Source organism: Amphibalanus amphitrite, unplaced genomic scaffold (genome assembly GCF_019059575.1).
Source record: "Amphibalanus amphitrite isolate SeventyFive unplaced genomic scaffold, NRLGWU_Aamphi_draft 000376F_arrow, whole genome shotgun sequence".
NCBI lineage: Eukaryota > Metazoa > Arthropoda > Thecostraca > Balanomorpha > Balanidae > Amphibalanus > Amphibalanus amphitrite.
In genome coordinates this window covers 173,697-391,016 of record NW_024881870.1, presented here as the reverse complement: position 1 = coordinate 391,016, position 217,320 = coordinate 173,697, and the positions used below count along the sequence as shown (strand labels likewise).

The 217,320-nt window shown below is 51.9% G+C and overlaps 5 protein-coding genes and 1 long non-coding RNA gene across 13 annotated transcripts; 1 reads left to right on the top strand and 5 right to left on the bottom strand.

Annotated features, from left to right (window-relative positions):
* Window positions 1-7,857: 7,857 nt before the first annotated feature.
* On the top strand, window positions 7,858-134,023 carry LOC122389918. Its single transcript, XM_043382414.1, has 15 exons — window positions 7,858-8,227; window positions 53,206-55,257; window positions 65,038-66,255; window positions 68,489-68,540; window positions 106,076-106,147; window positions 117,580-117,722; window positions 122,224-122,830; window positions 123,105-123,420; window positions 123,727-123,873; window positions 127,662-127,875; window positions 128,453-128,657; window positions 129,269-129,570; window positions 129,807-130,323; window positions 131,164-131,278; window positions 132,771-134,023. The coding sequence occupies exons 1-15, from the start codon at window positions 8,201-8,203 to the stop codon at window positions 132,883-132,885; spliced, it is 6,102 nt and encodes a 2,033-aa protein (XP_043238349.1). The 5' UTR covers window positions 7,858-8,200; the 3' UTR covers window positions 132,886-134,023.
* A 7,903-nt stretch (window positions 134,024-141,926) lies between these two features.
* Window positions 141,927-181,927, bottom strand: LOC122389909 (tiggy-winkle hedgehog protein-like). The gene is made up of 9 exons (XM_043382403.1): window positions 181,875-181,927; window positions 179,805-179,934; window positions 172,545-172,627; window positions 170,036-170,147; window positions 151,450-151,527; window positions 150,630-150,795; window positions 148,333-148,436; window positions 142,515-142,682; window positions 141,927-142,072 (listed from the first exon to the last, which is right to left on the bottom strand). The coding sequence occupies exons 2-9, from the start codon at window positions 179,911-179,913 to the stop codon at window positions 141,927-141,929; spliced, it is 966 nt and encodes a 321-aa protein (XP_043238338.1). The 5' UTR covers window positions 179,914-179,934; window positions 181,875-181,927.
* Window positions 181,928-183,166: 1,239 nt separating this feature from the next.
* LOC122389917 (juvenile hormone esterase-like) lies at window positions 183,167-186,638 on the bottom strand. The gene is made up of 3 exons (XM_043382413.1): window positions 186,495-186,638; window positions 185,500-185,662; window positions 183,167-185,212 (listed from the first exon to the last, which is right to left on the bottom strand). The coding sequence occupies exons 2-3, from the start codon at window positions 185,660-185,662 to the stop codon at window positions 183,654-183,656; spliced, it is 1,722 nt and encodes a 573-aa protein (XP_043238348.1). The 5' UTR covers window positions 186,495-186,638; the 3' UTR covers window positions 183,167-183,653.
* Window positions 186,639-190,751: 4,113 nt separating this feature from the next.
* LOC122389916 lies at window positions 190,752-193,185 on the bottom strand. Its single transcript, XR_006258045.1, has 2 exons — window positions 192,920-193,185; window positions 190,752-191,918 (listed from the first exon to the last, which is right to left on the bottom strand). It is a non-coding gene; the product is annotated as an uncharacterized LOC122389916 (long non-coding RNA).
* A 1,526-nt stretch (window positions 193,186-194,711) lies between these two features.
* Window positions 194,712-204,994, bottom strand: LOC122389915 (succinate--CoA ligase [GDP-forming] subunit beta, mitochondrial-like). The gene is made up of 10 exons (XM_043382412.1): window positions 204,795-204,994; window positions 200,409-200,562; window positions 200,158-200,257; window positions 199,638-199,790; window positions 198,566-198,746; window positions 198,088-198,210; window positions 197,754-197,889; window positions 197,178-197,312; window positions 195,533-195,661; window positions 194,712-195,235 (listed from the first exon to the last, which is right to left on the bottom strand). Exons 1-10 carry the CDS (start codon window positions 204,849-204,851, stop codon window positions 195,129-195,131), a joined length of 1,275 nt encoding a protein of 424 aa, XP_043238347.1. The 5' UTR covers window positions 204,852-204,994; the 3' UTR covers window positions 194,712-195,128.
* A 317-nt stretch (window positions 204,995-205,311) lies between these two features.
* Window positions 205,312-214,460, bottom strand: LOC122389907 (ruvB-like 2). Of its 8 annotated transcripts, none has more exons than XM_043382395.1 (11): window positions 214,416-214,460; window positions 212,184-212,278; window positions 211,769-212,000; window positions 210,837-210,987; window positions 208,501-208,663; window positions 207,944-208,172; window positions 207,532-207,644; window positions 207,034-207,254; window positions 206,437-206,575; window positions 205,917-206,022; window positions 205,312-205,588 (listed from the first exon to the last, which is right to left on the bottom strand). In XM_043382395.1, exons 2-11 carry the CDS (start codon window positions 212,190-212,192, stop codon window positions 205,551-205,553), a joined length of 1,401 nt encoding a protein of 466 aa, XP_043238330.1. In that variant the 5' UTR covers window positions 212,193-212,278; window positions 214,416-214,460; the 3' UTR covers window positions 205,312-205,550. The 8 variants fall into 8 exon arrangements, with proteins under 8 accessions (XP_043238330.1, XP_043238327.1, XP_043238328.1 ...); XM_043382392.1 differs by having other exon boundaries at window positions 214,412-214,451; XM_043382393.1 differs by having other exon boundaries at window positions 214,403-214,449.
* Window positions 214,461-217,320: the final 2,860 nt, after the last annotated feature.

Sequence of the window (217,320 nt, the reverse complement as noted above, 5' to 3'; positions counted from 1 at the left end):
TCACGGCTCTTGTTGGGTTCTCCTAGTGAACGAGTTACATTTCTGAAGTTCACGTAAACACTAAACAGTCTATCGGCTGCGCTATTGTTAGATGTGGAGCGTGAGTGTAGCAATATCGTGTTAGCAACCAGTCGGCAAATGAATGATTAGGTTTCGACACGTGGATTTACGAGTTCATTAAGGTAGGTACTTAGAAAGGATTTATGTCGATTGAGAACGACGAAGGAACTGTGCTGCTCCTGCTGGGGCTTTAAACGGTTGCGAGAGCTACTGCCGTGATTGAGCCATCTTATCGGCGCTTTGTCCGGTCACCCACCCAGCGGGACGGCCCGGCGTCATCCCTAGCTCCGCCTCCCCCCCCCCCCCCCCCTCCGCTGCTGACAAACAGGTGATAACTCGCAGCGGGCGGTCACGTGACCTGGGGCGAATCGTGACCGGGCGATCACGTGACCGGAGCTCGGCTGAGGACTGCCACTGCAGGGGCGCGTGGTAGCGTGATGCCCCGGGGCTTCTGCTGCGAAGATAGATGACCACGGGAGCTTGTTCGGGTGACGGGTGGCAGGCGGTGACTTTGACGCTCTCGGGTTCCGAAAGTTTGTAAATGCGGCATGCGCTCTCTCTCATAGGATCTTCAACTCCCGCTGTGGTTGTTAAGACATGACGTTTCTTCAGGGAGCCATGACGCGCCTGCGTGACACCAAAGTGATTTATAGCGCAAAAAGGGAGAAACTTCACTCATATTGTTTGGTGACAATAGCCCGCTGTCAGTCCGCTGCGGTGCAGTCAAACGCAGCCTGTGCTTTGGAGCATAACCTGATGTTTTCTGGTGAGATCAAATTCCCAGAAAAACGTCTCTCCTGCGCTCACTCACATACTTACGTTCGTTGCCGACATAAATAAGTACATTTTTACCCATGTCTTATAAAAATGGGTACCTGCAGTAGCAGTGAACAGAACCATCGCACGTTTCGCAAGTATGTGTCATCAGTCGTCACTCTAAATTTGTAACTCCTGTTGCCACCGCAATCGGAGCAGGTTTCGGCGTGAAGCTGCTGCCAAACAGGTTGGCGGCAAACTTCTTACCATTACCGGCGCGATGTCGATTTAATCTGCTCACTTCTAAATCGGCTTTGGCCGTGTTCTGGTAGTGGCTCGGCTCCGTTACTGAGTAGTCGGAGCCCGACGGGACACGTGCGAGGTGGCAGGAACCAGCTGACGGTGGTTATCAGTGGTTACTGCCAGCCGGCTCGGCACTGCTGCTCACTTGTGGTTACCGTTGGTTGGTTACCCACGGGATCGCCTTAAGTGCATACCTACAGGATACGATACAGCGCATGACATCGGTTAGTTAGTGTTCGCCCGAAGGATCATAAGTTGCAGGGATCCATTGCACTCAAAGGGACTACACGAGCTTACCGGTTAAGTATGCCTGCAGTGGGCATAGTTATGGTTCAGTTGTTTATGCTCTTGCTCTTATTTGCCCAGTGACGGTAGTTGGCAACCGGAGGTTTCACAAAGGTCCTCACTGGTCATTCTAAGTTATTAAATGGTCATGTATGTATGTACAGCATGTTGTCACTCATTGCTAGCTCTTAGGAGCCATCAGTGGCCTCAACGCCGATCACCATTTTCACCAACATGTTCACTGGCTGTCGGCGTCACTGACGTCGATTGTCATGCCCTGACGTCAGCTCCAGTCATCCCGTATGCACCGAACACCCCACACTGCCATTGCTCAGCGACTACATGATATATTACCCGGTGTGATGACTTAACCGTCTCAGCGGAATGTTGCGTTGTGGCTGGAATTGTTGACCGCGTGCTGTCTGCATGCGGCATTCTGACTGTCGGTCCGCAGACCGCACCGCAGTAGTGCAATCTTTTCGGACCACTAATCTTGTATAAGCTGTAGGCATGTACTTACTCGTATAGGCTGCTTGTGTATTGGTCTTATGCATCCCTTCCGTGTGATCGAGCATCTGTATCGAATTTCAGTCGAGCCGCTAACGAAAAGCTGATTAGAGAGAAATCTAGGAGTGGCATCGCTGTTTTGATATAACCGCCTCTGCGGAGTATAACCGCCTCTGCCCTTAACAGAACCATTCCATGACCATCCGTAGATTGCATCAGCGCGATGGAAGGGCGTTTGGCGAATGGGCTGACCGTTATGAGGCTGATGTTTCGGAGCAGAGTGCGGCACTTCCGGCGCCGCGGTCGGCGCAGTGACATTTCCGGCGCGAGAGAGCTGTTTTACAATTGCGTCACGGGCCGCGGGGCCGCCCACATTCAGCGGAGCAGACCGGGGGAGTGTGGGGGACCGAGAGAGCGGTTAGTTCAATAGTGGAGAGGACGGGGTGGGTGGAAGAGGGATGAGAACGGGGGAGTTACAAATCTGTGATTGATTTATTGTGCCCCTGTGACTGTGATGATGGTTGTGGTCCATGACTGAGCGATTTTGTTAGTTGACTTTCTATGACTGGTTTTTGCTGGTCTCCAGCTTTACAGCTTGCCTGTGTGCATAAATTTAAATCGTTCATGAACCTATATGCTATTATTATATAACAGCGGTGGTATAGTGAAACGGTTATTATCAAATTAGTATTAAACACATTCCTCGTAAGCCAATGGACTCGTAATTGAACCAGTTAGTAAGTGTGCATTTATTTTGCTTAGCCGTGGTAAGTGTGAATCCGTGTACCTCATACCGTATGTCAGCTGGTGCTCCGCCGGATCGCGTGCCACCCGGTACGAAAATAATCTTCTCTGGGTGGAGCTGTTTGCCGTGTGCGCTATCGGGGGTCTCGGAGTTCGCAGAAGCCACAGGGTCGGCATGCGGTCCTCGCGTGCTTAGATGCAGACAGGCGGAGAATGTCAATATTCACCGCTGCAGCTGTTATTATTGCCAGATCTCGGGAGATATCAGGGGAGCAAAGACCTCTAGATCTGCAATATATTTATGCTGAAACGTTAGAGATAAAAGAAACGGATTCGAGTCATGCATGCTCATGCTGACGTTCGGTACCAAAGAAAGCATAGCAAGCGTATTGTTATGCGACTTGAAAAATAGAGTGTACATTTTTATAAACGCCTCTGTATTGATAAACGGCTATCATCAGCATAAGTTATTGAAAAGCTCAGATAAACTATCAAATACTCACGTAATCCATCGCCAATCTTAGAAGACGACACCCAGTATAGCCAGTCTAGGAGCCAGTGTCCACCGACACGACACTATTTAAAATTCACACAGCCTGTGAGCTCGGCTGGTGAGCTCAGGCGCCGAGGTGCGCCGATGTCTGCCGATAGCCCCTAGATAAGTGAGTACCTGACAGCGGCGCACGCATGATGGATGTGCCAAGCGCCTCATCTGCCGAGACGTGCGTCAACTCCTCCGCGATGGTGATTTGTTCCCTTCAACACCGCAGCGTAGCTCCGACAGATCGCCAGACAACGCGGCGGGACGCTCACACGAGCTGAGTGCCTGCGTGTCTGGAGATCTCGGTCCATTCTGACAGCCATCTCGGCCTGCAAGGCCGCCGAGCTCGCCGAGCAAGCCGATTGATGTGCGGCGTGCGGCGCTGTGTTCCGTTTATTTTCACATATCACCGCTTCGCCGCCCGGCTGAAAAGCTCGGCGGGGTGCACTCGCATCAGCGGCGCGCTCGCGCTGTGCACTGCACGCTGCGTGCACAGCACTGGCCGAGTGCACGAGCCTCCGCCGAGCGGGTAAACATCCTGTCGGTAGAGTGTCGGCCTGAGACACCCCGCGGCTGTCTTCCGCCGAGTCGCAGACGAGCCGGCGACTGGCTGCGGTGCTAAAAATACGCGTCATCTGCTTATTTGTCGTTACAACTAACGGGCGTGGTGATAGCCGGCCGGCCGTACGTTTCTCGTTATGTCACTGCGGTGAGACTGGGTGGCCAGACGTGTGCACCGAGTGCTGAGAACAGGCGCGTTAGTTATGACGTTTGCCGGGTAACGTGTAACATATGGCATTGTTCCCTTAGCAGCCCGTGGTGGTATTCGATATTATACAGGGTGAGCCATAAAGATTTACCCATCGATAAATTCACTTTATTTCCAAACGGGTTGGCGTAGGTATGCCATCTTTTGCATATATGTCGCAAATTTGTCTCCAATCCTGACAGTGTAGCTCATTTTGTATATGCTCGTCCACTGTCTCTGCTACGCTCCTGAAATGCGAGGTCGTCTTAACGCACATCCGCCGGTCCTGCAATTCAGGAATCACCACTGGGTGTTGGCTGCTGAACACTCCTTGGTCTAAAGAATGCTGGGCACAATTTATCCCCGACTTCAGCCCCACGGGCTTCGCAAACTGAAATATCCTGAAAACCCGACTCTACCGAGTCCCTGAAACACCGCAAATGACATACGGAGCAGCATAATTGTTATAGCATGGGTGATCGAGGAAAATAAGTGAAAAGACGGTGCGGCGGCCGCGTGCCATAGTGCTCTTGCGTCTCGGGCGCGTAACATAAGAAGAATGCAAGCATACAGAAAACATACTACATTTATTAGTTAGGAGATGACGTTGTTATATGTATGTAAAAGATGACATAGCTATGTCAGCGCGCCTTGAAACAAAGTTAAATTTTCGATGGGTAAATCTTTATGGCTCACCCTGTACACATGGTGTGGGACGTTAGTTATCCAGCATTCATGTTCCAGCTGTCCCCTCGTTTGTCCTGCCGGAGTGCAAGGACAGCTTTTGGGAAGTACTTGGTTTATGTTTGCAAGTTTGTGTGACCGCCGTCCGACTAAGTTTGCTGGGAAGCACACATGCGCATAGAAGTTCATATGTTCATGGAAGGCTTGAATACCCACAGGGCATAATAGATAAGTATTAAGTTGGCTTTGTACTTTGGTTGCATTTGTATGATGTTGACTTATGGTGTTCGTGCCTTTTCAGAAACATCGCTGGTTGTTTTCTTGAAGCGAAATAAAGGTCATTTCTGTGTCTAGCTGCAACGTTGCCCATTTTGTCGCTATACGTGCAACTTTCTTTTATTCATGTCACATGGCTGTTTTCCGATGTTTGGGTAAACTCAGTACATGGACTGCAATGCTGATGTGGACAATTCATGGTTTTGCTATCATGATCATGCAAAAGAGCTACAAATCTTAGTCCGTCAATATTCAGTGTTTTCTCTGGAATTACCAGCCCAACAAATTTCGGCGTCTGCTGCTTTCTTTTGAAGATTGTGCTGCCTATTTGATTTCAACATAACTTCATGTTGTCGGGATTATGTAGGTATGAAACTATTTGGTAGGTTCAAAACTGTTTTGATTTTTACACTGGCGCGAATGCCTATGTCAAAGTGGTCGCATAAATTGCTGTAGGGAAGAGTGGGGTGGGTTGTATCAGTTTTTACTCCGAGACCCATAACCTCGTAACTATCCGTGATAAACTCATTATTTCCATACTTTCCCCTTCCTTGATTCTTCTGCTTTTTTGTGCAAAGTACCTAACTTTTCCGCTACCTCTACCAGTTTTTCTTCTACGGTCTCCCGAATAGAACAATGTTTTTGATACAACTTGCCCCATGGCTTGGGTGAGTTGTATCACATGGTGGGGTAATTTGTATCACTATTTCACGTTTCAGGGAGTGTGCTTGCTACTGGTTTTGAACATAACAACAACATTAAATGGGGTTAATACAATGTATAGGTATGCTCAAAGGCTTCACTTTATTAGACCAAACTTAGGTCAATGCAATCCGAACGAAACATCAACAGACTAGACGCGAAAGTGGCCCGTTAAGAGCAAAGAAGCCAACACATTGTGCCGAAATGGAACGAGCATTGACTAGCTACCTACAAACGCGAGCCAGGGCTTAGCTTTCGCGATCAAAAGCAACATACCCATACATACATACATACATACATACATACATGTTACAGCATACCCCACCCGGCTCTGATACAACATGCACCTAGCCGCCATCTTGGAAAAAACATCCTCGTGCTCAAAAAACAGCGGACAGCTGGAGAAATCCGTTTTCACTCACGCAGCCTTAGAACCTACCCTCACCACCGCTCCGGAGATCTATCAAATTCGTGCACATCTAAATGCCCAGAACACACATTTTCTTGCAACTTATTTTTTTAGAATGACATTAAAAAAACATAAAATCGGCTCTCACCTCGAGACGCGTCCACTCAGCCACAAGACAGAACATGGAAAGATGGCGCCCGGAAAACCTCGTCGGCTGGTCGTGTCACGAGCGCCATCCATTGGATAAGTTTGGCACAATTCGCCCTGATACAACTTGGACATGATACAACTCTCCCCGCTCTCCCCTACGCAGAGACTGAGGAACGTAAGCGGCTTTACCTCAGCCGAGAAGTGCAAAAAGTCCCTACACGAAAAGCAACGCATGCACATATTTATAGCTGTAGCTGCATTACATTTGAAATAGGCTTATTAAAGAATGCATGTATATTTGATATTATTTGCTATATCGCATTTCATATTGATGTAATCGACAGAGCGCGAGCCAGGAATGGAATATCCCCTAAGCGCATGCTGTTCCGTACGACACTGCTCATCAGCTAAATTTTGTCAATAGATGGCAGCAGCGTGTAGCGCCGTAAGCTATGCTGCGCCGCAAGGCACCTCGGCTGGAGTTGGGGTAATGACGCAGGTAATCCCTCGCCCGCACATGCCATTTTCCCATCCTAGAACGCACATGGGGGGGGGGGTTGCCACCCCCCCCCCACGCCATTTCGTTCCTGTTGGAGATAGAGCTTAGCAGTAAAGACCAAAAAGATTCTTTGGGAAGAGACGAATCCAATGATACCCAGTTTTACCTTCTCAGGTCAGTCATTGACCTTCCAGGTCAGGTCAAACTAAAAAATGTTGCTGTTTTGGGTCACCGTTGGATATCAAGTGCGCTGCTTATCAAATACCGATGACGATGCTGTTTTCTGGTGCCAAGCCAGCTAGAACCTCTTTTTCACACTATCCGACCAGAATTTTGCTGCTGAGGTCATTTCAGGTCAAGTTAGGTCAAGGTCAATTATATGTGCTTGTATGTCTGTGTGTGTCTGTGTGTATACTGATGTGTGCACCGATTGTTTTTGGGTCCATATCACATGAAATCATGATCTGAGAAGCTTTTACCAAAAATGCAGTCAAAAAACTTCACAAAAAGTAAATTCAGCTTGCCTAAAACGCAATTATCTTAGATGACCTAGGTTGACCTTGACCCTGACCTTGACCCCTGTACATCGTCGAACAACATGTTCCATGATAGGTGGGAGGTAAGACTGGCAAAAAAGGCCGAAATCAGGGTGTCAAAAGCTCACAAGGCCCATGGCAAACGCGAGATGTTGAGAATTGGCCATTTGGGTTATGACATGACCTGAAAAACAAGGTCATATCTCCGAAACCAAAAATCACAGAAACTTGAAATTTTCAGTGGACATCAAGAAAGGATAGACGAGCAGCTATACGAAAAATCAGCCTTCTAGTTCTAAAAATGTTGAGTGCAGAGCAGAAAGACTGCCTGGGGGGGGTGGCAACCACCCCCCCCATGTGCGGGCGAGGGTTAACAGATCCTTTTGTTCTTCAACTTTGTGTAAACAATAAGTATTGCATCTACAGGAAAGTTCATTTTTCTTTCAAGTGGTTCACCAAGTGTATTTGTAAATTACTCCTAACAGCCATAAAACCATTTTATTATATGCAGATTCACTTTACCTGCCGCAGCCCGTCTCGTTATTGGCTGCCGCTCTGGCCGTTCCGTTTTTGCCGGACGGTCGGCTGCGCGCGGAGCGCAGGTTACCGTCCAGCTGGGAGGTATCGCAGCCGGAGTGCCTCGTGGGCCGTCCCGGAGAAAGGTTGGGGGCGAACTACGTTCGTGTGGTGTTTAGAGTGTGACGATAATCTGTGGACAACTGTGACGCTATACGGTGGACAATCCACGGTGGTAGGCCACCGAGGTGAGATGTGTTTGCCCGTGGGGGCGGCGCGCGGTGTGGAGCGAACATTTCTGGACGATTCCCGCGCGATGAGACTTCTGCTGCCGTGCAGGACGGACGTTCGATCTTGAACGACTGAACAATAGTGGACTTCTGGTGTTTGGCGATGTTCTACGGTGGACGGGGTGCTGAGTGAACGTTTCACGGCGGCACAGTCAGTGGACGCAGGAGTCCGAGGAGCGACTCCACAGGACGCCATGATGAGGGAGGACCACGAGCCGGAGGTAGGTGATGATGTCACAGGTCATGTCACGGAGGTCAATGGTGTATCCGCCGAATATGTGAGGCATTGATCTGTCGTTGTTTTGTTACCGGTGAAAAATTATCCACACAAATTTTCCATGAATCAGAAATCAGAATGCAGAACTGCGTTTCGATGCAATCTCGGTGCTTTTGGAGACATTTTGACTTGTAAGTTGTAACCGAAGTCCGAGGACTCCGAAATATGTAGGAATGTCTAAAGCCTGATGTTGATATGAATCGAATTGTCTAAATAACTTCTGAAACAAAAAATATACAATGGCTCACGTCTCACGAGACAATCCATAGCAAGTCAATCCATAGCCACTGACGTTTGTCCTTCAAACATTTAAGTTTGTCAAACATTCTGTAATCTGTTTCATTTATTTCCGTACCTAGTCAGTGCCTACCCACTGCCATCAAATAGGGCTGAAATAAAAATCTGCGTAAGTTTCACACTGAAGATGACCAAGCCGGGGGGCGGGGGGAGGTAACAACTGCCGCCGGCTTTGCCTCTCGGGCTTCAACGCTCATTGGGACAGACATTGGGCCGGTCTGAAGCTCATGTATGCCTCCCAGGTCTCAGTCGGCTTGTATCGACAGCTGAAGCACGCCACTCGGTCTCCGCTTGTCCTTGGCTAGTGCCGGCGGGAGTGGCTCGTCTCTCCTTTCTGGGTCTGTGCGTGGGCGACCCTCGACGGGGCTGGGCGGGGGGGGGGGGGGGGAGCGGCCGGGCGACTCCATGAGGGGTGCCTCTGTCCAGAGCCGCACCCGCGAGAAGGGTGAAAAATGGCCCGGTCACTGCCTGGTCGTCGATCGGTTACCGCCCATTGGTCACCTGTTCTGGCCAGCGGTCACCTGGTACTGATTAACGAGCACTGGTTACTAGTCGCCTGTTACGGTCATCCAAGAGTTGCGCTTCGTTGTCATGTGACTCTTGATTGGCATTTGATATCAATCATATAAATTCTTTGTTGGTCAGAATGAGACTGAAGCACAGAGAGGAGGGCTCCGGATGGTATGAGGACTTGAGGAATCCATTATTCTTTAGTGGCGAATTTTATTGCATAGCGCTAGCAATGCACATTGCACAGCACCTATGCTTATTCTTTGTTGCCCTGCAGACAGCTGCAGGGTGACAGCGGACAGCACTTCTATGTGTCACCTCTGGCTTGCATCGCTACAATAACACGTCTGCAGCCAGCCATGACTAACTCGAGGTGACCTGCTGGGACATTCGTCACCGGCACATCAAGTCCCGTGAGCTGTTTGGAACTGCATTAGTACACTCGGGGGCAGATTGATGTTCCACAACTCTTTATCCACCGGGTTCCTATGGCTCAGCATTGGCAGCAGCCGCCTGGTACCGGTAGACTGTGCCGCTTCACTTACTTGTCAAGCGGCACAGCCTACCAACACCGTATGCCACCGGTCTGGGTCGGTGGCTGGAAGGCGATGTGGGCCGCCTGTGACGTCAGCGCAGCGGTGAGGGCCGAGCCCGGAGGCATGGCTCGGGTCGGCGCGGCGCGGCGGCTGGCGAGGGCTGGGGAGTGAGGTGGGGTGGGAGCACGGACATCGCGCGGCTGAGCGAGTGTAGTTAACTTTCGCGTCTCAAGGCGTCAATTATTCTACCTAACAATTGTGCTAAAGCAGTTGTTAAAATGTCCTATCCCCAAGACAGCGCCTATCATCATAATTGCAATGCACATTATGACACACTTAAGCGTGGCAATGGGACAGCCGATAGAACTTATGTCACTCGTGCATCGAGGTGCGGAGCTATATTTTGTATAACATATTAGTATTAAGGTTTTGATTGAGCAGATTGGTGTCTATTGTTTCGCACGGCAATCGTCCAGAGCCGTGGGAACTGGGGGTTATGAGTAGTGCCGCAGCCAACGCTCCAATTTGAAGCGATTATTACTGTTGCTCTAATATGTGGTCGCAGCCTCCAATAGCAAACCGTTCCAACTAGGAGCCAAAAAGTCGGCCACACAGGGGGGCTCGAACCGGGCTTCTCCCACCGGCCAATTCACGACACGAGCGTTCATCCACTGAGCTACCGAGAATGGTCCTCGTCCGCACAAAACAAAATGACATTCACCCGCTGACCGCCAATGAAAGTATTGTGACATTTGATCGCGTTTGACCGCGGCGGGTGGTCGCTGGTTTCGGCAGATCAGTGGATACACGCTAGCTTCGTGGGGTGACCGGTTGGAGAAACCCGGTTCGAACCGTCCCAGGTGCGCGACTTATTTGTTCCTATGGAACAGTTTGCTATTGGTGGCTGCGACCACACATTAGAGGAACAGTAAGAGTTGCTTAAAGTTGCGACGCCGCGCTATCCAAAACCCCAGTTCCCACGTCTCTGGACGATTGCTGTGCGAAATAATAGACACCAATGAGCTCAATCAAGACCTTAATACTTATCTGTTAAAAACAATGTAGCTCCGCAACTCGATGCACGTGTGATATAAATTCTATCGGCTGTCCCAATGCCATGTTTAAGTGTGTCGTAATGTGCATGGCAAGTATGATGATAGGCGCTGTCTTGGGGATAGGACATTTTAACAACTGCTTTAGCACAATTGTTAGGTAGAATAATTGACGCCTTGAGACGCGAAAGTTAACTACACTCGCTCAGCCGCGCGATGGTCCGTGCTCCCACCCCACCTCACTCCCCAGCCCTCGCCAGCCGCCGCGCCGCGCCGACCCGAGCCATGCCTCCGGGCTCGGCCCTCACCGCTGCGCTGACGTCACAGGCGGCCCACATCGCCTTCCAGCCACCGACCCAGACCGGTGGCATACGGTGTTGGTAGGCTGTGCCGCTTGACAAGTAAGTGAAGCGGCACAGTCTACCGGTACCAGGCGGCTGCTGCCAATGCTGAGCCATAGGAACCCGGTGGATAAAGAGTTGTGGAACATCAATCTGCCCCCGAGTGTACCAGTTCGCGCTGGGTAGTGTCTCTCCTTTTCTGGACAGCTACCACCTGCCCTAGATCTCGTCTGCACTGTCAACTGCCAACAGCGGTTTCCATTCCTTCCCAGCTCCTTTTCTCTATCCTCTGTATTGCAAGGCTGGCTACCTGTTACAAGCTGGGGTTACATTGATGACCCCGTGTTGTGACTGTTTACCTCTGTCCGCCTACTCGGAGATAAGGGACGCCTACAAATCATAACCTCTGAACACACCGGGTAACATTGTGATGTCGGTGTTTACCGCTGGCTGCCCACACGGAGACACGGGCGAGGGATTAGTAGGGAGGGCTACCTGGCGGCGTCGCTGCACTGGTCCCCGCACCTGCACTCGCCCCTGCACTCGGTATGGCCATTCAGGTGACAACTCGTTTTTTTGCCAGATGTTATGATGAATCACAAATATGATTATTAACTTAAAACACACCCTGTTAATTTTTTTAAAGAAACTTTGTCTGAATAGCAAGATGACCTGGTGGCTGCGGTCCTGGATACCCATTACCCACTCAGCGGATGGGTATACGAGCTAAATCCTCGGTGTGTTGGTCAGCACAATTGTATGCACCGGATATACGACGCATATAGGATATGGCTCATTAAGATCATTTAGGCTACTCTACGAGTTTGTTTTTCAATCATGTCATTCCATTTCACATATGTATTGCCATGCCATGCCATGATGCCATGCCATTACAAAACCGAGTCTGTGGCTGCGTGTGCGTGCGCCCTGACAGCCGGTGATCGTTTGTTTGCGCTGCCTCGACGGCCTGTCAATGCTATCGGAAGTGGAACGATAACAAACACGGCAAATGGAGCATGATTTGATTTTGATGCCAGCTGAGTGATTTATTGATCCCAATAGCACTCTAACGACCAAGATCCCTCTAAACTCCAATAACACATTAGTTTTTTTTTTGTCGTGAGTCGCAGACTAATATTAACCGACGTGCTGGATGCTTTACTGCACCTTGATAGCCTGTACCATTACTTTCCTCGTCTGATCTCTGCACCCCCTCTCCTGGCACGCGCATGCTGAAGAGCAGCTCTCCCACCTCCGCCCGGTTCTCGCATTTCATTCTGGACGGACGGAATCGCATTTGCAGCCGGGCGCCGCTCGCAGCGCCGAGAGTTGTCAGTCTGCGTCGGCGCGGCGGTCCGGGTTGCAGCCTCCGGGCTCCCCCACTTCCGGGAACGGCCCGGACCGGCCCGGACTCCGGGCGGGGACGGCTCCGGGCGCTCATGGGTCCGGGAACAGTCTGCGGCGACCGGCTGCGTGCTGACCGACCGGCGCCCACAGCTGTGTTAATGCCTTTTTGTCGTGCCTCTCGGACGTTTGACCCGATGTGTTGAGCGTGTGTGAGCAGTTTTCGGCCTCCGGGCGCCGCCCCAGGCGTCAGACCAGGCTCTGCTAGCAGTGGGCGGCGCAAGATGAGTTAACCTCGAACATGATGGACTGATGTGCTGAAGGCATAAGCGTTGCCGCGAACATTGGCTAAACCATGGCCGGTCTGCAAACGTCCGTAATTGGCTGCGAATGGTTTGCGGATGCTGTGTCGGCCCTCTCGTGCTGTCTGACACGCACTGGGGTGGCTGGTCACGGATGTAACACCGCCCAGTTAGTGGGGAGATCGCGTGTTTCCACGGTGATGCAGAGCTTCCCTCCCGCTCCGCCCCCTGCCGTCCGCCCATTGTGGTCGTGCAGTGGTATATGCGCCGATAAAGAACCCAGAGTGAACAGTCATCGCCCACGGGGCTGGACCGGTGGGCGACCGGATTCGCCCTTACGCCCGTCTTTCAGTGCCAAGGACGGATACGTAATGCATGCATGGTTAAAACACATGCACTGAGTGCGTGCTTTGCAAGAATGTGTGCGTGACGCGGGATGTGTGTTTAATCCGTATCTATTAACTTATTGCCTTCAGTAAGAAGGTGGTTCCTGGGATATCAGAGTGTTTATCATAATCAAATGCAAAGCTCTCAGGTGGATGTAAATTGTAATGTAAGTAACTCACGCGGCACTTGATCGGGAACATGAAATACTCAACTTTTGCATGATATAGCTCCATATATCACATTGAAACAAAACAAAACCGGCACGGGTCAAAACACACGACACATATGGCCCATTCCGAGCTTGCAGAGCAAACGCACGCCATTTCCGACTTCAATAAGTCTTGTTTAATCGTCTGGCACGCGGAACCGGCACTCTCCTTCCTCTACTGAAACCTTCTGGTGACCTTCCCGCCTGCCGCCGACGCCCTCCAACATGCAGCGGGCCCCGCCGGACAAGCTCGACACGTGTTCGGCAGCGGACACGAAAGCGGGAAACCACTCTGACGGCGCCGCTCAGCACTCGACAGAGTCCCCACTGGGGCCGCCGAGTGGAGAATGTGTCTCGATTTCTGTGAAACATAACCAAGCGACATCGGCGGCGGCGGTGGCGAGGGACCTTTATCGATATTGGGAGCAGTTCACTCGTCCCAACACTGACATCGTAGCTCCCTGGCGTCTGATACAGCATCCCACTCGTGCCGCTCTCACCGCTGCGCCTTTGCAGTAATCTCGATGGACATGCCACCACGTCTCTGAGCGGTGACTTTGGGAGCTGTAGCCTGCAGGGAACAGTTCCTGACTCGGCAGTCAGTGGAGCACGGGCCACCGCGGCGGCTGCCGAGTCGCCATGCGGGGCAGCCAACGGACGACGGGGACGTCCTCGGATAAGATCAGCATTGAATTGGAAATGATGTTGCAGACTGAGAGGGGAACGCCGGCTGCTTTTCATGCTGAGGCTGACGTGGCATCGCCGGCGCCTTGTTGGGTTTCAGCCTGGCTCCTGTGAATTCCCTGTAGGACAGTCGCGACGGTGTATCTTGCAGACTTGTAAACGACTCTGAGTTGATTCGTGAATCGACTCAGAATCAAACCGTTTTTCGATGAATCATGAGTTGATTCGAATCACTTCATCGAGGAACTTGATGAGTCATGAGTTGATTCGAATCAATTAAATTTAACATCATGAGTCATTTGACGAATCGATTCAAATTTTCAGACTCAAACAAAGAATCGACTCAAAAAAAAAATTTGAGTCGTTTACAAGTCACCATCAACACCCTAATAATTAATGCTAGATCACCCCCTCAGCTTTAGCCATCACTTAACTCCATATTTCAGACTTACAAGAGCCTCAGAGGCTCAGGCACAGGCGCCTAATGAGCCAAAAGCATTTGGCAGTTGGTACTTGGTAGGTACTTAGTCTTACCAAACCAAGTGCCTGCTACACTACCTAGGTACCTACATTTTACATGTCAGAAGTCAGAATTGACACCTGCGGCTGCCTCCCCTTCTCCCAGTCCCAATTTGGTCCCAATAATCAATCAACAGCATAAGAGTTTGGGCGTCTATAGAGTCAAATACGCCCAAACTACCTATAGCCTATAAACTACCTATAGGCTATGCTATAATATAAATAAACTCACCTATAAACCGCAAAATTGCGATGCTCAACTGCCAATAAACCACAAAATGCACATTTTTCCATGAAATAGAAGTTTAAAAAGAAACTTGTTTTATGACATCATAGAATCTTCAGAATAATGTTAAGGAGCGGCTTTGAAATATTTCCTCAGCGATCTCCACTCGCCTAAAATATGTACTATGAGTGACGTCATGAATTCGAGAATAGAATGTGAAAGTCATAGTATGTTTTAAGAAAACTACAATAATGGCGCAGTTTATAACTTTCACGTCTGAATCTCGTGACAAATTGGCCGGACGACGTTGCCCGAATTGCACCAATGACAATTTATTTTTACCATAAGAGCCACTTGGTCAGTGCTCCGGTGCTCCTGATCATGGATGAAGTATTTACTGAGGGGTGTTCACGGGCACCGCACACTGCTGCGTGCGCTGTGTGCGGTGCGTCCAGCAGGCGTGGGGGTAGGGGATGGGTAGGCGGTTCTGACGTCACGGCTGCGTGCGGTGGACGGTCCGCTGTGGCCAGTCCCGACCGGCCACAGCGATCGCTGTGTGCGGTGACGGAAGGCTGACGTAGGGACGCAGTGGGCGGAGCTTGGAGGCTGTGTGCGGTCCGACCGCACACAGGGCCCGTGAACAGCCCACTGGATTGGCAACTCTCCCTCGATTCGCGACCAAATATCGCAGTGCGCATGCGCCAACTCCAGATAGGACGCCGGTGTTTGGCGGCTATGCGTTCCAATGATGGGACGGGGTGGTTGGGTGGTTTTTGAGCAGTTTATCTTCGAAGTTCAACTGATAAAGGATAACGGCACTGTTTTTCATAATGTTTATGAGTTGAGAAGGATTTAACTTTAACACGGGGAGGGGCCGACGGGGAGGGGGGCGGGTCACTCAGGCGTCGCCCCACCCTGACGGTATTTTCGCGATTGATCGTATGGCGCTGGGGATAAAGAGCTGAAACTTGGAACACCAGGCCTTTGATTCAAGCCGGATCTTGTGAAATCAACCACATTTTCAGGTCGGGTCAGATCACTGACCTATGACGTCATACGTAAACCTCTGCCGTTCTGCACGGTCCTAAAATAGTTCAGTGCTGCAACTTCGCAACGCCCTCAGTGCCAGACGATTTTCACTGGAAGATGAAACTTAGCAGGGCTGCAGAGTCGATGGATTTTCGATGACTCCGACTCCCACTTCTACTCCCACTCCGGGCAGATCTGTCGACTCCGACCGACTTCAACTTCGACTCCGACTCTGCAGCCTTGCCAGGTCTGCGGAGTCGATGGATTTTCGGCGGCTAGACTCCGGTTCGCAAAATCGACTCCGACTCCGGCCCCGGTCAGAACTGTCGACTCCGACCGACTCCGGACTCCGCAGCCCTGCTCCCAAGACCTCTTTACTTATATATTGGATTTTTCTTAAAGGGCACCTGAGGTCAGGTCGCTAACGTGACCTCACCATTATAAGCCTCTATGTCATTGCGGGGAACTATGGAAACTGTTATTTTGGCGCCGGAAATGATCTCATCAAATCGAGTTAGCGAGTCGCAATTGCGACTCGGCTTTTAAAAGCCATCAATGGACTCAGGAAGACCATTGAATTGAATAATAGGTATGCAATACAACCTCCTTCAACCAACTTCGTGACCTTAGTGACTTTGATCTGACTGACCTTGACCTGAGGTCCACACTCGAGTTGACCTTAGGTATCCATCCACCAAGCAAAGTATAGCATTTGACGTGCTGAAGTAAGAAGAGCCCGTTAGTGCCGAAATCGCGGCTCCGAGATTATTTTATAGCGAAGTGATTTGTTTCTTTGTTTGTTTTGTTGGGTTAGGCCCTTTCGGTCTGACGAGACCAGTTCAGAGCCGGAACGATGATGCAGTGGCGGTGGGACAACTTCAATTAAGGGGAACTGCCGACTTTTGATCCCAATCTTTCCATGCAACGCCCATGGGGCTAATGTTAAAATGCCAAAATCAAAGGGGGTACGGTACTCCCCCCCCGTTCCGCCGCCTATGATGATTAGAATTAGGGGGAGACATTGGTCTTGGCAGGCACTCTAGTGACTAGTGAGTCGCCGCCCGCCGGGGCTGAGCCCGTCCGAATGGACGGGCCGACCAGCCTCCCAAGTAGGTACGTACTCTCTGCACCCGGTTACGGGTGTGCTCTGGCGGAGCTGCCCGCATGGGATAAAGTTGCCCGTCCAGCCCGGATCAGGGGGTTGAGGCGTGGAGGAAAAGGATTTGACTATCCTGAGGGTGGAAAAGATTGAACAGTGTGTTATCAAAAGATGGTGATGCGTGCATTTTACGCCGGCATAAGAGCTTGGCGACTGGGCATGCACGTCCTCTGCCGAGACAAAATGTCTTACCCAATGGTCCGATTACTTCGTTGAGGACAAATATGGACTTACTGGACGTTCCCGACACCATAACTTCGTTTTAACGCACCGCACCCAGCCGTTCAATCCCTAAATTCGATTGATCTTGGCCCGCAGTTTACCACAGGGATTAGCGCCCAACCCTCCGCCGTCCTATCTCACCAAGCTTCACCACTCCGCCGCTAGGTGGCCAGTCGTGGTCGCTTACATCAAAGGCGCCGACGGAGAGTTGCCGATCCAGGAAATCTCTAATCCATGTCCTGATATCGATTAATATTCAATGACGTCATTTTTAATCTAAAATTGTAGACAAACAATATTTTTTTATATTCCTTCATTTTAATCTCCACGTTGAGCCAACATAAATGGTAAGTGACGGATGGGCTCTATCTAGCTGGCAGCCAGTTGGCACTGCTAAACTAGGTGCCGTTTGGAGAATGTATATTGTATACCTACATTAACTACCTTCAATGAGTCTCAACTCAAGATCATATCTGATTCTGAGGCCTGAGCCACTCATGCAAGGTCATGGCCTCATCGTGGCCCATGGAGACCCTGTTGATGCTGAATGTTTCACAGGTGGGATTAATCCTGTTTTTGAGGTTGTACTGTTTGAATAATTTTATCTGATAAATAAGAAGTAGTAACATTTGTCTCATTATCATGTAGAAAAAGTCTGATAAAAAAACATGAATGCCTCTCGGAACTTGTGCTTTTGAATTTTCAAATAAGACTTTCTAGGTAATAATAAGAGATAGGTTACTATGCTACTCCTTAGTCCTTACTTATATTATAATTGTCTCTCAGAGTTACTTACAAATTTATCTGACATTGCACTGTTGACTGTTGAGTGTTGAAGATAGGTAGGTGTAGGGTAGGTACCTATGTACCTAGCCCTACTAGGTAGCTGCTTGAATCTTTGGTCAAGGCTACTATGCTGCTTAATACAATTGTGGTATGCGGCATATTCATTTTATCATAGCTTTGAGTCAAATAATCAACAAATGCCTATAGTGAGTCATGGGTTGAATGAAGTAAGTTCAATAAAAATGTTGTGTGAGTCATGAGTTGATTTGAATCGATTCATCAAAATGTGTGAGTCATGAGTTGATTCGAATCATTCCGTTGGCTAGGTGCTCGAGTCATGAGTTGATTCGAATCAATTAAATTTAACATCATGAGTCGTTTGATGAATCGATTCAAATTTCCAGACTCAAACAAAGAATCGACTCAAAAAAAAAATTTGAGTCGTTTACAAGTCTGGTATCTTGTAAACTACAACCTCACAGCGTCTGAAGTGTCACCAATTTCACTCTATGCGATTAGTTCTAATGCCGGATGCAGACGCACGCCGCTGGGGCTGGCTAGACGGCTGCGGCGTCGCGCGCGGTCGGCGTGACCATTTGGGGAGCGCGTGGTGGCACCGCCAGCCTGTCCGGTCTCTGGCAGGCCGACGCCGGTCGTCTGGGACTTGGAGAGGGCGCCGGGACGCCGGGCGGCTCAGACCGGATATTGTCCGACGGGACAGCCACGAGGGGACGGTGGGATGAAATGTGGGAGCGGAAAGATGAGACGCCTGTGCGGTGTCTGCCGGGACGCGAAGAAGGGGAGAAGCTGAGGATGAGCGGCAGGCTACGGATGTAAAAATGGGCATCAGACAGTGCTAGGGTTGGCTAGTGTGGTGGCAGATCTCGTTTCACGGTGTTCTGAAGTGAATTGGAATTGTTATCTTTGCATGCGTTAGTCCATTTTTTTTTGTGCTGATGTGTTGCTATTTTAATGAACTCTTAAGTTGAAACAAATTTGTTTGCTGTATGTATGGAACCTATTATTGTTTGGTGAAATAGAGCAAGGCAGCAACACAATTATGCAATCTGATCCACATGCCGACCCAATTATCTGCTATTGCCCTAACAAAATAACCGGGTGTGCTGCGGCCTGACCTGCTCGCCTTGAAGGGGGCCTGTGTTGGTGGGATAACACCGGCACCTGCAATGGCATTAACAGCGCGACTAGACGGCCGGGCCAGCGGTGGGTCTGATGAGGGCACCAGCAATCGGGTCACGGCTGAACGGCTCCGGGCGCGGCCGGGGAGGGGTGAGGGGAGAGGGGCGGCTGGGGAGAGGTCCGGAGGAGCAGATGTGAGGAGGAGTGGCCGGGAGAGCGGCCACAGATGGAGGGAGGAGGCCCGACAGATGTAAAGAGGTGGGAGGGAGAGCCGAGTATCCATTACACGTCAGATTTGAGGAGGCGGTTGGTGGGTTACCACTGCTGGAGGCAGTAAATAATGCTCCTCGGGCCGGTGTGCGGCGTTTATGTGTTATGTTTTCTCGTCACTTAGCTGACTTACGTCACATACAGCCTATGAATTTTTATCATACTATCAATGTTGGCTATTCTTCTTTCAAAGACGAGCTTGAATAATCGCTGCCATTCGGGCGCTGATACTGGACCAGCTTTTACCGTCAATTAATAGCAGCGACTGCCTGATACGGTCGGACTGGATGCCAAGTATAATGGCGATAATCGGTAGATAAGTTACCGAGCCGGGCCCGCCAAGGCCGGCGCTTTGTTGAGGCCAGGTGGGGATGCAGAGGGGCCACCGCTCTATGCACAGGAATGCACAACACAATTCGGCATTGTTCGTGAGTGATTTTACATGTCATGGAGGCTTTTTATTAACTGCCGCTCGCGGTGCACAGGTGAATGTATTGCGCACCAGCCAGGATAGTGAGCAGTGACCAGCATAAAAATCGCCTGCCTTGCAAAGTGCGCATTGACACGGCACTAAGGTATCGACGACAGGGCTGCACCTCTGCTGTGGGAATGTGGTTAATTTGTTCATGCATGGTGGCAGCGACGTAGCTGCTTAGGTATTTTTTACTGTCATTGTAATGCATCCTGCCACACACACGATATTGGTGTAATGAAGGATAAGCTGTCACCGACAAAAGTGCCCACTTTCACAGTCCATCACCATAATTCACACGGTGACAGCATAGGCTACTTCGTGGTTGACATACCTACTGTTGCAATTGACATTTATGCAACACAATACGACGCCGTTGTCAATTTTTCGTGTGCAAATATCACCAACCTACACCATGCTCCTCCTCTTGAGTCTCTTTAAAAGTTTGTCTTGACTTTTGCCTACTCTATTAAAGTCTTTTCTGCAGTACTGCAGAGACCATTTCTCTCTTCAGCTCTACCGTCGTTAACAAGTTTCTGCAAACGGTCATTGCCACTCTTGGTTAAACTAGGCCATTGATTGGTATCCATCAGGTTTAAAATGAGACGATTACATTGTAAAGACCCTAAAACTACACAAACTTCAGTTTTGAAGTGACGCGTTTTGCCTACTCTTGTCAGACCGTTTCAGAACTTTGTCAGTTACCGAAGACGTTAAAAGGCCGATGAATGTATTGGAAAGCATGCTGAGCTGAGTCTCGGCTCAGTGAGTTTCATTCAAGGCCTGTCATTGCTATTCAGCAGTAATGCTCACTTACGATAGTTTGTACCGCAAGCATCGCGCTTGGTGCAACGATCATCCCGCTTCTTGATGAATGAACCGCGTCACTAGTTCTTTACACCTACAAATTAACTAATTTCTCGCATTGAGATGAGCCTCTCTGAGTGGTGTTCCTGCTGCGTTTTATCGCGCACGGTTTCTCTCCTCATTCGCCGAGGAGCGGGAACTACTCGGCCGTTCTCCATACGGTGAAAGGAGCGAGCCGGAGACAGCCGGGCCGTACGGACGGACGGACGGACGGACGGACGGACGGACGGACGGACGGACGGACGGACGGACGGACGGACGGACGCAGCGCGTCGCTGAGGTGTGAAAGCTGGGTTATGGCCAGCGCCGGCCGTCGCACTCGCTAATAGAAATGACCAATGAATAACCCCAATCAGTGGACCGAGCTGTGAGCGAGCCTTTCATGCCGGTCTGCCACCAGCCGAGTGGTATAGCCTTTGATCCGTACGTCGGTTAGACGCTTTCACAGAGCTTGCGCAATGGCGTACGCCGGGTCCCATATCGCTGAGCTGGTGGTACGATTACCGAGTGAGTTTCGGCCGTATTTAGCCATAGATAGTCAAACCTGATTCATTCTGGCCAGTTCGCGGAATGATTCTACCGCCCCATTTTACAGAATAAGTAATATGCAATGTTTAACTTTGTATTCAGACGAGCTCGGCACCACCTTTTGCATACCAGATGCAGTAGAAGTGTTCAATTCCAGCCAATTATTCGCAGTGTCGGGCAGTAAGCAGGCGCAGAGAGGCATTTGCACGGAACATTTTCGGTGTTATTGGTGCTCTGGGAATTTCCTCCCGGGCCACTGAAATAGCCAGAGACCATTTCAATCTAGCACGTGCGCTTACTTAACATAGTATGCAGTTGGCAAAAACATAGTCATCCCACGCACTAACATGCCCAATTGGGTAGGGGGCGTCGGCGGATCACTGACGCCTGATACCTTCACATGTGTTCCACGATCAGCACACGTTTCTTGTTGCCCTCCCACATGATGTGATGCCTGATGGACACACCCGCCCCTCCCACTCTCGCCTTATTGCCAATGACAGCGCCCAAGGCATTACCCCAGAGCCATGCCATAGCCAGATCGCCATGTCTGTCCTCCCCAATCTATTGCCGTTCCCACGCTGTCGCCGGTCGGGCCACCGAGGGCGTCCATCACTGTCTAATCCTGTGTAATTGGGGCGCGTTGCATGTGGGCACTATCAGCGGAGCTGTGACAGACGGGCTGGTGAGCTGGGTTTGGAGCTGGACGGGCCTCGGGCCGGGGACTGAGCTGTGTGGAGCACCGTGCTTGGCCAAATTGGGATGGACTGGGTTGTAGTGTCATTTGTGACCCTACCTGATTTATGCTGAACTTGGGTTGGCTGTGCTAATGACATTGCACAGAGTTGAACTGGGAAGTTGGGCTATGCTAGGCTCTTGCAAGGTAAATTGGATCGAACTGGCTGGACTGAATGGATGGAGCTGAGCTGAATTGAACTGAGGTGACCTGCATTGAACGGAGCTGAGCTGGGCGCGGTGCAGGACATGTCTCTCCTCCTGCCGACCTCACCCAGAGCCGGCGGCGCCGTGTGCCGAGTAGGCCGTCCGCTGCCGACCGGACCGACCGGCTGATTATGCATGCATGGTACCGCCGAGAGCCGCGCTCCATTTGGCCGGGCCAGCTGCGGAGACCGGCCCGCCCCTCGGGAGAGAACCGGCCGCAGTCGCAGCGCGGGCACAGCCCGAGATGAGCCCTAACCTCAGCTACTCTGAAAAGCACCGCGACGGTTAGTGCATGAAGTAAAAGGTGAAGTTCATGGTTGAGGTTTACGAGCAGCTCAAATGACCGAATCCTCGTTGAATATGGAATAATCACCGGCACTTCAGGTTTATTATTTTGCATCCTTGACCGGTAAATTAGCGTGATTTATGTAGCTACGAGTTTCCGGTTACTTTATCTCATTTGGGCATAGAAATGCTGCATGCATGTATGCTGCCATACCAACATGATGCTGACATTCATGTCATGAGACTACATGCATACCTATGGACCGGTATGATCGCTCCAAAGAGAAGCTCACTTTTCCATCGGTACCCGTTCGATCTACCGGCGTTATACTCTGCTGCGGTAGATCTGCAATCTCAGACCGCGTCGCGCGACGCCTTGTGACGCCGCCGCATTCCTCGCCGGGTCACGTGACGCACCCCCCGTGACGCTGCCGGCGTTACGATCGCTGATCGCGATTGGGGCACACGTGACCGCATTGTTTGGCCGGGAGGACAGGTGTGGTCTCGCCGAGGGCACGCCGCTGCAACGGGTCGGGGATATGCCGCGTCACGGAGCCGGGATGCCGGGGACGGAGCTGGGTACGGGCCCCGCCGCAGACTGTCTGGCGCCAGTGGCGGACTCAGGACGGCGAAACGCGGCCGACCGAGACAGCTCACCGAAATATCTCACCGAAGCCCTCACTTATGCTTCTTCTTGCTTACCTCGTAGTGTAGAACGTGGAGCTGCTAAGCCATCGCTCACGGCACATTCCTCATCAACAATAGGTTGGAATAGCTGGTTTTCAACCTGTGCAGTTGAAACGTTATCAACATTTGATAAAGGTATGTGTTGCTAGGCAATGCAGGCAGTTAATTTCTGCGCAATTATTTCCTTCCCTTTTCCTCATTTGTCACAAGTCACTGTTAATTTTGGAGCTGGGTATCAAAGCTCCTCTAATTATATTGCTAGTCGTTTGTTAATGCTGTTCTCCAGGTAAAAAGTAAATGTCAGCGGCTGCTTGGCTGTCCGTTACGACAGCTTGAGCAAAGCGCCATCATCAATTTCCGTTGAGCGCTGGGCGGCTTCTGGGTGCAGCTGTTGCCCGTTTTCACTTTCGCCAGCCGCCAGCAGCCAGCAGTCGCCCATGATTGTCCGGGCACGAGTGCGGTCCATTTTCCGTCGTCTGCGGCTGCCGGGCGGCCGGTGGCACGCGGACGCTCCCTGTCGCAGGCCCCAGGTGTCGGCGCGGCTGTCTCCGGTGCCGCAGGATATGGAGGGCTGTTTACCGGAGCGACAGTTTCCCCGATGGTTCCCTGGCGCACAGTTTTCCCGCCTTTCTCCGGTCGTTTCTATGTAGTCTATGTTGTGGTTTATACGATTTGCGCGCGTTTGCTCTGTGGCCGTCCGTCATGGTGCCTTTTCTCGCTCAATGATTTTTTTTTTTTTTTTTGCTGGAGAAATCACAGTCATTAATATTATCTCATTCCCATTGCTTGCGACCAGTTTCCCATCTCCTTTCAATGCCACCTTTGATATCCATCTCTCCAGTTCCAGGTACGATGTAGTTGTTTTGTTAATTCAGCCATGGTCATCAATGCATTTCCTTCCTTTTTCAACCTCTGTGCTGTCTAATTATCATTTTCCCCTTTGTATGCTGTTGTTGGATAACACGCAGCATGATGTCGACAGCATCCCCGGTGCCCATGCTCATTGCTGATTGCTACTGCTAGCTACTTTCGCTGTATTTCCCACTTCCGGAGCAAATAACGATACATCAAATACTTCACGATGTCTTCATTCAACTGCCTTTCGACGGCTTTTAACACCGTCGGCTGGCATCTAATGCCGTCTACTGCCGCTCGGTGACGTCCAATGTCCTTCCACGCGACCTTTTAGCTTTTAGCGTCGGTTGTGACGTTCTGTGACGTATGATGACGTACGAGAGCCGGAAGCCGTAGGAGTACCCACCACACTCCGCCCCGGCTCCACACACACTCGGCCAGGTTAACGGGAGCCGGCGTCGCCTGCCAAAGTAATCAGCCACTTCCGAGGGATTGAGAAAGGTGGTGGTGAGGTCCAGAGCTGCAGACGGATTGAGAGAGGTGGTCCGGTTCGAAACGGATTGGGTCTGCATGAATTTTAGATACGTTGAGTTAGGATGGAAGGTGGATGCGAAGCATTTGTTGGATAACCCGCGGCGTCTTACCACAGTATCTTGCCTTCTTACCTCATGGGGTCTAAAAATGGTGACTAAAAATGGTGTGAACGTATCACGGATATGTTTGCGGATCCGGAAATTAGTCGATAAACAGGAAATAATTAGCGCCTAATCCTTTCCGTTTACTGACTGGTTTGCTCTCGCCAAATTCGCCGAAGTATCGATACTAGGTGCAGCATGCCTAGACTGGCCAGGAATTGATGCTATCGCTTCGTTCAGATACTGTGGGTGCGAGCTTTGCATTGAGTAGGACGTTCAAAAATGGAAAAGCAAAAACCTGCCTCCATTTTTGGCACTCATCAATACCCATGTAGCCCGGCTGTGGTCGGGAGTGGGCAGACCTGTTTACAAAAACGTGCGACCGCGATCGTGACTGATTTTCCGCACCGTTTTCCCCGGTCTCGCGGTGTGCGCGGGCGGCTCTCCCAGGCGCGTGGGATCGTGCGGTTTCACCGGCCGGGGTCGCCGCGTGCCGCGCCGTCTGCGGTCTGTGGTTTACGCGACTCTGCCGAACCTGAAAAGGCGCGATCCACAGCCCGAACTGCTGCAGCTAATGGGCCATAGCAGTCTGTCGCATAATATCTGCAGAGGCGCTATCGTTAATTAACATTTAGATAGATCTGACCATTTTTAGGGACACATGTCCTCTTCCGGTCCGTATATCGCGGTGAATCGCATTAACGCCTCCATAATGAATGAACGTATTTCGAGTGACTGTCAGCCAGCGATCACACCGAATCCATCTCAGGGCGACAGGCGGGTGGGGGAGATTTGGGCGCCGGCCGAGCTCCCCTGACCCTGAATCTGACTGACTGACACGGTCCGTACCGCGCGCGCTGGCAGCTACCCCCTGTTTTCCATGGCGCCCACCGACGTGACTCAGTGAACATTGACTCAGCACCGTGCAACTGCAGACTAACGAGCTGGTTGCGTGCTCCGACAAAACATCGTCCCTCATCGAGCGCGCCCGCCGCCACCGGTATAAATATTGTGACCGCGACCCGCCGCTGGATTCACATTAGCACCTCTGACGTTATTGGAGGCATGTGACGTCACTAGCGGCACGAACTCATGGACCGATCGGTCATGGGTGCATGGTGACACGTCGCAAGGCCATCACGCGTTGGATGATTGCAATGTGTCCGGGTTCTCTGACATACCGTCATGGGCGACCGGGCGGTCGTTTAAACTTTTGACGAGTTGATCGGTTCATGAATTGTGGGCATTCAGTTCGCTGCTATCCAGCTCGGCTTATATAGATGGATGTGATGTTATGCCATAAGATATATGGCATCCTTTTCCTTACGCTGAGTTGAACCACTACGCGTGTGGTCTGGTATTGATCAGGAATTCAGGAGCCATTGAATGCGAGCCAAATATCCAAGCCTACTCGTGATGCCGAGCCTGTACCTTTTAGCTACCATTCTTTAAAACACTTGTGGCTGCCGGGACAGACTCGGATAGCCACGGCATGCTCTTGGCTGAGACATGAACGTCGCAGTAGCCGGTGGAATGACGGCAATTTCACCTGCAGCAGTCGCTCCTGACATGCGATGCAGATGTCTCGTCCGAGCCGTCACGACGCAAATGCCGTGCAGTGCAGCCAAAGTGCCGATTCACGATGCACTGCGGGCGGAGGGGATCGTACGGAAGCCGCGCTCCTATCGTAGTAAGTACTGTGTATTCGGTTGAGCGCGGGCAGATAGTCCAACTGAGCTCGTCTCGATACCCGTCTACAGTTGACGTTGGCTTATGATGCACTGCGAAAAATAGTTTGTGTTCGGAATAAAAGCCTGCATGGATCAGACTGTCATCCTTCTCGGCAATATCGCACGCTGTTCAGAGCCGCGGGCATCGCTCAAGGCCACGGACCTTGTCCTTCATCCTGGCTCTCAATCAATTCTCCAATCGTGTCCGGAGCGTTCGGAGCAGTCGTCCAAATGTGCCGCCGCGGCAGGTCGGGTCGATGTGTATCGGTACCGAGCCCGAGTGCAGTAGCCGAGGGCACCCAATGAAATGGACTTTCCTTGTAGACAGAGACACTGAGTGATCGGAACACTTGGAATTAGATTAGCGGTCACTTTCGACAATATCAAGGACATGGAACTGCCACTTGCGCCAAACGATGGACAAATAGAAAGTCCCGATAGGCCAATTTTTGGGACATGGGGAGCTAAATGGGTCGGTGACTCATACGGACCCGGGCTACTTGTCATCGCTTATTGTCATGAAACCGCCCGACTTCCATTGTTTACCAACAAAATTCAGTGATAAACTTAAAAGCGGCAGTTTAGATCACGATGATTGGCGGGTTGGACATGATGTCGTTAAAATTAGAACTGCTTGCTAGTCCCGTGTTGCAAGCAGCAAGACATTTCGTGACATCATCTTCCTTCAAGCAATATTTTACGACTTCTAACTGGAATATTTACTTCGCCTGTATAGTTTTCTTAGGCTATTAAAATTCAGATTGATGGCTTGTTTTCAAACATTTTATCGTGGTTACCAACTTAACGCTCCAACCATCATGATTGTTTATAGTTATACCACCTCCATGACTTCAGGATAAAATGCTATCATTGGATAGGAGACGTTCCCCTATCTCTCCTCTCTCTGTCTCTGTCTCCCTCTCCACTCTCTCCTCTCTCTCTCTCTCCCTCTCTCTCTCTCTCTCTCTCTCTCTCTCTCCCTGCTCTCTCACGGACAGAACAGTGGCCGTTTATCTATCCACCCGTTATCTGCACATACCAGTTAAGTCTCCAGTACCCCAGCACTCAGCGCAAGCCCCGAGGCTGGCGGTGGGTGACAAGCAGCTACATTCCTCTCTCCAGTCCACTCACCTCAGGCGACTGTCCGCTCCTCCATAACCGTTCCCATACGACAGCATCTGACCCTCCCCGAGGGCATGGCGACATATAGCCTGAGGTGGCTGACTTGGAGTCATGCTGTCCCGCCCAGCCCGGCGGCGACATGCGTTTGGGGCGGCCCCACACGGAGCCGCTCGCGGGGTTTTGGGTGCTCCGCCTCGCTGTGGAGACAGCAGGTGGTGGACATGAGGGTACAGCAGATGGTAAGGGAGAGACGAGGGACGGAGGAGGGTGGAGATGAGAGGAAGCTCTCAGGGGAGGGGAAGAGGAACAGGTGTGTCGCAACTGAGATGAATGTGGGACGGAGTCCGATCGGAGTGAGACGTAATTCAGACCGAGACAGGTGCTGGCCCTTAAGTTTGGTATGCGAACTACTTAGCAAAGGGATGGAAACATTAACCATGAAAACCTCGTGTCGTTGTCGGAGGGTGCTATAAAGGGCATGTTGATATCTAAAATGCGGGCAAACGACGAACTGTCCAACGCAGACCGAGGCCACGAGCGGGTCCGTCTGACCCAGCGGGATCTAACGACCGATGAAAGGCGAGAGTTGGCGAGAAGAGGACGGAGAAGAAAGAAGCGGCGATGATGGATGAGCGTGGGTGATGGATGCGGCTGTTTTAGGTCGCGCAGCCAGCACTTTTCAAGAGCCCGACTAGCTGGAGCGCCACGCCGGCTGAACAAGCCACATAAATCCAGTCTAAGCCACGCACTGTCAGCTGATATGAGTTACACACGGGGAGTAACATCGCTGGCCGCGAGATGCACATGATATGCGGTACGATGATCCGCGCTTAGCCGCTCCGACGGTTAGTAGCCACTTGAGTCCTCTCGGATATCACCCGTTGACCTCTGTACTTTGCGAGTGAACCGCGGCGGCAGCAGGCTGTTGAGCTCCGCAGTCTTATCTGAGCAGTGTCGCACTCTGTCCACGTTATTAAATGACGGCTCATTTATCAGGCCACGGTAGCAGGGCAGCACCGGGCGGCGAGCGGGTCTGTGCCGGCTGCAGCGACCGGAGACCAAATCAGGCGCCCGGCATTCTGATGGCTGCCGAGATTCCAAAACAAGCGCTCTGGTCTGATCGGATGGCCAAACAGAGGCGCGGAGTCGGACGGAGGACATCCATCATCGCTGAGGCGAATCAATCACAGTGAGGGCTGGGCCGACGGGGACCGGACCGGGCCCAAAACTGGACCGGTGGCAACGGCTGCACCAGATCGAGGCACTGCGCTGCAGTGGTGAGCACGGCGCAACGGGGTCTGGGCCAACAGATGGAGGAACTTTGGCGAATACGAGAGCAACTTTGCGAAATAAAGGGTTTTGGTTTGCGCGAAATAATTCGATTGGTTTTCTTGTCATTGGTCTGGAAGCGGTTGGCCACTCGAGTGGTCATTGAACTGTAGAGTGTAGAGTGCAGCCCTCGCCGTTGCTGGTTTTCCCGGTGCCCAGTGTCCGCTATTTTGCCGGCTTTGTGGTCACAGACACCATTCATGGTCCACCCTGTTCCTAACTCCGCGTACCGGTGCAATTCAGTGAGTCGCCAGTTCCTCAGCCAACCGCCGTCCGACCCGTCCAGTTCGTATTGGAATGTCACCGTGGAACGGTTACGTGTTTCCCGTCCAGCGGTATCTTATCGGGCCTTCTTCGTGCGTGCCCGGGGTGAGATGGTGTCAGTCTGGAACTGCCGGGCCCGGGCTCTCTGACAAACAGGCTGATGCACTGACAAACAAGATGACGCCCTGACAAACAGGCAGACGTAATGCACAAACAGGCTGGCGCACTGGACAAACGGGCGATGCACTGGGTGAATATACAGTAGCTACGAGACAGGCGAAGTAAAAATAAGATTCAAATGAACTAAGTAACAAATGAAGAACTAAGCAAATTAATGAACTGAAGGAAAGCGTTCAGCAGCTTGAGGTCGTTAAAGTGGTTAGCCCAAAATTGAATGTGAAATTGGATATTGTTCATGGTAATTAACGCGGTGGTGGTAATGATAATAATCACCTCGCCCACGACTAAAAAAGCATGAAAATACAGGGTGTCCCAGAAGTCTTGAAGCTTTTTCATTTTTGTCGTGTGACCTTGCTATGCCACCGATTAAGGCGAATCATGCCTCAAACGAAAGAGAATGAACTGAAATTTTGTATTTTCATGCGTAGAGCACCACATTAGTCAGGTGGCCCCCGTTGTGAGTCGCACAAGATTGAGCACGAGAGATCACGTTCTTCGCTGCCGCCAAGATCTCCCGGTTTGCGAAACACCGGTGTCGCCATGCCCGTTTCTTGTCAGCTTCAGAGTCTTATTCCCTGAGGCGAGCGACATAAAATTAGCGACATATATTTGCGATGGGTTGATATTTGTTTTAGCCCCATAATAATGCAACGAATCAAAGGATTACAACGGGCTGTTGCTTAGCGCGCTCAAGCAGCTGAGCCTTATTTTTGTAATGGATGCGTGCAAACATGTCAGGAGACTTTCTGATCAGTAAATCATTATGTTGCTAATGTTTTCTCCGAGATCCAATACTCTGTTTCCTGGCTCGCTTCATGAAATAAGGCTCTGAAGCTGACCAGAAACGGGCATGGCGACACCGGTGTTTCACAAACCGGGAGATCTTGGCGGCAGCGAAGAACGTGATCTCTCGTGCTCAATCTTGCGCGACTCACAACGGGGGCCACCTAACTAAAGTGGTGCTCTACGCATGAAAATACAAAAGTTCAGTTCATTCTCTTTCGTTTGAGGCGTCATTTGCCTTAATCAGTGGCATAGCAAGGTCACACGACAAAAATAAAAAAGCTGCAAGACTTCTGGGACACCCTGTAGTATAAAAAAGGTTGGTAGGCCGGCACTGTAATAAAAGGCTGTCCAGGCCAGCAAACTAGCTGAAATACCTTGTAATCATCCATCCGATAAACCAGCTGTGGACCTCGGAACATATCAATTCGGCCATTATTTTCTGATTTCACCCAATCATGGGTTTTTATGTCTTAAGTACAGGGTGAAGTCGAAGGATCATCATTGATATAGTTGTTAGGCACCAATGCCCGGTTAAAGTTATGCAACAGTCCGCAGACCGATTTTTTTTTGGATACTATTTCTTATATAACAGAAGTTGTAAACCTGGGGCCTCATTAGGCATACACTCAAGTTTCGAAAACGGTTAAAGTTGCAGTTAGCGCTGCATCTGGCTTTCAAAACTCGCCGTTCTCTCGTTAACCCACATGATATGAAAACTGATATGTCCAGCTGAGTCTGGTCTGATGGCACTCCACCGCGTTCATCTGGCTCTCGGTATTTAGCAATGATGTCATGCACTAATTTAGTCCGACCACCCTCCGCCCGCTCGTGTCGTGTGCGTTAACCGAGAATATTTCTGTCTCTGTTGACGGGTCGACGGGCTGACGGACTTCAGGGCCTCGTTTCATAAAAGGAATTACTTACGGCGTTCCGTCAATTATGCCAGATTTGGCGTATTTGATGCCAATTCGGTTTCATAAAGCTGCACTGAAAACAATTTAACCCAAGGCCCGCGAGTAAACCGATGTTTTGCGGGTACCCCTATCCGCAACCATTTTTAACCACCCTCCCAGGAGTACAGTAAGGTCCCATTGCAGTGTAGTCGTCCCTGCTCTCAGCGGACTTGTCCGCTGACAGCGGTTATATCCGCTCAGAGCAAGTACGACTACACCGCAATGGGACCTAGCACTACTCCTGGGAGGGTGGTTAAAAATGGTTGCGGATAGGGGTACCCGTAAAACACCGGTTTACTCACCAGCCTTGGGTTAAATTGTTTTCAGTGTGGAGACCGGAGTAATTCACGCCATCGAAATTACGGAGCTTCATTTACGGCAAATGCTCGATTCCGGACCAACTGATACCATTTGGGTTTCATAAAACGACGTAATTAACGCCAAATATTTTATCATGTTCTTGATATCTGTGGCGTAAACTACGCACAAAAATGTTGCGTGAATTTGAATTAATGTGAAGATTCGAAGCTAATTTTTAATATATTTTATAATGTTGAGCCCGGTGAGGAAGAAAGAACAGCCAAAATGAGAAAAAGAAACTGCAAATTTTCTGTACCAGTCGCTTTTTGTGGCGACTATCGGAATTTTATTTATTCGCCGCGCCGCGCCACTTTCGTAGTTAGGCACTTCTGCTTAGCCGGCTTTCTGCTGTTTTTAATATATTGTTTTAATAAAGGATGGTCATCAATATCAATTTTGTTTTTTCATACATAATTTTAAGATTTAAATTCAACATAATTGTTTTATAGATTCTCGTAAAAAAATAAGTTTTGACATGAAATTGTAATTTGTAGGACGCTTGATAAATTACGGTAACTACGCAAATGTGCTTAGTTACGGAGGTGTAAACAATTCCAGTTGTGGCTTTGTGAAACGGATTTATTTGCGCTCCGTAGTTTGAAAGGGTGTGAATTACGGAAAGGTGTAAGTTACGGCAGAGTTTTATGAAACGAGGCCCTGGAGTGGGTGGATATGACTGACAGACACACGGGCGAGCGCCAGAGGGATTACTGCAATCAGTGGCCTGTATCACTGAGGAAAGTACAGACCGAGCTGACATGTTCGATATGCGTACAAAACAAAACAAATCATTATTTGTGCTTAAATTGAAATGTGGGAAGCATGGCTTGAATTTTGCCGAATAGCTGGCTAGTCAGAAAGTTCAACAATTGTAGTTTATTCATCTTGAAATTTATGAAAACGGCCGCGTTTCTGACAAGGCGGATATGGGTGTCGGCCCGCTAGGAACGAGGGATTACTGAATGGTGATGCTATCTTGGACAGGTACCCCCATTCCGAAAGGGAAGCGAAAGATCAACATGGCGAAAAACATCGCCAACATGTGAGGTTTTCATACTGACATGATCTTTTGACTGCTATGCCTAACATCGCACGTGCCTGCGTGGGCGTAGTCACGTGCCCGTATATGGGGGCAGTGTCTGGTTCGCCGTGGTGTGAGATCACCTGGATAGAGTGGGGCCGACGAGGCGTCTCACACGGGGACACCGCGGCGGGATCGGCAGAGACCCCGCGGGGGCAGCAGCGGGGACCAGTGGGACTGGGCGTCTGCGCGCCGCGAGGTTCGTGTGCGTCGCAGCGGGTCGTACTAGCCGCACCAGGCCCACAGCGGGGCTCTCCAGAGTCCAGGACCACAGCGGGGCTCTCCAGACCCACAGCGGGGCCGCCCCTCTGCGTCACTGTAGGCGTGTGCTGTATGACGCATGTGGTCAGATGTGCAGCGTGATTCGGCGCAGACCAGCTGCGGCCCATCTGCTGCTCCGCCGGTGCAGAGGAGAAACGACACCAGTCGCTCAGTCATAAATTACCAGAAATTTCAGCTTCGATGATCCGCCGCTTTCGATGCGAAAATACCCCCGAGCTGCCTGCTGAACGCGAGTTCAAGGCGGAGTGGCTAATTTGTTGAAAGTTTGTCGTTTTCCGCCGCGGGCTGTTCTAGCCGCACATGTTCGGTAATGCGTACCTCTCAGTCGGCTCATTCATCAGGCAGGTCATTAGCCGGACGTGGGGTGTCCATAGCGGCCGGCGACCTGACCGGTCGGCCCCTAAATTCGCCCGCTGTCGACCCCCGCCACGATTATATGCTGCCAGTGGTCGGTAATCGCGTCCTCATCAGGGCCCCCATCGGGTGGTGCGGGTGACCTGGGGTAAGCTGCCGGTGCCATGAAGGTGACGGCTCCGACGAACAGCTATCGTGTCATCTTCGGGGTGGAGCTGGCTGCTGTGGGCGGTGCGGGCCTGACGCGTGCGGCAGTGTGTCGGTGTGCGGTCGTGCCAGCCCCTCTCTCGCGAAATATGCACCGCAAAGGGCGTCTGGGTCACACCGGCAGATGAGTTGTGCTCGCGGAGAGGGCTCGCCTTTGTTAGCGCGCTGCAGATGAGGTGTGTGATGGCGAAGTGACGAATAGTGCGATAAATGTCCCCTGCATACAGAGCAGCTTTGCTCTGCATTCTGTCAGCTCGCTAAGAAGAGAGAGAAGGATAAGGAGGAGAGGAATGGAGGAGGTTTGTGCGCGGAGTGATGAAGGAGGGAGGTGAAGGAGAGAGATGGGGGAGCTGAACTGAAGGAAGGACGGGACTAATCCGCTTACCCACTGGTCCCAATTTTTTGCTTTGTGACCGCCCCACAAAGAAGCCTCACAGTTACTCTCCATGCGACGAGGGCCGTATGGGAAGCCGTTCAAACGTTGCCGAATTAGGAGGGGCAGCGATCGATGTCCTACATGCCTGCATATTCCATATGTTCCACAAAGAGACCAGGAAACCGAACTAACATAGTTATCTTCGGCTCACTTTCTTCTTTTTGTGCGGATTTAACGATACAGATGTCGAAAGGCTTCATAAGTACTTCTTTTTATGCCGAAGTAAATCCACTGCGAGGAAGCCAATGACACCAGAATGTGTAGGCTGATACCAAGCGAGCGGGGCACAGCTAAAAACGGGTAGAGAAGCCAGCGTGTAGCGTGTGGCGGTGATCCACCGTTGAGCCTTGTCCGCCAGCAACGTCCGCCGTCACTACATCCTCACCAACCAGAGAGCTGTCACCGAGGAGCTCTCAGACCTTACCCCACGCAGTAACACGCGTGGGCTGTGCCAGGTGCCAAGTTATGCGTTATTGTGTGCAGATGAACTGTGCACCTGTGACTGAGCCCTAGGAGTCACCATGCCCTCACCCAGTGTTCAATACTTGCCATCTCAAGATCCCGACTACCGCACACGGTATGTGAGTTATAGCCTGCACAGTGCACATGAGTTCTGAGTCGCGTGGCGAATCTGTCAGCCGGCTACTTATTTCAGCACTTTATGTGGCTGTCTTGACGATTTGTTCCGACTGGCTTTACCAGCTGAGAGCTGGCCCTCTCGACTGCAGACCGTGACTTTAGTTCCGTGACGATAGTTTATCTGTGAGGCGCAGCTGCTCCACTCCGAACTGCAGCAGAGTCAGGGTCACGGCGCGGCCCTGTTTGATCCACGGCCGTTCCGCCTCAGCGGCTTTCCCCCGCAATCATGTGCAGCATATAATATTTTTGACCATCGCCCGCTTCCGCCTTCCCAGGAAACGGCTGCAAAATGCACGACCAGACCATTCGGGAGAGAATGTTGTGTGACTTCGCAGTCTGCCAATTTCTCGGCATTGAGTGCCATTGGTCTGGTCGAAACGCAGCTGATATGTTGTCACTTCTGTGTGCATCGTTGCGCCGCACTCGCTAAACACAAATCACTCTGGCAATGGCAGCCGATTAGTTTAAACAACCATTCGATCTGCAACCATCAAAGACACCATGCGTCCTAACAGGCTTGGACCAACCACCTCAACCAACTCGGAGCATGTCCCCTGAATAACCTACCAGCCCGGCCGCACCTCAGCTCTGATACCTCAGTGTCCGGCTCGGGCCTCCTTACCAGGCAGCTCACGTCCACCAATTATGGGAGCCGCTGGCGCTAGCTGGCCCGCGTCCCATCAGTTGTCGACGAGGTGGCTATCACTCGGCCTGTCTCATCAGGTGGCGGTGGTGGCTGGAGGCGACGGTCGCGCGGCGCTCGCCGGTCACGTCGTGTCCAGGGCTGATGTGCCGGTCTCGGCGGCGCCGTGTGGGTTGTCCGTCCGTCGCTCGGTCGGTCCGTCCGTCCGTCTGTCCGTTCGTCTGTAATTCCGTATTTCTCTGCAGTCTGACGCCAGTACGGCGGCGATTTGGCGAATCTACCGCGCAAGCTGACGTGAACATCAGCGGCTGTCCGCAGTTTTCTCGCTGATGATCGGTGATGGGTGGCAGGAGGTATTGATGTGACGTCGGTCAGATATGACGTCGTTGACTTGACGCATGGGTGATTGCTGCACCCCGTACAGTTTATCTCACGAAACCTGTTGGATACTGATGTGATGTGTTTTCAGCTCGGTCAATGCGCTACTCCGGAATAAACTGATTGAATTTAGATGTGTTCGAATGCGGCGCATGCATGATTTGATGTGCTTCCAAGAACAGATTGACGTTTTGTGACGTAGTTTTATTGTCCATTCAGATAATTTACTTGCCATTGGCAACCCCTGAATCGTGCACCTGATCTGGTAGTACCTGTGCTGGGACACGCGTTCTGCACTCAAACGCAGTTTCTCATTATGCAAATGCTGTAATGCATACTGTTGCCACTCGAGGTTCGGCGCTGTCCCATGGCAACTACCGACAGAAGCCGTTTTATGCGCGTTCTCATTTAAAAAGAGCTGCGCGTTGAAACTACGACAGTTAATTTTACAGCGACGATACAACCATGTGACTAGAAGCACGGCTTTGTTGCATCAGTTATCAAAGAGTGTTGAGTTCCAGGAGTTGAATTTGGTGGTATTTTTTATCTTCGGCAAGTTTATACAACAAACCGTGCCATGGCCTCTGAACCTGCCTTGGCCAGCTGGGAAGCACAGGTTGATGGAAACGTTTTCTATGCAGCACCCGACTGAGTCGTCCCACACATGTGTGCGGTGACAGATTTGACGAATTCCTGAAATGATGTGCAAAAGCTGTATCTTTATTAATGGCCCGGGTGCCTTTACATGGTTTTCTGCGTCACTTAGGCTGCCCCACTGCCCCAGAAGCGGTTGGTTTCATAACGCAACGGAATGCTATGTGCATTTTTACGAATATCTGCTTTATGGATGTCGAACGGAATATCCATCTTTGAGTTGTTGGATGCGCCTTGAAGCTTTGTTGTGTATTTAGGACACCTGGAGAAATCGCTGTCAGGGTGCGCCACGTCTGCCGTTTTGGTCACGGGGCGGAATACGTTAGGTTAATTGTAAGTCAAGGTGCAGCATGTCCATGGGTTGATCGATGGTTGATCCATGAAAATGCGGAGCGATGCGAATCTACATAGAAACATGTAGGAGGGCAAGAACATTTCTTGTTTTCAGATGAAATGCAGATAAATGCAACTTGACTCCGCAAAACGCCCTAACGTGCCAAGGGCTCACGGACTGGTTGACATGGCCATTATCATAGATAACATGAATCATGTTATCTATGCCATTATATAAATCGATGTAAAATAACGTATACAAATGAATACAAATGCAACGAGGGTGTTTTGAAACAGCGACTGTCTTGCTGACGAGCTGCTCGTAGGTGGTCATTATTTACGGTGTCGATAGATTCACCTGATCCGAATTCTCTGTCACCGCGCTATCTCCGCCTGTCATCACCGCTCCTCATTCCGAGTTCGGTGACACCGGCGCGTGTCGTTCGAGTTCGCAGTCATCATTAGCCGAGAGACTGACGTGTTGAACAGCGCGACGTACGTGTGGTCGCCAGTTGAGCCGCACAGACCAAACCGCGTATCGTGTAAATTCTCTCACTCTTATGGTGGGTTGGTATGTTGGCGTGTTGGCACGTGCCTATCTGACCCCTAATCCGTCTTCAGCCGCAGTAGAAGTGTGATTTCCTTATGTTCAGGAAGATTCTAGGAAGCCAGCCAACATACACTCGCTTACTCTGGAGTCTTGAAGATTGTGACGAAGAGAATTCAGTCCTACCTATTAAAAAAGTCGTCTGACACAACTTCTAATTAGTGTTTCGACAGTGGACTTTTTGCTACTGCAGTTCTGGTCGCACACCTGGTCGCTGTCAGGCCATTGTTTGTTCCGGTGCAGGTTGTTTCGGCATGTCTCAATCCTCCCGAGTATGCAGCCGTGCAGCACTACCGGAAACCGGTCCGGTCCGGCGCTGTTCCTCCGCGCTGCGCAGGTCAGAGGGAGGAGGGTGGTGGTCGGGTCGGGTGGTACCGGGCGGACGAGCTTTGGGCGGTGGCGGCGGTCGTCGAGCGCTCTGTCGGGTCAAACCCTGTTCAGCAGTGGCCACCGAGTAACTGGTCGATAAACGTGTCAGCTATTCACTGCACTGCGCCGAAACTGTCACGGTAAAGTTACGTCCGTGTCACGCAGGCTACACGGCCCGGGCGGGCGCTCTGCAGCGACATGTCATGACACAGCGGACAGCCACCCAGCGGACATTGAACAGTGACACACCCCAGGGGAAGGTCACAGCACGGGCGGTCCGGTAGACTCGCTATGTTGTGGCAGCGAGTGACCATTTACGGCCCTCGGACGTCTGAATCTGCCGCCGCCTGTCACCAGTCTGCGGTCGGCACCGTCTGTTCCTGGCCAATTCAGTCGATAGGGCTGATAGCGGCAGAGGCACACGTGCACGCACGTCAGGAAAGGACTTAATTTCATTTGGCGGACGCGCATTTTTGCTATGCTGTTCGTCAAAAATGAAAACGAGTGACAGTGCACGCATACTTCTGTCTGACAGATAAAACTTAATTTGCGGTGTCACGTGCTGCTGAATAAGGTCCCTTGCTCATGTTAAATATTTTAGTTTTGTGATGAATTGACTTCATAAGTACCGTCTAGGACGCAATATAAGTCAAGTCAGAACTTGGCTCGTTCACATTATCTTCTGTTAAGGCTATCATAACAAACGCCGAGTTATGCGAAAAATCAATTACAGCTGCATGTTTAGGCAAGCGCGCGTGCACCAGCATGTCTTGCACGTTTTACAAGGTTTTACTTGCGCTTTTTGTGCTGAGTCGTTATCCGTTTTGTGTTCTGCGTATGCATATCACTGATGGCGGCTTTCTTTCAGCGCTATTTTCGCTGTCTTTGTTGAGCGTGGGTGGCCGTCGGACAGCTAACGCTAAGCCGACAGCTTTCGCTGATACCTACACGTTTTCTTTAGGTAAGCTGGTCGCCGAAGTTAGAGCTAAATCGATTTAAAAATGAAATATCGGACACTTGTTTGGGCATTGTGACTACATATGTTTTGGCACCGTTATCTATCGGTTGGAAGTCGTACGTCGTATATGGTGGCTATTTTAGCGATCACCCGTCAAGTGGGAGGGATAAAGCAGCTTAAAGTTTCGAAAATATGGCCTTTGACAGAATCTCGCGTTGAAATTTAATGAACCTTGGATAGAGTCTTGCAGAACTTATGCTCTGTTCGATACTGAGACAGAAACCTGTTGTGCCAAACTGTCGCCTTCTATCCTAATCTAACCATCGCGCATCGCATCGCTTAGCTAAAGCCGATCTTGTGAAGGGGCGTGAGATCATGGGATGCAGCGACTCGGGATCAGCTGGGCAATGTGCAATGTGCATGCACCCTTCCTATCCGACGATCCGCACCGTCCTGTCCTGACCCGGCCGTCCTGCCCTATCTGGTCTGTCCACGCTTTGACCTCGTACTCTACCTGGCCTTTCCCATTCCATCCATCCCGATGCCGCTCCTGCCACTCTATCCCATACCAGCCCAGCTACCACACTCAGACCCGTCCCGTCAAATCCATCCCCTTGCCACAGCTCGACCTGTACGGGTCTGACGTTCACGCTTGGATCGGACTCCGACCGTGACAACCCTTATATGAATCGGCCATCGCGCCGCCGCCGCAGCGCCCGCCGACCGACCGACACTATCTATAATTAGATATTCAAACAGCCCAGTGCCCAGAGAAGCCGCATTACCATATACATTATATCAGGGCCGTCCTCGGAAGCCCTGGTGATGGATTAAAAAGTAGATGACTTATTTTACTCAGAGGCGGAGAGCGCAGCTCACAAAGGTGGATTTTGGTGCGGAGCGCGGTTTGTGCGTCCCAAAGCACGCCGGCGTTTTCTCGTATGCATTGAGCGTCACGACTGCGCTAATCGGGACAAAAGCGATCCATCATCGCGGTCGGCGGCGGTCGTCCATGACGCGGCGAACGATCGGCGATTGGCTCTGAGCGATGGCGACACGGTCGCGGTGTCAGGCGGCCGCCACGGCGATGCCGATGGCGATGGCGATGGCGATGGGACGGGTGCGGCCGACGTCGCCGGTCGCTCTCGAAACCGGTTGCCTCTCCGTGCCGTCCACGGCGGCTCATAGCACCTTGCGCAACACTGCGAGAGCGAGCGGGAGAGATATGAGGGGGTCGCGAGCGGGCGGACGGCCGGAGCTCGCCGTCTGACCTGGATGGGTCCGGCCCGACAAACATGAGAGAAGCGTTGAGACGAAGAGCGGCGCTGAGACGAGCGCTGCGCTGAGGTTCAATGACGCGCCGCCACTGCCCCGGGCCGGCCTGACGCCGACCCACCGAGAACATTGAACGATGAACTGGCCGAACATGCGGCCAGTCTGTTCGGGACTTCATTTATTAGTGGTTTGAGAAATGGCGCAGCGCGGCAGATTAATGAGAGGTGCTGCAGGTAGCGCGTGCCGGCGAGAGACCCCTGCGGCGGCCACGCTACTTCGGCAACAGGTAGATGCTCTATCCTCTGTAATTGCCTGTACGTCCCTTCTGTTTTTTTTTTCTCCAGACACTTGCTATTTGAATAGTCTCCTCATGTGGGCATACACTCATGTGGCTTGAGAAATGCCTGTTCAGAATTACGTTTGGAAACCTGGGAGTGTATTGCAGAGTCACTCAGTGCCATGACAGATACGGCGCCTTCAAACTCAAGATCGCTGTCCATTTTCAGCACACTCGCTGTCTATCGAGCCCAGCACGTGACATTTGATCGCATATCAGTGGCGGTTTAATGCACTACTACTCTATCCCGACAAGGGCCACTCAATTTAAGTGGATACATGAGCACTAGCCGTGTCGTATTTCCGAGTACCGAGCGCTCGTTCTCCGTCTCCAAAGACGCTGCCGTATGCACGTTTGCCAGTGTGGCGGGGGACTGCTGACAGCTGCGACCATCCTGCCAGACAGCCTGTCTGCTCGAAGCCGACTGCTCTCAGAGCTTGCCAGCGGTCTGTCTCTGGCTGCCGAGACAGATGTCATTGGGTAGTGGGTGTCTGTCGTTGCGCAGTCTAACTCGTCCCACTCTGGGCTGACGGTGCCAGCGCACCGGCGCGGTCCAGCAGCCTCATTCAGCGGTGATCAGCTCTGTTTGCGGAGGGCGGGCGGGACCGCGCGGTCGTCATGGCCGGAGGGCGGACCGGACCGGACCGCCGCGCCGAACCGTGTCGTCCGAGCGTGACCCGGCCGGCCTGCGTCTCCCGATGACGATCTCGCGGACGGCGCGTGACCGGACGCCGCGCCGCGTCGTGTCGTCCCGGCAGAGACGTTGGGCGGGACTATGGGACGTCCCTCCGCCGCGTGTGAGCAGTCAGCTCTGACCCAGCCACGCCAGGCGGGCGGGGAATGCGAGGACCTGTCGCGCGTCCCGCACCCTCGCCGCGCGCCGTCGCCCTCCGCCGCGCCGGTCATTGGCGGATGGCGACGCCCGACGGCGCGGCGCGGCGTGGCGCAGCGCGATCGGTGACAAAAACGACGCACTGGCGCCGCTTCCGTGCCCGAAATACACGGCGGACGCGGCCACTGACCTCCCCACAGAGCCTGAGGAGAGTGGTGGGGACGTAAATGCGTTGCCAAAGGCACCCTTGGCGTTGTCAAATGTGATCTATACCGTAGCTCATCTCTGTATACAGAGATGAGGCGCTGAAGATAGGCTATAACCTATCTTCAGCGCCCTGTGGCCATATCAGGCGGGGTATTTTCCTGTGATTTGACAACAAAGCTCAGGATGTGTTGAGAACTAGGAGGACGTTCGATTTGCCTAGTTTTGAGTAAACGGCATGTCCGACCGGCCGGTCATGCCAATAAGTTTTGCGCTGCGTCTCGCACGCGGCATGACTGCTATAAATGTACAACCGCGGTTAACCGTCATATGCGGCCTGTGCTGAATGCTGGTACCAGATCATTTTTGACTTAAGTTATCTCTGTACCCTAATAGGGAAAGTGTTGTGACCGTATCCGACCTGACAAGTCAATCTCGTCTCATTATACCGAGAACCGTAACCGTACCGGTGACAGCGCCGCGACTGGTACGGGGCCACTGGGTCTCTGGTCTCTCGGCTCCGAATTAGGCTGCGGACCGCTAGCACTCCTGATGCTGAGAGCCGATGCCTGTAAATCCCATGCCAGGTAACAAGAACTTGATCTGACACATGTCCGAGCCATGTCACATGGTCGCGCTGTCAGTGCTGCGCGTGTTAGGAACGAGACACCCGCTACTCTGAGAATCGACTCCGTGGGATGCCCGACTCGAATTTCTGTCGTCGCCGGCCCGTCCGTGAGCTCTCGCCGGCGACGATTAGCGCGGACCCCGCGCCGCCGCCGCCGGGCCCGGCGACCGCGACGGCAGCGATGGGCGTGACCTTGGTCCACCGGCGGCTGTCGGACCGAATCTGGGCCAGCGGCGGGGTCGTCCGAGCGGCAGCGGGGGTGGGAGGGGGATGGTCGACGGCCGACCGCCGCTCCCGGCGGATAGACGCGGGACCGTGACACGTGCGAGGTCGTGTCACGTCTCGTGAGTTTCTCAAGCTCGCCACATGATGCCATGTGCGGCGGTGGGAAGCGGCCTTTACGGTCCGCGGTGCCGCTGTAAAACCTTGACTCGGTGATCAGTGGAGCGGCACGAACCGCACTCATGGAGTGCTACTGTCGGTGTCGGGCTCACACTCCTGCTCGAAACTCGAAACTGACTTCGCTCCCAGTCCCTCCACCGTGATCGAATCGGGACCTCCACTTTGCCCCACTTCTCACGAAGTGACATTCGACACCTGTTCATGGGTCAGGTACTTCAGTCTCCAATTTAGGACCTGCCAGCCGTCTTTCAGACGTCTTTTGTGCCTCACACGCGTTCCTCGAATCCCTACCCGCATGTCCCCGCGGCCCCGTGGCGCCTTTTCCACCACGTCGCCGCCGGTCCTTCACCAACAAATGTGACACCGACACCGACCGCAGACCGCCGGTAAGACGACACCGGCCGGCGGGTCTCCCATTGTGGCTCTGCGGTGGCATCGGCGACGGCGGTGGCCGGGAGGGAACATGCGCTCTGCTGGAGCCCAGCGCTGCTTTGCGGTGTCTTGTGACGCCTGGATGACGATTTTTACGGCAACTGGCACAGTTTGTTTGAACTTCAAGGCTCGGTTCATGACAAGGATAGAGGCGGAATTTCTTAAGGCCGTTGGCTGCCGGCTGGATAGATAGGCGATGCATTGAGACGAGCTTGCTGAGATAGTTGACTGATGGGTGTTACGTTAGAAGACGGTTTGAACGAGCTGAGGGCAAGGCATGGGTTCAGCTATAGATATTCTAGTATCATGATGTGATGTGTCGGAACTCCGGCAACAAACAATATGATAACACATTTTGGTGGCGGAAATGTCATTCCATTGTCGACCTTTCAAAGGTTGCCAATTTCGCAGACAGAAATGACATTGAAGTCCAGACAGCCTTCAGATATCCCTCGTCCACTGCTACCTCGATTCCTGCCGCCCCATTTCTGCAGTTCCGCTGACACTGACTGACCACTGCGAAATGTTCGTCGATGACCTCGGAGCCACCAGAGCGGAGCGACCTGCCTCCATTGTGCCAGCCACGAGGCATTGTGTGGACAACTCTGCGGGCCATTTTCGGGTCCTGGGACGCGCAGAGGGAGCTACAGGGCATAACGTCCGTCCGGTGTCTTGCCCAACTGTAAGGTTATGAGTAGCGCTCATGGGAAGTTCTGAAGTAACAGAATAAAGACAGGAAATATGTGGACAGTGTGTAGGCACCGCGACGGCGGATGCAGATGTTGGATTGTGAATGAAAATACGTCACGGCTCGCCTTGAACTGTGCTATTTTGGTGTTGAACGTGCCAGCGCTGGAGGGTTTAGAGAAGCTGAAGACCCCATTCCAGTCACGAGCCGGCCAAGCTGCGGTGCTAATGGTACGCTTCATTTTAAGGGGGCCGTTCTGGCTACCAATCATGCCTCGGGAATGGGGCGTGTACCATCTGACTGAGGAATGGGTCAAAACGTGATGTGCATGCAATGTGCTAACCCGAATTTGCTGCTGCCAAGTAAGACCTATTGCACGCCGTCTCACGGTTATAACTATTGGGTTTTTCATCAATTGGGTTTGATGAGTGAGAGCTGGCTGTAACTGTCATATGTGACCTGGAGCTTGTGAATAATGAGCATTTGTCTGTTAAGCAAAGCAGCTGATTTACCTACGGACCAAATATGTGCGAGCCTCAGACTTCGTAGCAAGTAGGTATTTCCCGTTTCTAAAAAGTTCAATGTGAAATTAGCGACATGCTTATTCCTTATTGCTGTTTGTTGTGGCATTGTTCCCAATTTAACATTAATTAATTTTTTTTCCATTACGTAGGCATAGGCCAGTTATCAGAATGCACGATCTTTGTCAGCACCTTGGCTGATATTCAGCCTGGAGTTATGTCGAATGCCTGAAAGTCCAAGCTAAAAACCAGGAAAACCGGAATCAACACACTAAAGGTCACCGAGTCACCGGGGTCACCAGTCCTGCACCCGGACAAACAGCTTCATGGTAGACCGATGTTCTGGTATTCCAGAACACTGTGTTTACTTGTCCAACATTCTTGGAATAAACAGCCACCCCGCACCCATCTGTGCATATGCACGGAACATCCATCCCCGCGCCCCGCACACCCAGACGGACCGGCGCGGCGACTTTGAAGGCTCTCCTCAGCGACCGGTGCCGTCTATCTGGTGACCGCACCGGTCCGAATACCACGGTGTCTCCAGGGGGCGGAGCTGGCCCGGGTCGCGGGCAGGCTGCAGCTGCAGCTGTGTTGGACAATATCCAGACACCCTGACGACATACATACGGACACGGACAGACGGACAGAGGGACAGCAGGACGGGCGGACAGACAGACGGGCGCGCCGCGGAGTCTACTGCGCCGCGCCGGCCGCTCGGACGGCAGGTCAGAGGTGCACCGACACTCCGCGGTTGTTTATTGACCCCGGCCGGGTCATCTGAGTGTCGCCCTCGACCCTCGGCAGCGGCGTGTGTGATGTTAGAGGTGCAGCAACACGGACACAGCAAGGGACAATTGCAAGGCCGTTTAGCGACAACAAAAGCCTTGACTTTGTGCCCGCTCCAGGGGGTGGGTTTTGTGCGCGGTGGGCGGGATAGGGTGCTTGTTGTGGTCTGCTGTACCCTCTGTTGGCTCACTGGGTGGGTGGCGGCTGTCACTTTGTGTTTACTGCAGATCTCACCACCAAGGGGCCGACCTGCGACGCACCAGGTGCTATATACGAGTATTAGCATAGCAGCGCCTGTTGTCTCGGGGTGACTGGGTGCGTGTTGCAATGTTTGTTGCCGCAAAGAGTTACGATACAGCATTTTAATGCGCCAGCGACACGTTAGCGGGGACTGGGAGAGCCCTAATTGGCATCCTTGAGCACGCTCGCTGTGAAAGACCGGCGGAGTTGTTATGATGAAACGAGTTATAATGAGAAATATAAAGTGATTTACAATCTCTTTTCTAGATTTCCGCTTGATTACCTCCCTCATAAACTCACCAAGACTGACCTGTGGTACACCTCTCGTAAACACCAGACCTCTCTGGTATCCCGGGACGGTTCCATGGACTGATTTCCAGTTCCCACCGATATGCGTTCCACCCCCGCGGCGGCTGTCACCGGCGGGATGACGGCCCGTCAGGCGGGACAGAGCGGAATGTCGAGAGATGTCCCACCGACCGATCGGTCCACAGGAGACATAAGTAGTCGGCGGGCTCAGGGCGGTCTGTCAACAGGCCCGGCTATTTTCATGCAAATTGGATTATTGTGTCCACTGGCTGTTTCATTATACTATAATGATTTGAATTATGAACGTGGGACGGATTTTGATCGTCGTAGAAAGGAAGGACTGGGTGTAAAAGACAAAAATTATTATGTTTTTTTTTCAGCCTAAAGGAGGGAACCATTTTATTTTGTTTAGTTATATTTGATAGATCGAACATTACAATGCAGCATCTGTTCAATCATCGCATCAGTCATAAAGTTTGATTTATTCCTGCCATGCACTTCATAACATAACAAATCGAGATCCCTCCCATTTGCGATGAGTTACTGCATGACTGGAATGCACATCGTTCACCGGTAATACTCCGAAAACAATGAAAACAGACGGGATGTGCCACAAATTTTCCTGTCCCATGAATCGTGCTTCGGTCAGTTGCAGCGGCCGCCCGTCGGATGCAGAGGCCAGCATGAATGGAAATCGTGCGGCCGCTCTCGACATAAATTTTCCATGGCGCCCATCGTCGGCGGCTCCGCGGCCGTGTCGGCGCTGATGGTCGCAGACCGTTGGTCGCCAAGGTCCGTTCACCTTATATGGCCCGGCTCTCGACAATCGGTCTCCGAGGCACTTGAGCCGCTCGAGGCCGCTCGATCGGTTCTGTTCATGGGATGCCCCGGACCGAACAACAGCCGACCGGAGGTGTCGTGCGCTGACGCGTCCGTTGGCCGGCCTGGCGCCTCTCTCGCAGGGTCAGGCGGCTCCAGCTTCACGCCAATCTGACGACGTGTTATGACGTTGGCGGCGGGCGCGTCGTTTCGTTCTGCAGAGCACAAAAGCCGGTCGATCCGCCGCAGTCGTGGACATCCGGCTTGGAGTCTGTTCGGCTTGGCTGGGGACGGGCTGGACCGAGGGCTGGGGACGGGTGTATTGCTGGATGGACCGGGTCGGCGTCTGTAAAGCGAGGATGTTGTGATGGAGAAGTTCTGAGATCACTCAGACCTCGAGCTTCCGGAGGGCAGTATCTGCGATGATGCTCCACTACATCCGGCACTAATATACTCCGCACTTCGCCATGCTTCGAAACACGTCGGTCCATTCGATTCTTGGGAGGCTCCCGAGCTACGTGACTGCCGAGTTTTTCCTTGTCGAATGAATCTGTTCGGCATTCGGCCGTCTTTGATGGGTCGATTAGAAGATTGAGACTACTTGGATGCCTCGGAGAATTCAGTTCATAGCTCTCGTGAGCTTTAGAAGCGCTCCCCACTTCAGAGCTCATCTGTCTCTTAGCGGCGGCCTGTGGCTGCTTTTATGGTCGGTGTTTTGCTGGCTGTTTTGTGGCTGGCTGAGTCATTCCGTCTACTTTCACTAAACGTGGATGCGGCTGTTAAACAAGCAGGACTTGAAGAGAAGCCAGCCCATGCTTTTGCCAAACAATTCGATGACTCGAGTACGCGGCATGTCACATCCAAAGTATCTCATTAGACGAACATTCCGATTATGTAGCGTGAACTCTAAAGCCCACTTTGTTGCTCGGCTGACCTTTCTGAGAGACTGCCATTTGGTCGTTCATCTTCTCTTTCAGCCAGATCGGACCGTATCTCAGCCACTCGGCTCACGGTTCGCAGTTAATTCGCCGACCTCTGACCTCTATGAGGTCACCGCTCGTCTCGGCGCCTCGGTCGTTTGGCGTCTCATCGCCCTCAGCCGGTCCATGACCGTCGCACTCATCTTCTCCACTCCTTCTGACCTGACAGGTCGGTCACGACCGTGCCGTAAACCCGGCGACCTGGACAGCCGCGGCGGCTAACGACGCGGCGACGAGCTGACGAAGCTCGCGGCCGCTGAGCTGCGAAAGCTGCGCGATAGCTCATCACCTGTGAGCTACGAAAACTGCCAGAGTTCACCGCCTCTGGGCTGCAGAAACTGTCAAAGCTTACCGTCTCTGAGCTGCGAAAGCTCGCTGCTGGCGAGCTGGTGCAGCTCGCCAGTTTGAATCCGACAGCCAATCGATACCCGCGACGCTGCAAATGCAGTCACCAGGTGTTTGCTGTTACATAAGGACGTCGGTAAGGCTTCGTTCCTCTGTAGGCGTTGGCGCAGAATCGATGACTGCACCGGCATCGCGTGGGGAGCGACACGTTTTGTGCCTTTGATAACCAAAACCTCATTGGTCATGCTCTGTTCGGTCCGTATCTGTATTGAGTCAGAGGTGCTAGATATGGGCTCTGGGAGTGACGGGTGCTGTATTTCTGGCCCCTTTCCAACACAGCCCGACTGAACAGTATGCTGACTATGCAAAACGCCTTATGTACATAGTGGACTTGTTTATTCTGTGTCGAGGCACAAACGCTTCTTCGCTCCAGAAGCCTAACCGGCACTGGTGCAGCCGCATTTTGGAGACAGCATGGCCGAACACAGTCCTGTTCAACTGTTTATAGTGTTATTGTCAGCGCAGTGCCATGTTTTTGTTCTGTAAAAAGCTCGGTTCACACCGACATGGTATTGTTGTCGGCGCACCTGTGCTGTAGCCAGGTGTGACCTGCGTCAGGTCAGATGTTCAGACACAATCTGCGTTGTATCGTGACGTCCGTGGGCCTGCTGAATTGCATGAGTGAGTCGTGCTGCGCTGTTGTTTGCAGAGTTTTTCTTGCTCGGCGGTCGATGGTTGGCATCCTGGAACTTCTTTGAAAGCTACAGTGCCCATAAATGCATGATGTCTTGTTAAGATTATTTATTTTTTGAATGATCGAAATGCAATATGCTAGTCAATGCACATTTTGGGCCATAGGATAGTGGTTCCATGATCCTGCTGTCAAGCTTGATGGCTTATGTGTTTGCTTGAGTTTGTGTCGTGCGATCGCGGCAAACGACATCATGAACAAATTACGCGGAATGATTAGCAGGCTCACCGAACTGCAAGATTAACTTCTCGCCCGGCTCCATCTTGAATCTTATCTGTGCCTGCTTTAAGTCTCTCCCTTCCCCTCCTTCCTTTGTCTCCCTCCCTCTCTCTCTCTCTTTCTCTCTCTCTCTCTCGCTCTCTCTCTTCTCTCTCTCTTTCTCTCTCTATACCCTCTTCAATGTTCTCCTCTTCATTGCTCTCCGTCACCTGACTGGACGTTATGCAAACGTGAGACTAATTCCCGGCGCAAATACTCCTCACTCATATTAGCAAACTCGATGGTCGCAGCACGCCTTGTTAGGCAGGGTTTTCAGCGTGGCCCCGGTTTGAGCTGTCCCCATTGTGTTAGGTATGATCAACCGCTCAGTGCTGGTAGTCGCGGGCACCGCCTGGTATGATGTCACCTGCACGCAGGCTTTCGTGTCGATGAGGAGGAAACTGCGTCGCTCCCATGATAAAGAAACATTAAAAGAGCGTGATCACAATGCCCGAGAGGTTGCGAAAGACGTTTGACTTCTTTATCCATTAGCGCGCGGGGAGTTATCCTCATCATTGTGCAGGTCTTCGTTAAAAGCTGTTTCATACCGACGGAATGTGCGGAGAGTCATTAGACGACCATGGCTGGGTGTTGTAGGTCGTAACTAACGTTTGACACTGATTTGTTCCGGCCGTCGCTGTGTCAGTGGCAGCGGTGGTGGTGTGCGATTGTAGAACACGCCGGTCTATTGGTATGCAGCCGTAAGCTGCTGCAACCGGCAACCTCTGCAGCTGTGGACGGGGAGCGATGCTATCCGTCCGAGGGCTGCACGACCCGGTACTGGGGGCGGGCTGTGGCCGCTGACTTCTGCGGGACCGCGGCCGCTACCGTCCCTGGCACTGGGAGCAGGCTGCCGCGCTACACCCTCCCGGTACTGGGGGACAGGCTGCGGCGAATGGCCACCATTCTGTCCCTGGCACTGGAGGCGGGCTGCGGTAGCTACCGTCTCTGGCACTGGGGGCAGGCTGCAGTCAGTGAGTAGCGACCATACTGTCTTTGGTACTGGGGGCATGCTGCCGCCGCTATAAGTTCGTGGCACTGCAACCTGAGTGTCACGGCCATTGGCAGTTGGAGTCGCAGCGTTACCGTGCCCGCGCACGGTCAGCCGTCACGGTCAGCCGTCACAGTCACTGACATTGACGTCCTCTGCCGGCGCTGTCACCCACCTGACCGGAGTCCGGTAGAAGTGCAGCGGCGGCCTCTGGGAGGGGGAGAGGGGTGAAGGTCTGACTGCAGCGTGAATGTCGCTGTCACAGAAAGCGACCCCTGCCATTCAGGCCGACAGAATCGCTGTAAAACCGACACGCACGGCACTTTTAACCGACGTCGGCGCTCGTTTCAACTCCGAGAAAGGAGGTAATGCGCTGTGAGTGCGCACTTACCCTTGTAAGATGACCGACTCGAGATGTCTGATCGTCACGCTGGCCCGTCGTCTGTTTCTTCTTCGCCTTTCTCGACCCCTTCTGAAGCTCTTTGATCTCGTTGCGTCGCACCAGCCGGTGAATATGGCCGATGCATTGGGAGGCGGCCTCGCCCAGTCTGCGGCCGGCCCAGCCGTATTATGCACCTTTCGATACCGATCTGTTTTGTGGCCACTCCCGCGCCTCGTGCCACCCGCTGGGGTTACGACATCCCCGCCTGACGGTGACGTCACGTCACCATCAGCTGACGTCAGAGGCCGGTGAGGTCAGATGAGGTCAGAGGTCACTGCCAGGTCACCAAACAATTGCCCGGTTATCTAGCTGTGATATTAACGGAGATCGTAAATCCTGCTCGCCTTCGGCAAAGGCTCATGATCAAGACCGAGGTAGTGATTTCCCTGAGGTCATACTTCGTGCTGTCCGATGGGGACGTCTTACATTCCACTAAACCTGTCTTATCCCCCGACGTAGATAACAGTCGCCTCCCTGACTTGCATCTGAGGACGACCTTCCCCTGCCACCGTTCGCCAGCTCTGACCATCACTCCGGTCAGCGGTGCGGTCGCCATGACCGACCCGCGCCGTTTTTGTCGATCGCTCGACTGGCGCGCCGCGATCGTATCAGTGGCGCCGGCGACGTGCGCCGCTGTTTTGTAGCGGCAGCGCCAGCTTCGCATGCGTCGAAGAGGCGGTCGGCGCGCGCGAGGTCAGCGGTTTTTATTTGTTTGTTTGTGGCGGTGCCGGCTCCAAGGTGATTGTCGCTGTGCGGTGTGCCCACGTGACGTCGTCTCAGTTGCGATGGAAATGAAGACGTTATTTTTGTGCGGCGTGTGCTGAGACAGGTGGCCGGTCGGTGGTATAGTGTTGGAGGCTGCTGCTGCTGCCACATCTGAATGACGCAGAGCTGGTGCGCTGCAGTGGTTTAAAATTATGCCATATCCGTCGCCTGATAGTGCTCGAGGTGACAAAGGGGTACTTAGGCTGTATTTCAACTTCAGGAAATTGCCGAGGCTATCAGTCAGTCAATCGTCGGAGACTTCGATTCGGGAAGCAACTGAAATTTCGACTCGCATTGCAGCTCCACTCCCCTCGCTAGCTCCGACTGGTACTTCAATCCCCTTAGATCTCAACCCCGACTCCAACCGACTCCAACTCCATCCTAGCCACCCATGGCTCGATCGAAGGTTGTAATCGGGCCGATTAAGTCGGCGTGACGTGGCGTTTTTGCAAGAGGCTCGTATCGCGTGGCCCGCTGAGTGATTGCATACATTATCATATCCCGGGCACGGTCGTGTGGCCTTCTCAAGCTGTACGGACTGCTCAAGACGTACCCAGTGCTCACATCACCACACTGGGCCTTCTCGTGGTCTGCTAGGATCTGCACAGTCCACGGTAGATTCCTGCTTTGGCTGCACTGCTCGGGCCTCATTTGGGTCTGACTCGGCCTCTGGCAGCGATCGGGCTCGGCTCACGCTCAGACCCCTCTCAGTCCCTCTCAGGACATGTCGCTCCCCTGCTGTGCCGGCCACTATTCGTCTCGTTATCTCTAGGTGGGCTAATTAATCACGGGTCGGTGGCGAGTGTTCACGGTGCGGGCCGGCCGGCGATCCGTCGGCTGACCCGATGACGTAATAGGCTGCCTTCGACGGTCCCCCAGCGGCGGGTCTCAACAGCGAAGGTCACTACCCGTCGGGCGCACCGCTCGCTCGCTGAAGGGAGTTCGGACTAGCGGACATATTACTGGCAACACGCGGGCGGGGTAGGCGAGGTGGTAGATAACGCAGGGAAAGGCAACGCGTGAATGCGTTCCTTACGGCTGGGTGATCTCATTGCCGCGTGTAGCTGCCGCTGTTAATTTCACTCCGCCGTATCATCAGCCTTTTGTTCACTTTCTGATGATGGGGTTGCTCGATGTGGTGAGCTGCATTGTTTTTTATTCATCCCGAGTGATTATTTCAGTCTCCCTCCGGGCTGCCGGCCGCTGTTATTACAGACTCCGTGAAAGCCCGTGTTATTTATGGGGCTGGTTTTTAATTGTGTCTGTCTGTGGGATTCGGGATGTTGTTCGTGCGCCACCAGCTCAATCCAGATGGTATCTGCTCTCCGGGATGAGGAGGTGCTGCCTTCCGACAGTTACCGACGTGCGGGCTCATATAAATTTTCGGCCACCTTGAAAGCCCCACAGTGCTGTAAATTAATGCAGGCGGCGGAAGCCTGCGGGGGAGCGTCGGCAGAGGGCAGCTAAGAGGGCGCTGGAGGCGGAGGAGACGGGGAGAGGAGGAGAAGGCGTGAAAAGCGTGACAGCGGCACGAAGCAGCGGCGGACTCCTTCAGCGAAGGCCTCTCAGCACGAGTCACGAGCCACTCGAAACAAAACGGCCGGCCGCCGAACGGGTGCTCCAGCGAAGGCCGCTGCTGGCCGCTGACGCCCGGGGTGACCTTACATGGGCGGCTGCGGAGGCTGGGCGGGAGGGGTTCACAGGCTGTCCGCCACCGCGCCCCGCTATATCGCCGAGTCGCCCCGTAAAGACGCCCTCCCCCGAGACTGCATCGCTGCATAGAACAATATCAGCGGTAGCCCCGGAGGCACAGAGGATCTTATCCGACGCTTCATTGGTGGAAACGGGCTCTGTTAGTTGTTTTGTATGGCGATTAAAGTGACGTGAGTGTTAGTTATGTAGATTTCTATGCAATATTTCATCTGGAGTGCTATTGTCACAACAGTTCTTGGTGTTGTGCAAATTCATTTGTTGCCAGAGCTAAATCAGTTATGTAATTAGCAGCATGATGCAGGCTGGCGAGCATTGTCCGATCAAAATCAAGCATGAAGTCATCGCTATATATTCTTTTGGATGAAGAAGTCAGCCAGCAGAGTTTATGGAGCGTGTAATTGGTGGCGCTGTGCCGCACCTACCAAGCGGTAATAGCCAACGGTGCCTCTCGGCGTCTAACGGGAAACGCCGCTGCTATCTTCTGCGTGCCTGCTAACGGACAATAATAAAACTGGTCATGTCATTCTTCTTTATTCGCGTAGTACCTACTATCATTCACCGTACATTAGACATGAGCTGCTATTTCTCCACAACATTTTAAAGCCACTATTTCTAGCTCCCAGGAAGGCTGTTGCTTTAAGGGGTTCGATGAATTCGGTATTTATGATTGAGATGGAGGTTAATTGGGTAATATTAAATCAGCACCGCTGTGTTCGATGTAGCAATTACCAACTATTAGCTGTCATTACCTCCTTAAAATAATTACACCTAAGCGTGTTCAAATATTCGTGCTTATTAATGTTCCATTCCATATTTCTACGTGCGTGAATAGGCGTTGATTTATTAGCTAAGACTCCGAACTTATCTTCATTTGTATTCTCAGGAGCTTCCTATCCTGATAGTGGTCCCTCTGTTCTACCATCCTGCATACCAATCTTGGCCGGTCTCTGACCGAGAATAAATCTCGTCTTTTTGTCGCGGTGACCGTTACACTAATGTGTCACAGATGTCTTATTTGTGGGTTAGTGTGCTGACCGCAGTCGTAGTCGCACTATCTGTATTAGTTGCCCCTTGAATACACATCTGAGGGTCTTTCAAGCCTCGCTTAGCTGCGCTGTTTCTTGGAGATATTTGTATACGTACTATGTTGATTATTTATCATTTATTGTTAACACAACATGTGTGGTTACTTCTACCCACATAAATGGTTATTTCTATCATCTCTAACCTCCCATTTCTCTCGTGTGTTTCAGACGGCCGCCAGTGCGCCGGCCTGCGTCCGCCCGCGCCCCCCGGCCGTCCGCTCGGCCTCTGCTCCGTCGCCGTGCTCCACCGAGCCGGTCTCAGTCGCCGCCATGCTGGCAGAGCTGGGGGACGCCTCCTCTCCGCTGCTGGAGCCGCTCGACTGGCCCGCCCTGGTGGCCCTCGGAGCCGGCCCTAGCCCGACGCCCGCCGAGTCTCCTGGAGCAGAGGAGCCCTGGAACCCTCACCTGGAGCGATGGCAAGAGAAGCTGCGTCAGCGCGGCCTCGAGAGGTGGAAGGAGAAACTGAGGGCCAAGCGTGCACAGGATGAGGAGCGCCAGTCGTGGGGCCGCCTGGAGCGGCTGGTGCAGCGTCTGAGTCCCGTTCAGCGGCCGGCGGAGCTGGCGCAGCTCGGCAGCGGTGTGGAGCTCGAGGAGCTGGCTGAGCTGTCGGAGCTCGACGGGAGGGAGTCGCCGCTCCAGTGGCAGGAGGCTGGTGGAGGACGGGAGTCGTCGCTGGAGAACGGATCCACGCACGACTATGCCGAGATTGAGTCGAGCAATGAAAGAGAGACGACGGGTACGCAGAAGGCAACTGCCGAGCGTGAGATGACAGCTGGTAATACTCCGTCTACAAGCGGGGCTGTAGTGTCATCAAAGACAACCAAAAGTGCACTGAAGCATGCCACAGTTACGGATGCTGCACCTACGATCACAACAAGTGGACCAAGAGGAGGTGACTGTCAAGACTCCACGGAGGGGGCGCGGCGAGTGAGGACGCGCCGCCGTCGAAAGCGCCGCCTGGTCCGCTCGGAGTCAGCGCCGCTGGCGGTGGCGGTCGACTTCTGGTCGGACGGCGGCGGAATGACGCCTGACGAGGGTGTCTGTCTGTGCGCCGGCTGTGGGGACGTATCTCCCACGATCACTCGCGCTGCAGCCCTGTGCCGCTCCTCAGCGCCGTCCCTGAGGCTGCGCTGCGGCGACGGCGGCGCTCCCCGGCTGCGGCTTGGTACGACAGGAGAGAACGGTGCTGTTTTGAGAAACAGACCGACGCACGGAGCTCCGCAGCAGCCACAGCGCGGAGCTAGTCACCCGAACCTCTGGCAGAGACCGAAATCACCCGACGCCGGCGAGCGCAGCTTTGACAAGTACCGCATCAAGGACCCGAAACAGGGCTTCAGCGCGTGGGCGCAGCGCCACCTGGATCTGATCGAGGAGGCGCACAGCGCGCGTCCAGAGGGCGCCACCTCGCTGCCTCGGCCCGTGTCGCGTCGGCGGGAGGCACGCCACCTCCGCGCGCGCGCCCGCCGCTCGTACCCGTCCGCTGAGCTCGACAGCGACGAGGAGCCAGAGCCGGTGGGTCGAACGGCGCCCCTCTCAGCGCGCCGCAGCGCCAGCGTCGACTCCGGCACCTGCACGAGCCCGGCGACGTCGACTGCCCCTCTGGACTCGGCCGCTCGCGCCGTGTCCTCCCAGCCGCAGGGACGAGTGGTGCGCAGTCAGAGTGTCGACTCGTGTCGCTGTGAGAGTCCCCTGAGCTCTGGATCGGCGCCGGTACGCCGGGCTCCGCGCCGCCGGCCACTGCGCCCCCGCAGCGTCGAGCTACCGCCGGGCCGCTCCGCGGGGGTGTCGGCGGCGACGGGCCGATCGCGGGTGCCGCTGGCGGCTGGCCGGGACGCCTGGCTGCTGGTAGGGCCCGGCAGGGGCCGACTGTCGGCCTATTTTATCCGAGACACCGGAGTGATCATGGGCGGAGGCCGGGCAGAGCCGCCGCCGACGGCAGCGGCGGCCAGGAGTGGAGAGGAGGCGGCGGCACTGGCGGCGCACTTGAGCCGAGCTCTGGCGCTGGTGCCGGACACCCATCCGGACACCCATCCGGACACTCATCTGGACAATCACCCTGATACCAATCCGGACACTAATCTGGAGACTCATCCGGACACACAGGACACCAAGGAGGACAATGCTGCGGACACGCAGCCTGCCGCCGCCGAGGACACGGATAGCGATGTTGTCGGCAGAAGAACGTCTTCCAACACGTCCACCCTCTCATCCACAAACCTGGTGAGTACCTTTGTCGTCGAGGATCCTCCTCAGGTCTCTGTGCCGGATGTGTCTCAGTTTTAATACGTTCATTTGTCGCCAACTGGTCACGCTTAGCCGGATTGATGTGTTTTGGTTTCATGCCAACCAGCGTGAGTTTTATTTCACCCGGTGAGTCGCTGTGTTATGATAGTTCTGCAGTCGTGTGGCTTATGGCCTGTCCGGGTTGTTGTTCCATAAATTGTGTCCGCCTGTGTTTGTGACCTTGGAGAGCCATGTGGTGTTCATGTTACGAGCACTAACACGGGTCATGTGTCGTAAATTATCAGTCTTATTGCGTCCTTACACGGCCGACGGTATCGTGCATCCGTGTTTGCTCGCTCGATTGCCTCGTGTCTCACTGTTTGCGCTCGTACGTGCGCATTGAAGAAAGGTCGTTGATATGCGCTGTGGGGCCGGTATCAAAGCTCCTGCTGTATGCGGCTGAGCCGGCCCGCGGGTCGGACAGTCAGGGGAGCCAGACGCCGCGCGGGGCTGGCTCTGCGGCCCCAGCTGCTACTTGTGAATGTGAATCGGCGGCGCCTTACCGGCGGAATATTAAACACGGCTGCCCTTATACGGCCTAATGGGCAGCGCCGCGCTCTGAACTCCATTCATTCAGCTATGGTCGAAGCACGCAATGCGCCCGACTGTGGGCGGGATGGGCACACTGACGCCACTATTCTGAGCCCTTTACCGGGGCTACTCCCTGACCGGGCCGGGCCGTATTTGAACCGACAGGCGGCTACAGAGGACCACTGCGAGCCGGTCCTCTCCGGCCGGACAGGCGCGCTTTTCATCGTCCCGGCCACCGTGACAGAGAACGGCTTCAGTCTATTTGATTCTCATCGCGTGGCCGCTGCTCGGCGTGCAAATGTTTAGACGAGAGCGCTGCTGTTCCTGGGAGCCGTTCCTTCACCACCGGACACTAAAGCTGGTAGAAGTTGGCTCGGAAACAGCTCACTGGTCGATGGGTGGATCTGTATCCGGCTGTTGCTGCAGCCGACCTCTTTCGTCACAGTTTACTGAGATGTTTGAGATCACGCCTGGATGATTTCATTCGACTTCTGGGTTTGGGCGTATCCTTTCTGTAAACCTGCAGAAAACTTGTTTATCGAACGCTACCACACGTGGCGAGCGATAGTGTATGTTGTCGTGCGGATGGGTGCGAACTTAGTATGCGATCGTAATCCCAGCTGCTTCGAACTCAAAGCCAGATCGCAAAGACTAGGTCAACATCCCTCACTCGTTTAGAGTAAATCAGCCGCTACGAATCGTACCCGCTTCGCCAACATGTCCGACACGTGTAATCACTCGCTTCGTCTGCCACTAATTCGAGTTTGAGCTTGATTCACACCATTCCAATTAGCTGTGACCGGTGTCGATCTGTTGACACTAGCTGTCGCCAATTAGGCCCGGCTCGTGTCGCTGGAGACGCGCGGGTGACAGACCTGGCGACACTGCGCAGTAGCCGGTCCTGTTGGCGACCCGGTGGGTGTGTGGGTGGTGGAGGGAGGTCGCCACTCCCCCCCCCCCTCCCACGCGGCCCGCCGCGCCGCTGAGGTCATGGCTGGGAGGTCCGGGAGGCGGGAGGTACCGGCTGGGGTCAGGGGGGACGGGAGGGAGGGCGCGTCCTGGGAGAGAACCGGTCGTAGCGTCGCGGGCGGCGGCGGCGGCGGCGGGGAGAATGAGACACGGTGAGCAGCATGGTCCCCGCCCACGCCGCCGCCGCCGCCGCCACCCACGCTGTGTCGCGCTGCCATTCGCCAGCGAAATACACCAGCTGGCAGCTGGCAGAGAACGCGCACGACAGAGCTGGGTCTGCAATGGGCCCGACAGTCCGTCCCAGCTTAAAAAGACAGCCTTCAGAAGCAGGTAAAGATATTCAACGATCGGCGATGGGAACACGCAGCTTGTGCACACGGTTTAGCATTTGATTAGTACCGAACTTCCTCTCGAGTTTCATCACACTTGACAAAGACTCACCGAAGAGAATCCTTTCAAACGTTCCAGCGTAAGTCATCACGGATTACACTGTCCGTTCCAGCTCTCTCCGCTTCAGAAATCGGAATGGATGACCCTCTGTGTCCAGTGCAGCTGCCACCGTCGCTGTCCCCTCTTCGTACCACTCTTCGTGTCATGTTCCTGCCAGTCCTGGGGACACGGTATAATGTGAGGTCGTCAGGGCTCAGTAGGACACGGTGTCCGCTGGAAGGCCGCAGTTGGACCCCACCTGTCACGGCTGTGGCGCGCAGAAGGCTTTATCGTCGGAGGAGCTCCCCTGCGGCTCCCTCCGCCGGACCATCGCTAATCAATTCAGACGTGCAGACGGAGGCAGAGGCCAGCCAGGGTTTGATCTATATGCACTGTTCGCGCTGAGTGAGGATCACCATTTAGCTGTGTCGGTGTCAGTGTCAGTGTCGGTGAAGTCCTGAGACCCAGGTGTGCGCTTTGAACGGCCGGTGGTGGTTCAGTACCATATTCCCGACACCATTCGGTATGGCTGTCTCGGCTGTCTCGCTCAGCTGTCTCTGGAGCCGGCATCTCTCGACCCCGAGGGAGGTTGGAGAGCTGAAAGGAGCTGAGGGGGGGGGGGGGGTCCCGCAGCTGCAGCTCATTTGACGTGCGTCGGCCCAGACGCCGTGGCGCGGCCGCGCGCCTTTTCGGGCCGTCCAGGGTCGCCCCGCCAAGGTCGCAGACGCGTCTCCTGACGTCAGATCGATGCCGATCGGCAACAGTGACGTATGGTCGAGCCTTACATGCGGGCGGCGGTTCATGAACTACGCACAAGGACCATCAGGAAACTTCCCTGGGAGACATGAGGTCAGCACCTGGGAATCAGTGGGCTTGCAGAAAGAGAAAACTGAGGCCTACTTAATGACCAGACCGAGGAACCCAGGTCCGTGAGCAGACAAAGTATACTTGGGCACTGGCTTGTGCTCGTAAAGCTGGAATCTACCGATTGAGTCGGTAGCGGTAATCGTTGACTCAACCACGGTGACTATAAATAGACTCAACTGCCAGAACGGATGGCGTAGATAGATATTAATCTCTTCGACAAAGGTTTATGCGCCAAACTATGAAACGATTTCCCCATCGATGACAAACAATTAGCAATAGGGGAGGCAATACGCCCTAAAATCATTTTATCAGCAGCTTCCAGCCGATGTTTCTCTCGGGCTACGTGTTATCACCTTGTTATGAGTTTTGTAAGGCGTCTTTTTGGTTCCCCGGTCTGTGGATTTTTATTTACTTATCTCCTCTCTCTTTCTTTCTCTCTCTCTCTCTCTCTCTCTCTCTCTCTCTCTCTCTCTCTCTCTCTCTCTCTCTCTCTCTCTCTCTCTCTCTCTCTCTCTCTCTCTCTCTCTCTCTCTCTCTCTCTCCTTCTCTCTCTTTTTCTCTTTCTCTCTTGCTGTTTTTCCTTTCTCCCTTTTCCTACATTCCTACAGGCTTTTCCCTCTTTTCTTTACCTCATCTCAGCTTAACAGTCTTAGTTTGCGCTACAAAGTGTCCGACGTTTGCTAATTCAAAAGACGTTGGAATGCCTGCAATGAAAATGATAGAAGTAAAAATATTCGAATGGATGGCTACAAATTGACCTTGCTACTTATTCAAACAATTTTCATCCGGATAATTAGTTAATCAAACATCTTTTATAACGTTTTATGTGCTTTGATTCGACGGTAGTTCTGTCCCATTCTGAAGGGTTTTCATATTTTATGTCTTTTCGCAAAACGAAGCGTTCAGACAAACGGCATGCGCAATCAGTTGGGTTTTTCCTATTCATCCCATCTTGCTTGCTATCGTCATTCTCTGGCAGGCATTGACAGCATGTGCTCACGTGCAGATGCAAGGATTGTCAGTTTCAAGGAACATGTATCTGCATTATAGCATTGTGATTACTGTCGGCGTCTCCATCTTCGTATTTGCATCATCATTTGGTGTGAGCAGCGCCAAGGGCTGCTTTATACGCTCCGTCACATAATTTATGACAGATGTCGCTGGAAATTCTCTGACTTACAGGGAAAACCATGGCCATTGTATAAGTTATACTTTGCCAAATCAATGTAACGTATAGGGGTAGATGTTTTCATAGGCGGCGGAACGGGGGGGGGGGGGCACCGGGGCACCGGTGCCCTTTGATTTTGGCATTTTAACATTAGTCCTATGGGCGTTGCATGGAAGGAATGGGACCAAAAGTCGGCAGTGCCCCCCCCCCCTTAATTGAAGGTGTTCTGCCGCCACTGGATGTTTTCCCAAAATGCCTTCTGCTTCGCCATGGTCACGTTACTGGAAGCGGCTGCCAACCGACGATAACCCCTGTTCGGCCCTTGGTTCCATTTACGTTCCATAGATGGCACTAGTGTGAAACGCCTGAAGCTAGACTGAACCGCCTAGCTGATAGTGTTCTGAGATGTAAGTATAACGCACGCACGTTATGCAAAGCCAGGTACTTATAAATGCCGATGAATGATGTCATATTTGTGTTTCATCACTCGAAATTCCTCACACAAGCATGTAGCTATCGTTGATCATTATGCAGATAAAGCGTGTTCCTAGTCCCTGTTACTAACTTCCTGGCGTCTCTAAGCGGCCGAGAGAAATCCTGACTGTCGACGAAGCTCAGGGCGGCGTCCGTCGACTCTGCGTCGATGAAAGTTGGCTGTGAAATTCAAACAGCGGCGCTGTTCAGAGGCTCAGCCGTCCGTACGGGCCGATTGGCACGATCGGAATGGGAAACAAAACAGTGCCGATCGCCGCCACGGTCCGGACAGCGCCGTAAGTGCGCCGTAAATAGCGAGAAATGCCGCTTTGATTGGCCCGAACAAAATAGCGAGGCAGCTAGCTGTCAGGGGAGGACCGAGTGGGGAAATCCAAATTACCCGGGGATGCGTGCCTGTTTTGATGGCCCGACCAAGCCCTGTCATCGGCGATGTGACGTGTGGTATTTTCACCACTCGATTTGTATTATTTCCGGCTCAGTGGCGGCACTTGTCGAGCGGGCGGCCGAAATTCGTATCAGAAGCGACGCATCTGTCGCGCCGCTTCTGCGTCATGTTTGCCTCTGCGCCGCGGGCGTCTCGCCGCGCCCCTTTCGCCGCCGCGGCGACAGGCGGCGGGTGGCACGTGGAGGGGATTTTGAGCCGAGGTCAGCGGCGTCCATCTTATCTCCCACCCGCATGGCTCCGTGTGTGTGACGAAGAGAAGTGGCGGCCGCGACCGGGCACAATCTAATTACGGTCGTCTGCTCTGTGTGCCGTCGCTGATTAGATAATCGCCACGCAGAAGGGGCGGCCGGCGCCGGCGCGCGGGCGCCCGTCACGTGCCGGCCTCCCTGCTCGTGCGCCTGGCGCCGCCACTGCCGGCGCGGAGGCGCAGGGGCGGTGACGGTCGGTTCGCCGAGTGGCGGCTCACTGCTGTACTGTGGCGGACGTCGGGAGGCGGTCGGGGACTGCGCATGAGGCGGCGTGTGAACGGTGACAGCGATCGGGACTTCGGGACGGAATCGAGCGAGGTGTTCACTGGAGGACAGACTGCGACGGAGGTGGTGCTCTGTCACTGGTGCTGGTGGAAATGGTGTGATGAATCGGATAGAGGATCCCTGACAAGGTGCGTTGCTTTGGGGGAGGACCGGTCTCGTGGTTTTGAACGGTCATCACTGCAGTCGGTAATGTAGCATGCTACGCGAGCCGCTATGTCATTCACAGCTCACCCGAGTTTCCTGAGCTAGCTGCATTTGTGATGCACCCAAGTCTGCGCCTGGCTAGAGCATGCCAACAGGTTAACCGTCGCTTACTGCTTCCAATTTAGACGGTAATGCATCATTGGCCCAGGCTATTTTGGGACGGCGCCGTGCGTTTCGCGTTTTTCTGACCTCGTCCATCAGCACTGCCTGTGGTGGTTTGGCCATCGGTCGTTCCGTCAGCATCCGTACCCGGTGGGTGGGGTGGGGGTGGGAGCGGGGGTCTGTCTGGCCATGCTGACGGAGTTGCCTCGCTGGAGAGGGGGTGATCCGAGGGAGGGGGGGGTGTTACGGCTGTGCCAGCCCGTGGCACGTGCCGACGGCTGGTGCGTGCCGTGCCGGGACGGCCGTACGTGCGAGCAACGGCTGACGTGACGGTCGCGAAATAAAGCTGAACACTTTGTTACTCAACTGGAACGTGGCGGGTGAATGGATGTAGCTGGTTTGTAACTTATTGTCCTTAAATTGAATACTTTTTTGAAAATTTGCTACATGTTTTTACAATATAGGTGTTTCGATTCAAATCAGCATTAAATCTTGTGGGACTCAGTGAGGGATTCCACTTTTCACTCATTCTTCAGCCATTAGCGCCCACAATAAAACGTGGACACACACCCGAACAATGGCCAGTAGACACCGTTTGTTCCCATACAATCCGTCTTGGAAGTAGTCCACTGCCACTCAAACAAAGTGTTATACGCCATAAAACCCATTCTCCTCCCATCCCGTCACCAAAGGCCTGTCGCGTTTCTCGTTGGATCACCGTCGGTCACTGGGTGGGCGGCTGGCTCTGATCAGATACACTCCGCCCGTGAGCGACTATCGGCCTGTCAGTCACCTCCACAGTCTACCGTCCACCGTCCACACCCACGCCAGCTGGCCGCTGTTCCACTTTCCCGGTGGCCGGGCCGGTCGTGTCCGCGACCGGTGTCCTCCGCCCACTGTCCGCTGTGTCCGCCGCCACTGTCCGCTGTGTCCGCCGCCACTGTCCGCAGTGTCCCCGGCCACTGTCTGCCCACCCACACTGTCCGGTGCGTCCGACGATTTCCTGTCGCTGGTCGCAAACGGCTGCGGGTTCAGGGGCGGTGGGTCCATATGGAGGGAAGGTGTCGTGGGTGTCATTTAGTGGGGTCATGGCGTTGGGCTGGCGTTTGAGGCCGTGAGAGTCCCAGGCTCGTATCAGTGTCAAGGTTGGGATTGAAAGGTTTGATCAGAGAGAAAGGCTCGGCTGTTCTTTTCGATGGACGTATCGCTGATTAAGAAATTGGCGTGGAGATTGGACATTGTCCTAGTGTTCGGTTGCTTTATATTATCCCCTTTTATCCCTGGATGGACCCGATCAGAGCCACGGTGTAATACTTTATGGAAAAGAAATGTGCCAATGTAAAAATTAAGATCCTCAACACTAAGGCTTGTTATAGGCATCGCTCGAACCTCGTATGCCTCTCTGTATGTGAAGTGTGCCACACATATAGGCAGCAAAGTTACCGGGTCAATACAAACTCGACCAAGTTACGCCACAGAATGCGCGAGTCGATAAGCTTATCGATGTGTCACTTCTGGGAAAGAACAGTTTCCGACCTATCTGACCAGATCACTGATCTTTACATTTCTGGCCGTCTAGCAGAGAATGTCAAGCTCATAACTTCTGCCGACCTGACATTTTGTCACGTCTAGTTCCGTGACGAAACGTTCAGACACTCAAGGTGGCATCGAGGAGAGCCGTCTCGCCTCCAATACGAGCAGACCGAGCAGACATCACCATGACGTGATTGATATGGATGACGTGATGAATGACATCACTTTCATGTTTAACACTGACAATGGGCGTTGAGCAAACTGGGCTGGGTTTGGGACAGGCGTTACCTTGTTCTGAGGTCGCTGGTCGCGGAAGGGTGTTCCGTGCTATCATTCTGATAGCCGTGCAGGGGTTTATCGCCGGCTAATGTGTGGGCTTCAGCACACCTTTACTCAGTGCACTCGCTGGTGTGTGGGGACGCCGGTGTGTGCGCCCACAGTGACGATTTGACGTGACACATCGATAACGTTCTCACTAGTCATACCGGTGACTCGGTGACACCACTCGACCGGAGGCCGCTGGTCGTGTTTTGAAAACAATTATGGTATTTCTTGGGCGGCATAATTATCTATAACTACTCCAAAGGGGGAAGTTCAGGCTGTTTCGATTTAACTTGTTACGAATGTTGAAAATGTCACGCTAATATCGTTTCTATTTTCCACAAGAGCCGAGCTCATTTACGCGCTCTCTGTACCGTGATTCGTGGGCGTATGGCGTGACAACGGCTACGTCACCTGAACCGCGATATCGGTCCGTCCTACCGGGTACGGACTGTGCCGAGATGACGTCAGAATGACGTTATGATACTGCATGCTCGCTGGTCGGCTTAGACCATGATGTGCTTGATGGGTTTCTGCAAACTATACAAAAGGGTGCTTTACCTACAGCTTCTTTTGTCTTTCTAGGCTTTGTTTGCTTCTACACTTTGTTTGCTTCTACACTGTTCTTCCATGTCATCTAGATTATGATGCAATAACGAGAAACCTATTAGAATTACTTACCTACCTACATATCGATTAGTTTGTTAAACTTCTGAATGCTGTTTTTTTATTGTGCTTTCACATAGGTATATTGAACCGTTGTCGCTCATTGCGTGACATCGGTCAGTCGCCGATCGTTTACCCATGTCTGCTTTTAATGATTTAATAATGGACAATAAATATTGCAGAAATAAAAAGTATCATCGTCAAGTTGGTCGACTCCTGATGTTACTGCGAACTATCTGCTCGTATACCCCATTCGCATGCAATTTATAGACGCATATGATTCCATACTCATCTATTGCTCGTTTTGAGGCCAATCATGGCTAGGTAATTGAACCTCGCCAGCCAGCGACCAACGTCTGACCATATTTGCAGCCACCTCGCGTGTTCCGCACGAGCAATGAACGCTAATTAACGACTCACTGACCGAGCCCAGAGGGGCGTATCCACGACTCGACTATGGCCGATGATCGACGGCGGATATTGCCGAGTTATCCTACTCGGAATCAATGCTCCGTCGGGAACGCCCGAGCCAAGCCTTGACCCAGCTTCAGACTGTGTTGAGCGCGCTGCCCGGCTCTAGCATCTGAGCGCCGGCGGGGATGGAGCTGGTTTGTTAGGCGGCGCTACATATTCTTGCCATGCTTTTCTGCACGAGGCTCTGTTGGACGTGACTGGATTCTGGCGTGACAGATGAGTGATGAGAGGACGATAGTTTGCAGGGAGGACTGGAGTTGACATTGAGGATGAAATTTCGCAGTGAGTCAGGAACCCGTAGGGATAGCGGAGATACTTTATAGAGAACTGGACAGGAGTCTGCGGGAGGGACGAGAACATGTAAGAAAGGCGAATCCGTGAGAGGATGGAAGCCTGTGACGAAGGCGAGAGTCCGTTTAGTAAATAGGAGTCCGCTGGGAGTCCACAATATGGTCTCTTCTCAGAACGTTACGGCTATGCTCTTGGGCGTTACCGCCCAACCTCCGGTTAAACTGTGATGATCCACGCTGTGCGCAGCTTACCTAGCGTGACCGTGCGTGCGTGGATGGTGTGCAGTTTGACAAGGATGGGGTTTGCTCAGGGTGGAGGCGGATATCACTATGAATGAGTGATGAGAGCGGTGTGCAAACTGATGCAACGCTGTCCGTTGATCATGCGTGCACTGTGTCTGCAGCTGTGAAGAGTGTTAGTCGGGACAGTTCAGTCTGGTCATGTTTTGACTTCTGATGTGAGAGTTGGTTTTGTTGTGCTTTTATACGGTGAGTAAGTGTAGTCTAAGCACAATACTTTTTGTGTAGAGTGGTAGACGTAGGTATCTCACGTTACTGATAAATTGTCACTAATTATACAATATGTGCGATGGAACGCGATGAAGACTCCCTCTTTGACCCCACCTGACATAACCTGACCTGACCCGATCTGATCTGACCTGAGCTGACCTCTGTTTCGTCTTTTCACAGCGGCCGGACGAGCTCTCCGACTTCCTGCGACGCGTGGAGACGAGCATTCTGAGCGGTCCCGATCACGGCTCCGACTACGGCTCCGTCCCCGGATCCGGAAACAACTCGGCTTCCGGATCCGCCAACGGCTCCGCCTCGAGATCCGGCCACGGCTCGACTACAGGATCCGCCAAAGGATCTGTCAACGGCTGCGGATCTGGATCCGTGTCCTCCCAGGATTCGGCCGCTGGATCTGTCACAGGATCCGCCGCCGGATCCGCTCCTGGATCCGCTCCAGGATCAGCTCCCGGATCTACATCGGGATCTGTTCCCCGCAAGACCCCGAAGTCTCTTACCTGCAGCTCGGACACTTGCTCTGCTATAGGCTCTGAGAGCATTCCTGAGCCTGACTCTATTTCTAAGCCCGATGCAAGTAAACAAGTAGCTCCTTGCGATCCTGACACTGAGAGCTGCGCGATCGCCTCCTCTGACCAGACTGACCAGGTCAACGGGACTGGAGCTGACCCCTCTCCAAGCCCAACCGACGGCCCTACGCCCCAGGACGATCAAGCCCCTGCTGAGGTCTCCACAGCCGACATGGAGGCTGACCCCACAGCTGAAGGACCCCGCACGGTGGCGACTCAGACGAGCCCCGCCTCCTCGGTGGCCTCCTCGTGGTCGGACCTGAGCGAGCGCACGGCGGCCGACGGCGCCGACAGCGGGGCCGAGCGGCGCCCCTGGCCCGGCCCCGTGCCGCCGGCCACACGCGAGGCCACCACATCGATGTCGCGCCGGCCGGCGATGCGGATGCTGCGTGCGCGCTCGGAGGAGCCCAGCGGGCCGACGGCCGGCGCGGCGGCGTCCACCTCCTGGCAGTGGCAGAGCGCCGAACAGATGCACCGGCTCGCCGAGCAGGCCGAGCCGGTGGCCGGGCCGTACCCGAGCCGCCGACCGGCGCGGCCCATGCAGCTGCAGCTGGGGGAGGCTGGGAGCCGGCCGCGGCAGCGCGCCGCCGGCCGCCGTCCGCCCTCCCCGGCTGTGTCACCTCTCAGCACGCCAGGAGACGAGCGGCCGCCCACGGAAGACAAGCCTCCGCGACACGCCGCTGGGCGGCAGCAGCAGCGCCGCCGCAGTTCGCACCTCTACCTGGAGAGGGCAGCACGGATGTCGTGCTCGGAGCCGACCCTGGACAAACCGAACGGCAGGCCACAGATGGCGCTGCAGGCAGACTTCAACAAGGTGGGTGCTGGGCGACTGCTGGAGAGGGGAGAGGTCTAGACTCTCATATGGTCCAGTTGAAGCTCACAAAATGGATATAAAGTTGCCTATTTAGATGGTCGGTGGTCCGTTTCGTCTTTTGCATCCTCAGGATAATCAAATCCTTCTCCTCCACGCCTCAACCTCCCCGTTCCGAGCTTTTTATCCCATGCGGGAAGCTCCCCCAGGAGCGGCCCGTAGCCGGGTGGAGTGAATGTCAGGGGCTGGGTGGATGAGCCCAGCCCCGACGACTCAAGGGTGCCTGCTCAGACCAATGTCTCCCCCTAATTCCTATCATCCTTCCGGCTCTGAAATGGTCTCGTCAGACCGAAAGGGCCTAACCCAACAAAACAAACACACATGGTCTATCCTGGAACTGAGGTAGATTGAATCGAACTAAATGTACTGTTCTGAATCTCCTTTGTGTTAAAAAATATCTTTAGATTTATTTGTTTTCTATATCCTGGAAGAAATTGAACCTCGTTCATGGTTTATACGACACCTGAAGCTATCGCTTGTTTGGGACTATCAGCATGTTTCACTAGGTAAGCTACGCACTGGCGATCACTCTTGGTACCGTAGTTATCTCTGACTGATAGCTCTAAAAAAAAAAAAAACGGTGTCGAGCCCAGTACCCTACGATAACCTATAGCACATAACGGCTCGACGATGGCATGAATGGAATTTAAAGGGACCCTCCCACCTTAACATTAGATTTGAGTTGAGATAGCCAAAATGGGGTCCCTGGCTCACAATTACCGGTTTCGGCACTCACAACATCGAGAAATGCCTTAAATCGGAAATATTGAATTTCAAAATTGCAGCATTTTGATTCAGAGGGGCTTATGCTTAGGAATACCCCTCTGAATGTGTGACGTCAGCGCAAATATCTAACGATTTTTAAATGTTTGACTAAAACGTTTTGTAGCACGCGGTGGTATATGCTATTTGCGCGCAACATCTGCCGCAAACGCCGCATTTCTAAAATAAAGTCGCTAGAAACAGCGGAGATCCCAAAAAAGTAAACAAAAGTAAAAGTCTAATATCTTGAAAACCGGTGAATATTTTTCGGTGAAATTTGGTAGATATTCGTTTTCGCTCTTTCTGAACCGAGCGACATCACTTTCATGCCAATTCATAAACTTTTTTGAAGGCGGGAGGGTCCCTTTAATGTTTAACGGTATTCAATGTTCATTGATGCTGCTTACTTTTGGCACGTGGCGGCACCTGGAATCCCGAGACTTAGGGTCTATCTTACTGAGAATCTGCGGCTCCAAACGTGTTAATCCTTTAGGTAAGAGGCTTCGCGTCAGCAAAAGCAGATCATGCCATCCAGCCTTTTAGCGTCGCTAAAACCCCAGAGTGGGGAACCGGTCCACTTAGCGCCGATGCTGGGAATCGTGCGGCGTTCGGGGAATGTTGTGTCATTCATCGGAGTCAGGGAGCGGCTCATTCATTTGCTAAGCTCGTGTATCTTCGCTGGTATCTACCTGCCTGCGGTATCCGAGTTTGGATTTGGCTATCCCTGGGCTGAGTGATTGATTACGGTCCTCGACATTTATTTGCTAATAACATTTATCATTTTGATGTCCAGATCTCTATATGTTTGAGATCATCGTGTAATTTGTACAAACAAGTACTCACAAATATTGGCTGTCTAATATTTATCCTCGCCGGATGTTCCTTGGCCCCACATGCAAGCAATCCTAATAATTGATAAATGATACCCTCAAGCTGTCCGAACAGGAATTAGCGCTATTCGGGCATTATCGCTTAGCGGAAATGACGTAATACTTTTCAACTACAGTCTACAAAAGATGCTTTCTTTTTGGTTCCAACAGTTATCTATCTGAAGAGGACGCAGCAAACAACGTTTTGAGTTTCGCGGAAAAAGTAGACATGCGTATTTCGTAAGCACACCTATAATACGTTTCATCCGTTCAAGACTGCTGGATTATTACATTGTTACAAAATTGGTTTGACTTGTTAGAGCCATTCATTTGATTCAGGCAGTTTATAATGAGTTGCCGAAATAGCTGAATGCATTTCACGTTCACCGTGCAGGAGCTCCCAACTGTAAGTGATCCCCCCGTGGTCTAACTTTCTCAGCTACAGTTCAAAGTGCATCAGCGACCAGTGCCCTGCCCTTGCATTACAATGCTGTCAACTACGTCGTCATTCCGCCCCAAGTTTCTCACAGCCTCTCTCTCTGCAGTTTCAGGGCGGCTCGAGTGCCACTCGCTCCTACTCTGCCAAACAACTCGCAGGTGAGTGATCCCGCTTTAATTACCCATCTGTCCGTCCAAGTTCAGCCAACTCTTGTTGAGAGCGGCGGCTGGGGACCGGTCGCTCAGGGTGTAATAAGGCGCTTGGAACTGGTCGGTCGCACTACGGCTGGTCCGGTCACGTGCATTACACCGTGCCTGACCGTCACTCTGCCGACCATCCCCCGACGGTCAGCACGCGCTCGCGCTCTCGCCTCGGCAGAGGTCGCAGGGCTCCGGATATTCCGCTCGCTGAGAGGCGACATCCCCGGAGACGCTAGCTCGCGTCGGAAGACAGAGTGTCCTCGCCAATCGGAAAACGGAACTGCGCTGCTCGGCCAATTACGGTGCCACGTGCTTCACGTGGCCAACACGTGCCGTCGAGATGCCATCCGACCTTTGCCTGGGGTTGAGCTAAATGAAACGGGGAAACTACGGATTACCTGCCGGTGCGCATGAGCGAGTGTGAGATACCGGCCAGAGAGGCAATCAAAAATCGTTTGGAGCAGAGCGGCTCTGCAAATTACTTCCAAATCAGCAGACAGGTAGAACATATGGGCGTACACATCAGCGCTATTTCTGTTTAAATAATGGATTGAACTCCCATGGCCTTTTTGATCGTTCAAGGCGACCCACCTGGTTTTATTTTCTCTCGGCAAGTCTGTCGGAGAATGCAACATGGGCAGACCAATGTTCACAACGGTAAACCAGTGGTATTCTTTGATTAGGTTTTCCCTTCTGCTTATACAGTCGTGAGTTATACAGTCGTGTAGAGTCGTGAGCTATGGAGCAGCGCTATATTACATGTACATGTACGTACATGTATTGCAGTCGTGTGATATAAATTTTGTGTGCATTGGTAGGCAGAAAATGTATAATACATTATTTAGTTACATGAAGATGATTTCATCTGATTAGGTATTTTACGAATCATGACATCATAGCGTAAAATCATGCCTGATATCATAAGATTAATGTTATGCCTTCGGATAATCTGCTTGGTCCATTTGGATGAAGCTACTTTCCCTTCATTAGTAAAATCTCAAACCACAAGTCATTAATGCGCCTATCCATGAACAAATTCTCAATCCTCTCCCATGTAATTCGTATTCGAATCGTGGATGAAAACATATCCGGATCCCGCGGACCTTCTGCCGACCGGCCGAAGACACCACGCTTGTCCGTCGACACTTGACCCCGCAATGACCTCTTGGCCTTTAGCTCTACGGATTCGACCGTATGTGTTTCACACCCCGATGCATTCCCCAGTAAATCCCTGCCGGTGAAGAGTTTCCTATTTATTACTTCTGTGAACAATGCCGGCAGTTATTTTTCATTAGATGTTGATGTAAGTGACGACCGATATAGCTGTGCACTGTGTATTGTACGCACTGCGTGCCATTCTACTTTCTGTAAATAGCCCGTCCGGCTCCGGTTGGTGTAAAAAGCCTAGTGAGCTGCTCTCTTTCGCGAGACTTCTCGTCGCTGACTGTTTTAGATTGTCTTTCGACATGGGTATTGGATGAGTTTCGGAAGTCTATTGCATTATGGGCATCGTTCAGAGCAGCGGCGCAACTCGCAAGTTGCATTGTGCAATGAGCAGTGTGCCGTGCGGAATGTTTGACTTATATGTACAGCGCCGGGATGCGCCCGGTGCCCCTATGTATGAAAATCGAATGGCGTGAATGGCGAATTGCGCTGCCATAGGTGTTATTTTGGTTCTCACTGAATGGTTTCTGGGCCACATGATTGTTGTAAGGAGTTCAGCTCACTTTTCAAAAGGTGCGCTGCTATTGCACTTTCCATTTCTTCCTTTCGTTTTAATAATCTCTCAGTAATGCTGCGAGATGAAAAAGCAAGTCCTTTCACTTCGTTGTTTCATTTTTATGAATAATCCCAGTCCTTTCGCATTCGCCATGTGGTTGCGTGCACTGCAGTCAGGGGAACAGAAATTACTTTATTATATCCCTTATTCGATTCATAGGTGAGACGTGGCTGCCTCACTGGAACCTTATGGCTTTGTACAGACTGACATTCAAAAGCACAAAAGCACAAGGCAAGATGCGAGAGGTCTCTTTGAGTCAAAGTGTAATTAAGTTCACGAATCACGATGCCTTTTGCATCTCCGCCAGGAATGTGAGATATATTGCATTCATATTATTTGGGTCACAATTACGGCTAACATTATTTTTGACGTTTATTTGCATCTCCTACGCCTTGGTGCAACGTGGAACAGAACTATCAATTTAACGCCGCGTCGTTTCGTTTTTATTTATGGACATTTATCAATTGGTCTGGATTGAAAACGAGCATTGCGCAATGCTCGCTGTTTATCGAGTATGCAAAACGGAGCCAATATTAATTGCGATTCATAAAACCGTGCTGGCCGCCGCTTTGCTCTATTGATGTGAGCCTGCACTGGTGTATCTGATTAAGAGACAATTTATTCACGCGACTGGCAGGTATAAATTGCAATTGAATTTTCCCCTTGGTAATTATAACACGTTCGAGCCGCTATGCCCTCAAATAGTTCGATGTTTTGGCTTCTGTGGAGTCGTGGACTATATAGGATTGATTACAGACTGGACACTCTTCAGTTCATACCAGGGATGCGGAGCCGTGGAAATTTCAGACGGCTCCGGCTCCGGCTCCGGCTCCGGAGAAAAAAATCGGCTCCGGCTCCGGCTCCGGCTCCGGGTGAAATGTTATGGCGGCTCCGGCTCCGGCTCCGGCTCCGAGTAAAATGGTCCGGCTCCGGCGGCTCCGGCTCCGGCGGCTCCGGCTCCGACTCAGTACATCCCCTATGCAATCAATTAAATACGGGTGGAAGAAAAATTGGATTGGTTATACGCGTTACTCTTTGCCATGACCGACTCACCGCGTCCCCGCGCAAACGCACCTCGGAGAGAACTAGCAGAACAAAGGACTAGGAAGCGATGGCATTGGAAACGCAGTTGCCGCGAATCGGAGTTCACTGAACCATCGTAAGCTGACACTCGTCTCGGCTGCATTGGGGTGGGGGGTGGGGGTGGGGTGGGGGGTGGCGTGGGAAGAGACGGTGCTGGGAGTCGCAGTCCACTGCACTGGCTTCAAAACAATGGCCGTCACCTGATGACCGGTACTCATGTTCTGGGGATGCAGTAGACGTGGGGGGGGGGGGGGAGGAGCAGACAGGAAGTTGATTGCGTACTGTGGGATACTGGGGATATTCGGCTTTTTTCATTCACTTGATGGCCCATGACGTACTTACCATATGTTTTACTGCCTTGTACTGTCAAACCGAACTAGGTCAATTTTTCTTTCCTCTTCAAAAAATAAAAAGGAGCCGGAGTCGCCCCTTTTTTGGCGGCTCCGGCTCCGGCTCCGGCTCCGGGCTATATTGTTTCACGGCTCCGGCTCCGGCTCCGGCTCCGGGCAAAATATGCCGGCTCCGGCGGCTCCGGCTCCGACTCCGGCTCCGGCTCCGCATCCCTGGTTCATACCGATATCGAAGCATGTCAAGTGGCCGATGGCCATCGTGTCAAGATGCAGCCTTACAAGTACGATTGATGCAATCCATTTGTGGCTGTTAATCTGGTCGGTGTTGTCTAGAGCAGGACTCCACGGCACATCCTTTCAAGCCATCGGCAGCGGCAGCGCTGTTTAACCACCAGTCTGTGTGTGTGTGTGTTTACGAGCTAACTCGTCCCTCGGCGGGCCAGCTCTGTCATAACACAGTCCCGCCCCGAGCAAATAACCACAGCGGCTCTCCGTCAGTTCCCGACTGAATACCGAGATACCATCTGACGCCCGCCCCAATAAATCAATACCTACATATACGGGACCGGCTGCAACCCTCCTCTGCCTGGTGGGGCGCAGGTGCCGAGCTTGTTATGACTGGAATCCGTACTGCTCTTTTCTCGGAGAGGAAGGGCTGAACGGCGCTGCCGGTGGGATGGGCAGCGCATAAGACCCGTGTAGCGTGACGCAAGGATGAATGTGAGCCGTATAAGTGTGAGTCAGCTTCAGCGTCGAGCTGTGAACCGGTGACCCAGCGTTGGTCATAGCCGCCGGCATCTGATGCCGGCAGGGCCGAGTTACACCCTGCAAGTAGCTGGGCCGGGCATGACGTATGGGAGCATGATTGGCTGGTTATGATGTGAGATATATGACGTATGACAGCGCGATTGGTTGGTGATGATGTGAGATGTGTGTCTGCGAGCTGTGGATGTGCCAGGAGGGGGATTGTGAGTTTAGTTGGCTGGAAGGTGTAGAGGAGAGCAGAATAGATCTTCTTCTTGTGCTGGACGGTGACTTTTAAGTCAGTACGACAAGCTATTTCGGCCTTCTCGACTAAGTGTTGTGATTATGTCTGACGTAGAAGAGGGCAGTGGTGCACCGGTAGCTGGTACCAATACCATGGAACCAGAGTTTCCTGCGCCTGCATTCGATCTGCGGGCAATACCGGAGTTCGACGGCAGCGGTGACGTCGTCAGATGGCTGGAGCAGGCGACACAGCTGTGTGCCCTGCGTCGTGTGTCACTGGCCGCTGTCATACCCACACGCCTGAGGGACCAGGCGTACGAGGTGTGGGCCACCCTCTCCTCCACCGAGCAGCGGGATGCTGCAATCGTCCGCCAAAAACTGCATCGTGCATTTGCATTGGGACCCGACGCGGCTATGTATGAGCTGTATCACCGACGTCTACAACCGGGCGAGTCTGTGGATGCCTACCTGGGATCAGTCAAGCGGCTGATATCCCTCATAGGTTCAGTGTCCAACGAAGTGATGACGACGCACTTCCTGCAAGGTCTGCCGCCGGAGGTGCGGCTAACAGTACGTAACAGTGCTGGAGATGAAACTCTCTCCTTGGAGCGAGCCGTCGCCGTCGCTAGGTCAACGTTGGCGATGGCGGCCAGGGAGAGAGCGACTGCATCGGTGGCTGTCGTCCAGCCGCCGCCATCATATGTACAGCAGCAGCGGGGAGCCAGAGGGACGGGTCGCCGTCCACCACTGCGGTGTTGGACCTGTAACCAGGTAGGCCACATCGCCCGGCTCTGCCCAAACGGGCACGGCGACGGCGCTACATCAGCGCCACGGGCTCCGCCGTCGCCAGCTGCCGCAGTGACCCAAGAGCCCCCATCATCGACATCAATGTAAATGGGCGCAAGTGCCGAGCACTCGTCGACACAGGGTGCAGCGAGACAGTGGTGTGGAAGGGCATGGTGTCCTGCTGGGAGCGGAGTGACGCCAGCTTGGTCGCTGTCAACGACAGCCCGGTGCTGTGCTGTGGGCGGGCTGTGGTCAGCCTTGGAGTGCGCGGGGCGACAGTGAGTGTGCGGGCGGTCGTCGTACCGGCCCGGTTGCTGGGTGTAGACGTGTTGCTGGGCATGACCGGCATTGACGCCCTGCAGGGCGTGAGTGTAAGTGGAGGATCCGTTCGCTTCGGGAGCGACAACCCAGTTGCGAGCGTCGACACGGCTGCTGTGGTGCAGCGTGAGGCCCCGCCGGAGCGGGAGGTGTGTCGAGCGGTCGACACGGCTGCTGTGGTGCAGCGTGAGGCCCCGCCGGAGCGGGAGGTGTGTCGAGCGGTTGACACGGCTGCTGTGGTGCAGCGTGAGGTCCCGCCGGAGCGGGAGGTGTGTCGAGCGGTCGACACGGCTACTGTGGTGCAGCGTGAGGCCCCGCCGGAGCGGGAGGTGTGTCGTGCGGTCGACACGGCTGCTGTGGTGCAGCGTGAGGTCCCGCCGGAGCGGGAGGTGTGTCGAGCGGTCGACACGGAGCCGGAGCTAAGGATTGACGAGACTGACTTCACGGCTGTGTTCGATGATGTGTGGACAGTCCGTTGGAAATGGGCCGGTGGCGTGGCTCCGCCCCCGCTTGGAAACTCGATAGCTCAGTACGGTGTGCCGAGTTGTGCGCGTGAAAAATTCGATGCAGAGCTGGCGCTGTGGATTAGTGAGGGCTGGCTGCGCGAATACGATGAGACGATGTACGGTCCCGCACAGGGATTGATCCCGTTGATGGTGGTTACTCAGGCAGCGAAGGACAAGGTGCGGCCGGTGTTAGATTATCGGGAACTCAATCAACACCTGACACGTCACACAGCCGACGCTGACGTCTGCGTGGAAGAGCTGCGAAGGTGGCGACGTCACGGACGCCGGGTCGCTGTCCTGGATCTGAAGAAAGCTTTTCTTCAGCTTCGTGTGGACCCGGCCCTGTGGCCGTACCAGACAGTCATCGTGCAAGGGCGGCGGTACTGCCTGACCAGGGTCGGCTTTGGGCTCAGTATCGCGCCTCTGATCATGAAGGCTGTGGTCAGGAAGGTGCTCGCACAGAGCCCCGGGTTGGCAGAGGCAGTGCTGCCTTACGCCGATGATCTGCTGGTCAACGAAGCGGTGGTCTCGGCTGATGAGGTTGCCGAGCACTTCGCTCGATTCGGGCTCACATGCAAGCCGCCGGAGCGGGTCGCGACCGGTGCACGTATGCTGGGCCTTCGTGTCGCCGAGAGCGACGGGCCGGCACTCCAGTGGAGTAGGGACGGGGAGTCACCAACGCAGGCTCCACCCGTGCTAACGCGGCGATCTGTCTTCGCGTGGGCCGGCCAGCTGACATCTCATGTGCCGGTCGCAGGCTGGCTGCGGCCGGCCGCTGCATGGATGAAGCGGACTGCCAACCGCCTCAGCCCGGACTGGGACACTCCGATCGTCAGCGAGGAACTACAACGTGAGGTGGATGAGGTGTCACGGCGGTTTCGAGCATGTGACCCGGCACGCGGCCAGTGGTGTGTGACAGGGACGAGCGTCGTGGTGTGGACCGACGCCAGCTCCATCGCCCGCGGTGTCGTGCTCACTGACCCTGACACGGGCGCCATCATCGAGGACGCGTCCTGGCTGCGTGCCGAATCGGAGAGGGACGTGCACATCAACATCTCAGAACTGGATGCCGCTCTCAACGGTGTCAACCTGGCGGTAGCATGGGGCTTCCGTCGCCTGACGCTCCGGACAGACTCGGTGACGGTGCACCGCTGGCTGAGTGACGCGCTGTCGGGTAAGGCAAGGCTGCGAACCAAGGCGCAGTCCGAAATGCTTATCCGACGGCGCGTGGCTGTTTTCCGTCAGCTCGTCATCGAGTACGAACTGGAGGTCACTATCGAGCTGGTCGCGTCAGCGGTCAACCGTGCTGATGAGGTGACGCGGGTGCCCAACGCCTGGCTGCAGACTGCCGACCAGCCAACCACTGATTCGTCCAAAGCACAACCGGTGGCTGTCGCTGCCATCACAAGTGCCTCAGCGAGTGACATCCGCACCATCCACGAAAACATCGGTCACCAAGGAGTGAGGAGAACGTTGTGGTACGCCCGACGTGAGCTGGGGGTGAGGCGGGTGTCAAAACCAGCTGTGCGAGACGTGGTCAGACGATGCCAGACGTGTGCCTCGATTGACCCGGCGCCGGAGCGCTGGCCCGGTGGGTCACTCGGAACAGAACGCACGTGGGATCGCCTGGCCATGGATGTCACCCACGTGCACGGCCACCCATACCTGACGCTGGTGGACTGCGGGCCGTCGAGGTACGCCATATGGCGACGGCTTCGCCGGGCAGGAGCTCTGGAGATTGTGAGTGAGCTGGAGAACGTGTTTCTAGAGCGTGGAGCCCCGGCGGAAATACTCACGGACAATGCGACAGAGTTCCGTGGCCGGGTCATGTTAGCGTTCGCGGCTCGCTGGGACGTATCCATCCGGTTCCGCGCTGCCTACGAGCCCGGCGGGAACGGCATCGTCGAGCGCCATCATCGTACCATCAAAGTGATGGTGGCCCGGCAGTCCTGCTCCGTTGCTGAAGCAGTCCATCGATACAACGTAACACCGAAGGATGGCAGTGACCCGGCCACAGCTCCAATCAACGGGGTGCTTCGACACCCTGGCCGAGACGTTGACGTGACGCCCCGCAGAACCTCAGACGAGCCTGGTGACGCCCTGCCGCTGAAGAAACCCGGTGTATACCAGGTAGGGGACATGGTGTGGGTTCGGCGGCGGGGCGACCGATGTTTTGTAAAGTCAGACGAGGGTATTGTGACAGGCGTCGTTTCGGCCCAGACAATCGAAGTCGATAATGTCCCACGACATGTGCGAAACCTCCGACATCGGTTGACCGTCCCTGAATGTCCGAGGCCAGGGGCTCTGCGAGCGCCAACGGTGGAGTGGTCTGATGACAGCGAGTGTGATGGCGTGTGTGTGTCGCCAGCTCCGAGTGATGTGACGGAGTCGGACACGCGGCCGCCCAGCGTCGCTCAGTCCCCGGACTCCGATCCACCGACCGGGTCCGATGTGTCCGCAGACGAGAGTGAAACGTTCGTGCCTGCGACGCTGCGGCGTGGTACGCGTGTTCGAAGAGAGCCGGAAAGATATGGCGATGGTGTGCCAGAGGATGTAGTTGATGCGTTGATTGAATGACATGTAACATGTAGAGTAATGTGGTTCTTCAGAACCAGGGGGTGATGTAGCGTGACGCAAGGATGAATGTGAGCCGTATAAGTGTGAGTCAGCTTCAGCGTCGAGCTGTGAACCGGTGACCCAGCGTTGGTCATAGCCGCCGGCATCTGATGCCGGCAGGGCCGAGTTACACCCTGCAAGTAGCTGGGCCGGGCATGACGTATGGGAGCATGATTGGCTGGTTATGATGTGAGATATATGACGTATGACAGCGCGATTGGTTGGTGATGATGTGAGATGTGTGTCTGCGAGCTGTGGATGTGCCAGGAGGGGGATTGTGAGTTTAGTTGGCTGGAAGGTGTAGAGGAGAGCAGAATAGATCTTCTTCTTGTGCTGGACGGTGACTTTTAAGTCAGTACGACAACCCGGCTAAGACGGGGAAATATCTGGACGGCATCTGTCTCACTCATTGATTGATCGAGCCCGAGAGGGCGCGTTTATTGACGGAGTCGCCGCTTCCTGGGACACGGGTCCCGTCCCGTCCTGTCCCGTCCGGCGGCGGGCGGAGTGGGTGGGTGGTCCTCCCGCCGCCCCGTCTCGCCGACCGTCAGTCCGGCGCTGGTGACCGATGGGGCTCCCTCTGACCCTTCCGGACGGATTAACTTATCAACAGGGCGGCTCGGGAGCCGGCACCTCCCCAGTGACCGGCGCGGGGAGCGGGGATTACGCGCATCACTGCCGCGCTCCCGGCGCGCTCATGCGTCACTGTCGGCCGTCCTCCCGCCGACCGCTATGACCGATCGCCGCTCCGAGCAGCCCCCAGCGGCCCTCCGGCCCGTCCATGGCCGCCGGTGCCCTGTCCGACAACCCTTCTCTGTTTCACGGTCGGTACTTACACGCGCGCGCGATGCGGGGGCGCCGGCAGGGGCGCGGTGCGTGTCCGCGCGCGGTCGCCGCTGGGGCTCGGGCGCGGCGCGGCGCGCGGCGTGCGGCGGCGCAAGGCGGCGTTCAGTGCGCGGCGCGCAGGTGCCGGTGAGTGCAGGTGGGGTACAGGGACCCGCAGTTGCTACTGTACACATATATTACCAATTTAGAATTGCGCTATTATTTGCTAAGTGCTGGCCATTGGAGAAAGGAAATGTAGTGCAAAGTATGGAGGAATAACACATGTTTGCTCCTAGGACGTATGTTTTGTATAATTCCTCTTACCGCAACAGATATTCTTCCAAAACTACAATCGTGCTATTTTTCCGCGCCGGTTGCCTCCCCAGAGCCTGTCCTTGGTATCGCCTATAGCTTCCGTTCCCGCTACGTGAATGAAAGTCACGTGACTACTACAGGTTTGCGCTCAGTACTAACACACCTAGCCCGAGGGCCGGTCCGCAGCGGGGAGGGGTAGAACGCCAGAGCTCCAGCGCAGTGGAGGTGGTGGTGGCCCGTATCATAAAGAGGCAACCGTAAGCAGAACTACAATTGCCGTAGTATAAGATTATGATCAAGTTTTCTTTAGATGTATTGATTGACAAGAAATTGCAATGCTTATCCGATATAATAAAACGGTGTCCAAGGCCTTGGAGGAACTATAAAACATATTCAGCAACGTATAAATTTCTGATACAGGCCATGACCTTTCACCTTGCCTCCGGGGAGGACCGCTCAGGAAGCCACATACCGAACGAATCGAGGCCTCGCAGCGCGGCGGCAGAGGAGGTGGATAAACCATCGCCAGATCTTTCGGTTACTTATGTTTCCAGAAGAAGGAGGGGGGGTGGAGGGTGAGGGCTGTTTTCAACCCACTCACCAATCCTTTCCTTATTAACTTATAGCTTACCGAAAAATGCAACACAATGGTGGCCGTCACGAGATGCAGCGAAGAGTGCCTCAGCCACACCGGTTTTGAGTAAACTTTAGGCATTGGAATTCAGGCCAGTGATCCTGAAGCATTATTTTATTTTTGTCGTGCATAAGCTGGGATGACGTGGTTCAAGTTAATTGCGAAGAAACGGTTTTAGTTTCAGAACATTTATGAGGCTAGTCGCTCCAAATAGTAGGTATACGTTTGTTGCAAAATGTCAAATAGAATGTTGACGTGCTATCCAGATGATGGAATTTATTTGACACAAGAAGTCAAAAAGTGGCATCGTTAGTCATCCTGCATACCTATAAATCGATTCGTCATCTTTGTTCGAGCTCAATAGTTCTTTTCGCGGATGATCGGTTTCGTTTTCTTTCTTTTTTTTGGGGGGGGGGACAGATTATGAGCCAGTAACCACCCTCCCCAGTCCCCCAAACAACAATTGTTGACAAATACTGTGATGGCCTAAAAAATGCCCTCAATTGTGTTGCGTAGGGGAGAATGAGGTAAGTTCAGCCGCTTTTTGTTTTTCGTAAGCTACAGGCTAACTTACTGATCATTTTTCTGCGTTTACGGGTTGGACGGACAGAGTGGTGATTTGCACATGTAATGGTGGCCAGAAATGTTTCATACCGCTTATTTTTGTACTGAAAATGCTACGTCAAAAATCATCTTGCACGTTGCTCATCTTACCCCATGGGCGGGGTAAGCTGAGACACGTCGTGGGGAAAGTTGAGCATGGATAGAAAAAGCGAACCTTTTCTTTTCCCGGGCGCGGCGAAGAGTGGGCTCTTTTATTTACTCCATGGCATAGATACTTATGGCAAAGTTTTTTTCCTCCATCAAAAAGTGACTGTTTTAAGCCTTCCAATAGCTTGTCAATTTTCTATCACGGAAGAAATCATTTTATCCTTCAGGTAATCTGCAAATCACTTACAACTTGTGTAATCAACAAAGAAAAACAATTTGCTACCATTTTTATTCAGCAGAAACAAGCGCAGCTCAGTTTGGTTTTCGACAGCGGAGACAACAATGGCTTATCCGGCTCATCTTCCCCCAGGTGAAAATGGCTCATCTTGCCCCACCCGTGGTCATTTTCGATTAATGACACCCGCTAAGGAAAATAACCATGCACCGCAGATAACAACCATCTCATTTTAAAGGCAAAACATGTCTTAGTTATCAGGGGCGATACCACATGTTACCGGGTGCTGAGCGTGAGAACGTTGCCGTCTCACGTGAAAGACTGCAGCATCGTAAGCGAACGGCACATGGAAGCTTAAGTCAATTAGCGCCATAGGAGCTGAGAAACATGGGGTGGCTAAACTTGCCCCTTGGCTCATCTTACCTCACTCTCCCCTATTTGGGGCTCTCAACTTTGATTTGTTAAAGTTGTTTGTCTGTTCATTATAAAAGCTGTCAAATTTGCCGTATCATTAAACTTTTATTGAGTTTGTATTTCACACTTATCTAAAATGAACAATTTTGTCACTGGCTTCGTTTATGAATGGAATTGGATGGTCGCATGAATGAACGAATGAATAGCTCCATTTGAGCATCAGCTGAAATCAATCCTAAAATTTAATCTACCAGTCTGCAACGAAAAGGTTTAAAAACCAGTGCAAGTTAGGTGCAGTTTCTAATCTATGCCGTTTTTTATTAAGTGTCTCATAGCTCCTTAATCTTGAGCCGCTTCTCTTAGATTCATTTTATGTGGTGCTTACATTGTTCAAGAAGTAGTATTCGAGCTCGTTGGTCTTTAAAAACTGCTATCGAAGTAAATTTAAGTGTTTCGGGCTTCGGCACTTAAAAACCAATCGATATTTAACCCTCACCCACTTAGGCATTTTTTTCAGCGTCTTATATGTAGCGGAGGGCGTAGAAACCCTCAGCCATTCATGAATAGCCAGAGCTTCGCTGAAAAATAAAAAAAAGAGCGAGCTGCTCGTGACGAGAGAAATCCGATGATTTGAGGGCCCTGGTCATCGCTGACGAGAGAAAGCCAATTATTTTTATGTCCTGGTCAATGCTGAGATCCTAGGTCACTGGTTGAACTCCCAGATCAGGTTAATAACCCAAAAGCACGGAAAATTGGGTCCTGCTAGAATTTCTACAAGTGAAGTTTGCTGGGTCTTGGCTTGCTTCTGAATCCGAATTTGCACTTGCTTTGATCAAAGATGATGTATCAAAGCATTTGGGGTAGGACGGGTCACGCCAGATCACCCATTAGGCGTTCTGCCGGCTATCCATAGAATGTTAACCAGCACTTACAGCCTTGCAACATATTGCATAGGCACTATAACTGATACCTAAGTATGCATAGTTTTCAAATGCTAAAATGAGTGCTAAATTTCAAACCAACACTTCCTAAAAACCACAGTAAAAAGGTGTAAATTTAAGGAAGTTAACCGAGATCATTTCAAGTAAATGACCTTAACCTGAGTTTCACGTGACCTTGGCACCCACAACAATCAATGAGACAAACATTACATAGTATATTTCACATGTTGTCACGTTGCTAATCACGAAACGACTATGGAAACACACAGATGTGCGCTGACTTTCAATTGCTATTCTGGCCTGACATGATCTTGAGAAAAATAATCACAGGTTAAAGGTAATTTGGTTCAGGGATTTAACATTCTCAGACAAGATGCAAAATGATGAGGGCTATTTAATTTTCCGGGAAGTTGTAAAATTGATTAACTCCAAGGCACCAAAGAATCGTCGCAATCCTTCGCTTTGCCGCGATTTATTGGTGAAAAACAGGGGGCGCGGTCTACTTACCTCTACTTATATGTGTGGTGAGGGCTAATATTCATTTTATCTGTGTTATTAATATGCAACAACTTCTACATGAACTGAGACCAGTCCATATGGGTATGTTTTTCTCACGGACAATGACAATATAAAAACAATGCGAATAAAACCAAACGTTTCGGACAACAACGTGCCTTCGTCAGTGGAGAAAAATAAGTGTATAGGTTTAACATCGATGAGAACTATATGCGGCACCGTCTCGGTCTGGCCAGCCGGGTTGCCGATAAAATACACAAATGCTTATAAGCTTCCATGATGTGCTTAAAAAACTGCTGAAAATATATCTTAAAAAATAAAGATAACTACTTCATCGATTTTATCGAAAGAAAACATGTATGCCTAATTACTTATTCCTTGCCACTGACGGAGGCACTTTTTTGTGCGAAACGTCTGTTTTATTCGTATTGTTATTGTATTGTCATTCCCTGTGAGAAAAAATGATAACTCTTCAGTTAGTAACAATAACAGCGAAACGGCTTAATGTAACACAATTCACTGTGTATACGAAACCTAAAAATAATCCTATTTACAACTTTTAAAAAGATACAGCTTATACAATATACAGTTTAGGCATATATTTTTTTCTGCATTAAGATAATATTCATTTATCTCCACAGAATATGGTAAATTACTGCTGCTGAAGTTCGCTTTCGAAGCGTCTCCTCCAGGCATTCCACAGCTCTCGTGCCATTTTGGATCACGGAACATGGCTGGGCGCAGGACAGGCCGTCTGCGAGCTTGGACGGACCACGTGACCACCTCCTCCCCTCCCCCTCGCTCCCGTCCCCCTCCCCAGCAGGGCGTCCGATCTAACCGCGCCCCAGGCAGTCGGCTCGGTCCGACCCTCCCCTGGTCGAGCCACGGCCCGGTGCCGCCTGAGTTTGTGCCGGGTGCAAAACTGGAGCAGTAACTAGCGCCGGAACTAGTAGTCAGCACGACCATCGTCAGATGGCAGGAGTAAATGGAATAAGCGGTTCCAGGTTTCAGAAGAAATGGGGCAGGAAAAAGCGCTGAAAGCAATGTTTTGCTGATACAGCCATAAAAGTTCACTGAATTAGGAGAGCAGCACATCAGTTTAAAGCCCTTCAGATGGTGGTTTTAATAAGCACACAATCATTTCCCAATTCGCCTCCAACGGTGTCACAGGCAAAGAATACGCTGAAATACTAGTGTGTACAGAAGCAACTGCGGGTCCCTGTACCGCTCGGCCGACGCGAGCCTCAGAGGTGATCCGGAGTCGACGCCGACGGCTGGAGGTCGAGCTGTCCGACGAGCGACGGGCCGACACGGGACTCCGACGCGGCAACCGAAGGTCAGTGAAGTGGTGAACCATCACCTGGCCGCCACTGCGGGAGACGGGGTCACCGAACGCGTGATTTATCCTCATCTGCGAGCGGTGATCTAATCTTTGATCTGTGTGTTTATCCGGGCGGGCGGACTTTGATCAATCGGTGTGCGTGCGGTGGCTCAAACTTTGGCTGACGACCCCGTTCGTGCAAACTTACGCGTGCCTCGCGGCTCCAAAAGGAGATCTGTAAACACCGGTTACGCTTAGATGTAAGCAGACTTGCCGGACGAATCCTAACGATCAGCATAATGGCCGGAACGGATTAGGTTTTGTCATGGTTTTGACAGAGACCATAATGAACGTACTCAGTGAGATTGGCCATATTCGCTGTGGGCTGACTGTTGTGATGGCGGCAGCGCGGCTCCATATTTCACGGGCCACCGGGTCCATTCACGACACAATAAACCGTCATCACGGCCTGCTTGTCCACCGCCAGCCGTGACCGGGGCCGGCTTTACTATCAGTTGACCCGGCGAAAGCGGGACTTGCACATAGTTATTGCTAATTACACCGGTAATTAGTGCAAAACTTTCGACGGAGCGACAGAACGCTCCCAGCGACGGAGCGCTCCCAGAGACAGACGGTGAAACCTGTCGGCAATGCGCAGTATCCTTCCAGCCGTGAAATTCGCCCGCGCCATTTGTGCATTCCTCCGCTCCTGCTGCGTATTGGCAATGCATTTCATGCGCGTTGCGACATGAATCGATGTCAAGTTGTTCGCGCAGAAGATTGGGATGCCGAAAATAACGTTGGATTGTACACCTTTAACCGGACTTTGATTCGCATGATACGACACCAATTTATCGATAACGTAAGTGGTGGGCGCATGGCCTCTTGTGAAAGCGAAACTTGTGTTCCACTTCACTTGGACGCTGCGTGTCTATATTTGACATCGATTGGCACTTCCGACACAATAGTACCTTGCCTCATCTGACCTGGCCCGTAGATGACAGTAACTAATCTAATCGAGATGAACCTACCTTCCCGTCCATTTTCATTGGACTTTGTATGACATTTATGAAGACTCTCATCAGTGCGACTTGACCTTCTGAAGACCGCTGACCTTGCTGGTCCGTAAATATCCCCTGGCCCCAGACCCGCCCGGCCCCTGTGGATCCTGTGACCCCTGTCTGGCGCGCATGGCCCGCCTCTGCAGTTTGGCAACAGCGCCGCTGTGCGTCCCCGATCACACCGGCTAGACCATCCTGCCCCCGCCCCCTCCCCCGCAGCCCCCGCCGCCCCCGCCCCGGCGTAACCCGCTCACCGATGGGGACCGGATTCTGGGTTAATCCTGCCCCTGAGACCGGCCGCTGAACCTATTAATCCCACCTGACCTGAACCAATCCTGAGAGTGGGCTCAGTTATGCCTCTTGCGCCATGCCTCAGGCGCCTGAATAGAAATGGCATGCGCTGAAATACGCATGAACTGCAGTCTTCTCGAGGTCTGCGTCATTCCTAGTGTGTGGTGTCTCAACTGTCGACTTCGGGTCACAGGCACTGAACTGGTCATGACTCGTCTGACTGGTTGTGAGTTACCCTGCGTGTGTCACACTCGCCTCAGCGCTCACGCCCTGAAGCTGATGCTGATGCTTTCCCTGCCATGTCTGGATGCAATCCTGTCAGTCTGACGGCTTCACTAGCCGCTTCACTTATCACTCGGCTCCCCAGCAGTTATCACTGTAATTATCTACCTTTCGCTAATCTCCAGCGCAGCCCCAGCTGTCCGCCCCGCCCGCCGCGTGTCCTGTCCGCCGGCTGTCCGGGCGTGTCCGGCGTGCGGCGGCGAATCTGGCGCGGCGCAGCGTCCGTCACGTGACCTCGCCCATGTGACGTCAGGCGTGTCCGGTGGGGGCCGGTCGTCGGTGGCCGAATGCGGCGCCGGCCCGGGGGACTCCACCCAGCGTGTCGCCGTGATGGGAGGACCGTCCGTAGGTCCACCCGACCAGTTCCGGTGCGTGGGGTGGGCGGCGCGCCGTACAGTGGGGGTTCTGATGTGCAGACCACAGTGGACAGCTGGTGGGTCCATGGGTGTCCCACGGAGGTTCCCCGTCCCCCCGGGACCCCTGTGGGGCCCTCCGACTCTGTTCGGGGACCCCCGGCGGGGACCCAGGCGGTGGGACCGCGGTGGTCCTCTGATGAGATACCCTCACCTGATGACCGCAGCGGGACTCCGACCGACCTTCTGTCTCTGTGTGGTCGCCGACTGTGTTTGTGTGCGTCACCCCCCCCCTCCCCTCCCCCCGTGTGTGGGTGGTGGTCGGTAGAGGGGAGGCCTCCCTATGCTAGTCCGCTCGCTGTTTGGTTGTGGGACACCACCCGGCAGCCGGCGGGTTCCATTCCAGCCCCGCCCGGCACGGACAGTGGTCCAGGTGCTTTGTTTGAGGTGCGTGGACCGACCGCCACGCCAGGCCGGCTGGCGGCTGGGCGGACCGAATAGTTGACCGGCCGCAGCTGGAGCTGGAGGCAGCTGTGTTTACTCTGACCAGACAGGCCGTCTGCCGGTCCCCGCGCTGGAGAGAGGTTGGTTTGGGGCTGGAGGGAGACCGCGGTACTTACAAATGTGCACGGGAGTTGGAGGATGGGACAGTGAGCAATCCAGCAACGTACGAGAGTTGTAGAGACGATGCAGTGGTGAACAGTGGTAGGTATATGTGGAGCTACGGAGTGGACGCGACACGGACCCGCCACTCAGCTGTCACGAATTCCGACCAGCTGCAGTGTGTCTGTGCTTTGTTCGGTCATCGGTGATGTGTGATACGGGGCGACGCTTCCAAGTAATGCAGCACTAGGCAGCGGGCAGTTATGACGTGTTACATAACCATTGCTCTGTAACGCATATCACGCTCTGTGTCCCACTGCAGCCTAATTATTAGAATGTCGCTACGACGAGTGCATGGCTCCATGACCCTTATCATTCCCAGAAAATCCCTCGTCACCGACAGCTAGGTAGGCATGTGTACTGCGTAAAAACAAATTAATCGAGTAAGGGACTACCCCCTGGTTCTGTCAACTTATGAGCTAGTAAGCGAAACTCATCCGCTCACCTGGATACTGATAAGTGATATATACGGTGCAGTCCCAGGCAGGTGCAATATCACCGCTCCAACAAAATTAACCCAATCAGCACACGGTGTGTGCCTACCGTATACGGCTCAGTCGACAAGATTAACATAATGAAATGGGCACTTCGATGGGCACGCGGTATTGTAAGTGGTCTTGGCGAATGGCCTCAGCGGATTGGCGTTAGCAGAGCTGACATTTAACGGCAGCTGTTGGAAGTTGAAGGGTTATACTAGTCTGACATTAGCACCCCCTTCCACTCATGTCCCCCTCACCCACTGACCGGATGTGTCATTAGGGGTGGTGGGGGGGGGGGGACGTCACGGCTCACGCAGAACAGTGCCACAGTCTGAGGCCGAGCAGTGACGTGACTGTCTGTGTGACGAAGCGTCACGGCCTCTGGAGTCTGAGCTATGTAGCGAGGGGACCCTCGGAGCGAGTTGACCGTTCGAGTGAGCTGACCGTGACGGTCACTCCGGCCGACACGGGTCACGTGATACGCAAATGGTGACACGTCACGTTACGTGTCACGTTGGTACCACGTGACACGCGTGACGCGGTCTCAGTGGCACGACATGTGTCATGCCGAGTCTTTGAAATGCCGCCTGCCGCGTGACATGCAACACTCTGCCGCGGCTAGGTCTGAGCTCCAATTCGCTCGAACTCATGGCTCTGATTGGTTCTCTAAATGTGGGGGAGTTCGATCAAGCCGCGCTGTTCCGCCGCCCTGACTCGACACTCGCAGAGTGAGGCCGCAGACCGCAGCTGTTGTAAGTTGTAACCCTCGGGGCGTGTCACGGTGCCTCCCGCTGTGTCCCGAGCAGCAGGCATCCTCCCTACCGATCGGCCCTGACCGACTGGGTGGCTCTTTCAATGCAGTTCTCCGACCGGGTGGCAGGCGGCCGGGACGTTTCTGGTTCAGGTCACCTCCGTGTTCCATTGACTGGCTGACGGCGGACAGTGGGAAAGTCCGTGTAGCACGCAGAGGGGCCGTGTTCGACCGCACACGCCGCGTGATGGATATGGATTTCGGGCCGGTCACCGGACACCATCAATACACATTACCTGCCCGGAGCGCAGTGGGCCGCTGCAGCATTGGACGCCCGTGACAGCGCTATTGGGCGACTTCATTCACACCACAACGTCATCAGTTCTACGCATTGTGACGGTCATTTTTATACGTCACAGTTTCTACACATCGGGGTCGGCAGCGCACAGTGTCGCTTGCAGCGGCGGGACGGAACAATCGTCCGCCGCGGACGGGTGTCCGTTTCGGATCGACCCGACCCGGCCGCCGCTCGCTGTCTCCGGCTGCACAAGTGTCTCTGATGGCTCACTCGCTGACGCTGTCCCCATCCATCAATGAACCTCTCTGCAGATCTCCCACGATCCCTGCACCCGTGCATTGGCGGGCGTCCTTACCGGGTCACTCACGGCCACAGCGCCGCGCCACGAGCTCAGCGACACACCGATGAGCCGAGCGACCTGAGCGTGCCATTTGCCGTGTTTTCGTTGGATGCCGCCGGCGAGCGCCACTCCAGTGGGGCAGGTCAGGCCGGGACGTGAGGCGTGTTGGGAGCGAGAGGGGAATGCGGGGAGGATCCTCGCCGACTTTGTGACTAACTACTGTCACTGTCTGTCTGTCGATCTAGTTACCCCGTCACGTCCGTCACAGTCCGACAGCGTCACGCTCCCCTGTGGACATGTCTGCCGGAAACCAGGCCGCCGCCGTGCACGCGGCCGCCATCAACTGGTGCCGCATTCTTCCCTCCGTGCAGCCCCTCTCTCCGGACCGTGCACGGGTTTTGCACAAATCCCGCACCGCCGTCCACCTCTCCCTGCGGTACTGCCGCGGGTCACAGAGAGGTCGGTAAGGCGGAAACAGTCCGCAGTGACCTGAGACTAGCGCATTAGCGGTAGTGAGCCGCTCCCGGACCGGACCTGGCCTGTCACGCAGCGGCGGACCGCAGAAACTGGCGACATCCGGTGGCCCTTTCTCCTGAGACCACAAAGCGGTCAGCCGGGCGTCTCGGTGCGACCAGCGGCACCGTGCGCTGCTGGTTTGGTATCTGTGGGGGAGGAGAGAGGAGGGAGGGTGTCCCTGTCCCCTGCAGCCAGTGCGTGTGCGTGTGCAGCGCGCGTGGGCCGGACCGCGTGCACGCGCCCTGGTTCATGTCCTGAGCTAATTTACGCCGCCCCCGCTCGACGGGGTCATCGCTCGCCTGATTGGCGGGGGTGGGGAGGGGCGCCGGACGGACGGACGGGGACTGTCGGCGCCTCACGTCCGCCGATTGCCCGCGATAGGGCGTGAGACGCTCCGACGAGACACCGAGAGGCGCCCGTCTCCCGCGGCGCGTCGGCGCGACTCGCTGAGAGACCGCCGCGCCGCGCCGAGCCGCAAACTGTCACAGGCGCGCCGGGAGCGCCGCCGGCGGCGCCCGCGGCATGCGACCAAATCGGCGCACCTCGCTCGGCGCGGACCGAGGTGCGCGCTTCCGGGTGCCGCACGAATTCTGCGCGCGCCCGGCTCCGCCTCGCGATCCGTGCGGATGCGGATGGTTTCCGCTGGCGGTCTGCTGCGGTCGCCAGGACAGGAGAGAGGAAAGACGCGGCGATCGGACAGAGATTCAATCTATCCAGGTTCTGTCCGGGGTAAGTGAGAGCGAGATTGGGGCGATGAGAGGGGTTGAGAAGGTACCCGAGAGATTTATTAACAAGGACGTAAATGGGGCATTGTTGAAGTGGTAGAGGAATGGTCAAATGGCGTAAAGACGGCGAACGGTGGAAGGCGGTGATTGAGTTATGCGCATTGTCTGTGATTTCCAAGGACCGGATGTCCTTCAGAAAACCAATCGAACAGCTCTGCTGCCTCCTCTGAATCGCTTAGCTCGGCGATCCCGTGGAGTGTATGGGTATTTGCGTTATGAAGCTTATGGATGACCTGACGACGCGGGCCGCATTTCGACTCCCGCACGGCGTGAAATTAATGAGCCCGGAACCGTGCGAGGCGCGGTGTTATCGCCTGCCGCTGCGCCCTCTGACGTCACCGATGGGCTGCGTCGGCGTCGGTGGTGCGCCGGGACCGCCGCGGACGCGTCACGCCGCGTTATTATCGGTCACGAACGCCGCACGGCGCCATGACCGTGAGCGTTTCCTGTTTCCAGCCGGCCGGCGTGGCGATGGCATTAATTGGACGGTCTCTCGTCCGCGGGCATGAAATGACTCAAGGCCGTCTGGAAATCAACGCACAGACTCAGACCGGAAAGGAACTGGCGATGACTGTGTGGCGCTCTCGTCACTTTTCTCGGGATCTGGCTGCTCGGAATTATAGTTGGACGGGCAGAGCTGCGTGCGACGCGGAAAGTAAATTATTACGGCCTTGGCGAACAAATATGGGGAGATGACGCCTGGATAGCGCTGGCGCCGCTGTGTTGACTGCACGTGCAGGGCTGCATTTGAGCGTTTGCACGCTGTCAGCAGCCAGAAATACTTTGTTATGACAAGCGGCTTACAGTGCGTGAGTTCAAGGCGACTACCAGACCGCTTCCACCCAGAAAAGCGGGTTCTCGTGCACAAGTGGTAGGTACCTGATTTTTCCTAGCTGCACTGTGTTGTCCAGTGCTGATAATAGCCTTAGTGGCGTGCGTGCTTGTTTTTGCGACTTGTATGCAGTGCGGCAACCTACCCGCAGTGTTTGGACTGATAGCGCTGGCTGCACGCTACAACGCAACCATTCCCACTCTCGCCGGCGCCACTTCGCCTCGCAGGGGTGCCCACGACGCCTTCCAATTACCTCCTCGCTTGTAAATCGACCCGTCAGTTACTGCCACTCTGGTCCGAATCGGGCGCATCAATGACCGGTTCGGGTGCCTCTGACCCGTCCGAAGTGTCATCGGTCGAACTGGATCGACTCGATGGCGGCGGATGGCCGGCTCTCCACAGCCAGGCCACTTTCATCTCCTGCGGCACTGCGATTCGAATGTGCCGAACCTGCCATTACACGCGGCTGAGCTCCATCGGGGTCGTGGAGCGCAGCCCGGTATTAGGCGGCGGAGAGATTAGCCGGTCCGTGAGACTATGGCGTGTCCGGTCCTCCGGCGCCGCGGGCTCTGCTGTCTGTTTGTCTGTCTGTCCGTCTGTCCGTCTGTCCGTCTGCCTCTCTGACTGTGCATGTGTCTGTCCCATGTCTCTCTGACTCTCTCTGACGGATGGCTTTCAGGCTTGGCCGTCTCCGTCCGGCTGGCTGCCTTATCAGATATCAAGCATCCTTAGACCTTAACCCAGCCCGCTTCATCGAGACCACTCGCTCAGACGGGTACTGACCGGAGCCGATCGCGGTCCCTTTGAGCCGGCGGCTGTCTTTGTAGCCTGTCTCGGTCCGCCGCCGTCGCCACTCGTCCTCACTCCGTCCCTGGGCGCGGCCTTTGCAGAACACGAGCAGAGACAGCTCCGGGTGCAGGCGCAATAAATAAACACTGGCGAGTCGCCGCAGCGCACTTCAGTGGGTCAGAACTCGGCTGGACTGTGGCCACTAGAGGCGAGCGTTGGAGGGTAGACGGCAGACGCCTTGGCGCCGCCGGGGGAGGGGGATGAGGTCGTGACAGCTCCCTGGGGGTCGGATGTGTGGATTGATCACATGTCACTGCGAACCCGGGGGTCCTGACGCAAGGTCGTGGCTCCGTGTTATCAGTTATGAGGTGGAGAAGTTTATGCCTCCCAGCTAGTCAGACTCGTGAGCAGAGTGGTGCGAAAATGATGCAATGTTGGAACATCCTGCGAGGTCAAGTTAGGATGAATGGTTCGGACTCCGGGTTTGTGTATTGAATTGGTCACAGATGTTGAGATTGTAGTAGACTAGCTACAACCTAACATGAATCCACACACAAACATTCATTGAGAATCTGACGCAATGGATCTGTTGCCTCGTCATCGGAACGATTGAGCCCGGGCTAGTGAGAACTCGACGTCAAATGCGTCATATGACGAGCTGGATCCGTTTAGGGAACTCCACTGTTTATTGGGATACTCTTTCTGCGATTGAAAGAACGTTTGCTGAATCCTTGGAAATCTGAACCATGGTTTTCAGAATTTCATCTTGCAGTCGACTACGAAGCAGCTAACCAAAACGACCTGGACTGATTATAGCACCACCGGCGCATTTCTTCTCGAACTGAATGGTGTCTTCCCCATACTACTGCTTCGTTCGCCTCCATCTGATGATGAATGTATAGCTTGGGGTGATGGGTGATGCTGAGACGTACGTACGTGCATGAGGTGAAGTAAATCTAATCTGGCGTGTTTAGAAAGATCGAAGCTGAAGCGTTTAACTTTAACTGGTAAAGGTTGGGCAAACTTGTGACTTTCCAGATGACTCTGAAATCATTTAACCCGCGCCCTGATGGGGGGGCCATTTTGGCCCCCCCTGTGGTTTTTCTTAAATAGCGAGAAAACGGCGGCGCGCAGCGCCGCCAAATTTTGGGTACCTTACCGGGCATCAATTTGACACCTTCACACAAAATTTCAAGTCACAGGTCACCTCAGGTCAGGAGTTATTGAGGTCAAACTGAGGTCATGTTCGAGCAAAAATGAGCAAAAAACATGACATCTTGAAACGCTCACCAATTCTACAGTTAACAAGCAATTTTAAAGTTCTTTATGTGGTTGTGTAGAGAAAAGACGGCGCTACAAAACTGCTATCTCGGATTTTCGAAATTTTGGGAATTTGACCCCCAAAAATAAAAAAAAAATGATTTTTTTAGAAAAACTCAAAAAATTACCAAAAATTTTTCGAATTTCGAAAAAAAACGGAATATATGTGATAGTCCCTGCGCTCTTCGGTATACATACCAAATTTAAGATCGATACCTATTTTTTTGGCCAAGTTATAGCGAAAAAACTGTTAAAAATTGATGACGTCAAATCTTTGAACTCAATTTTTAGCAATTCTAGACCTCGTACGGCAAAACGGAGACCACCATTGAACTCCCCGTGACGAGCTGCATCGAATCGATACCCATTTTATGCAAAAATATCAACTTTGAAATTTGACCTAATTTGACCTGACCTTGACCTGACCTTGACCTGACCTTGACCAAAACGTGACCTAAGCTGGCCCTTAAGTCTGTCTGACCCACATAATCGCATTTGTCATGTAAAATGGACCATAAAACATGTATCACACGACACTTTCATATTGTGACCCCCCAGTGACCTGACCTCTGTGACCTGACCTGGTATCAGTGACCTCAAATAGCAAAATATGTGTTTGAAGAACATTTCTCCATCGATGATTTTCAATGAAGTGCATTTTACTCGATTTTACAACGCATTTCTTGAAATGCCTGTAAACGGTGAAAATTCGACCTTTGACCTGACCTGTGACGTCATCGGTTTGACCGAGGTCAATGAAATTGGGTCACAAGGTAGTTCCCCGCTGGGGCTATCCAACACCGTTTACCGCTTGTCGCTATGTTGCGTGGTTCTCGAGATCTGAGGGGGGGGCCAAAATGGCCCCCCCCCATCAGACCGCGTTGCTCGGCAGACCCCATCTGGGCGCGGGTTAACATTAGTTTTATCAAGCTGCAGTACTCGTCCCGTTCTATCCCACGCCACCCTGTCCCCCCCCCCCCGTGTGTCCGTCCCGTCCCGTCCCATCCCTATCCTCAGCCAGTGGCCCATGCCGCCGTCTCTCCGGCCCCGGGTACCTGGCTGGCTGGTGGTCGGACTGAATTACATCGCCGGCGACAGGTACAGGCGGTTACCGCTGCAATCCGGCGAGCCGCCGCCGTCGCCTGCCGCGATCCGCTCCAGATAGCGCCTGGAAACGGGCACTTTTTGTGCGTACCCCGCCCGCCAGCCCTCCCAGCAGCCGCAGCCGCAGCGAGATACGAGTCTGTAAGGGGATGAGACCGCGAGCCATCGACTGAGGCAGGCGTGATACACCTGTGGTGAAGTCTGGAGAACAAATGGTAACACGGAGAATATATGTTTCGAGTGCGGTCTCGGAAACAGAATTGTCAAACCGCGAACCCGTGCTGCGGTAAAAGAATGCGAGCTTCCGGAGGCCAGCAAACGTTAATGTTTGGATATTAATTTAACTATTTTTTACGGAGAACTTATCATACAGTGGACTATATGCATTGCGACGAATCGCTACTTTTTGCGCGGTGCATTTTGTAACGCCGGGTCGAGTTTCAGTAACAGGTCCGACTCACAGCCTGGAACGCGTGTCACAGCGGCGGCGGCACCGGCAGTGGCATTGGCGGTGGGCGGCCGGTCCGCTATAGTCACGCACCTCCCGCCCCGCCCCGCTCACAAATCACCCCGCTTTGTGGCACTACACAAAGGGGTGGCCCGGTTTGTCGTTTTTCCACCGTTGCCTGTAATTGCCCGGTCGGTACGGCGGGTCGCGGGCCGCGCGGCGCGCGAAACCCACCTAATGCATATGCATGTCGGCGCGGAGGAAGGGTGGACCCGGGCCGGTCCGTTGTGGGAGAACAACAGCTCCCGGCTGCCGGCGCCGCCGCCCCGACACGCTCTGTGCACGGGTCAGTGGCGAGCCTCACACCCCCGCCGCCTCGGCAGCGGTGTTACTAACCGGCGCCGATCGCCCTGTGACGGCGCCAGGTCGATGTTGCCTGGAGGCGGTTACGGTCGGCTGATGCTGCCAGACAATCATGGCAAACTGTCAGGATTTATTACCAGGTGTTACATAAGCTTTTGGCAAAAACCATGCATGGTTTTTTGTCACATAGATGGGCACTGGGCAGGCACACATTTGTGCCTGACGAGGTGCGGAAAGCTGCGCCGGTTAACGTTGGATCGGCTATATAATTGAGAAGATAGAGTGCATTGTGCACAGAAGCGTATCCCGATGGCGATGACTAGCGACTGGGTGCCGTTCGCGATTTATGCATTGCTACATACCTTGTCGTAAACGATTTGTCAGGCATGTCGACTATAACGTTCTTTTGCACCACGTTCGTATTGCCGAGGCCAGTAACACTGATGACAAATTCCAGATGTCTGGCTGGCACATCTACATATATCGGCGTGTGATTGCTTGGGCGCTCTCAGTTATTGTGCATCGATTTTCTCCTCTCGGTATTCTCTCTTCTTCTCGCTGTAATATCTCTCCCTTTCCCTCTTTCTTCTCCCCTTCTCTCCCTTTATCTTCCTTTCATAACCGATACGTTGAAGCAGTAACTCGCGCAGATATTCGTCGCGTTGACGCCCTCCTGGTCTCACCTTGCCGGGACCCCACACAGCTGCAGCCGATGCCCACTGCCTCCCTCCCCACCTCCTATACAGCCGATGTGACATCCTGTGCACGGTGGCTGTTCAGGTGGCTAGGGCGTCACAGGTGTTCCGGGTACAGCCAGTGGGGGAGGGAGGCAGTGGGCCCGCGACTGCAGAGCACAGTTGACTGATGTGACCCGGATGTCTGAGCTATGTGAGTTGGATTGAGCGTCTGGCTGGCGTCGAGCGGCTCGAAACATGCCGTGGTGTGAGACCTGCCGTGACGTGACGTTAGACGTGCCGTGACCGGAGCCACGCATGGTGCGTGCGCGTTCTCATGCCACGGTCCGCCTCGGCTGAGACTTTCTCACTCTTAGATAGACAGGACAGAAGCTCAGGGGCTCACTCAAGACGGATGAAGACGAGCTCACCGACGGAGAATCGCCCAATTCCAGCGGTTTGTTAGCGTTGCTGCCTATTTGCAGGCATGCCACAACACGCCAGAATAATCTGCCCTTGTTTGGCTTGCGGTTCCGATGCGATTTGGCTAACTTCTAAGCTCCTTCCGGTGACGTGTTGTTATGACCGATCTGACGGCGGCACGCCAGCCCGGGGGCGTGGGTTGACTGACGTGCCTGACCGCCCACTGTCCGTCTCCCTGTCAGTTCGGGGCTGATCTGTGACCCGGGGCCACACTGACCCATGGCCCGAGGCGACCGGAGTTCTCGGCATTATCACGCACCTGTCCGCGATTCATTTGGCTGACTGATTGATTATTGATGAAGCATACTGGGTGCGGCGGTGAAGATAGCGTTTTGTGGTCAGGTCGCTTCGGGTTCCGATTCGTGGGAGTGCCGAGCAGATGGACTGCGTCCGGGTCCGCGATTTGATGGATCAGAGTACTCCGTGTGAATTTGTGAATGGTTGAACGCTTATGAGAAGTATCGGAGTCTTAGCCAAAGTCGAAGCTGCTGGCGATTCCGGGCGGATAATACGCATTTCCGGAAGGTGTCAAAAGAACTACGGAGTACCGCCGCGCAGACATTTATTGTTAGCCAGGAACATATTGGCGTTAACATCGCTGGCTATTAAGTAAAGTGGTTAGTAATTAGTGAAAAGATCGCGACGTATTTCACTAGGGCAGATTCTTCAATCGTGACGTCTGTGTGGCTGTTTCACTTTCCCAGTTTCGTGATAGGAGAATGAATGGCACCAATACCATTAAAACCTCAGAGCAGCTGTCCTACTCATCCCCCGTTTTCCCTCACCCTCTATCTCCGTCTATCTCAAACCGCTCACCCAATTAACTCTCCGATATTTCACAATATCGCAGCTGCTGCAGAACGTCCAAACTGTCCAAATGTTCTGCTCCCGTCCGGCCGCTCGGAGACCGGACCGGGGCGTTGGCCTCGTCTGCGGTCGCGCGTGTCTCGCTGTGTCTTGCTGGCGAACCGATGACGCTGTGTCTGACGGAGACTTTGCCCGGCTGTGTAGGCGGCACGTGTGTCTCCGGGCTGGAGATGAGCCGAGAGCACGCTCCGGCCGTGGGCGGCAGAGACGAACCGGTACACAAAACCGCGGCGCGCGCCCGGCGCGTGTGGGGCGGCCGTGACAGGTCGGCGAGACGTCCCCCGCCTCCGACCGGTCACCTCCTCCGTCTCCGTCCAGTCCGTCACACTCCAGCCGGCCGGCCGAGCGCAAAAACCACCCGTTTTTGCCGCGGTGCCAATCGCGCCGCGGCTTTCTCTGAGTGCGGCGAAAAACGGCACATGGTGGTCGCCGCTGTCATGGAGCGCGAGTGTCACGCGGCGCGGCGGTGGCGTCACGAACTGTGCCTAGCTGGATCACGGCTGGCTGCTGTCGTGGCGCGAGGGTAGCCGTGACGGTCAGACCCCGGCCCGGCCGCCAAGGCCTCCCAGGTGCCGGTGTCGTGCGAACCTGGCGTGACATGGAAAAAGAGGTGTAAAAAATGGCCGCCGCCGACGCGCCGTGGGGACACCGTCCGTGCGACCTGGCTGGCTATGTGGGAAGGCAATCATGGAACTGGTGCGTGTTACGAGGCGCCCTACACGCCACGAGCTATGACTGTGCATCTAATTGGCCTGAATTTTGAATTTCATCGTCTTGTATCTCAGAGCTATGTCTCAGTGTCAAAGATGTTGGGGTTTGCGTCATCATTTTTAATAACAAAAGGCTATCCGCCGCTTGTTTCGATAGCTGCACTTCTCAATATGGCCTCATCGAAATGTCCTGATCTCATATATGTCGGGCTGCATTTTCAGTGCGCTTGCATATTAGCTGTCTGATGCAAGCGCACGAGGCGCCCGCACCGTGGACCCATGTAGCGTTTTGTTCACCGGAACAGTGTGGCTGTCGCCGCTCCCTTTAAAGGCACGAGGTCACTGTCCCAGTCCCGCCGTGATGTGCGTGGATTTAAATGGCCGCTTTCTTTGGCGGCCGACGGCGCTGGCTCCCAGGCTATGGACCATTACAGACAATCAGTGCCTCACGAGCCATCGTTATTCACGCGCAGACCCCGTGGTGGCGGCGGCGGCTGTGGATGGGACGGTTTCCGGTGGCTCTCTGGAAGTTCCCAGGGTGGTTCTGCGGCGCGGGAACCACAGCTCCGCCGGCGACCCTGATCGGGGAATCACACACGCGATGGCGGCCTCTGGCTGGGGAGTGGTGCAATAGGATGGAGCCGATACAGCGGCCGTCCTTGTAATTATGTCACTGCTCACGCAAAATGTTTTACATTCGGATCTTTCTTCAAAATATGGTGAAACCAAAAACTACTCTTCATTTTCTTTCTATGAATTATGCTGAACGAGAATACCTACCGCGTGTGGCACAGCAGGATCCTATCAACTGAATAGTTCGCGGATGACGGCGCTATTCTCGCCTCTGAATTAGTACTCGAACGATTGAGCCATTTCGGTCCGGCTATCGGGGAACATTCCTCGCGGAAATACGATTGCCTCTCGTCAGTCTATTACCGCGGCAGCTGTGCGCTCCCCTGCCATCCTCCTCTCCCCTCCCCCGCTCTGTAGCCAGCTGTGTTCCTGTTACCTGGGTCCGTCTGTAACGCCAGTGGAGATACGTGGCTGTGCTGCGCCACATGGCAGACACATGGCAGCTGTAACAGTGGCTGTCCGACCGTACCGTCATGTCTCCTTGGCGGTCGGCGGCGGACACATCTGACATCAGCGACATGACAGACATCGGCGACGTTAGTCAGGTAAAGGTGACGCAGTCTGACACATGCGACAATCTGGTGGATCTGACACCTAAGCAAAACGACGGCATGGTTGCAAGCTGACGCATAAAGCATCCATGATTCAAGCGGCTCTCCAGATCGTGACATAACAAACTGGACACTGCCTGACGCAGTTTGACCCGGACCACAGGTGGAGACATGCTGTACAGTTGACACTTGACACTGTCCAGTGCCACTATCCACTGGACAGTGTGTGTCTCCGCTATCCCATCGGACAATAGCCTGACTGCTGATGATAATTACGGACCGCGGATCCGCCTTGGTCCGACCGCCACGGTACCATGTCGCCACCCACTGTCATGCAGGTGTGGACGAAAGGTGCTTGAACTCGCTGGCGTGTCGACAGCGATTTCACCCGGCGCGGAGGTCAACCCAGATGACGTCACTCCCAGGTGACGTCATGTCATGAAATAACGTCACTCGGGCGTGGCTCGCCGCCTCCCGCGGCCGTTTCGCTCCAGCCGGACGCTGCCGCTGAAACTCAAAAGGGTCGGGGGTGCTGATCTGATATTGCCGATGGCTAGGTTTTCCAGGAGCTACTGCCCTCAATCTGGCGTCGATCTCGAGGAATTCCGGGTTGCATTCGGCGCCCGTTCCCCACCACTGCCTCTGGGGAGGGCATCGCCGATCGCCGACCGATATGAGAAAATGGACCGCCCGGTTCGGCGAAATCCCGCCAGACAGCATTGAGACTGCGAGGGGGACTCCGATCGGAGCGCCTGATACGGGCGCCATGCACATTGCACAGCTGCACAGCTGCTCTCTGGAATAGTGCAGATATGCCGAGGCGAGTGCAGATATGCCGAGTACGCCCCGTCGAGCATGACGTACTGAGCACGACGGATATGAGAGCACGCCGGTCCCAGCACTTCAGTCCTTGCACGCCGATCCGAGTACGCCTCTCGGTCTGTGTGATCACGGTACGCCGCTATTTCGGTCACCTAACCCGTGGGACCCCCACCCACGGGCTGGTTTCTCCCAGCTCCGAGGCCGCTGTCAGCCGCGCGCTGTGCATGTGTTGTGTCATGGTAACCATGCCTGGCACCGCCGGACCGCCGCGTTGACGTCAGTGTGACGTCACAGCCGTCGGCAGGCGCTGTGAGAGTGCAGCGTTCTGTCGGACACCCCGGCCTGCAGCGGTCGACGGTATACAGTCGACGGTCGGCTGGCCGGGAGAGAGATGACCGACGCCTATCCGCCGTCCGTCGACCCCGACGGTGAATAACTATGTCATTTGGTCGCCACTTGCCCTGGGGCCCGGACAGCGCCTATGGGATCAGCCGGGACGAGCCGCTCGTCCCGGGGCGACGTCTGTCAGTGAGCAGCTGTCTGTGTGTCAGATGCTGGGATTTGAGATCTGAGCTGCGGTAGCTACCAATGGATGAGCCATTGAGTCAGCTTGTAGGTACGCAGCCGGAACATCAGTTTCATCCCTCCAAACTTTGACTGAACGATGAAGCGAAGGCTTAGGATACCACCCGTCCTTTTCAGCATGGTAGGCGGATATGATTAGGTGGGTGCAGCGGCAGCTGGAACAGTCGGGTGATTAAAGGACCACGCCTCACTTCGTGTGGGGCTGCCCGGGGCTAAGTACCCACTGGGCGTGGCTGCGGTGTTGCCATGCACGTGCAGCCCTCTGGTGCACCGTGCTGCTTTGTGCACGGTAACGGGAACACAGCCTTGGTGACCGAGTGATAGTGTTCTATAGACTACGACTCACCAACCGTTTCCCAGTTTTCCTGGTGGCTGTTTGTAATATCACCTTTTGTTGGCGATTTTTATCCAATTCGGTCCAGACTGATTCTGATTCTGTCCAGACTTCCACGTGTATAGGTGCTTTATGGCCATCCTACCTCTGAAATCCCTTCATCGAAGTCTTATTATCGTGATTTGGGCAATACCTAACCACATGTGGGGCGATTTTTTTTTTACAGATTTAGGCGAATTTATCATTGCTTTATTCATCAATAAGTAAAATAATAAAACCACTGGCCACTGACCGATGACCGATGACCTGTCACTTGACCCAATCCAGCACCTCTACCTGTCTACCAAGTCAGCCGGTGTGACTGTCGATTTAATCCGCCGCAGTGCCGCGCGAAATGCCAGCCGGCGTCATGTCGGCATCATACCGGCTTGGCAGGGACGTGGGCGTACATTTTTACCGGTGCGTACGGGTGACAGTGGTGTGACTTCATACACTGGCGGTGGTCTATGTCCGGGAGACAGGGTTACCGCGGTGGTGTGGTGGCTCGGGACAAGAGTGACTCGGACTGGCGGTTACTTCAGCCGAGTCTCGCTGGTGATAGCTGAGGTCAGCATCGCGCGACTCCTAGATCAGCAGGCTTGCGACAGGTCACCGTCGCTGTCATCCGAGGTTATATCGGATTACCTCGGGTCATTGGGTCGTCCCGGGTCGCCGGGGGTCGCAATGGGTCACCTCAGGTCATCCCGTGTCCCCGGCCGCCTTTCTCCGTGCCCCGGGGTCCTATAATGACCGCCGTCAGGGTCGGTGTCGCCGGCCTTTGTCTCTGATGTATGCTGATGTCTGTTTGAGTACCTGGGAGTCTGAGGGTGCCTCAATGGGCCGGGTCACGGATGGTAACGGGGCTGTGGGAGCCCCCGCTCCCGAATTATACACAGCTAACGACGTGCTCGTCTAGATCGACACCGATACCTATACCACACTGGGAGCATTAGCGACTTTTTAGCGCGCAGCGGCTATTTATCTTTGGACACGCCTCAATCCAGTCACCTGCTCCATCCATAATGGATCGGCCGTCCCCGCCGGCACCGGAGAGAGGTTTTCACAGCGCGCTGAGCCGGCGCAGAGGTGGAGCCGGACGGCCGGCGGCGGGCCTCTGGTGACCGGCGCGGGCTGGGTTTCCTTTCCGGCGGTGGTTCGGGCGTCAAATGTCGGTGGGTCAGTGGGGTCAGACACAGGTCCCCCGACGCGGGGGAGGCAGATCTGCTTCCCCCGGGAAGCTGGAGCTCGTTGCGGGCATGGTGAAATGCTGGGTCTCATTGGGCTGGGGTGAGGCCCGGGCTGTGTTAGTGGTCCTCTGAGAGGTCAGCCACCGCCCGCACCTGACCTTTCCCCTCCCCTGCCCGGTTCCCCTGTCTGTCGGTTCCGGTGGAGAAGGCACAGAACAGGGAGGTGGTGCATAGCTGACTGGATACCCAAGAGCCATTGACAAAGCCTGAACCCCCTGCGACTTTTCGAAAGTTCACTGAGCTGTCAACTTCCGTCTTGGCGCGACCACCCGGCCTCGATGCGCCGTCAGAATCATGCTTCGTTGCACAAATCTTGATCGCTGATTATGCGGACCGCAATAGCCTTGATTTGTGTTATTAATTATAGATAAGGAAAATTTACTTCGCATCGCGACGTCTTATCAGTCTGTCATGCTGATAGTCTATCGACGTTAGGGTATGTAGTTTCTCTTTGCTACCTGGCTTGATAGCGTGCCTGGCACCTGATCTACATTCAATCGGACCATTGGAAGGTAACCTTCATCAGAGAGATAAGATTAGAATGACGTCCGGACTTCCTATCTAATAGATTATTGTATGTCCGTTTAGCGTCGTAAATTTGTGGATGACATTTGGGGATTTTGAAAGATCGATATCGTTTTCTGATTTGCTGCCGACTTTGACATCCGTGCTCGGGTCTGTGGGCGGGCCGATACCATCCCGTCAAGCCGTGTCGATATGCGGACCTGCCCACGCCGCCCGGCGCGGCAGACACCCGAGCCCACGCCGGACACTTGCAGACAGTGCAGTCCGCTGCAGCTGAAACAATGGCCTCTGTCGATACGTCTAGTCTGCACCCGCCGGATGAGCTCGGACATAGCGGTCTGTACGCACGGCAACTAGATCTCGATCGTCGCATGGGAGCAGTTCGGTCGGGGAGTGAGCGGGCTCCTAGCCTGTTCTCTGGCTGATGCATGTTGGCAGCGTTCTCGGTTTTGATAAAGGTGCAGTAGATTCCTCCTGGTTGCAGCTGTGCTTTTTTGTATGAATTTCTTCAAAGTGCCGACTTTGCGTTAGCTTTCTTTTTGCTCAACGTTTCTTTCTGCAAGGCTTAGCGATTTAGGATTTCGTGAATTGCATTGCAAGCGGGCACTGTCGGTACACCAGCTGTCATGTTTCATTTGAATACCTGGCATATTCCTTTATCCTTTATTCACCAGTAAAGCGCTTTGTCACGCTCACCTTACCTGAAGCGTTGTTCTTTCACCTTTCTCTTCTTGTCCCGACATGTACAATGGATTCATAAATTGCAAGGATGCATGGATTTTGCTGTCCGGATAGCGTATGTCCGACAAGATTTATCCGTTTGCAGAAACCTACTTAATCACACATAACAATAGCGAACAGAGGAAAGTGGCCCCGTGTCGAGTCACCTTCACTGTTTCGCCCTGTTTACATGCACCCCTGCCCCGCAGCGAGGTCCAGTCAGAGGCCCCATATCGCGCCTTCCCCTGCTCGCGTGTCCCTTCACCGGCCGATTACCCCACTCTGCTCGGCGGCGCACCTGAGACAAAGGCTGCGCTCCGCGGCACTGGCGCGCTAATCGCTGTTTTGCTCTCTGTCCCTGTCCGGGCTGGGACGCGCGTGATCTCGGTTGTGTGTGCGTGCGCGCGTGGTCCTGGGTGCGTGCCGCACGCACGGCGCACAGTAGCACCGCTTCCGTACTGCCGCCGTGTGAACAGGGTGTCCATTGTGGCCCGGACCCGCCCCCGGGGAAGGGCGTCCGGTCGGACCCCCACTGGCGCTGTCCCGCCGCCCCGCTGGCGTTGGTGTTAGTGGCACTGCCTGCGCTGCAGTCTCTCCCGGAGGCCGGCCGCCTTCCATGCCAATTGCTGCTTCGCTCAGCATGTTGTGCCCCCTGCGCCACCAACACCAACAATGGACTCTTAACGATGATGGATGCTTGCACTGACATACGCCGCGAGCCAACAACTATGAATATTAAATAGCCCCGTCTCCAAATGCAATAAGCAATATGCACTTGTATCGAACAGATTAGCTTCTTGTTCGATGCAAAATAGACAAAAGATGTCTTCATCAATCATTCCCAGTTTCCTCTCGGAGCCTCGGCTTTCCCTGTTGTGACTGACACCCGACCCAATCCGCGGCGGCCAAAATTCCCGGTAAGCTCCGAGCCCCAGCTGCTTATGCGGCCCCACCTCCGCGGTCTAACACACCCGGCTCTTAGCAGCCACCGCGGCTAAGCCTGACAAATAGTCGGCGCGGCCTGGCGGCCCCTGTGGCCCGCTGTCGCCGCCGTCCCGCCGCTCCTCGGCCGACAAGGTTAGCGTGCAACAAGCCTGCCGGTCCGGTGGGATGATTCAGAAGGCTCCGAGAACTGGTCTGGTCGCGGCAGACACCCCGGCGCCCGGCGTCTGCCGCGGCGCAGTGCGACTCACCGCGGCTTCACTCGCCTTTGCTCGGACCGCTTGTTCTAGCTCGGCACCGACGTCCGACCGCCACATCGCGCGCGCGCTCACGAGTGGCGTAATTGTGGTCGGCTTTTTGCGCATGGCGTCCCTGGCGAGGCGCTGGACCGCGGAGGACCTTGTGGCGGCGTGCTACCGAACCAGGTAGCTGCTCGCGTGACGCCCGTGACACCTTAATAACGCGCTGTACACCACACTCCGCCGCACGGCGTTTTCCGCAGAGCGCAACACAACAACACGGGGCATTCGGTTCGGCTGGGGAAGGCTGACTTTTGTCCGTCGGTCCCATCCGGCTAATTATCCCATTTCCAGCGGGTCTGTTTTGATGCCGCGATTTTATGCACTCGGTCGCTCAAGGTCGGTCGGAGGTCGCGAGATGGCCGATGGAAAACAGCCGATGATGAGTGGAGCGCTGATGTCAGCCTGTGCGGCAGCCAGGCTCGCTGATTTGCATTCAGTTCGGCGTGCCATCGCGGCGTGGCGCTGGTTGGTACGATCTTGTGGCGAGAAGATAACTGGTGGTATGCGGCGGGGTTAGATGGACAGGAAAGCTTGAGGTGAGGCTCTGTTATGGATGTGTCGGGGCCGGAGCCGGTTGTGACTTGCTGCCAGACTGGTCAACAGTTCAGGTCATCGGGAGGTCAGGTCAGTGAGGTCAGGTCAGATCCGGGTAGTTAAATGTGATCAGTTTTCTGCCACCCGGATTCGAGTTGATTGACCGCCCACCGGCATATCTAGGTTGCGTCAGGCTTGCACGACGCAGGTGGCACGCTTCTCTCGCGGCGGTCTGCGGGCGTCATCTTATTGTGTCGTCCGGATGTCGTCGTTTCGTCAGGCGAATCGTTCCCATGTCGTGCCGGCTCCCATACCACGTTCGTGACAGTCGCTTCATTGGGCGTTCACGCCATATGAAGATACATATGCTGGCTCGTGCCACCGAGTGTAGCGTGGTATATGGTGTGGATCGTTGCACTCGCCACGGCGGTAGCTGTGCATGAAGCAACATCCGGTGTTAAACTGTGGACCATGCCTCCTCCAACGCATAGTCGCTGAATGGAATGAGAGGCTGTTGCAAGAACGCATAAGCCACTGCTGTCTGCTATTCAGATGCGTTCTGAGAAGATAATAACCATCGCGTGATTGAAGCCTATTCCAGCTTTCAAAATCCTTTTGCGCAGCCATACAATATTACGACGTGATTTCATAATGCGCCAATACTTAAGCAATTTTAAAAAACGTTTCATAACTACTCCGACGAACCACTTGATGTAACATTCGCGATTGTGTTAATAAAACACCTTATAAATAGTGATGACAGTTGTATTACGAATCCTTTGACTCAACACGGCTCTTGGATGACGTTTCGGTGACGGAAGCGGCTCAGGTGGTGTCAGCGGTCAGCACACCTCCGGGACGAGATGTCAGTCGTGACGGGCCGTCACACATCCGTCACACGCATGTGGCGGTCGTCACACGTCACACAGTGGCGTCACCGACCCGAGATCCGTGTGACGGGGACAGTGACAGTAATGTTACTGGCAGCCGAGTGTTATTCGTCTTCCCCGTAACTCCGGGTGGGGGCCTTCGCTCCCGTGGGAGCACGCAGACAAGTGTGTCACTCTGTCCCGTTCCCCTCCCTCGCTCTCTCCCCTCCATCCTCCCCCTCTACTCTGCGTGAGATCAGAGGCACCGCGGTGGCAGACACATGTGTCCGTCACTGACTGTCAAGTGTCACCAGACCGTCACTGCTCGTCACTGGAGCGTCACGGCCGCCACTAGAGCGTCACGCACTGCGCAGCGTCACGGTCCGGTGCCCCCCTCCCCCCCCCCCCCCCGCCTCCCTGTCCCTGTCTGGTCGGACCCAGTATTAGGCCCTGACTGTGCGGACCTGGACCGCCCGGACGGACAGACGGATGGACCGTGAAGTCATCCACTCCGCGCTGGCGGGACCCAGACGCCACTGTTTGTGTGAGCAGCGACTCCGGGGGCATCGCACCGGATGCCGTCCCGTCGGCACCGGGCGCCGCCGGCGGCAGCGGCGTGGCTGCTGTGTGCGCCCGCTCTGGTTTGGCCAATGAGGTCCGGCTCGGGCGGATCCGGTGGGCCCCAGTGGGTCCCTTCCTCGGTGACCGGGTCATTAGTATGTGGTCAGCCGCGTCCGGTGATGGGAGATCGGTCAGTCAGACAGACACCTGGCCCGGACGGACACAACACGGCGAGCCGGGCTGGCTGACTGGGACCGGACGGGTCGGGATGCAGGACGGCACGAGACCCGTCACGTTGACACCCGGAGCTGGGCTTATTTGGTCCGTCGGCGGGCTGCACACCTGCCTCCGACACCGTCACACACGACTCGCTGGAGCGCGGCTGTTATCGAAGCACGACCCGACACGAGTTGTAATTATCATGAGGCACGCGGTCGTCGGACCAAGACAGGTAGCGCCGTATCGCCGCCGGACGGATGCGCCGTGCTGCGGGTTTAGTGAAGCGTGACGGGTCACTGGTTCCGTGTCAGGCTAAGGCGGTATGATGGAGCGACTCGAGGGGCGGTTGAGTGACAGTCTGTGAGATAATGGAGTAAACCCGGACGGATGCTGCCTCCGAACTCCGTGGGTTCGAGGCCATTTCGACGTTGAGCTGAGGAGTGGGGACTCACTGAACTTTTACAAGCAATTCAGGAAGTGTTTTGGGTTTTCACAGTACTTACATAACCAGTCTGTGCCCTGCATATAACTATATTCTAGACAATCAGTCAAGCCCACACCATCCTACGAGTTCGTTAGTGTGGACGTCATTAGTTCGACCATCAGTTCATTAGTTCGAGCATCGAGTATATCACTCGAAATGGAACCATGCACCCCATTTGTCCCCGAGTTTAGCCTCCTTCGCCGCGCCCCACTGCACCCCATTGCGCCCACCTGTCCTGTCTGTCAATTGTTCATTCGTGGTGCTCTGCCTAATTCTGTGCTGCTGACAGTGGAAAGTACCTGCTTACCTCTGACGATACGATGGCGTTTTGTGCGATTCTGTACTGACGGAGATGTTTTGTTTGTTTGTTTGTTTGCAGAATGGGAGGCTCTCGAGGCATGTCGCTGGCTCCGCGATGCCGGCTTTCCGCAGTACGCCCAGATGTATGAAGGTGAGTAGAGTAGACAATCGATGCGACGCCGAGACACTCGTATTTCAATTGTCAACTGACTTATTGTCAGGTATCTTCTCATCGAGTCGTTACTATCTTCGTTGAAATCAATATTGCGCTGAGGCATTAATTGACTTTGCATTGCAGCGAGTTCTCGCCAACCTATTTTCCCAGTAACGCGGCGCTATTTTCAATTGATTCAGTAAACTTCACGTTTCTTCACCGCAAACCACCTATTACCGTCAACATTTACTAGAGTAGCCCACTAAAAACAAAGCTATCTCTCCGATCTCTGACCAACACGGCCCCTGGCGAGCGGACAAAGTGCACCGGGCCTGGGTGGTCCGAATGTTAAGGGCAAGGACAGTGCGGCAACCGATAACCATCCGAGATTCCTCGGGCGCAGCCAACCCTCGACCAGCTTGGCCAGCGCGTAGAAAAACGTCGCCACTCCCCGCCATAGGTCGCACCACAATCCGCCGCCGCCGCCGCCGTCGCGTCGCCTTTGTAGTCACCAACAGCCACGCGCCGTAGATGCAATTGCAGCGCGGCTGCGACTGATGCGGCGCAGAGGAGGCAGACCCGGCGAGGTGAGGACAGGAGTGACGCGACCGTTGTGCGGCGCCGAGCGGAGGTGTCTGATGTAACGGCGCCTCGTGTTTATGTCTGTCGGGGACGGAGACGGCGGAACAGCGATGACGAAGGCGCGAGAAGAGATACGAAGATGCGAATGAAGAAGCGTGGAGAGCGGTGGGAGGGGGCATTTCTCGCGGTGTATGACGGTCGAGGATTCGCTGGAGCTGTCCGTGATTGCAACGGTCGGCGATGGACAGCGGCGGGCGGCGGCTGGGAGGGGGGGGGGGCGTCCGGCGCCTGGGCGAGTACGGGGGCGGCATTGTCCTGGCGACCTTCAGTCTTGGGATCAGCGACCAGCCCCTAGCAGTTTGAGTGGGCTGTAAGACGTCGCCATTTTCTCGGGAGGCCGGCGTAAAGCTTCTCTCCCTCTACCGGAGACGGAATAACGCGCTTATCCAGCACGAGCGAGCTTCGACTTATGTGCCGAACATGAGTGGTATTGCCGCATTTGTTCGGCTTATTGCCATATCGACTGAGATTACGTGCACCATCTTAGGGGATTATGGAACAGCCTACCGTGACAGATTACGGTGGGCGCGGGCCGGTTGCGGAACTTGGGGCCCTGTTGGCACCAGCCTTAGTCGGCTCCAAAGCGCTGAATGTATGGCCAGTTTTTAACGCCGACAAAAAACCGTCGGCGTGTCTGGCGCGTTCATCAATGGCGAAGGGTCGGCGACCGATGGTTACTGATCGGGTAGTGGGGTTGTGAGAAAGGGGACACACATTCCCAGACATTCACAACCGGCTCGGGTAGGGAGCCCAGGGTGGGTTTCCTCCCCTTCCCAGCGCAGCTACATGTTGGGTTCCCTCCCCTTCCCAGTGGCATCCTAACCGTTCATCTCTTGGCTCGCCCTGGTCCCATCCCAGCCCTTCCTCCCCTTTATATCCACCCCTACCCCTGCTACCCCGCCGCCACCCCTCCCCTGCCACTGATTCGGTCCATTTGTGCCGCCATCCGTCAGCTGCTGTCATAGAGACAGCTGGGTCAACGCATCCCCATCCCGTGCGGTCCTGAACCACCAGTCCTGCTAGGGAGGGAGCTCGGCTCCTGACGACTGAGCAGCGGCCCCCTGAAGGGGACTCACCGTGCCCTCTCGCTCACCCCTGGCCACTCAGCGCTCTTGTGACGTATGAGCGAGCTACTGAGCCGTCAGCTCGCTTCCCCAGACTACTAACGAGCCTTGGCTGCGTCACAGACGGCCTCGGGATCACCTCTCAGTGGCTCTTAGTTCTCTGAGTGCTCCGACAGAGTCGAACGGCGCGCCGACACACCTGGTCCTTCGGCGCTCTGCGGCCTTCGTTGGCGTCTGGTGATCATATCTCCCAACACTTGTGTTCGGCGTTCGCCCTCAGGAAGGTTTGACGCGTCTGCGAGACGAGGGCTATTTACCTGGAATGCGGCGTCTATAGGAAGGGTAGGGGAGCAGACCATATCGCTGATGTAACTCTCCGACTGTTCATGAGTATTTTTTGGAGGGCAGGGAAAAGTACATGGCCGGGGCACGAGAGGTGACCCCTGGAGCGTGTTCCTTGATGCCGCCGCCGCGCTGCACGCGACCCGCTGGGGAAGCATTGTGCTGTCTGTGACGGCGGACGATGTTCGGACGACCACTCGCTCCAGAGCAGAGAAAAGCTCGGCGGCACACACAGAACACGGAGTGCTGAGCACAAAACAGCGCGCGCCCGAATACAGAGCGGCCGCAGAGTGCCGCACACAGAACTGGAGCTGGTTGTCGGAGTTCAGAGTGCACAGAGAATGGGCCAGAGACCTCGAACAAAAAGCACGCACCGCGACACGAGGCAGGGCTCCAGGCTGCAGGGAGCACGCGGGCTGCACGAGTCTTACGCTGCATTGTGGGGACAGGCGGTGACACACGAACGGATGGAAGACTGAGCTCGGCAAGTTCACAACCTCTGTTCTCTGTGTGTGAGAACGACTCAGACGCTCTTTGGCGCAATCCACGGCACGGGGCCTGGACGAGCCGCGGCGAGACTGTCGGCACTCACAGGCGACCAAGCAGCTCAGCGGGTCGTAAAAAACGCCGTAAAACCGTCCGATTCTCCTCTCGGAGAATAGCCGGCTGGAAGCCAACAGAAGGCGAACACTGGGTGAACAGTATCGGGATAGTGCGGGGTGATACAGCACCTCTGACCGCCGCTATCGTCTGCGGTCAGAGTTTTTCTCGTGTCAGAAGAGGCGGGGTGGTCTGCCCCCGGTGCCGAAGGTCACGCGTGGGTCACGAGTGGTCAGTCGGTGGCGGGTCGCGGTGTGAGAGGCCTCTCCGGACGGCCGCGCCACATCCGGAGCTCTATTGTGGTCGAACTGCACCGCCGCGGTGGGTCGTCCCGTGACAGACGTCGGCCCGCCGCCACGGGTCGCTGCTCCGGGGTCTGCGTGTACTCGTGCATCCTGTCCGACCCCCGTCGGTCTGTCTGTCTTTGTAGAGGGCTCGTTTCCGCGGCTGGCTGAACTTTTTCAGAAGTTCTGGAGTGACTAATGAGATAGGAGCTACAGGATGGAACATGTGAGACACACGAGAGTGGATGCATAAAGAACAGTGCGTCACTATCACGTTGCTCGTGCTACAATCACAGCGTGTATCGGAAGTGATCACACATGCACCACTTCCTGTGAGCTATGGGCTGTTACCAGTACTATGGCGAGGGCGGGCGGTTCGGTCGGTCGTCCGCCGGCAGGGGCGTAGGCAGGGGGGGGGGCCACTGGGCTATGGCCCCCCCCCCCCTTGGGCGCGCCCTTTGCGATTGGAGGGCGCCGAAGGCGCCCTCCAATCGCAAATGCAATTGTGATATAATCGAATCGAAAAACAATCGCGACTGGAGGGCGCCCTCCAATCGCGAATGTGTTTACAGGGAAAATACGGATGGAGGGCGCCCTCGGAGGACGCCCATTCCAAATACGCCCTCCAAATACGGTTGGAGGGCTCCCTCGGGCGCCCTCCAACCACATTTGTAGGCTGTAGCTCTCTAAGCGTAACGGTGGTCGCCTATGTAAGCCGCTGTCCTGTAAATAAGCGCCCTCTCACCCGAAGGCGCCCTCCTGTAGGTCGCCACCCTGCTACACATTGCCGCCCTTCTGCTGATCGGCGTCCTCATAATTATTGGCGCTCTCCTACCTATTGAGCCCTCATGTGAAATTTTGAAGGCCGCCTTTCTCCCTTTTGGCACCCTCTTGTTCAGTGCCGCTCTCCTACCTATTGGTTCCCTAGTCCTTCCTGTTGAATGTTAATCGGGGCCCTTCTCCTATTGGCGCCCTCGTGTAGATCGCCGCCCTCCTAACCACTGGCACCCTCCTGTTGATCACCGCCCTCCTATCCACTGGCACCTTCCTGTTGACCAGCGCCCTCCGCACAGACGCCCTCCTGTTCGTGTCATCCTCTTGAGCAAAGGCGCCCTCCTCACCATTGCCACCCCCATTTTAATCGTCACCCTTCCGCTCATTGGCGACTTCCAGTTGATGACCGCCCTCCCACCTATTGGCGACCTCTTGTTGATCGCCACCCTCCTATTGGTGCTCTCCTGTTCCTCGCCACCCTCTTACCTGGTGGCGCCCTCCTGTTGATTGTTGATCGGCGCCCTCCTACCTATTGGTGCCCTCCTGTTGATCGCTGCCCTTCTATCCATTGGCGCCCTCCTGCTGCTCGCCAACTTCCTACCTATCGGTGCCCTACTGTCGAAACTCGGGATGTTGATCGGGGCTCTTCTACCTATTAGTGCCCTCCTGTGGATCGCAGCCCTTCTACCTATTGGCAACATCCGTTGATCGCTGCCCTCCTATCATTGATTTACTCCTTTGGCATGTTTTTCAACTTAGTCGTTCTATTGCACATAGTTGATGTCTTGCCTGTGAAAACTGCCACAAATGAACGTGCATTCAGCACAATGAATGAAGTATCTATACCTACCAAAACTATCTACGCTCTACGATGCATAAAACACGTCTTTGGTCTTAACAGATTGATCCTACTTTACGTGCATCATGGCATCTATATGGATTACGATTAAGTATTGTCAACAGGTTCGGGCGCAACAGCAGGCATCTGAAGTTTCGGTGATTGAAACTGGTTATGTGGGTACACTGTATGCATCTGTGAGAAGGCTATGAAGGCTGGTCTGAGGTAATTTGGATGATGTTTACGCATCTCGCGCTCCGGTATCAATCCGATACGGTGATCTGGTGCGTAGATATGCCACCGCCAATAAACTTTTATGCATCGACACCCATGAGCCAAGCTTTCTGTACAGTTTGTGTGGCAGCGGCCCGACCAAACCTTAGGTATTTTTTACACCTTCAAATTTGGTAAAAGAGCGAGAGGAGCTTTGAACAGTGATCGTATAAAGGCGTGCCTAAAAAGCGGAGGAAAAGGTTGTTTTCAAAAATTTCGCGCGCCTTCGGCGCAGCATTTCAAGAACACTTGACCTTTTGTGACCTGGAGTATAATGAATACACACGATGCAAAATCAATGCAGCACGACCTATACGAGGTTACGCAAAAAAAAAACTGGTGGCATGGTAAAAAACGCCTCCCAACCCCCCAACCCCCACTGAGCGATTTTTTATCTCGCGACCGTATGGCGCCCTCCTTGGGTGAGGTGGCGCCCTCCAAACCCTTGGCCCCCCCCCTTCGCGATTTTCTAAATACGCCGCTGTCCGCCGGTACGTATTAGCTCGGGGTGTGGCCCGCTGCGGTCTACCCCTCTCCCAGTGAACGGGTGTCGGAGCCAAGGTCAACAGGTGACCTCGCGGACAGTATCCGAGCCATCAGAGGGCGTACCGCGAGCCAGGGAACGAGGCGCCGGACAGGTGAGAGCTTGGATGTCCCGCGCCGGCGACAGCCGCGGTCAGGGGACCGGCCGAATCTGACTGGATCTAGCCGGACCGAGATTCGAACCTGGGTCACACGAGGGAATGTGATACTTGTGTGTCAGACGGGAGACATACCGTGTACGCCGGTGTTTGTTTGGATGTGTGCTCTGGACTAGAGTTATACGCCGGACGCGGATTATGAGTCCTAATTTCGATCAGCGGCTTTTGACCGTCGTGCGCTCATGAGCTATATCAAGCATGCTTGTTTACTTTGTCCCATGATAGGTCAGCGGTAATCGGCCTTGACATTTGGGTGTTATAGCCGTGGCCCTATCTTATGCCAATGTTGACCGATGGCGTTCACTGATCGGCTCGACCTTACAGGCGTTATGGCGGCACGCCGAGGGCTCGTGTTCGACCGTAATGATCAAACATCAGTTGTGTGCATTGTGTGTGCACAGCGCACGGACACATGGTGCGCACGTGAGACAAGCGTGGCGCGTGGAACGTGCTCACCTGGACATTGCACTGAACATTGCACCGTTGTTTATGACTGTAGGGCGTTAAAATGAATGTACGGTGTAAAGGAATCTTCAACCGACCTACATACGACTTCTTTCGTTCATTAGTAACCGCTCAATTACTGGGTTTGTCTGAAGGTGAGCGACTTATTTCCCGATAAACCTACGCATGCCTATGCTGAAAACACTTCTTTTTCATTCTCGGCAATAAAATGGGATCAGTTGGCTTTCCTCCTCCCATTCGCGGAAGGGGAAACCCGTTGCAACATTGCTGCTGAAAACTTAGCAGACAGGCCCTTTGGGCGGCTCGCCCTCAACTTCACTCCCAATTATTCTGTCGCCCACGAGACTGCTTTCTTCTGTGCCGCCGACGACTCGTTTCCGTTTGCATCAGCTACAGCCGAGTCCGACAATCCCCCCCCCCCCGCCTCCCCCGTCCCTGTGTCCTGTTGCATATGGCAAATGTTTACAAGGCGGACTATCTATCACTCGCTACATTGTCAAACAAACGGGACAGCGATTCGCGTTGCATCACCTTCGAAGGTGGCGGACCGCAGCGGGCTGGTTAAACGGTTTGGTCTGCACTGGGTATCGCGATGAGCAGTAAATTCCTACAAATCCATCGTCGAATCTCATGACATTTGCTGTTACGGTATTCTTTTCAACAGCTTTACAATTTATGCTAGGCTATTTTATCAATGCAAGTACTTGACATTTGTTAGAATCGGTTGCTATTGAGGTCAATTCACAAACTCCTCTCGACAGTTGCTCTCTAGTACGACCAACCGTCGGACGTAAACTCCGCACTCACGTGCAATGTTGACCGTTGCACCGGGCGAACGTCACCTATTGACACTCGTACTGACGTGCAGCGGTCGGCGCCTATCAGAATCTAGTGCACCGCCGCGCCGGTGGGCGTCCCCGGAGCTCGCGAATTCGAACCGCTCTGCCGCCGCCGGGTCGACCGTTACGGCCGCGCGCATAGCCGGCGGCGGTACAAACTGGGGTGCGTTCGGCACGGGCTGATTCAGCGCCCGGGGCGTGCCAGCACGTCCCACGCGCGTGGCTACGCCGGTCAGCGCGGCGTGTAGGGCCGGGGCACGCCGCCGCACCGTTACCAAGGAAACTCGACCCGGTAAGTCGCGGCGCCGTGCGCGACACCGGCCGTCGGCAGGCGCGGACCGACGGGGAGCTGTTTTCAGGCCCGTTTTAGCGGCCGTTTCGGGGCCATTTCACAGGTCGTTCCGGTCCGTTTGGAGCGCAGTAACGCCGTCTTGTTCGTGCTCCTTAGCGCACTGAAGCTGCAGCTTGGAGGGGAGGTTGGAGCGCACGCAGGGCTGAGCGCCTCAGCGCGCGGCGGAGACGCGGGGAGGCTCCAGCTGCCCTCTGGGTACCGTTCCCGGTCAGTTCGTCCCCGCTGACTCCGCTGGCACTGTGGCGGCAGCTGTTTATCTCCGCTCCATCATCGCCGTGCTGCCGAGCAAGCCGCCCTGGATTAACGTGTTTACTTTGGGTCAGCTGCCAACCACAAGACTCCCCCGCAGGCTAAGCGTAGAACATGACAGTTTCCCGCCCGACCGTCTGAAAACGGCGGCTGGTGCGGCTCTCTCCCGGACAGTGTGCGTCGCCGTGGGGGGCGAGCGACGGGTCACCTGGCTCGTGTCACAGGTCCCGATCCTGGTGGCACGACGTTGGTGGTTGCGGATCGAGAGCGGCCCCCGCGCCGACCTTCGAGTCTATCGTTTGAGCCGCGGACCGAAGTCCGGCCGGCAGCGGGCGGCGGCTCGCGCCCGGGCGCTCCGCTCGGCCCGGCCCGCTCGGCAGTGGAGACGCGGCCGGCGCGGCGAGCGGACGCGAGACGTGGTGCTCCGGGCGGCGGACGGTGACACCGCCAGACGCGACGCGCAGTGACTGTGGAGACAGGCGCGGCCGTGCGGCGGAGACGCGAGGTGTGTGAGTCGGACGACGCCATGGGCCTGTGGTGCGGCCCCACCCGCTGGTCCCCGGCCAATGGGGACGTGGAGCTCTGCCTGCCCGGACTCGGTGTGCCCGTGCGCAGACTGGACGCACCGCCCTCTCTTCTGGCGGCTCTTGGTGAGGTGGTGGGCCTTCTCTATCTGGGCATGGCTTGGCACTCTTTGTGGTGGTTTGATGCACTGATATATGCGTGATCTTCTGTTTGTTGCATTGAACACTGCTACGACTGTGGCTCATTTTGTCTCTGTAATCGCCTTTAGACTTTAATTACTGCTGGCTTTTGTGTCTTTTTATCCGTAAACCACTTGTGTCTCCCAAGTTTCTTCCTTTTACTGGTGTCAGTTTCTTCTCTTATTCGTTTCTTTTTTAGTTTGGTCTCTTATTTCTTCTCTTCTCTTGCTTCCTAACTGAACCTGCTCACGTTTTGCGACTCGGTGACGGAATTTGTTACCGGAAATTTAATCTCCAGACCTTTTGTGTTTCTGACTGCTATGGGCACTCCTATCCAGCTTCTCGCCGTTCGCACCTCTGCTCGAAAACTCGTAACGCGCCTGGGGTCCGCCTCTGTCCCTCCCCGCCATTACGGGGGCGATGCTCCGGAGATGGTCGCCGCCCCGCTGCGCCGTGTCACCACCGGCGCCGTCCCCTCTGTGATCGATGGTGGCCGGGAGACATTCCAGCTGCTTACGGCCGGCGCCGCCTCCTTAGATCGGCCAGCAGATCGGCCCAGTTCTGACGCCGCCCGCCGGTCTGTGCGCGGCGCCTCTGTGTGAGAGCACCGAGCAGCTGCCGCCTCCTGTCAGCTGTCAGGGCGCTCCCGGACGCAGAATCTGCCAGATGACGTGCACCTTCAGCACACAGACGAACGCGCACGCAGAGCGCAGCTCCCGCAGACCTCATTCGCACGCTCCCGACCCCCAGCGCGACGCCCCAAGGCCATGACTCGTGTTCAGTGGCGGCGTTTAATTCCCATTTGCGTAACTGCTGTCTGATGGACCAACCGTGTCTGGCGACTCTTGTTCTGCAGGACTGCCGTCGCGCTCAATGTAGTCGTTACGGTGACAGACCAGTTGCGCGCAGCCATTGTAATTTGCATGTCGGCCTGTTCAATTTGGCGTGACCTTGCGGTGTCGACTGAGGCGTTTGCTGGGTCGGCTCGCTGTCTCTGCTGCTGGGTTAGTGAGACGGTAAGCTGCCCTCCCCGCGCTCAGTGGACCCGGTCTGAGCAAGGTGCTGGATGATGACCGGTCGTCAGTAATCTCATCACCCAGCGCCGTGTGTGCATAGTACGTGTCAACCTACGCTGTGCAGAATCCTCCTGCTGAATCGGCCCGTGCACCGTCCGCAGGGCCGGCCCGGCCTCGGTCGGCACAAACTGTGACGTGGGAACAGACCGTGTCCGCGCCGCGTGGGGGACGCGCCGCACACCGCGGGCGCCCGCGGCGCGGCAGATGGTGCCGTCGCTGAACGCGGACACATGCGGACACAGCTCGGACACGTGGTCTCGGACCGGTCACGGCCGGACGCGGCCCGGACTCCCTGTCACGGTGCTCTCAGCGGTCACGGTTGGACGCCTCTCCTACAGTCACGGATTGGACTCGCGCATCACGAACTGACCGCGCGTGCTCGTTTTCGGCTTCGACCGCCCGACTTCGCGCTGAAAGCCACTCATTCACTAGTCGCCCTCCTTCGTGACTGTGAGCTGTGACAGTAGCAAAATTGGCCGACTGGAAGAAACCGGGCTACTTCAAACACCAGCGCGCCGCCGACGCCACCCACGTGGTGCGCGTTGGTACGGCCTCGACCGGACACCCCGCCGCACCCTGCCAATATCTCTGTGACGTCACACTCGCACTCTCACACCTATGTCAATACTTGTGACGTCAGAGGGAACCGGGAGCGCCCGGCAGTGTTTGATTTGCGGCCGGCTCCAGCCGAGCTAATTCGTCCTAACGAGTCGTGGAACAGGCCCGGTCGGCACTTCAAAGGCGCGACGATGAGCCCTCGGAGCAGGCGGTCTCCTTTCGGAGAGCTCAGATGAGCACGGTGTTTATCTGTCCGTATATGTTTATCGCGGTCCTGGACAAAGTAGAACGGACAGAGAAGAGCCGCTGTCTCTTCGTCGAACTGTGCACAGCTGGGTGCTCTAACTGAGGCCGGTCCAGTTTTGCGCTGGATGCTGGTGCCACTCCGGCTGGACAGACCCCGCGGACGGACATCTGGACGGCTAGGCCTGCTGCTCTCGTCACGGGAATATTATGTAAACAGGACGCTGCCGCGGTGTCCAGTTACACCTCCAGCTGGGTGCTGGCGAAACAGCCGCGTCGGAAGTGACGGCTCCTCGCTGAGGGTTCGACAGAACTTTCCGTGACTGATGGCCTGTCTGTGCGGGGTCGGTAACCGGTATACCACCTCCTAATGGGTTTCATGGGGTCCTATGTTTGCCCTCGTTGTGTGCCGGCCACAGTTTGGGGTCAGTGGTAGGGGACACGGGTAATATAATCCGCCTCCGACGTTCTACCCGGCGATTGGCTATTTCAAACGGTGGCCTTCGCTTTTGTATATCTTAGACTACATAGAGCTACTGAATTTGGAGCGGACGTTGAACTCCAGCCGTTACGGAAAGTTTGTTTTATATGAGGCATTTGCTTGTCGATTTCGGTCACTCGGGACCAAAAACGTTTAAAATCGGGTCAGTTTTTTTGTGGGTATGCAGTACGCAATGTAAGCATTCCTTGCAGTTTTATGTACTCATAAACCAGCTTTATATGGCTGAAGAGTTAAAGGCATTACGAATTCAATCCATTTGCCCCACTTCCCCGCTGCCCTCCGCCTCCCCGTCACCCTTTCTCGGGCGCCGGTGGCGGTGACAGCCCTGGTGGGCGGCTATGCGGGCGGACCGTCACGCCCCCTTTGTCCGCCCGTCTCCAAGCCCGTCATTAGCCCTGACTCATAGCTGGCCGGCGGCGGCGGCAGTGGCGGCTCAGGGCCCGGCCGGACGCCTTATTTGGTCCCCGGCGCCGCTGCAGAGGTCACCAAAGGTCGGGTCATCAGCGCATGACGAGCTGACGAACTGGTGCCGGGGAGGGGAGAGTAATAAAGAGACAGGATAGACCGAAGCAGAGTCAAGAGATACTGCAGGATTGTCGTCGATGATATCTGTAGAGGCACGCTAGTTCGACACGATGTGGCTGGTGCGACACGATGGCGAGTCCCCCTCCTACTCCGACCGGAACCCGCCGCTCGCGACTGTACGGCGCGGCTCTGTTTGCCGCGCACAGTGCCGCCTCTGTGTGACCAGGATGATGTGAGGAATCCAGCCCGGCGCCGGCCGACTATGTAGGACGGTCACACGCACGTACGCACGAGCGGACGGTGTGTGCCTGTGGGTCCCGTTCCCGTGTATGTGTGCGCATGTGTATGAGCTGTGGACACGGCGGGCGGGGCTGACCGACGCGCGCCGTTCGTTTCAGAGTGCCGCTGCCCGATAGACCTGCGCTCGGTGCAGAGCGATCACCCCTCTCTGGATCTGGACAGTCGGCATGCGCTCTTCAAGAGGATCAACACAGTGAACAGGGCCACCAATATGAAACTGGAGGGAGTCGTCCGACGTGTGGTGAGTAGGATCAGTTTGCCTAGTTTTATTCACTACTCAGGTGTGGATGACTGGAATAACTTGTGGTCAAGGTGATGTGTGTAGGTGATAACCGACCCCAGAGGTCAACCGTGAACTCTCATGAGATTTCACGCAGGCGGCTGGAATTTATTTCATTAGACTCACGCTGGGTGAGATATGTCGCCCGGATAAAATGAATGCCACCGCCGTCGTCACGATAGGTCACTGAGGTTACTGCAGGTCAAATGAGGCTGTGACAGGTCATGACGGGTCACATGGTCGCCACAGTCCATCACCGGCCTCTGGTGGGTGTGTCTTACGTTGACAGCTGATGGCCCATCCCTCTGTCTGCTCCGTTTTGTTTATCCCTCGCACCGTTCTCCGTTCGTTCATTACGCTTCGCCTCCCTCTGATGCAAGGGTAACGGGGCGGTCCCGTGATGCTCGCTGAGCGTCCCTGCCGTCTTTAACTGTCGCCGACCGTCTCCAACTGTCGAGCCGACCGTCTCTAACTGTCGGTCCGACTGACACCTACGGTCGTTGACAGTTGAAAGACGAATGGTGTGTCGGTACTGCCGGTCGGCCCAGCACTCCCTCACAGCTCTGTTTGCGCCGTCGCCGACGCACGGTGATGAGATGTTTACTCGGGCGGAGGGCGGCCGGTGGACCCTGCCCCGCGGCCCGCCAGATCTGCCGTGATTGACAGGGGCCCAACAGTCGTAAATCTTCCTGGAAAGAGAGCGATGCCCGATGGACAGAGCCAGCCGGTCAGTCGGCGGGCTTCGGCGAAGGTATTGATTCTGGCGGACAGTCGTGGATCGTTTTAGCTTTTCGACTGACTGGTTATACAGACAGCCTTTGTTGGTGCCATGCTGCGTTAGATTCTGTTGAGTCTGCGTTTCTGAGCTGTGAAATCATTCTGCATGTTTGCGAATTCAGCAGTGCCTACTGCATGCTTTCACTGCTGGCTGGTCAGATGGGGTCAGTGATCGACACAGCGCCGTCTGACGATCAGCTCAGAGGCGGGCTCGTCAGATCAGCGGCGGATCAGCGACGGTCACCGATTTGGACGGCGACTGGACGTCGTGGGGTGACCCCGGGGACTCTCTGCCCGCCGCCGCTCGGCCACAACACCCGTCTCGGACGACTGCCTGGAATATCAGCTCCTCTGCCTAGAATCACCACCCGATCAGGGTGTGATTCAGCCTCCCGATGCGCCTGAGACTCGATACAACTCGACTTCGACCGAGCCCACCCGATCAGGCGGGCTCGAATGACCACAAGGTCGTCAACCGAGCCACGGAGGAAGTTGTGAGGCCCCTCCCTAAAACCTCTGCCTCAGCGCTCTCTGGGAGGGTCCGGAGCCTCCGGCGCCCGTCCAGACCCTGCGTTTGAGGCCTGCGGGGCGCCAAACGGATCTTTCTGCGCGTCTGACTGCAAAGAAATTGAAGCTGATTGGCTTCCCCGCTGCGAGGACTGGGCGGAGAACGTTTCAGCAGTTTCCTTTCTGTGCAGCTAATCTCCAACTGATCAGCTTGCGAAAATCCCAAATGGAGATCGCGATCCGACGCGTGTGCGTGTGTGCGTGCGCGCCGAGCGCTCGCTGCGCTTTGAAACGCGCCGCCGCGCCGCCCTCGTAGCTCAGCTCGGCTATGAGCGGTCACGGCAGGGCGGCAACTCGCCTTCAGAGGAACCAGTCGGGCGGGGAGGGACGGGGAGGGGCGGGGCACTGTGGGACTGGCGGTCGGTCATAGTATCCATAGTAGGTGTTACCGGATGGGCACGGGCGGGTCGGCCGGGACCGGGGCTGAGTCAGCCCGAGGATGAGACTCCGGCGGCTCCGGCGGCGGCTGTGATGGCCGAGCGGATCCGCTCACCGCCCGGCCTGGGCGGTCTCTGGCGGCTAATTCACAGAGAGTTTGAAGCTGTTGCTGGGCCGCCGGCGGTACGGATGGCTAGGTGGTAAGTGACATTTACGACAAGCTTTCTGTCCGAGTCGAATCCCGGAATGTCAGATATGTCAGCAGTAAAAAACGGAGACGGAAGAAGCTGCACAGACGGACGAACGACCGAGACGAACCGGTCGGCAGAGGTAGCTGCGGACGGACGGAGCGACCGTTCGGAGGATCGGAGGATCGATATGATGTCATCGGAGGCTATTTGAATATCGAAGGGAGGAGCCTGCATTACCGGTGCGTTACAACATGTGGCGCTGCCCATCGCAGCGATCAGTGAGCCCTGAGTCACTGGTGCTCGACGCCGGATGAGCTCAGCTCTGAGCTCCACCTGTGCTGTGATATAGCGTGCCGATCGGCAACTGATGGTTTCCCAGCGGCTCCACGTCGATCGTGTTTGTGGCTCAGCTGGACAACTGGAGCTAAAGTGGCGGCTGAGTCATATCAGCACCCGAGCTCCGCATATGGAGCGGTGTGTCATCGGATTTCTGGCCCGCGCTGGAATACCAGGAACGCGCCGAGGACGGGTTGTTACCGTCACCGGACCGGTGCCGGCGCAACTGCCGCCTCCGCCTCTCGCTCCGCTGCAGGTCTCCGGTTGACCAATTGATTGCCAATGAGCATTCACTGCTCTTTCGTTCTGCAACACTTCACTGTCAGTGATAACCACTTCTGACAATGGGGCCGCTTGCAAAAATTAACTCATTAGGCGAGAGCAGTCATTGGTCGTTACGCTTTCAGACTGGCGAAAAGCGTGTCCAGATGTGATCGCTAACTGGATCTGAGGAGAAACTGCCTGTCCTACACTCGTAGATCGGCCTTTATCCGTGTTGGGCGCGAGCAGAGCGGTGTTCGTTTTGTCGCGCGCCGTGGGTGGGCGCTGGGAGCTCGCTCGTTCCCAGGGCGATCCGTCTCAGTGCCGGACCGCGCTATATTAGTCCCTGAATGGCTCTCCAATCGAGCGAGTCGCCTTGCTGCCGGACAGTGGACAGCGAGCAGCGACCCTCGCCAAGTGCCGTCCTCCGCTGCTGGAGGGCCCTGGAGTGGCCCCGACACAGCCAATCGGCTCGAGTGCAGAGCGGAGGAGGGAGGGGAGGGTCGCGTGCCGCCTGTCCGGTCCTCAGCGGCCGTTTTCCTGAATGGTCGTCGCCAGGCGCGGCCGTACCCACACCTAGTGTTACCGGTGTCACGGTATTGTCACCTGGCTGACACGGGACCGGCCGGACCTCAATGGACGGACGACACTGCCTCGTCAGCGTCTTATTCAGCGGGGACGGATCCCGTGTCCCCTCACATCCTGAGCCGCCGACAGCGGTGGCTAGCGAGCTACGGAAGGTAGTCGCGTGTCCGCTCACTCTTATGGTCTGACTATAAAGTGAAGCTGCTCCATTTACATGCCATTGCGGCGGCCGGAAGCCGCGGGCCGGCCGATGGGATGCCGCCACGGCCGGGAGCTGCAGCCGGCCGGTGCCACACAGTGCAGCACCATAGCGGCCATTGTTCGGCCGCCACTGTGGAGACTGCCGCGGGGCCCGGAACCACGCGCCACGGCACGCCGCTCCGCCCCAGTAATTCGAGGCAGAGCGGCGCCGCTGCACGGTGACCTCGTGCTCTACCCGCTCGCGCTAGCGGCTGTCTCGTGCAGGGCCGGTCACACGCCAGGTAGTGGCCTGTTTTGTTCGATATCCCGAGCGGCACCGCGCGGCAAGGCTGTCCGACCGATTTGCGCCAGTGAAAATTGCCTGGCGTGACTGGCCGTTCCCAAGTCTTGCCGACTTCTTGCGCTGCCTGGCACGATTGTCCCGTGATAACCGGGCTGAAAGACGCTGACGGCTGTTTTATAACAGTATCTCAATTGTGAAGCTAATTGCCAGATAAGTCTGGCGCTGCGCCGCTGCGTGAGTATAATTACGGAGAAAATGCGTGCGCTATACGGCCGGTTATGAGTCAAAATACTTCAGCCAAATGGACAGGCTCTCAGGAATTGTGATTCATTAGCTTTCATCAACGCTTTTCTGGATTTATGATGAAAGCTGTCTTCTGGACATAAACCTGTCGCTAGTTCTTCTTTTTTATCGGCGCGGGGACCGACTTTGATGCGTCATATAGTGGTGCAGGGCTGCGGCTGAGCGACGGCTTTCGCCAGGCCAGTACCCGGCAGCTGTTCGTTATCGCCTGTCTCACTGCAGTGGAAAAGTAACCGTTTACTGTCTAGTGTCCATGGCTTCACCTGTTAATCCCTCTGTTAGTTTTCCATTCAGGAAGCTCAGAGTGACTTTTGTCAGGGGTCACCCACCGCTTTCACCGTCTCATTCCGGCTTATTCGTTTGTTCCTTTCACTCTTGATGCTCATTTTCCTTGAGTTATGTAGCTCTGATTAACCAGATTAATTAATTGAAACCGAATCTCATTGTCACACTAATTCACGGCTTTCCTTGAATTCACCACTCATATGTAATATGTCCCGATCTCATCATTAATGTCTTCACTTCTCTCGCCTCCTAGCAGAGCCTCATGATTTTACCGGCCACCCTCTGTCCGTTTCAGGGTGAGGAGAGTGACGACGATGAGTCGCGCGCCATCAGTGAGAACTGGTCGTACCTGCGCCACTCGCAGCGCTGGCGGCGTCACCAGGCGGTGCCGCCGGCGCCGGCCGCCGCCAGCCCTCCCAGCGCCAGCTCCAACAGCACCCTGAACTCGGACTCCAGCGTCGGCGGCACGGCGCCGGAGCGGCGCAGCGGCCGAGAGCGGCTCCAGGACGGCATCCTCCGCCGGATGGAGAGCCTCCGCGCGCGCAGGAAACGCGCTCAGAAGGCGCCGCGCGACGACTCGTCGTCGTACTTCTCTGCGTCGGACGCCAGTGGCTCGCCGCGGACGGCGCGGCCGGCCCGGGACGACAGCGGCGCCCTCTCGGACGGTGAACACTCGCCGCCGCTGTTCCGAGCGCTCGCCACGCCCGGAAAACCGGCCAAAGATGCCAACAGTAACGTGTGCAACGGCTCGGATACCGTGGATTTTCTGCAGACGAGCTCGCCGAAGCTGAGCAGACACAGAGGTGGCAGTCTGAGGGTCGGATCGTCTCACGGAGCCGGATGGAGGTCTAGCAGTCTGAACATGGGCAAGGAGAGCCAGGGCTACCGCAGGAAGCTGCAGAGTAAGTTTGGGTGGTTTTCTCGCCTGGTCAGGTGTTGAGATTATTGAGAAACTTCGTGAAATTATTTTCTCGGTAGAGTCATTAATCACGGTATTGCTCACCCGTGCCAGTCGGTCAGTCTGCGGTTTGCGGCAATGCACGCTGCCCCTTATCTCAGCCACCGCTATGACTGGTTACCAAACCGGTCCTATGTCAACACTGTCACCGCCTCTGACGTGTCGCCCCTATCTCCATGCCATGTCACGCCCGCTGACGGGTCGTTATTCCCCGGCAGGTAAGCTGAAGCGCAAGGAGTCTATGGAGCGGCCTCTGCCGCCGCAGTGCCCCCCGCCTCAGACGCCCGAGCGGCACCGGGTCAGCACCTACGACAACACGCCGATCGTCGTCTACAACCGGGTCTACGTCGATGACGACGCCCCGGGCACGCCGCCCAGCCCGGGCGTGCGCGACGCGCGCGCCAACTCGAGTCCGCAGATCCAGACGGTAGAGCCTCGCGGCCGCTCGGGCAGCTGTGATACCAGTGTGAGCCACAGCTCCGAGGGATCGCTGCCATCCACCGCCGGCTCGGACCAGGAGCAGAAACCGCGCAGGTGAGCCGACCGCAGCGACATCTCTACAGAGGTGGACGGCGGTGTGAAGGGATGTTTTCCGGGTGCGAGTAGATGTAGCTAGAGCTAGCAGCTAGCAGCTACTGCTTCATTCGCCGTAGGTTCGTTAGTTATCTATGTAGTGTGTTGCTTTGTATAGTTACATATGCTTTAATTGCTTGTTCTCTAGAAGGATCCCTGCCTAACCTTCTGGAAGTTCGATTAGTGTTTTCAGTGAAAGACCTGCTCAATCTCCAAGCACACCTAATATTCGGCGACAGTTTCTGACTTGATTTTCTCCTTCCCCAGCACAAACGTGGTGCGCTGGCACAGTTTCCACCGGAGCGGCAGCGGTCTGCTAACCACGCGGCCGGCGCCGGCACCCATCTGTCCCACCCACATCTCCCGGCTGTCCTCCGGGCAGATCGCCCTGCTGAAGAAACACGCCCTCCTCAGGTGAGGCTCCGACCGCCGGCGGCGCGACCCGGCGGCGAGCGAGTTCTGTTTGGGGAACCAGAACGTCTGTAAATTAGACGCCAGGCAGAGATGATTTGTTCGGTGGATATCTTGAGTAGTTTCCCTCTGGGGCCTTAGGTGGGCGGTACGGGGAACGGTAAACCCTAGTGGGCTTAGCTTCTGAGAACGTTCTTCAAGATGGTTTGGTAATGGATGCATTTGTCGGATGATCCATCTTCAATGCCTTATTTGCATTTTAGCTTAAACGATGTGAGGTATTCTTAGCTGAGCTCATGCTCACATGGGATATGATCCTGCAATGTTTCGGTGATCATTTCTTTTCATTTGCACTATGCTACTCTCATTCTGGTCATATTGCGGTAAATTGCATTAGCAAGCCGTGCTGAATTCAGATGGCTCTCCACGCCCTCTGGGCTTCGTTCCTGTCGTTTTTACCACCGGCACGCCTCCATCACTACAATACTGCCTGTTCTTGCTGACACTCGCGGTGGCTCACATATGTTACCTTTCCTCTCTCCTCTCCCCCGACACGCCCGTCCCAGCTCACTGTCACTACAGCCCTCCTCCCAGGAGATCCCGCTCTCGAATATCCAAATCTGTCCCGTCCTCCGACACCAAACCGTCAGTTTTCGTTAGCTCCTCACGCCAGCCGCCAGCGCCGTGTTTCATTAGTGATTCGCCGTGCCGAGCGCCGGCTGCAGTTGGTACATCCGTCGCCGGCGTCCCCAGAGGAACGGTGTGGGCCCCCGTCACGTGGCTTAGCTAGAAATCACCGGCGAGATTGCACGGCGGGGGCGGCCGCCGTGCTGCGGGCGCTGCGGGCTCGCCGTGTGCGGCGGACGGAGATCAAACCGCGACTAAAGCATGAGTGATGGTCGCAGCCGCGCATATTTACGTCTGGACAACGAGTTGCGTTGGAGAGGCCGGAAATAGTGGCGATTTCAGGACCGCAAGAATGGACCGTCATTGGAATGATTCTTTTTTAAACCGTGCACTGTTTTCGGCCGGAATTTAATAGTTACTACAAAATATTTTGTAATTACGTTTCCAACAAGAATGAATGCCATCAGGGCTAAATTTTTAATACTATTGCATTTTGTCAAGAAGCATATAGTGCTGTTATATTGCAGTTTTAGCGCGTTTGTTACAAAATATGAAGCGAATAAGCGTCAGTGTAATTCATCAACAGAGGGAAAGCTATGCTAATTGCTCTTGTCCATCCACTAAAATTTATTAAATATTTTGCTTTGTGTATTCCAAAAGGAGAGGGAACTATTTCATTTGTGCCTTCATGTCAGAATTGACAGATCATTAAATTTTCAACGCAGTTTACAAACAAGCATTTGGTCTTTCTCGTTTATAAGCAGTGGCTAAGAAAAGGTTGATCAATCCTGAAGTTCAGTCATCGTACCTCAACTTGGCAGCAAGATCCCCCAAGGACAGAGGATATATTGTATACATGTCCTGTAAATCAAAACAAACAAGCATTTGGTCTTTCTCGTATACAAGCAGTGGCTAAGAAAAGGTTGATCAATCCTGAAGTTCAGTCATCATACCTCAACTTGGCAGCAAGATCCCCCAAGGACAGAGGATATATTGTAAACCTGTCCTGTTAATCAAAGCATTTTTGTGCCTTCAAAGGCTAAAGTTATCTGTGGTGTGTTCAGAGTTAGGTTATATGGCCGTTTTTGTTGTATGTTTATGTGGAGATTGAATATAACTGTGACCCTGTGCTTGTTTGTATACTTACGGTCAAACAGGGAACAGCACATTCACATAACATACTCTACTCACCTAGCACCTAACTCATAGCTGTACCCTGCAGGATCTGTACTTGTTCATGTCTCGAGCATTAACAAAGCACTAAAGTAGCTTAGTAATCATTTCCCACATTTTCTGAGCATCTAACATGACATACAGCAGTGCAGAGCAGCTTCAGAGAAGAAACACTTTAAATGCACAGACTCACACCAGCCACCCAATGAGCCAGTTCCTCAGTTGACTGTTTCCCTGGACACAGCTTGGCAATGTGAGCTAACTTTTGGCAAGTTGAAGGTTAGCAGGTAAGATTGAGTTAGGGTGAGTACCTACCTATAACTGGGTGCTACTGCCATGCAGGTCTTGGGTAGGCTGCAAATATGTGTGATGATTGAGGTTAGGTCAGCTGTCAGGTTAGTCAGGTTCAGGTATGCTCATTGCTCAGGTTACATTTTTATGGACATTTGGCAAATTAAAAAACTAACAATCTGATCTAAGCTAACCCGACTAAACATACACAACTACTGACTATAGGAACTGAGCACATACCTACTTGTGCCTACAGGCTACATCTCATACCATGTCAAAGTAGAGTTCCTTGGTGGAAGATTACGCTCAGTACTTTTTATCCCAGCCCTGTGAAGAAAACTAATACTTCTAAGCTCTGAGTCACTGCTGGCCATCCACAGGAAGAAACGCTGAGACTGAGAGCTTTGCCATTGTATATTTGACCAATAATGACTATCACGAATGACTATGAACACATAATATGATCACATCGTTGCATGGATTGTCACATTGACAATTTTACTACAATCCTTTTTTAAAGAAATACAGTGATGATGATTAACATCAAAATCAACATAAAGTGGATTTAGTGATCCAAGCTTTCTCCTCCAGTAGCAATGGAATGATCGCATGTTTCATTTGCCAGACACTGAGTACCTGATGCACATTACAATCTGCATAGCATCTAAGCATAGTAAAACTGCCCAAGTCCATTCATTCTAGATTTTAACTTGATAGTTAGCACTAATTTATCTTGCTGTTGTAAGTTATCATTCAATATTCATACCAATACATCAATATGCGCTCATCAGTCAACATTTTCTGGCATGATCCTGCTCAGCGTGCTCTTCAGTATTGCTCCAAGGTCTGCAATATTATAGCTTGTTTTTGGACAATAAGCTCTTTTAATTTTACTTTTTCTTGCTGATATATGAGCCCGATCAACTTGGGTTTATCAACCAAAATTTCATAACTTGTTCAACTTGATATTGATATTGCTCAGTAGTCTGACGTCAGGACCTCTGTCAGCCTCCTGGATACTTCAGATTGTTTTCAGTCAACATGCTTCTTAAATATGATATAATTCAATCTTAAGGGATTCAAAACATCCAACAAAACGACGTACAAGAGCAAGAAAACCACCAGATAAACTAAAAAATGGCCTTGGAACAGAGCCAAGTTGTGTGCTCCATTTGTTTGTTTACAATGATTGTAGTGCTGATGTATTTTTAGGACTCTGAACGTCGGCTTATAAAAAATGAAACGTTTTTACAAAAGTTGTAAGGCAAGTAATATTTATCTGAAAGAACTAAAATATTAAAAAGCCAAACACTATGAAATATATGAATCGGAACGAAAAAGTAACCCAAAAATCCAGCCCAATCACCGGCTCCTAAAACTGCAACACAATCAGCACTTTTCCCCGCAACTCGTTGTCCAGACGTAAATATGCCGCAGCCGCGGGTTCTTGGTATTCATTGTCGCAGCTGCGCCAGCCGTGAGGAAAATAGTGGGAGTCGGAGAAACTCGAATAGAGACGTTTGAACGGTGTGAGGTGAAAACGTTAAAATGTTAGTAAGGAGGGGAAATTTTCTCGCGAAGTTAGCGTATTTCTAATCATGTAATGCTAGTTCACGTCGCCTGCAAACCATCACTGGTTCACATCTTCTTCACATCATCATCACATCACATCACTAACATCACACCCTCGTTCATTTCAGGATCACGGCGACCATGGAGCGTCACTGTCCGTCCAAGTCCTCCAACTGGAACTGGGACATCCCCAAGTTCATGCGCAAGTTCCGCGTGCCCGACTACCGGGACCGGCGGGTGTTTGGTGTTCCTCTGACGGTGACGGCTCGCCGCAGCGGCCACCCGCTGCCACCGACCATCGTCGCCGCCATGGACTACCTGCGCAAAAACGCCCTCGATCAGGTGAGCTTCGATGAAGAGTGAAGGGGGTTCGCCTTTAGACGGGGTGGATGGTTTTCGTTTGGACCAGATGGGCGGGTTTTCGTTTGGCCCAGGTGTGTTCTCCTTTAGACCTGTAGCATCGGTTTCGTTTGGACCAGATGGATGAGTTCCCTTCAGATCCTCTAGATCGAGTGTATGGGTTTGGATTGGCCCAGGTGCGTTCCGGCCCCGGTATGAGCGATGCCGCCCCCGGGCAGTCGGGCCAACCGGCGCCTCGGCAGCGAGTTGAGGCGGTAGAGATGATGGAGGGCATTGGCGGTCGATTGAGCTGTGAGAGAGAGGCTGGGAGCGAGGCAGAGCGGTGAGGAATGTGCCACTGCATTGATTCGACGCCCCACGGTGCAGAGCTTCCTGGGACTACCTGAGAACAAACTGTGATGAAATGTTTCGCTTTAATGTTAATTACTTTCAGTCTTGAGTAGCATATTCCACGCTGCGCTAGTCAGTTGATAAGTAGGTACATACCACCACCTTCCCCAATCCCCACCCAATAACAGCCGTGTCGGAGGTCGTTACAACGCTCGCCCTCCTCCCCTAGGTGGGCCTGTTCCGCAAGTCTGGCGTGCGCTCGCGGATCCAGAAGGTCCGTGAGATGTGCGAGGCTGCCGACGGCGACGAACCGCTGCCGTTTGACGATCACCAGGCGTACGACGTGGCCGACATGATCAAACAGTACTTCAGAGAGCTTCCCGAGGTGCTGCTCACGCACAAGATCTCCGAGATCCTGATCGCCATCTATCAGTGTAAGTGTGTGTGTGTGTGTGTGTGTGGCTGGAAAACGTTCGGTGTAATTTTATTAGATAGGGCGTTGGTATTGATGAGCGGACGAGGAACTCACGCAATGGGGATGGTGGGGCATGTTGAAGGGTTATGAAAACACAACGGTGGCAATGGGCGTGTTGCTTATGTTATAAATGAGCTTATCGCCAATCTACCTAATGGATATTTGAGCGGCACCGGCGGCGGCCTGTCTGTGTTGACACGCAATGTTTCGGTGCCGCCCGCCGGAGCGATCGAACGGGGTGTTTCATTTCATTTGTGTTAGGCCGGTGCTGCTGTGAAATGGCTGGTGGGGTTTTATAGGTCGTAGTTGTGTTTGTCTGTGAACAAATGTACCTCCCCGCGACTTCTAGCCTTTATCCTTTTACGTTACCTAACCACTGAACCATATATGACCTGTCCAGTGTCCACCCTATGATCGATATAACCTCCCTTCTGATACGCCTCCAACCGGTGTCTTTTTATCCTCTACCTGCCGTGGTCTGTCTTGCCTCCCTTACCATAACTCGTTAATCTCTATTTAACCCTCCCTCCGCTCCGCAGCTTCTAACCCGTCCCGCCCTCTCCTTCACAGACGTTCCGTCCGGGCTGCGGCTGGAGGCCACCAAGTGCGCCCTGCTGCTGATGCCGGACGAGTCGCGGCTGGCTCTCCAGACCTTGCTGGCCTTCCTCTCGGACGTGGCCGCCGCATCCTACGTCAACCAGATGACGGCGCACAACCTGGCCGTCTGCCTGGCGCCCTCCGTGTTCTCCGTCACCTCACAGCGCTCCGCGTCCGCCTCGCCGCGCCGCACGCGCCGCGCTGGGGTGCCCGACCAGCGCGAGCTCAACGAGAACCGCGCCGCGCACGAGTGTCTGGCCGCGCTCATCCGACAGGTGGGTCGAATACCTCGGGACTGCGTGTGAAATGGAGTAGAGTTGTAATGTTTTTATCATCAGTTTTATGTAGAAAGTGATAATTGATGCCTGCATTCAGCGTCTTTCATGGTTATGGTCTTTTTTGACATACTGGAAAATCATTATTGTTTCTTTTAGTATAAAATAACAGCGTATATCCGGTTCCCGGCCCTTCCCCGTGCCGCCACTGACCGACGTCTGTGTTCTCCCGGCAGTCGGAGGCGCTGTTCTGCCTGCCCGAGGACCTGCTGTCCGGCTGCCGGTTCTCCTACCTGGACGTGTCGCAGCCGGTGGCGCTGCCGGCGCTGGGCACCGAGGAGCAGCCGGGCAGCTGGCGCGCCTACACAGACGCCTGCTGCGCCGCCCTGCTGCGGGAGGCGCGCGACCGGCCCCGCGGCTGGGTGACGGTCGCAGCCGACGACCCGGGCCTCGACCTGGCCTACCGTAAGGTCGGGGACGGCCACCAGCTGCGGCTGTGGCGCGCCGGGGTCGAGCTGGAGGCGCCGCCTGCCGAGGTGCTGCACCGCCTGCTGCGCCAGAGGCACGCCTATGACCTGCGGCTGGTCAAGTGGCGCGTGGTGGAGCGGCTGGCGGCGGACGCCGAGGTGTTCCAGTACGCCGTGTCAGCCGTCGAGCCGCTGCCCGTTACAGAATACTGCGTGCTGCGCGCCTGGCGCTCGGACCTGCCGCGCGGCGCCTGCGCCGTCGTCGAGACGTCTGTGGAGCACCCAGGTGAGTCCAAAAACGTGGAACGGGGTTTGTTGGGTGGTTATATATAGAAAGTAAGGCTCGGTGACTGGTGTGACGCTCAGTTTCCGAGAAATATCCATGTTTTAGGTCCTGGTGACAGTGGATATACGGGACCATCCTGTGGTAACTCCCCCGAGCCGTGTCGGCCGCCGGCTCGGTGTCACCCGCCGTGCCGAGTTCATTATTCACCGGGTTTGAAATGTCTGCCGGCGTCGCTGAGCCGACGCCGAGCCTTCAGCCTAGCCGCCGCCAGAAATGCGCCCGCCGCACGCTAGGTTTTCCGCAACTTTTCAGCTAGCCGGTGAAGCTAGGCATAAAACAGGGTTTGGCAATTTGCGAACGATAAAATTGCCATCACCTCATCGACGCCACACATGATTTTCCACTTTCGCTGTGTTAGGCCTTATGAATGTGTCGTGATTGGACGATTTCGAATCGATAGACAACACAGGTAGACTGACGTAGCCTTATTGAGGTTATAATTAATTTAATCGATCCCATCTACCTGTGATTGAAATATTAGAGAGCTGCACGCAGGTTCCATTACGATCTCTGATGGCACAACATCCTGCCAATGACACACCGTTGAGTTTTTAAAACCTTTGATAAGTCCATCACATCGCACGACTTATCGTGCTCGACTACAGTTCGATCGCAAGAGTTTGGTGATGGCGGTGTGTCCCAGTCCAGCTCTTGTTCAGGGTCAGGGCTCTGGTTAGCAGCCACTTACCAGGCAGTTGAGTGCCCCACTTTCTGCCGGTGTTAATTCAAGCCCTCCCCCGAAGTGAGCCCTCCCTCTGACCACAGTGTCTCCCTCCGCAGACTCCCCGGTCCAGCCCGGCGGCCGGCGCGGTGTGGTGCTCGCCTCCCGGTACCTGATTGAGCCGTGCGGCGCCGGAAAGTCGCGTGTCACCCACTTCTCCCGCGCCGACCACAGGTTAGTGTCAGAGGCCAGCCGTCAGGTGACCTCTCTGGTGACCTGTGACCTCCAGTGAGCGAGACAGTGGTCTGTGGCACCCGGGCGAACGGGAAGGAAGATGACCGGATGAAATAAGACGCCCTTGTGGGCTTCTAAGAGCTTTACAAAGGTTTTAGATCTGAGAAAATCGGGAAGAGAGAGAGAGAGAGAGAGAGAGAGGAGAGAGAGAGAGAGAGAGAGAGAGAGAGAGAGAGAGAGAGAGAGAGAGAGAGAGAGAGAGAGAGAGAGAGAGAGAGAGAGAGAGAGAGAGAGAGAGAGAGAGAGAGAGAGAGAGAGAGAGAGAGAGAGAGAGAGAGAGAGAGAGAGAGAGAGAGAGAGAGAGAGAGAGAGAGAGAGAGAGAGAGAGAGAGAGAGAGAGAGAGAGAGAGAGAGAGAGAGAGAGAGAGAGAGAGAGAGAGAGAGAGAGAGAGAGAGAGAGAGAGAGAGAGAGAGAGAGAGAGAGAGAGAGAGAGAGAGAGAGAGAGAGAGAGAGAGGAGAGAGAGAGAGAGAGAGAGAGAGAGAGAGAGAGAGAGAGAGAGAGAGAGAGAGAGAGAGAGAGAGAGAGAGAGAGAGAGAGAGAGAGAGAGAGAGAGAGAGAGAGAGAGAGAGAGAGAGAGAGAGAGAGAGAGAGAGAGAGAGAGAGAGAGGAGAGAGAGAGAGAGAGAGAGAGGAGAGAGAGAGAGAGAGAGAGAGAGAGAGAGAGAGAGAGAGAGAGAGAGAGAGGAGAGAGAGAGAGAGAGAGAGAGAGAGAGAGAGAGAGAGAGAGAGAGAGAGAGAGAGAGAGAGAGAGAGAGAGAGAGAGAGAGAGAGAGAGAGAGAGAGAGAGAGAGAGAGACCAAGCTGCAGCGGCGGCGCTTCCGGGAGCTATTGGGCTCAGTTGGCTCTCTTATGGTGATATGATGATAAATCCGCGGTCCGCTGGGACGCGTGGGAGCCGAATGGCCGCCGACCGGTGCCGACCTGATGTAGTGTCGTCTATCACAGGATATATAGTCGGCGCTGAGCCGTCCGAAATGTCCTCTCTCCGTGGAATGGCCCTCAGTCGGGCCGGCGTGGGCAGGATTCGTGTTAGAGGCGGACCGCGGGGCGGGCGTCCGGTGATCGATCCCACAGCAGCTGTGGCAGGTGGCGGGTCGCCCCACCCCGCAGTCTGCTTTGTAACGGGAATAAATATGATTTCGAACACTGGTTGGAAAGTTGCGCTTATGTAAGCATACCCTCCTTTCCAGCAATGCATTCAAATGGAATATTCCCGTAATATGTGGAACCGCAAATGATTTGCATAGCTAAGAAGTTCGGAAAAGATCGCTATTTTAGTATCATTTTGAATTCAGTGAGGCATGATATCAGGCTTATCGCATATCGCACCTGCGGTGCCATCCTTTGCCGCTAAGTTATTGATCATACATTTTCGATAACTAACTGAACCTGATAAATCCGTCACTAACTGACGTCTTTCTTCTTTCACAGGGGCTGCTCCCCAGAGTGGTACAACAAGGTGTATGGCCACCTGTGTGGTCTGCAGCTGACCAGCCTGCGAGAGTCCTTCAGACACGTCGCAGAGGGACCCGAGAGCCAGGTGTAGGAAGTCAGAATACCACAGAGGGACCCCAGAGACAAGGGTGAACGAGTCAGAATACCGCCGAGGAACCCGGGAGCCGGTGTAAGGAGTCGGTGACTCCTCCGCTGGAACGGGAGTCGATCCAAGAGTCACTGCCTGCCAACCATGGACCGGGACGAGTCCGTCTCCAGTACCAGGTGCACCAGATAAATACAAGCGGAGAGAGAAAGAGGCATGGGAGCGGGCAGTGCCCTGTCGAGTCGTGGGGCGTGTGCCACTGCGTGGAGACGGTCCAACGCTGACGGACTGTGATTCTGATCCGCTGGGGCCGTTTTCTGCCTCCGTGGCAGCTGAGCGGTCGAGCCCTGCATTGCAATTTACAGAGACCAGCCGTCAGGGCCGTGTCAGTGTCGCAGCGACTGTCGGCTGAACTGACTGTCACATGGCGTGTCACGGACTGCACTTTCATTGACAGTCGAACACGTGTCACTGACACATCAGAGGCGTTAGAGTGGAGGCCGTGCGCTACCCTTATCGCTACTGCAGTGTCTGCTTCTTTCCGTAAGGCCCGAGTCCCGTGCCCGGAGGAGTGAGCCTGAGCTGGGCGGATTCGGCACTGGCGGACACTGCCCAAAGTGGTGCCCAAAGTGGTGCCGCGATCGGTGCCCACGGTGGTGCGGTTGGTGCCGGGGCTGGTGCGGTGGGCTGTGTGTGTCCGGTATCCGGACGAGGGCCCGGGTCGGGACCCGGTTCCGTTTAGCCGCGGCTGTTTGGCCCATTGGCTCTCCCTGGGGCCGGTCGGCCCGGGGCCGGGCCGTTTCAGCGTGTATCAGCCGCCGGAGGATCGATTCGTGCTATTGTATGCTATTCTGGCGTCTGTATTGTACTGTGTTGTGTTGCGTGTGGTGTCCAGGTTGGGGCCCGAACGGCTCGTCAGCGAGGGCTGGCCACGGCACCGATACACATTCCATATGGCCTCTGCCGGTCACAAGATCTTATCGCGCTAGAGTATTAACTAGTCCAATGTGAATTGTTGCTGTTCGCTGGGAGGTGCCGAGTGTGTATTGTGATGTGTCATGTTTATGTATCATACCGAACTGTAACTTGGCACTGGCTACTGTGGTACTATGGTAGGGGCTACCCAATACATATGATGTTCATGTCCGTGCTGTTTGGAGATGTGGGGGGGGGGGGGGCAGGTGAGCTTTTCAGCAGGTAGCAGAGTCCTGTGCATCGAACTTTTTGGGATAGCACGGGATGTGTCCTACTCCAATCTGTTCCCATGCTTCCGTACACACAAAAGGCTTTGATATGTTTATGCAAATTTTAATGGATTTGTGATGAAGTTATCGCCATAGGACAGAGTGGGTTGGTCATAGGACTACTTAGAGGCCGAGTTAGACGCATTGCTTCTTCTTGTATCGGGTACTAAGAAAACAAAGGGCAGCCGGACGCCAACTTATTCAGCACGGCTCACACGAACCCGGCCGTGTCCTAAAAGGCCTACCGAACCGGATCTGACCGAACCCGACCAATCGATCTTTTCTGACATTGGCGGGTCTATTGAACTGGACCTTTGCACCTTTGCACGACCGTGCCGAACACACGCCGTCTAAACAGTCTAAACAGAACCTCTTCAGCCAAACCAATGTAAGCTAGGATCTATTATAGTAGTCACGGTAAAGCGGGTCCTTTAGGCGCGACTTCGCCTGACTTAGGCGACATATTTATTCGCGTGCTGAGAACGTCATAGCCTATCGAGCTAAGTTCTCTACTAAGCTCAGGCGGTTGCTTGCACTCGCTAGCTAGCTTAGTTACCTTTCGGCTCAGTACATAGGCCTAATTCGTTACGCTTCTTGCGTATGCTAAGCCTCTGGATAATTCCAGCATTGTTCTTCCAGTCTTCGGCTAAGCTCCAACTATCGACAAAGGAATCGTCCGGTTCGAATAATATGTATTTGAGTCATAAGTTGAATGACACAAAAATGCGACGTAATGATCAGATGGATCAGATGAAAAGTAGTAATAAGATCGACGACGCAACAGTTATTTGTCCTGTAATAAGTTATAAGCTCTACCTAATGAAGTGGGAGCTCAGCTAGTCGTTCTTATCACGAATCATCCGGTACTTCCGTTTCTTTTTAGCTTACTGGCTTATAATCACTTTTCAGAATTCGTGTAAGGCAATCCTCTGGCTGTTTCCGGTAACGACAGCGAGAGCAGCAACAGATGCGTGGGCAGACAGGATTGACACGACCATAAAGTCAGCGGCTGTACAGCAACCGGCTGACCTCCGTGACCCGGGAACGCTGCGGCATTTTCGCACCGACCGCGCCGCGAAACGCCCGTCGAGAGGGACGCCAGTGGCCAGAAGTTTGCGCCCCATCGGCCGCCGCCGCACCACTTTGCCTGGCGGCGTTCCCATGCGCCCCGCGCCAAGTGTGCAACTTTGCCACTCGACCTCCCGGATACGAGCCCCCGCGGTGAGATGCGGACAAAGGTTGGAGATGAAATGCGATGGCAGAGACGATAAAATGCTTTTAGGGTTATCGTGAAAGCCGGTGACCAGATTTGATGACGTGGGACGGTGGTGAATATAAAATGGTGGACGGTGCCCGTGTCTGGCGAAGAAATGGAAACGTGATTTCCCAGACAAGGATGCTGCCTTCCGAATCAGAACATTGCGGGGCTAGCAAAGGTTCGGTAAAGACCTGCACACATGATAGGTACTCGGAGTGGAGCTCAGGTGGAAACCGGCTCGATAGCAACCCAGGGTCCGATTGGGTATAGGTACTTCTAACAGATCCGCTTCTAACAGATCGTTGTTCGGGAGCCCGTCCTGCAGAGCTTGGGCGGACTGGAACTCGAAGTGGCTTTGCCAGTTAAGGGCCGGTTGGCAGACATGAGTTTTCAGAGGCGTTAGTCCTAAAGAAAGGTTTTCGAAGAGGTCTCCCCATCGCAAGATCCCAGCAGTTCATTTCCCAGTCCACTCCAGTCTCCAACTCATCGAAACCAGGCGTTGCCTCTGCCAAAACGTTTATTTCCAAAGCACCCACAACATTGACGTTCAGAGATGTACCCCGTGCCTGGCGTCAGCGCGTTCGACAGTTCGCATTCTGGGAACCCGAGAGCGGTGTAATGCGTGGTTCACACCGGATCCGTAATGACCGTTACGTGCCGTAATGAATACGTCGGCGATTAAATAATATCTTGAAAGTGGAGGGCACAATGCAACGCGCATGCGTAGTTCGATTTTTTGGCGACGTAACGCCGTATTCGTTACGGATTCGGTGTGCACCGGGAATTGCCATGTTGAGCGCCGTCCTTCGAATCAAGTGCGCCAAAACTATTTTGCTTATAAACAATCCAAAAAATGGGCTAAAGCTAAGAGCTGTTTCTTAATATCGGTGCGTCAGAATTTTAATTGGTTTTGCTCTCTTTTTAAATTTATTCCTATCACTTTTGCATAGTGGTTTATAATTGTATTTAGGCATATCATTGTTAATTAACTACAATTGTGGGCATGTACTATACAGAGAATCTTTTATCCTTTTTGGCATAAACAAGAAAACATGCCTATGCTGGTCAACGCTGAAGTTCATTTTCTACACTCGTGAATCGCTGCTATCCATGGGCAAGATCAACGTACAGTGGGTCTATTTAAGATCTCCAGAGCCACCACGTGGCGCTACGGTCGGGGTAGGGCGAGTCCAAATCCCGAGGGAAGTGAGGTCACCGGTCATTGTGGGGGAAGGAGGGAGGGGGAGTGACGCGGTATCACGGCGCATGGTGCGTGCGTAGCGCCGGGAGTGGGCCGCCCAGGGCCGCCCGCCACTGCGCCGAGGCTGAGGGGAGGGGCCAGGGGATGATGGTTGTGGGTGCGTTCACTTCGGTATGGTGGTGTCCTGTTCATGTGGAACCAGCAAGAATGCGACTGAAGGGAATCATTATCTCAAACAAACGGACAAGCGAGAGGCAGCGCCAGTTCCAGCCAAAATCTTGAACAATGATAATTGAAATCTAGGACGTATTAATAGCATGCAACTATTCAGTCGATAGTTGCATGATGTCTTAGGCTTTTCTAAACTGTTATTTGAGTTCGGTATTTTTTCATTTGGCACGTTCAGTTTTGGTGGGTTTTATCAGGTCGAAAAGAATCCGAAAAGAAAGAGTTGAAATGGCTCCAAAAAATGACCAAAAAATTTAAAAATGAAACTTAGCTAAACATTTATAAGCGATAATTTTGACTTTTTTTGAAAAGATATTGGGGAAAGATGTTGGCGAAAGATATCATCGTGCTTGTCTGTGTTGCAGTAGAAGGAAAGGTTTTGGTTCGTGTCCAGATAAAACCAGACCCGAAAGTGGGGCTCGAACTCACGACATCGCGTTCAGCTCACAGGTTACCCAACCTCAACGCTACGAGCACCTGTCGGCCTGCGCAGCTTACTCAGTGCTACGGCTAAAGTTCGGCCAAAGTGTCTGACGTCTGTCAATGTCACGAGGCGAAACCCCTAGGTAAATGTCCGTCCCGGTAGCTCGGTCGTTAGGGCGTTGGATTCCGTGTGGTGAGAGCGCACGTCCCGGTTGCAAAAGTCCGGGTTCGAAACGCGACGTGTGCTTGACGTTTTTGAGCTCCTGACGGGTATGGTTGTGGTTGGTGGCAGGCCACTGCTAGGCGAAGTCAGTGAGGGGACCGGCCGTGCGAGGCTACGTGCGCACGTTAAAATTTGGACTACATAGTTCTGCCATAGACCAGGATTTGCTTGATCGGAGGGTGGAGGGCAGGGTCAGCGCAACAAGCTCAGCTTAGCGGGGACTCTTTCCTTGTGATTCCTTTCATTCAAAAGGTTCGGGCCAAATTTATATTAAAAAAGGGGGAGCCAAACCATGTTGGGTCGGGTTGAACCCGGTTGGACCTGTGTCTTACACGCAATCATGGTCAGAGAAAACAGAGGCCAATTTCGGGTCAAATATTTTTGATAACTGATCTTAGTTTTTTTAGCTTACACGTATAATAACTTTAAGCTTTTTTTAATCGGGACTTCATGCACAAAAATATGGCATTCGTCCGCTTTTCCTCATCTTCTCTCAGCGACTTGATTTGTCCTTCAATCTTACCAGCAAAAAATAAATCACCTGCGTGATAAGTATTTGCCCAAGGGCGCTCTACGCAAGAAACGCCAGCCGGTCAAAAAACTGGCGAACGGTACGATATTTCTAGTGCTTGAATTATATTCAATGAAAATTTCAGGAGACATACCTAAATAATGTTAATCCTTAGCTACCGGGCGCTCGGAGTATTCGCTAGCATACCATTGCCAGCTGCATTACCAACATCATATTTGCATTACTTTGGGTTCATCATAGTTGCCAGTAGATGAGCCGGCCACAGCAAACACATGCCTCATTATCCTTTCCTTCCAAGCAGCCAAGCTAACCGGCCGGCCGGCCCACCACCTCGATATGGAACAACACTGGAGTGTGTCAATTGCCTGCGGCAGCGCCCAGCTGCGCCGGGGCTGTTTGACAGGTCACCCGCACCGTGACCTCGCGAACCGCTCCCCCCCCCGCCCTCCTCCCCATCGGACCCAGCTCGGTACTGACCTCCCCTTGAATTTGACATGGACTCGACTGAGGCTCAACGCCATCTAGTAACGTCTGGAGATCCTTACTAGATCCACTGTACGCATCGTACAGTTTGCTCAATTGGCTTGCGAAGAGGCGGTGCAGTGTCCGTCCAAGCATCAAGTCTAGCAGGGGTAATATGGGCAGCGAAGTTGACTCAGAACTGCATAAAAGACGTGGCACGAGAATCTATGTATTAGAATTTATTTTGTGGACTTTGAACTTGACCTGTAACATACCTACATGATTAGGGCTAGGCTAGGCCTACGAAGGAAATGTTATCTTTAAATAAACGAGTGAAATGTAATTACGGAACTTGAATTTTATGTACGTCACTCAAGAGATACAAAGAAGGTTGTGACATACTGAAGGCATACCTACATGAAATAATGCCTAAAAATCAGTCGGTGAGTTGATACGATTTTTTTTCAAGTAGAAAGGTCCGCACTTGCAAGTTGCACACGAGCAGACCGCTACCCGCTACCCAGACCAGCCCAATCAATCGCAACATGTGAGAAGGGGTGGGCACGTGCGCATGTGCCGACCAATACTCTCGCTGACCTTTGCAATCTGCATACTTTATATGCGTGGTGTCATTCAGCATACCAAAGTCCAAATGTGAGCGCTATCGGCCCAGCCGATCCCGAGATATGAAAAAGAAGTGCGCACGTGCGCACGTGCCGATCAATACCTTTGCCGACTTGTGAATTCTACATATACGCATGTTATCATTCAGCATACTTGATATAAGCACTTTCGGCCCAGCCGATCCCCAGATATGAAAAAGGGGTGCGCACGTGCGCACGTGCAGATCAATGCTTTTGCTGACCTGTGCAATCTGCAAATAAACTTGGTGTCATTCAGCATACTTAATATGAGCGCTATCGGCCCAGCCGATCCCAAGATGTCAAAAAGGGGTACGCACGCGCGCACGTGCAGACCAATGCCTTTGCCGATCTGTTCAATCTTCATATGTACATGGCGTCATTCAGCACACCAAATATGAACGCGATCGGCCCAGCCGATCCCCAGATATGAAAAAGGGGCACGCACGTGCGCACGTGCAGATCAATGCTTTTGTCAACCTGTGCAATTTGCATATAAACATGATGTCATTCAGCATACCAAATATGGGCGCGATTGGCACAGCCAATCCCGAGATATGAAAAAGGGGTGCGCACGTGCGCACGCGCTGAGGCAATTCGAAATCGTCCTAAGGTCACAGGATGTGTAGTGTGCACCCAGCCAAAACAACAAACAAATATTGAACCGTTTCCATTCAGCCGTTCCCGAGTTATGGTATGACGAGCTCTTTTGGAACCTCTCTCGTCGCACGTGACACGTGCTGTAACAGGCACTCATGAGTGTTATCAATAGCACAGTTCAGGGTAGAAAGGATGCAGCCCCTCCCCAAAGAAGACCACTCATCAAACAGTCAAACCGTTTTGGAGATACATGTCGATAAAAGTCATTACGGCGGCCGGTCGAGCCGAAAAGTTCAATTTTCCCAACTTCTGTTACGTTCCGTAACGAGTACGGTGGACGCTGCCAGTTTACGGCGGCTGGTTGCCACATTTCAACTTCGTCTACAAAAGTCACAATGCTTGGGGAATCTTGAGAAATCTCTAGCTCATTACGTCCGTAACGGTTACGGCGTCATTACGGATCCGGTGTGAACCACGCATAAGAGCAGGCAGTCACGTCCAGCTGTTACGCACCGCTTCCTGACGATACCAATCTCGCCTCATCTGTTAGGGAAGTTGTTGGACTTAGGGCATTTTATCGATTTTCAACAGAGCTCCGGCACAAACCCTCGTCACGGAGACGGTTTGCTAACGTCCTGTCACGTCCCGACGACACGTCCTACCACGATCAGACACGTCACGAAACGTCGGCGTCAAAGCAACTCGCCCTGGGCCGCGCCAGCCACTCGCGGCCCACGCTGACAGACAGACAGACAAACAGACGCGCTCTCAGTGCAAAACGGGCACGACCTCACACGACATGATATGTCTGCTGAGACGGGGAGAGCACTCCGCCTGTCGCACGTGATATGTTGGGGATATGTTTCGTTCGTCGACTCACAAGATTAAGACGGTACAGTGACAATCTTCCCTCTGTAGAAAGCATTACAAGACTATACATAGTAGCATTGGATGATGTTTTCGGAGGTGGAATGAACAAGTGTTCACTTTCAGCGATCTAAAACTACCTACGGGAGGAAGATCGTTACTGTACCGCCTGCACAATCATAAACGCTTCAACAGCGTATAGCACAATACACAGAGAGACATAGCAAAGACAGCGCGCTGTCCGGGGACAGCCCAGTGATATGTGTGATTATCCCGTAGTATGACAAGCTCATCCAGCAGCCTTGAAAGCTGCTCACGACATCATATGTCCAGTCCACACTACCTTCAGAAAACGTTCGTAGTAGGGAACCGTTGAGCGCATTTCGCTTCGCACGCATTCTTGATCTGCAGTTTACGGTGCGCCGTCTCCTTTTCCGTAGGTTGTACCCTTTTAGTTTGTTGAAGTTTGATCCGTCCCATAAAAAAACAAGCATTGAATGCTGTTGCTCCCAGTGTTCATGAAGAGACAAGCAAGCAGAACGAACACAAATAAAATACGAAGATAAAAGCGCACAACTGATGGACACAGGTTGTAACAAGGGCTTTACTAATAAAAATCATCCTAGAAAAAAACTATCACTGCTGAGAGATCATTGGCGAGGAATTCCTCTTCCGATTGCACAAGGCGTGGGTCGCCATTAATCCAATTTGCGACGCTGATGAGCCAACGAGCTGATCGGGACAATCGGAACTCGTTCCAGACCATCCAAACGTCATTGCCTCCTTCGGGTGATCAGTGACCGGAATTGGGAGTGGGACTGTCTCCTGATACAGGGGGGGGGGGGGAGCCCGGGGGGATTGTCTCACCCCACCCGGAAACCGTATTAGAGAAGAGGGATAGACACACTCCACAGCGCAGGGGCTCTGAATGTTGCCCGGGAAAGGTCTGAGAAGGGTAATCAGTAACTTTTTTTCTGGCGTTTCTCAAGGGAAGTGATGCTACGCTTTTACTGTGCGCTTTCACAAGCACAAATAGAGCCGCCAAGGGCATAACGGTACTGTGCTCCTGTCATTTTCGGTCTGTAAGTTCATTCACCGTTGGACATACTCTTTGGTAACATGCTTTGGACATGCTATTTGGTTTGCTGCAAAGAGCACGGCGTTCCGCTTGTTTCCGATAAGTAGTTATCAGTACAACTAAGATCAATACATGAGTGCCCACCACGCAGCAGCGCGATCACTTTGGTGGCGTCAGTGTTCCGCTACAGAAAGAACACAACATCAACAGAGCGGCCTGGTGTCGGCGGGACAGTATGACGTCACCGTGGCGTCACCGGAGCGGCGGCGACGGCGGCGGGTCCGGCCCGTCTAGGGCGAGCTCGCGTGGGCGTGGGCGGGGGCGGGGGCGGCGAGGAGCGGCAGTTTGACGACCGAGTCGTCCTCGGCGGCACGATGACCAGACTCTGACTCAGGGAACAGCCACCGGCCGAAACTCTTCAGGGTCTCCACCACAGCTGCAGGGGAAAGGGGGGGGGGGGGTCAAATACGGCGCCGACTGGCCGGCGACCGTGGGGTGTCAGTGAGTGGGGTGGCACCATGGCATACGTAAAGAACCCTTGCGCATTTTCTGAAAGACAATGCCCAGGGAGGCTGAGACAAAAGAATTAAGAAACTCACTAAGACAGAGAGGAGTTTTTAACGCCTAAAAGCTTACACAGGGGTTTCCGTGTGGCCTGACAAGCACTATCTATGTTCAGAAATAAACTATTTCAAGGATACTAAGTCATGGCCAAAATCGCGCAAACTACAAAAGACCCTCATCTCAACATCTCAAATCACCAAACACTAACCATCCCAACCATTCAATCTCCGGACCAGTCCATCCCTTCCTCCCCTTTTATCTCCTCTCCTCTCATTTACTCCCTTCCCCTCTTCTCCTTCCACTCTCCTACTCACGTCGTGGCCCGTCGTTGTCACGAGTGGCGTGACTCTCGAACAGTTCGGGCATCCAGCGCAGCGGAGCCGTGAACGCGTGGGCCCAGTCGTGGTCGAACGAGGCGTAACACGAGGCCAGCACGCCGTCCACCACGATAGTACCCTCGGCTGTTAGCGGCACGTACGCTCCTGAGGAAGCAGGGAGATGTGGAGGTAAGATAGACGTCAGGCGTCAGGGGGCGACGCGGGGATGGCGGCATTTATCTGCGTACATTTAGCCCGAGATCTGTAGAGCTTTCGGCGAGTTGTTTCAAAGTGTAACATCGCTATGAGTATGTATACGGTGGAATTGATACACAAGTTCTTTACAACAGCGATAGGCTTGCCCGTTCACCGTGCCATGCAGCGAAACACTCGTCCCGCGGCCGTTCGCGCATGGGACAGTATTGCGGTACAGCATACCACTGCAGGCCTTCACCACTAGTGCCATCTAGTGAGCGGAGTAGGAGTACACGGAGTCGGCGTGAGTCCCGCGGCTGCTCTGAGCTGGAAGCGATGCCACCATACAACTAGGGTAATAAAACCAATTGTTGATTAGACTTAAGAACGCGGTCAAACAGTCCATGAGTCTGGCTGTGTTATTTCTGGGTCGCTATTACGAGGCGGCTAACGAAGGATGAACGATATCTGAACAATCAGGTATAACATGATTATACCTACTTCTGTAGTAATAACACAATTCGATAATTCTGGCATCTCCAAACCCCCCAAGATGAACATGTCTTTAGCTTCCTAAAATCATTTTTACATATTGAACGACACTTACATACGCTCAGCAACGCAGGAACCAATCGCACGCAATCTCAGCGATCTACGATCGGCGATCGGTCGCTCTCGCCGAACCGCGATGGTCGAACCGCTGCCCTGTCCTGTGGGGAGCCCCTTCGTCGAACTGAGACGCCTGAAGGGGCGATGGTTGGACATTGATACAGACGGGCGGCAGTTTGACCTTTGACCCGGGAATACGCGGACGTGGCCCGGGACCGATTTACGTTGGCTGCCGACTGACGGCAGCGCCGGATGGACGGCCGGTCCCCGACGGCCCCCGAGGTGATACATGGCCGTGTCAGTGCGGCCATCGCGCCCATCCGTCCTCCAGATGAGACTCGGTATTGAACTGTCCAACGCTCTGAACTGACGTGAGGACAGGGATCGTTTGACCATGGTATAAGAATAGCAGTTTGTGGAACGGCACTCGGAAAGGCGGACGCCGAGAAGTGGACGTTATGACGCAAAAAAGACAAATCATGTGCCATACGATTGTTTCGACATACTATAAACAAAACTATACCTAAGCAATACTAGCCTGCATTTATGACGTCTCTTTTAGTTCATGGTAAGTACCTACGTTGCTTAAAAGGATAGGATGATAAGGCGATTGGTGTGCACATTAGCCAAATTTGCCACGCTGGTTTACATAATGGCACGACTTCGCTTACCACAAATGCACAAATTACACAGCGACCGGCGCGCCCATACACAGCACTGCATTGTAATTGAAAGCTGGCCTCTTCCACTTTCCCCATGTGCGGCGACATCTTCCAAATCTTATCTCTGAATCGGAAAGCCAAACGAGCGAGTCACGCATACACACTTTAACCTCGTTCTGACACACTCCATTCCATTCAAGGCGATCCTCCATTCACTAAGAACGTGGCTAACGATTCCTTAGCGTGACTGTTGTCGTAAAGGGGCTGCCTGGGAACGTTTTAATTGACAAAGTGCCGGCACGACTGAGCCGCACCGATACGCCTAAATTTAGTGTTTGCTAATGATTCGCTGCAGCTAGCCTTTCACAAATCTGTGGACGGAGTCACCTGGCTCTACTGAATGGATTAACGCACTGCTCCGCTCCGTCCCAAGAGCTGCTTTGAGCTCGCTGCTTTGAGTTCGCTTTGAGCGGGGCTACATGTTTCGATAGCGGGTGCCCACAGCTTGTTGCAATGCTATAGCACAGTCCAGCATACTTACAGATAAAAAGTATCAAATTTTGGCCCACCACTTAAAAAGAGACTTAAAACATACATAAAATATCTCATTATAGAGATTATAACGCTGTCGTCAACTACATACATACATAGCCATTCCACTACAAGTCTTTAATCATTTTCTCTTCCAATCCCTTTCTCTCTGACCCGACTTGTGCTGACCTCACTCAGCTGCGCGTGCCCGGTGGGTCGCCAGACATTGCTGACATCGCCCCGGGGGACCCGCACAGACCCAAATTACTGTCCCCGCGGCGTGGTCCGAGCGTGGCCCGGGCGCGGTCCCCCGGGCCCGGCGCGGGATAACGCGTTTAGCCGTAGGCGACCCGGGCGTCGCGCGAGAGGCGGGAAGGGTGGTCTCCGTAATACTTTCTCGCGTAGTCGTTCTCCATTTTCGCAGCTGTGTGTGCCGAGTATCAGGTGACACAGAGTGGCTCGAAAGAGTGCCGCGCTAAGGCAGTGTCAAAATGGGCAGCGAGAAGCAGGCGGAAATTTAATACGCTGCTTCCTTTGAGAGCTTGATTAATTTCACGCCGAAAACACTGAAACTAAAAGTAAAACACTTCCTATCCCGGTTTCATATTTACGAAATAATTTGCAATTCAATTCAGTAGCTGTAACCACAAAGTTAGAAGAGCGCAGTCTCTTTTCAAACATTTAACGCAGCTCCCATATTCAAGACAGCCTTTCCACGCTCGGCCGACAGTTTTCAGTCCTCATCGTGTCAGCCGGCCGAGCTGACCGTTTTTCCGCGACAGTCGCGCTGCGTCGCCGGCGTTGCCATTCGCATCACGTGGGTGGTCAGCGGTGACCATTACCGGAGGAGACCAGACGATCGACGCGGCGGCCCCGACAGCGCTCGTCGGGCCGACGCGACGGGGGGGGGGGGGTGTCGGACCGACAGAGGGACCGTCGGACCGACAGAGGCCTCGTACTTGCCAGGCGAAGGTGGCTGGACAATCCGAGACAACAAGAGGTGCTCTATATGCATCCAATTTTATAAGTATCCAGCACTAGCCGGGTTAATCCCATGATCACGGCCAATATCATCATTGTCGACCGCTTAAATGTCACGGTCGAAAAGCTACGGCTTACATCTAAGGCGTTTTGCCTACTTTCAATTCATCACTCAGCCTCCTGAGCCCAAGACTCATTAGGATTCTGTGAGATAATTACGACAACTATGGGCCATTTGGAAGTCGTCTGGACTCCTAATGTGTTGTGACCTCGGAGTGGCTCACTCAGACAGCCCTGGAACTCATCTGTTGAGTACAGAATGGGCGTGTCAGCCGGCTCTGAAAATAGTTTTCCACTGACGGAGCCGGCTACCGGCGGGCCGAGCCAGACCTATGCATTGGAATGGCAGGCTGGGGCGACGGTCATGAGCGAAGATGGCTCGCCAGACGGCCGGGGCGTGACGACAGCGCCATCCAGGCTTTGTGACGCCATTCTGCAGAAAGGCCGCCACTAAAATGTCTTTGAGAATAAGCCCGAGAAGTTGGCTGCTAGACTCCCGTCAAAGAGGCCGCATCATGGGGATCGTTAACTGAAGGAAAATGACAAGGTGATTTACGGCTATTCAGTTTTGACGAGAAAACTTAGAGCGGTGAAGCGACGAAGTTACAACCGCCTGTCAGGTCATGAAGACCTGTCGAGAAGACCTACCATAGCAGCCTAGAATGCAAGGAACTTCAGTCAACAGACCCATCAATGGTCTATCGAAAATGGTGTTTGACTCACACCTTTAACTAGTCCTCAAACTGAGCGCAGGCGGCGGAACTTTGTTACGGCAGCAAACAAAGACGAGCCATCGCGGGAGCTGCACATAATTGGATGTCTGATCGACACACTATGAAAGGACGCGGCGCCGGCGGTTCGTGAGTAGTGCGGACGGTGATCAAATTCAGCGCTAACAGAAGGACATTGATGGACGGTTTGTTGACAGTGGCCTCGCATACAACGTCCCGCGAATGAGTGTCAGTAAGGTTTGTAACCGAACGATAAGAACGGTGTTGGTGATGGTTTAAAAGTCGGTGTAGCAAACCTTGCATAAGAAAGTACGGCTTTCCGCAATGCAAAATATAGACAAAAATAATGAAACCAAATGTTTGTCGATAATAAACAGACAAAATGGCATCCCCATTCCCCATGGAGATGTTGCCACGCTTGGTCCGTTCACGGACTGCGAGCTTGAAGGCCAAGACAAAAATACTTTAGCTCACCGGCAGTGTTTGTAATGCCTAGACTATCGCTCTATCAATCACAATCACGTGGAGTTCAATACCTCCACAATACCGTGACCATCACTCACTCGGAACTCATTTCGCAGCCCGGATCAAATATCTCCATTTAGGTGCGCTTTACATGCGATCACACTGCACGGGCTCAGGATAGCTAGCTAGCCTAGCTTTTCATCGACGCTGCTCGCCCGGTGCAGCCGGCAGAACAAATGCAGCCCGCCTCCGGCCTGGTCCGCTCTGATTATGGGAACACATGGTCCCAGCGCGGCTATAATATTTCGCCGCGCGCGCCTATGGAAACGTTCGCCGGAATCCAGAGCCATTGCGCCACTAAGCCACGTGCCGAGTGCCGACGACACGGCCGGGGCTCGCAGCCAAACTCGCAACTACCTGTGCCCTGGCTGCGGGGCCAGGTAACTGAGCTGTGCCGTTAACAGCTTTCTGTTAACCTCAAACTAACCAAACGGGCCCTCGAGCCAGGAGTCACATGGTTGGCCGTATGGTGGCAAAGGCGCCGTCGCAATTTTCTCGAGCGTAATTTGAAGAGATGTATTGCTTTCTGAAATTGTATCATCCCACCACTGGGCTGGAGTCGGCCATATGGGTTCAATTGTGAGACGCCTAGCCACTCTTGTCAGCGGCCACCACTGTGGGCGATGCATTACCATGTGGGTAGCTGTTTGATTGGGTTTCGGCTACCATATGCGCCTGAAATTCGCTGCTTCAATATTACTGAAATCCGAAGGAAGCCGTGGGGTTGAAACGAGAGACACAGGAGATACGTGGCTTCCTGAGATGACTGCTAAATATCCATAGAAATGCAAGCCCTAGGCTTTCATATAGGACCTAAAGGTGCCGTCAAACTCTGCCAATTACCTACTTTTCTAATTGTTTTCTTGTTCGCGCGATCAATTCACGCAGGGAGAAACTCACGCAATTACTCACTAATGTATTTTTGTTTGATTTTTAAATCAGCTTGCCACATATGTGCTTTCAGCTTCAAACTGACAAGTTCAACTGAGCTTTGACATTTTGAATGAGTTGAAATTGAAGTGCAAGCAGAAATGCGACAATTTTTCAATAAACAGCATTCTCAAAGAGCGTAATTTCCGTCGCTTGCCACGGCGGTATTTTCACAGTATTTTCATAGTTGGAATCGTCTGTGCCAGGTGCTTGATGATACCTATGTATCATGAAAGTTTTTGTGTACGGTTGGTGGTGCTAATTGTTGTTTACATGAAAGTTGAGAAAAATGTTGAAGTCTTAATCACGAATATTCACAAAGAATGTTTCGCCGACTGTCTCGCGCACGGATCAAATAACTTTCAGTTGTTACCTTTGGATTGAAAATCGGCAACGCAAAAATCACAGTCCCTTCTAACCGGCGTAGTCGTTAAAAGCAAGACAGGCTATTCTCACCGGTGGAAATGGTCTTTTGGATGGAGTCTCTACTCACCTACAGAGATGGTGGGCTGGATTGAGTCTCCACTCACCGGTAAACAATAACTAAGACCGTCTCTACTCACCGGTGGAGAGTAGACCGCATTCACTCACCTGTGGAGATTGTGGGCTGAACGGAGACGATCGGCGCCCAGTTGTCCGAGTTGACCGAGTCGGCCACCTTCACCAGGTCACCGGTCTGAACGTCCGCAGCGAACCTGAGGACAGAGCAATGAAGCTGGTCAAGCGGTAAACGCACGAGGACATTTAAGAGTTGTGTTACCCCAAACCGGACTTGTAAGGCTGGATCTATACTCCTTTGTCGCACGACCACACTATTCGATGGTTCCAGCATAGTCCTCGCAAATCAGACACTACATAACAGACATTGAGAATCCGTATGGTAGGCTCAGATGGCGGTGAAATTCAGCCAAATAATTAGTTATATACTGTTCGCGTACTTGTGCATTGCCACTGCTGCTCAGATGAATATCAGGATGTGAGGGATCAGATTCCATGCTTAACTAGCCATACCTGCATTGGCATAACGTTATTGTAACAAAGGATGAGCATCATACGCACTTTTTTAGCATCCATTTGCAGTGTCCACTTCTAGGAGCCGTCCTACGATGATAAGGAATATCGGCAATCTGATCCACTGTGCGCAGCTTATCATCCGAGGATCATGCGTTTGAGCCTCGCTTCACCAACTAACAACCCGGCGACCGGCACAACAAACCAGCAATTACTGCTCAGCAGAGGGGCGGCATTGTGCGCCGGCCGGCCGCCAGAGCTAGAACAAAAGACGGGCTATCGACCCGGCCGGCGGCGGCTGGGGTGCGCCGAGCCAGACCCGGCCGCTCGCACCTGAGCCGGCTCAACTCCGTGCCTCACCACCGCGCCGTGCCTCGCCGCCGTGCCCCACCGCCCGATTCCTCACCGCTGTGCCTCACTGCCGTTCCTCACTGCTGTGTTTCAATAGTGTGCCTCAACACTGTGCCTCACTGCTGTGCCTCACTGCTATGTCACACCGCTGTGTCTCACTGATGTGCCTCACCGCCGTGCCTAAATGTCGTGCCTCACTGCCGTGCCTTGCCGCCGTCGTTCAGACCAAGGAGCGGGCTCATCCCTCCCCCTTTCCCCCACATCCGTCCATGAAACCCCACCCACACCATTCGCATCCTACGCAGAACCGGAGTGCTGCCGCCGCCTCCACAATCCCCACTCAGCGTGCAAATCCTCCGCTCCGCAGCCGCAGCTGCCACCAGCGTCGCCCACTATCCGTGTCATCCCACTCAGTTCCTCCCTGCCGCTCTACCCCGCCGCTAGTGCCGTCTCATCGCCCGCCTCCAACTCGATCTCATAGCGGCGCCCATCTGCCGCGCGGTAAGTCGGGTCCGGACGGGCCCGGCCCGCTCTCCCGCCGGCCAATGTCGCCCCCGAGGGCCGTTTTGCGGCGTTCGGCGGCTACCGAGCCGACCGAGTTACGCGTGCCCATCTACAGGTGGTGGGCCGCGGGACTGAATGGCGGATGGAAGGTCACAGGGGGCGCCGTGGAGTCGCTCCCACGGTGCGGAGTCGCGAGTGGTACAGAGACGTGACTTCGTATGGAGGTGGCGGTCATGTGAAATTTTATGTCGAGAACGTGATGCGGTTGAGGAGTTTCTGAGAAAAGAGGCTCAACCGGTCTACAAGTTTTTTGGCGATAAATGTGAGTGGGATTTGCAGTGCAGATATTTTACTGATAAGAGGTTAAATAGGAGTGTATTATTACTTTATGTGCATGTGCTACGTCATTATGTCGTCGGCCATTAGCGCAAAGAAGGACTGATTAATGACGAAAAACAGCTTGATATGGGTGTCTTACGGGGGAGCATGCATTTCGGTATGCTTGCCTATAACGATATCAAGAAAAATAATTATAATACCTAGCCGCCGTTTTGATGGCCATTGGCCGTGCTTCAGGCCCTGCAGAATTGAAGAACAGTGGCGTCTCTCTCAGCAAGGTAGACTGTGCCGCAGCACTTGGCTGTCGTGCGGAACAGGCGACTGCGCACCGCGCGAGTCTGACCATTCTCGCATGCTGTCTGGCCCTTTCCGCATGCAGCAAATCGTAATCCCCAAGTTCCTGAGCAGGCGGAGCCGATTTCAAGTTGTCCTACCACACGGCTTTAACCAGCAAAATGTCATATGCAGAGCAGCATGGACTGACGGCATTATTATGCAAATGAAGTGCCATGAATTACGACAGCTTCTTAAAATCTGCAGCCTGAACATCGAACCTCGGTCATTGTCGTGCCAAAGCTCTTAAGTTTATTCCCTACCACTCACTCCAAGCTCCCCTTCACCTCGCCGTTTACAAACATCCATCCAACTCCACCCCACAGCCCCCGACATGCAGTTCCACTCACTGAGAGACGAGCTGGTCCTTCTGTCTGACGAGTATGACGTGCTGTGAGGACAGCGTGATTCGGTGGCCCGTGCTGGTAGACAGCTGCAGGTACTGACCCGACTCGTTGGACCGTTTGTCCAGCCAGCTCACCACAGGGCTGAAGGTGAGATCGCCGGCCCGACTCGCTGGAAGGACAGGTCGCAGCGGTCAACGAGGGTTATAGGGGTCATAGAGTCACTGTCAGGTCAGGTCACATGGGTCACTGGGGTTATAGGGGTCATCCAGTTGCTGCCAGGTCAGGTCACAGAAGTCACTGAGGGACAATTAAGTTCCTGAGGTCACTGGGTCCTATGGTAATGAGGTCATAAAGGTTAGTCACTGAGTTGTGTTGCAACTTGCAAGTTGGTTAAATTTGCTCATCAATTTGATGAGCATAGCTCGTGTCCACGACAGAAAGGCACACGTTAAAACAGAAGGTAAAACGCTTTATAACCATAACTCACCAGTCACCATGGTTAAAAATGTTCAAAGAGACAAAGGTTATCAATCTTTATGTCTTATAAGTTGTCGATGGAAGTTCAAATGCGGCATCATAAACCTCTGTACACCAGATATCTATAGCTGCAGCAATTGTCCTTATGTTTTGATAGAACCAGTGGACGCTATTTGTTGGAGGTTGGGATCAGATTCTTACATCCAGCACTATTAACGATCAAGCGCGCCCAACCGCGTGACCGCCGACTATTACTTAGCGTGGGCATTGGCTGGCCAATCTGCTGAAAGGCTGTGTTGGACATAATGTCCGGGCGCGGCGCGGCGAGTCGCGGCGATCCACCCACCTGCCAGGACTCGGTCCCCCACTCGGAGCTCAGCCATGGGGAGCACGTCGCCGGATTCCTTCAGTACCGTCGAGTCGCCTGCGGAAAAACAAACCGGGCATTCACCGACCGTTCAAACAATGAACTTGTCATAAAGGACGCAGCAGTGAGAGCAAACAGAGTGTAATGAATTTCTGAGGAAGGCGCATGTATTATGTACCTTTTCCGAGAAACGCAAACAATTAGGCTTGTGTTTCATGCTTTTGGGATTTACCTGTTTCGTCTTTATGTTTTTTCTTTTATTAATTGTTGACAGTAAAAGTTAAGTGCGTGACATCCTTGAAAGTACGCATGCATTGGCATCTACTTCGACAACCTAGTGTATACGCACATTACAAGCAACATTTTCGAATGAACTGACTAGCCTAGCAATTACCAAATCATGAATAAAGCTTAGTCAAAACAGCACAGAACAATGGCGCAACATTTGGGCGGAACTCCAATAGCCGGTGTGGCTGTCACCTGACCTTTTCCAGGAGGAACTAACAAGCAGAGCTGACGACGCAGGGCATTAACCTGCATGCGTGCATTCGTGATTGCGTCTGCGACTCATGTACATACACAGGTTTATCGTTGGACAGCGTTGACGAGCCAGATTGAATTTCCAGTGATCGGATCGATCGTATCGAGATCAGTTGGCCTAGTATATACACACAACTTAACCCTCGCCCTATAAGGGGGGGGGGGTCGAACGGACCCCCCCCCGGTTTTTCGCGAATAACTCGCGTAAAAAGCGGCCGAGCGCGACGAAACTTTCAGAACCCTCGCCCCCTCGCGTTAATCAATTTTACACCTAACCTAAAATTTTCATGACCCTGACCCTAATGACCTTTGACCTGTGACCTACTTTTCGAGACCATGTTTGGCCGGAATCGCGATTCGGCGTATGTCGGCTCGCATTAGCCGCGCGTTTGCAGTCTTTTCGTGGTTTTAAGCGTTCAAACATGGGATATGATGTTGCTCCCATGCATTAGGGTGGGTGTCAAGGTCACCGAAAGGTCAGGTCAGGTCAATGATCTTTGATGACCTCGGTTCACTTTTTCGATTTTTACATGTTTCTAGGCCAGTTTTTGGAGCTGAATTCGAATTTAGCAACCATATGGACATTTACTAAGTAGTTTTGGCACCTTCGTAACATGTTACGAAGCTGTCAGATGCGGTTGCCACCTACTACGAATACCCTTACTGGTTGACCTGACCTGACCTGACCCGACCTGGCCTAAATGCATGAAGACATCATCTGTGATCAAAACTAACATGATATTCGTGATCAGCAGCCCGAAAAACCTCTTAGCAGTCACGCTTTACGACTTTCTAACAGATCCCGCTTTGCCCGACTTTTGGGTCATTGACCTGACCTGGAAGGTCAACCAATGACCTAGGACCTTAAAATTGGGTATCATCGGCTTCCTCTCGTCACAGGCAACAGGCTCGTTTTTTTCCGCGAAGCTCTAGCTCGATCAGGGGCGAAACCGCAAGGGGGGTCCAACGGACCCCCCCCCCCCCTTATACGTTCGCGGCTGGAAAAACACCAATACGGGCGAGGGTTAAAGGCCCGACGATAGGTTTTGGTAAAAGAGAATTGCAGCCGTTTGTACTGTGTGTGAAATGGAGAGAAGAAAAAAAACGAATAGGGTCTATTGCAGACTGAAAACAAGCAAGGTTTGCCTTAGCAGGCGAAAGCGAAATACAATAGGTGGCTGTTGATAACCTGAATCAATTGAAAGTCTGCAGTCATTTTTTATAGGACTTGATATTCGAAACACTCACTCACTCAAAGTGAGTGAGCCAATACTTGAGCATGGTATAAGTGTAGGAAAGAGAATACAGCCGACACACTTGAATAATATAAGTTGAATATATAATATAAGTTGAATGAATATTCAGACCTTGAATAAGAATAAGTTTGAATAAGTTTTCAAGTCAAACGTCTTCAATCTCCAGCTGAAGCGAACAATACAAGTGTTGCGAATTGCTGCGGCAACATTGGCTAGGCCTTGGCTCTAGCATGTGTGACAGCAAATCACAAAACTTGCACCTCAATACAGGAAAGTCCTCAGGCTTTTCCTGTAAAGCTGTAAGTGGCCTCATTACAGCCTCCAGAGCAGTGATGGTTTTTCTCTCAGTGGTCGTATCTTCCGTTTCAGCTGCGAGCTAAAACGGCCGTCTACGTTACCAAGCAGAATTGAACTCTACGCCGACCGAAAAACAAAGCAGAGTACAAAACAAACAGAACTATAAGCCCAGTGCAGGGAGCACTAGTTCCCGATTACAACAGATGCTGTCGAATTAAGGTCTCCTGCGTCGAACATACACCCGAAACAGAGGTGGGGTAACGAACATAAATTCTGCTGCCCGCCTTAGACTAGCAGCTGAAATACCACCATACTCCATATCTAAAAAAACGACCAATCCCGATGGCATCAAAATGCAAAGGCACAAGTCTAGAGAGTACAAAGGAATGCAAAGTCTCACAGAAGGCACCAAAGTTCTGAAAAGTTTTTCCTCAAACAGGCTTCTAAAGATGAGGGCATTTAAAAACCACATAATTTGTTCCTGGAAGTTTTTGTTCCTGATCGTGTTTGTCATGACCAGCGACCCTAGTTAATATTTCAGTTGATAAGATCGTAGAACTCCCGAAGGTGGAGCGCCGGTCCTAGAGTTCAATACACGGATACAAAGGCTCGTCTGCGGATGGTGGGCACAGCGGCAGCCTGGTGGAACTGGGAGTGGGACGGATCGTATCCGGACACGTAGGCACATTGAATCCATTCTGTTGCTGGTAACTCCTCTCCACTCCGCGAATTTCACAACAGGACGACAGAGGTCAGATTGCACAACAGGCTCTGCTTTGATTCATGATAGCGGGGTGCATGCTCTGTCAATCTGTCCGTCCTAGATAAAATTTTCTATTCAAATTGAACAGATGCACTCAATACAAGGGCCTGTTTTTATTGTGTTACATTTTGCTATTTTAAAGCAAAACATTTCAAACTTCGAACAGCTTCTTGCAGAATTGTTCAAACTTGTATGCTATAAAACATCAATGTATTCAATCTTTAACTCTGTTCACATACATAAGGGCCTAAGGCATGCTGCAAATGATATGTGAGTCGACTCGTCACTGCGCCGACGAGTCGTGCAGTGTTTTGGTGAGGGAAGTGGAACGTGACATCGTCATATGAGCACGGTCGGACAGCATTGACGATTGCAATGGAAGTGGCACGCAACGAGCAGCACGGCTATTGAGCGGAGCTGCACAATCATCAACATGCGGACGACGACGGGAGGGTGATGGGAACAGGACCCTGAGACAGGGAGGGGGAGGGGCGGCAGGAGGACCAGGGCGGGGGAGGGGTGGGGCGGGAATAGGACCGAGAGATAGGGAGCAGGATGGATCGGGACAGGAAATTAGGAATAGGGGACAGGGAGGGGCGGAGACCGAAAACAGAACCAGGAGACAGGGAGGAGGATGGGTGATGGAGACGGGGAAATAGGATCAGTTCACAGCGGAGCCAGAACGGGTTAGAATAAACCCGGCAGCGATGCGCTGACGTCACGTGTCCCGCGGTAGCGTACAGCTGCCACCGTGGGTGTTGGCCGGCGCCCGTGACCTGCTCTCATTACGGACTAATGTGCTGACCGCGGCCGGACGGTCCGACGACGAGCCGCGCGCGCCCGTCAGCACGGCGGCCACGGCCGGCACGGCACGGCCACGTCAAGCACGGCAGCCCCGCCCAGCCCGGCTCCGACCGGTCCGCGGCCTATACAGTGACCTGACGCTGGCCAGACGCCAGCCGTGTGAATGGTGCAATGAATGCTATCGTATAACGAATAATTTTCTTATAATCATACAAAGTGGTAAGTGGCATCTACTGTTTATTCCTAATAAAATATGTTATTAAAAATGTTAATAAATTAAATCATAACGAGTAGCATCAAAAATGATGAAAACAATAATTCGGCGTAATCTAATTAGTAGCCAACAGCGATGTTTTTTTTTCTTCTCGAAACACATCTAGTGTTTCTTTGTTACTTTTCATCATGCCCTTCAAACTTGACCAGCGTTTTAATTCTCTCAAAAAAGCAAGAAATACATGATTTGGCAACCACAGCCGCAGGTGCAGCTACGCCTCACCTGGTCGCAATTTGGGGCACCATGTGGCGGCGCTCGGTCAACGCGAAATGTTTACTCATTCGCCGGCAAACGGGATATCACACGGCAAGCAGTGGCGCACCAGAATAGCCGAAACGCGCCACATGGGCCGCCCTGCGCCCACGCCTATACTGTGAGCCCACACACCTGCAGGCCACCTGTCCGTGCTTCTATCCTCAGGATACTGAAATCCTTCTCCTCCACGCCACAGCCCCCTTCCGGGCTGGGCAGGCAACTTTATCTCATGCGGGCTGCTCCCTTGGAGCGGCACCGCTGCTCCTGAGGGAGCGCACCCCGTAGCCGGGTGCAGTGAGTGCCTTGGGGCTGGGTGGCCTGTCCTCTGGACGGGCTCAGCCCCGGCGACTCACTAGGGTGCCTGCCCAGACCAATGTCTCCCCCTAATTCCTATCATCCTTCCGGCTCTGCAATGGTCTTGTCGACCGAAAGGGCCTAACCCAACAAAACAAACAAAACACCTGCAGGCAAAACAGGCATGTAGCTGCCATTTGCGCAAGGGATAATGAAAATGTAGCAGAGCTTCTGAGTCAGTCACGCAATTTTCCGCTTCGTTTCCAGTGTAATCTTTCTTGGATGATGGATGGCAGGAAATACGAGCATTATTTGCAGAATGATCTGCGCGACGAAGAGGAATTTCCTGATTTCGTTTCAAATAGAAAATTGTGCGGTCTCGTTACGTATTTTCGCAGCCAGTCAGCCAAAGTTCGTTTTAATTCGTCGTCAGTTCTCAAAATATGTGCTGTTGACAGCCGGTTACATTAAATGCATGAAAAAATATCTTGCAGGCACACGTTTCGAATAAAAGCGTCGGTCGTCGTCCCGAGGGGCAGGAGTTTCAGAAAACAATACATTTGTCCCAGACGGAAAATGACACCGACTGCTTCTTCAGGGAAACGCACGCCCGCGTACCGCAGCTGGCTATAAGAGCAACGCCAGCACGTAAGGAACAGGATAAAGCGCTAGAGTGCGGCTTGAATTTCGAGATATGATGGCATTACTCTGCAATATTGAAATCTATTGGTCTATGATGGTAAGCATTCAATGTTTGCTGTTTCTCCTGCATCTCCCCAGTCATGCCGACAAGACTGCAGGCAGTTGAATTTATAGGTAAGCCAGCAAACGAGCGAACAAGGAACGTCGTATGTCAGCGACTCGGGCGGCTCCTCCCTCAGGATAGGACATAAGCCAGGGACGGAGGGATGCGTTTAGACTGCAACAGCGGGGGGGGGGGATATCGGTCACTAGGTCCTATATCACGACACAGTGAGCAATGCTACAGAAACTAAGTGGCTTACGTGAGCATTGATGGACCTGTCACCAAGCGAATGTACATACGCGACGACTCATCCAATGTGGTGTAAGTGCATCACCATATCCTGGCACCCGGGCCCGCAACCCCCATTAACCCGCGCCCTGATGGGGGGGGGGGCATTTTGGCCCCCCCTGTGGTTTTTCTTAAATAGCGAGAAAACGGCGGCGCGCAGCGCCGCCAAATTTTGGGTACCTTACCGGACATCAATTTGACACCTTCACACAAAATTTCAAGTCACAGGTCACCTCAGGTCAGGAGTTATTGAGGTCAAACTGAGGTCATGTTCGAGTAAAAATGAGCAAAAAACATGACATCTTGAAACGCTCACCAATTCTACAGTTAACAAGCAATTTTAAAGTTCTTTATGTGGTTGTGTAGAGAAAAGACGGCGCTACAAAACTGCTATCTCGGATTTTCGAAATTTTTGGATTTTGACCCCCAAAAATCAAAAAAATTGATTTTTTTAGAAAAACTCAAAAAATATCCAAAAAATTTTCGAATTTCGAAAAAACCGGAATATATGTGATAGTTCCTGCGCTCTTCGATATACATACCAAATTTTAGATCGATACCTCTTTTTTGGCCAAGTTATAGCGAAAAAACTGTTAAAAATTGATGACGTCAAATTTTTGAACTCAATTTTTAGCGATTCTAGACCTCGTAGCGCAAAACGGAGACCACCATAGAACTCCCCGTGACGAGCTGCATGGAATCGATACCCATTTTATGCAAAATATCAACTTTGAAATTTGACCTAATTTGACCTGACCTTGACCTGACCTTGACCTGACCTTGACCAAAACGTGACCTAAGCTGGCCCTAAAGTCTGTCTGACCCACATAATCGCATTTGTCATGTAAAATGGACCATAAAACATGTATCACACGACACTTTCATATTGTGACCCTCCAGTGACCTGACCTCTGTGACCTGACCTGGTATCAGTGACCTCAAATAGCAAAATATGTGTTTAAAGAATATTTCCCCATCGATGATTTTCAATGAAATGCGTTTTACACGATTTTACAACGCATTTCTTGAAATGCCTGTAAACGGTGAAAATTCGACCTTTGACCTGACCTGTGACGTCATCGGTTTGACCGAGGTCAATGAAATTGGGTCACAAGGCAGTTCCCCGTTGGGGCTATCCAACACCGTTTACCGCTTGTCGCTATGTTGCGTGGTTCTCGAGATCTGAGGGGGGGCCAAAATGGCCCCCCATCAGACCGCGTTGCTCGGCAGACCCCATCTGGGCGCGGGTTAAGCCATGCAGACTCAATCTATTTCATAAAATCAGACTGTTTTGCAAAGTAACGTGCCTGAAATACAGCACAGCCACAAATGACGACAATCACGGCCATGACGAAAACAGAAACGTGACCAGATTAAAACGAAAGTCAATCATTTCTGTTGACTCCATGAATGAAGCATAACAATTTACTCGTAAAATGCAGGACGTACAATTTTTAAAACGCAAAAGTAACCACCAGCAAAGCAAAACTTAAGTCGCGCTATCAATGACCTTGCACTGGACCCAACATTTATAGGGGATTTTCTTCACACTCAACTCTGTTTTGTAGGCGTCCGAAGTGTTATGCATCCTTCAAAGCGGTTCCTCATAATTCAGTAGCCATGCTTGCCGTCAACCTTGTCGACATAGTGCCGACTGAATGCCTACATGGTTAAAATACGGCTTCATTCTAAAATAGAACAGGAGTTGGGATGATATAAATGACACATTTACCTCACAAATTCCCGCACTAGGAGCTTGACACACACTCGGTCCCACAAAGCTGACGCTGTCTGAATTTAAATGAGCATATTTGATAAACCTCAGCGCAATAAAGGCATATCCTTGAGTTGCGGCAGGACTCCGAGAAGTCAAGCATCGAAAGTGGCTGTGTCGATTAGGATTCAGCTTGATTCACATCTCGAAAGGTAAACCCAATCCTTACCATCGAATTCTATTGCACTGCAGGCTAAACTCTCCGACCAGTTGGATGATCAGCCGTCCGATCGGAGTCTCTCGAATCCTTTCGGAGAATGTCGGCTGACCTTTCATCGCAAGTCAGTGACCTTACGTCCTAGGTGTGTAAGCCCACGAGTGAGCCGAGTCAATCGTTCAGTCAGCGGCACCGCCCCGCATCAGCCGTCCGTCCGTCGCGGTAGCTCACTTATTTAGCGAAAAATGCTGCAACAAGTGGTCGGTCTGGCACCGTTCAGCCATCAATTTTGGATAATGCCATGACAACTCTGTCATGGAAGACATCGCGCATGCAAAGCAAAAGCGCATAGCATGTGTTGAGTTTGCAAGGCCTTCCATTTATGCTGGGACCTTTGACTTGGATCTCAGCAAAATTACATATGCACTGAGTACAGTGCATATGCAGAGCGTGCAATTTGTCAGCACAATTATAGTAGAGGTAGACATATCGATTATCATATAAATGATATCAAAATACATAAATTGAAAATAATTATATAAATCCATAACTTGAGGACAAAGCCAACGGCTTCCCGCTTCAGTATCGCAGATGCGCACGAAATAAACGAGAAATGAAATTCATCGATGTGCCACTGCATCTAAAAACTAAATTCGTAACAGCCAGTACAACGTAGTAAGCCTAACCTGAGGCCAGTGATTGATTGAATTGAACGTCTGAACAGTCAATCAGCAAATGTCGGAAAGTCGGAGGTATGCGATCTTCCGCTGCTCGGAAAATCAGCGGGGCGCGCGTGTTCTAGACATGTGACGCGTCGATCTATCGCCCTGTGGCTGTACGGGGAGCCGGGAGCTCACCGTTCACTGCCGGGAGCTCGAGGCGCTCATTTGACTGCTTTTGCCGCAGGGAGCTCTGAGAGCCAGAGCTCCCCACAGCCAGCTCTGCACCACCGCCGGGAGCAGCCAGCAGCTCCGCTCGCAGCCAGCTCGGTTCGGCCGTGTCAGTTGCAGTCGCATTGATTGTGCCGGTCCCAGCCACCACCACCTCGAGCCCTCCGCGCCGCCCCATTCATCTGTTCCCCCTCCCCCTCCTCCGCTCCGCCAGCGCCGCTGATCAGGAGACAAGGTGGTTGGTTTGTTGACCAGACACCATTGACTGTCGGACCAAGTGCTGAATAGAGCACTCACCCTTTTGTAAGAGGGTCGAAGACTGTTTTCTTAACCCGCGCCCTGGTGGGGTCTGTTTATAACGCGACCTGGTGGGGGGGGGGGGGCTATTTTTTGCCCCCCCTCGTATCTCCGAAACTACTGGACGGATCCGCGAAATTCAAACGGTGTTCGAAAGGCCTGTCAAATTTGTCGAGGGAAACCAAATTTCATTGACCTCGGGGTCACCGATGACGTCACAGGTCAGGTCAAAGATGAAATGTACAACCGTTCACGGGTCATCTAGGGAATGCGCTATAACACCGAAGAAAACGCATTTTGTCGAGAATCAGCGATAGGGCGTCAGTTGCCTAGTACATATGTTGCTATAAGAGGTTACTGAAATTACCGGTCAGGTCACAGGTGAGGTCACCAAGGGTCACACTCACAGGTCAGGTCACATGAACCTAACTTTAGGTACTAAGGTTGTGCGATGCATGTTTTATGGTCAATTTTTCATTTCCAACTCAATGGCGTTGGTTATAAGACTATCAGGTACGGCTTAGGTCACTTTCTGGTGAAGGTCAGGTCAAGGTCAGGTCAAAAAAGGTCAAATTTTAAAGTTGATAGTTTTGCATAAAATGGGTATCGATTCGATGCAGCTCGTCACGGGGAGTCTAATGGTGGTCTTTGTTTTGCGCTACGGGGTCTAGAATTGCTAAAAATTGAGTTTGAAAATTTGACGTCATCAATTTTGAACTGTTTTTTCGCTATAACTTCGCCAAAAAAAGAGGTATCAATCTCAAATTTGGTATGTGGATAGAAGGAGGTAGGGACTATCACATATATTCCGGTTTTTGCGAAATTCAAAAAACTTTTTGGATTTTTCGGCTATTATATTCAAAAAATCTATTTTTTGATTTTTGGGGTTCAAAATCCAAAAATTTCAAAAATCCGAGATAGCAGTTTTGTACCTCTGTCAATTCTACAGCTTTTATGTCTTTATCGTTTTTCTGTATTTGCAAAGCTATAGGCCTGACAGCTCTTCCCGTGAAACCCTTTTTTTGGTCGAAAACGGCAGAACATGACGTCACTCTGACGTCATTTCCGACCAACCTATCATAGCCTTTGGAAAAATTTTTGGTCACAATGTGTAAAATTGATGTCCGGGAGGGTACTGAAAGTTTGGTGACGATCGGCGCAGCGGTTCTGGAGATATATTGAAAAGTCTGGAGGGGGGGCAAAAAATAGCCCCCCCCACCAGGGCGCGGGTTAAGTCAGCCGAGGGAACGATCTCGTCCTCGGCACAAGAGACAAACATATCTTAAAAGCATCTATCGGTTTGAAGAATCGATAAAACTTCAAAGCGAAGGAACAACTATTGCCACCCAGCTTAAATCATCAATCACCGCAATTGCATTCACAACGCGTTCGATGCGAGACAAATCGAAAGCCAAGCGCCCTTCTCGGTGCCGAAGGTCAACGCCAGAACGCCAGCACCTCAGGCGGTGGCTGTAAATGACACCCATGACGTCATCCATGACACCGGTGACGTCACTCACAAGGCTCAGGAGGACGGTGTCGAGCCGCCAAACGACGCAATCCGCCCCGCTGAACGGTCATTCGGAGCCGGCGAACGACCCGGGACCGCGCCTAGATTGGTCGGAGAGAGGCGCGGCTGGCGGCGCCGGCCCGGTCCGTGGACCCGATCACCCCACAAAGGATGGCACCATCGGCCGACGGAAAATGGCCGCATCACTTCCCAGACGGCACCGGAGGGCGGCGGCTTGAAAATATGGCTACTTAACTCACATGGCTGAGTTGGGGCACTCTGCACCATGTCACATCTCGTGCGCTTATTATCAATATTTCTTTTCTCATTTACCTCTACCCACCAATTTATTGTTTATCTGAAAATTCATTTTCATCGTTTTGTTCCGATCTACTTCCGGGCAATCAACCTCTAGCTGTGCACTAATGGCTCCTTGCAGCTTGCAGTACCAGCACTGGCTCTAAATCACATAATACGACAGCACGCCACGGCCGGCCTCACTTGAACACTGGGTTGATTGTTCATTCGCTGCATGGGGCCCCATCTGGAAAATTAACGTCATTTGAGTGGCCCGGTGGCATAGTTACCTCCTGAGGACTGGTCAGTCTCACAAAGTGATGGAGGAGCTATGGCTTGGCAACTGGTGCCGCCGGCCCCTGTAGATGGGCCCGGGTGATGGCAACTGCTCGGGGGCATGAGTCCCGCGGGACCACCTGGAACTACACGACTACTCACTGAAAACTGCCCGAGGACTAGATACTTGAATGCAGTTTCGTGGACAGACTGGGGACTATCTGGTGGGTGGTGGACCGCCGAGGGATAGTGGAAGACTGTCTGAGTAAAAATGATAACAACCCGATGACTTTTTGAGAAGTGAGCACTGCTTATCATGATCGGTGCCGCCACTACCGATTGTTTGGGAAATCCTCATCGGTACACTTCCCGAGAACTAGCCAGAAGCTGTTCGGAAATTTGTAAGGAACCACCGGGTAGGACCGACCTGGGACCGTCCCTTCCCTTCCAGTTTCACCCCATTCCCTGCCTGACCCCCGTCCACGGTAACTCAGTGCCGTTGGCGTGCCGATGCCGACACCAGCCGGCATTATTTATGCAGGCACGGGGTCATTTCCGGCGTGCCGCGCGCGAGCCACGCCACTCGGTCAGCGGATCTGAGCGGCTCAGAAGGTCAGGGACCGAGCCTGGCCACTCGGTTAGCAGACTGAGCGGCTCAGAGGGTCAGGGACCGAGACCACCGCCGGCCACTGCGGGTATACGATCGCCGAGGTCTTATGTGTGCCATCAATGTAGGACAAAACATACATCCTGTGGACAGCATAGATACCAGACACACAATCTGTTGGTGAACATTCTGACATGGTGACTTGTTTAGAAACCTAATGGCAGCACTGTATGGTGATCGTAAATGCAAACCGTTGCGTGCCCAAAGCAACAGGCATCGTTGTCATGCTACATAGGATACAAACGAGAATCATTAAGCAGGATATACCGTGGGCATGAATTATGACATAGGTTATGACGTTCCACCACACGAGGTCAGTGTGATTGGTTTGCCCAATGGGGCTATGCCTTAGAACTAGTCAGCGATATATTAAGTTAGTTAATTCAACTTGTACTGGCTAGTTACTAAGAGGAACTCACTTTAAATAAGAAACGTAACCCGGGTCTCAAATACAACATTCCGCATGGCATTCACAGCGATCGACCTGAATATACCTAAGGTAGGCATTTCTTGTTCCATTGTGCTTGTTTCATCGCATAAGGGAATCGACTATATACGAACGCTTGAACGCAGATGTCTCTGCCTAAAAAAATCAAATCAGCTGAAATTATTTTACACAACGTGTATGCTATCTTTCAGATTATTTTAATGCATCATCAGCATATTAATCCTATCTTATCATTTCTCAAAAGCTATTAAAACGACCGGATTAAACTTCAGCCGTCATGGCGTCAGGACTCCGTGACGTAGACAATAGCCGTTTTCACGACGGCCATCTGGTACACATTTGGTGCAGATTTGGTCAAATTAGCTTCAGTGTATCTCTTAGTAGCTATCAGCTAGGGTTGCACTAATTGCTTACATGCCTGCTTTGTCATATTATCAGAGAGTATCACCGATTAAAACACTGAAATAAATTCATAAAGGCCGTTTTCACGACGGAACTTTCGCAGAGGAACTTATTTGATACCTAAAAAGTACCTACCCTTAGAGGCCTTAACATCCCTCAAACTGAAATATTTTATGTTCAAGATAATTTTAGAAGTTTAAATCTGGGCATTTTTTGCCCTCAAATCACTTATTTATTTACAAACACAGCAATTTTTGGTTCTAGTAGCCCACCTTTCGACTATGAGGTATTAAATCAGCGTGGCAACTTGCTCCCTCTTTGCTCCCTCGGGTATCTAATTCCGGAATTCTTAAAAACAAGGAAAGTATATATCGAGTTCTCTTTTATACCTATTCAGTTATGTTTTAATGGTGATTAAAATATGACAAATTTTTAATTACATTTCATATAAGAAAACACGCAAAACAATGAAACAAAAATAACTACGGCAGATAATTACCTTCAGGTATCTAATTCCGACCAATCAGCACCTCAGTAGGATATGACGTCATACAAGAATGGTGGTGAAGGCCGTTTGCAGTCCCGGCCGGTAGGTCACGTGACCGCCGGGCGCCTCGGGTCACGCGGCGGTCGGGAGTCGGACGCGGGGCGTGGTCGCGGGCGGACGCGCGGGGCATCATGCTTTGCTTTGCTTGCTTTGTCAACTTCATATAACTTACTATCGCATTCGTGTGAAAGCCAAACACTGCTCAGCTCAGTGCCCTTAGAAATTGAGTTTTGGAAAGCTCAAGTCCCTATAGCTCCTCAGGTCGGCAACAGTTGAAGCCTCATCTGAACCATGTGAAAAAAAAACGAGGGTAAGGAACCTTGTGTTGCTTTTTCTTTTACCGTGATGATTATCTCAAACCATCACAATTTTGAGTTGCCACATTGTCTGCTTCACTACATTCGTGTAAAACTTGGGTGAAGGCTGGTGGCTCAAAGAAAGGTGAAGATATTTCTTTAAGTGCCTAATCCGTGAAATTGAAATATCCCGGCTTTACAAATCTACACTTTTCATTTTCTCCACGATACATTTTTTAAAATTGTTTAAATTTTATCTACATTTGTTAAAATCGGGGCTTTGGTTTTTTTGTAAACTAGATCATAAAGTTTACTATAGTTTTGTGTAACCTGATGGCTGAAGAAAATAGTAATTTTGCTAAAATGATGTGCGGAAATTTGTTGCTTTCCAAATCAAATTACTCATACCTATATTTCATTCAAAATTAGGAGGCATTATTACTGTTTTTTCTTGTAACATGAACTGAGTTTGGGTACGGTGCTCCGGAAACGTTGTGGAACTTTAAGCTAGCTAGAGCAGTTTCCATAAAAATTGTTTAGATAGCTGACATGGCTTGTTGACAACTCTTTTGCTGTTTCTAAAAAAGTGAAAAAATATTTTCCTGCATTAAGCACACAAGGCATGTTATTCTCATAAGCTATCGAATGTGTGTGTTTTTTAAGCTGTTTTTTTTAAGCTTTTAAGCTGTAACTTCAGTTACTTCACTTTAGAACATATTGCCCAGAATGCGTCACTGATCATGAGCTGGTATATCATATCATATGTAGCAAATACATAAATGAGAATAGTGTGTCATGAATTTTTGTGCATGCTTCTGGATCATCTGTAATTACATCAAAGGCTCGGCTCAAGAGTGTCCTGCCGACCAGCTTATGCCCAACCCTTTCTGTCCGCAGAACGTCGCCTGCGACTCCCGCACGCCGTTTGCCCCGGCCGTCCGTACTGGTCTTCGCGCTGCGAGCCGCGCTGGAGTTCGCGGCGGCATCGTGGAGCTCCCATCGGGACGGCGTGTGATGCCCGCGTCGAGCTTATAAGCCGTGAGCTTCGATTGGCGGCTCACGCGGTCACCAGCTGTATGTACAGCCTCGGCCCCGACGACCCCGCTAATGGCCGAGACCGGCATACCCCCGGCATGGGTCCGCTGTCCGGCGCAGCGCTGGCCGCCCGCATGCTATGCTACTTTTGGCTGTATCGCTGCCCAGCGGGAGCGCGCTCCACGCTGCGGAAGAGGTACACGTTGCGACCCGACTGAGGACTGCAACCGGATGGTGACACGTCGGCCTCTGCGCCCTGGCCGGGGCAGGCGTGACCGACGTCACAGTGGAGGAACGCCCAAACAAGACCAGCCCACCGTCGGAGCAGCATGGAAATATCATGTTCTGCCTGGACGTCGGACCCGGCGGCCGCAGTGCACCTGCACAAGTGCGGAGAGGGGCGCTGGAGGCTACTCTGGAGCTTCTGCCATTCCGCGGCGCGACTGCTGGCAAAACGGCGGCGATTGAGGCGGTTGGGAACAGCTGCAGCAATGGTGATGGCGGTGATGGCGACATGGCGGTTTGGGACTTCATCTCAGCGCGGCCGCCGCCCAGGCGCCGCTGCGCCCGGCTGCTCAGCCACCTACCGGATGGCGGGGTGGCCCTTACGGCCCTCACGCCCGTTCGGTCTGCGGCCACGTTGTGGGGTGGCGGTCGCGGGGTTAGCGGCGTTGGACTTCGTCCTTTATCCAGACTGCACCGTACCATCTGAACGGATGGATCTGCCAAGAAAGATGACATCCAAGGCGGCTATGAGGCGATCACAAAGCTTCACCAAGAGCTTCTCCTTCATGGGGCCGGCCGGCCGTTAAGTCGCAACACCGGCTGCCGAGTGCCAACAGCTGCGTGCGCTGGCGCCGACGCGTTGTGGGCCGCGCTGCTGACGCCCAAGCTGCGATATCAACCATCTATGAATAAGTGGCAGCGGTGGCGGCTTGTCAGTTGTTAACGTGCCTTAACAGACGTTGCGAATAGCCCGCGTTGGAATCGCATGGTTGGGAACACAACGCAAGTAAAAATGGGCTTCCTTGATGAACCTACTTTTTAACCCGCGCACCGACGGGGGGGCGGATATCCGCCCCCCCCCCTGAGGTTTTTCGCGGATAGCGGGAAAACCGCGGCGCGTAGCGCCGCGAAATTTGGTATGACTATTCTCTCATCAATTTTACACATGGTGTGCAAGTTTGAACCTCCTAACTTTTAAGGTCAGGTCACCAGGTCACTTTGAATGACCCAACCTCAAGTCACTTTTTTGCAACTTTGTCACCGTGCCAGAGCTACAGTAGATGTCGGAGGCCTTTGAAAGTCGCAGGATGTTATTAGGTCATTAGTAGCTACAATTTGTATATCTCGGAATTTTGATGTCGGTGACCTAAGGTCAGGTCAATTTCGCGACCTCCCCATTATAAGTCAATGGGGGAAAAATCAACTCCCTGTTTTTACCACTAAAACGGGTCGGAATGGCCCCATATACCATACATGACTTCACATACGATCAACCTTCACTACCTTGAGGTCTGTTTTGCTGTTGGGCAGCTGTAAGGTCATGTGACGTCATCAAAGGTCACCAAAGGTTTTTTGCCAATAACTCCTTACAGGAACAAGATACAGCCGCGCGGATGGTCTCATTGTGTTCAGCTCGTCAAGACGCATCGAATGATATACATGATGACCTCGAGGTCACGTGACCTGAGGTCAACCTTTGACCTTAACCTTTCGAGGTCAACATATATATCATTCGATGCGGATTGACGAGAGGATCACGATGATGCCCTTAGTTTGTTCCTATCTTGACTACTTCGAAAGTTATTCGAGAAAAACCCTCTCCATATCTAGCGCCGCCATTTTGACTTTTTCGACCCCTGTGACGTCATCTTTGACCTGACCTGAAAATGACCTTTGTAAAAATTGTAGACCTTGTCCGTGCGTATCCGATGCCGTTTACCGCTTGTCGCTATCTTGCTTCGTTCTCGAGATCTCAGGGGGGGGGCGGTCATCCGCCCCCCCCCCCCGTCGGTACTAAGTTGGCGCAGACCCCCGTCGGTGCGCGGGTTAAGCATTGTAGCCTTTGTAATTTTGGATGTTTTGCTGTAGATATTATTTTCTACATATATACTATATAGGCACTCACGTGCTTTAAATCGCGCAATGCAATTGAACCATGGTAAAGACAATAATAAATGAACTGAGAGCTGACATGCCCCATGCTTTGTGTGTGTATGTGTGTGTGTGTGTGTTTTTTTTTTTGGCGAGTCGATAAAAGTGGTTTTGGACACTGGATGAGTTTTTAGGGGTGTGGTGAGGGGGGATGTAATTCCACAGACATTCTGTCAGATTCACTAATGCAGTAGGTCTGTGCGGTGTTTAGTTATCGGAGCATTCTTTGAAAGTCGTGAATAGGGCCACCGAGTACCTAAAGCCGTGATATTCCCCCACAAAAACTTCTTTTAAATAACCGGGGATAGGTACATGAGCAGAGTAAATGCTATTACGAACGCCTATCACAATGCTGAGCGAATAGGAAAATCCATAGATGGAGAATTGTGCCGCGTTACGGGTGCTCGGGCGCACCCAATCCACCGTTACCCCAGCGGTGACCTTGACCCGCATCGTCTGTCTCGGCTCCAAAGCCAAAACGGCGTGGAATTGGGAGCGTTCGAGCACTAATGGTCCAGCGCAATTCTCCACCTAAATCCATTCCTGATACACATTTGCTTGCTCATAGTCATGTAACCCCGGTAAATTCACCCAACTTTCATATTGGTCGCTCCATAGACAGATGGCCACAGAGATCAACTTAAAAGGCCATTGTTGCATTCATTTAGTGGAGATCATTAAAGAGCCGTGACAGGCCACAAGTCGCGTGACATCATACGTGTAACGACCAATGACGACGGCCTGCAAAACCCAATGGAAGCGGCTAGCAGCGTGCAATAAAACAGGGCGCTGCTTTCTAAATGTCTGTCGTGCGCCATAAATGAATATATTCTTTGTAGCCTGGCAGCTCAGTATCTTTTTTAACTATTGTACTAGTATTTAATAATTTCATAATTTTATAATTGTGCTTACGCTTTATGTTGATATTAGTGATAAATCCTTAGATAAAGTAAATCGATGTGATATTTAATAGAAAAATAGCAAACTAACGCACCATTCATTCGAAAGCTGGGGAACCTACTAAAAAGAACTACTAAAATTCCTGAGGAACTTAAGGATCAAATGGGGATTAAATAGATGCCTGCTATTCCGTCGTGAAAACGGCCAAAATGAAGATATTTGTTGTAAAAGAAATTAGGTGCAGATTTGGTCAAATTAGGTGCACTCGCCGGATAGCCCGTCGTGAAAACGGCATTTATGACGTAGGCACTACTTAGGTAATACTTACTTACGAAAGTGAGAATGACTTCAAAAGATCACACAACATGGGGACTATAAATGGAGGGTTCACATCAATCCGATTTAGGTACCTCCAAGATTTTCTTGCACTTTGTCTAATCGCTTTATGAATGCTACAGACCTAGCTAACAAACTTGGTGTTGCAAGACAGGACAGCGCTATAAATTATTATCCTAGTCCCCTCAGCGATATCCGCGGGGACCGTCACATGTAACAGTCCCCGTCAATATCAATCTCCAGCAATGTTTAATGCAAGCAGAAACCAGGACACGTTCTTACAGCTGGAATGGAAACCTGCCGCATCGCACAATGTTTACATCAATGTGAAATGCTGCAATCACCTTGCTGTCAGGTGGGACCGCCATTCAGGCGTAATGAATGCATGATTGAATCGTTATATCGCTGTAGCGCCGACGACCGGCGTGTCGCGTCGATCGACATTAGGAATGCCGCAGCGGTCGCCTAACAGCTCAGCAGGACAATATTTTACGAGGAATTAAACAATCTTTCAACTATTTAACTGCAAATGTTTTATTTCTAGTATCAGATAAGTGTATTCTATATCAGAGGCGGATCCAGCTCAGAGTTTTTTTTTTGGGGGGGGGGGCAAACCAGAACAATTTATCGATTCTTCCCATGCATCGTCCATAGGCGTAATGTTAAAATTATGCCGTTGGGGGGGGGGGGCAAATGCCCATTTTGCCCCCCCCCCCCTGGATCCGCCACTGTTCTATATTAGGGTGTATGAAACATATTTGAATTACCACCACCACCACCAGGAGGAGCTAAAAGGGCGAAAATTAATTAGTCCATACTGGGCAAGGGCAATGGGTTGGCGCTAAAGTCACGAAACTTTCCATGTCAAGGTGTCCGACTCGATCTAATCATGCCGAATAATCGATCAGCGTTGCGGACCTTCAGTCTAACTAACTCAGGAAGCAGCTGGTGCGGTGGACCTGAACTTAGCGAACTTAGCGAACTTAGCGGGCAAATCGCCGGAGCGGCAGACCCGGGCTAAACTGACCAGAAGCAGGGGGAGCCCCGGCCGCGGACCTACCTGGAAAGCAGCCCGAGCGGCGGTGACAATCGCCGCAAAACTCCGTCTTGAGCCGCTTGCTGTAGTAGACGCACTTTCCTCGGGCGTAGCAGTTGCCGGGACCCTTCCTTACCTGTAAAGGCACGGGTATAGAAGCTTAGGAATCTGAAAAACTGTTTTCAGGACATATGTACGAGTATGACGCCTTTTTGGTTTAGGTAAAACATTAAGTTGGCAGGAACTGGAGTTCGGGAAGCGACTGCGCTGTAAGCTGTTCTTATGTTTTGCGCAAATGTAATGCTGTCAGCGCTATTTATGGACCAGACGGTTGTACATACGCTTGTTTAGTTTTGTTTTTAGATAGCACCGGCGATATAACCAGCCTCGGAAGCGTGTGCAAGTTTCTTACACTTATGTCAGCGTTAATGGACCAAACATGCAAGTCCCACGGCAAAGAAATCGATCCATATGCGACCCGTCGCTAAAATCCGGCATATTACATGCCACTCTAACCCAGCCCGACGTGCCAAGTAACATCCACACACGTCATATGAGCACTCAGCAAAGTGACCACAGCCAACATCTTGGGCCGCCCACCACTACTTCAAGGGCCCTCCGACATGGCTCGGTTGCCGGAACACGGGCTAATCAGCGTGTGAGTGGTAGTGACACTCGGCGGCCGGCTAATCAGACACCGCGACGCGGCTCCTGTTTCACGGCACGCCGACTGGACTGGAGCCGGGGTTAGGTTTCACGCGAGTGTTCCACTTCGGTCGGCCTCCGGCTGTGACTGGCGTGTCACAGAAAACCCCGCCGCACACCAACTCGGGCTCGATAAGCCAGCTCGACCCCCACCAAACACGATTTGGCAGCACTGTAAAGACGTCTGCTGGGCGTGAAGTTTTCCCTTCACCATAGGGTTTACACACAAACTGGTCAAAGTTTGAGCCAGGATATACTAGTCTAAAAATGCAAAAAACGAACAAATTTTGGCATCAATAGATTCAGCATTTCATCGTGTGCCTCAAACCGTCCATCATTTGGCCTCAAAGGAGGTAAAAATTGTTCAAAATCGAAGTTGAAAAGATGCTTTCTGAGCACATAATCTGGTAGCAATCACGTGACCTGCTATAAGCAGCTTATCGATAATTTACAAACATAATTATTAATATGCTGCTTTAAACAACATTAATTATTCATTTTGAGCTTTCGGTACTTTAAATAAGGTCAAAACATCGCAAAACACAAAAGTTAATACAATAGTCACGTGGGTGTCAGGAAATGTCACAGGTGCGTCAAATTTGTGACTGGGGCTTTACTTTCAAACATCGGATCTACCTACCTGTTTCTTATAGGTATCTTGAGCCAGCTATTCAAACAGATTCTCCGGGGACCGCGCCGACAGCGGAAATTTTAATAACAAATGGTGAATCGATTCATGGAATGAAGCTGTCAGAGTTTCATTTCCGTAAACACAAACACTTGACACAAGATCGCAACACAAAACAAGAGCGATTATAATCATGATATAATTGATTTTGCCGTTGTAACGAAATGCGAAATAAGTAAGCATACGTCGCTGCAAAAATGAACAGCGTCTTTTCCTCTGACAATCCATTATCTTCACCAAACAACAATGATTAGGCAAGATTGGCCACATATTCCTGTACGAATGATGCGGGTTATGTGTATGAGCTTTCCGTCGAGATCTTTCGTATAACGCATGCCATTGCAAGCCGTGGTAGCTCAATTTTGGCTTCGGAGATCATTACATGTCGAAATCCACAATAAACATCGTTTTTGAGGACGTCTTTTATCAATAACCGACTACGTTTTGCGTCTTGACATGCATGCTGAATAAAGCAAAAAATTTATGGCCCTCTGCGTCCATCATAGACCTAGCGCTTGATATGTATTCCTCTTCATCTTAGCCTCTGGCATGTTTATTGCATGCACCTCATCAACAGCGCGGCTACGCGTACGTTTACATAACTCCCAGCGGATCGAGATGTGAACCAGGAAATTGAAAGTGAAGTATTTGATACGTCATGCCAGAAATATATTTAAATTGAAACTATGGAAAATAACAAAGGGGAGTGAAACGTATATGTAAAGGCCGCACAATGCTTTTATAGACCATTGACTAAAATAATTGGCCGAAAGGCTCGCGAGAATGAAATGAATAACACTTGACACGTATTTTCGAAGGAGCTGACCGCTGCGCTTTTACATTATCGAATATCAGTCATATGCTTTCTATACCTAAGTCACGCGAGGCCTGCATTTCGTAGATATGTACGTGGATTGGGATAAGGTCATGGTGCGGCCTTCCCTGCCATCTCAAATGCCCTTCAAGACAGTTTATATCTATGTATGTGCAAGTTTCCAGCCGATATCGGAGGTGTCCCGAATCTGGTCTGAGCTCTGGCTGGATCTGAGCAGAATCTGACCAGAATCTGGGCTGATACTGGCCCGAATCTGGACTGATTCCGGTCTGAATCTGGACTGGTTTGACGGACACACGTCTTACCCTGGTCATGATGACCTCTGCCGGGTTGACCTCGTCCTGGTACTCCTCTCCATAATCCGGGTCCGCGCCGTAACGGTACGGCTCTGAAACGGAGCGATCGAGTTACTACCTACATCACTGCAGGAGTGGTCCAAGGCACAGCGAACACAGCACGGTAGCACATCCCTGCAAACGTTGTCCAAGGCATAGGCATAGGACAGCATATCCCTGCAAACGTGGTTCACGACAAAACAGAGGATCTCAGTACATCCCTGCCGGAGTGCTTGTGAGATCAAATAAATTGTCAAGTTTCCCGAATGCAGTTTTTGTAACAAGAATCTCGATTAGGAACATAAAAGCGGCGAAAGGCAACGCCCTAATGTCAGTACGAACTACGAATTACAGACGGTTCAGGGATTACACAAACTGAAAATAAAGTATATGAATAAAAGGATTCTAGTGCTCATAAAACACGAAGCATAGCCCTTCGACGAAATAACTGCATAGTAGCTGTTAAAATGTCGACAAAGTATGCTGCAACTGTTGAGTATCCATGACAGATTGGATAATGATGTAAATAATAAACCAATTAATACAAATCAAATATATTCAAAATACACATGTGTATTTTGTATACACTGTGTATTTTGAATATATTTGATTTGTATTAATTGGTTTATTATTTACATCATTATCCAGTATGCTGCAACTATGAGTTTTAATCAAACATGCATTATCAGCCATTAAGCGCATAAACTAACCGCCAGAACAACAAAACCAGCTGGTTAAGGACGAGCACTTAGCAAAGTACCACTCAGACCACGATGACAGGGCATTGGTTGGTCCAATAAAGCTCCCTGGAGGACAGTTGTCACATGGAGGGTACCATCCACCGGTCGACCACCTGTTTATCGCTGATAAATAGCCTTATTTGCGCTCCACGACCGACCGGTACCAATCAGCACCGCTCGACGACGATTATGGAACCTCCCCACGGCGCGGCGGCGGCACAGACAATGAGCCTTCCCCGCGCCACAACCGCCGCCGTATCGACAACCCAACGGCGCCACATTTGTCTCCCAGTGGTGACTGTGAAGAAGCAGAATTCCCGCCGGGTGCCGGGGTCAAGGCATCGCTGCTCATCGCTGCTGCTGTTCTCGGCTGGTGTGGTGCTGGGAAGTTGCAAAGGCATTCAATCTTTCGGTTCACGGAGCAGGGTCGGCGCCAAAGCTGTTCAGTTTACGGAGCTACGCTGTCACAGCGACACAGGGCTCCTCAGCTCTCTGATCTCTCTGGCTGCTCACTTCTCAGTTACCGGAACTCTTTCTGCTCACGGACCCGGTCCGCAAGTTCGCAGACCTCCTGACCCTTTAAGCTCATGGGTCCCGTTCCACTGCAGACTCACAATCTCCTTTGGATCGCTCAGTTCACACCTTGCCGAGCCGCACCGGGCCAATGGCGTAGGCCGGTGTCGTCGATCGATGTCGACTGCCGGTGCGCCGGACAAATGTCGGATACAACGGCCCGATGACATTATTTCTCTCACGCAACGCCGCTATAGCGCTTCGGTAAGGCTCACGGATAGCGCTATGTCGAGCAAGTACCCCGCAGAGACACTCGAGGATGTGGTGAGTGGTGACCGTGGGTTGAGGAAGTGACGGCGGTTGACCAAAAGTAGGTACAGACATTTTGAAAATATATTTTCATAGTTTGTCCTGAAAACTGGTATCATATTCCATCACCTTTTCATAATAACTAAGCCCTCTTACTTATTGGCCCTCAAACGACATATCAACGCATATTGTTTGATTCAATTGCTGTTTTCTTCAATGATATACAAAACTGAACGTCCTGAAAATATCTACCAGCACTGGCATCGGGAATTCACGATCACAACCATGGCGGTCACGATCGTCGACCACCACGATGATCGGAGTGAACGCAAAACCGACCTCCACTGTACCTCTGTGTAACACTAACAACCACATTGCTGGAATCCCGTCAACGTCCATTTCGTGTCATCTATCCACCCATCCCCCTTCTCCACCCGGGTCACGCTCTGTGCCCTCTCCTTCCTCCCTGGTGTCGAATCAGCGTGACCCCACGGGCTGACGGTGGCGCCGTCCGAAGTAATTGCATCAGAACGGGAGTCGCCGGTGGCAGCAGTGAACCCACCGGGGAGCGGACAAGTTACCGGCGACTGCCCGCTAACGGCCACCGATACCATTGGTGTAGAAAAAGGAGAAAGAAGTGGATAATGAAGAAAAGTGTGTGTGTGTGTGAGAGAGGGAGAGAGGGAGAGAGAGAGAGAGAGAGAGAGAGAGAGAGAGAGAGAGAGAGAGAGAGAGAGAGAGAGAGAGAGAGAGAGAGAGAGAGAGAGAGAGAGAGAGAGAGAGAGAGAGAGAGAGAGAGAGAGGGTTTTTAAAGCGGGTCGTTCCCTAGAAAGAAATTCCATTTCAATGATTCAACGTCGTAACGATACAAGATGATTGTTTTATCCGATGTAATAATTGTCAAACACATAAGAATACCATCACAATAAAAATAGCCTTCAACATATCCACAAAAGTGGATCACAGATTTAGTGCATTTCCGCAGGTGAGCATGTACTGACGATACCAACTTGGTTATGTAACATTGAAATATCGTTCTATTTCATCTGTCTTGTCAAAGAGTAACGTCCTCAAGAAAGAGAAAGGGTTATTTGCATTGAAAATAATAGGCAATAATACGCTTTGTTCTGTCGAAGCAACAAGCCCTTGTCAATCGTGTATTGCTGAACCAGAATTCCGATCAGTATACATACATATTTCGCCTTCCTCACCTCCATACCTATTTGGTATTTGCAAGTGAAACATAGCCACTGGGGATCCTGTGCAGGACGCACTTTCGGGCGCACTTTGCGCCGGCATGCTCCCTAAACGCCGGCTCACATGCCCAGTAGCGCCCTAAGCTGTCTGGCTCACCGTCATTGATCCCACTCTGACAGCACATTTGTCCCTAACGTCCCATAATGAATGCCGCAAATAATCGAAGCCACCGGCCACATCGGCCAGCTCTAAAGACGGGCAAATAACGACCGGCCGAAGAGCCGGAAATGTCGAGACACCGGGCAGCCTGTGTGCGAGGAAAGCGAATAGCGAGACATTTATCAGCTGCGGGCAAGGCTGCGGCAACTTTATTGGTATCGAATGTGGGTGCGTTAGTACGCACATTTGGGTGAAGGCCGTCATCCATTCAATGATGGAAAATGTTCTCTGCCCATAGCTTAGCCCCTACGACGGACTATTCCAAAAAAAAAGAAATATGCTTTATGCATTTTCCATTATTCAATAAAAATACGCCATTACATTTTAACAAACTCAACACGTCCAATGCACCAAAGCATACTGGAAGGGAAGATCATAGGTCAGAACAAAAGTAAAGAGCCAATGCAAATAACTTGTTTGTTGCCGATAAAATGTGTGATGCCTGGACGGCTTTGATCAGATCGACATGAAAATTCGGCACAAAGCCTTACGGTACTCCAGAACAACTGAACCTCGGCAGAAAGTACAGAATAAAAGTCAGCACGGCCCGGTGACCTCCTGAGAGCTCTCCACACAGTCCGACTGCTAACAAACTCAGTAACTGTCAAACGCGCAGACGGTGGATTTCCTAATTTGCCGATAGGAGATGCGTATAATACCGAGAACCAGTGTTACCGCGATTGTTTTTTTTTTTATTTTAATGCTCTAGTCGTCGAAATATCATATCTTAAATCTTCCTGCATGAGCACTTATTGCACTACCTTCGATAAAAGAATGGTTATATATTTTTTTTTTTAAACTAACGGACACTTTTTGTACCAACATAAAAGTTAGCTATACATACTCCACGTACCAGTCTGTGATAACAACAGCTCTTCTTCGAAGGACTGACATACACGAAACTAACCACCCAACCAAGAGCGGCTGTTGTACTCGATGGCCGCCCCAATGGCAATCATCACCCCTCCATCAGTGCCGCACTCCCCCCACCGCCCACGCGCCGCCGCCCCCGCCCGGGCGGGACGAGCTCGGGATTTGGTGAGCGATTGGCACGCGCTGCGGGCACGCTATACACGGGTTGGAGGCGAGGGGTGAGCCCCCCCCCCCAACGGAAGCCGCCCGGCGCGACTGTGCTATAGGCACGGAGCGCGGTAGCGGACTGTGGTATAGTCACGGAGCGCGGTAGCGCCGACTGGAGCAGGTTGGCGCCGATGGACGACCGATGGTGTCGGTTAGCAGTCAGATTACCAAACGGTTTCGTTGACAGTGCGAAACACGGAGAGCGAAGGCAAAGGCTTATTCGCTACACAGAGGTGTACACCCATACAGGTATACAAATTACAGAGTCTATGGTTAAAGCCGCTGTTTGGCTAAGTTTTCAGAGTCTTAGCAGAAGGGTGTTAAGTTTTCACGCCCATGAGAGAGGCTAAACCAAAGCGTAACATACCTAAACAGGCGACCTCATGCCTCGCGTTGGCAAATAATTAGGTACTTTAGAAGCATGCCATAATCCAGGTCAGATAGAGCTCACCGTTACTGCCATGCCCACGTTCCGTCCCAAAGAGAGGGTAGTTACCTACCAGGATACCACAGATTCCGTGCAGCGCAGTGCTTGTCGCCGGGTGGGACCAATCCGGTACCGAGCGTGTCACTGCATTCGGACGAGAGTGGCGGAACATCAAAGGGCACGCGATGAAGACGGGAGTGAGGGAGGACGGATGAAAGAGAGCGAGAGAGAAGGAGTAAGGAGGTGGAGGATGGAAAGAGGGAGGTAGATGGAAAAGAGTAGAGCAGAGAGGGAGGGAGAGAAGGAGAGGAGAGAGTGAGAGGAAGGGAGTGAGAGGAAGAGAGTGAGAGGGAGAGATAAAAATGAGGGATGAATTGAGGGTAGAGAGATGGAAACTGTGTGAGAGCGAAAGAAGAGAGGAAGGGAGAATGACAGAAAGCGGGTAATGGAGGCTTACGGGCTCGTCGTCAGCGGAGTTATTAGCGACAGAGTAAGTGGACAAAGAAAGAGACAGAGAAGACAAAGAGATAAGACGATGAATGACGGTAAACGCCTATGCTGCATCATGCTGTATTTTGGGATGAAAAACCTTATAATTTCAAATTTCGACTAAGAGGAATTTACCTTATCATTTAAAATTTCGACTAAGAGGAATTTACCAGAGTATTGGTCGGCAGTGGAACGTCTCATGAGAGCACTTGTATTACTATCGTTAATTGTTGCCGCCACTGTTATCAGCCGCTCGACAGGTTGTGTGTTGATTAATGAGCCTATTCGTTCTCGGCCACACATCCTTTACCATGTTGACACAGCATTGCTGCACTGTAATTTGTAAGTGCCTGGGAAGCCACCACCGAAAGGAAGGTCGTTACTTGATATTTGTAGTACATAAATGTCACAGTTGTAAATGCCAAAAAGTAATAATGAAATAGATCTTATCATGATTTTGACGTTCACGTCATGCACTCAACACGCATAGGTACACTTACCAGTCATCATTTGCACATCACCACAGTAGTCAAAATCTAATGTTTTACATGCCACTAAAATAACATTTTATTGACAATCATACACTTACTCCATGCAACCCAGCCCACGCGTTGACTGTGTGGCCATGCTCGACTGCCGTCTATCAAATGATGTCGTGCCATCGGCGAATTCCCGTCCGCCGGGCCGGCGCGTGGGGAAGGGGAATGGGGGATGCCCCTACCATTAGTGTGATCAGAAACCTCTCGATGTGCGAGCATGCGGAGCATGGTGAGCGCTGCCTGCACTGACAAATTTAACCATATTGTTCAAACTCAGAAACTCGGCGATAAAAACATTTCCTCAGCGATCCGCAGGCTCCCAGCGACAAACCAGGATATGAATATCGGATACATGAGCGATGCGTAGATAATTATGATAGAACTTGTGGCTAGTTACTGCGACTTGGGTCTTCATATAACTCACTGATGTTTTGGAAGCTAGCAGTAGCATACAAACAAACTCCATTTTTAAATGTGACGGATAAAATATCCAGGCAATAATTTGCCAAGTGTTGTTGAGCGCCGTAGTGTGTCAACTTGGTCATTCGTCAAATAAATATATTCCTAGCTAGAGGCAATAAAATTACAATGCAGTGACACCAAATTAGACCGTCCCTTAACCTAAATGAACGGCCGTCGTTTTCGAGCTGCCAGTAACTGTTCGGTGTTCCTTGTTCCCGCAGTGTAAGGGGAAGGATGCTATGTAAATTCCACAGAGGAGATCGGTGGGAGGGAAGGCAAAACGAGAGAGAGAGAGAGAGAGAGAGAGAGAGAGAGAGAGAGAGAGAGAGAGAGAGAGAGAGAGAGAGAGAGAGAGAGAGAGAGATGAGAGATGAGATAGATACATATGCTATGCACTTACAGAAGGAAAATCGGTCGCAGAGATCTTATGCATAGATCTTAGTCATCTCTATGAACTCGATGCGCGGAGTTCAGAGAGAGGTCAAAGGTGAGGTATACCGCTGCTGCAGCGCGTGTCACTGCCAGCGAACGGGGGTAATGACAGGCTATATACTAATTGGAGCATGAATGTAGCCTGGGCCTCCGAACCGCCACAAAGCTGGGCATTAAGCAATGATCGATGTCGTTACCACAACGATTACCAGCGTTCTGCCACTTCCGAGCACACAACAGTTGGATGTGAGCTTCAGGTTTGCAGTTAGCTTGGTAAATTATTTACTTGAGTGATGGATAGGACCAATAACACACGGAAGAAACAGGTAATAATAGGTTAAGAACGAATGCTGAATTCAGATTCTTGCGATTATCGGTCGTTAAAAACTGTACGCATCACTTATGCTAAGTTGGAATGGCAGATGTGTTTTTCAAGCAGTGCCAGCCGCTCATTTCTTCACATTGCATTAACAGCACGGTTGAGCATCACAAACAACTTAAGCTATAGAAAATAGAGATAGATTATCATTTGCGCGAGCAGAAGGCATATTTCGTTATCGATTATACAACAGCTACAAGTGCTTTGCATGCGTGACACATTCAACAACAGTCTCTTGAAAAAATGGCAGCATCTACATATATAATATTTCAACTGAACGCTACACCATTCGCTGAACATGTATGACTGACATCAGTGAACTAAGCTCATTGCTATTTTCGCCTGTCTTTACCGCACGAGTGTATAGTGCTTTGTATTTGCATTTACATTGCACAATTTCATAGTACAGTTGCAAGCAACCGACGGTTGCGACGCGTCACTCACCTGGCTCGCGCTGGAGCTCCTTCAGCAGCTCACTGAGCCTGACCTCGTTGGAGCTGACCGGTCCCGTCAGCAGACAGCTCAGCGCCAGCACCAGCGCTCCACACACCATGCTGACGTGGCCAATTTCCGCCTGCAGAACGACACACGGGCGGCTAATGTCTCGACCCGGCGATAGCGGCGGCCGGTAAATCGGGCGGCTAACGACTGTCGCCGGTGACGTACCACCGGGTGGAGCCGTGTTAGACAGACACGGCCGCGCTTAGACACGCGACAGGGACGGGTAGCAGACAGGGTGGGCATGGGGGTGAGTCACAGTGGTGGTCAGGCGATGTGCATCCTCGAAATATAATAGGATAGTTTGACCAGAGGCTGGGATAGGCTATAGCTTGTGAGTATCGCAGGTAAAGAAAACTGGACATATAAAATACTTAACATCAGTCGCAGCTTATCCTTGAATGAATATTTCAAATCATATCAATGTTGGGAACCTCAAAAGTTGGGCATGATAATCATCCGTGATGAGAACCCAACTTCAAAAATGTCATTATGTTTCGGAATTTGCAGGTGTTTGACGCGTTCAACCCTGACCCTCTTCAAGAAGAACATGCATTAAGCTCATATTTGATGAAGCAATAATCGCTGAGTGCAGAAAACTCATTCACGCAAATGTCATACCCACAGAAAGAACCCTGCATACCCGTATACACTATGGTGCGGCTATATGTCGTCCGCGCACAGACCATGTGGAAATCGTAATGACCCTAATATAATAGCTAATATACTCAGAAGGAAACCATTGCCTGTCATTCGCTAGCGTCAAGCCTGCAAGGAAATGACCCCTTTGGGTGGCGAGTTAATTTGTTTGAGAGCAGGTAAAGTATTGGGCCAAAGCATAAAAGCTGAGCTCCTTTTAAGAAAATGTGAAATAGTAGAAAAATAAACTTCATCTCATTGTTTTTGAATTTCATATTAAATGCTATTTACCTAAGTGTGTATCTGTAGGTATAGCCGGGAGCGCAGTATCATTCCTCATCGCCTTTCAAGAAATAATCATGCTTGCCTTCAAGTTACATTAGCACTATTTCTCGTACCTCGCACAATCAGAAAGGATATTGAACTACACTTCGAGTTTCGCTCAAATTTATTTGCTTTTCAACAAATAGTGTGGAGAAAGATCACGGCTGGCGTGACGAGACGTGCCTTGCAATAAAAATAAAACGACGATAAAGCTAAAGATAATTACAATAAAAAAGAGCGATGTACGTACTTACATATATAGGTTGATGCCTACGACTAATGTAGGTCGCAAGACATACAAGGTATTCAATGATGTAGACCGCACCATTTTCAAGTTGCGTGCACTGAATGACGATACCAAAGCGTTGGCCTCGTTATCATGTCTCTAACATATTAAAATCACTAAGCTATAAGCGATTTCACGAGGCAAACGTCGATACCGCGAGGATCTCCGTTCGCGGATGTTATGCGGCACAGTATCACTTCAGGCGCTAACCTCTGCTGCCATCTAGCGGCAGAGTTATAAGCTTGCCGCCGGAGACCGTCCGCCGGCTACCGTTCCATTTTGACAAATGAGATCATAGGCACACCTTGCCAAAAAAAGGTTCACATTTTCACGTTACAATAGCCGTATTTCGCAAATTCTTTTGTCGTCTTTTTGTACGGTAAAAATACCAATGGAAGCAGCTGAAATGAAGCGTTTGTGACGACAATAGAATAAGTGACGATGACATATTGCCGTTGAAAGAAGTTAAATGATAATCAATATTTGACAACATTATCATACGCCTCTTTCTGACTGAATAGTTTTTTAAATAGAACATACCCTTGAATAAGACAAAATGATGCATATGCATCATTTTGACTACCTTGACTACCTTGAAAAAAGACTACCTTGCTACGATTCAACTTCCGCCTTCCGCCGTGATCCTCGTACCGAGCTAGTCTCCAAAAATAACCCCTAGCCCTTCTGACAATAGCCGAAGAGAAAGGTCTCCTTCCCACCCACCTCTATACCTAACGACCCTCAGGCGGCTGGCGTTCCTTTCTCACCGTGCCGGGTCTGAAGAGAGGGTGCCGTGCCCGGCCCGTCCGCCCGCCGTCACCGCCGGTCACGTATTGACGGCCGGCCGGCCGGCCGCGCGGCCAGGGCCCTGTTTCACCGGTGATAGCAGCAAGCTACTATCAAATTGCGCGAGCTGACGTAATGTGATGACGTCATACTGCTGACGTAAGGGGCAATTCTGGCGCACGATTGCCGCAATATTGTTTTACGTCATCAGCTAAATGTTCGAAGTTAATGTCAAAATTTTTCCTAAACCCAACTTCTTTTAAATACATCATATTGAAAAATTATATATCAAAAATATATATACTATCATGACTGCGTAAACTCTTACTTTTAGGCTCATACGTCACTTAATGCCGCCGCCAAGGTCGCGGCAATCGTGCGCCGGAACTACCCATTACGACAACAGTATGGCGTCACGACATGACGTCAGCTCGCGAAACGTGATAGCAGCTTGCTGCTATCACCGGTGAAACAGGGCCCAGGTAGCGCCCGTGACGTCACCGACCCAAAGACATGACGTCACACATGTGCCCGGTGACGTGGTTGCGAGGGCGGCGCGGGGGTGGCAAGTCGCCTCCGGGGCGGTGTCTCCCTAATCGCTGACCTCAGGAGGGACTGCGTCGGTCCAGTCCGGTCCCAGAGGCCAGTAGACTGTCCTCTGACCCAGAAGTTACTGTCCCAGAGTTACTGTCTTTAAGCGTTGCACCCGGCGCCAGCCGCCCTTAGTTTGTATTCTGTGGTGTCACTGAGAGAATTTCCCCTCAGGAAGGATCAGGTCAGCGGACCGTTCACGCATGTCCGATGTGTCGCTATAGGACGGTCGGCAGGACGCTGGTTGCGGCTATCTACTGTGTGATTTCAATGCAGCTGCGAGGAGACGGACTAGTAAGTGATTGAACCTGAAAATGACGGACTCCGATATAACAGTGTTTTTTTAATAGTTTATGTTAATCCGATCGATCTAGCTGTCATGGCTATAAGCCAAGGAGATCGTTTTATCGTGCAACCATTCTCTGAGCTGATTTATGAATAAATCATACGCAGATCAATTAGCAATTATATATGTATTACCAAAACAAACGACAAATTTCATACCTATTCTACAGGCATAATGTGTTTCATCGGCAGCACGATGTAGCTATAAAACAAATCAGAAAACGTTAAAATACGATTTGCCCTAGCGACAAAACTGAAAGCCAAACGCAGACGAAATGACACATTTTCGTAAACTTCATCACGACGACTGCACCAGCCAACAAATTTTCACACAAGATTTTTCGAGAGTCTTATTGACAGCATTGGTATAAGGCAGCTCTCAGAGAGACATCAAGATCGGCGAGGACAGCATTGTTGGTGCCAAGGACTAAAGGAACATTTCATGTGTCGACGTCAGGTCTGTCATTAGGCGTCCATCCCGTGGGTGATAATGCAAGTAAGCAAATAACCCGCTTCGTACGTTAAAATTTGGCTAAATCGTCATTTTTGTAACACTCCTTCACCTACACCTATAGTTACAAACGTCAGCTAATGGGAAGTCCAACACTTTACATGGCAGCACCCTTTATCGACCAGCTTAAAAAAATAACAAGGGCCAAAGGATAATGGGGCATTACATTCGCGCATCGTTCTAATATGTTATGTGAACCTAAGACTATTGACCAGCCAGAACCCAGATACCTTATTGGTGAGCGATCGGTACTAAACAAACGCCCAATGTCACCTCAAATACCCCAATGTCGTCAGCGCATCAGCCTCCTATCCTATATGTCATCCTCACTGTGGACCAGCGGGCCGCGCCAGTTCTCCCTGATGTCCAGTTCGTTCCAGAAGGAGAGCCGCTCGCTGAAGGCGGCCTGGCCCAGGCGGGGCTCAATGCTGAGCCACATGTGCTGCTGCCGGTCGGTGGTGTAGGCCGGCCAGCGCGGCATCAGCACCACGTCCGAGCTGGGGTAGCCGTGCCGCGCGAAACTGGTCCACACCGAGACCATGAAGCGGACCACCTTGTGCTCCTGCGAGTCGAGCTCGACAGGAGCGCCGATCGACGGAAGGAATAGGTACATCAGCTCGTCGCCGTGCGCCACGCCCAGGTCCTCACCGGCTGGCCGCGGCAGACCCAGCAGGGAGGTAAATACATCCAGAAGCTTAAGGCGGCCGGGCCCGGTGTGGTCCATGATGTACTTGTAGACGGGCGTGTGAATAGAGGCCAACTCGATCTCTTTGCTAATGCTGACGGCGAAAGTACGGTCAGACAAAAGATCCACCAATCTTTGCTTGTCGATTTCGCCCGAATGATCTTCGCCAAAGTAGAAGCGGTAAATTCTTCCGGCGATTTCGGCTGGATCATCAGTGGCATCGCCCAGCTCAAGAAGTTCGTTTCCCCAGGCCTTCAGATCTGGAGGAGAGGCGAGGAATTTCGGCGGGAGCATACCGACCGTGCCGGCGTTTTCGTCCCGTGTCATTCCATTCATCCAGGGCACTCGGTTGAAGCGCCCATTCTTCAGCGCTACATGCGGATCCTCAGGCAGGAACGGGACCGGAGCTTCGGCGTCCACGCGGGGCAGGTACACGATCACGAAGCTGGGAATGATCGACGGCTTGTCCACCTGTGACAGAGCACTCATGATCTCCGAAGCAGGCTTCTCACGAAGACACTCGACAATGGCTGTCGAGCTGCTCGTGTCGCACCCCAACAGCTCAGCGTGTCGCTTGGCATACTTTCTCTGGGCTGAGCCGCTGGCAGCGAAGTTGCTGAAAGACGCCCCTGACTGGCTGATGGCGCGGGTGAACAGCCCTTCTGCCAGCGGGCTCAGCACGAGCAGACCAATGCTGGCGCCGCCGGCTGACTCGCCAAAGACGGTCACCTCGTCCGCGTCCCCGCCGAACGCCTCGATGTTGTCCTGCACCCAGCGCAGTGCCAGCACCTGGTCGCGTAGGCCGTAGTTGCCCGGCGCCGCCTCGTCTTCTGTGGTGAAGAAGCCGAACGGTCCGAGCCGGTAGTTGAGGGTGACCAGCACCACCTGCTGATCGAGCAGGTACTGCGGGCCGTACAGCGTCTCGTCGCCGTCTCCCGTGATGAACCCTCCGCCGTGGATCCACACCATGACTGGCAGACGGATGTCCTCCCGTTCGGAGGGCAGTCGCGGCGTGTACACGTTGAGGAAGAGACAGTCCTCGCCGCCGGCGGGTTCGCCAGTGAACATGTCCGCCTGGACGCAGCGCTGGCCGAACTGACTGGCGTCCCGCACACCCGACCAGCCGCTGTGCGGCTCCGGAGGCTGGAACCGGAGCTCAGCCAGCGGAGGCTCCGCGTACGGGATGCCTGTAGACGAAACGGTGCAAGGTGATGGATGGCCTGAGCAAGGTCAACTCGCAATCATCGAGAACTGAAAGACGCGTCTCTCATGATATTTTTGGCGTAAAACGTGATATTGATATTTTTGGCGTAAAACGTCATGATTTACCAGTGGGTCTACACACAATGATAATCCAAGTTAAGGACGAATAAAACTGCGCTATTCATATGGGAGTGGCCAAATGGGCATTGAAAACAGTTGACGTGTTTCAATACGAATTCCCGTAGGAATGCGTCAGGCATCTTTACTTCACCTTTGAACGCGAAAAACTCGTTTCCGAGGAGCGATCTGAGCGTCGTTCCTTGAAGAGTGCCGCCTGTCGTCGTCACTACCAGACTCAGGTTTCCTGCGGCTGCTGCTACTGACAGCAGAGCCAGTCCAGTCAGCAGCGCCGCCAGACGGGTGGCAGTCGCCATCTGAAAACCAGCAGGCAGCTGTGTTAGGCACTTCTAGTCATGTAGCGTCGTTCTTTTGGTACCATTTCAAAGCAAGCTTACAAACAACCGGCACATTGTCATGCATCAACAAACTTCATCAGCCTAGATCTGGGTTTCCTGACGTCAGCGTTACGGACAGAATCCAGATTCCAGATTCTGGCTTTAACCGCATATATCCAGTCTGGCGAGCATTGAAGTTCGCCGGCCAGGCAGCCAAATTTTGATGTTTCACAGGACTGGAATAAGCACTATGACGGCACCCATCAAACGTTTGTGTTCAGTATTCACCGTCCACGTATGTCGTTTAAACTTTGTTTTACTTCGTTGAAAACGTAGGCACCCCTACGTAGTGGCGATTTTTGAAATCTGAACCGGTTACCAAAACAACTGACAATTGGGATGATTGCTCACTCGGAAGCGATTCAAACATAAAGAGCCAAGGAGTATCATTCAGCCAATCAATCCAAGGTCAGACACTGACGTGAGAGCCATTCTTCGGCGTGAAGTCACAACTGGGGATATATACTAAGGCTCAATGCAAAACGCAAACACATAAGCCTTTTAGGCGATCAAATGGCGATTTAGCTATTCAATTTCAAGCATCAAGCGGACATTTCACCCGAACAATTAATCTTCTTCAAAATCTAAGGCATGAAATATTATTTGTAAAAATTAAGATAAGTCATGTTCCATACTGGTTCAACGAGCACCACTGCCCTCCTCAAATAAAGAAAAATAAGCACCTGAGTACACCCCATTATCAACACAATACACTTCATTGCATGTAATACCTAATCAAGCCTCTACTCACCGTGTCTCTCTTCAGGCCTGCCGTTGTCCTCAGGCTCTGTCTCTCCCACTCACTGTTGGTACCAGTTACCACCCCTGCGAACACAGCGTGCCAGCACGGACGCCGCAGGACCGCGCCTCTGCCGGCCGCGCCGAGTCTCGCTGAACTCTGGCCCGCCGGCGATGGGCAAACAGATACGGCCTTGGCGATGACTGGCGTATCGCCCCGTCCTATGACTGTCGTGGGCTTGGTGAGACGCCGTCTAATAGTCATCTCCGTGTGGTGTGCGTATTTGGATGTTCAATGGCTGTTGCTAACCGGGAGACGATGGATGTGAGGATGAAACGGTAGAACGCAGAACGTTGAGAGATGTTGACTGAGAAAATAAGAGATGCATAAACGAGACCCATAAGAAATACTGATAAATCATGTCAGGAACTTTGTATTTATTGTAATTATAGATACGTAGGTAAACACTTGAAAACGAATGTAACACAACCCATGCAAGGTTTGAAACTTGGTTCTTTTTGTACACTTCCCTGGGAGGCTTTTTTGTTGTGGGGTTCCATAGAGGAGGGAAGATACTGTGGGACCGCTTCCCTTCTCCAATATCGTAATAAAGAAACGTCACGTTGGAACTCCGCTGTTGTTCGGATGTCCCACTCCCTCACACGTCATAGCCCCGGCTGCCGACCCCAATATAGCCGTCAGCCAGCGAGCCGGCCCGGTACCCTGCAATCCAACCACCGATGCTTCGCTTCAGGCAACCCAACGCTAACGAACTGATCAGTCAGAATGCATCTCTTCATCCGTTTATAGGTGCGTCTATAGGTGCCCTACCACACCATCCACCATTGCACGTAAGGCTTTTTCTCAGCACTCTACCTAGCCCTGCTGATATCTATTCACCAACCGCCGTCAGTGTCGTACCACTCTACCTATCATAACATAACCACGCCGTGACACCGTTTCCCTTCATTCCTCTCAAACAGATAGCCGCTGCCAATGCGTCGCAGGTCAACTGCAAACACCTGACCGGCAAACACGGACGGAGGAGCTCGGACCGGACGCTGACAAAGTCCAGTCCCCCCTCCCCCCCCCCCCCCACCACCACCACCACCGCCAGTCTGTCGGGTAGACTGACCAAACGGTGGGCGTCACCCCCTGTGTGGGAGGCCAGACAGGACACGGTACGACAGTGCCAATGTAGTCGGGAACGCTCGGTCGTCGGAAACGGGACGGGGGTGGCGAAATCAGCAGCTATTTAGCAGACGGTCAATGGGAACACAAAACGGCGAGCGGCCCACTGTCTTTATTTGGCAACGTCTGCAATTAGAGAGAAAAGGGATGGGGTTCTTTACGGTGCATTTAAGAAAAAAAGAAAAAAATGAAGAGTTATCATATGTTGCGGTGATTTATGTCTAGCAGGAGACCTGTACGGATTGAGCAACAAACTCTTACTCATGATCAACTACCACAAATCCCGCAACATATCACGACTGATTAAAACTGGTCACTTATCTCAAAGGAAACTAGTGGTTCTTCATCTGTCACTAGGTTTGTTTGAAATTCACTATTTGAAAATGAAGCTAATGAAGGCATGATGGAAAGCCCTTGGGAGGTTTATGATATTCTTCAAAATGTGTTCATGCGTTGTAAATTGCCTGTTATTTTTGCATGAAGTTTTGTTTCGACGTACCGCCAAAGTATTTACATGAAGAAGTTATGGTTAGGCTGCAATGAGCGGGTCCGTTGTTCCGATTACGCTGCCGCCAGCTCCTCCGCCAACCCCCCAGAGCTAAAACGGTAATATCAACAGTAGTATTACTGCAACTTAAAAGTCCATCGAACATCTCCACACTCTCACAAACACCCACCCCGCAAACAGTGCTCCCCACTAGAGCACTTCACGGATAGGCTTTTTAGGATCCGGCCCGGCCCATATCCAGCAAGTCATATCCAGATCCGCCCATTATCCGCCTTTCTTTGAATATCAGAATCCGGCCCACCCATGGCCCGTATTGCAGCCAAACTTCCAAAAAATATCCGTAATAATCCGTTTCACCAATAACTGGTTTCACCCAAAACTGGACTAACAAATTCAATCTAAGGGACCAGACAGCCATACATCTCACAGACCATCATGGTTCCAAAAACCATGCTTACCAACCATGCTTGCATACATTGTCCACTTGAAGACAAGTCTTGTGACAAGTGAGTGTCATAAAATGATGCCTATTAGGTACTTTAATCAAACCTCTGCTGCCGCTTAACACATTAGGTTAATTTTTAACTTCAATGTTGAATGTTAAAATTTTGATCCGTTTTAATCCGGGTTCAACCTTCAATTCCCAAATCCGGCCCGCCCATATCCGTTCTTTTTTAACAAATTTAGAATCCAATCCTATCCGGTCCGCGGATTTATCCGTGGATAACGGATTTATCCGGCCCATGAAGTGCTCTACTCCCCACGCATCCCTCCCCGTCGATTACTCAGTACTCACCACTCTTCTGCTCTGCACATCTGTACCACGTCAGTCCGATGTGTGGCCCCTCCCAGGTACCGGAGGTCGTGACATCCGTGCCGCGTGTCCAGAGGTCACCAGTGGAGTCAGGTCGGCGCCGGGTGCAGGTCAGGGCACCTGAGGAAGGAAGTGGAGATGAGGAGCGAAGGAGCGGAGGGAGGGAGGCAGGGAGGGCATGACTGGGGTGGGGCACTTCACGACGGGTAACCGAGATGGGATGGCAGGGCAATCACGGGAGCTGGTTAATTCAATAAATCGGCTTTAGTTAGAGTGTAGCACCAGCCTTGGTCGTTTCCTATTCGAGTTAATATCGCCATTCTGAATGATTGACGGTAATTGCTACCAGTAACGACCAGTCAAGCTGACAAAAAAAAAAAAAAACGGAACTACCCTATGAACGATTTACAGGTGGAGTGCTGCAAATTAATTGGGGTTAAACATTAAACTTATGTCAACTTCAGGCCGCTTGGCAGCTTGACAGTTGGCAATCAGTTCTGCATTTATTATGTAACACGGCAATTTGGAAGTTGCATTTGAAATCAAAACTCTTCATAGCCAATCAAACGAGCCGTCAATTCTTAATAAAAGCTATTCAACTACCTGATCGACCGAAGCCCAATTCAGGAAAACTATTGCAACGGTCAGCTAAAGGCGAACAATATCCTAGCTAGGGCAACCTTTAGGTTTATATAATATCACACGGGGCCGGTAAAATGTTTCATTCAGGACCGAGGGATTTGTTGAGTTTTCCGCACGAGACCGAAGGTCGAGGGCGGAAAATTCAACAAAGCCCGAGGCAAGGCCATATAACCAGGTATGGTCATCAGGCTTTTTTTTACCGTCCCCCTACCGGGCCCGAATGACGTCACTGGGATGGTAACTCGCCGGCCGCCGTCCGTAGCCATTATGGAGGACGGACGTTTAAATACGTTTTCAGCGGATTTTAGTGCAGTTTTGATGTCCGATGCAAGGCAGAACGGTGTGATGTTTCCTCAGTGAAGCAAATCAGGACCAGCTGTTACTCGAACCAAAGATTTGGCGACATTATTGGGATCGGACCGAGCCAACGTACGCCTCGCCGGTAGTCCGGCCAGCACATCGGCGGCCCTCTCGTAGATGAAAATCACCATAGTTTTGCGCAAGGCTTCGGAGTCAATGGATTTCTGGTGACTCTGACTCTAACCGCGACTTCCAAAAACCAACTCCGACTCCGACTCCGGGCTGGGTAATCAACTCCTACCGACTCTAACTCCGACTCCGCAGCCCTGCCAGATCCGCGGAGCGGCCAGGGCTGCGGAGTCGGAGTCGGAGTCTGAGTCGATTTTAGAAACCCGAGCCGGAGTCGGAGTCGGAGTCACCGAAAATATGTCGACTCCGCAGCCCTGCTAGGTCTGCGGAGTCGGAGTCGGGAGTTTGAGTCGGTCGGAGTCGACAATTCTGCCCGGAGTCGGAGTCGGAGCTGGTTTTTTAAAGCTGGAGTCGGAGTCGGAGTCGGAGTCGCCGAAAATCCATCGACTCCGCAGCCCTGGCGGAGCCGATGGATTTTCGGTGACCCCGACTCCGACTCGGTTTCCAAAATCGACTCCGAGTCCGGTCAGAACTGTCGACCCTGACTCCGACTCCGCAACCCTGGTTTTGCGTCTATTTCGCCCCATAATTAAGCGAGGTTGTGTGAACTGCACAAACCGAAATTGTACCGTAACACAAGTATATGTACACATTTCAAACTTCTGACTGGAACGAACCAAATGCGTACACAATATACCGGTTTATGTCATACAATACCATAAATCGTAATTATAAAAAACCATATTGGACAGATTGATAAGAGGACAGATAAGGCACAAGCCTAATCTCTTGCGACTTGAGTAGGTACAATAAAATGCTCCGAACTGTCGGAAAGTTGTACAAGATGTCGCCTCTCCAAACACAATGTGCCGATTGACTCCGCGACAGCCAGGAACCGGGCAACATAACACGTGAAACAGAGCGGTGGCACCTCAGCACAGGCTCCCCAAGCTCGTCAAGGCGGCGAGAAAGGTCCGGCAAGTCGGTAACAGGTTCACCACGGCAGCGACAGGTCAGGCAGGTCGGCAGCAGATTCACCAGGGCGGTGGCAAGTGCGACAGGTCGGCAGCAGGTTTACCAGGGCGGCGACAGGTCCGGCAGGGCGACGACGGACCTGTTTCACCAGGGCGGCAGCGTAGACGCGGCGGCAGGCCCGCTGGGGTGGCAGCAGGTCCCAGGGCGGTCGCAGGCTCACCAGGGCGGCGACAGGTCCAGCAGGGCGACGGCAGTTTCACCAGGGCGGAAGCGTAGACGCGGCGGCAGGTCCGCCGGGGTGGCAGCAGGTCCGCCGGGGTGGCAGCAGGTCCGCCGGGGTGGCAGCAGGTCCAGGGCGGCCGCAGGCTCACCAGGGCGGCGACAGGTCCGGCAGGGCGACGGCAGTTTCACCAGGGCGGCAGCGTAGACGCGGCGGCAGGTCCCAGGGCGGCTCAGGCTCACCAGGGCGGCGACAGGTCCGGCAGGTCGGCCTCAGCGGCAGGCAGTCAGCACTAGCAGATTCTCGGGGCAGCCCTGGTTGAGGTGGGATGTCATCAGAAACTGCACGTCTGGGTGCCGGTGTCGGATGTCGTACAGACCACGCAGCGAGGCTTTACTGCGCAGCACGCCCTGCTGGCAGCGCAGGAGTGTCGGCAGCCCAGCGGGTGCTTTCGGGTTGCCTTCCTCAACTTCCTTTCGGAAACTGGCGCTCGCCACTCAGGGACTCGGGAGTCGGGCGACGTCTCCAAAGCTGGGAGACAGGTGCTGAAGTCGATATGATGTGATTTTATACCCTCAGCTCGGTGCCAGTCATTGTGTTGTTATGTGCAGGTAGCCACTCCTCGCCGTCCTGCACGCCAGAGGACCAGCCCCGGACCTGCAAAACACATTACCAAGTTTATTAACACAATGCAACATGAAAAAAATTGACTAGGCGATGGCAAGCAAAAATAATCAATGCCCAAAGGTGCCTTTTCTTCGATTGCCTTTTCTATGTGCTGATATGAAGCCTCAAAACATGTACCTATTTCATATTTATGTATTGATTGCAGGCCTGACTCAGAATTCAGGTGAAACAAGCAAATAACACAATTTTTCATTAATATTTTGAATTTGGGTCTGGCATTACTGTTCCATGCACAGGTGCGTCTGCGTATAAATCATATGAAGCAAATGCATTAGGTAAATAGTCTCAACAAATAGAAATTAGTACTAGCACAGGTGGTATAAATAGAAACCAATATATAGACATTAGACAAGGATAAGCTTGTTTAGTTAGCAAATGTCAATTACATAACATTTACATAAACTGAAACAAGAATGGGATTTTCAGCAATAAGCATGTCAGAAATCCTTTTAAATTCAAAATTTGCATCCAAAATTTGAAAGTTTAGATACAGATTATAAAATCTGGCAACAACTAATATTGAAAAGAAGTAACAATGAGCTTCAACTTTGCACAAAAGATGTGCCAAAATTTTGGTGAGAAATCACTTGCGCTGAATTTTGAGACCCGAAACTCGAAAGCCCCTGGGCCCTGACGCATCTGACAGTGTGTGAATTTTTTTCCAGTCTGGGAGGTAAGCATAGATTGATTTGTTATTTTATACTATTTAATTTGACAAATAAGTTGTTATTTTCACAAAGCATTAATATTTATAGAAGCTAGCCACTTCCGAAACAATTTACAACTATTCCATCTCCATTCTCCTTCTCATTATGTTTTCAACAATGCTAAGGCATTTTACAACTTAATATGAGTTTATCATGCTCCCTTTGAAAGCCAAAAATGACAAAAAAAGGTTAAACCGGGTTGAACTGAAACGGGGCTGATCTGCCTATGATACTCATGCTTATACAGTTGAATTAATTGAATACCTGAGCTGAACTGCTGAAGCTGGTCATTCTTCATGATCTCTGAGACGACAAGTGTGTGAATGCCATTTATGTGCATGCTTTTCCGATTTTCAAACACATAAAAAGTGATATTATTATCAAATAAACAATATTCAAACTCCGTATAACAATACACGCAACGGCTGGAAAACACTGCGCCGGTGCGCCAGAATTGACAGCATCGCCTGAATCTCAGCGACCAATCAGCTTTCGACCATCCCAGTGACGTCACATTGGCAGCATTTGGTAGCAATTTTCCTCCTATGGCCCGGTAAAGGGACGGACCCCCCCTGGCCCGAGGTCCTGAATGAAACATTCCGGCCCAAGTGTGATATTTATTTTAGCATATGCCGTTTAATTTCTATATTTAAGCTTCTTTAACAATTGTGAAAAAACCAAGAACGAATATCAAGAACTAAAAAATGTACATATTCCCTGACCTTAAGATAATAAACCAAGCCGACTCAAGATCACTGTGTTGAGTGTTCCATCCTTGTGTCTGGCTCTGAGTTGGATTCATATCAAACCAAGAACATCTATTTCATATGTCATATGAGAAGCTAGAGTAACGTTCGTTTTCAATGTTAGAGAAGAGTGGAAGGTATATACCATCCTGTGAAGTGAGCGCTTGGTTTTTTACCCATGTCAGTATGAATAAAGACTAAAGTTTTTACTGATCAATGTGAAATGCGTTTTTTGTCAATTCATTGCAGTTGTAAAAGGCATGAAATTGACGCCATAAATGTAGGTGACTAACTAATATGGGCCTGTTCCAGCGCCTCCAGAAACCTCCAGAAAGCTCCAGAAAGCTCTAGAATCCTCCAGAGAGCGTTCCAGCGCCTCCAGAAAGCTCCAGAAAGCTCTCGCCAAAGCTCCAGAAACCTCCAGTAGCCTCCAGAGAGTTGAGAGGTCCAAATTTCTCTGGAGGCTCTGGTCTACAATTATGGCGCACATGTGACAATCACGAATGTAAACAAAGGACATTTGACTGATTATTTTACAACTTGAATGCAAAGAAAATTACATTGCTATAATTTTATTTATCTTTTTGACTAAAATTGAAAACAAATTTTGCGTTTCAAGAGAGAACAATCGTCATTCTTTTGGTAACTATGACGCCGATCTCCAGACATCTCCAGATTGCGTTCCAGCGCCTCCAGTAAAAACTCTGGTAGAGCCTCCAGTCAAGAATTTCTTCTGGAGGCGCTGGAACAGGCCCTATGTCTGTGCATTAGGATTTAAAATATGTTATTGAAAACCAACATTTACAATCTGTTCAATAGTTCAAAGCGACCAAATGCAACACGTAAGTTCACGTTAGATTTCTATCAGTTAAGCTCTTTTCCAGCGCCTTCCTCCGTCTCAGAAAATGCTTCAAAAGTTCGCTGATAAAATGTTTTGCCCATGGGCCGAAACCTTTGTCCAATTGCCTTCAACATTATGCGGTTTAATCCAAAAAGCTTTTACCGCACGCTCGCGCTAATGCTAAAGGCATACTTCGGCATATGCTAAAACTGCGACTGAGTAAATAAACATAAGATTATGAAAAAGCAATGGAAAATAAAAAAAAAACGTAAAAAATGTTGCTTGTAACGCATTACAGTGCACATATTGAGTAAATTACAAAGCATTCTAATCCTCCCAACACAATATTTTTTTAACGGGTTAACTTAGTTCAGGCAGCGAATGCGTAGCATCAGTGTCATCATTCTGTGAATTCATCGCAAATCCACAATTTTCCATGCAATAAAACAGGCATACGTAAATAAAGATGTCCATGTTCATCGGGATATATTTGAGGCACCATTGCGGTTTAAACGCCGCACCATATCACACAATGACGTGGCCCAGTGTCTGGAATGTCACCATGTGAGAAAGTAAACTGGAAAAAATCACCAAAACGTCTCAATTACAAAGGCCTCATTCCGCTAGCACCAACAAAACAATACCATTCTGTAACACCCCTCACTATTGACATTCGCACAGAGCCGCTCGAACTCCCGGCGACGTATGGCTAAAGAGAGGCACCCATCACCGTTCCGGCGGGGAGCCCTCACACGGGGCGCACCCGGGGCGGTCACACCTCTCCCAGAGATCCCACCTGGCCGCCTCCACCACAGGACGCCAACAGGCCGGCTGCGGCACCGGCCGCTCCTGGCGCCCCGCGCCGCAGAGGCTTCTAGAGAGGCTCCTACAGACTGGCCACAGCCTTCATAGCGGCGTCATCCAGGTCGGTGGCCGTCTTGATCGGTAGCTGAGAGTCGGCCAGGATCTTGCGCGCCTCATTTACGTTTGTACCTGGGGGCAGAGAGCCATTCATTAGGTAATGGGGCTAGGAGGCTAGTTCTGTGACATGAGGCGAAGACCCACATTCACGTCTCACAATCGAAAAGCAGTTTACTATTTGCTGTTGATTGAAGCTACCTTACAAGGACGACTAACATAATGTTAAAATGGGTATGCCAGTCATTTTAATTTCAAATCAATCAACGTAAGTTAAACCTCATTCTATTCTCAGCGGCTCATCCGTAGTCAGAGCGGCAGCGCTGCCCTCCCCCTCCCCCTCCCGCCTGTCCCGCCGAGTCGGCCACCTACCCTCCAGCCGGACGACGAGCGGCAGGTCCAGACTGATGGACTTGGAGGCGTTGACGATGCCGTTGGCGATGGTGGCGCAGTTGACGATGCCGCCGAACACGTTCACCAGGATCGCCTTCACGTTCTTGTCTGTCAGTGGGACAAACATAAACACCGATAGAAATCCGAGTTTTTCATAGCCAATTTTTATCAAATTGGCCGTTTTTCAAGAGCAGGCCAGCTTATACACATGATTAAAAGGAAAGCGTCGCAAGGCCTCGTCACGTTGCGATTAGTGTGTCGGATAGTTTGGACTGAAATACTTACAAAAGAAAGCCTCTGACGCGGATCTCAACCTTTCAACCAATCCCTTTCTGAGCCTTAAGACCAGCTATAGAGAAGGAGCCTTTAACAGTAATTCTGCAACCACACACACTTTTTACATGCCCAGATAATTCACTTCAGATCGACAATACCAATCAAAAATCCACATCCAGGCACATATCAGTTCTCAGTTCTTCTCAAAGCATTTACAACGGCTATATTTTCCCGTGCCCAATCCATGCCATCAGCTGATGAGTTTCCTGCTCCGGCCGCTGAGCCGTTCTATCCCGGGTAGCCGTCCCGACCTGCCCGCCGCGGGCAACTCCCGTTCGTCCCCAACGGCTAATGATTGACCGGAGCGCCGGTGGGCGTGGGCACGGCAGGATAACGCCCCCACTAAGCCGGGCGATTGACGATCAGTGGGCACTTTGACGATCAACCCCAGGCATACGGACGTCGGCAATGCCGAACGATCGCAGCCAGCTCGGCGGGTTGTTATTACTGTATAGTGTATACGGATCACCGGATTATTTGCTTTTACAGGCTTTGGTGAGAGTAGCTTTGGAGAGCGCAGAAGGATCGTTTTCAAATGCGGACGTCTTCTTTGGAGGTTTGTTATTGTTAACAGAGTTGCATCATATTACGACCAAATCTGGCACATCCTGTTGATAGGAAAAACAAATTCAACAAACTCTCGAATCTTAAGGCCTGGCTACACTATGCGTTTTCTGCGTGCGTTTTTTGCGTGTTTGCGGGTTTTCCGTAATATCGTTTTAGAAAAAAGGTTATTATTAATTAAACTTCTTTAATATTTAGATAAAAGTTAATAAAACGTTTATGTTAATTAAAAGTTTATATGAAAAACTTATAACAAAACCGTAATGTCGTTTCATTCTAGAACGATATTCCGCAAATCACGCAAACTCGCAAAAAACGCACGCAGAAAACGCATAGTGTAGCCAGGCCTTTACAAGACTCAAAATATTCCCAACCTTACATAAAAGTTTAAAAGCACGCCGAACATTCCAACACATATTTAAGCAGTCCGACTCGGCTATACCGCGATACTTGCAATAAGGGTCAGTAAGCGACATCGAGACGTTCATTGGGCACATCCCTGCATAATAACGTCATTAAAACCGATTATCTTTGACGATGACGTTTATGCACGTTTTTGTAGGATTGAATGAAGGTCTGAACAACGCACTGAAGATCATAAGTCCACGGTCAAGTAGTAAATGAGCTCACTCAAGAGTAACAACTGACCCCGAAGAGCAGGAGGCAAACGATGACAGTGCTGAGTGTCCCACCCCTGTCACCCCTCGGCCGCCCGGCCCCGTACCGTTGGTGAGCAGCTGGAAGGCGCTCTTGACCTGCTCCTCCTGCACTCCTCCGCCACAGTCGAGGAAGTTGGCCGGCTCACCGCCGTGCAGCTTGATAATGTCCATGGTGGCCATGGCCAGGCCGGCGCCGTTCACTGTAAGGTGAGACAGACCGAGTTGATTTCACTGTAGCTAAAGTACAATGAGTTCAATGGCTGAGCCCAAAGGTACAGAGTGGTGCGTCGGTGCAAAGGTTTACACACAGTGAAAAGGTCCACACTATTAAATTTACCGCTGTTGATAAGGCAAACACTCCACTGGCGAGTAAACGTGCACTGCCGAAACAACTTATACAAACGCACTGTCACGCAAACTGCCATGAAATATTAAATGACACACACCGTCGCGACACTTAATCATTACAAGCCAGTCTGTTAATGAAAACATAATACCCAGTATCGACCCTGACACGTGCAGGTGTCTGGCGATACCGGGTATACTTCTCCCCAAGATAAGAAAACAAAATATGTCATTTCAAATAAACTATCTAAGCGATGCATGATCAGGATCGACGAAGAGGAAGTGGTGCAACTGACCGAGACAGCCGATGTTGCCGTCCATGCCGATGTAGTTGAGGTTGTGTTTGGCCGCTTCCACCTCACGCGGGTCGGACTCGCTCGAATCCTCCATGGCGAAGATCTCCTTTTGACGGAACGCCGCGTTGTCGTCGAACTGTCGGCAGCGTAACAACCCATCAGGAGACGTATATTCAATACGCACCACTATACCAGTTTCCAGTTCCACGCGGGTCTGAAGCCTCCACCTTATAACCAACACACCAAATTGAATTTCCATCCATCCAATTCCCAGGCACGGTACTTTTGCGCGACATCAAAGCGGTTTGGGGCGGACGCCGGCGGCGGCTCTGACCTGAATCTTGGCGTCTACGGCCACCACCTGTCCCTGAGGCGTCTCGATCAGCGGGTTAATCTCCACCTGGGTGGCGTCCACAGCCAAAAACAGGCGGTATAGCGCCTGGATCTCCGCGGCGGCCTGGGAAGAGGGAAGTTGTAGTGAGTAGTGCCGAGTTACAGTCATGGAGTTCTCCATTGAGACAACTCATAGGCCATAGCTATACCGAGTAGTACCGATTCACACTATACAGTCATACCCAGTCAGATTTATATTAAATCAAACAGATGCCGAGCTAGCCTTACGAAAAAATGCAAGTTATTAACTGAACCATGACGAATTTCATTGACTCTAAATTGTATTCCTGAAAAAAAAATCTCGTAAACATAACGAAATTCACTGCCCACCCGCCCACCTGACTTCACACCGACACTTCTCCACTCTACCGACCTCCCATTCCTCTCTCCGCTCCCCATCCCTCCCTCTCCCCGCCCACCTTATCCTGCAGCTCGCCGTGGAAGTTGAGGAAGGCGGCCAGGTCTCGTGCCGTCTCCTCCGTCATACCCTCGTGGATGTCGATAGGTACCGTCCGCAGCCGTTCGGGCGTCTTTTCAGCCACCTCCTCAATGTCGACACCGCCATCCGGGGAGGCAATCACCACTGGTCCGTTGTACTCTCTGGGGAGGGGGGGGGGCGAGGGGGGTCACACGAGGCACGGCGCGGGCGTTATAAGGGATAGAGAAAAGGGTCTTGGGTAGGGTGAGAAGGGGATGAAAAGTGGGAAGGGGGTGATAGAGGGAGGATTGAGACGGGTGGGTATGGAAATATAAAAGCATTGGCGAATCTGGAATGGAGAATACAGGACCTGGACCGATAATTTTTGTGTTTATGTCCATAAACAAGCTTGAACCTGTGGCTAGTAGAGCCGAGATCACATGGTAAAATTTCAGGTTGTAGGCACCAACACATGGGCAAGGAACATCCCTGTAATATACTAATGGCAGTGAAGTGCAATGCGATATAAATTTAGCATAGCTTTTACAATACAGGTCCTGAAAAACATCGATGTTTGGTGCACTGTACGTGAGCAACGAGCCAAATAAGCTTTGAGAAAAGCCAGGTGACACCAATGAGCCAAAAACATTTGCGTTGCTTTAATTTCCGGGGCCCGTACGAAGTTTGACGGCGTACGCTGTCAGCGTGGGATCAAACATGTGCATACCGCCGAGCGCGACGGAATAAATCCAGACTAAATCGGCGACTGAATAAGCAGCCGAGCAGACAGCAGCCAACAATCGAGCGTATCGTGGCTGTAAGGTGTATGAAGTGGCTCATAGATTGCTGGCTTTAAGCTGCCCTTCTTGGAGTTCAGTTGTAGTGTTCGGTTTGGTAAAATATTCGTAAAATGTTCGGTAAAAAGCTGACCCGTGACGATGTACGTATCGGGCGGAACGGTACTAATTAGATCCTGTCTTTAGGTGGTTTTCCCTGGCTTGAAAAAAACAAGGGGTTATCATATGCTCAGTAACTATCATCCTGCCCCCCCCCCCCTACAAACTCCGCCATACCTGTCCATGAGGATGCAGAAGTATGTCTCGCGGAGGATGTCCACTGATTCGGCGACCATCACCTTGCGGACCATGATGCCGTCCTTGGGCGTCTGCTTGGTGACCAGTCGGTGGCCGGCCATCGAGGAGACCAGCATCGGCACGTCACCCGCCCTGTGCAGACGCAACGTGGTTGGGAAGCGAGTCCATGGATAAGTGAGACTGGAAATCGGTAATATCGATCCTCTTCTCTTTACCGATTCCGAGCATGTCTGCTCTGGAGCTTTGCAGACACAGTGCTGACAGGATTGCAGGAAATGGTCTGGCAGTCAAAACGATAGGTTCTTTCCCAATTATCCTCTTCAGAAGTTTTCCAAACAAACACAAATCAAAGAGAAATGTCAACAATGTCAATTGAGAAATGTCAACAATATCAACAAAGAGTCAATTGATTTTAAGCACACCACTGAACAGGTACACTACCACTTTCAATGCAACTGGCATGTATGACACACGAGGAATTATTTCATCAATAACTTACTGTTTGGTCAGGTGCACACCGCCCTTGAAGCCATTGTCAAATGTGCCCTTGCCTCGGCCTCCAGCCAAAATCTGGGCTTTGATGACATACTCTGCTGGGGCTGCAAAGGAGAACAATGTCAGACTATTCATGATCTAGAATGAACTGCTCACAACAAAACAATGCCAAAGTTAAGAAGCACTCTGGTGAAAACTGGCTTTGCAGTTTGCACACTTTCTAGACTGCAGAGACTTCTGATGAAGAGCACTTACTGAAAGTCTTGACTGCTTCTTTGGCCTGCTCAGCAGACTCTGCCATTTTGAACTTTTGCACAGTGACTCCATGCTTGTCCAGAAGCTCCTTGCTCTGGTATTCAAGCAGATTCAGGTTCCTGACTGATGAGGCCAGGGGTGTGATTCCAACAAGCTGTGAAAAGGACAGGCATGAAAATTATGTAGCACAGATAAGCAACTGTTTTGGAAATGCTAGAGCGAATCACTTAAATCCATTAACTCCCAGTAAATACAAAAAAAACTTTCACTTTTAAAGGTTCAGTAAAAATATCTCGCTCTGGATGTTCATGGCATTGCAGCAAGCAACTGAAGATCCTTCAGCCTGACTGATAGTGTTGGATTCAGGGTGCATTACGAGAGAGAGAATGCTCCCTAAGAATATACAATTCTGAAAGTTTGTTAGTTTTCACTTTCCTGACAACTAAATGAAAAAAAAACTTCGAGAGGAGCTGACTACATCAATTAGGTACCAAACATCTTTCCAAATATTTATTATACATGCTGCATAAATCAGACACAGGTACCTTAAATGGCTTCAGAACGTGACTGTTTAATTAACTTTTCTGAGCATTTCAGTCCCACGCACAAGGGGGAAAAGCTCAAATTATTGAGCGCTCAAAATATTGAGCGTGTGACGTCAGAGGCTCCCATAGCCGTAATGCTGAGGGCTCAAAAAATTGAGCCGTTTCAGGAACACGTTTTACAAAAGCAACTCGCAACACCTAGGGAGAAATGGCAACACCCTAGGAGAATCATTAATGATGCAAAACAGATTAGGCTTTCATATTTTTCACTGCTCAAGCTTCAATGATTGGGGGAACACCAATTTATAGGTCGAAATCTTACGGCATACCAGGATGACTCAAAAACTGGCCAATATTTATGTCGAAATAAAAGTTATTTTTTGTCCATTCACGTTTTTTACTAGGGTTCTGTTGGAAAGAGCATTTTTCATACTACCCAAAATGATTGCGATTCAATTTCACATTACCCATATCGGAGAATATTTTTCATTTGGCGGCGCCGTTTGTTTATTTCGTCGCGACGTCTCCGGTCACGTGGTTGTCGTCGTCCTTGTGTTGAGGGTAAGTTTTTATCGTTTTAGTTGTACTTAGATGTTAAAAGGTACACTGAAAAGTTTGAATATGCTGTGATTTTAAATTTGGAAACACGTAAACGTCAATCAATTCACGTTTTCCTCGATTAGCGTGCAGATAAGTAACTGTCGACGAAAGTGGCGCCATCCGATATGATGTTTTGAAGGAAGGAGACACAACATATTTACGTGAAAATTTTTGTTTTTTAGTGGTCTAAGTGCTTCAAAGAGGCTGTGAATGTTTTCTTCACACAATTTTTCATTAGTTATGATGAGGTAAAAGGTAGTTTCAGTCTTAACTTTCATATAATTGACATTAAAACATGTGATAGTCCACTGCTATCAGTGATTGAGTACCTTGATATTTGGCATTTCTTATTAATTTGAATGTATTCTCTATCCATATGTCCTGATAGTAAGTGACAATACTCTGCCAATATGTTTCCATAGTTTTCACATTCACTTTCCAGTCCTTTACATAACATCATAATTTATAATCAACAAAACTCAACTCCATCATTACTTCACAACACTGACAGCATGACAGACTGACAGTCAACTATTGTGTGGGTGAATGCTGAAACAGGATAGCCATTTTGCTGACTGGCTCGCTCATATGAAATAAGATAAAAATGATCCTTTGTATCATTTCCATCTGGAGGATCGGAGTCAACGGAAAAGGAAGGCCACTTTCAAGCCTCAAGGTCTAGGCCGCCAGACGCCAGTCGGCAGTCACCACCAAATTTATAATCGATTAATTCATTATTATACTTTGAGACCCTTAGGTCACTGGATCAGCATCACATTTTCAGTTTCAATATAGTAAAGGTTTTTATTTGTATGATGTGAAATATTTTCCTGAATCAGAATTTAATTATCCCTAGGTACCTGGTAGAGGTTTTGGATATAATGCTTATTGTTGGTGTGCAGTCAGGATTTTTTGACAGGTCCAGATAGGGAATCCTGAGCAATTTTATAGTAAAGTGGTCTCCTTATAATCACCACACATTTTATCAAAAGCATTTGCAGAATTCATTCAATGAAGAATTTTATCAATGCTGCACCCATTTCTTAGACGACCTAGGCTGCATCTTTTTTTTAGTTCCTGTTGTATGACATATTTTCCGTTTTGTTCCACTGCATAAAGAAAAAAATCGTTTGAGATCACCAAACAGCTTTTCTTTTTCTGGCAGGTCTGCACAACCAAGCGGTCGCTGGCGAGGACGTCGGCCGTCTCTGTGGGTAAGGTCATCTGCTCAGCCTTTGTGGAGATCAGCAAGACGTCACTAAGATGAAGACTTCGCTGGAGCAGAAGCCGCTGACCCGTGTCCGATCGGGCAGGTCATGCTCGACGGCACGAGCCACAACTCGAACGACTCGGTGACATCAACAACATGGTGGAGCAGGTGAATGAGTTTGGCGACGTGTTGTGCGACTGCAAGAAGGGTTGTCTGCGTGTTCTGGCCGGCGGAGCGGCGACGCTGCGCAGTCTGTGCTGGCGGTGAGCAGCTGGCCGTGGTGACCGCGCGCGCCCACATGCGCCGACAACCTGTGCGGCTTCGACGGCCCGGGACAGCCCGATGCCGCCCACTATGCGACGCCGACCGCACGCCGCTACCTCGCAGCTGGTCTGCAACCACGCCGTCGCCGCCTGTAGCCCGATAACAAAACGGCTGTCTGATAATGCCGCGTGTTCTTTGTGATGTTGCTACTGTGATCGTTGCTACTGCTGGTCTGAGACTCGATGTTTCCATTCGTCTTTTACATGTCAAGGATTTGATAATGATAAGCTTAGTCCGAGCTTAGGTCGTTTTTATCATTTGTTATATGGCATATTTTGGATCAAAGCAGTACGACACTGCCTCCTGCTTTTGTGATGTATGCTGGCAAGACACAGGTTCCGGTCGCAGGTCACCCGGACCCGGTTCCAATGTGGTCGGGCTGGCATGCGATGATGTGATGTTGTTTTGCTCGTCTCTGTGTTCCACACTTGATGATGTTTGTGAATCTAAACCACATTGTATAGTATTTTTGTTTGTTTGCGGCCGATGGCCTTGTAAGTTGTAACCGTGGCAATACAGTTTTTCCTGCTATAATTCTCCAATATTCAAGGGTGGGTGGATATCTCTGTATTCACGTATTCCCTTCTCCCAGTACAGTCAAAGAATATCAATTACAGTATTCATACGGATTATTCAAGCCTTATATAATTATTTGAGGTGTGCCGAATCCGAAAGACCGATAAAACTACTAGCGGAAAATGTGACATGATGCCATGGGTTTGTGAAAAGTTTAGGTACCACGTAGCATTCCACTTCCTGCATTTCTGTTTCAACTCAGTTTAACGTATTTCAACGAACATAACATCAAAAATGGCAGCCAGTACCGGCTTCACCTGTCACGGAGAAAGCTCAAAAAATTGAGTGTAGATGCTGGCCGGCACTCAATTTTTTGAGCGCCAGCTGACTGTCGTCTGTCGTGGCGCTCAATTTATTGAGTATCGCGGTCCCGAACGACAAGTGACGCTCAAAAAGTTGAGCGTCTTTAGGGCATTTTCTTTCCAAAAACACCGATATAAATTATCACGGCGAGTGTTCGAGAAGAAACCTTGTTGCTCTCTCTTGCCATTGATACCTTATTTGGATACGATATTTGCCGTAGTGTGACGCTAAAGGCATTGTAAAATACCATCGTTTCGCCTATTCCTTCATAATGGGGCCCGCTCAATTTTTTGAGCGCTCAATTTTTTGAGCTTTTCCCCCTTGTGCGTGGGACTGATTTCACTGGTTCTGCCACACATGGAAATAACTTGCTGCTTCCTAATGCTACCTCAGTCTCAGCCCTCAGGTGAACAGCTTGGCCACAATATTTTCATTGATGAGAAGCCGCAGAATGAGGAATGTCAGCATGTTGATGGCATGCTAATAAATATGGCAATCAAATAGTATTCAGGTGAAAATCAGACAAGCCTCACAAGATAGCATATTTTAATCACTTCAACATTCCATCTTGATCTATGATCTACCCGGACTTATTCCAAAGTTTGACAATTAACGCGAGTAATGGAAACAATTATTCTATTCTGTGCATATCTAAGTTACGAGGATGGGATCCTCACTGTACATTTGGGTACATATTCACTAAAAAATTTCAACGAATCCGCTGAAATTAAATGGAAATTTAGCATGAAAACACTGGCTCAGTATGAGGAAGTTTGACGCTTTCCAAACAGTGAAACAGGTAGGTACACTGACGTCTCATGCACTCACCTTCCTGCCAAGTAGCCCCTTGCTGAGCATCCGCGGTAGCGCTGAAGCAGCCATCATTCGGAAATGGCTTTTAAAACAAAACAAAATATAATATTTGCTCCAAACACCGACAAAAAGGACCTGTGAAGCCTAAAAAAATAACATTAGAGACCGCCGAGAAAAAGCGGCTGCCATAAATGTCGAAAGAGCGCCATGAACACTTGGCATCAGGGCTACCAAATCCCTTCAATGGAAGTATCCCTCCAGACAAATTATCCATCGTGATCTTTTATCAATCAGTATCGTAATCAAAATATCGCCCTCAATGGATGAGGCATTATTTACGATATCACTAAAGTTGGCATCTCTCGTCCGCTAGTAGCCGCTGCTGCTTCCAAACTAAGTTGCTTGGTGGTCCATTTATGATGCGTCAGTTTCTTTGACAGATCTGACATTGAAGTCGAAGCATCCCGCCTCGACACGCTATTAATTTATAATCTGGCAATCAAGGCAGCTCAAACTCACACAAGATTCACTGTTGACGATGGAAATGCTGTATTACGGAATACAGTACGGAAAACGTTCAACAAAATACACTATCGACTCAGCCACGTTTCAGCGCGGCCGGAGGCAACAAAAACTAACGTCGCCAGCCAATGTGCGATGAATAACGGAACCACTGGGATGAGACGAGAGAATGCAACGCCGGTCGAGGTGATTGTCCAAGACAAGTCAAGTCGGCAGGCAGGCACCACAGGGCGGGGTCAGTCAAGAGCTCTATGCGGTCTCCATGGCAGCACCGTCGTCCCCGGCACCTACGAATAGAGGGACAGAGTGAGCCTCCCTAGCGGCACAGGTCGCTACTGCTGTGATAATAACGGCGTTTAGTAGCACACAGTACTGCATACGGAATAAGCCTTGGTGTCCTGCCATTTATTGGTTTAACGACTATCACTTGAAAGCAAAACAAAAAATGCAAATTTTGTCCCGTCAGCGAGAAAAAAAAAACGAATGGTTTTGAAATTGCTGAGCTCGTGGACCGTCATACATAGCACAGCTCAGATAGCAAAGAAAAATATTGTTCATTAAAAGAACTTGGTAGATGTCATAGTTGCAGTGCGATCGAGCAGCGGAAATCCGTACCGATTTCGCTGAACATGAACTGATCCTGGTAGTCCTTGAGGAACTGCGCCGACCGACTCTGGTCCAGAAACAGCGAGTAGACCCGCTTCACGTCCTCAATCTCGATCTGAAACATCGCCATAACATACGATCCGATAAAACAATTATATATTAGATGACATGTCACTCAGCGAGTCAATATCAGTTACCTCATAGCTGTTAGGATATCATTGCAGCTACAAGACATCTGAGAGTTTAAAAGAACCCCAAAAGCAAGAAACACAGGAGCCTGCGTGTATGATGTATCTTCAGGAAAACCTCGCTATTGCGGGGCCCGATTCAAAGTCTAAATAGACGATACATCTGCAAGACCGAAACTCGCCCGTCTTACCCCTCTCACAGCGAAAAAAAAATACGTTCTACGACACTCAGAGACTCCGCTTTCCATCGCTTGCTGTCCCCCCGCTCCCTCTCCCTTCCCAGCCGAACTTCTGCGGCTCCGTGACTGTCCCCCGTCCTCTGGCACCCTTCCCAGCCGTACCTCGGCGGCGCCGCGTTTGCGCGCCACCAGCGAGGCGAGTGTGATGAGTTGAATGGCGTATCGGAGCGACGTCTCCATGCCGATCCTGGTGAGCACGGTGAGAGCGTCATCCGCCATCTCACAGTCCTCCTCCTCACACCTGGGGGCCGGTGAGAAGTAACGGGTCAGCGCGACACGAGGTCAGGTCGTATCGGGTCAGCGTGACTCCACGCCTGATGACCGGTGGGAAATAAAGGGCAAGTACGAAGCTCAGGGTCGGAACTCATATCTGGTCAAGATCAGCTCACCTCACACCTGTCAACCGGATTTGTTCAGTACTAGGGAATTGCGACAAAAGGGAAAGAGGCAGCGGGAGGACAATCTCCAAGAAGCCAACCATGTTTAAGTGGTGAATTTTTGGCCTTCCATTATCTCTTAGCAATACGGCAACACCGATGCTCGTACCTTACAAGCGCACAGCCAGGCAAAAAGACCTTTGAGCGAAGGCGCTTCCTCATCCCACCAAATCTGCCTAAATCTCCACAACCAACCCACTTCAACGGAACACCATCCGCCCCATCGCCGCGTCCCTTCTCCCGTCGTCTCGCCCTGTCTGACCTGATTTTCAGGATCTGTTTGGTCTCGCTCTCCTGGTAGGGCCGGGTGGAGATGATCACAGTCCGGTCCAGCAGGTCGATGGGCACGCCGTGCGGTGAGCTGTAGTTGGTGCCGCGGATCCGCGTGATGCCCCGGTTGGTGGCCATCACCAGGATCGGAGCCATCTCGTTCTCCAGGGCGCGGTTCAGGAACGAGAAACACTCAATGTCCAGCATGTGTACCTGTGAAGGAGTGCGATGGTAGAATGGCGGACGAGGTCGGAGCAGCTTCGTTGTGTGATAGCAATGGGCAGAATAAAGGTAAGCATCTCTACAAAACAGATAAGACATTCTGACGAGTGACGACCATCCATTAAAAAGTAAAAATTTCACCATTAACTCTTATGCCCTCAGGCAGTACTGCATCACACCCTCACATTTCGTTCATCTCCCCTCAAACTCCATCCAGTCCAAGTCTCCGCCGGTCCCGGTACGCAGCTGAGCACGTCTAATGTCTCACCTCATCCACAAACAGCACCCCGGGCACGATTTCGGCCTTGCCCTCCTCGCGCCACTCTGCCACCTTGGTGTTTATTTGGTCTCGCACCTCAGACTTGATCTCACCCGTGTCACCTGAGAAGAACGGGGGTCAACACTCAACAGACACTGACAGACAAGGTCATTTGAACGCCTCGGCTGTGGTCCTCAGGCAAAACAAGACGACATTAGATTCAGCATTTGAATACCAATGAGATGAATCAGGAGTTGTGTTCATATGTAACCGTAGATGCATGCAATAATAGTTCGCCTACCTGGCTATTGTACCAAAACATCACAGCAAAATATGAAGCCACACACAACGCACGCACAGTCCAGTCTCAAACTGAGCCCTCAACTTGCTCTAAACCCATATTCTCTCTCCCAGAACCCACCAGAGAAGAGCGCCAGGAATCCCTGAGTGCGGCTGTTGATGACGTCAATCTCGTGCAGAGTGACCGTGTGCACCACCTCCTTGCGTTTCTGCAGCTCGCCCTCGGGACACTGGACGAAGCGCGTCTGGGGCGCTGTGGCGTCGTAGTCTCTGGCGCGTGTGAACGCTCGGCCCAGCTTGGTGATCTTGCCGGTGGCCTTGTCGATTGTGATGACGTCACCGGCCTGGGCCTGGGGGCGGAGTGTCAAGTGTGGTGTGAGGTGGTGTGTGGAGCTCAGCAGGGTGGGACGGGGAGTGAAATGATGGGCCATGTGGATGATGCGAAAACGAACACAAGTAGCAGTAAGATGGCGTGGAGTTGCTTTTATAGCAATGATCCTCTAACCCCCCCCCCCCAAAAAAAAAACTGACTGCATTGTACCCGCTAACAACTACAGCCAACAACGCATAACAAACAGCACCATTCAGCGTTCACCCAAGACCAACCACCCCTCCATTTCTCGCTCTCCCCTTTTCGTATCCATAACGATTCACGAGCGCTCCCTGCCTAGTGCCCACCTTCTCCTTGACGAGCGCGTCGATCATCTTTGTGCCGAGGTCGTAGATGGTCTCCATCTCAGTGGTCTTGAGGGTGAGTTTGCCGACCTTGGCGCCGGTGCCAGTGGCCGGCCGGTCCACCTGAATTTCCACCACCTCGCCCTCGATTATCTCCGTCTCCTCCCTGGCGGACGGGCGCACAGTGGGGCCGTTAACCAGTTTAGGGCGAATTTATTCGTAGCGTTGTTAATATTTCTTAATATGTTTTTCAAATGGTTTAAATGGGTATATTTAGGCATTTTGGGTCATCCCTGATGCTTTCGATATATTCGATAATCGAAAAAGCATAAACACACGATACATATGTATTGCATCACATGTTACATACATACACTTTGAACACTCTCACGACACGCCGCGCTGGTTCGACTCTGTCAGTCACTGCTGTCACTGCTGAACAGTCACTACTGCTGTGGCAGTCGTCGCTGTCGACATCACTGCTGTCGGTGCCGTCGTCACGACGTAGCTGATTCTCTCTCTCTCTCTCTTTCTCTCTCTCTCTCTCTCTCTCTCTCTCTCTCTCTCTCTCTCTCTCTCTCTCTCTCTCTCTCTCTCTCTCTCTCTCTCTCTCTCTCTCTCTCTCTCTCTCTCTCTCTCTCTCTCCCTCCCTCCCTCCCCCTCCCCCTCCCCCTCCCCCTCCCCCTCCCCCTCCCCCGGCGCTGCAGACCCAGGCTGCTGAGCAGCGGGTCGCTCGCCACGAGCAGGTAGCCCAGGAGGTCCGACATCGTGTGGATCCTCGAATCCTTGCGGGTGTGTCGAAGGCGGTACTGGCGGACCCGCTTGTGGGTAGCCTCTGCTGCTTCCTCAGACATCATACCGATCGGGAGGTGGCAAGACTCCACCACGGCCGCGGAGTGGCTCAGTAGCTTGTGCAGCGTGGTGGACATGTACCTCTCCACGTACAGCTCAGCCGTGCGGCGGCAGTACGCGGAGAGAGCGTCGATGTCCAGTCGGTGCAGACAGCTGACAGCCTGCAGCACCGTGCCGACCCGGTCGATCAGCTCCTGGTCGACGCCGGTGCAGGCCGCGAACTCGGCCGGCGAGCGGAAGGCGCGGCGGGCGGTGTTGCCTTCATTGGAGTTGCCGCTGCCTCCTGCCCGCGGCTCGTCCACGCGCAGCCCCATCCTGGTCCTGAAGGCCTCCTGCACCTCAGCCGGGTGTACGGAAAGCAGCAGTACGGGGCAGGAATGATCAGGTACCAATAATCGAAATCATCGTGGCCAAAGAGGACTTATTTCATACTCTCGAAATAGGTTGCGATACATTTGCCACCCAATGACTAGCTGACACACATCCTGACCCATAATAACAGGCTCGATGATTGGCTGCTGTAGACAGTGACATCACTCAATGGGCGGGACTAAAAACCACACGTCATTCCGGATCCTGTCGGGTCACGCACCGTCCGCCCCCAGGTCAGGTCACGGCGCGCGGCTGGGTCATGACCGAGCGGCGTGCCGTCGGTCATGTTTAAACTCGAGCTACCGGTGAGGCGAGCAAGTTCGAGCAGGAAAAAAAGGTCGGGCCAAGTAAAAAAATGCTGGCAAATTGCAATCATGCTAGATCTGACGTGGCGGCAAACGGCGGTAGTTGTTGAAATCTTCGGTTTTCATGAAACATCGTTATGAAAACGCTATGCATGTATTGGTTTGATTCTATCAGTCGTAACGTGCAGACGATAGGTCAGCCAGTATTGCAAGTTATCCTATCGTTTTTTAGAGACATTGGGAAGAACAATGGTGTATGATTTATATCAATTCAATATGTATTACACTATGTAAACTTGCGTTACAAAAGTCGCGTTCTTGCCCGCAAATCGGCAGGATATGAGAAAGCCAACAATTTGTCCACTTTGAGTAGTCAAATCACCCCCTAAAAGTTGCCATATGTGCAAAATTCAGGTGGTTTCATAAAATTCAGGCAATTTCCTATACATTCAGCCATATTTCAAGCAGATTTTCGAAAGTCACTTTCTTGATTAAATTCGCCCTAAACTGGCGCGCGGCCCGTCCGTGGGGCGGTGGAACTCGTCAGCGAAACTAGAAGGTCCCGAGTTCGAATCCAATCACTCATAGCGGCTTGCATGGATTGCCATGAATGAGATTGGGCCCACGACTGCAACTATACAATGAGTATAAAGACAAGGACAAATAATAAATAATGGAGAAGTTGGAACATAACCAATCAACGCGGTGGTTGTGAAACGTGCAAAGCAAACCCGACCCATATTTCGTCCGTCAAACTTTTCACTAAAAGCGATGCTAAATCAGAACAAATATCAACTAAGATTTTCTCACTTGATTCTCACGCCGATGGACTTGCGGAAGGCCTGCATCAGCGCCTCCGTCTTGTTCATCTCGAGACTGTAGATCTCCGATCCGGACATTGATGTGAACGGCGTGTCGGCGCCCAGAGCCTGCGCCAGGCCCATGGCCAGCGCCGTCTTACCTGAAAGCGCGAGAGGGTGAGGTAGGATCAAACGAATGTCACAAAGAGCGGAGTCTAGCCAAACAGTGAGCTACATAGGGGCAACTCCTGTAAAACAGGGAGTCATGAGAAGCTGGCTACATCAAACAGGATGGCACAAGCATGAGTTTCGACTGAATATGTCTCGATCTGGTTGGTCCGGGTCGTGTCAAACGGAAGTACGGGACGCATCCTATAGACTTGTCGTTCGTTGGGAAGGAACACCGGCTAACTGTTATGTACCTATTGAAGAAAAAAAATGGAAAAATTCAATATAACCGGGAGAAGCAATGTCAGACCCACACAAACTCAGTAAGGCCGATCAAGTGAAATACGAGTCGCATAAAAATCACGGTGGCAAAAACGGCTATCTCGTTTCGATACCTAATCCGTTGGATATTTTCGGAGTGGTTCAAATCTCCCAAAACCGTGAGAGGTGCGCCAATCGGCAGGCAGCCCAATTCCTCCCGGAGAGTTTCTGTCCCTCAGCATTCCCCGTTGCACTCGTAAAATCGTCACGGTTGAGATGGAATGAGGCGAAGCCAGGGTCGGTGCATTTTTTTCTGGAGGCGGCACATTTCGTCAGAAGCCGCACGGGTAATTTGATAAGAGACGAAGGCGGAGCAAGAAACGAAAATAAGGGTCGGAGAAAATTACACTGGGGCTGGGTTGGAGACGCAGCCGCCAGCCATCTACCGTTTTACAGTACCACATCCCTGTAACCAGCTCCCTCGCCCTCTTACCGGTGCCGCCAGTCACTCACCGGTGCCGGGCTGACCGGCGATGAGGATGGCGCGGCCGGCGATCTTGCCCTCCTGGATCATCTGCAGCACGAGGCCGGCGGCGCGGCGCGCCACCTGCTGGCCCACCATGCCCTGGGAGCTGGGCCGCGCCTCCAGCGCATCGTCCAGGCCCAGGCCGCGGATGTGCGAGTGGGCGCCGACCCGCTCCAGGCGGGTCACCTCGCGCACCTCGGCCACCTTCTGCGCCGCCGCCTGACAAACGGTCACAGACAGACAGACAGTCACACAATGGAGTTAGCACATAGTTACACCATTTACTGCATCCACCAGATGAGGACATAAGCTGATCCATCCATTCTGTGATCTCAAAACAACCAGAAACTGAAGAGAAATGTAAGGTGAGGTTCCTAGCCAAACTGTCATGTAGATACTTACAGCAGCCATTATAGAAGGCTCAGAGCTATTTTCCTCGCAAGTAGGGAATCAAAGAGGCTGTATCCAAAGAAATTGTATTAAATTTAAGATGTTTCCTGAAACAAAGGTGGGTAATCATGTTAACAGTAAGAACCATCAACCAAATAAGGGTAGCATTTATTATTGATGACCCATGCAAATTGCAAGACACCCTAAACAGGCAAAAGGTAATAATATATAGGCAATGAACAGGCAATAATTTCAAAGCAAGACAAGGCAAAAAGCATTGTGTGCCAGTTCAATGTGAATGAGGTGTAGTGTAGCAGGTTGAGCAATGAGGTATAGCCACCCAGGCTGTAGAACTTATATAGCCATAACCAAACCGAGATTCTCAGGTAGGGACTAGGGGCTTAGCATTGTCTTATTTCTAGTACCTACAAGTTACAACTACTTGTACAACTAGATTGGTAATATTACTAAGTGCTCGAGCGAGGAACATATTGAATATAATTAGATAAATAAAAGAAGTTGACCTTTTCCTCGACATCAAAAATGTAAAAAGCCGAATAATATATTTTAAAAAACGGTGAGCTTTCGGCCACTGGCCTTTATCAAACCAACGTGATAACAATGTTAAAAGACGATCCTGTGAATAATCTGTCTGCCATTTTTCAAAAACCGAAGATCGTGATATTTTAGGAAAGGCGCTACTCATAAGGGCAAACTATTTGATAGACCGATTGTCTACATAGTGTCCGATGTACGTAACATACATAATATACAATTGTACACGTAGCTGTCAAACACACATCGTATGGAAGGTATGTACACTAACGCCGATGTACATCACATACATAACAAAATAATATACACATACATATATTAATCGATTGAGTTGAAAAGGCTACACGCTCACAAGATACACATGATACAGGCGCTTAATTAATTAACGTCGTGGCCAATCATGTAAGCGCCTGTATCATGTGTATCTTGTGAGCGTGTAGCCTTTTCAACTCAATCGATTAATATATGTATGTGTATATTATTTTGTTATGTATGTGATGTACATCGGCGTTAGTGTACATACCTTCCATACGATGTGTGTTTGACAGCTACGTGTACAATTGTATATTATGTATGTTACGTACATCGGACACTAGGTATGTAGACAATCGGTCTATCAAATAGTTTGCCCTTATGAGTAGCGCCTTTCCTAAAATATCACGATCTTCGGTTTTTGAAAAATGGCAGACAGATTATTCACAGGATCGTCTTTTAACATTGTTATCACGTTGGTTTGATAAAGGCCAGTGGCCGAAAGCTCACCGTTTTTTAAAATATATTATTCGGCTTTTTACATTTTTGATGTCGAGGAAAAGGTCAACTTCTTTTATTTATCTAATTATACTTGTACAACTACTTGAAACTAACTGCCAGACAGTTTTTCCAACCACCAATCAAGTTGTTATACCAAAAAATTGACAAGACAGTTGACACTTTCATTAATGGATATTATTTTTAAGTGGAAAGCTATTCATTGAACTGTGGGGACCATAGTGAGCATCACTAATTAATATGACTCATTTACATGTCTTCACACTTTGTACTTGATGCTCATACTATAAATATTTTTCATTACCTAGTTCTAGTCCACACAGTCTGCAAAACTTCACAGTAAATCCACACCATGGGGCACACCGCACCAACTGAATGCCTCAGCAGACAGCACTGATATGATCTTAAGATTGCCATCCTTTCCAGTCTGGCCTTCCAGGTCAAGGTAACTAGCAGTGCTAGCTGCTTCCTGTGCTGAAATTGAGATATCAAGTGGAATAGCCTAAACACTGATGTGTCAGTAAAAAAATTTGGCTTTTCCTGTGAAATTCTAGAATCGGCACCAAGGATGTTCTCGCTGTGACCCCTCAATCCTCGTATAATTAATAATTTTAATCAATGAAGGGTGACAATAAAATAAAGTTATGATTCAGTGAGTAAACCTGTTTCGATACAGAGTTTGAAAGGTAATACAAATCCTACAAATATTCTATTCTAAGGCTACACATGTTTCATTCTGGTAAGGCTAAGAGCTAAATTCACCACGTCCACGCCCACACTCGCCCCCCTAAGACGAACACACACAAACAAGGTCATATGATATATAGGATATTTATAGGACATTGTCCAAATATACAAACCGACAAAAATAATAATGAAAAATCCAGGCATATGCCCATTTTTACCCAACGCACACACCCCCAATCGGCCCAAGCGCACACACGCAAGCACACACGTGCGCGCGTGTATCGATAAAGCAGCTTTCGCAAAGGGAAATTTTCGGGAAATAGAGTTGTTGCATGAAGGAATTCATGAAGTGTTGAAAAGTATAGAGCCAAATAAACATCCGATAAGACACAATTTATTGACATTTCAACAATTGTGTTTATATTTTCGATAATATGCTTATATTTCAATTATCCTTAGCTTTACCCAAGGCTATATAAACCGCTTTACCCAAGCTTTTTATCCTTAGCTTTTGACTTTACCCAAGTTTTTCACCAAACAAATTTTCTCCACCTTTCTAAAAATTTTGTTTGAGACAAATATGAGGGGCATGCGACATTTCATTATAAAGTTCACAGTGAGTTCAGTGGTGTATTTACAGCGAATATGCAATCCATAGGTTTTGGAGACGTCATTAGTAAAATAATAATAAAAAATCATTTTTCGATGCTTCAGCAGACCTTTTCTGCATTCTTTTCTTGTTCTCATTATTAAAATCATGCATAAGAATGAGAGAATTTAATCATAAATACGCAAAATGACCCAAATAGCGCTGAAACAATGCTCTATCAAAATAGCTGAAGTGCAGCTCATTGGCTTTAAGCTATGACGTCAAAAATTCACTGCTACCCAAATCAAAGTTTCTTAGCCAACTGGTACAGAGTCAAAATCTATTCTTTGTTACTACTTGGTTACTGTTTACGAGCGAATTGTAGTGTTTGTCGACTGTCGTGTATTTGTCGCGCAATTTCTCTTACATTGTCAACTTTATGTCAAAAGGAATGTGTGCAATTGCATTTTCTAGTAAAACTGAATATCTAACGTTTTGCTAACTAGGAATCATCACAACCGTCAGGTGATTTGAGCCATTAGGTATGAATGATGTGATACCTACATCATTTTAAATGCTTTAAGTTAAATCCCCTTTTTCTTTGACCAAGTGTTCCTATTTATCCATGATAAACTTCAATCAACAGAAATTTCCAAAAATGAGCCATGTTGTTTACCCAAACTCCAACTGTGATCGCGATGGTGGATGTTCGGGGAGGTAAAGAGAGGGCACATATTTTGATACTGCAACACAAATTGTAACACTTCTCAGTGATATTATTTCAAATTTTTGAAGTTTGTAACTTAAAAGATTCTGTAAGCAATGCGTTTTTGAACTTGTATTGTTGATTTTTCTGGTAATTTAGGGTAATGCTGCTGCATGCCCCTCGGCCACCATTGTGATTGGCATCTGTCTTGTGCCTGGCAGTTCTCAGATCTGCAGCTGAATTGTTCAGGTTTGCAAAGGCATCAGATTGTAAAAATGTTAAATATTTGTTCTCAATTTCGTGAACATTTGAGTTTATTTCAATCATAAGAGAAAGTAGCAGAATAATGTGCTGCAATTTTTTCATAAGATAATTGTAAGTTACTAATGTGAAGACTGAAGAATGGATAGTGTCTGGCAGTCTGTACTCTGTAGCCACACTGAATGATTTATTCTTCCTTTGAAAGTGACTTAGTTTCTTGAGGCTGCTTAATTGTAGGTAGAGGTGTCCTGCCCTGTATGCCACTAATAATCAAAGATAAAACAAAGTGTACCTGCATAGCACTCCCAATTAGCAATAACTTGAGGCAGAATCATTTCATCCACATTTGCAGAAAAAATATTGTGCCTTGTGCAAAAACATTGCTTTTGTCTTTGTGTTTAAGATCTTAGTCTACAGGGTGTCTCAAAAGTTCGTTTACAGGTACCAGCCATGCTTTTTTGTCAATAATTCTGAATCAACAAGAAATTAAAGGAAATAGTTCACTTTCACGAAATTATTTTTTTTGCAACGATTTATGATTTTTTATGTTCAAAATAATCAGCAAAGAAAATAAAACCTTTTTATAACAAAATATTTTTTTCTATATTTTGATATAGGAAGAACTTTTCAGTTTCTGTAAGGCACACGCGATCCAGTATGAAAAGAGCATGGGTCCCGAAAATTCTTCAGAAACAGAGAAATTATCGCAGCCACCGGCATTTGGGCGATCTGCTCGATCTGATAATGTTCCCCTGAATGTCCTAATTGATCAGTACGAGAATTTCTCTAGAGTTCTCGTAGATAATTTCTCTAGTTTCTGAAGAATTTTCGGGACCCATGCTCTTTTCATACTGGATGGAAATATATGCAAGGCACACATCCTCAACGCAAGACACCTTTTTCGGGACGAGAAATAGAATATCTTTGCCTAGGGTGATCGTTGGGCTGTAAAAGCTCCTGATTTATGCTCGTCTCAGCCCAAGCTACGGAACTGCTATTCCAGTTCAAAACCCATGTTAAAAAGTGAACTATTTCCTTTAACAGTCGAAATTTTGCATGGGCATTGGTAACAACCTTCCTCAAGCAGCTTCATTGTTTTCAAGCGCATTCGACCCTTCATGAGCTCACAAAAAGGGTTCACCTCTGACCATGGATCAGGCATGAAAATGGAGGTCGCATACTCGGGTCGGCTGAGAAACTCACGAGTAATGGGAATGGTTAGGTCGGAAATGACACATGGCAAAGTGTCGGCGAGGATGAGTACAACATGATGGTCATCTAATAAAAACGGTGGCTAAAATTTTTGAAGGACAAAACCATGCGAGACTAACAGCGCTTTGAACGACCCTTGTACCGCAGCAGACTCGTGCTCCGGAAAGCAGCTGAAAATGCAGTCCTAACTATTGAAAACTGACTAGAAGCTCACAGACAGAGATTACCCAGTTTCAAAAATTGCAGGTCATCATAAAATAAAGACAAAATATCATTTAAAATTGTTTATAATATCTATAACGCTAAATTTTGAGGGGAAATAATGCGAAAATCGTCAATGCCGAGGAAAAATGACCCTCCAAAAGTGT

Bases quoted from the DNA above. Each gene is read 5' to 3' on its own strand.
- LOC122389909 (XM_043382403.1), bottom strand. From the start codon at position 179,913: ATGGTGTGTGGAGCGCTGGTGCTGGCGCTGAGCTGTCTGCTGACGGGA. The intron at 151,528-170,035 runs GTAGGTCCGCGG...GTTTTTCCGCAG, and splicing joins CCGCTCGGGCTGCTTTCCAG to GCGACTCGACGGTACTGAAG. The intron at 150,796-151,449 runs GTGGGTGGATCG...CTGTCCTTCCAG, and splicing joins GGGGGACCGAGTCCTGGCAG to CGAGTCGGGCCGGCGATCTC.
- LOC122389917 (XM_043382413.1), bottom strand. From the start codon at position 185,662: ATGGCGACTGCCACCCGTCTGGCGGCGCTGCTGACTGGACTGGCTCTG. The intron at 185,213-185,499 runs GTGAAGTAAAGA...TTTCGTCTACAG, and splicing joins CGAGTTTTTCGCGTTCAAAG to GCATCCCGTACGCGGAGCCT.
- LOC122389915 (XM_043382412.1), bottom strand. From the start codon at position 204,851: ATGATGGCTGCTTCAGCGCTACCGCGGATGCTCAGCAAGGGGCTACTT. The intron at 200,563-204,794 runs GTGAGTGCATGA...TCCTTTTCACAG, and splicing joins AGGGGCTACTTGGCAGGAAG to CTTGTTGGAATCACACCCCT. The intron at 197,313-197,753 runs GTCAGTTGCACC...CTCACCTTACAG, and splicing joins CGGCAACATCGGCTGTCTCG to TGAACGGCGCCGGCCTGGCC.
- LOC122389907 (XM_043382395.1), bottom strand. The intron at 210,988-211,768 runs GTGAGTGACTGG...TCGCGCTTTCAG, and splicing joins CGCCGGTCAGCCCGGCACCG to GTAAGACGGCGCTGGCCATG. The intron at 208,664-210,836 runs GTGAGAAAATCT...CCCGTCCGCCAG, and splicing joins TCCATCGGCGTGAGAATCAA to GGAGGAGACGGAGATAATCG.
- LOC122389918 (XM_043382414.1), top strand. From the start codon at position 8,201: ATGATGAGGGAGGACCACGAGCCGGAG. The intron at 8,228-53,205 runs GTAGGTGATGAT...CGTGTGTTTCAG, and splicing joins GGGAGGACCACGAGCCGGAG to ACGGCCGCCAGTGCGCCGGC. The intron at 123,421-123,726 runs GTGAGCCGACCG...CTCCTTCCCCAG, and splicing joins CAGGAGCAGAAACCGCGCAG to CACAAACGTGGTGCGCTGGC.